The sequence below is a fragment of the Bufo bufo genome, chromosome 8, assembly GCF_905171765.1.
Source record: "Bufo bufo chromosome 8, aBufBuf1.1, whole genome shotgun sequence".
Lineage (NCBI taxonomy): Eukaryota > Metazoa > Chordata > Amphibia > Anura > Bufonidae > Bufo > Bufo bufo.
This window is the reverse complement of record NC_053396.1, coordinates 195,209,444-195,497,801: the sequence shown is the minus strand read 5'-3', so window position 1 is coordinate 195,497,801 and position 288,358 is coordinate 195,209,444. Positions and strand designations below refer to the sequence as shown.

Here is a 288,358-nt window from a genome sequence, read left to right as displayed (position 1 = left end):
AATATAAGATGTCATATTCATTTATTGGTTATTAAACATGCCCCCTCAGTCCTATTACTACCTTACATCCTAATCGCATCTGTAGAATTCAGGCAGGCCAGGCGGGCGGCAGCGTAACTCTTGTCATGTGCCTGAATGAAGCAGGCGGCGCAGGCAAGTGACGTCAGTGAGAGACGCGCCGGCCGCCCGGCTTGGGCTGCCTGAATTCTACAGAAGCGATTAGGATGTAAGGTAGTAATAGGACTGAGGGGGCATGTTTAATAACCAATAAATGAATATAACATCTTATATTTGTATACTGGCGGCAGCGGGGGGGGGAGACGGGGGCGATCTGTGGCTGGCACAGTTATGGGCTGGGGGGGTCTGTTGATGTCACTGTTATGGGGATGGGGGGGGTCTGTGGATGTCACTGTTATGGGCTGGGGGGGGTCTGTGGATGTCACTGTTATGGGCTGGGTGGGGGGGTCTGTGGATGGCACTGTTATGGGCTGGGGGGTCTGTGGATGGCACATATATAACAGTGCCACCCACAGATCCCCCCAGCCCATAACAGTGCCATCCGCAGATCCCCCCCTGTAACAGTGCCAGCCACAGATCCCCCCCCTGTAACAGTGCCAGCCACAGATCCCCCTGTAACAGTGTCCGTCATCCACAGATCCCCCCCATAACAGTGTCCGTCATCCACAGATCCCCCATAACAGTGTCCGTCATCCACAGATCCCCCCCATAACAGTGTCCGTCATCCACAGATCCCCCATAACAGTGTCCGTCATCCACAGATCCCCCCCATAACAGTGTCCGTCATCCACAGATCCCCCATAACAGTGTCCGTCATCCACAGATCCCCCCATAACAGTGTCCGTTATCCACAGATCCCCCATAACAGTGTCCGTCATCCACAGATCCCCCCATAACAGTGTCCGTCATCCACAGATCCCCCCCATAACAGTGTCCGTCATCCACAGATCCCCCATAACAGTGTCTGTCATCCACAGATCCCCCCATAACAGTGTCCGTCATCCACAGATCCCCCCATAACAGTGTCAGTCAGCCACAGATCCCCCCATAATAGTGTCTGTCATCCACAGATCCCCCCCATAACAGTGTCCGTCATCCACAGATCGCCCCATAACAGTGTCAGTCATCCACAGATCCCCAGTAATAGTGCCATCCACAGACCACCATTAGTTCCAAACCCACCAAACACACAGCACACCTTTTGGTTAAAAAAAATTTTTTTCTTATTTTCCTCCCCAAAAACCTAGGTGCGTCTTATGGGCCGGTGCGTCTTATAGGGCGAAAAATACGGTATCGATTCTGGACAGTGATTTTATTTAATCTCCGGTAATCGATACATGGCCTAAGACCACCATCTTTTTTCTTAACGATGAAAAACCCCGCCCCCATAGGAGAGACAAAAGGTCTAATATGCCCTTTACCAAGGCTCTCCTTAATATAATCTTCCATGGCCTTGCGTTCGGGCATAGAAAGATTATAAATTCGTCCTTTAGGAAACTTGGCCCCCTCTACTAGCTCTATGGTCCAATCATAAGGTCTATGGGGGGGTAGAACCTCCGGGGTTGGTGATGAGAATACATCAGAATATTTCATAACAACAGTGGGTAAAGTATCAGACTTTACTGAGACCCCAGCCTGTACCACGGAGAAGCACGAGTCACACTTAGGCCCCCATCTCACCAATTGGACCAATCTATAGTGGGGTTATGTAGTCGGAGCCAAGGCAACCCTAGTACCACCTCAGCCGGTAGGTTCTCCAGGACTAAAAGCGAACATCTCTCTGAGTGGCACACACCCATGGTTAGAGAAATCTCTGAGGTATATAAGCTCACCGTACCCCCAATAAGAGGAGTAGCATCAATAGCCATGACATGGATAGGAGTTGGTAAGGCAAACATAGGAATACCCAATCTTACAGCATACTCAGTCAATAAAGCTAGCCGCTGAGCCAGAATCAATAAAGGCCTTACCCGGCCATTTATCTACTCCCAGAGAAATCGTAATGGGTACCGAAAGTTTACATTTTGAAAATTCAGGGTGTACCTGGTCTTTAGGTTGCCTTGCCTTAGGAGACTTGACAGAGAGGACCTTCTTAGGACACTGGTTGATCCAATGGTCAGGATCTCCACAGTAAAAGCATTCTCCACGTCTGCGGCAAAGATTCCCTCGGGTCATGCCAACCTGCATGGGTTCCTCGGTGGAGACCTCAGCATTGTCTCTGGGATAGGCCTCTGGCTGGACCACCATCTGGGAAGAGAACTGTTGTTCCTGTCGTCTCTCTCTAACCCCTCGGTCGAGTCGGACAACAAGGGTCATCATCTCCTCTAAGGTCTCTGGAAGTTGATAACTGACCAGAAGATCCTTTAATTTATCAGACAGACCTGACCTGAACTGACTCTTCAGGGCTGGTTCGGTCCATCCTGAGGGGACACACCACCTTCTAAATTGGGTGCAATAATCCTCCGCTGGTAGATTGCCCTGAACCAGTGCCTTTAGAGCCGCCTCGGCTACTAGAGCCCTGTCTGGTTCATCATAGAGGGTACCCAGGGCCTGAAAGAACCCCTCCACAGAATATAAACAACTGGCGCCAGCAGGTAAAGAGAACGCCCAGTCCTGGGGATCACCCTGTAATCGGGAAATGTTAATGCCCACGCGTTGACTCTCGGGGCCAGAGGACACGGGGCGCAAACAGAAGTAAAGTTTACAATTCTCCTTAAAATAGAGAAACTTCTTCCGGTCTCCAGAAAAGGGTTCTGGGAGCTTAATCTGGGGCTCAAAATGCAGACTGGATGCCTGAGGAGTGGAAGAACCTTGCCCTAACTCAAAAGAACTGAGTTTTTCCCCTAACTCCTGCACCCTCTGCGTAAGATTAGAGACATGGTCAGTCAGGGTCACCAGAGGATTCTTAATACAGTGGTTATTGGGCCTGTTAATCTGTAACGGTCGCGTACACACACACACAGGGGGAAGGGAAGTGACCACTGCGCTCCACCCTTACCCCTGGCCCTGACTACTTGCCTCGCGACTCCTAATGACAGGGGACAACTGGACGGCAATCCCTAACTTGGAATAAGTGCAGGGATGACAGACAGACAAACAACAGGATGTGAACGGACCGAGTCAATACCATGAAAGCTACAAAGTACAAAGGGAGCAAGCAGAGAATTGTCAGGAGAAGCCGGGGACATAAATACCAGGAGAGCAGTAAAGTACACAAGGAGCAGGCAGAATTCAGCAGGAGGTAAGTACGCCAGGAAAGACCAAATCACAGGTGGAACCTAAATAACAGGCAACCTGTGGCCAGCAGGCTGCCTGTATTTATAGTGGGGAGTGAGGGTCATGTGACGTGGCCAGCGTCACATGACCGACAGACCAACCAGTCGAGCACCGAGTGATCAACTCGGCGCTCAAGGCAGACTTAGGAGCAGGGAGCCACCCAGCTAGTAACGCCGCCCTGGGAATGAGGTCAAACACAGATCCTCATTCCCAAAGCTAAGCAACAGGTCTGCGGGTAATGGGGGACCGAGTGCACCTTCGGAACCCCGTTACACACACACAATAAACCCAGTGCACACCAGACAGGGAAAGTGCACACATATAAACACACGTTGCCAGGTGCAATCGCATGCACTTGACAGCAAGCTGCCTAGCAACAGCTCAGGCCGCTATACTGCCAATACTATAATGTTGCCAGCGGCAACCACACGTGAGGCAACATAGTAACAGCACTCACCAGTGGTTGGACAACAAGAGCAGACCGCGGGCAACTGCATGCGGGTCAAGGAGTCACGACCATAACCATGGTCGAGACAAGATTTTAGGAACCGGGAGATGGAAAAAGATGCTTAGTTGGTCCTCTTACTTCCAATTTGGGGCACTGCGCATGCGGCGTGCAATGTACTGTGCCACCCTATATGAGTGGTATGTTAAGTAGTACTATTCCTATCAGTTTAATCCCTGTTACGTCCCCTATCAGGGGCCTGTGTATGGAATCGATTTTAGGAACCGGGAGATGGAAAAAGATGCTTGGTTGGTCCTCTTACTTCCAATTTGGGGCAATGCGCGTGCGGCGTGCAATGTACTGTGCCACCCTATATGAGTGGTGTGTTAAGTAGTACTATTCCTCTCAGTTTAATCCCTGTTACGTCCCCTATCAGGGGACGTGTATCGAAAAAAGTTTAGACAACCGCAAAGAGTTGTCAATAGTTGACACACTCATGACATAAATTTTTATTCCTCTATGCGTCAATCTTGGTGTAGTGATGACTGCGCATGTTTGGGAGATTGCAGGCGATGGCGGTTTTTCAAAGCCTATGGTCGTGCTGAGGTAGTTCAGTGACAGTTACTGTAAGTGACCCAGAAAACAATGATTTTGCAGTGTGGGCCCATTGTTGGCCTAGTAGGCTTTAATGATCACCTTAGATGATCACAAAGAAAATTAATGTTTTTTCTATGCAAAATTATCCAGCCAATCGCTTTTGGTCTGTTCACATTGAAGCAACGACCTTATCATCTGGGGTGTGCCAACATTGCCATTGCCAACACACTCATAGAGGTGATCGCTTCATTGTGATACGCAAGCCCCTTCACCACAAAAAGGTAACGGTCATGAAGGGGAATTGACACATGTATGTGCCTTTTTTTTTTTTTTTTGCAGCCACAGTGCAGCACCAGAGGCCAGAAAAATTAAGCATGTACACATGCCTGAAAAACTAGGTATTGTTGCAGCGGGAAAAATTGCAGCGGCCGGAAAAATGAATGTTTTCCAGGCAGAAAGTGCACTAAAACATTGCGGCTTGAACCCTAGTTGGTGGCGGAGAAGTCACGCAAGTCATCCGGCATGCAGAGATTAAATACAGCAGCGTGTGGACCATTTTTAGCCCAAGGCATCTCATCAGCCCTTTTATAGTCAAATGCATCCCCCAATGTCAGTCCCTTCGGAATCCATGTCTCATTCATCTTAATAAAGGTGAGGTAATCTAGACTTTTTGACCTAGGCGACTTCTCCTCTCAGTGACAATACCTCCTACTGCGCTGAAGGTCCTTTCTGACAGGACACTTGAAGCGGGCAGGCCAGAAGTTCTATCGCAAATTGGGATAGCTCAGGCCACAGGTCAAGCCTGCACACCCAGTAGTCAAGGGGTTCATTTCTCCTCAGAGTGTCGATATCTGAAGTTAAGGCGAGGTAGTCTGCTACCTGTCGGTCGAGTCGTTCTCTGAGGGTGGACCCCGAAGGGCTGTGGCGATGCGTAGGACTTAATAAGCTCTGCATGTCCTCCATCAACAACACGTCTGTAAAGCGTCCTGTCCTTGCAGGCGTGGTCGTGGTAGGAGGAGAATTACTTTCACCTCTTCCCCTGTTAGATTCCCGTTGTGCTGTGACATCACCCTTATACGCTGTGTAAAGCATACTTTTTAACTTGATTTGGAACTGCTGCATCCTTTCCGACTTGCGGTAATTCGGTAACATTTCAGCCACTTTCTGCTTATACCGGGGGTCTAGTAGCGTGGCCACCCAGTACAGGTCGTTCTCCTTCATCCTTTTTATACGAGGGTCCCTCAACAGGCATGACAACATGAAAGACCCCATTTGCACAAGGTTGGATGCCGAGCTACTCGTCATGTCCCGTTCCTCGTCCTCACTGATCTCATTGAAGGTCTGTTCTTTCCCCCAGCCACATACAACACCACGGGTACCAGATAGGTGACAACGAGCACCCTGGAATGCCTGCTGTGGTTGGTCTTCCTCCTCCTCCTCCTCAAAGCCACATTCCTCCTCTGACTCCTCTTCCTCAGACTTCTCTTCCAGCGTTGCCTCAGGTCCAGCAAGCGATGCTGATAAGGCTGTTTCTGGTGGTGATGGTGACCACAACTCTTCCTCTTCCTCTTCACGCTCATCTAAGGCCTGATCCAGCACTCTTCACAGGGCACGCTCCAGGAAAAAAACAAATGGGATGATGTCGCTGATGGTGCCTTCGGTGCGACTGACTAGGTTTGTCACTTCCTCAAAAGGACGCATGAGCCTACAGGCATTGCGCATGAGCGTCCAGTAACGTGGCAAAAAAATACCCAGCTCCGCAGAGGCTGTCCTAGCACCCCGGTCATACAAATACTCTTTGACGGCTTTTTCTTGTTGCAGCAGGCGGTCGAACATTAGGAGTGTTGAATTCCAACGTGTCGGGCTGTCGCAAATCAAGCGCCTCACTGGCATGTTGTTTCGCTGCTGAATATCGGAAAAGTGCGCCATGGCTGTGTAGGAACACCTGAAATGGCCACACATGTTCCTGGCCTGCTTGAGGACGTCCTGTAAGCCTACAAAAGCAATGTATGATCATATTCAACACATGTGCCATGCACGGCACATGTGTCAACTTGCCCAAATTCAATGCCGCCAACAAATTGCTTCCGTTGTCACACACCACTTTGCCGATCTCCAGTTGGTGCGGGGTCAGCCACTGATCCACCTGTGTGTTCAGGGCGGACAGGAGTGCTAGTCCGGTGTGACTCTCTGCTTTCAGGCAAGTCAACCCCAACGGGCAAGGGGGTGACTCTGTGACATTGGCTTCTTACGCTCAAACATTTCCTTGACAGACACCTGACTGTGGGCAGATGAGCAGGAACTGCTGAAGGTGAGAGGCGGAGTGGCGGGTGGTTGAGAGGGGGCAAGGAGGACAGCAGTGGTTGACGTGGCTAAAGATGCTAGACCAGGAGGAGGATGGTGGCTTTGAGTTTTTGTGCTGCTTGTATTCATCATGTGTTGATCCCATAGGCGTTTGTGATGTGCGATCATGTGCCTTCGCAAAGCAGTTGCACCTAGGTGGGTGTTGGACTTCCCACGACTCAGTTTCTTTTGGCACAGGTTGCAAATGACATCGCTGTTATCAGAGGCAGACATACAAAAAAAATGCCACACTGCTGAGCTTTGCAATAACAGCATTCTGGTGGTGGTAACAGCATGCGTTGATTGGCGTGCTGTCTGGCTGACCCCGGGTGCCGATACATGCTGTCTGACTGTGCCACTAGCTCCTTGCGACGATCTCCCCCTGCTTCCAACTAGTCTCCTCCTCCTCTCTGTCTCCCCATCTGAACTTTTCCCCTGTTCTTCTTCTCTTCGAGCGGGCACCCACGTGACATCCACGGACACATCGTCATCATCAACCGCTTCACTTGTATCTGACAACTCAGCAAAGGAAGCAACAGCGGGTACAACATCATCATCATCACACCGTACGTCCATGTGTGTAATGCTGCCTGACTGAGACATATCCCTGTTATCTACATCCTCTGGCAATAATGGTTGCGCATCACTCATTTCTTCCAACTGATGTGTAAATAACTCCTCTGACAGATCAAGTGAAGTGGCTGTGGTGCTAGTGTTGGTGGTGGCGGCAGGCGGGCGAGTGGTAACTTGAGAGGTGCCCGAAGCTGAGCTGGAGGAGCATGGTGCGTCAAGGTTCTGAGCGGAAGCTGTAGAAGATTGAGTGTCCTGTGTTAGCCAGTCAACTATGTCCTCAGAACTTTTCGAGTTCAGGGTACGTGGCCTCTGAACACTGGGCATTATTCTAGGGCCAAAGGAAATCACAGCACCACGACCACGACGGCCACTGCGGGGTGGCCTGCCTCTGCCTGTCATTTTTTTTTACATTAGTGGTACTATGCGTGCAAGGTACTGTGCCACCCGATATGAGTGGTGGGCACTGGCAGTGGGCACAGTACACTCTGTGGGGCTGACACACACTGGCAGGCAACTGCAATTATATATACAGAGGAAAAATTGTTTTACTGTTTTAAATGCAAGCTACTGTGCCACCAGATATGAGTGGTGGGCACTGGCAGTGGGCACAGTACACTCTGTGGACCTGACACACACTGGCAGGCAACTGCAATTATATATACAGAGGAAAAATTGTTTTACTGTTTTAAATGCAAGCTACTGTGCCACCAGATATGAGTGGTGGGCACTGGCAGTGGGCACAGTACACTCTGTGGGCCTGACACACACTGGCAGGCAACTGCAATTATATATACAGAGGAAAAATTGTTTTACTGTTTTAAATGCAAGCTACTGTGCCACCAGATATGAGTGGTGGGCACTGGCAGTGGGCACAGTACACTCTGTGGGCCTGACACACGCTGGCAGGCAACTGCAATTATTTTACAGAGAAAATAAAAAAGCAGACTGATGTACTAGCCCTAAAAGGGCTTTTTGGGGTGCTGTCAGGACGCTGTCCATACAGGAGATCAGATGAGTCTTTGAGGACTGGAGTGAACACAGAACACTGGCCTAGCTAATGATTTCCCTATTAAATTAGCAGCAGCTGCACTCTCCCTGCTCTCACTAACACTGCAGCTTCCGAATGAATCTAAGATGGATGCTGTCCTTGCTTTTTGATAGGAGGTGGGAGGGTCTCGGAGGGAGGGTATTCTGCTGATTGGCTGGAATGTGTCTGCTGACTGTGAGGTACAGGGTCAAAGTTTGCTCAATGATGACGTATAGGGGGCGGACCGAACATCGCATATGTTCGCCCGCCGCGGCGAACGCGAACAAGCGATGTTCGCCGGGAACTGTTCGCCGGCGAATCGTTCGGGACATCTCTAATTGCCAACTCACCGACTGTTGTGCGACATGTGCAGTAAGCCGGATTGGGGTTATGCACACTGACGCTATAATATGCAATGACTGGGTCAGGTGTAAATGATAGTTAAGAGTTTTTGTTCGTGACGCCAATTGCAGCGTGCGCAGGGTACAGTCTCAGGGCCCTTTAAGGTGTTGAAACACGTACCAGGTGAGGAATGCCAGAGTGGGGTAATGTCTCTGTGTAGTAGTAGGTATAGTGTCAACGGTGTCTCCTACCTTGGTGCGGCTGGACTCCTGGATCCTGGCTCACTTGCAATAAATGAGTGTTGCTAGTAGGAGTAATTGAGGAACTTAGTAGCAATGAATGAGATCCAGACTTGAAATATAATTCAACTTTTCTTTACTGGAGGCAGCATCAATCCACATGAGATACAGCAATAGTCTTGGGTCCCAGCAGGTTTCTGGCAATGTATGGCAGGGATCAATATCTCTTCTGCTCCTATACTATGTGCCTGGAGAATATGGCAGGAATCTGTCTTCTGCTCTGTCTGTCTTCTGTTGTGTATGGGACTGACTAGCTGAGGAGGAATTTGGCTTCTCCTGGTCTCTGGATGTTACTCACAGTTATGCTCACAGGGAATGGCTCTTCCTGGAGTTCTGGAGGTGGCTGCTTGCTTGTCACCAGTTGAGGCTGTAAGGCTCAGACTGGGAATGGTGATCTTTGGTCTCAACCGAGACAAGATCCTGGCTTGGGATCCCTATTTCTGGGAGCTCCTACTTGCACAGCCTTCCCCTAGCAGGGAGAGCTGGAACACACTGGATCTAACTGTTTTTTTCCCTCTCTTGCTGCAGGGTGTGGGAAACTCCACTTCCCTTAAGCAGGGGGGCAGAACAGGACTGGAATGTTCCATTCTGAATGGCCATAACATTACTATTCCTACCAATGATGCCGCCACCTGCTGGTAGACCTGAAACATTACAAAGAAAATATAACATTTAAAATGGTTTTATCTGCACAGTGGTGAATGACATAAGGGAAATCACATCAGATGACAATATTAATGCTCTTAGCAGATTGTAGCGGGGTAAAAGCGTTAGTAACCCCACTCTGGGGTGTTACATTCCCCTTTACTTTGAATCAAGCAGTCCTCGGCTTGTGCTTGGGATAGGAGGAATGAGCTCTGGGGGTACCCAAATTAATACAAAGGCTGCCTGAAATACACATAAGACAAACAAATACAAACATAAAACGGCTACCCTGGGTTCCTGCCCGCATGAGTAGGGTGTCCTTAATTAACAGTTTCCCTCTCGGTATAACCAGTGAACCAAATACTGAACTAAGCAAACATTACTGACTGACTTTGAAGTGTTCTGGATCCTTTAAACACCAAAGAAAGCATGGGGGTGTCCTTACTCTGTAGTCCCACCATGGTGTAATGAAATACTGGCAAATGAAAGCTGAGGTGACTTTATCCTGTATTCCCTTTCCTGCACCAAAGTCTGAGAAATTTGGCTTAAAGCACGATCACTATGGTGACTATGGGTAGCTAAAAGGCACTAAGGCTTGAGGTACCATACCTTAGGCAAAGGCTCAGAAGGGGAGGTATGTAGCATCTCCATGCTTCTGGCAATGTCACAGGAGGAGGGTAGTATAATCCCATGAAACTCCTGGAAGACACACCAGGATGGGGGTTGAGAAGACCCATTACTATACGTGGTACATATAACAAACGAGAAGGAGGGGTACCTTATTCCCCTAACCATTCCCGAAGCAGCGGGGTTACCCTTGCTGGACCTGCCTGGGACTTACCACTTGGTCCTACCCTGGGTACCTAGGATATATAACACTGGGTATAGGCCATTAGAATTAAGCGTCCAGAGAGGCAGTCCGTGTAAAGAGAACAGAGCTGTAAGGCAAGACACACAAAAGTAAGGTGCTACTGCTCTGGCTAAAGGCAAAACTTAGTGCAGTTTCACAAACAGTGCATAAATTCACATTGCGGCATCTGTAAAAGAGTCCATACAATGGGCACAAATACTTGAACGTTGCTCAACCTGTAAACATGTAAGCAAAATTAGTGTTATATTTAAACAGTATAAGTCACAAAGAGCTCAGGTACACGTTTGAGTCCTTTCTTTGGGTGCAAGCTTGTAACGTTGCATAACTTGTATCAAGTAGGAAAAAACACAAAAATCAAAAATAATTTGTAATCCAATATGAAGTATGGTTTGGCTGATAGATGGAGTCCATTAAGTCCAGGCACAAAAAGGTGAGATGAAAAAGGCCAAAAATGTCAACAATAAATAGTAGGCAATGTTTCCTACCAGTCAAAATGTGTCCATGGCTTGGCTCCTGTAGTCTCTGTAGCTAAATATTTACTTTGAGAATTCCCGATAACGGACAGGTGGCACACCCTTGTTGGTCTGTTGGGATCTCCGCAAGGATAACCTAGAGTCACCGAGGGCTGAAATAGAGTCTGGGCCTTGTGAAGGAGGATCAGCCGATGAACTTGGTTCCATAGGCGCAGTGGTCTCTGCAACTGGCATCAGGACTCGGATTAGAGGCTGAAAGAACCACTGAAGGGGGTCAAGCATGGAAGGCAACTCTGTTGGAGTCTCACTTTCTGAAGACAATGGCAGCTCAGGTGATGTATCCTCTTCTCTTGGCTGCTCATGAACAGGTTCCTGTAGGCATTTCTTAAGCCTGTTACGATGGACTCGCTGAGTACCTTTATCCCCTCTCTGGATTTTGTAGACCTCTGATGAGGGAATGGCCACTATTGTATATGGCTCACGCTCCCAGCGACTATCCAGTTTGCTTACAGGGTGATTGTTTTTTAGCCAGACCTGGTCTCCAGGCTGTAAGGGCTCAGCATGTGCATGTATATCAAAGTCCTGTTTTTGTTTTTGTTGAGCCTTCTCTATTTTAGAGTCCACTATTTCTTTGGCATCCTCCAGACGCTTCTGATGCTCTTTGACCCACTCAGATTGGGGAAGGAGTGGTTCAGCGTCCGGCACAGGGACGTCAAGGGCAAGATCTGCGGGTAGACGGCCATGTCTTCCGAACATGAGGTAGTATGGAGTGTACCCAGTAGAGCAATGGGTTGTATTGTTGTACAGGTACACTAATTCAGGGAGGAGTAACTGCCAATCAGACCTCTGGTGAGGCGGCACAGCCTTGAGCATGTTGATCAGCGTCTGATTCATTTTTTCGCACAGTCCGTTTCCCTGAGGGTGGTATGCGGTAGTTCTCAGTTTTTTGCAGTTGTACAAGGCACAAAGTTCATAGAATAACTGAGACTCGAATGCAGATCCCTGATCAGTGAGTATTTTGTCAGGACACCCATACAGCAGAATGAAGCTCTTCCACATGGCAGCAGCTGTAGTTTTTGCAGTTAAGTCCTTTATAGGTACAGCCACAACGAACTTGGTATAGTGATCTATGATTGTCATAGCATAGACATACCCGGATCTGCTGGGTTCCAGTTTCACGTAGTCGATTGCCACAATTTCAAGAGGACCTTTACTCACTATTGGATGAAGGGGGGCTCGCTGATCATGTCTATCTCCTTTCGCCACTGCACAGGTGGGACACTGTCGGCACCAGGTTTCAATGTCACTTCTCATGCCAATCCAGTAGAAACGTCGTCTGATGGTGGCTTCCGTTTTTTGGATTCCAAAGTGACCAGACCGGTTATGGTACATGTCCATCACCATCTTGGCATCTCTTCGAGGCACCACTATCTGGTGGAGGCGCTCACAGGTGACTGGATCAAGCGTTCTCCTGAGGAGTAGGTCTCTTTGTAGGAAGAGTAGTTTTCGTTGTTGCCAGAGGCGAACTAGCTCTGAGTCAGCTCTCCGCCGCCGGATTCTCTCCGGTATGCGCCCGCTGTAAAAAGAATCCAACAGTTCTCCAATGGCTCTGCTCTCTGACAGGTCTGTGGAAAACAAGTGACTTTAGAGGTCGGGCGCCTAGTGTGTAGGGCCTCCTGTCGGGTAAATCGGGAGTAGAATAGTGGCATCTCCACATCTTCCCACTGATCATCAGTAGAAATTGGGTCTTTCTGGGCAGGTAGCCTAGACAAAGCATCGGCATTGTCATTAGATTTCCCAGTTTGGTACTTAATGGTAAAGTTGAAGTTGGCCAGTCTAGAGGCCCATCTTTGTTCTAGAGCTCCCAGACGTGCAGTGTTCAAGTGAGCTAGCGGGTTATTGTCGGTTTAGACCGTGAAAGGTGTAGCAGCTAGGTAGTCCTTGAATTTCTCAGTGACAGCCCAGACCAAGGCTAGGAACTCCAGTTTGAACGAACTGTAGTTATGGTCATTCCGCTCTGGCTCTCGTAAAGATCTGCTGGCATAGGCGATGACTCTTTCAGTTCCAGCTTGTGTCTGAAATAGTACAGCTCCCAAACCTTTCTTACTTGCATCAGTATAGAGGCAGAATGGTAGGCTGTAGTCAGGATAACCCAGGACTGGAGGTTTTGTGAGTTTTTCTTTCAACAGTTGGAAAGCAGCTTCTCTCTCTTCATTCCACTCCACTGGTATCTTGGAATTCTTACATCCTTTAAGGTGACCTTTCACAAGCTCCTGGATAGGTTCCGCAATCTGAGCAAAGTGCGGGATAAATCTACGATAGTAACTTGCAAATCCGAGGAAGCTCTTGACCTCTTTGACTGTTTTGGGAGCCAGCCAGCTTTGTACTGCTGCTATTTTGTCAGGGTCCGGTCTCACGCCTTCTGCACTCACAACATGTCCCAGATATTTCACTTGGGGCTTCAGTAAGTGACACTTTGAAGGTTTCACTTTCAGTCCATATTGAGTCAAAGTCTGGAACACCTCTGCCAGGTGCTGTAAATGTTCCTCGTAGGTCTTAGAGTAGATGATCACATCATCCAGGTACAACAACACAGTCTCAAAGTTTTTGTGTCCAAGACATTTTTCCATGAGTCTCTGAAATGTCCCAGGGGCGTTGCATAGCCCGAATGGCATGTTGAACTCAAACAGACCCATTGGAGTGGCAAAAGCTGTTTTTTCTTTATCTTCTGGTGCCATGGGAACTTGCCAATAGCCACTGGTTAGATCCAGAGTTGAAAAGTAGGCAGCAGATCCCAGAGCTGCCAGGGATTCTTCAATTCGTGGCGGGGGTACGCATCCTTGCGTGTAATGTTGTTGATCTTACGGTAGTCCACACAAAAACGGATGGTTCCATCCTCCTTCTTTACCAGGACTAAGGGAGCAGCCCAGGGGCTGTGACTATCCTGGATGACATTAGCTGTCTTCATATCCTGCACCTTCTTCTTCAATTTGCTAGTACATGGCAGGAGGAATTGGTCGGTATCTCTGTTTGATTGGAGGATGAGTGCCGGTTGGAAAGGTGTGCTGTATTAAGCAAGTCTGTCCATAGTCCAGAGAATGTTTGCTGAAGACTTGATGGTGTTGTTTGACTAAGTCCAGCACACCGTTGATCTGCTCAGCAGAGGTTATGGTATCGCCAATGTGTAGTTCGGCCCACCAGGGCTGTTCTGGCGGGTCTTTGGCTTCCTCCACTGTTTGGAGTGTTTGTTGAGCCGCAGCAGTGGGATAATCCAGGATATCCTGCGGGCGGATGTGGTATAGGCAGGCCACTGGATAGTGCTTTTTTTTATTTCACAGCTCCAACATCCAGATTGACTAAGCGTATAGGTACCTTTCCTTAGGACACGGTGACCACGCTCCTGGCGGGTAGGACAAGGGGATGATCCTAAAGATGTATTGGCTCCACAAGGGCCTGATAATCTTGACTTTGGATACCTATGCAAGCCTTGCACCATATCAGAGTCTCTGCTCGAGGCTGGAGTTTGATAGGATAAGCATCCTTGATGCGGACACGGCATATGTCACCCCGTTGATTGCTGAACTTTTGTTGGGCGGATAGCACTCTAATGGTCTGGTGTATAACCCATTGAGTTTCATGGGGCGTAGTCAGCAGGGTTTTCTTTAAGGCTTTCAGCACTTAAGGGTAGCAATTGCTGAGTACATTCATTCCCAGGACCACAGGGCAATTGTCATCATCTGGGACCTGAATCACGATTACTCCTTGACATGAGAGTTCAGTATCTTCAATCTGTAAGGTAGGTTCCCAATAACCTAGTATAGGCACTGGTTTGCCATTGGTAGCCATGATCTGGAGCCAAGATTCAGGAGGTTGTATCAGTTGGGCTCCGTTTCGGCATGTGTCAAATGCTGCTTGGCGGATGGTAGTCACTTGAGATCCGGTATCAATTAAGGCAGGAATTTTCACTCCGTTGAGTTCAACTTCCACAATGGGGCGGGCGCCCACATACCTTGGCATAAAGGCTGTATCTTTTGGACCTAGTATTCTTCCTCCCGAGGGGCGGTCCTCGACCTCAGGGGATACCCGTTTAACTGACGGCAGTCCTTTGCAATGTGTCCATACCTCTGACAATGCAGGCAATCACTGTTCCCTGATGTTTTGATAACCGGGGTCTGGCAATCTACTGACTGGCTGACGTTGATATTCTTGTGGACTGGACGTAGAGCGGTCTCTGTTGGCAAAAGTTCCTTTCCCCACCTTGGGTTGCTGTTCTAGTCGCTCTAGCTGTTTCCTCATCCTCTCCATAGTCTCAGCTAAGAGGGAGACTTGAGCGGTCAGAGCTGCTACAGTATCTGGAACGGGTGCCTGAGCTCCGTGCTCAGCTATTTGGCTGTGAGTAGCGGGCCGTAGTGCGGGCCCTGCCTTCTTGTTTTCAGGAGGTTTAGCTTGGTGACTTTCCCCTAGAATGCCGATAGCAAGTTCATTAAAGTCCAAGAAAGGGGTATCTGGGTGCTGAGCTGAAAGCATCTTCAGCTGACGTTTGAGGGATTCATCAAGGACACCTTCAATAAACTGTTCCCTAAGGGTTTGATCTTGTCCCTCAGTTTCACACCGATCAATCTGGATAACAGCTCGCAGGGCTTCCTGCAGGGACAGGGCAAAGTCTCTCAAGGTCTCCTTTGACTGCTGCCGCTTTCCAAAGAAGCGCATTTTAAGTTCAGAGGCGGTCCTAGTCTCAAAGGTGGTACTGAGTCGGTCTAGGATCTGCTCAGCGGTTTTCCGCTCTGACTGGGGCCAGGACTTGACCTCCCGGAGCGCAGCTCCCTGTAACTGGCCAATCAGGATTTCCACTTTCTGATCCTGTGATACAGGATATACAGTAGGTGAACCCGATTTTGTGTCAATCTCGCCGTATTTCTCGGCGAGATTGAGCACATACGAGCCCCATCGCGGGAGCCAGCGCCGAGCTGGCTTGCCGCGATGGAGAGCAAGCGCGTCATAGAAGAGGCGGGAGATCCGACTTGGATTCCCGCCAATTCTACACGTGTGCGGCGTTTGTTATGAATCCTGAGGGGGAAGTCCCCGCCGGATTTTAAATAAAAATCCGGCCTGGGTCCCGCCCTCAGGAGCATACCGGGCCCTTAGGTCTGTTATGGGTTGTAAGGAGAGCCCCCCCTACGCCGAAAAAAACGGCGTAGGGGGTCCCCCTACAATCCATACCAGACCCGTATCCAAAGCACGCTACCCGGCCAGCCAGGAAGGGAGTGGGGACGAGCGAGCGCCCCCCCCCCTCCTGAGCCGTACCAGGCTGCATGCCCTCAACATGGGGGGTTGGGTGCTCTGGGGCAGGGGGCGCACTGCGGCCCCCCCACCTCAGAGCACCCTGTCCCCATGTTGATGAGGACAGGGCCCCTTCCCGACAACCCTGGCCGTTGGTTGTCGGGGTATGCGGGCGGGAGGCTTAACGGAATCTGGGAGCCCCCTTTAATAAGGGGGGCCCCCAGATACCGGCCCCCCACCCTAAGTGAATGAGTATGGGGTACATCGTACCCCTACCCATTCACCTGCAAGAAAAGTGGTAAAAACACAAATAAACCACACAGTGTATTAAAATATTTTATTTTTCTGCTCCGGAGGCCGCCCCCTGTCTTCTTTATTAGCTCTTTTACCAGGGGGGGCTCTTCTTCTTCCGATATCCCGACGGGTCTTCTCCGCTATCCGGGGGGGTCTTCTCAACTCTCCGGGGTTCTCCTTCTGTCTTCTCCTTCTGTCTTGTTGTCTCCTTCTGTCTTCTGTCTCCGGGGGGGGGCTCTTCTTCTTCCGATATCCCGACGGGTCTTCTCCGCTATCCGGGGGGGTCTTCTCAACTCTTCGGGGTTCTCCTTCTGTCTTCTCCTTCTGTTCTTCTTCTGTCTTCTCCTTCCTTCTTGTTGTCTCGGCGCACCCCGGTTCTTCGTCTCGCGAGACTCGGCGCACCCCGATTCTTCTCTCTGTTGTTGACTCGGCGCACCCCGGTTCTTCGTCTCGCGAGACTCGGCGCACCCCGATTCTTCGTCTCGCGAGATGAAGAACCGGGGTGCGCCGAGTCAACAACAGAGAGAAGAATCGGGGTGCGCCGAGACAACAAGAAGGAAGGAGAAGACAGAAGAAGAACAGAAGGAGAAGACAGAAGGAGAACCCCGAAGAGTTGAGAAGACCCCCCCGGATAGCGGAGAAGACCCGTCGGGATATCGGAAGAAGAAGAGCCCCCCCCGGAGACAGAAGACAGAAGGAGACAACAAGACAGAAGGAGAAGACAGAAGGAGAACCCCGGAGAGTTGAGAAGACCCCCCCGGATAGCGGAGAAGACCCGTCGGGATATCGGAAGAAGAAGAGCCCCCCCTGGTAAAAGAGCTAATAAAGAAGACAGGGGGCGGCCTCCGGAGCAGAAAAATAAAATATTTTAATACACTGTGTGGTTTATTTGTGTTTTTACCACTTTTCTTGCAGGTGAATGGGTAGGGGTACGATGTACCCCATACTCATTCACTTAGGGTGGGGGGCCGGTATCTGGGGGCCCCCCTTATTAAAGGGGGCTCCCAGATTCCGTTAAGCCTCCCGCCCGCATACCCCGACAACCAACGGCCAGGGTTGTCGGGAAGGGGCCCTGTCCTCATCAACATGGGGACAGGGTGCTCTGAGGTGGGGGGGCCGCAGTGCGCCCCCTGCCCCAGAGCACCCAACCCCCCATGTTGAGGGCATGCAGCCTGGTACGGCTCAGGAGGGGGGGGGGGCGCTCGCTCGTCCCCACTCCCTTCCTGGCTGGCCGGGTAGCGTGCTTTGGATACGGGTCTGGTATGGATTGTAGGGGGACCCCCTACGCCGTTTTTTTCGGCGTAGGGGGGGCTCTCCTTACAACCCATAACAGACCTAAGGGCCCGGTATGCTCCTGAGGGCGGGACCCAGGCCGGATTTTTATTTAAAATCCGGCGGGGACTTCCCCCTCAGGATTCATAACAAACGCCGCACACGTGTAGAATTGGCGGGAATCCAAGTCGGATCTCCCGCCTCTTCTATGACGCGCTTGCTGGGATGTGCTGTCGCTATCCCAGTGAGTGCGAGATCTCGGCACCACGTCGCCGAGTATCAGCGCGACGCTGTCGTGCTGAAAACACAATGTCACAAACACCTACTGTAGCTTAAACCTGGCTAGCATTTTATCACAGAATTCCCTGAGTGAATGGGGTTCTCCTGAGTAACTTGGGAGCCAGGGTGCCCCAAAATAGTATGGCATAGTGAGAGGCATGATGCAGATGGCTGCCGCTGTTGCTGGCGGATCGCTGCGGTCAAAGTGGGTGCTATCTTCGTTGTCAGACATGTCCCTTGATGCCCAGTACCAGATTAGAGGGGTTAGTACTGGCTACAATGCAATTTTAGATGCAGGTTGCTATGGGTGACTGCAGCAGAATTGGTGCGTGGCTCCTTTAAGAGTCACTGCAACTGCTCAATTTCGGGACGTATGGTGCTCTGGCAGACAGATAACAACTATTAACAGTCTTTAACAAGGTTATTTGCACAATTGTACTCACTCAGGTTTAATAGCAGACGATTCTCCACCATTCCATGAAGACAATGCTGTATTTCCCTTTTTTTAAATGGCCGCCGCTTTACTTCCTGCTTCCTGTATGGGCAGATATCTCTTTGTCCTCCTGGGAACTTGTATTCAACTCTTTTGTTCCTGCTGCTGTAGGAATGCTTTCTCTGTGGAGGCATGCTGTTTGGTTCCCTCTCCTCTGCTGGGTGGAGATATCTGGGATAGTTGCCTAACCCCTGCGCTGCCACTGTGCTGCAACTGATGCAAGTCCACACTCTTTAGCAATAAGTACATGCAGTAAGGCACAAAGGTAAATCCTGGTGAGGCACACTATTGGATCCGGTTCTGTTGGCACACAGCTCGATCCTGTTTGTGACGCCAAAATATGCAGTAAGCCGGATTGTGTTATGCACACTGACGCTATAATATGCAACGACTGGGTCAGGTGTAAATGATAGTTAAGAGTTTTTGTTTGTGACGCCAATTGCAGCGTGTGCAGGGTACAGTCTCAGGGCCCTTTAAGGCAGGGGTCTCCAAACCCCGGCCCGCGGGCCACATCCGGCCCGATTGTGCGTTCGATCCGGCCCGCCCGCAGCTGGCAGGTTGCAGGAACCAAATCCGCACAACCGCCCAGGGGCGTAACGATCGCGGTCGCAGAGGATGCGACCGCGACCGGGCCCGGCGGTGGGGGGGGGCCCGCAGCTCCGTCGCCCCATCGCAAGTAATTTTAACATTTTTATGTAAATGGCTGGTCGCTTGGGCCCCCGGCCTCTGTGAGTAGTTGCGCCGCCCCACCAACCCCAGCCCTGCCTCCATCCATTCGGGCTCCGCCTCCACCCATTCAGGCCTGGTGGCGCTGTGATATCGCGCCAGCCAGGTCTCGCGGGATCACACAACGCACGCTGGAAGACAGGATTGTGGGCTGCAAGCAAGAGCAAGAAGGCGGGAGCGGAGCAGTCTGACGAGGTAAGTATTTTTTTTTTAAATGTGCACACCACCACTGCCTGGCTATAACTCACAGGGGGGCACCTGGCATGGAACTAAATGTCAGGCAAGAAATCCTCCACAGGGGACCAATGGGGAACAAAAATATATTTCAATAAGAAAAAAAGGCAAAAAAAATGGAAAAAAAATTAAACAGATAACAGAGGGGGCAAAAATGCAATATATACACACAGGGGATAAATGATTATGGAATATATACAGAGGGGGCAAAATGGATATATACAGGGCCCCTCTATTTATATCCATTTTGCCCCCTCTGTATATATTCCATTTTCCCCTCTTTATCGATATTCCACTTTCCCCACCTGTGGAGCAAAATTGGATATATCTTATTTTGCCCCCTCTCACATTGTATATATTCTGAGTGAGAGGGGGCAAAATAAAAATATATTCTGAGTGAGAGGGGGCAAAATAAAATGTATTGTGAGTGAGAGGGGGCAAAATAAAATGTATTGTGAGTGAGAGGGGGCAAAATAAAATGTATTCTGAGTGAGAGGGGCAAAATAAAATGTATTCTGAGTGAGAGGGGGCAAAATAAAATGTATTCTGAGTGAGAGGGGGCAAAATAAAATGTATTCTGAGTGAGAGGGGGCAAAATAAAATGTATTCTGAGTGAGAGGGGGCAAAATAAAATGTATTCTGAGTGAGAGGGGGCAAAATAAAATGTATTCTGAGTGAGAGGGGGCAAAATAAAATGTATTCTGAGTGAGAGGGGGCAAAATAAAATGTATTCTGAGTTTGCTGACATTGCTGTTCTGATGGGGACATTGCTGTGCTGATGGGGACACCGCTGATGGGGACATTGCTGTGCTGATGGGGACACCGCTGATGGGGACATTGCTGTGCTGATGGGGACACCGCTGATGGGGACATTGCTGTGCTGATGGGGACAACGCTGATAGGGACACGGGTGTCCCCATCAATGGTGTCCCCATCAGTGGTGTCCCCATCAGCACAGCAATGTCCCCAACAGCAGCGTCCCCATCAGTGGTGTCCCCATCAGCACAGCAATGTCCCCAACAGCAGCGTCCCCATCAGTGGGTGTCCCCATGATGGGAATATTGTTTTTTTGATGGGAATATTGTTTTTTTGATGGGAATATTTTTTTTTTTATGGTAATATATTGCTTTTCTGATGGGGACATTGCTGTTCTGATTTGGCCATTGCTGTTCTGATGGGGACACCGCTGATAGGGACACGGGTGTCCCCATCAATGGTGTCCCCATCAGCCGCGTCCCCAACAGCAGTGTCCCCATCAGTGGTGGCCCCTATCAGCTGCTAATGGGGACTCCGCTGATGGGGACATTGCTGTTCTGATGGGGACATCGTTGATGGGGACATTGCTGTGCTTAAGGGTGACACGGCTGATGGGGACATTGCTGTGCTGATGGGGACATTGCTGTGCTGATGCTGACATTGCTGTGCTGATGCTGACATTGCTGTGCTGATGGGGACATTGCTGTGCTGATGGGGACATTGTTGTGCTGATGCTGACATTGCTGTGCTGATGCTGACATTGCTGTGCTGATGCTGACATTGCTGTGCTGATGGGGACATTGCTGTGCTGATGGGGACATTGCTGTGCTGATGGGGACATTGCTGTGCTGATGGGGACATTGCTGTGCTGATGGGGACATTGCTGTGCTGATGGGGACATTGCTGTGCTGATGGGGACATTTTTGTGCTGATGGGGACACCGCTGATAGGGACACGGGTGTCTTTGCGTTGTTTTGCTAAAGTTTTTTCTCTTTTGTTCTCAGTCATATCATGCTGATTACAAAAACGATCCATGTAAAATATATACATTTAATTTAATACATAACTGATTTTTTTTTCCGGCCCCCGAATACTTGTAAAATCTTCAATGTGGCCCTCCTGTTGAAAAGTTTGGAGACCCCTGCTTTAAGGTGTTGCAACTCACGTACCAGGTTAGGAATGCCAGAGTGGGGTAATGTCTCTGTGTAGTAGTAGGTATAGTGTCAACGGTGTCTCCTACCTTGGTACGGCTGGACTCCTGGATCCTGGCTCACTTGCAATAAATGAGTGTTGCTAGTAGGAGTAATTGAGGAACTTGGTAGCAATGAATGAGATCCAGACTTGAAATATAATTCAACTTGTCTTTACTGGAGGCAGCATTAATCCACATGAGATACAGCAATAGTTTTGGGTCCCAGCAGGTATTGGCAATGTATGTCAGGGATCAATATCTCTTCTGATCCTATCATGTGCCTGGAGAATATGGCAGGAATCTGTCTTCTGCTCTGTCTATCTTCTGCTGTGTATGGGACTCACTAGCTGAGGAGGAATTTGGCTTCTCCTGGTCTCTGGATGTTACTCACAGTTATGCTCACAGGGAATGGTTCGTCCTGGAGGTGGCTGCTTGCTTGTCACCAGTTGAGGCTGTAAGGCTCAGACTGGGAATGGTGATCTTTGGTCTCAACCGAGACAAGATCCTGGTTTGGGATCCCTATTTCTGGGAGCTCCTACTTGCACAGCCTTCCCCTTGCAGGGAGAGCTGGAACACACTGGATCTAACTGTTTTTTTCCCTCCCTTGCTGCAGGGTGTGGGAAACTCCACTTCCCTTAAAGGGAACCTGTCACCAAAAAATCGCCTATTAAGCTGTTAAGAGTACCTTATAGTGCTACATAGTTGTGTCCTATAGCACTTTTTCATCCTTTTCCTGCATTTATCGTCACTGAGAATTCGATGTTTTATTCAGCTGCTGCCCCGTGTTTCAAGTCAGGCTTGAAGTCAAGGGGGCAGCAGCCTAGGCGTCTCCAATCCTGCTTTTCCGGCCTCTCGCCGCCTTGATTGACAGGCCGCATCTCAGTGCCGGGACCGCGCTCTCAGCCCGCATGAGCAGTAAAGGGCTGCTGTAGCGCGATCTCGGCTCCGGCTTGTACACTCAGCCGGCTTCAGTCTCACTACTCTGCATGCGCACGCCAGCCTTACATACTCGCGCCTGCGCCCGGCATCTTCTCTTCCTGCGCATACAGAGCTCGAGTATGTAAGGCTGGCGGGCGCATGCGCAGTAGTGAGACTGAAGCCGGCTGTACGAGCCGGAGCCCGGATCGCGCTATAGCAGCCTTTTACTGCGCATGCGGGCTGAGAGTGCGGTCCCGGCACTGAGATGCGGCGTGTCAATCAAGGTGGCGAGAGGCCGGAAAAGCAGGATTGGAGACGCCGATTAAAACATCGATTTCTCAGTGACGATAAATGCAGGAAAAGGACGAAAAAGTGCTATAGGACACAACTATGTAGCACTATAAGGTACTCTTAACAGCTTAATAGGCGATTTTTTGGTGACAGGTTTCCTTTAAGCAGGGGGGCAGAACAGAACTGGAATGTTCCATTCTGAATGGCCATAACATTACTATTCCTACCAATGACGCCGCCACCTGCTGGTAGACCTGAAACATTACAAAGAAATATAACATTTAAAATGGTTTTATCTGCACAGTGATGAATGACATGAGGGAAATCACATCAGATGACAATATTAATGCTCTTAGCAGATTGTAGTGGGGTAAAAGCGTTAGTAACCCCACTCTGGGGTTTTACACATGAGCACGCGCTGGAACTCGGCGTTCCACATGTTGGCCAGGCTTTGTGAGCAGCAGAGGGCAGTAGTGGAATACCAGCTGCAACATGGTAGTTGCCTTTCCAGTCAGCTTCCGCTCTTCACAAGCGAGGAGTGGGCATGGATATCTGACCTCTGTGAGGGTTTAAGAAACTTTGAGGAATCAACACAGATGGTGAGCGGCGATAACGCTATTATCAGCGTCACCATCCCACTTCTGTGTCTACTCAAACACTCGCTGCTCACAATTAAGGCCGATGCTTTGCATTTGGAAGAGGTGGAAATGGGGGAAGACATTACACAGGTTCGTCTTCTCAGTGCAAATTGGATGAGGAGGAGGAGGAGGGGGAGACGGTTGCCTCCGCTACAGAGGGTAGTACCCATTGAAGTTTAATTCCATCTGTTCAGCATGGATTGGTATAAGAGGAGGAAAAGGATGAGGAGATTGAGAATCATCCTCCTGATGAGGACAGTGAAGTCTTGTCTGTTGGGACTCTGGCACACATGGCTGACTTTATGTTAGGCTGCCTTTCTCTGATCCACGAGTATTACGCATTTGGACAACACCTATTACTGGTTGTTCACCCTTCTCGACCCCCGCTACAAAGAGAACTCATCTATCATTCCTCTGGTGGAGAGGACGAGCATAATGGTGCAATACCAGAAGGTCCTTGTGGAAAAATTGCTCCAAAAATTTCCAGCTGACAACTCTGGCAGCAGAGTACGTAGTTCCTTGGGCAACCGAGGAGGGGAGACGAGGGGATCACACAGAAGTTCCAACAGAGGCAGGACAACACTCTACGAGGCCTGTGGCCGTTTCATGAAACCCCGCCAGCACCCTCACCCTGAGGCGCGGCCTAGTGTCACAAGGAGAGAAAGGTTTTGGAAGATGGTGAAGGAGTACTTAGCAGACCGTGTCAGAGTCCTCAATGATCCCTCTGTGCCTTACAACTACTGGGTGTCTAAGCTGGACACGTGGCACGAACTGGCGCTCTCTGCCTTGGAGGTGCTCTCCTGCCCTGCCGCCAGCGTTTTGTCAGAGCAGGTATTTTGTGCTGCTGGGGGCATAATGACTGATAAGTGCATCTGCCTGCCAACTGAAAATGCTGACAGGTTGACTCTTTATAAGAATGAACAAGGCCTGGATTGCCCCTGACTTCTCGACTCCACCAGAGGAAAGCGGCTGAACATAAAGGCACTTTAAATATGTTTTTTATAATGTACTGAATACACTGTATTCCAATGCACCCCTTCCACTACAAAAAAGGGTATATGGTTCAATCTTACTTTTCTTGTCCTCCTCCTTCTCCTTTTTCATCATATCAACATGCGTATTAGTCTGCCCTCGCTCCTAATATTGTAGAGGGTCAGCTCACCAGCAGGCCCTCATCTACAATCTTTTAGATGGTCAGCTCAGCTTCAGGCCTTCACATATAATGTTTTAGAGGGACAGCTCACCAGCAGGCCCTCGCATATAATGTTTTAGAGGGTCAGCTCACCTGCAGGCCCTTGCATGTAATGTTTTAGAGGGTCAGCTCATCTGCAGGCCCTCACATGTAATGTTTTAGAGGGTCAGCTCACCTGAAGGCCCTCAACCATAATGTTTTACAGGGTCAGCTCGCCAGCAGTCCCTTGCCCATACATTTTTCAATGGTCAGCTCAGCAACAGGCACTCGCCCATAATTTTTTCAATGCTCAGATCAGCAGCAGACCCTCACCCCTAATGTTTTAGATGGTCAGCTCAGCAGCAGGCTCTCGCCCGCAATGTTTTAGAGGGTCACCAGCAGGCCCTTGCTCCTAATGTTTTTGAGGTTCACCAGCTGGCCATCTGTCACAAGGGTGTCAAGAGCCACGCCTGACTCCGTTATACCCGGGGTCAGGAAGTCGCAGCGGGTGGCTGCGCGCTCTATGTCTAAAGACAGTACTGTTTATTAATGGTAGCTTTCTGGGTTTGCCTTGCAATCCTTTTTGGCTCACTCAGGGATCCGTAGCTTCTCCTCCTCAGCTGTTTCTTGTCCAGCAATCCCAACCTCCTTATATTCCCATCTCTCACTTCTCTAGTTGCCAGATATAGAGCTTCCTGCCTGGACTTCTATACTGACCCACTGGAGCTGTGTAGCTGTGTTCCCTGGTTGTTGTTCCAGAAAGTTACCCTCCGGATCCCTGTTGGGCCTTGGTGGTCTGCTGTTGTCGCCCACCTGGGATTATATGTTTGTCTGTATCGTCTGTCCTCTCCTTGGTGTTTTCCTCTTAGTGTCAGTGGTGCGGACTAGTGATCCCACCGCCCCGTTCACTACATAGGGCTCATCATAGGGAAAGCCAGGGTTTAGGCACGTGATCGGCGTACGGGTGAGGAACCCGTCTAGGGACGTCAGGGCAGTCAGGTGCCAGCTGCAAGGTGAGTCAGGGGTCACCATCTTTCCCTCTCCCTTGGACAGGGCCTTCCCATTTCCCTCCCTTTGCGTGACGCCGGTCATTACATTATATCTGGCCCTTATTTTGTGTATGTGAAAAAAAAAATTTTTTTTTCTTTCTACCTACTTAGAATCCAGTATGGATCCAATTGCTGCTTTGTCAAAGCAACTTCAAGGCCTGTCTTTGGAGGTGGTAGGATTGAAGGCGTCGGTCCTCCAGCAACAGCAGCAATTGCTACAGACCGCAAGCCCAGCGGTTGCTACAGGTAACCAGGTTGTTGCGGAACCCAAGGTTGCTCTTCCTGACAGATTTTCTGGGGGAAGGGACAAATTTGTGACGTTCCGTGAGGCCTGTAATTTATATTTTAAACTGCGCCCTTACTCCTCTGGTAATGAAAAACAGCGGGTGGGGGTTATTTCCCTGCTTCAGGGGGACCCGCAATCCTGGGCGTTCTCTTTACCCACTGATTCCCAGGCTCTCCGGTCAGTGGATGAATTTTTTGGGGCCTTGGGTCTCATATATGATGACCCTGACCGAATCGCACTGGCTGAATCAAAGTTACGGAGACTCCTACAGGGAGAGCGGCCAGTAGAGGAGTATTGCTCAGAGTTCCGTAGGTGGGCTACGGATACCCAGTGGAACGACCCGGCTCTCAGGAGTCAGTTCTGCTCTGGGTTATCCGAAAGGATTAAGGATGCGCTTGCGCTATATGAGACTCCCTTTTCCCTTGAGGCGGTTATGTCCCTTTCTATCAGGAAAGATAGACGTCTTAGGGACAGATTGAAAAATCCGGAGCAACTGGTAACCCCTCCCAAGCAGCAGTTAGTCTGTACGGACTTAGACGAGCCTATGCACCTAGGAGGAACTACTCGTCAGGTCCGTCCTCCTGAGGCTCGCCGTAGGCGTGGGGTTTGTTTTTTCTGTGGGGAGAGGGGTCATTTTATTAATGTCTGTCCTTCCTTTCTCAAAAACAAAAGACCGTCGGAAAACTACTAACCCCAGGCTGTGTGGAGGATGTCAGCCGGGGGGTATACGTTTCCTCCATACGAACATCGCAATTTATGTTGCCAGCGATTGTTGTTTTTGGCGTTAAGACGGAGACTATTTCTTTTTTCCTAGACAGTGGAGCAGGAGTAAATTTTATAGATGCCCATTTTGCCCACACTATGGGTTTGTCTCTCTGTCCGCTACAGAGACCTATTCCCATATTCGCTATTGATTCTGCTCCTCTGTTTCAGAGAAACCTCACTCACATTGTCCATAACTTACACCTTCGGGTAGGGGACCACCATAACGAGTTGCTTTCATGTTATGTTCTGGAGGGGCTCCCCACTCCGGTGGTGTTGGGTCTTCCCTGGTTGGTAGCGCACAATCCAGTGGTGGATTGGCAGGCCAGGGAGATATTGGAGTGGAGTGAGCAGTGCAGAGAAAATTGCTTAAATAGCAATTGCTTAGTCGCCTCCATAGCTACCCTACCTACATTTGTTTCGGACTTTGAGGACGTTTTTTCTGAAAAGGGTTGTCAGAAGTTACCACCTCACCGTCCTTATGATTGCCCGGTTAACCTGATTCCCGGTGCAAAATTACCCAAGACCAGGTTATATAATCTTTCGGGTCCAGAGAGACAAGCCATGAAAGATTATATCTCCGAGAGCTTGGCTAAGGGACACATCAGACACTCTTCTTCACCCGTGGCTGCAGGGTTTTTCTTCGTTAAAAAGAAAGATGGGGGCCTGCGTCCTTGCCTACATTTTCGCGAACTAAACCGGATAACCATCCGAGAACCATACCCTCTTCCTCTCATTCCTGACCTGTTTAATCAGATTGCAGGTGATAGGTGGTTCTCCAAACTTGATCTTAGGGGGGCCTACAATCTGATTCGTATCAAGGAAGGGGATGAGTGGAAGACAGCTTTTAACACCCCTGAGGGGCATTATGAAAATCTAGTCATGCCTTTCGGTCTGCCCAATGCTCCTGCTGTCTTCCAACATTTCGTTAATGACATTTTTAGTCATCTTATCGGCAGGTTTGTGGTGATATACCTAGATGATATTTTAATTTATTCGTCTGATCTGAAAACACAGGAGGTGCATGTCAGACAGGTACTACAGGTCCTACGGACGAATAAATGATATGCTAAAATTGAAAAGTGTGTCTTTGCCGTTCAGGAAATACAGTTCCTAGGTTATTTATTATCTGCTATAGATTTCCGTATGGATCCTAGGAAGGTCCTGGCAATTTTAGATTGGGATCTTCCTGAGAACCTCAAAGCACTGCAACGGTTCTTGGGCTTCTCAAATTTCTATTGAAAGTTCATTAAAAATTATTCGGTGATTGTAAAACCCCTTACTGACATGACTAGGAAGGGGACTGATTTTTGTAAATGGTCTGACGCCGCTAAAATTGCTTTTTCCTCTCTAAAAGAGAGGTTTACCTCGGCACCTGTACTAATTCAACCTGATGTCTCCCAGCCTTTTATTGTTGAAGTAGATGCGTCAGAGGTGGGAGTGGGGGCTGTGCTGTCTCAGGGTCCGTCTCCTGGCAAATGGCGTCCTTGTGCGTTCTTTTCTAAAAAACTATCTGCAGCAGAGAAGAACTATGATATTGGCAATAGGGAAATATTAGCTATTAAACTAGCGTTTGAAGAATAGCGTCACTTTTTAGAGGGGGCAATCCACCCCGTCACTGTGATTACGGACCACAAAAACCTTCTGTACCTCAAATCAGCTAAGCGTCTCACCCCTAGACAAGCTAGGTGGTCGCTATTTTTTACCAGGTTTAACTTTGTGATTACCTATCGTCCTGGGGCAAAAAATACCAAGGCAGATGCACTATCTCGTTGTTTCCTTGGAGGGGGTAATGTGAGTGATCTGGTACCCATTCTACAAAGAGGAGTGGTTGTCTCTGCGGTACACTCTGTTCTGGAGGGAAAGGTGTTAGAGGCCCAGGGGGACGCCCCGGTCTCTTGCCCCTCAGAGAAATTGTTTGTACCGTTAAACCTGCGTCTCAAATTATTAAAGGAACATCATAATTCGGCACTTGCTGGGCACCCGGGTAGTAAAGCAACCTTGGAGCTATTGTCTCGTCGTTTTTGGTGGCCAAGGTTGCGTCAGGATGTAATGGATTTTGTGTCTTCCTGTTCTACTTGTGCGCGCGCGAAAGTCACTCATACACGTCCTGCAGGGTCTTTATTGCCAGTTGTGTTTCCCAATAGACCATGGACACATCTGTCAATGGATTTTATCACTGACTTACCTTTGTCTGCGGGTAAAACAGTTATCTTGGTAGTAGTGGACAGGTTTAGCAAAATGGTACACTTCATTGCGTTACCCGCACTGCCTAATGCTAAGACTCTTGCTCAGGTATTCATCAGTGAAATCGTGAAGCTTCACAGGGTCCCTTCCAATGTTGTTTCGGATCGGGGAACCCAGTTTATTTCTAAATTTTGGAAAGCTTTTTGTTCCCGTTTGGGGGTACACTTGTCCTTTTCCTCCGCTTTCCATCCTCAGTCGAATGGACAGACTGAGCGTACCAACCAAAACCTTGAGACATATCTAAGATGTTTTGTGTCTGAAAACCAAGAGGTGTGGTCATCATATTTACCGTTAGCCGAGTTTGCCATAAATAATCGCCGTCAGGAATCTACTGGCAAGTCACCATTTCTTGGTGCATATGGTTTTCATCCCCAATTCTGTACTTTCAAAGAGGGGGGTCTTCTGGGGTTCCTGAAGAGGAACGGTTTTCGTCATCTCTCTCTTCTGTATGGCAGAAAGTGCAAGCTAATTTGAAAAATATGGGAGGTAAATATAAATGCATGGCTGATAAGAGACGGTCGCCAGGTCCGGACCTAGGAGTGAATGACTATGTGTGGTTGTCTACTAGGAATATTAAATTTAAGGTTCCCTCTTGGAAACTGGGTCCTAGGTTCATTTGCCCTTACAAAATAGTAGCCATCATTAACCCCGTGGCTTTTCGCCTGGAGCTACCTCAGACTTTTAAAATCCATAACGTCTTCCATAAGTCGTTACTCAAGAAGTATGTTCCACCTCTAGAACCGTCACCGCTGCCACCTCCTCCTGTTGTTGTGGATGGTAATCTAGAGTTTCAAATATCCAAAATTGTTGATTCTCGTCGGGTCCGCCGTTCTCTTCAATATTTGGTGCATTGGAGGGGTTAAGGTCCCGAGGAAGGAATGTGGGTTCCAGCGTCTGAGGTAAACGCCGACAGGTTAGTTCAGGCTTTTCATGCCTCTCATCCTGAGAGACCTAGTCCTGAGTGTCCGGAGGCCCCTCGTAGAGAGGGGGGTACTGTCACGAGGGTGTCAAGAGCAACGCCTGACTCCATTATACCCGGGGTCAGGAAGTCGCAGCGGGTGTCTAAAGACAGTACTGTTTATTAATGGTAGCTTTCTGGGTTTGCCTTGCAATCCTTTTTGGCTCACTCAGGGATCCGTAGCTTCTCCTCCTCAGCTGTTTCTTGTCCAGCAATCCCAACCTCCTTATATTCCCATCTCTCACTTCTATGGTTGCCGGATATAGAGCTTCCTGCCTGGACTTCTATACTGACCCACTGGAGCTGTGTAGCTGTGTTCCCTGGTTGTTGTTCCAGAAAGTTACCCTCCGGATCCCTGTTGGGCCTTGGTGGTCTGCTGTTGTCGCCCACCTGGGATTATATGTTTGTCTGTATTGTCTGTCCTCTCCTTGGTGTTTTCCTCTTAGTGTCAGTGGTGCGGACTAGTGATCCCACCACCCCGTTCACTACATAGGGCTCATCATAGGGAAAGCCAGGGTTTAGGCACGTGATCGGCGTACGGGTGAGGAACCCGTCTAGGGACGTCAGGGCAGTCAGGTGCCAGCTGCAAGGTGAGTCAGGGGTCACCATCTTTCCCTCTCCCTTGGACAGGGCCTTCCCATTTCCCTCCCTTTGCGTGACGCCGGTCATTACACCATCAATCCAAATTTTTCAAGTGTGTATGATGCCGTCCTTTATGTGTAATAAAGGGTGTATTTGAGTGCTGTTTCTTTGTAATTTTTGGCAGCCCTTTTATCTAGTGCATAGGCTTTATGAGTGTAGGAATCCCACTACATGAACAATTGTACCACAATGTGAATGAGGCCCTCTATTATGTGATATACAGGTTGTATCGGAGTGCCTCTTCCTTGTAATTTTTGGCAGCACTTGCACTTTATATACAAGTAAATATACAGATAAGAATGTTACCTAACAATTTTTCCTCTAAATCGATTTGATCTTCGGTTTCATGCGTATTAGTGTCAGTCTGTAAAAGTGGCGTACTACTCGAACAACATCGTTCCTAGCAGCGACCTGGGAGTCCAAGATGCATCCAGACATCCTCCCCATGCTGTTCCCAAACCATTTTGGTGGTGTTTCCATCAATTTCTGACCTTCTCCTATGAACCAGGCAACCTCCTCTCTTCAGAACAGGGGTGCCTGGTTTAATGCTCGGGTTCTCCCATTGACTTCCATTGTGCTCGGTAGAGCACCTAAGCATCTCGAGGTGTTCGACCCGAACATCCGAGCACTTTGGTTCTCGATTAACACTAGTTCCCACGCCTCTTTGGCTACATCCAAGAGACCGCGAGGGTGTCTGCCATATAGCAGTTCGAAGGGCGAGAACCCAGTAGAGGGATGGGGTACCTCTTGCACTGTCAACATGAGATAGGTCCCAGTCCTTCCCATCTTTAGACACTAACTTTTTTACCATATTTTTAAATGTTTGGTTAAACCGTTCTACCAGACCATCCGTTTGCGTATGGTAAACGAACGTCCGTAGTTGTTTTATGTGCAGCAACCTACAGAGTTCCCTCATCACCTTGGACATAAAAGGGGTCTCTTGGTCGGTCAGAACCTCTTTAGGTAGTCCTACTCGAAAAAACATCTCCATTACTTCCTTAGCTACAAGTTTGGCCGAGGTATGTCGCAGTGGCACCGCCTCCGGGTACCGAGTGGCGTAGTATAGAATGAATAAGATGTGTTGATGCCCTCTGGAGGACTTCGGTACTAGGCCTATGATGTCCATAGCTATTCAGTCAAACGGTACTTCGATAATCGGGAGAGGTACTAGGGGACCACGGAAATGTGGCTGGGGGCTAGTTATCTGGCAGGTCAGGCAAGACTTACAAAACTCTTCCACTTCTTTGAATATGCTGGGCCAGTAAAACCGCTGTAGAATACGATCCTGAGTTTTCTGCAGCCCCAGGTGACCCCCGAGAACATGTTGGTGGGCAAAATCTAACACAAGCTTGCGATAAACCTTGGGGACCACAAACTGTTCAATAGGCTCACCGCGTAGTTAGTTTACCTGATACAACATATCCTGATTAACCACAAAATGGGGAAACAATGACTCTGCCCCAGGTTCTGGTTCACCATCTACTATTAACACATTTTCCCAGGCGCAGTATAGGGTTGGGTCCCGATGTCGAGTGGTACCAAAATTTTCACCGGAGACATTGAGGTCTGCTAATTTAGGACCCGGCGGCAAGTCCTCCACGTCTCCCACCATCACACTTAGAGGGGTTGTCTCCCCCTCTTCCACCGAAGTGGTGGTCATCCCTACCGCCGGCCCTTTGGTCTCAGGTTCCCAGGGTTCTGGTCTTTCCCCTGGGCCACTCTGTTAAGGTTACCCCTGTCTCATGGGTATCAGTCACTCTCATAGAAGGCCACAGTGCCGGGAAGCCAGGGAAGTCTCTTCCTATTATAAGTTCGTAGTGTAAGTTTGGGGCAACTGCCACTTCATGAGTACATGTGCCAGCCCCTGTGGTTAGAGACACCAGGGAGGTGGGATAGTCTTTTAAGTCTCCATGGATGCACATGACCCTGACTTTCCCGCCAGTATACTCTGCTGACCGTACCTGTCACGGATGGTGTACAGGGAAACAAGACAATCCAATATAATCTATGAGTCACTGGATCCACAACTAAGGAACAATAGGGAGACCCCTGCATGAGACCTGCCACTCTCCCTGACTGCTCAGCCTATGCGAACACCCCAAAGGTGGATGGGCGCATATCCACGTACCTTGACTATCTTACAGCTGAAGACCCTACAATAGTGAGGGGACAAGACCACCGGCCCCCTACACAGACACGGAGGGAGCCAGGGTCACCTGGATCCAGCAAACAGAAAATCACAAATACATAAACAGTACTTATCTTGCAGACGACTGGGAACTAGGAAAGGCATGTACACACACTCCAGGAAGTTGTATAAGCCGCAACCTAATGCATCATGGGGAGGAACTTAAAGGGAAGCAATCAGTCCAACTGCATGACAGCTGAGATAGGCTAACGAGATGAGGAACTGAAATCAAAACAAAGAAACTCAAGGAGGAGGTTCTGGACAGCTCCTGTCAGAGCTTCTCAGCTGTCTGGTTGTGACAGTACCCCTCCCTCTACGAGTGGACTCCGGACACTCAGAGCCCACCTTCTCAGGATGGGACCTATGGAAAGCCCTGATGAGACGAGTGGCCTAAATGTCCGTCACTGGGACCCACATCCTCTCCTCAGGACCATAACCCTCCCAATGAACGAGGTACTGGAGGGAACCGCGGACAAGACGAGAATCCACAATCCTAGAGACCTGAAATTCAAGATTTCCATCAACCATAATCGGAGGAGGAGGCAAAGGCGAGGGTACAATAGGTTGAACATAAGGTTTCAATAGGACTTATGAAAAACATTATGGATCTTCCAAGTCTGAGGAAGATCAAGACGGTAGGCAACAGGATTGATGACAGACAGGATCTTGTAAGGCCCAATAAACCTAGGACCCAACTTCCAGGAGGGAACCTTCAATTTGATATTCTTGGTAGACAACCACACCAGATCACCAACATTCAGGTCCGGACCAGGCACACGTCTCTTATCCGCCACACGCTTATATCTCTCACTCATGCTCTTTAGATTATCCTGAATCTTTTGCCAAATAGATGACAAAGACGAGGAGAATCTGTCCTCATCAGGTAAACCAGAAGACCCCTCTCCCGAGAAAGTCCCAAACTGCGGATGAAACCCATATGCACCAAAAAATGGTGACTTATCAGAGGACTCCTGACGACGGTTATTTAAAGCAAACTCAGCAAGGGACAAAAACGAACACTAATCCTCCTGATTCTCCGCCACAAAACAGCGCAGATATGTCTCCAGATTCTGATTGACGCGCTCCGTCTGGCCATTCGACTGCGGGTGGAAAGCAGAAGTGAATGACAACCGAACCCCCAAGCGAGAACAGAAAGCCTTCCAGAATCTGGAAACAAACTGCTTGCCCCTATCAGAGACTATGTCTGAAGGGATACCATGCAATTTGACAATGTGGTCAATAAAAGCCTGCGCCAGCGTCTTAGCATTGGGCAAACCAGGAAAAGGGATGAAATGCACCATTTTGCTAAAACGGTCCACCACCACCAGAATCACAGTCTTCCCCGAGGAACGAGGCAGGTCCGTTATGAAGTCCATGGACAGATGTGTCCAAGGACGGGAAGGAATGGGTAAGGGAAGGAGAGGACCTGATGGCCGTGAATGAGGGACTTTGGCACGAGCGCAAGTCTCGCAGGCTGCCACAAAACCCTCAACCGACTTACGAAGCGCAGGCCACCAGAATTTCCGAGCGATGAGATCCAGTGTGGCTCTTGCCCCCGGGTGCCCAGAAAGGACCGTATCGTGGTGTTCCTTAAAAATCTTGTGTCATAAAGTGAGAGGCACAAACAACCTCCCAGGAGGACAAAGATCAGGAGCCTCCGACTGGGCTGCCTGCACCTCTGCCTCCAATTCAGGAAAAAGAGCAGAGACCACCACACCTTCAGCCAAAATGGGACCCGGGTCTTCAAAATTCCCACCTCCCGGAAAACAACGTGACAGGGCATCTGCCTTCACATTCTTAACCCCAGGGCGGAACGTGACAACAAAATTAAACCTTGAAAAGAACAAAGACCATCTGGCCTGTCTCGGGTTTAGACGCTTGGCTGACTCCAAGTAGGCCAGATTCTTATGGTCAGTAAACACGGTAATAGGGTGTCTGGCTCCCTCTAGCCAATGGCGCCATTCCTCAAAAGCTAACTTGATGGCCAACAGCTCCCTATCTCCCACATCGTAATTTCTCTCTGCGGAGGAGAGTTTCTTCGAGAAAAAGGCACACGGTCGCCATTTGGCAGGAGAGGAACCCTGAGACAAGACCGCACCCACACCCACCTCAGAAGCATCAACCTCAACTATGAAGGGTAAAGAAATATCAGGTTGTACCAGGATGGGAGCGGAAGCGAAACGCTCCTTGATATTAGAAAAGGCCTTACGCACCTCTACCGACCAGGAAGAAAAATCTACCCCCTTTCTGGTCATATCAGTGAGTGGTTTAACAACAGAGGAATAATTCAAAATACATTTCCTGTAATAATTGGCAAAGCCCAAAAAACGCATCAGCACCTTCTGATTCTCAGGAAGCTCCCACTCAAGCACAGCGCGGACCTTCTCGGGGTCCATGCGAAAACCAGAAGCGGAGAGAAGAAACCCCAGAAATTGAATTTCTGGAACCGCAAACACACATTTTTCCAGTTTCACGTATAATTTATTCTCCCGCAGGATGAGCAAGACCTGACGTAAGTGTTCCTTATGAGTCTTGAAATCAGGAGAAAAAATCTAAATGTCATCCAAATACACTAATACAAATTTTCCCATTAAATGATAAAAAATGCTGTTCACAAAATGCTGAAAAACGGCTGGGGCATTCATCAAACCAAAAGGCATAACCAAATTCTCAAAATGGCCCTCAGGGGTATTGAAAGCCGTCTTCCATTCATCTCCTTCTCTGACCCTGACCAGGTTGTATGCCCCTCTTAGGTCTAATTTGGAAAAGACTTTAGCCCCAACAACCTGGTTAAACAGGTCCGGATTCAGAGGAAGCGGATAAGGGTCACAAATAGTGATACTGTTCAGCTCCCTGAAATCCAGACAAGGTCTTAAAGAACCATCTTTTTTCTTAACAAAGAAAAAACCAGCGGCAACAGGTGACTTCGAGGGTCGTATGTGTCCTTTTCTCAGACTCTCAGAGATATAAGCACGCATAGCGACCCTCTCAGGTTGGGAAAGATTGTATAAACGAGATTTAGGCAGCTTGGCGCCTGGGATGAGATTAATAGGGCAATCGTACTCCCTGTGCGGAGGCAAATCCTGAACTCCACTCTCAGAGAAGACATCCGAAAATTCAGAGAGGAAAGGTGGAACAGTCTTAGTAGAAACCTCAGAAACAGATGTCATGAGGCAATTCTCTCTGCAAAAGTCACTCCAACCATTTATTTGCCTCGCTTGCCAATCAATGGTGGGGTTATGTTTAGTGAGCCAGGGTAGCCCCAACACTAGAGGAGTAGGCAAACCGCTAAGGACAAAACATGACACATCCTCAACATGAGCATCACTGACAATTAAACGGATATTGTGAACTATGCCCTTTAATGATTTCTGAGAAAGTGGAGCGGAATCAATAGCAAAAACAGGAATATCCTTTCCCAAAGTGCATACCTGGAAACCATAAGTTATTGCAAATTGATGATCAATGAGATTGACAGCTGCTCCACTATTCACAAAAATCTCACAAAAAAATGCTCTTGCTCTCTAGCGCCACCCTAGCAGGCAGGACAAAACGGGAACTACAAGCAAACGGAAAACCTTCAATTTCCCGCCTCAACCCTGCCAATAGTAACAGACGGAACATTTTTAAAAGATTTTTTCCTTTTTGTTTCTTTATTACTCACAGAAAACTGCCTGAATCTCCTAGAGGGACACACATTTGCCAAATGATTTATACCTCCACAACAAAAACAAACCCTCCCATGCGGGCTGAATCTTCTATTGTCTGAGGCAATCAACCCCAGCTGCATGGGCTCCTGCTCAGAAGGGGCTGACAGCGACTGAGACCCCTGCGCACAGAATGGGACCGCTGCACTGTCCCGGGACTGAGCATGACAGGAAGGAGAGATCTCTCCTCTCTCTCTAAGACGCCTGTCAATACGAACGGCCTTAGACATAGCAGAATCCAAGGAGGTAGGTCTCTCATGAAAGGCAAATGCATCTTTCAATCCCTCTGAAAGACCATGGCAAAATTTACTTCGGAGTGCAGCATCATTCCAACCAGTATCAGCTGCCCATCTCCGAAATTCTGAGCAGTATATCTCTGCGGATTGTTTACCCTGGCATAACAGACGTAGTCTAGACTCAGCCAGAGCAATACGATCCGGATCATCATATATCTGACCCAGGGCTAAAAAGAATTCATCCACTGAACGGAGGGGCCGTGCCCCCTCCGGCAGCGAAAAGGCCCAGGACAGAGCGTCACCCCTGAGCAGCGATATAATGATCCCCACCCTCTGTTCCTCATCACCAGAGGAATGGGGAAGAAGGCGAAAATGGAGTTTGCAAGCCTCTCTAAAACGCACAAAATTCTCACTACCCCCGGAGAACGTATCCGGGAGCGAGATCTTAGGCTCAGAACAAACTCCATGAACGCAAGCTGAACCGGTCACTTGAAACTGAGAAAAAGTCTTACGGAGATCAGCTACCTCCAATGAAAGACCCTGAAAGCGTTCAGCCAAAAGTGAAACCGGATCCATGCTTGAGACGGTTTTGGCGGCTTATAATGTCACGGATGGTGTACAGAGAAACAAGACAATCCAATATAATCTATGAGTCACTGGATCCACAACTAAGGAACAAAAGGGAGACCCCTGCATGAGACCTGCCACTCTCCCTGACTGCTCAGCCTATGCGAACACCCCAAAGGTGGATGGGCGCATATCCACGTACCTTGACTATCTTACAGCTGAAGACCCTACAATAGTGAGGGGACAAGACCACCGGCCCCCTACACAGACACGGAGGGAGCCAGGGTCACCTGGATCCAGCAAACAGAAAATCACAAATACATAAACAGTACTTATCTTGCAGACGACTGGGAACTAGGAAAGGCATGTACACACACTCCAGGAAGTTGTATAAGCCGCAACCTAATGCATCATGGGGAGGAACTTAAAGGGAAGCAATCAGTCCAACTGCATGACAGCTGAGATAGGCTAACGAGATGAGGAACTGAAATCAAAACAAAGAAACTCAAGGAGGAGGTTCTGGACAGCTCCTGTCAGAGCTTCTCAGCTGTCTGGTTGTGACAGTACCATGGGAGCCCTTACTCCACTGGAGTGTGTCCTACCTCCACCTGGCACAGGTGGTTTAGAGTTTTTGCGGTACCTGCTGCACACAGCTTCCTGGCATATAGCGACTGACAGTAGCCATAGTTAGTATCCATAGGTTCCACCTAATGGGGACAGTCAGTTCTTACATGGTCCGGCTCCTGACACCGCCATCAGACTATCGGAGTCAGGTCCATAGAGGGTACACCCAGGGTGGGTTTGGTTGGTAGAAGTCGCCTGGGCTGGGATGGAGATTTACGGGGTTTGACTGCCCCCCCTCCCAAAAGAACTCCCTGTAACAGTCTTAGTAGACTCGTAGCGCTCCACCAGGTCCACCATTTCTAGGGCATTGCCAGGTGACACCTGGTCGATCCAGTGCTGGAGAGGGGGTGGCAGAGCCCTCCAGAACATATCAGACAATAGTCTATCCAGCATAGCCGTGGGACTCAGCACATCAGGCTGTAGCCACTTTTGCAAGAGGTGGAGTAAGTCATAACACTGGGTCCTCAAAGGCTCAGCTGGCTTAAACCCCCACTGATGTACCCGCTGGGCCCGGACCAACACATTCACCCCCAGTCTTGCCAAAATCTCGCCCTTTACTTTTTGGTAGTTGGACGCTTGATCGTCCATCAAGTCAAAATACACCCGCTGGGAATCGTATGACAGGAATGGAGAGACGACCTCAGCCCACTGGTCACAGGGTAGCTTTTCCCTGATGTCCACTTTCTCGTACATCGCCAGGTAAGTTTTGATGTCGTCGGCGGGGGTCATCTTAGGAATCGCGGCACGGACTGCTTTCCAGGCATCATGGACGCTCGGGGTTGCTCCTGGTGTCTGCAAAGCCATCACGTCTAGTAGCAGCAACTGGTTAGTCTCCTGCTGCTGCTTATTAGCCTCGCGTTGCTGCAGGTTTGTCTCTCGCTGCTGTAGATTAGCCTCCATGAGGGCCTTCACAACAGCCTCCATTTTGTCGTGGGGCACTGGTTGTAATACAGCTGGTTTAATATATGACATACAAAGGTGCCTGAAAAATGCAGAAACAAAAATATCGGCGTTCACGCCAGCCTCACTGCTCTTGCCCGCATCCTCCACCAAATGTGGGGTTTCGCTCTGGTAGATAGGGTAAGCGGGCACAGTACAGAGGCAAAATACAAGTTCTTAACTAAAAATGTCAGTGTTTATTCACACTTGAGGCAATTGCACAAAACAGCACGTAACTTTGCAATCTTGGTATTAATTCACACACAATGGAAAGTTCATATAAGGCTACTTTTACACTAGCATTTTGGTCGGATCCGTCATGGATCTGCAAAAACGGATCTGTTACAATAAGGCTACTTTCACACTTGCGGCAGAGTGATCCGGCAAGCAGTTCCGTTGCCGGAATTGACTGCCGGATCCGTCAAAGTCAACATTACCGGATATTTTTCATGCAACGGATCCGTCGTTCCGTCTATAATAATTAATGCCGTTTCCGTCATTCCGTTGCATACGGCAGACACTTTTCGACGGATCCGTCTGCCTGATCCGTCGAAATAGCGGATCCGTCTGTTCCGTTTCCTTCCGTTTGTAAACGGAAAGACGGATCCGTTATTCAAATTTCAGAGATAAAAAGATTTTAATCTGTTAAGCAAATACTACAAGTGGTAAGCAAATACTACAAGTGGCTATAAAAGAAAAACCAAGGTCACTTACCACTCAGAAGTTCCTTCTGCAGAGTGCAAAGATGATGCCAGGCCATATTAGTTTTGGATTTCAGGCTCTAATTCTGGTTTCGCGCAGGAGAAGACGTCTTCGAGACAGACAGCGTAGAAAGCGTCGCTATTGGGTGCATCCAATAACCTCTGCAAGAATAAGAAGGGGAGTTTTTGAAACTCTGTTTCCCGAATTGAGGAATTATCCTGGCAAATTTTTTAATTACTTACGGATGACGGTAGAAAGTTTGATGATTTTTTACAACGGGTGTCACCTCACATTCAAAGACAAGACACCACTTTCCGCCGCTGTGTTTCCCCAGCAGAACGCCTGTTGTTGACCATAAGGTAAAGTAGATAAATATTATATATAGTACCAATTCTGTCTATATTTTGTAAAGCTGCTCTAAAACTATAAAAAATAAATTACTATTTTCCTGTGATCATTGTACAAAGTTCATAGGCCACAAGTGATGATCAGCATTATTATTTTTAATTCTGCATCTTTTAAAGTTTCTATCCATATAATAGTCAAATGATGACAAATGAACTGTGATCAATACAGGGAGTGCAGAATTATTAGGCAAGTTGTATTTTTGAGGATTAATTTTATTATTGAACAACAACCATGTTCTTAGGCCACAACAAAGTTCATAGGCCACAAGTGATGATCAGCATTATTATTTTTAATTCTGCATCTTTTAAAGTTTCTATCCATATAATAGTCAAATGATGACAAATGAACTGTGATCAATACAGGGAGTGCAGAATTATTAGGCAAGTTGTATTTTTGAGGAATAATTTTATTATTGAACAACAACCATGTTCTCAATGAACCCAAAAAACTCATTAATATCAAAGCTGAATATTTTTGGAAGTAGTTTTTAGTTTGTTTTTAGTTTTAGCTATTTTAGGGGGATATCTGTGTGTGCAGGTGACTATTACTGTGCATAATTATTAGGCAACTTAACAAAAAATAAATATATACCCATTTCAATTATTTATTTGTACCAGTGAAACCAATATAACATCTCAACATTCACAAATATACATTTCTGACATTCAAAAACAAAACAAAAACAAATCAGTGACCAATATAGCCACCTTTCTTTGCAAGGACACTCAAAAGCCTGCCATCCATGGATTCTGTCAGTGTTTTGATCTGTTCACCATCAACATTGCGTGCAGCAGCAACCACAGCCTCCCAGACACTGTTCAGAGAGGTGTACTGTTTTCCCTCCTTGTAAATCTCACATTTGATGATGGACCACAGGTTCTCAATGTGGTTCAGATCAGGTGAACAAGGAGGCCATGTCATTAGATTTTCTTCTTTTATACCCTTTCTTGCCAGCCACTCTGTGGAGTACTTGGACGCGTGTGATGGAGCATTGTCCTGCATGAAAATCATGTTTTTCTTGAAGGATGCAGACTTCTTCCTGTACCACTGCTTGAAGAAGGTGTCTTCCAGAAACTGGCAGTAGGACTGGGAGTTGAGCTTGACTCCATCCTCAACCCGAAAAGGCCCCACAAGCTCATCTTTGATGATACCAGCCCAAACCAGTACTCCACCTCCACCTTGCTGGCGTCTGAGTCGGACTGGAGCTCTCTGCCCTTTACCAATCCAGCCTTGGGCCCATCAAGACTCACTCTCATTTCATCAGTCCATAAAACCTTAGAAAAATCAGTCTTGAGATATTTCTTGGCCCAGTCTTAACGTTCAGCTTGTGTGTCTTGTTTAGTGGTGGTTGTCTTTCAGCCTTTCTTACCTTGGCCATGTCTCTGAGTATTGCACACCTTGTGCTTTTGGGCACTCCAGTGATGTTGCAGCTCTGAAATATGGCCAAACTGGTGGCAAGTAGCATCTTGGCAGCTGCACGCTTGACTTTTCTCAGTTCATGGGCAGTTATTTTGCGCCTTGGTTTTTCCACACGCTTCTTGCGACCCTGTTGACTATTTTGAATGAAACGCTTGATTGTTCAATGATCACGCTTCAGAAGCTTTGCAATTTTAAGAGTGCTGCATCCCTCTGCAAGATATCTCACTATTTTTTACTTTTCTGAGCCTGTCAAGTCCTTCTTTTGACCCATTTTGCCAAAGGAAAGGAAGTTGCCTAATAATTATGCACACCTAATATAGGGTGTTGATGTCATTAGACAAATTTTTATAGCTTTTGACCTCACAGTACTTGTCAACGTTTTATACTTTACATTTGTTAGCTAGTGGTCCCTAGAGACCTATTTACGTTCTTGGATCAAGTACTGTTTTTTCTTTTAAAACTTCACTTTTATTTCATTTTTTTAATATATACTGACCTTTTATTCACATATTCATATTATTGCTATGCTAAAGACGTGATTAAAACTATCAGTGATGCGGATTTGCTCTATATTCTTTGCTCTCAGTAGTGTATATTCTTATAGTAGTACATAGCATTTTCTGCGACCTGCTTGATATATGGCTCTTTTTTCCTCCTGTTCGTGTATATCAACTGTTGAGAACAGGGGGGAGGGCAGGGGGAGGGGAGGGTGAGAAGAGGTTGTTCTGTTATTTATTACCCTCTCAATGGAGGCGATATGTTAGCGGAGCGTCAGGATCTATTGTCTATTCGCATTCCCTTATATATATAGGGACATATATTGTGCTGATATTATCACCTATTGGTTCATTATTCCTCCTCTCGCTTCATATCAATCTCTCTCCATCTCCTATACACTCCTTATAACCACTGCCTTCTATGCTGACTGCATCTATTCAGATCAAGGCCCTCTGGTTCGCTGCTGCTATAATAGTATCCTTATAGTAGTGCATAGCATTTTCTGCGACCTGCTTGATATATGGCTCTTTTTTTCTTTTCTCCTGTTCGTGTGTATCAACTATTGAGAACAGGGGGAGAGGAGGGTGGGGAGAGGTTGTTCTGTTATTTATTACCCTCTATATAGAGGCGATATGTTAGCGGAGCGTCAATATCTATTGTCTATTAGCATTCCCTTAAATATATAGGGACATATATTGTGCTGGTGCATTGGTATTACCACCTATTAGTTCATTGTTCCTCCTCTCGCTTCATATCAGTCTCTCTCCATCTCCTATACACTCCTTACAACCACTGCCTTATATGCTGGCTGCATCTATTCAGGTCAAGGCTCTATGATTCGCTACTGCTATACTAGTATCTTTATTAGTACTGTTGTTAGAGCTTCTCCCGCAAATCACTGCCGTGATGCAGGGTGTGTGAGAGTTAGTTATTTTAGGCAGTGATTTGCGGGAGAAGCTCTAACAACAGTACTAATAAAGATACTAGTATAGCAGTAGCGAATCATAGAGCCTTGACCTGAATAGATGCAGCCAGCATATAAGGCAGTGGTTGTAAGGAGTGTATAGGAGATGGAGAGAGACTGATATGAAGCGAGAGGAGGAACAATGAACTAATAGGTGGTAATACCAATGCACCAGCACAATATATGTCCCTATATATTTAAGGGAATGCTAATAGACAATAGATATTGACGCTCCGCTAACATATCGCCTCTATATAGAGGGTAATAAATAACAGAACAACCTCTCCCCACCCTCCTCTCCCCCTGTTCTCAATAGTTGATACACACGAACAGGAGAAAAGAAAAAAAGAGCCATATATCAAGCAGGTCGCAGAAAATGCTATGCACTACTATAAGGATACTATTATAGCAGCAGCGAACCAGAGGGCCTTGATCTGAATAGATGCAGTCAGCATAGAAGGCAGTGGTTATAAGGAGTGTATAGGAGATGGAGAGAGATTGATATGAAGCGAGAGGAGGAATAATGAACCAATAGGTGATAATATCAGCACAATATATGTCCCTATATATATAAGGGAATGCGAATAGACAATAGATCCTGACGCTCCGCTAACATATCGCCTCCATTGAGAGGGTAATAAATAACAGAACAACCTCTTCTCACCCTCCCCTCCCCCTGCCCTCCCCCCTGTTCTCAACAGTTGATATACACGAACAGGAGGAAAAAAGAGCCATATATCAAGCAGGTCGCAGAAAATGCTATGTACTACTATAAGAATATACACTACTGAGAGCAAAGAATATAGAGCAAATCCGCATCACTGATAGTTTTAATCACGTCTTTAGCATAGCAATAATATGAATATGTGAATAAAAGGTCAGTATATATTAAAAAAATGAAATAAAAGTGAAGTTTTAAAAGAAAAAACAGTACTTGATCCAAGAACGTAAATAGGTCTCTAGGGACCACTAGCTAACAAATGTGATGTCATTAGACCACACCCCTTCTCATTACAGAGATGCACATCACCTAATATGCTTTATTGGTAGTAGGCTTTCGAGCCTATACAGCTTGGAGTAAGACAACATGCATAAAGAGGATGATGTGGTCAAAATACTCATTTGCCTAATAATTCTGCACTCCCTGTATAGGTCACCATGGAGAAGAAACCTTTATCCTTTTTTTTTTTTTTTACATTATTATTGTCTACATAAAAAATCTTGATAAATATTAATACATTTTCCAATAGAATTGTGTCTGATTGATATACCTTGTATATTATCTAATTTTTTTAAATACATTAAAAATATTTTTTTTATAGGTTTCTTGCAAGTGGAGAAAGTTTTAGCTCACTCCATTTCCAATTTCGCCTTGGCATATCGACTGTTTCAATTATTGTGAAGGAGACATGCCGTGTTTTCTGGGATCAACTTCATGATGAATTTATTCCACATCCAACTAGACAGCATTGGAAAGAAATTGCTGAAAAATATTGGGACATTTGTCAGTTTCCCAACTGCATAGGTGCAGTAGACGGGAAACATATAAGAATAATCAAGCCCCAAGGAACCGGATCAGAGTTTTACAACTATAAAAAAATATTTTTCAATTACTCTGCTATCGCTGATGCAGAATATCGTTTTGTTGCCGTCGACGTAGGGGCCTATGGACGCACCAACGATTCCATGTTTTTTAAAAATTCTTTTATGGGCCGTAGTCTATATAACAGACAATTTGATTTCCCTCAGCCTCAACCACTGCCACGTACTGATGCCCCACCCATGCCGTTTGTATTGGTTGGTGATGAGGCCTTCCAAATGTGTGGAAATCTTCTTAAACCTTATTCAAACCGCGGATTAAAATTAACGAAATGGACATACAACTACCGCTTGACCAGGGCTCAGAGAATGGTTGAATGTACATTTGTAATTTTGGTTGCAAAATGGCGGATTTTTACAAAACCAATTCATATGAAGGTGGAATCGGTGGATGAGGTTGTAAAGTGTGCTGTTGTGTTACACAACTACCTCCTTAAAAAGGAACCACTCAATTTGGACCAGATACCGGAGGACAGCGAGATGGCAAGCATTGAAAGTTTTGGACCACGGTCAAGTGTTGCGGTATCATGGATGAGAGACTGCTTTGCGGATTATTTTTGCTCGGAGGCAGGAAGGGTGGACTGGCAGGACCGATTTGTTTAAACATTTTGGATTTAATTTTGAATTACTGTTCATTTCTGTTTATTTGGTGGTTTACAGATTTTTGTATTAGTTTTAAATAGGATTTGTGGTTGAATAAATATTGTTTTTCAAAGTATTTGAAATTTTAATTATATATTATTTTTACCACGATAGAAGAGAAATACATTCTTTGTTTTCTACACTGATGTTATATTATTGTGTTGTTATATACTCATTTTCAATCTTCTATATCGCTAGAGGAGCGACACATACTTGTGTCGCTCCGCTGGCGCAGGTAGATTTTATCAAGCCTGTTATTGTGTAGTGATCTGACCAACGCCAGAGGAGCGACACATACTTGTGTCGCTCCGCTGGCGCTGGTAGATTTTATCAGGCCTGTTATTGTGTAGTGATCTGACCAACGCCAGAGGAGCGACACATACTTGTGTCGCTCCGCTGGCGCAGGTAGATTTTATCAGGCCTGTTATTGTGTAGTGATCTGACCAACGCCAGCGGAGCGACACAAGTATGTGTCGCTCCGCTGGCGCAGGTAGATTTTATCAGGCCTCTTATTGTGTAGTGAACTGACCAACGCCAGAGGAGCGACACATACTTGTGTCGCTCCGCTGGCGCAGGTAGATTTTATCAGGCCTCTTATTGTGTAGTGATCTGACCAACGCCAGAGGAGCGACACATACTTGTGTCGCTCCACTGGCAATTGGACATTTTTAAAGACCATTCCTACATACACTAAAGTAATATCCCATCGCTGGTGGAGCAAACCAAGTATAGTTCACTTCAAAAGCGATGTGGATGTTCACTTTTATTCAAAAAATTTTTTTTTATAAATACAAAGCAAATAAAATTTTGAAACAATAAAATTTTTATTTTAAAAATAAATATTTTTAAATAATATAAATAACTTTTTTGAATAAAAAAAAAGTAAAAGAATAGGCTACAAATGCCTGTAAGTAGGACCGGTGGGAGTGGTGGGAGTAGAAGGTTGGGTGGTGGTGGAGGTTTGAACACTGGTTGGTCCCCCTCGTTCCTGTGCCCCTGTGGACATAAAAGTGTGTGTTGTGGCAAGCACAACAGAGGGAGTATTCAATCTGGATGGGGGAGTGGCAGAAGGAGTTGACCGAGCAAGAGTAGAAGGAGTGTTGAAACTGGCAGAAGGAAAATATTGTGGAGGAGAAGGAGAAAAGTGGTGAGAAAAGTGCTCGGTGGAATGGGGAGGCTGGGATGGGGGCTGAGGAGGTAGGAAAGGGGGGTAGGTAGTTTGGGTAGGGGGTTGTTGAGGTTGTGATGGGGGATAGGGAATAGATGGGGGATAGGGCATGGATGGGGGATAGGGCATGGATTGGGGATAGGATGTGGGGCGGTGCTGAACTTGCCACAAGACACTGTCTACCTTTCTTCGGGCCTCAAACAACTGGTCGGGCGTAAATCGTTCCATCACGGGGAGCAACGAATACCAATAGTGATGCACAGGACCCAATTGCGACGTATGCACTGCCCCCTCCTGCAGACGTCACACTTGTTCCTCCAAAGCTGCAATTCAATTGGTATATCCCATCAAGGACTCGTAAACGAGCCTTGTGAGATCCTAGTAGTCCACCTGACAGCTCCTACCTGTCCTCTGGCGACGCATCAATGCCTCAAAAAGTGGTGCCATTGTGGCCATTGTTGAGTCGCCAGAGGGCACAGGTAGGGGAACATTGAGGTCCCGACCAGCTGTTGGAGTAGGACGTGAGGGACCCGCGGTGGGCGGCTCTTCGGGGACCGCCTCTTGTGCTCTGGCCTCTGGAAGGACTTCACGAGGAGCTTGGTGCGCCCGAGTACTGCTAGATGTGCTGTAAAAGGAAAAAAAAATTATTAATGGACAAATAGGGAACTATATGTGAATGTCAAAGACAGAGTGTCAAATGACAGTCTGGCTAGGCCACACACATAGATTGGAGATTAGTATTCATAATTATTATAAACATTAGAGCTTACCTTCGCAGCTGTAGGGTTCTACGGAGAAAACCTAATGCGGCCGCATACCGGTACGGCCGCTTTTTGCTTGCTCTTGAACCACTCGGGCGCTTGACCTCCTCGTTGTAGTCCTTCTTATAGCGGTCCCTCATTGACCGCCACCGCACCAGGATTGTAGTCCCTGTCGGGAAGAAAAATATAAAATAATTATTATTATAATAATTTATTTCAGACATCAGAAATGGTTTAGTATTTGTTTGAACCTGCTACAACAACAATAAAAAAATTATTGATGTTCACTATAGGTAGCAGTGAGTGACAAACTTCAACCAGACACAAAACCAATTTTTAATGAAAAGTACACATGTGAATTATACTAGGGTATACTTACGGCACTCCTCCCGTTGACTCTCATTGAGGTCGTCCCAATTAGCCACCAAGACTTCGCATATCTCAAGCCAGAGGAGCCGGGTAGCATGATGGTCAGCATGGCGGCGGTCCGTGTGGTCCCACAGTGGTGGTCTGTCCTCCACCATCTGGATGAGGAGTTCATTGTCAATTATACAACTGCCAAATTCCTCCTCATCCATTCTGGTGGAGCGTCTTGAACCCTAAAAATATATTTAAAAAAAATAAAAAATTATTATCTAATGTTTAAAGGGATTCTAACACCAGGTTTGGGGCTATAGAGATACGGACCTGCACTGCTAGATCGCCGCTAGCATGTCCACAATAAATGTGTCCTATAGGGCTGTGGGGTTTTAATTTAAAAAAATAAATGATTTTATAGATATGTAAATGAGTGTTGAATGTGTCGCTCATGCGCTGTTCTCTGCATGAAGCTGATGTCAGGACAGGGAAGGAACACTATACCACCACTGCACGCAAGGAAGGTTAGTGCAGCCCCTTGGACACATTCAACATACTTTTTAAAATAAATTAAAACCACACAGCCCTATAGGACACATATATTGCGAACATGCTAGCGGCGATCTAGCCGTGCAGGTCCCTATCTCTATAGGCCCAAACCTGGTGACAGAAATGCTTTTAACAGATTTGCAATTAAAAATACTCCTCTAGGAAATACTCACACGAACACGACCGTCGCGGGCTCCCCGACTTCCTCTCGCTTGAGATTGACGACCTCTATTGGAGTCAACGGGACTAGCGACCTGTAACAATAATAAAAAAAAATTAAATAGAGAAATAATAATATTGAGATTAAAAAAAAATTTCCGCTTCATGTCCTCCACCACCAACTTCCTCCTCCCCAGCAGGCTCTGTGTCGCGAGGCCTCTCCTCCACAGATGATGACTATGAAATAAAAAAAATTTAAATTTAAAATGCGTTCATAATGTAAATGCAGAATGCTTTAAAACATTTTTTACCTCATGTCTGCGCCGACGTCTTGGAGGAGAGGTCCCGGCATCAGTAGAAGATGTTGAGCCTGTAGAAAAAAAATATTAATCAGATTATTATTATTAAATATTATTAATACAAAAAAAAAAAAAGACAAATTATACTTACTTGACATTATGGTATAAATTCTTTAGGTTTCTCTTCCTTTCCCTGATCTTGAAATTTATTTATTTTTTTCTTTGGCCCAAAAAATTGTTGGAAATAGATTTTGGACTACATGAGAAAAAAAAAAAGCGAGTTAACTTTTTGTAGGACTACTACCCCTAGCATCAACTATCTACTTGCACCACATGCAGTGCCTCTGCAAAACTACATAGGCATTGCATGTGCAGCAAGTACATAGTGGATGCTAGTGGTGGTAGTCAACAGGACTACTACCCCTAGCATCCCCTATTTACTTGCACCACATGCAGTGCCCATGCAAAACTACATAGGCACTGCATGTGGTAGTCAAAAGGACTACTACCCCTAGCATCCCCCATTTACTTGCACAACATGCATTGCCCATGCAAAACTACATATGCACTGCATGTGGTTCAAGTACATAGTGGATGCTAGGGCTGGTAGTCAAAAGGACTACCACCCCTAGCATCTCATCCACTATGTACTCGCACCACATGCAGTCCCTATGCAAAAGTACATAGGGACCCACTGGTGGTACAAGTACATAGTGGATGCTAGGAGTAGTGATCAACAAGACTACTACTCCTAGCATAATCTATACAGCTCCTATGTATAATAGGATCTGCTTATATTTTTTTTCCCTGCAAAATCCAAAACGAACAAAAAAAAACAAACTTTCTACTCACCTAGAATGGCGTCCTCCCTTCTCCCTCGCAGGCAGGATCGAAGAGAGACAGGAAGTTGACGGCGCCCACAGCTCCTCCTATTCGATTCCTATTCGATTGCGCAGGCGCAAAAAGAAGAGCCGGATCCGTCGATCAGGCAAACAACGGAAATCTTTGCTACGGATCCGGCTCTAATGCATTCCTACGGAGAAAAACGCCGGATCCGTCATTCCGGCAAGTCTTCAGTATTTCTCGCCGGAGAAAAAACCGTAGCATGCTACGGTTTTTTCTTTTGCCTGATCAGTCAAAATGACTGAACTGAAGACATCCTGATGCATCCTGAACGGATTACTCTCCATTCAGAATGCATGGGGATATGACGGATCAGTCGTTTTCTGGCATAGAACACTTTTGACGGAACTCTATGCCGGAAAACAAAAACGCAAGTGTGAAAGTAGCCTAATACAACCGCATGCATCCGTCATGAACGGATCAGTTTGTATTATCTGTAACATAGCCAAGACGGGTCCGTCATGAACTCCATTGAAAGTCAATGGGAGATGGATGCGTTTTCTATTGTGCCAGATTGTGTCAGAGAAAACAAGTCACCTTGCTGGCAGTTCTACCTCCAGTAGTCCACAGCAGGCTTTAGGGGGCCTGTTTCCCCAGCATGCGGCTCTCAGCCCTCCAGCACCACAAAGCCTCAGATCCCAAAAACAGACATCTCTGCTGTTTAAGGACAGCCAGGTGCTGACAAAACCCGGACCAGCACTTTAACTCCAGTCCGGTATTTGACCTCACCTAATCACAACTACAAATCCTTTTCCCCACAGTCTATTAGGTTGTCACCGCCCTCTATTGAGATGTTGTCACGGATGTAGTAGGGGAGAACATCAAAAGACAATCAAGAAGGAAAGGGAAAGACACTAGGCCTCACCGCTAGGGAAGGAAAAGGGTCACCACCTATAAAACCCTGCTCCTGGCCCTAACTCCTATCCGTATGGGCACCTCTCGATGGTAGAGATACCCATACACGGGAACCTAGAAAACCTTGGTGACCCTCAGATGCCCTAAAGATAATGACAGGGCAGAGACAACCTGTTCCTTCCCTGGTGAAGGAACTAGCGTCTCACTGAGGCCTAGTAAACAACCGGGGGGGGGGGGAGATACAAAACACGACAAGCGGAACACTTAACTTCAGAGGATGAAGGATGAACAGGACTTCAACACGAACCACACTTCAGCTCTTCCAAGACCAAATGAAGCTATCCCAAGCAAGGAGTGATGGGAAAAGTCTGACTAAATAGGGCGAGGTAAAGGTCACATGATCCTGAGCAGGAGGTGTGGACATACCAGCAACACACAGACAAAGTGAAACCAAAAGAGGCTGTCAGATCACTAATGAGTAGATAATCTTTCAGCCCTTCTGGGACCTGTCACAGATGTGACAGATGTAGGCGACTAGCGAATTGAATCCTTTGTATTACGTCCGATGCATTCCACAGTGGAAAGCAAGAAACCAGAAATACATAATACCACTTGTGCGGCACCCGAAGTCGCACACCACATGACCCCACCTCCAGCCCCACACGACACACACTTGTGTTTTGGCGGGATTCTGGATCTATATGTATGTTCAGGTATGTATATGTTTGTTATGTGATCTATATATTGTTCCTGATAAAGGGGGTTTTCCTATACCCTGAAACGCGTTGAGCAGAATCTTCAATAAAATAATTGATTAGAAGCCATCTCCGACTGGGCTGCCATCAATATCTACCATTCTAGCCAGCGTGATGTGGAAGGTTTATAGGCACACGCCCCTTCCACACATGATTGGCTAACATGCGATCCCTGTGTCATCAATGGGGGAGGGCTTTCCTCCTTAAATCAGAGCGCTTTCGGCCGCCGCCTCACGGCCGTACTAGCTCCGGATGTGCTGTCATGCTGTTGCTCTGAATGAATGAGATAGCTCAGCTTAGATATGCAGGTTATTTTTGCTCCTGATGATTCTTACATAGAGGAAACGCGTTGAGCTAGTATTACTGCGATAGCATGAGCTAGATGACAGTTCTCTTGGGAAGTAGGATTGGGTGCGATCCTGCAGGATACCTTTGCCTGTGTTGCTACAACCTGAATCATACAGCACAGAGGTGATCCATGCTTGACACAGTGTATCAGGACGCCGTATCACCAGGGCACCCTGATCTGCACCCAACCTTGTTCTTCCCAATTTAATCACCACAGCTTGTCTGAGAGCGCTGGGACATTGTAGTGTCTATCACACAAATACACTCTTGTCTCCTGGCTCTCATGCTACCACTATAGCATCAGCTTTTGGTGATTAGCTTGTATGTGATTCCTATCATACCTCTCCGTAGTTGTACCTGGATAGCCTTCCAGGTTCAAGGAGGTGGTTTGATATTGGGACACATTTTCATATCCCTTTGGCTACAGAGTGGAGGTGGCGACACTATACACATGGTGGGTTCACATGTCACTGTTTGTTTGAGCACTTGGTTAGTGCCACACCACCTGCCTATAATTATTAGGGATTTTTTAGGTCACGTTCTTCCCCCTATTTTATTGATATACCAATAAAAGTTACATTTTAGCGTATCCCACACCTTCCGTGATCCATATTTATTAGGGACGCTTTACTTTATCACCTATTGATTTCCGTGAATTGTTATTTATTTCTTCCTATTCTGAGGTATGGCAGGATTTCTTGCTGGTGTGATCAATAGAGAATTATGGGATAGTGAGGCTAGGTTGGTGTTTTCAGAAGGCACCCTCCCAGAGACTGAATACACAGTAACCATCAACGGCACCTTCAAGAATCTTACACGCGCATATAAGGAGAATATTAGGGGTTGGTGAGAGATCCAGACCCTTGAGACATATTTGCAAAACAAGATTGTCCCGAGGGGCCTGCGTATCCCACTGTTTCCAGGCACGCGTCTGAGATCCCCTGAGTTTATCAAAAAGTGGGAGGCAACATCCATAGAGTCCTCTCTCCGTCTTATGGGCTTGCTCATAGAGGAGGAGAGGTCCCTGTTTGAAAAAAGTACTGTTGCCTAAGGGTCCATTCACACGCCCGTTTTTGTATTCCGCATCCATTCCTCAAAAAAGCGGAACGTTATGCGGATCCTTTCATTTTCAATGGCTTCCGCAAATATGCGGACAGCACTCATGGTGCTCTCCGCATCCGTGATTCCGTTCCGTTCCGTGGGTTCCGTGCATGCGGATCCAGGAAAAAAATATACCTTGTCCTACTATTCGTCCGAATTTCCGTTCCGTCATCCCATTGTAGTCAATGGATCTGCAAAAAATGCGAAAGACATGCTAAAAAGCCTCCTCATGTCATCCAGATTTTCGGATCTGTTGACAGGAAATAAAAAAAAAAAAGGCCAGCCCCCTGTGCCATGTGCTTTCAGTACCAAGGAAAGCTGTATCCTGTCTGCTCTGCTGAGTGTCTCCCCAGTGAAAAGTTGGTAAAAAAAATGGCATATGAAGTGGAAAGGTTGATCATCATGATCCAGGAGTCCCCATCCTTGTGGGATACTCGGAAGGAACAATATTAAGACCGTGCTTTGAAGGACCACTGTTGGGAGGAGATCGCAACAGAATTGATGACCGCGGCCTGGGAGTCGGCTAATATCACCAAACGTGATAAAATTAGTGAGTATTATATATTATAATATGTAATGTGTAATTTTTGTGTACAGATTCGATATTAGGTCAGTTTTTTGTGTCCAATATGTCCTGGAACAGCATAGAAAGTGTACTGTCGTGGGCAAAATTTTTGAGAATGACACAAATATTAGTTTTCACAAAGTTTGCTGTTAAACTGCTTTTAGATCTTTGTTTCAGTTATTTCTGCGATATAGTGAAATATAATTTCACGCCCTTCATACGTTTCAAAGGCTTTTATCGACAATTACATGATATTTTTGCAAAGAGTCAGTATTTGCAGTGTTGGCCCTTCTTTTTCAGAACCTCTGCAATTCGACTGGGCATGCTCTCAATCAACTTCTGGGCCAATTCCTGACTGATAGCAACTCATTCTTTCATAATCACTTCTTGGAGTTTGTCAGAATTAGTGGGTTTTTGTTTGTCCACCCGTCTCTTGAGGATTGACCACAAGTTCTCAATGGGATTAAGATCTGGGGAGTTTCCAGGCCATGGACCCAAAATGTCAACGTTTTGGTCCCCGAGCCACTTAGTTATCACTTTTGCCTTATGGCACTGTGTTCCATCGTGCTGGAAAATGCATTGTTCTTCACCAAACTGTTGTTGGATTGTTGGAAGAAGTTGCTGTTGGAGGGTGTTTTGGTACCATTCTTTATTCATGGCTGTGTTTTTGGGCAAAATTGTGAGTGAGCCCACTCCCTTGGATGAGAAGCAACCCCACACATGAATGGTCTCAGGATGCTTTACTGTTGGCATGACACAGGACTGATGGTAGCGCTCACCTTTTCTTCTCCGGACAAGCCTTTTTCCAGATGCCCCAAACAATCGGAAAGAGGCTTCATCGGAGAATATGACTTTGCCCCAGTCCTCAGCAATCCATTCACCATACTTTCTGCAGAAGATCAATCTGTCCCTGATGTTTTTTTTGGAGAGAAGTGGCTTCTTTACTGCCCTTCTTGACACCAGGCCATCTTCCAAAAGTCTTCGCCTCACTGTGCGTGCAGATGCGCTCACACCTGCCTGCTGCCATTTCTGAGCAAGCTCTGCACTGGTGGCACTCCGATCCCGCAGCTGAATCCTCTTTAGGAGACGATCCTGGCGCTTGCTGGACTTTCTTGGACGCCCTGAAGCCTTCTTAACAAGAATTTACCCTCTTTCCTTGAAGTTCTTGATGATCCTATAAATTGTTGATTGAGGTGCAATCTTAGTAGCCACAATATCCTTGCCTGTGAAGCCAATTTTATGCAACGCAATGATGGCTGCACGCGTTTCTTTGCAGGTCACCATGGTTAACAATGGAAGAACAATGATTTCAAGCATCACCCTCCTTTTAACATGTCAAGTCTGCCATTTTAACCTAATCAGCCTGACATAATGATCTCCAGCCTTGTGCTCGTCAACATTCTCACCTGAGTTAACAAGACGATTACTGAAATGATCTCAGCAGGTCCTTTAATGACAGCAATGAAATGCAGTGGAAAGTTTTTTTTTGAGATTAAGTTAATTTTCATGGCAAACTTTTGGCCACGACTGTACATTTGAGTGTCAGTGATATTTGGGGGCTCATATGAACATTTTCTATGCTGCTTCTGGACATGGACAATCACAGCGATTTGTAGATCAGAGATATTCAACCTGCGGACCTCCAGCAGTTGTAAAACTACTACTCCCACCATGCCCTTCTGTAGGCTGATAGCTGTAGGGTATCCGGCAATGATGGGAGTAGTACAGGGTGGGCTATTTATATGGATACTCATTAATAAAATGGGAATGGTTGGTGATATTAACTTCTTGTTTGTGGCACATTAGTATATGTGAGGGGGGAAACTTTTCATGCTAGGTGGTGAGCATGGCGGCCATTTTGAACTTTTGTTTTTTCAATAGGAAAAGGGTCATGTGACACATCAAACTTAATGGGAATTTCACAAGAAAAACAATGGTGTGCTTGGTTTTACGTAACTTTATTCTTTCATGAGTTATTTACAAGTTTCTGACCACTTATAAAATGTGTTCAATGTGCTGCCCATTGTGTTGGATTGTCAATGCAACCCTCTTCTCCCACTCTTCACACACTGATAGCAACACCGCAGGAGAAATGCTAGCACAGGCTTCCAGTATCCGTAGTTTCAGGTGCTGCACTGTCACGACCGCTAGCCCAGCAGCAGTCGTGTCGCACCAGACGGAGGGGAAGGGGGACCCTTATCTACGGATGGGAATAGTATGGCCACCGCTGACTAACCCTAAGCTGGCACCTGTCTGCCCTGATACCCTAGAGGGGGTGTGAACCCGTGCGGCGAGCAGGATGCCTAAACCCTCAGTCGCCCTAACAAAACTGGACTGGGGAAAGGCCGATGGGAGCGCTAGTCACCATCACTCACGTCTAGGAAAACAACAGGGGAAGACAGCAACAAACAAACAACAGCAGAGATAGACTTATCCAGTCACGAGCAGAGAAGGCGATCCCAAACACGACAGTCCACGCCGGACAAGAGCTCCACAGCAACACCATCAAACGATCTCCTTCCAAGGTCAGAGTAGCACTGGAAGTAAGGACTATATCTGGCAATGACTGCAAGTGAAACTGAAACTAATATAGTAGCTGGGAGTGGCAGACAGGACCCACCTGAGACGGATGCCTACAAACTCCCAGTCAGGACAAAAAGGTTCACAAGGCAAAACCCAGATGACATACCCTGAACCACGGAGCAAACTCACAAGCTATCGCGAGTAGCAAGTCGCTGCAACCTTCTCCTCCCAGACCTGTCTGAATCAGTCACAGTCGTGACAGTACCCCCCTTTATACGAGGGGCTCCTGGACCCTCAAGACCAGGCCTCTCCGGATGGGAGCTATGAAAAGCCCGAATGAGTCTGTCCGCTTTTATCTCTGATGCTGGAACCCACATTCTCTCTTCGGAACCATAATCTTTCCAGTGCGCCAGGTACTGAAGAGAGCGGCGAACATATCGTGAATCAACAATCTTTTCTACCTGAAACTCAAGACTGCCATCAACAAACACCGGTGGAGGCGGTAGTGGCAATGGTTCAGGAGGTTCTACATATCTCTTAAGCAGAGATCTGTGGAAGACATTATGGATCCTTAGAGTCTGAGGTAGCTCCAGACGAAAAGCCACCGGGTTAATGATCTTAATTACCCTATAAGGACCAATAAATCTCGGACCTAATTTCCACGAGGGAACCTTCAACTTGATATTTCTGGCAGACAACCACACCAAGTCATTCACCCCAAGGTCCGGACCTTCAGAGCGCTTCCTATCAGCCGCACGTTTGTATCTACCACCAATTCTCTTCAAACTTTCTTGCACACTCTGCCACACTGAAGAAAGTGAAGACGCAAATCGTTCCTCCTCGGGAATCCCAGACGGCCCCCCCTCACTAAACGTACAAAACTGAGGATGGAAACCATACGCACCAAAAAATGGTGACTTATCGGTGGATTCTTTACGACGATTATTAATGGCAAACTCGGCTAACGGTAAATAAGATGACCATTCCTCCTGATTTTCGGAAACAAAGCATCTGAAATATGTCTCTAGGTTTTGATTGGTACGTTCAGTCTGACTGTTGGACTGTGGATGGAAAGAAGAAGAAAACGACAGATGAACCCCTAAACGAGAACAAAAAGCTTTCCAAAATTTAGAAACGAATTGGGTACCACGATCCGAAACAATATCGGAAGGGACCCCGTGAAGCTTCACGATGTGGTCAATAAAAACCTGAGCCAGTGTGTTAGCATTAGGCAATGCGGCAAGAGCAATAAAGTACACCATTTTACTGAATCTGTCAACAACTACAAGAATAACAGTCTTCCCCGCTGATACTGGTAGATCCGTAATGAAATCCATTGACAGGTGCGTCCAAGGCCTGTTGGGGATGGCCAGAGGTAAAAGACGCCCTGCCGGACGAGTATGATCTACCTTAGAACGAGCACAGGTAGCACATGCAGACACAAAATTCAACACCTCCTGGCGCCATTTAGGCCACCAGAACCGACGAGACACTAACTCAGAGGTTGCCCTACTACCTGGGTGTCCTGCCAGTGTGGAGTTATGGTGTTCTTTTAGTATCTCCAGTCGTAAATTTTCTGGCACAAACAGTTTACCCGAGGGGCAGGAGGCCGGGGCGTCCCCCTGAGCTTCCAACACCCTCCCCTCCAAACCTGAGTGTAATGCAGAGACCACCACCCCCTTTTGCAAAATGGGCTCTGGTACCTCAACATCACCCCCTCCAGGAAAACTTCGAGACAATGCATCCGCCTTAGTATTTTTTGCCCCTGGGCGATAGGTTATTACAAAATTAAACCTAGTAAAAAATAACGACCACCGAGCCTGTCTAGGGGTTAGACGTTTAGCAGACTCCAGATATAATACGTTTTTGTGATCAGTAATCACCGCGACGGGATGAACCGCCCCCTCCAAAAAATGACGCCACTCCTCAAAAGCCAACTTAATAGCCAAAAGTTCCCTGTTGCCAATATCATAGTTCCTTTCTGCAGTAGACAATTTCTTCGAAAAGAAAGCACACGGACGCCATTCACCAGGGGACGGGCCCTGAGATAGTACCACTCCCACCTCCACCTCTGATGCGTCAACCTCTACAATAAAAGGAAGCGAGACATCTGGCTGAACGAGAATAGGGGCCGAGGTGAATCTCTCCTTCAGAGATGCAAAGGCAGTTTTGGCTGCATGTGACCATTTGGAAAAATCGGATCCCTTTCGGGTCATGTCCGTCAGTGGTTTGACCACCAAGGAATAGTTCTTTATAAACTTTCTATAAAAATTAGCAAACCCCAGGAAGCGTTGCAATGCCTTCAGGTTCTCAGGCAGATCCCAGTCTATAATCGCCCGGACTTTCTCTGGATCCATGCGGAAACCTGAATCTGACAACACATACCCCAGAAATGGCAGTTCTTTTACGGCGAACACACATTTTTCTAACTTAGCAAACAATTTGTTGGCCCTTAATATCTGCAGCACTTGTCTCACATGGATCTTATGTGTATCCAGATCCGGGGAATAGACCAGGATGTCATCAAGATATATCACAACAAATCTCCCAATAAGGTGACTAAAAATATCGTTGACAAAATGTTGGAATACCGCAGGCGCATTAGTAAGACCAAATGGCATGACCAGATTTTCATAATGCCCTTCCGGAGTATTAAAAGCCGTCTTCCACTCATCCCCCTCTTTGATGCGAACCAGGTTATAGGCTCCTCTGAGATCCATTTTGGAGAACCATTTAGCACCAGCAACCTGATTAAAGAGGTCGGGAATGAGAGGAAGAGGATAGGGATCTCGGATAGTTATCCGGTTTAATTCCCGGAAATCCAGGCAAGGACGTAGGCCCCCATCTTTCTTTTTAACGAAAAAGAACCCTGCAGCCACAGGTGAAGAAGAGGGTCTGATGTGTCCCTTAGTCAAACTCTCCGAAATATAATCTTTCATAGCCTTCCTCTCCGGGCCGGAAAGATTGTATAACCGGGTTTTAGGTAGTTTTGCCCCAGGTAATAGATTAATCGGGCAATCATATGGACGATGAGGTGGTAACCCCTGACAACCCTTCTCGGGAAACACATCCATAAAATCTGACAGAAAGGCAGGTAAAGATGTTACAGAGAGTGTAGAGCACCTACTACTCAAGCAGTTGTCCTTACAATGTTCACTCCACTCCACAATCTCCCCGGCCTGCCAATCTACCACTGGATTGTGAGTCACCAGCCAGGGAAGCCCCAATACCATAGGAGCCGGAAGACCGTCCAGGACATAACAAGAGATATGCTCTTTATGGAGGTCCCCTACCTGCAGATGGATATTATGGATGATCTGAGTTAACTCTCTCTGAGTAAGAGGGGAGGAGTCGATGGCAAAAACAGGAATAGTTCTGCATACCGGTTCCGGAGTAAAACCCAGAGCCTGAGCAAACCGTGAATCCACCAAGTTGACCCCCGCCCCACTGTCCAAAAAGACGGAACAGATCTCAGTTTTATTGCCCGCCTCAACGGTAGCGGACAACAAAAACTGAGACATGCGTATGGAGGAAACGAATACGCCCAGACTGTTCTCCTCCGCACAATCTGGGGACTCTAGTTTTCCGGCGGCTCCTTTGTTTGTGGTCTCTTGGGTTCTGTGGGACAATCCTTTACAAAATGACCCCTCCCCCCACAACGAAATAAAACCTCTGACCTACGGCGGAACTTAGGAGGATTCACCCGTCTAGTGGCGCCCCCTATTTGCATTGGTTCGACTGGACCATAACAGACCGATCCCTGCCCTATAGAGGCCTCCGTAAAATTTAATAGTCTCTCCCTGAGCCGTCTGTCGATTCTTATGGACAGAGACATAGCAACCTCAAGAGACCCAGGGACCTCGTATACCGCCAGCGCGTCTTTTAATTTTTCAGACAACCCCTGGCAGAACTGACTCCTAAGGGCCGAGTCGTTCCATAACGTATCAGTAGCCCACCTACGGAATTCGGAACAATATAGTTCAGCAGACCGGTTCTCTTGCCGAAGTCTACGTAGCATAGACTCAGCCAGTGAGACCCTGTCCGGATCATCATATACAAGACCCAGGGCTTCAAAAAACTCCTCCACTGATCGTAAGGCCGGAGAGTCTGATGGTAGGGAGAAAGCCCAAGCCTGCGGATCTCCTTGCAGGAGAGAAATTACAATGCCCACCCGTTGTTCCTCACCGCCGGAGGATCTAGGGCATAACCTGAAGTACAATTTGCAAGCTTCTCTGAAGGTTACAAATTGGTCTCTCCCTCCTGAGAACCTATCAGGTAAAGCCACTTTTGGCTCAGGAGTACCTTGGTTTCCCGTAGCAACGGTGGAACCCAAGGATTGCTGCTGCAGCACTGTTGCTTTTAATCCTGCCACTTCAAGGGATAACCCCTGTAATTGTTTCGCCAAAACCGAAACCGGATCCATAGTGGAACAGACAAAATACAAAGCAAAACAGCAAGCAAAGAAAAAAAAAAAAAGAAATGTCACTTTTTTTTATTTTTTATTTTTAAAAGGCCAGATATACTGTCACGACCGCTAGCCCAGCAGCAGTCATGTCACACCAGACGGAGGGGAAGGGGGACCCTTATCTACGGATGGGAAATAGAATGGCCACCCCTGACTAACCCTAAGCTAGCACCTGTCTGCCCTGATACCCTAGACGGGGTGTGAACCCGTGCGGCGAGCAGGATGCCTAAACCCTCAGTTGCCCTAACAAGACTGGACTGGGGAAAGGCCGATAAGAGCGCTAGTCACCATCACTCACGTCTAGGAAAACAACAGGGGAAGACAGCAACAAACAAACAACAGAAGAGATAGACTTATCCAGTCACGAGCAGAGAAGGCGATCCCAAACACGACAGTCCACGCCGGACAAGAGCTCCACAGCAACACCATCAAACGATCTCCTTCCAAGGTCAGAGTAGCACTGGAAGTAAGGACTATATCTGGCAATGACTGCAAGTGAAACTGAAACTAATATAGTAGCTGGGAGTGGCAGACAGGACTCACCTGAGAAGGATGCCTACAAACTCCCAGTCAGGACAAAAAGGTTCACAAGGAAAAACCCAGATGACATACCCTGAACCACGGAGCAAACTCACAAGTTATCGCGAGTAGCAAGTCGCTGCGACCTTCTCCTCCCAGACCTGTCTGGATCAGTCACAGTCGTGACATGCACATCTCGTATCTTCACAGCATAGACAATTGCCTTCAGATGACCCCAAAGATAAAAGTCTAAGGGAGTCAGATCAGGAGACCTTGAGGGCCATTCAACTGGCCCACGATGACCAATCCACTTTCCAGGAAACTGTTCATCTAGGAATGCTCGGACCTGACACCCATAATGTTGTGGTGCACCATCTTGCTGGAAAACTCAGGGAACGTTCCAGCTTCAGTGCATAAAGAGGGAAACACATCATCATGTAACAATTTCACATATCCAGTGGCCTTGAGGTTTCCATTGATGAAGAATGGCCCCACTATCTTTGTACCCCATATACCACACCATACCATAATTTTTTTTGTTCCAACAGTCTTGGAGGGATCTATCCAATGTGGGTTAGTGTCAGACCAATAGCGGTGGTTTTGTTTGTTAACTTCACCATTCACATAAAAGTTTGCCTCATCACTGAACAAAATCTTCTGCATAAACTGAGGGTCCTGTTCCAATTTTTGTTTTGCCCATTCTGCAAATTCAGTGCGCCGATCTGGGTCATCCTCGTTGAGATGCTGCAGTAGCTGGAGTTTGTAAGGGTGCCATTTGTGAGTAGCTAATATCTGCCGAAGGGATGTTCGACTAATGCCACTCTCCAGTGACATGCGGCGAGTGCTACGCTGTGGGCTCTTGCTGAATGAAGCTAGGACAGCCACTGATGTTTCTTCATTAGAGACAGATTTCATGCGTCCACATTTTGGCAAATCCAACACTGAACCAGTTTCACGAAACTGTAGCATGGGAGATGGGTGGTCTCGTAGGGTGTCGTGCATTGAAATCTGCTGCAATGACCCGGTTACTGCGTTCACCAGACATCAACACAATTTCTATCCGCTCCTCACGTGTTAACCTCAGCGACATGTCAATGGCTGTAAACAAAGAGAAACTTGTAAATAACTCATGAAAGAATAAAGTTACGTTAAAACCAAGCACACCATTACTTCTCGTGTGAAATTCCCAATAAGTTTGATGTGTCATATGACCCTCTTCATATTGAAAAAACTAAAGTTGGATTCAAAATGGCCGACTTCAAAATGGCCGCCATGGTCACCACCCATCTTGAAAAGTTTTCCCCCTCACATATACTAATGTGCACAAACAGGAAGTTAATATCACCAACCATTCCCATTTTATTAAGGTGTATCCATATAAATGGCCCACCCTGTAGTTTTGCAAAAGCTGGAGGAACACAGGTTGAGCATCCCTGGTTTAGATTTTATTGTACAAGGCCTAGTCTTTATTGCTTTGCATACATTAGTTTTTCCTTTTGTGCAATGCATTAATACCTGAAGTTGCATATGTAGTACGCAGCCCTGCAGGGTATTGCGATAGTGAGGTCACGGTTACTAGGCAAACAAGGGTTGCTCTTGGTTACTCACAGTTTATAGGATGACCCTGAGCAGGCGTACAGCAGTGATGGAGAGGCTGGCACAGAAGTACTCTGGGGCACTCTCAATATATAGGGACCAGGCCGGTGGTAGGTGAGGTGCCCTAGGTGTTGCAGGTTTAATGTGACGGTGGCAAGATCCCTTTAAGTTCGTGACGCGAGTGCCGGTAACAGTGGCACACTGATTGATAGCAGTAATACGTGAGTAACACAGTTTGCAGTGAATCAAAACTTTTGTTTACTGAAGCAATTAACTATTTACAGTTCTTTAGGTTCAGTTCCATATGACAGAAGCAGTCTCAAGCAGGCTTATACAATAATGGCAGGCACAATGTTCTTGCAAGATACTCAGAGGGTTAAAACACTCACAGATCAGGCTGCACCTTTCCTCAGAAATCCTGTGCACTATTCCTCAGAACTGCTGTCTTTCTTGATCCCAAGGCCCGTATGCCCTATTGATGGCTTTATCCTTGGTTAGGGTAAACTTCCTCAGGTATATATCCTTGCTTTGCATATAAATCATTCTGCCCTTCAGCTCTGGGGTTTAGCTGGAAACACTTCTGCTCTGCTCTGCACTTTACTTTGTAGGAACTTGTTTCTCAGGAGGCAAACCCTTCTCCTGGTGTGGCAACTTCTGAGCTTGCTTTACTCAGGAATCACAGGCAGGCTAGACTGCACTCACTAGCCTCCTGGACTACCCTGCCCTTCTCTTCCCTGTCTGGACCTTACTATATATATTAGGGGTTCCCTAGCTCCCTCTACTGTCTAGGAGGAGGAACTGCACCCTAACAGGCCTGATACAGGAAATACACAGGAAAATCACACAAAACATCATATAAAATACAATGACCATATAGACCAGGGATGGCCAACCTGAGGCTCTCCAGCTGTTGCAAAACTACAACTCCCAGAACGCCCTGCTGTAGGCTGATAGCTGTAGGCAGACTGGGCATGCTGGGAGTTGTAGTTTTGAAACAGCTGGAGAGCCGCAGGTTGGCCATCCCTGATATAGACCCTTGTGTAGTGCCCACCATTACCTAGTGGGACACTACACATAGCAACCGTGGTTTAAATTATTTGCAAATGTATTAACTCCTTCATATAGCATACATCAAAATTTTTGGTATAAAATTTAATGTAAATATAGTCACATTTCTGGATTTATATGATGTGTGTGATAGTATTCGTTATTGCTGGCCAACATGCAGCTGTTGTTAAACTACTACTCCCAGCATGCCTTTCTGTAGGCTGATAGCTGTAGGCCGGTATCCGGCAATGATGGGAGTAGTAGTTTCTCACCAGCAGGATAGCCGCAGGTTGGACATATGTGGTGTAGGCGCTGATAGGGTCATATGGATTTTGTTCTTTATTCAGATGGCTCATGGATGCATTATAGCAAAATTGGTTTTTAATTGTTTGTGGCAGCTGCAAGGATTGTGCTAGACTCTTATAAAATTATTAATACATTTTTTTTTTTTTTTTACAGTAAAAGACTTAAAAAAACGGTGGTACTCGTGCCGGGACTAATATCACCGTGAAAAAAATCTCAAGCTTCGTAGTGTTGATGGGTCCTTAAAGAAAAAAACATATTTATATACCCGTCAGCTGGATTTTTTTAAACCAATTATGGATTTAAGGAGGTAAGAGTTTTTATTTTTAATTATATATCCAATGAAATAAAATTTCTGTGTGATAGCGCTGTGTCCGTGTGTGTGTACCTAGTTTTGCACTGGTCATGCATGGCCGACGACCTATACGTACATAGGGCTTCAGACAGGCCTTGTTCAGACATCATTAAATTGATCATTTATTTTCCACTTTTTTTGTGAGCCAAAACCTGGAGTGGAGGCTACTCAGAGATTAGGAATAATAAAAATAACTGCACCTGTTCTGAGTTTTTGACCCACAACTGGTTTTGGCTCAATATAGAAATAAGTGATCAAAAAACTGATATGTGAACAGGGCCACACAAGTTCAATAGCAGGGTGTCAGCAGCCTGACTACCCGTATATATAAAAAAGCCCCTATAGCAGTCATGACATAGTACATCGAATGGAGCTTTTAAGAGATCAGCATCTCAATATCGAAATGCCAGTATTCAGGTTAAATAGGTCAGAACCTCCTGTTATACATACACCAGGCCCTTTTACCAGGGAATTATTTGATATCTAAAAAATTGTTTTATTAAAAAATACTTTATATTTTCAGATAATATTATTATATTAAAATAATATATTGTTAACGTTAAATGTTAATTAAAACATTTTTCACACGATAATTAACGTCTTTTAAAAAAAAAATATATATATATATAACTTTCACAATGGCGTGAGCAGGATCCGTGTTCCTGCGAGGGATCAGCCTTCACGATCCATTAAGGTAGATAAATGTGGTGTTATATTTCTGCACTGGCCCCATTCACTTGTGCACAATTCCATTACATACAGTGAATGGGGCTGGAGCAGAAAACTAGCAGAACAGTTGCATAGATTCAGCACGGAATTGGCTGGCTTTTTCCAACAACGGAACATGCAGATGTTTTTTGTTTTTTTTTAAATTTAGGAATACTTTTATATTAATGAACTACTATTTGTGCAGGTCAATAACATAAAATGAAATGTTAATTTTTTTAATTAATTCTAGATGAAATTTCTGCTTTAAATTAGACAGTACATGATGGCTTGCATTGTTTAAATCACTAGAATGCATTTACAGAATTTAGCTTACTACAAACAATAAAAAACATCATGTGCTGTCCCCTTTAAATGCTGATGTTCTATACTTACCTAGTCTGCATAGAAGTTAATTCTTTGTGGATTGTGGGTCTGATTACGTCATGTGTTGTTCAAATTCAGAGATGAACCCAGACATATCCCATAAAAAAATTATTAGATATGGGACATATTTGAGTTCAGCTCTGAACCTGGACAACAAGTAATTTTTACATAAAAATCAATTTTTTTATTTTTTTATTAAGACGTAATTAGAAATGAGGTATTAGAAGGTATTTTCACCAAAAATTTGGATTTTACAAAATACCTCAGCCCGCAAGCCCACGTCAACCTCACATTCTCTTGCGAGTCCCTAATCTAAACTAACAACAGGGGATCTAACTAAACTAAGAAAAAAAAAAATTTGAAAAAATTTAAACCAGATTCCAGCTGAACTCAACGTCTTCCACGGATGGCATCCAACTGCCACGACAATTCCCCCTCAGGGCTGCAAAAGTAGTCGGCATAGAGTTCCTGATCAGCTGTTCCAGGCCGGCTCAGGTCTAAACTGACAGGAGATGTCATATTTAGGCCCAATTCTGCATCTGTGGAGGCATCGTGGATCCTGGTGAAGTTGTGTAGTAGTACACAAGCCTGTATCACCAGGGTGGCATTCTCTGGATTCATCTGTATAGATGACAAGAATACTCTCCACTTAGTGGACAGTATTCCGAAAGCGCACTCCACATACCGATGGGCGCGAGTCAATCGATAGTTGAAGATGCGCTTCCTGTCATCCAGATCGCGTCTAGGGAAGGGCCGTATGATGTGGACTGACAATGCGAATCCTTTGTCTGCCACGATCACAAATGAAGCCAGTGGACCTGCAGATCCGGGAAGTCTACTGGGCTCTGGCAGGGCAAGCGGGTTTGTCTGAAACCGTTCACCCATTCTGGAAGCACTAAAGTTGCGGGCATCTGAAGTGCTCCTGCAGTATGCAGCCCTGCAGGGTGAGCGATGGTGAGGTCACGGTTAGTAGGCAAAACGAGGGTTGCATACAGGCTTACAGCAGTGATGGAGAGGCTGGCACTTGGATCCTCTGGGGCACTCTCTGTATATAGGGACCAGGCCAGGTGGTAGGTGAGGTGCCCTAGGTGTTGTAGGTTTAATGTGCCTGTGGCAAGATCCTTTAAAGTTTGTGACGCCAGTGACGGTAACGGTGGCACACCGATTTGTTGCAGTAATAATGGAGGAACACAAATTGCAGTGAACCAAAACTTCCTTTTACTGAAATAGTTAAACTATTTACAGACTTTAGGCAAAGTTCCACATGTACAAGATAGTGACAGGCAGGCTTTACTCCAATGGCAGGCACAATGTTCTTGCAAGATACTCAGAGGGTTAAACACTTACAGATCAGGCTGCACTTTTCCTCAGAATCCTGTCTGTCTTTATCCAAAGGCCCGTATGCCCTATTGCTGGCTTTATCTTTGGTTAGGGAATAAATCCTTCTGCCCTTCAGCTCTCTGCTTCGCTGGAACAAACTTGGCTCTGCTCTGTACTCTTGTGGGAACTGGGTTTCTCAGGAGGCAGGCTCTTCTCCTGGTGGCAAGCTAGAAGCCTGGGCTATCTAGCTGCATGTCAGAAGCTAATTCCACAGCTACCCTCTGGCTAGGGTGCACACTTAGCTTCTGACCTCTGACTAACTCTTCCCTGTATGAGCCTAACTATTTATATAAGGGGTTCCCTAGCTCCCTCTACTGTCTAGGAGGAGGAACTGCACCCTTAATAGGCCTGGTAGACAGGAGATAACATACAGTTGCAAGAAAAAGTATGTGTACCCTTTGGAATGATATGGATTTCTGCAGAAATTGGTCATAAAATGTGATCTGATCTTCATCAATGTCAAAACATTAGACAATCACAGTCTGCATTAAATAATAACACAAAGAATTAAATGTTACCATGTTTTTATTGAACACACCATATAAACATTTACAGTGCAGGTGGAAAAAGTATGTGAACCCTTGGATTTAATAACTGGTTGAACCTCCTTTGGCAGCAATAACTTCAACCAAACGTTTCCTGTAGTTGCAGAGCACATGTGCACAACGATCAGGAGTAATTCTTGACCATTCCTCTTTACAGAACTGTTTCAGTTCAGCAATATTCTTGGGATGTCTGGTGTGAATCGCTTTCTTGAGGTCATGCCGCAGCATCTCAATCGGGTTGAGGTCAGGACTCTGACTGGGCCAGGAGTATTTTCTTCTGTTTAAGCCATTATGTTGTTGATTTACTTCTATACTTTGGGTCGTTGTCCTGTTGCAACACCCATCTTCTGTTGAGCTTTAGCTGGTGGACAGATAGCCTTAAGTTCTCCTGCAAAATGTCTTGATAAACTTGGGAATTCATTTTTCCTTCGATGATAGCAATCCGTCCAGGCCCTGACGTAGCAAAGCAGCCCCAAACCATGATGCCCCCACCACCATACTTCACAGTTGGGATGAGGTTTTGATGTTGGTGTGCGATGCCTCTTTTTCTCCACACATAGTGTTGTGTGTTTCTTCCAAACAACTCAACTTTGGTTTCATCTGTCCACAGAATATTTTGCTAGTACTGCTGTGGAAGATCCAGGTGCTCTTGTGCAAACTGTAAATGTGCAGCAATGGTTTTTTTGGACAGCAGTGACTTCCTCTGTGGTATCCTCCCATGAAATCCATTCTTGTTTAGTGTTTTACGTATCGTAGATACTTTTGTAAGTCTTTAGATGACACTCTAGGATTCTTCTCTTTGAGCAGTCTGCACTGTGCTCTTGCAGTCATCTTTACAGGACGGCCACTCCTAGGGAGAGTAGCAGCAGTGCTGAATTTTCTCCATTTATAGACAATTTGTCTTACTGTGGACTGATGAACAGCAAGGCTTTTGGAGATACTTTTATAACCCTTTCCAGCTTAATGCATGTCAACAATTCTTAATCGTAGGTCTTCTGAGAGCTCTTTTGTGCGAGGCATCATTCACATCAGGCAATGCTTTTTGTGAAAAGCAAACCCAGAATTGGTGTGTGTTTTTTATAGGGCAAGGCAGCTGTTACCAACACCTCCAATCTCATCTCATTGATTGGACTCCAGTTGGCTGACACCTCACTCCAATTAGCTCTTAGAGATGTCATTAGTCTAGGGGTTCACATACTTTTTCCACCTGCACTGTGAATGTTTACATGGTGTGTTCAATAAAAGCATGGTAACATTTAATTATTTGCGTGTTATTAGTTTAAGCAGACTGTGATTGTCTGTTGTTGTGACTTAGATGAAGATCAGATCACATTTTATGACCAATTTGTGCAGAAATCCATATCATTCCAAAGGGTTCACATACTTTTTCTTGCAACTGTAAATAACATGACAATTTACATTAAAATGACATCTAAAATACAATGACCATGTTCCACAGGAGGTGGAGAACAACGTGGCCCAATTGACCCTTGTGTAGTGCCCACCCTTACGTAGTGGGAAACTACACTCTCATAGGCCCCGATATCCACAATTACAAACCTGTAGTTACTGTCAGCAAGGGCCATCAGCACTAAAGAAAAATATTGTTTGTAATTGAAGTACCGGGACCCTGAGTGAGGCGGCTTCTTTATACGGATATTCTTACCGTCCAGTGCCTCAATGCAGTTAGGAAACTGCGCAGATTGGTAAAATCCCTCTGCGATACGTAGCCAATCGTCCACCTTGGGGGTGGGCATCACCGCTTCTCTGAGACGCTGCCATATAACTTTTGCAGGTATGGCAGACAATCCCAGAGATTGTAGAGATTCCAAGGAGAAACTCAAAATGCAAGGAAGCAAATGAGTTCCTGCAGTACGCAGCCCTGCAGGGTGTAGCGATGTGAGGTCACGGTTACTTAGGCAAACGAGGGTTGCTACGGGTTACTCACAGTTTCTAGGATGACCCTGGGCAGGTGTACAGCAGTGATGGAGAGGCTGGCACAGAATTCCTCTGGGGCACTCTCTGTATATGGGGACTAGGCCTGATGGTGGATGAGGTGCCCTGGATGTTGCAGATGTTTAATGTGCCTAGGGCAAGGTCCCTTTAAGGTTCGAATCGTGACGCCTGTAACGGTGGCACACCGGTTGATAGTGGTAGGAGTAATAAGTGAGAAACACATTATTGTGGTGAACCAAACTTTCTTTACTGGAAAACTTTTAACTTTATTCAGTTCCCCATAGCAGTATCACATCACAAGCAGGCTTTTACATCAATGGCAGGCAACAATGTTCTTTTCAAGATACTCAGAGGGTTAAACAACACTCACAGACCAGGCTGTACATTCTCCTCAGAAATACTGTACACTGTTCCTCAGAACTCCTGTCTGTCTGTATCACAAGGCCCGTATGCCCTAATGCTGGCTTTATCCTTGGTAGAAATCCTCCTCCAGTATATATCCCTTGCTTTAGGTTAATGATCCTTCTGCCCTTCAGCTTACTTGACTTAGCTGGAACACTGGCTCTGCTCTGCTCTGGTTAGGGAACTGCAGGTTTCTTCCAGGAGGCAAACTCTTCTCTTGGGGTGAATCTTCTGAGCTAACAAAGGCTCAGGAACTTCAGGCAGGCTATAATCCTTCACTAGCCTCCTGGTAGCAACTAGAAGCCTGGACTGTCTAGCTGCATGTCATGAGGAGGCCCTCAGCTTGTCTCTGGCTGGTGCCCTCTCACTTCTGTCTCTCCACAGACTCCTGACTACAGACTAACTCCTCCATGTCTGGGTCTAAGTATATATACTAGGTGTTTCCTAGCTCCCCCTAGTGTCCAGGATGCTAAACTACACCATATTAGGCCTGCTGCACATATCACAGGGAAAATACACATAAAATACATATTAAAATGCACTAAAATGTACTGTGAAACACACTGCCTTTGTCCCACAGGAGGTGGAGAACAACGTGGCCCAATTGACCCTTGTGTAGTGCCCACATTTACCTAGTGGGACACTACATAGCCCGTTGCTGTAACGTTGCCCCTCCCCGGCGCAACACAAGGGGCCCTGCCCAGCTGGGAAACTGCACCTGAAAGACAAAAATAATGCAAAGCAGGAACACACATCTACATTTGCAAATACACATATATATATATCAGGCAGCTCCGCCGGCTAAGGAACAAGTCCGGTGAAAAGGGGCGTCGTTCTCTTCTCTCAGGATAGTATAAGGGAACAGGGGGCGCTGACCTGGTGCAGCGTATCAGGGATACCAGGATAGTCCGTAATAAGATTGAAGTATAATTGTCCATAATAAAACAGCATCTCAGAGGCCCACATAAATTAGAGTCATCTCTGGGCACATTTTCTTGAAGTAAAAGATTGCACATATAAAAGTCACAGCACATAAAAGTCCACATTATCCAAAAATTACATAAATTAAGTGATGTAATATCCCTTAATCAACCTGAAAAGGGGGTTAAAAGGGTTAAGGTGCAAAATAAAATAGGCACAACTTGGCTTTTAAGTTCTTTGAAGCAGGCAGGAGGTCCTGTAAACTGGATGGCCTTGGAGCAATTGGTGATTTTCAGAGGCCTACCACCACCACTGAGCCGTGGGTAACTGGCAGCAGCAACATATGACCAAAACAAAGGACTCCTGTCCTGAAAGGGTTAAATCCACATGTATGGGTTCCCTAGCAAGAGAAATCAGAAGAATAGTGGCCTGGCAGGCCTACTCACAGGTGTGTATCAGTTCCACTTGGTACATCAGTGGCACATCCTGGTTCTGCTGGCAAACTGGGCCCGACACAAGGGTCCACATAAGGATGGGCCCACAAAATGGTATTGGGCGGCAGCTGCAGCATGAAGGGACCCCTTACAGGTATGGGCCCCATAGGCCTAGGGGTATATGCCGCAGGAGGCCTTAATGCAATAAAAGGATCGCCGTCCCTGGGTGCGACCACAGGAGGAGGCTCAGGGGTTACTGATTGTACACGACATCTCCTGGCATAGGTGAGTTTTCTTGGGGCCGCAATAGCGGCTGCAGCTACAATAGAGGGCCGGCTGGTAGGGATAGACACCTTTACCTCTGGCTCAGAGACGTCTGAGTCCTTATTTGCACCCTTTCTTTCCAGCGGCAGAGACGGTATCCTGGAGGCGGCAAGCTGGCGCAGGCCTCTCAGCTGGAGCTCTAGTCGCACGATCTGGTCTTCCAAACCTTCAAGCTCTGCGTCGCTGCTGGGATCCTCTGTCGTCACCGCAGGTGCAGGTAAGGGATCCAGCTTGGCTCGCACGGCTGCTGCAGGTTCTGGTGCCGCTTCCTTTTCTGTTATTATTCAATGCTGCATGGAACCGCTCCAAATTCTTTAGTTCCTTGATAGTCTTTTCCCGGCGGGGCAGCTCAGGTGACGGGTAGGGGCTTGCCCACTTCTCCACCACGGGCGGTTGCCAAAACACGTTAGGACCAATGAAAGAGCCCCGCTCCTGGAAGGTGGTATGAGCCGGCTCTGAGGAACGCTCCGGTTCGCGCTCAAAGCTGGCAAATTCCTCGTCCTCTTCCCAATCCTCCGATTTCAGCTTGGGACGGGTCATGGCTGTTGCGTAGGGGCCTCGCAGGCCCTCAGCAGGGGTAAACTCTACCTCCTCTCCCTTGCGGAGGTTATGTAAATGTTCTGGGATGTAGCTCCGCTTGACGGATCTTCTGTTCACATATAGATCTCTGCCGGTAGTGTAGACTTGGATAAAAACTAAGCCTCGGTCCTTGTCGAATGTCACCACTACCCCCATTCTCCTTTCCAGGCGGGGTTGCGTAGTGGTGTGCCGATCATATACGGTTTTCGCTAACTCTTCTAAATACATTTTCGTGCGCGTGGTCCTTTTAATCGCGGCCTCCCGCACCTCCGCCATAAGTGCCGACCATTATAAACTGGGCCTGATAACATCCCTCTACGAGCCGAAGTAGGGCTCAGGCTGTGCCCCCGGCGACAGGCAGTTGTGTCTCTCCGGTCCCGGAGAGTAGGCCGGTGGAGCGTCCTCTTGCTCCATATTAGCAGGATCCATCTTGAATCCAACAGGTGCGGCCAATAATTCAAAGCACTCCTCACTCTCCAACATGCTCGATCCTTCTCTGGAGAGCGACAGGGCGGCACACAGTATCTCGCCTGCGACCTCTCACTGCTCCGGGAGGCTGCCCCCGGGTACTCCAACATGGGGAGGCGGAGTCCGGCATAGCAGACATGCAGATCTGTAGACAGGGCGGTGGCGCGGACACAGGGCCGGGCCGACATAGAGGCTGGGGAGGCTCCAGCCTCAGGGCGCAGGCCAGCTCTCTAGCCTCTGGGCGGCAGGCAGGCCACTGAGTCAGAAGATCCGATGGTATATTCTAACCCCCAGGCGTTCCCATGGTGACGGGGACGCTTGCCTGGGGGTTAGAATATACAGGGCCACGCCGCTCACAGGAGTACATTTATAAACTAATCAGTAACTTTAACTTTAATCATTGCTCATTGCTGATATCTTTACTTGGATTATTTGGATACCTTACTCTGTCTTAGCTCCGGTAATAGCAGGCAGTGCGGGGGGCGGCGCTCACTCACTGACGTCACGCGCCTGCTCCTCCCACTAGGCGGCGCAGGCGCGTGACGTCAGTGAGTGAGCGCCGCCCGCCCGCACTTACTGCTGTTACCGGAGCTAAGACAGAGTAAGGTATTCAAGTTAAGAGATTAGCAATGATTAAAGTTAAAGTTACTGATTAGTTTATTAATGTACTCCTGTGAGCGTCGGGGAGGGGGATCTGTGGATGGCACTATTTAGGGGAGGGGGGATCTGTGGATGGCACTGTTTAGGGGAGGGGGATCTGTGGATGGCACTGTTTAGGGGAGGCGGATCTGTGGATGGCACTGTTTAGGGAAGGGGGATCTGTGGATGGCACTGTTTAGGGGAGGGGGGATCTGTGGATGGCACTGTTTAGGGGAGGGGGATCTGTGGATGGCACTATTTAGGGGAGGGGGGATCTGTGGATGGCACTGTTTAGGGGAGGGCGATCTGTGGATGGCACTGTTTAGGGTATGGGGATCTGTGGATGGCACTGTTTAGGGGAGGGGGATCTGTGGATGGCACTGTTTAGGGGAGGGGGATCTGTGGATGGCACTATTTAGGGGAGGGGGATCTGTGGATGGCACTGTTTAGGGGAGGGGGGATCTGTGGATGGCACTGTTTAGGGGAGGGGGGATCTGTGGATGGCACTGTTTACCGGAGGGGGATCTGTGGATGGCACTGTTTAGGGGAGGGGGATCTGTGGATGGCACTGTTTAGGGGAGGGGGATCTGTGGATGGCACTGTTTAGGGGAGGGGGATCTGTGGATGGCACTATTTAGGGGAGCCGGATCTGTGGATGGCACTGTTTAGGGGAGGGGGATCTGTGGATGGCACTGATAAGGGGAGGGGGGATCTGTGGATGGCACTGTTTAGGGGAGGGGGATCTGTGGATGGCACTGTTTAGGGGAGGGGGATCTGTGGATGGCACTGTTTAGGGGAGGGGGGATCTGTGGATGGCACTGTTTAGGGGAGGGGATCTGTGGATGGCACCGTTTAGGGGAGGGGGATCTGTGGATGGCACTGTTTAGGGGAGGGGGATCTGTGGATGGCACTGTTTAGGGGAGGGGGATCTGTGGATGGCACTATTTAGGGGAGCCGGATCTGTGGATGGCACTGTTTAGGGGAGGGGGAATCTGCGGATGGCACTGTTGAGGGGAGTGGGATCTGTGGATGGCACTATTTAGGGGAGGGGGATCTGTGGATGGCACTGTTTAGGGGAGGGGGATCTGTGGATGGCACTGTTTAGGGGAGGGGGATCTGTGGATGGCACTGTTTAGGGGAGGGGGGATCTGTGGATGGCACTGTCTAGGGGAGGGGGATCTGTGGATGGCACTGTTTAGGGGAGGGGGATCTGTGGATGGCACTGTTTAGGGGAGGGGGATCTGTGGATGGCACTGTTTAGGGGAGGGGGATCTGTGGATGGCACTATTTAGGGGAGCCGGATCTGTGGATGGCACTGTTTAGGGGAGGGGGGATCTGTGGATGGCACTGTTTAGGGGAGGGAGATCTGTGGATGGCACTGTTTAGGGGAGGGGGATCTGTGGATGGCACTGTTTAGAGGAGGGGGATCTGTGGATGGCACTGTTTAGGGGAGGGGGATCTGTGGATGGCACTGTTTAGGGGAGGGGGATCTGTGGATGGCACTGTTTGGGGGAGGGGGATCTGTGGATGGCACCGTTTAGGGGAGGGGGATCTGTGGATGGCACCGTTTAGGGGAGGGGGATCTGTGGATGGCACTGTTTAGGGGAGGAGGATCTGGATGATGATTAATAACAAACATACATATCTAAATGGCGGGGGGCGCGCTTGGGCAGCTCAGCCTCTGTTGGTGGTGGACCTTGTCCCAGCCCTGCGCGGCCATACAGTCTTTCCCGCAATTTTTAGCAGAAGGCGCCAATTTTTCCCGCCAACAACAGTTAGAGATGGCGCAGCAATTAATTTAAGTCAGTTTAGGCGGCCATCTTTGAGCACATCGCTGTCTATTCACTGACACAAGCGGTGGCTTTAAAACAGCAAAACAGTCCATAAAACACAGCTTCACACCGCAAATTTTACAGTCCTTTATGGCAATTAATGGCACACAATTTTAAATTCCGCAATGGCGCAGGAATAGTCCGTAAATCCTGTTCGTGACGCCAAAATATGCAGTAAGCAGCCCTGCAGGGTGTAGCGATGTGAGGTCACGGTTACTTAGGCAAACAAGGGTTGCTATGGGTTAAGGATATAGTATGGCAGGTTTCCTCAAGCAAAAATTGAGCTTGGAGAACCTTACCATAGAAGCAAGCCAAGTGTTCTCCAATACAAATATCCCCTTGGGTCAAACGGATATTAACATAGCCGTCAGGAATCTGAACAAGACATACAGTCAACATATACGATCGTGTTGGGAGATAGAGAGTTTGGAGACATATATTCAACAGGGCATGGTATACAGAGGATTACGTATTCCCCTGAGACCAAACACACATCTGGAATCTGGAGGGGGGGATCTGGATGATGATTAATAACAAACATACATATCTAAATGGCGGGGAGGCGCACTTGGGCAGCTCAGCCTCTGTTGGTGGTGGACCTTGTCCCAGCCCTGCGCGGACATACAGTCTTTCCCTCACTTTTTAGCAGAAGGCGCCAATTTTTCCCGCCAACAACAGTTAGAGATGGCGCAGCAATTAATTTCAGTCAGTTTAGGCGGCCATCTTTGAGCACATCGCTGTCTATTCACTGACACAAGCGGTGGCTTTAAAACAGCAAAACAGTCCATAAAACACAGCTTCACACCGCAAATTTTACAGTCCTTTATGGCAATTAGTGGCACACAATTTTAAATTCCGCAATGGCGCAGGAATAGTCCGTAAATCCTGTTCGTGACGCCAAAATATGCAGTAAGCAGCCCTGCAGGGTGTAGCGATGTGAGGTCACGGTTACTTAGGCAAACAAGGGTTGCTATGGGTTAAGGATATAGTATGGCAGGTTTCCTCAAGCAAAAATTGAGCTTGGAGAACCTTACCATAGAAGCAAGCCAAGTGTTCTCCAATACAAATATCCCCTTGGGTCAAACGGATATTAACATAGCCGTCAGGAATCTGAACAAGACATACAGTCAACATATACGATCGTGTTGGGAGATAGAGAGTTTGGAGACATATATTCAACAGGGCATGGTATACAGAGGATTACGTATTCCCCTGAGACCAAACACACATCTGGAATCTGGAGGGGGGGATCTGGATGATGATTAATAACAAACATACATATCTAAATGGCGGGGAGGCGCACTTGGGCAGCTCAGCCTCTGTTGGTGGTGGACCTTGTCCCAGCCCTGCGCGGACATACAGTCTTTCCCTCACTTTTTAGCAGAAGGCGCCAATTTTTCCCGCCAACAACAGTTAGAGATGGCGCAGCAATTAATTTCAGTCAGTTTAGGCGACCATCTTTGAGCACATCGCTGTCTATTCACTGACACAAGCGGTGGCTTTAAAACAGCAAAACAGTCTATAAAACACAGCTTCACACCGCAAATTTTACAGTCCTTTGGCCCAGCAATTTTCCAATAAACGGATAGGGCTTTATCACTTTATGGCAATTAATGACACACAGTTTTAAATTCCGCAATGGCGCAGGAATAGTACGTAAATCCTGTTTGTGACGCCAAAATATGCAGTACGCAGCCCTGCAGGGTGTAGCGATGTGAGTTCACGGTTACTTAGGCAAACAAGGGTTGCTATGGGTTAAGGATATAGTATGGCAGGTTTCCTCAAGCAAAAATTGAGCTTGTAGAACCTTACCATAGAAGCAAGCCAAGTGTTCTCCAATACACATATCCCCTTGGGTCAAACGGATATTAACATAGCCGTCAGGAATCTGAACAAGACATACAGTCAACATATACGATCGTGGTGGGAGATAGCGAGTTTGGAGACATATATTCAACAGGGCATGGTATACAGAGGATTACGTATTCCCCTGAGACCAAACACACATCTGGAAGACACCCAGTTCACCAAGGGCTGGGAAGATCTTCTAACAGAGTGCTCGCTGAGATTATTGAAATATTTAGCCGAATACGAGAAGGAGTTCTTCAATAAGGTGGACCAACAACTAGAGAGGGAGATCAGAGAAATACAGGCATTTTACCAACATCCGGAGTTTCCTGATCTTTAACAAAAAATAAAGAAAAATATAGACACCTTACAAAACAAGATCAAGGAAAGGAAACACGTGAAATATTTGAGAGATCGCACTGACTTTGAAAGTAATAGAGTATATATTTGGAGGAAAAGAGTGAGTAATAGGAATCCACAGAGGGTATACAGGGAAAATTCAGAAGCAGAAACCTCAGGAACAGAGGGTTCAGGATATAGTTCCACAGGACAGGGGAATCGATCAAAGTGAACGAAGCGTAAAACCAAGAAGAGACAGTACCCCCAAGAAAAACATCCCTAGAGAGACGTGAACCACTCCAATTATGTCCGAGAGGAGCAACAGGAAAGCAAAGTATATCAGATTCAAACATTACAACAATGAATACAAGTGGGATACCTACTCCATCCTATCCATCCTCATCTATACAACCCTTCTCGTTTGGTCCATCCCAAGGGGGGACCTTGGGTCAGGGGCATACAATGTTTCAGCCACAAACATCACAACCCCCCATTCAGACACACCCTGTACAAACAAATATGGGGTTAGGAGAAAAAACTACAACTATTGCCCCCCTTTTTTAGGTCAAACAGGGGTTCAACTAAGGGAATGGGATAGAGGGGGCTACAGCAAATAGCCGCCATGACATCTAATGAAGATTTAGATGATAAACAGATTATAAATCTGTCAAAATACATCTTGACACCATCAGAAAAAATTATTTTAAGTAAAGGTCTTACCTTTGCTCCGGTCCCTCAGTGTGACAAGTTTCTGTGGATCAAGGACGTCAACCTCTTTGCACGAAAAATGGGCCTGCATAAAGTACACAAACAAGAAGAAAATGATGCACGCAGATTATATGACAATGAAAGGAGATGTGTGGAGATGTTGGAATCATTACAGAAGGAGAGTGAGGGCCATCAAATTATCCCTGACCCCCCCCTTCTCAACACTAAAACCAAAATCAAAAACTACTCCACAATTCACACAGTTCCAAGAAATAGAGACTTTTGTACAGTTGGTCACACAGGACATTAAATCTCTGCAAATGAGAAAGGACCACATAGAATCAAACCTTAGTATCCAGGAACAAAAGGCTCTAGAAACCCTAAAAAAGAACGAGAGTGTCATAATAAAACCAAGTGACAAAGGGGGCAACATAGTCATTCAAGACAGAAAAGACTATGTTGACATGGTGTTGAAACTTTTGAGAGATAAGCAGACATATCAGCCTCTAGGAAATGACCCTACAAAGGAATACCTGAATGAACTCAAAAACTTGTTACATGAAGCACTCCAAGAAAACATTATAACAAAGGATGAATATCAATATCTCTATAACAAAAACCCAATGATCTCCACTTTCTATGCCCTACCAAAAGTGCACAAGAACAAAAAAACAGTTCCAGGAAGACCAATTGTTTCGGGTAACGACAACCTTACACAGGCTGTTAGTGAATATATTGAACAAATATTACACCCCATTGTAACCACCCTACCTTCGTATATCAGAGACACCAAAGATCTCCTCCTTAAGATTAATGACATCACCCTGACACCAGACACTATACTAGCAAGTTTGGATGTAGAATCACTTTACAGTAACATCCAACATTCACTGGGGATACACGCAGCAGAATATTATTTAAATACCAGGAGTCAGAATTTCAATAAGCACAACCATTTTGTTTTATCATCACTAAAGTTTGTTTTGGAGCACAATTATTTTGTCTTTCAGGGACAATTTTATAAACAAATTAACGGCACCGCGATGGGGACATCATGCACTTATGCTAATTTATTTTTAGGGTGGTGGGAAAATTATCACGTTTTTACGGAGGGAATGTCGTCATATGTCTGCCACATTATATTTTGGGGCAGATATATTGATGACATTCTCATCCTATGGGATGGGGGTCATTCATTATTTCCCGAATTCACTCAGAAATTAAATCATAATAATATAGGTATGAAATACACTTACGAAATTCAGGATAGTGAGATTGTGTTCCTGGATCTGAAAATAAAAAAGACAGAAGGTGGTCTTTTGGAGACAGAGGTCTTTAGAAAACCTACGTCAACGAATAGTTGCATTGGAACAGTTGGCACCCTGTCTCCTTGAAGAAGGGAATCCCTGTAGGTCAGTACCTGAGGGCACGCCGGAATTGTTCGGATGAGGCCTCTTTTTCCAGAGAGAGTGGACAACTTCTTCAAAGATTTAGAAAGAGAGGATACCCCAAAAGATCCCTAAGAAATGCATATAATAAAGCTAACAGAGTAGATAGAGTAGATCTTCTTAAAGAGACCCCCCCTAAAAAAAGTGATGTCATCAGATGCATAGGTACTTTTGACGGGTACAATAGAGAAATTTATGGAATTCTCAGGAAACACTGGCACATAATAAAATCAGACAGAGATTTAAATATGGTACTTACCCAGAATCCATCTATAATGTATAGAAGGGGCTCTAATTTAAAGGACCAATTGGTGCATAGCCATCTAATGGAAGAGGGGCCTAATCCTGGAAAAGCAGTTGAGAGATATCGAGGATCATTGCCATGTGGAGATTGCTCCTTTTGTAAGTATATTCCTCGCATAAAGAAGTACATCAATCCTGCGGATAAAAAGGAGTGTGAAATAAGACAACTTATTACCTGCAAAACACAGGGGGTGATATACCTGGCCTCCTGCCCATGCCCCAAACTATATGTGGTTAAAACCATACAAGAATTACGACGCCGCATCTCAGGGCACCTGAGTACCATCGAAACAGGAAAAGATACACCAATTGCCAGGCATATAAAATATTTCCATGACAATAAGAGTTCCGTCCTACCATTCTGGGGTATTGAGAAAATATCCCTAGGACCAAGAGGAGGCAACCTAGATAAAAAATTGCTACAAAGTGAGGCTCGCTGGATACACAGATTGGACACAATGAGCCCACAGGGCTTGAATGAAGGATTTTCCTTCACAGCATTTATTTAGCATATACTTTTAAATTGGGAGGTACCCCCCATAATACAATAGCACTATTAGTAAACAACAAGAAAAAGAAAAGATAACTTACCTGGAGGAAGAAGGATAGTAATCCATAATTCCACCTAGCCCCATATATTTTCTTCATCCTAAAAATAAGGATAAAAAGAGATGAGATAGTGATTAGTCATATATACAGGAAAAGCATATGAATAGTAACTAGTCACAGCGCATTTGACTATATATATACAGGAGATCCCAAAAACAGGCAACTAACTGAAGTATACAGGTATACAAAGAAGGATATAGACTCCAATAAAGTTCCCACTTATGTGGAAACAGTGCCTAGCTGGGAAACATATCCAATGTATATGGGGACCAGGCCTGATGGTGGATGAGGTGCCCTGGATGTTGCAGATGTTTAATGTGCCTAAGGCAAGGTCCCTTTAAGGTTCGTGATGCCAGTGCCTGTAATGGTGGCACACCAGTTGATAGTGGTAGGAGTAATAAGTGAGGAACACGTTGTTGTGGTGAACCAAACTTTCTTTACTGGAAAACGTTTAACTTTATACAGTCTTTTATAGGTTCAGTTCCCCATAGCAGTATCACATCACAAGCAGGCTTTTACATCAATGGCAGGCAACAATGTTCTTTTCAAGATACTCAGAGGGTTAAACAACACTCACAGACCAGGCTGTACCTTGTCCTCAGAAATACTGTACACTGTTCCTCAGAACTCCTGTCTCTCTGTATCCCAAGGCCCGTATGCCCTAATGCTGGCTTTATCCTTGGTAGAAATCCTCCTCCAGTATATATCCCTTGCTTTAAGTTAATGATCCTTCTGCCCTTCAGCTTACTTGACTTAGCTGGAACACTGACACTGCTCTGCTCTGGTTAGGGAACTGCAGGTTTCTCCCAGGAGGCAAACTCTTCTCTTGGGGTGAATCTTCTGAGCTAACAGAGGCTCAAGAACTTCAGGCAGGCTATAATCCTTCACTAGCCTCCTGGTGGCAACTAGAAGCCTGGACTGTCTAGCTGCATGTCAGGAGGAGGCCCTCAGATTGTCTCTGGCTGGTGCCCTCTCACTTCTGTCTCTCCACAGACTCCTGACTACAGACTAACTCCTCCCTGTCTGGGTCTAAGTATATATACTAGGTGTTTCCTAGCTCCCCCTAGTGTCCAGGATGCTAAACTACACCATATTAGGCCTGCTGCACATATCACAGGGAAAATACACATAAAATACATATTAAAATGCACTAAAATTTACTGTGAAATACACTGCCACTGTCCCACAGGAGGTAGAGAACAACGTGGCCCAATTGACCCTTGTGTAGTGCCCACATTTACCTAGTGGGACACTACATTCCCAGTAGCAAGGAATCTGAAAAATATAAAAAAAGAAAAGAGAGTATTTCGTTTTCTAACAATCATTTTCATATATTATTAAGCAATCAGGGCCGGTGCAAGGATTTTTGCCGCCCTAGGCAAGATTAAAATTTCCGCCCCCCCTTCCTTATCAGATGATCTGCCCATATCATGACATGACATCACATATGCTCCACCCCTTTCTCAGCATTTAAATTAAAACAACTGCCTTAGGGTTAATCAAGCTTCTTGTAGCTGCCTCCCTGACAGCCGCTAGAGATGCTTCCACGATTCTCACTGTGAAAATTACTGTGGGAAGATGCGGAACATAATTTTGAATGCGTGCGCATGCGCATTCACAGCAGAGAGGAGGATCGGGGAGAAAAGTTCCCAGTGAGGGGTTTTAACCCCTTCAGCCCAGTGGGAGGGGGACACGAGGGTGCCCCACTCCTAACAACTGTATAGTGTCAGGAAAATGAGTTTGTTTTCCTGGCACTATAGTGCTCCTTTACCACCAGTACTGCACAGTGTCTTTTCTCTGCAGGAACAGGCTATAGACACCAGTACCACTACATTAAACTGTACTGGTTCTGGGACTATAGTGTCCTTTTAGGCTCCATTCACACGTCCGCAATTTCGTTCTGCATTTTGCGAAACGGAATTGCAGACCCATTCATTTCGTTCTGCAAAAAAATAGAACATGTCCTGATCTTGTCCGCAATTGCATATTCTATTAGTGCATATTCTATTAGTGCTGGCAATGTGCAGTCCGCAAAATGCGGAAACGCACATTGCCGCTTTCCGTGTTTTGCGGATCCGCGGCTCCGTGTATCCGCAAAACACGTTGCAGACGTGTGAATGGAGCCTTAATGTGAGGTAAATTAGTCTGCAATGTAGTATTAATAACTAAACAATTACATAATAAACATATTGCATTGTCTACTTACCACCAGGACAATAAGATGATCTGGTCTCTGGCTGCAGTCTGGCTCTTGGTCTGGCTCTGGGGACTCCCTTGTCACTCTCTCCTCCCCCCCCCCCCCCCCTCCCTTGTCACTCTCCCCCCCCCCCCTCCCTTGTCACTCTCATTCCCCCCTCCCTTGTCACTCTCATTCCCCCCTCCCTTGTCACTCTCATTTCCCCCCCTCCCTTGTCTCTCTCATTTACTCCCCCCCTTCCTTGTCACTCTCATTCCCCCCTCCCTTGTCACTCTCATTCCCCCCCTCCCTTGTCACTCTCATTTCCCCCCTCCCTTGTCACTCTTATTCCCCTCCCTCCTTTGTCACTCTCACCCCCCCCCCACTCCCTTGTCACTCTCATCATTTCCTCCCCCCCTCCCTTGTCACTCTCATTCCCCCCCCACTCCCTTGTCACTCTCATTCTTCCCCTCACTCCCTTGTCACTCTCATCATTTCCTCCCCCCCTCCCTTGTCACTCTCATTCTTCCCCCCATTCCTTGTCACTCTCATCATTTCCTCCCCGCCGTACTTTAAAAAAAAAAAAAATGGCGGCAACGCTTTTTTTTTAAAACCGCACGGCGCCGGCGCCCCCTGCTAAATTGCGCCCTAGCCGGCTGCCTAGGTCGCCTTACAGGTGGCGCCAGCCCTGTAAGCAATATATAGTGTTTCACATGGGAAAAATTCACTTACCTCAAGGTGACTATCAGCCTTTGTTCAGGAGAGATGCAGCGCCGCATACTAGTGTCCCGGAAACTGAGGTCAGGATGAAGAGAGGAGATGTTCAAATGTTTCCAGGGACATCCGGCAGTAAGTTTTGAATTTATTGGGGTCCTGTAGCAGATCATTAAACAAGGTGTGGAATTGTCCTTTCTGTAGGCGCTGAGCAACTATCGGATGGACCCACTGCAGTCTCCTCTTCCTCCCCGGTTCTTCATCCAGCATTGCTGAATGCCGCCCGAATCGCCGAGAAATAAGCCAATGGAGTAGTACATTATCCATTCGGTTTTCTGCCATGATGATCGCTGAGAAAACGGTAGAAAACTATGCCAGCCAAGCAGAGGTTTCTTACACAGCCCCAAACGACACCAAAAGCACATTAAAATGGCACCTGTACTAGCACATGTCCTCTGTTTTAACATCTTTTTTTTTTCCTTTGGTACCCTAGCAACATCTATTTGTCCTCCTTTTTTTTTTTTAAAAAAAGGAAAAACTGAAAAACGGAACGTATTCGGAACCACTTTGGTACAAATGGAAGTTTTTTTGCGGAAACACGGATCCGCAAAAAAACGGAACGTATATCTGGATAGGAAAAAAATACGGACGTGTGAAGGGTTCCTTACAGGAACTGATTGAATCAGCAAATAAATTCTCATCTCATGTAGAATTTCCACGTAAAGAACAGAAATTAGAACAGGCTGTTCAGAGGTATACTGCCCAGTTAAAAGAGAAAAAATATGGGCAGTACATGAGGGATACGACTGATTTCAGGGAAGGACGTCTATTTGACTATAAGGCTAAACCAGTGAGGGTCCTTGAGGCAGAAACTGAGCCCTCCTCATCAGAAGGGGAGACAGAAACTGAAGGCGCATCAGGATCCATCACACATATACAGCCATCAAGAAACTCCAGGGGATATAATAGGGCAGACCTCGCAGAGGCAAAGGCAGGGGGGTACAATCGAGAGCCAATTTTTTAGGCCAGGGACCTTCTCTGTCGTCATACCTATTGCGAGAGAGGAAGGATCTATAAATATGTGTCGTCCCAACCCCCCTCCCACAGCCCCTTTATCAGATGAGTTGCAGGTTATCAATTTGTCCCATAGAGTCTATAACAATGTAACACTGCGCGTCAAACTCTAGCGGTAAATATTTAATACAGCTTATCTCCACCCTCCTATCTATCACGCCGATGTGAAAAAACAGCATAGACGCCTATATATGTCTCAGTGCCTACCTTGACATAGGTGTTCTAGCTGCTGTTACGTATCTCGTGCTGGTCTCCGCTTGGTAATTGCTGGATGAAGCAAATAGGGAGAGCGGGTCCCAGGGGAGGTGGCTGTAGCATGAACTATTAAACAATATTAAAGTTTTGGGAGTACGCCCCGGCCGGTGGCGTTATACTCCCGTTACCTTTCACTTGAGCTCACGTATGAGCGGGTGACGTCACCGTTAGTGAGCTACGGATGGCAGTGCGGATCTAACTTCCAACGCGTTTCGAGTACAAGCGGTACTCTTCGTCAGGGAACCGCTAGAGTTTGACGCGCAGTGTTACATTGTTATAGATATATTTGTGTCTTGTATGGCCGGTCCGTACTAAGTCTTGTATAGCAGGTACGGGACTGCTATTACACTGCAGCATCATCACATGTGTTTAAGCGCCAGTTGATAAGATTATATAGATTGTCCCATAGAGTGCTCACGGATGGGTAGGTGAGCCTCCCTAAAAAAAGGCTGCCGTTTATCCACACACATTCTTTTGACCTATTCACATGGGTCAAGGATTTGAATTTATTTGTGAGACGTCTTAAGTGGAAAAAATATATATTTTTACCCACCACGACAGGCGTCAGTGCGAAGAACTAGGCATTGACACATCAGATTTGGCGGATGTGTGTAACCTTGTGGATCTCCTTAATGAAAGTGAGAGGGTCCCCGGTGAGGGACCCTTCACTCCCATGAGGCAACGTTCCCGGGTGAAACCCCCTATTAATGATGTCACACCTCTGGACGTGTTCCTCAAGGTAGTCACTGACGAATTGACACAGTTGGAGGGGAGACGCTGGGGTTCCAATAACCTTGAGAAGCACGAACATGAGGGCCTCCTTTCCCTGGAGAATGATAATACCATTGTCATAAAACCGGCGGACAAGGGGGGCAATATTGTGGTGTTAGATCAAGAGCAATATGTCAGTATGTGTATGGACATTCTAAAAAACAGGGAACGTTATGGGGTCTTGTCTAGAAATCCAATGGAAGAATACTTAAAACAACTTAAGGATATTCTCAATTCATCTTATGCTTTGCATTTGATAAGCAAGTCTGAATTGGATGTTTTACTACCTAAATACCCGCATACTGCCTGCTTCTATTGTTTTTCCAAGGTGCGCAAGGGACAGCATCTGCTCAACGGTAGGCCAATTGTTTCGGGTACAAATGGTCTTACCCACCAGGTCAGCACCTATGTGGACACAATCCTGCGACCATTTCTTTTGTCATTAATCTCTTACGTGAGGGACTCCATGGAAATCGTGAACAAGATGGACGGCCTCAGCGTCGAGGATAATATCCTCCTTGCGAGTCCCGACGTTGAGGCCCTCTATAGTTCCATCCCTCATGTGGAGGATTGTAGGGCTGTTCAGTATTTCTTGAATGAGCGCGGAAGGGAATTTGCATCACATAACCAATTTGTCATCAGTCTGCTAGAGTTCATCCTACATCATAATGTGTTTTTATTCAATCACCGCTTCTACCACCAGCTCAGGGGTGTGGCCATGGGCAGTCCCTGTGCCCCGTCTTATGCCAACCTATACCTGGGCTGGTGGGAGAGGGAGGTAGTTTTTGGTGAAGAGATGGTGAGTTGGGCAGGTCACATCACGATGTGGGTTAGGTACATCGATGATGTACTGATCTTCTGGAATGGGACCGTTAAATGAATTTGTGAGGGTCCTGAATGTAAACAAGTGTGGTCTGATTTTCACCTCAGAGATCAATGCAACACAAATAACATTCCTCGACCTCACCATCTTCAAAACAGAGGATGGCAAAATTCATACCAGTTTATACCGAAAAAGTACGGCAACAAATACACTATTACACTGGGACAGTTGCCATCCATATCCTTTGAAGAAAGGAATACCCAAGGGACAATTCCTCCATATGCGTCGCAATTGCTCCCCCCTCTCAGATTTTCAGATCAAAGCTGGTGATTTGACTAACAGGTTCATCAATCATGGATACCCTCGTGGCATACTTGCCTCTGCCTATCAGCATTCGATATCCTACACTCGTGAGGCATTATTAAATCCTCGGGAGCGAGGTGAGAGCCAGGGGCAGGTTCGCCTTATTGCCACCTTCAATGGGGCAAGTGGTGCCATACGTGATATTATCAATAAGCACTGGGGGATTCTACAGATGGACCCTGACGTGGGTCACCTTATGGGCCCCACACCTGCAATTACATTTCGGAGGGGCCGCAATCTTAAGGATCGCCTCTGCCACAGCCATTTTCAGTCTCCAGTCTCTTCTACATGGCTAGGAGACCCCCCTAAAGAGACGTTTCGCTGTGGCGGTTGCATAGCCTGTGATTCTATCAAAAGCCTTTAAATTGGGGACCCTTCACCCTAACGGGCTGAATGACCATATATCATACCTCAGTTTTATTGAATAGTCATCTAAAAAACGGGCGCCCCCCTCTTCTTTTTTTTATTTTTTATTAACGAGTGCTGACTTTTTGTATGCTCCCTCTGATTAAAATTCAGATCTGATACATATATGACACTTTTTGAACGTTGTTTCTTTCTTCCTCCCGTGGTAACCAATAGCGACTGTTCACTGTTTTTGTGATGCAGATAGTTTCAGCTTGCAGTGTGCTCCCTATGGATAATGACATCTACATAGGCGGTTGCTGCTGATTTTCGTCGTTTCCTTCACATATCCCTTCTCGATATTCCTCTATACATATACACTATACCTAGATGCAGGCATCGCTTACTTTGGTCTAGCAAGCGTGATGTGGGAGGTTTATAGGCACCCCGCCCCTATGTGTTATGTGATCTATGTATTGTTCCTGATAAAGGGGGTTTTCCTATACCCTGAAATGCGTTGAGCAGAATCTTCAATAAAATAATTGATTAGAAGCCATCTCCGACTGGGTTGCCATCAATATCTACCATTCTAGCCAGCGTGATGTGGGAGGTTTATAGGCACACGCCCCTTCCACACATGATTGGCTAACATGCGATCCCTGTGTCATCAATGGGGGAGGGCTTTCCTCCTTAAATCATAGCGCTTTCGGCCGCCGCCTCACGGCCGTACTAGCGCCGGATATGCGGTCATGCTGTTGCTCTGAATCAATGAGATAGCTCAGCTTAGATAGGCAGGTTATTTTTGCTCCTGATGATTCTTACATAGAGGAAACGCGTTGAGCTAGTATTACTGCGATAGCATGAGCTAGATGACAGTTCTCTTGGGAAGTAGGATTGGGTGCGATCCTGCAGGATACCTTTGCCTGTGTTGCTACAACCTGAATCATACAGCACAGAGGTGATCCATGCTTGACACAGTGTATCAGGACGCCGTATCACCAGGGGACCCTGATCTGCACCCAACCTTGTTCTTCCCAATTTAATCTCCACAGCTTGTCTGAGAGCGCTGGGACATTGTAGTGTCTATCACACAAATACACTCTTGTCTCCTGGCTCTCATGCTACCACTATAGCATCAGCTTTTGGTGATTAGCTTGTATGTGATTCCTATCATACCTCTCCGTAGTTGTACCTGGATAGCCTTCCAGTTTCAAGGAGGTGGTTTGATATTGGGACACATTTTCATATCCCTTTGGCTACAGAGTGGAGGTGGCGACACTATACACATGGTGGGTTCACATGTCACAGTTTGTTTGAGCACTTGGTTAGTGCCACCCCACCTGCCTATAATTATTAGGGATTTTTTAGATCACGTTCTTCCCCCTATTTTATTGATATACCAATAAAAGTTACATTTTAGCGTATCCCACACCTTCCGTGATCCGAGTTTTCCTATACCCTGAAACGCGTTGAGCAGAATCTTCAATAAAATAATTGATTAGAAGCCATCTCCGACTGGGCTGCCATCAATATCTACCATTCTGCAGGTGATTCGGGCTAGGGGGGCATGAGAATCCGTAGGTGTATTGAGGTTATCCTACGGACCACCCCCCCAGTGAAGCGAGTCAATACTTTTTATTTAATTTCAATATTTAACATTCTTTAATTTTAACAAATTCCTTGTACAACAGTTTATTACTAGAGAGGACTGCAATCCCAATCACCCCATAGTGATGTGTTGTATTGGTGATGGGATTCCACTGGTGACTTGATTTACCTGCTATTCTATTTCCAGGGCCTATTTATGTACTGGTCAAATTGAGACTAATACTACTATACACAAGAATTTGGTCATAGATTCACTCACAAGCGCTTTGGTGCTATTCTTGGGGGTTAATTGAAAACAGTGAAACACCTGGGTACAGTTATGATATAACGGACCTACCATTTACCGATTTTCAAATTGTATATTGGTCTTGTGTACACGTAGATTGTTTATCCACGTTGCTACCCCACCAGCTGCTTTCCCGTACACCAATTCCACTTTTTCACCTACTTGTCCCCACACCACCGCTACATCTACTCCACCGAGGATAGCAGAGTGTTGGCTTGGCTATTTCCGTCAGCCCCATAGAAGTGAAATGGAGCAGTGGCAGCGATTGCGCAGTGGGCTTCCCATTCATTTCTATGGGACTCTCGAAAATAGCTGTCACCGCCAGCTCTGTGAGAAGATCTGGCAGACGTTCTTCTCTACCTGTTGTATGATGTTCTTTGTTTTGGTTTCACTTTCTCATCTCCTTTTCTTCTCCCAGCTGTCACCTATTTGCACTGATTGTCTCCCTTTATATTTCCTCCCATACTGCCTCACTTTGCGGTTTATACTTCTTCCTGGATTGTGATCACTGCTGGAGGCTGCTTCTCCTGATTCCTCAGATAAGTCTGTTTCCTTTATTTGTGTTTCTTGCTGGCTTGATTGTAGGTGACCCTGACTCCGTCCGTATTAAGTGCAGGGAGCCGGTGGTCGTGTCCCCTCACTATTATAGGGTTTTCAGGTGTCACATAGTATAAGGTACGAGGACATGCAATCGTCTACCACAAAGATCTTTGCATGGGCATAACAGTCAGGGAGAGCTCTAGGGGTTTTATAGGGCTCACCCATATGCTCCTTAGTTTGGGATCAAGCCAGTCGGATGTTTATTTATAAGTTCCAGCTTTCTGCAACACCATCCGTGACAATAGCTGAACATATCACTCAGCTGTTTCCGGCAGTCCCATAGAAATGAATGGAGGTGAGGCCGAGCAGGTGTGGTCAGCTCTCCTTCACTTCACAGTTTCCATTCTAGAGATAGGTACAGGTCCCAGAGGTGGGACCTACACCTATGAGACATTGGTGGCCTATACTAGTGATATGCCACCAATGTGTGAGATGGGCCAACCCCTTTAAGAAGCATGCTCCTCTTAATGTTTTTTTTTATTTTATTTTTTTGGTGAATAATATTGATGATATATCCTGAAGACCACCAATATCAAAATCTCACACAACTCCTTTAAGAATGGCAGCAGAAACGACAGTTTTAATAAAATCCCCCAGAAATGTGCCCCTATTTTTGTGCATTTTATTACAAAATTACGTTGGTATCTTTGGCCTGCTCCTCGTAACCACTAGTGTTAAATCGCGAATATTCGAATTGCAAATTTTTATCGCGAATATTGGCACTTTGAGAATTTAAGAAGATTTCAAATATAGTCCTATGTCTTCGTAATCGTGAATTTTCTAGATTTTTTTTCCATCAGTAACCTCCCTTCTTGTTTGTGGGCCAATGAGAAGGCTGCAATATCTTTGTCAGAGCTTAGCAACATCCCTAGCAACCAATAGTAAAGTTGCCTACCCCTTACTATATAGGAACCTCCCCAGCAGCCATTTTCTGCAGTTTTTTGCAGTTCTGAGAGAGACAGCAGTGTTATTGCTGTGCTCTGTGCTTTGCCGTGTCATTACATTAGATAATTAGTTAGCTTATATATACACAGTATATATAACGAAAATTCAGACAGCAGCACTAGTCCAATAGACCACGGGTGCAAAATCCTCCAAGCCGTAGGCTCAACAGCTAAATAAATTATATATATCCAAAAGATGAGGCAGCACTCCAATAGATAAAGTGAAAAATGGTGGACCCTTTTTTGACCCTTCTGCAACGTTTCAACCGCTCAATGCAGTCTTTATCAAGCATGATGCTTGATGCTTGATAAAGACTGCATTGAGCGGTTGAAACGTTGCAGAGGGGTCAATAAAGAGTCCACCGTTTTTCACTTTATCTATTGGAGTTCTGCCTCATCTTTTGGATATATATATATAGTTAGTGGGAGATAAAATTCTAGCAGCTTGAAAAATGTAGCAAAATTGACCTACGCCTGTATTGCGCACGCAATATGCGAATATTACATTGCCGATTTTCGCAAATGAAGAAAATAATGACTGGAGATCACGAATTCTAGAATTTGCAAATTTATTGTGAATATTAGGCCAAAAATTCACTAAATATTGCGAAAACGAATATTGCCTATGCTGCTCATCAGTGAGGCTGATGAACGTGACCTCACTGGCCAAAGGTAAGCCAAGTGTCTTCTCAAACAGCTGTTTAGCGGGGGTCCCAGTTATTGGCAATCATGACAATGACTATAAAAAAAAAAAGTCGGAAAACCCCTTTAAATGAAAGCGTTTTGTAAAATCAGAGGATTCCTTGTCATTAATGGTACAACATTGCTTTTATAGTATAACCATAAGAAATAAACCTGTCCTGTCTCCTTTGTGTTAAAAATGACCAAAGCTTCTCTTTTTTCGGATGTTTAATTACACGGTCATTTCAGAAGGGAATCATATTACTAAATGACAACTCCCTTGAATCAGACATTCAGCCGTCTGTCCCACCTCCACAAGGGAGGGAGAACCATAAACTAAAAATCATAAACATATATGAGACATTTCTCGCCCTCGCAGGTAGGATCCTGAGCTGTCAGTCTACTTGTGGGATTACTGGTATGTGCACTCTCTTATGTGTCTGCTTATTCATTATCTGACTTCTGGTACATTTGGAATTTGGCAGTAAAATTGTCCGATCACTGCCAGAGGACAGAGAATAAGAACATTTAATAATCTATACCAATAATATATTACCTTTACAACGCAAAACATGTGTTGGGGTTATTTTATATTACTTGTGTGTGATTTTGTATAGCAATTTGGATGTACAGTATGTCCTGCTCTACTTGATTATATCTTGCTGCCTTTATTATGCCATTTATGACCACATATTTGGTGCCTCATCTGTGGTGTGTTTCAATACCTTATATTCGTGTTTTAACCCTTTTTTAATTTTTATGTTTTCATTTTTCTTCCCTGTCTTCCTTGAGCCATAACTTTTTTTATTTTTCAGTTCACATAGCTTTTTTTTTTGCAGGACAAGTTGTGCTTTCTAATGCCACCATTTAATATGGCATACAAGGTAGTGGGAAGTAGGAAAAATATTTCAAATAGGATGGAATTGGAAAAAATTATTCCATTTCTCCACCGTTTTACAGATTTTGACCCTACGGCGTTCCATTTGCAGCAAAACTGACCCATGTCCTTCATTATCTGGGTCATTACAATTACAATGATACCACATATGTATAGGTTTTTTCACATTTAAATAGTGTAAAAATAAATGTAAAGTTTGAAAAAAATATTTTTTACATCACTATATTCTGACCCCTACAACTTTTTTACAGTTATGCCTACTGTGCTGCATAGGAGCTAATTTTTTGCTGGACGATCTGTAGTTTTATTGATACCATTGAGTGTGTGTGACTCTTTGATCACATTTTATTACATTCTTTTGGGTAAGAGAAGCGAACAAAAAATGGCAAATCTGCTATTTTTACCCTTTTTTCTGTAACACTATTCGCCGTATTGGAAAAATTGCACAAGCATTATTGCTAGTCGGAGTAATTAGCTGTGGGTCTCTGCTGTTTGAAACAGTGGAGACCCACATGCCATGGTTGGGCGCCATGTTTGCCCATTGCTCCAGTACCGTACATGAACTTTGCCGTTAGCAAATGGGTTAATTATGCATCATAATAAAGTATCTTAATTTTTACAATTATATATGGTATGTAGAGTGCGTTCTTTATCGGTGTCAGTAGTTTTGTATATGCATCTGCTTTGTTACCAATAAGCCCTATGTTTATGGGTGTTTCAGATAATAGATTAGTGACGATGGGGGTCAGTCCAGGTCATTCTGCAGTTGACGGTGGTGAAAGGGGGTCCACCTCATGTTTTTCAAAGGGAACAAGCCCGATACTGCTGCAGAAACAATAGACAGTACTGGCATATAGTGCTACCTAAAAGTGCCATACAAAACCCACACTGCCAAAAAGAGCCAAATACTGGCTAAAAATATATTTTTATAATGTAATGCAACATACATAATTCATACATTACAGACCATGACCTGTCAACGCTCCTGACATGCCTGTTTTAATAGCTTTATGCATTCCCCCTGTGATAACGATTCTGGAGCATCTATTCTTATGACTATGTTATTATTATTATTATTATTTATTATTAAAGCGCCATTCATTCCATAGCGCTGTACATATAAGAAGCGGTATACATACATAATACAGACAATTGCACTAATCATAAACAAGACGAGTTACAAACTGGTACAGAAGGAGAGAGGGCCCTGCCCATGAGGGCTTACAATCTACATGGTATGGGAGAAGGACACAGTAGGTGTGGGTGAAGTTGGTCATGGCGGTATGGAGGCAGCAGGGTCACTGGTTGTAGGCTTGTCTGAAGAGGTGGGTTTTCAGGTTTCTTTTGAAGGATTCCACTGTAGGTGAGAGTCTGATATGTTGGGGTAGCGAGTTCCAGAGTATAGGGGATGCATGGGAGAAATCTTGGAGGCAATTGTGGGAAGAGGCGATAAGAGGAGTGGAAAGAAGGAGGTCTTGTGAGGATCGGAGAGTGTGTGTGGGGGTGTATCGGGAAAGTAGCTCAGAGATGTAGGGAGGGGACAGGTTATGGACGGCCTTGTATGTATTTGTTAGTACTTTGAAGTGAATTTGCTGGGCAATGGGGGGCCAGTGAAGGGATTGGCAGAGGGGAGAGGCAGAGGAGTAATAGGGTGAGCGGTGGATTAGTCGGGCAGCAGAGTTGAGGATAGATTGGAGGGGTGTGCGAGAGTGCTAGATGGAAGGCCACAGAGGAGAGTGTTGCAGTAGTCTAGGCGGGAGATGATGAGGGCATGTACAAGCATTTTCGCAGATTCAAGGTTAATGAAAGCACGGATGCGGGAGATGTTTTTGAGTTGGAGTCGGCAGGTGGTGGAAAGTGCTTGGATGTGCGGTCTGAAGGAGAGGGCAGAATCCAAGGTCACTACAAGGCAGCGGACTTGGTTGACCAGTGAGAGTGTGCAGCCATTGATCGTGATAGATAGGTCTGTTGGTGGGGTTGAGCAAGATGGGGGAAAGAGGATGAATTCTGTTTTATCCATGTTAAGTTTTAGAAAGCGAGAGGAGAAGAAGGATGATATAGAAGATAGACATTGTGGGATTCTGGATAGTAAGGTGGTGATGTCTGGACCAGAGAGGTAGATTTGTGTGTCGTCAGCGTAGGAGTGATACTGAAAGCCATGGGACTCTATGAGCTGTCCCAGGCCAAAAGTGTAGATAGAGAAGAGCTTTGCTAGACACCAACAGAGAGGGAATGAGACGAGGAGGTGGTGCGGGAGTGGGAGACGCTAAATGTCTGGTCTGTAAGGTGTAATGTGATCCAGGAGAGGGCCAGGTCAGTGATGCCAAGAGATGAGAGAATGTGCAACAGAAGGGAGTGGTCAACAGTGTCAAAGGCAGAGGACAGGTCAAGGAGAAGGAGGACAGAGTATTGTTTCTTGGTTTTGGCTGTCAGTAGGTCATTGGTGACTTTGGTGAGGGCAGTCTCAGTCGAATGGTGGTGTCGGAAGCCAGATTGTAGGCGGTCAAAGAGGGAGCAGGAGGAAAGGTGAGAGGACAGTTCAGAATGGACATGTTGTTCAAGTAGCTTTGAGGCATACGGAAGCAGTGATAAGGGGCGATAACTGGACAAATAAGATGGGTCAAGTGAAGGCTTTTTGAGGATGGGTGTAATGGTAGCGTGTTTAAAAGCAGATGGGAAGTGATAGGTTGTAGAGATGAGTTAGGGGTGGGATAAACACTGTGGTGAGGTTAGGGATGAGGTGGGATGGGATTGGGTCAAGTGCACAGGTGGTGAGATGGGATCTGGAGAGTAGAGTGGAGAGTTTTTCTTCTGTAATGGTGGAGAAGCGGGTTTTGGGAGAACAGGACCAAGCAGTTGTGTAGAGGGTCTGTGGGGACTGTGTAGTGAAGCTTTCTCTGATGTTGACTATCTTTTGTTTGAAATATTTGGCAAAGTCCTCAGCTGAGAAGAGAGGAGAGGGTGGGGGCGTTAAAAGTGCTAAAAAGTTGTTTAGGGCTGTGGGCCAGGGAAGATATGAGAGATGAGAAGTAGGCCTGTTTTGCATCAGCGAGTGAGGATTTGAATATGAGAAGGGATTGCTTGTATGAGGTGAAATGATGTTTTGAATAGGATTTCTTCCAGCACCGCTCAGCAGCCCTGGAAGCTTGTCTGAGTTTTTGGTCAGGTTGGTGTGCCAGGGTTGTCTGTTAATTTTTCGGGTTTTGTTGTGTGTGAGGGGAACAACAGTGTCCAGAGCTGTACTTATGGTGGTGTTATATAGGGTGGTGGCAGCATCTGGGTCTTGGAGGGAACAGATGGTAGAGAGTGGGAAAAGAGGGTCAGAAAGCAAGCGAAAGTCTAGATGTTTAAGGTTCCTGCAGGGGTGTGCTAGTGTGTGGACCAGGGGAGCAGCAGAAGAGACCAATGAAGAGAAGGTGAGTAGGTTGTGGTCGGATAGCGGGAGAGGCGAATTAGAAAGGTTGGATAGGGAGCAGAGGCGGGTAAAGATAAGATCCAAAGTGTGACCATGTCTGTGGGTGGGAACTGAAGACCACTGTGATAGGCCAAAGGAGGAAGAGAGCGATAGGAATTTAGAGGCGGCTGAGTGGCAGATGTCAATAGGGATGTTGAAGTCACCCATGATGATAGTGGGGATGTCGGCAGAAAGAAAGTGTAGTAGCCAGATGTTAAAGTGGTCAAGAAAGATGGTGGCTTGGCCTGGGGGGCGGTAAATGACGGCTACTTGGAGGTTGGAGGGAGAGTAGATGTGAACAGAGTGTACTTCAAATGAGAAGAGCGTAATGGAGGGTGGCAGAGGAGTTGGGCTGTAGGAGCAGGTGTCTGATAGGAGAAGACCAACTTCTCCACCATGTTTGCAGCCGGGGCGGGGGGTGTGAGTGAATTGAAATCCACTATATGAGAGTGCAGCAGGGGAGGGGGTGTCAGAGGATGTCAGCCATGTTTCTGTGAGACCCAGAAAGGAAAGGTTTTGAGAGATGAAAAGTTCATGAATGTACGACAGTTTGTTACAGACAGAGCGAGCATTCCATAATGCTCCTGCAAGAGGAACCAAAGGATCAGGGGTCACAGGAATGGTTATTAGGTTTAAGGGGTTGCAGAAATTTGTAGAAGGAGATTTGTATTGGGACGTAGAGGTGATAGTGGGGATTTGCTGAGGGGGGGCCTGGATTTGGAGAGATATCACCAGCATTAAGGAGAAGCAGAGAAAGTGTTAATAGATGAGAATAGGAGAGGGCAGAAGGTATCTGTGTGTGTTTGGGAAGGAAGTGTTTTTTGTTGCCAAGCAGGTTTGTGCAAGCTGTCAGATGAGAAGGTAAGATGGAGGGAGAGATGAATAGTTCCTTGCTGGGTGAATGAACATGGGGGTATTTCAGGAGGTTGTTGACAAGTGGGAACAATAAGATGAAAAATGTAAACATTGTTTGCATTAACTATGTCTGTAATTACCTGTGGTCCCCTTCTGGTATAATTCAGTCTGTGTACTTAAGAGTTGCACTTGAGAGATTTGGAAACACCAAGGTCTGAAAAGACCTAAAACCTTAGATTTATACCACTCAGAGTTCAATCAGTTGTGACCAAGAGGGGAGGGGGTACATTTGGCCTAATCAAAATCTACATTCAGACCCCCTGGTTGTAGCGTGCGTAATTCGTATATCCACCTACTTTCTTTTTTATTAATTTTCTCTAGAAAACTTCCTCCCCTCCAATGGTTTTGTACTAATTCAACCCCCATGAACTTTAATCCCTCTGGGGTTTTTTGGTGACATTTTTTATAATGAGTCGAAACACCATGACTTTCAAGCCCCTTTTTGATATTTCTTATATGCTCCTGCACTCTGACCTTGAGGGGTCTAATGGTCCGTCCTACATACTGGAGGCCACAGGGGCACTCCAGTACGTATACGACCCCTTTACTGTGGCATGTCATCTCTCCCACTACTTCCAATTGTTTGCCTTTTGCAGTGCTATTTACTATAGTACTATTTTGTGATCTTTCAGTTTTTTTTCTATTTTTACAGGCAATGCAAAAACCACACCAATTGAAACAGTTTTTTTGTTTTTATTTTTATCTTCTGGTCGGTTGGCACTATGTACGAGTTTGTTTTGTAAATTGGGTGCTCTTTTATAGATGACAAGTGGTTGTTCAGGAATTGCAGGTCCGAGTACTGGGTCATTTTTCAAGATGGACCAGTTTTTTTTTTATTGCGTTTTTTAGTTCCCCAGAACATTGTGTGAACTGGGTTATGAACGAAAAACGAAAGTCGGTTGTCTTTTTTGGTATTTTTGGGTTATTTGGGGTCTCCTCTCGTTGTTTTATTGTATCTTTTATACATCTCTCCAGATTCTCATTCTCATATCCTTTTTCTAGGAAGCGTTCTTTTATTATTTTACTTTGCTCTTTAAAAATAGCTGTGTCAGTGCAGTTGCGGTGGATTCTCTGGACCTGTCCCTTGGGTATATTTTGAAGCCAGGGGGCATAATGACAGCTGGTTAGATCTATATACCCATTGACATCTGTGGGTTTAAAAAAGGTCTTAGTTTTGAGCTGTCTCTCTTCCACATATATGGTCAGGTCCAAAAGGTCATCCGAAACCGCACTGACAGTACTGGTGAAACTTAAGTTCCATTCCTTATTCTCTAATCCTATAATAAAGGCCTCCAGCTGATTTTTTTCTCCTTCCCATATCACCAGGCAGTCGTCTATATACCTTTTCCAGGTTTTTAATGTCCCACTTTTTTTAGGTCGGTTCACCTCGGGGTCAATATATTGTTTTTCCCACATGGGAGAAGGAGAAAAGAAAAAAACTGTTTGTATACCGTCTGTTTATGACACGCGCGGTCCGAACCTTTTATAGGTATACAATTAATGCTTCACAGTCCAGGCTGCACTATCTCCACAGCTATTCTGGCTGGCTGTATCCCAAGGCCCGGGTTCCTAAATGCTGGCTTTAATCCTTGGTAAAATAATCTTCCTCCCATATTGACCCTTGCTTCTATTTTATAGTACCTCTGTTCATCAGCTTACTTATCTGAGCTGGTTGTATTGTCCTTGCTTTGCTGGAGGGTGTCTGCAGGTTTCTTCCAGGAGGTACATCTCTTCTCTTGGGGTAATCTTCTGAGCTAACTGTGGCTCACTTTATCAACAGGCAGGCTAGAGTTCTTCACTAGCCTCCTGGTAGCAACTAGCAGCCCGGACTATCTAGCTGCATGTCAGGAGGAGGCCCTCAGCATATCTCTGGCTAAGATGCCCTCTCACTTCTGTGTCCACAGACTCCTGACTACAGACTAACTCCTCCCTGTCTGGGCCTGAACATTTATACTAGGGGCTCCCTATCTCCCTCTAGTGTCTAGGATGCCTAACTACACCCTAATAGGCCTGCTATGCATATCACAGGGGAACAATACATGTAAAAACACATAGAAAATACATTAAAGTACATGGTTAAATATAATATTACTGTCCCTTAGGAGTAGGAGTAACACATGACCCAATTGACCCTTGTGTGGTGCCCACCCCTACCTAGTGGGACACTACATACCCCCATGCTACAACGTTGACCGTCCTCGGCGCAACATAAAGGGGCCCTACCCAGCTGGAGACTGCACCTGGAAGACAAAAATAATGCAAAGCAGGAACATACATCTACATTTGCAAATACATATATATATCAGGCAGTTCTGCTGGCTTAGGAACAAGTTCGGTGAAAAGGGGCGTTATTCTCTTCTCTCAGGAGTATATAAGGGAACAGGGGCGCTGACCTGGTGCAGCATATCAATTATACCAGGATAGTCCATAATAAAAGTAGAAGTGTAATTGTCCATAATAAAACAGTAGTAGTCCATAGAAAAATATAAAACAATTATAAGTTCTTTGAGGCTCAAAGAATAAAAATTGAGTCCATACCCAGGTTTCCTTCTTGTAATTATTCAGTGAAAGTGATAAGTATAGCCACATACCAAGCAAGAACAGAGGAATAAGATCACAGAGGCTCACATACAGTGGAGTCCATCTCTGGGCACATTTCTTTAAAATAGCAAAATCTCAGACGCCCACATACGTTAGAGTCATCTCTGGGCACATTTTCTTGGAATTTTAAGTTGCATAATAAAAGTCACAGCACATAAAAGTAATCCACATTATTTAAAATGGCATATAAAAATAAGTGCTGCAATGTCCCTTAGTCAACCTGAAAAAGGGAGTTAAATGGGTTAAAGGTGCAACACAAAAATAGGCACAACTTGGTTCAAGTACTGTGGAAGCAGGCAGGAGGTCCTGTAAACAATATGGCCTTGATACCTTTGGTATTTTCAGTGGCTGACCACTACCACAGAGCCGTGGGTAACTGGCAGCAGCAACAGAGGGCCAAAACAAAGGACTCCTGTCCTGAAAGGGTTAATCCACTTTGATAGGGTCCCTTCCTTGGCAAAAAGTAATCACGTAGTGGCCTGGCAGGCCTACTCACAGGGGTATATCAAATCCACTTGGTACATTAGTGGCACTCCCTGGTTCCATTTGTAGATTGGGCCTGTAGTGAGATTCAACATGCGGATGGGCCCACAAAACAGTATTGGGTGGCAGTTGAAGCATGAAAGGATCCCTAATTGGTATAGGTCCCATAGGCCTAGAGGTGATTATGGTCGGTAGCTGCATGGGCCTAGACATCGTTACAGTTGAAGGCTCCGCTGGTCTAGGTACAACTGCAGCAGGCGGCTCCGTGGGTTCAGGTGTCACGGATTGCACGCGACGGTGTCTGAAATAGGTGAGTCTCCTTGGTGCCGCAACAGCAGCGGTGGTCACAAGGGATAACTGGCTGGTAGGGATAGGCACCCTTACCTCTGGCTCAGAGACGTCTGAGTCCTTTGGTGAATCCTCTTTATCCGGTGGCGTAGGTGCCGCTCGGGATGCAGCAAGTTGGCGCAGGCCATGAAGGTGGACTTCCAATCTGGCAATCTGGTCCTCCAGTCTCTCAGGCGCTGCATCGCTGCAGGGATCCGTCACAGTTGCAGCAGGCTCAGATACGGGATCCGAACTCTCTGGTACGATCGCCGCAGGTTCCGGCGCCGGATCCGAACTTTTTCCTTTTCGCAAGACATCAAGGGCTTCCTGGAACTTGTTCGCAGGTAAGGTCATTCCGTCAGAAAAATCTTCATTCTTCAGCATGCTCGATCCTTCTTTGGAGAGCGACAGGGCGGCCCCAATAATCACAGACAGGTCCTCCCATTGCTCTGGGAGGCCGCCCCCCAGGTACTCTAGCATAGGGGAGGCGGAGTCCATTTCAGCAGACATGCAAATGTCCAGACAGGGCGGTGGCGCGGACATATAGCCTTTCCCGCACTTTTCAGCAGAAGGCGCCAATTTTTACCGCCAAGAAGATATGAAGATGACGCAGCAGTTAAATCCAAGCAGGTTAAGCAGCCATCTTTAAGCAAAAACGCTGTCTATTCACTGACAGCAAGCGGTGGCATTACAACAGCAAAACAGTCCACAAAAAGCACAGTTTCACACCGCAAATTGGTACAGTTCTTTGGCCCGGCAATTTTCAATAAACAGTAGGGTTTAATCACTTTTTAGGTAGATAATGGCACACAGTTTTATAATCCACAATGGCGCAGATATGATCGCATCCTGTTAGTGACGCCAATTTATGCAGCACGCCAGACCTGCAGGGTATTGCGATAGTGAGGTCACGGTTATGGGCAATCGAGGGTTACTCACTGTATTGGAGAACCCTGGGCAGGCATGCGGCAGTGAAGGAGAGGTAGACACAAGTTCCTCTGGGGCACACTCTGTATGTAGGGACCAGGCCTGATGGTGGATGAGGTGCCCTGGATGTTACAGGTATTTTGAGTGCCTGGGGCAAGGTCCCTTTAAGGATCGTGACACCAGTGCCTGTAACGGTGGCAGACCGATTTATAGGAGCAGTAATTGAGGTAAACAGATGGTATGATGAACCAAATGTTGCTTTACTTAAAACAGTCCAAACTTTGTACATACAGTTGGTAATGATGCAGTCCCTTTTAGCATACAGTACAGACCAAAAGTTTGGACACACCTTCTCATTCAAAGAGTTTTCTTTATTTTCATGACTATGAAGGCATCAAAACCATGAATTAACACGTGGAATTATATACATAACAAACAAGTTGGAAAATACTGAAAATATGTCATATTCTAGGTTCTTCAAAGTAGCCACCTTTTGCTTTGATTACTGCTTTGCACACTCTTGGCATTCTCTTGATGAGCTTCAAGAGGTAGTCCCCTGAAATGGTCTTCCAACAGTCTTGAAGGAGTTCCCAGAGATGCTTAGCACTTGATGGCCCTTTTGTCTTCTCTCTGCGGTCCAGCTCACACCAAACCATCCCGATTGGGTTCAGGTCCGGTGACTGTGGAGGCCAGGTCATCTGGCGCAGCACCCCATAACTCTCCTTCATGGTCAAATAGCCCTTACTTTCAAAGTTTTCCCAATTTTTCGGCTGACTGACTGACCTTCCTTTCTTAAAGTAATGATGGCCATTCGTTCAGACAAGACATACCAGGATTTAGAAGGAGAGATGAGAGGGATGGACAATATCAGACTGTGGAAAAGCTGGGTGTAGCAGCAAGTTTCAGACAAGACATACCAGGATTTAGAAGGAGAGATGAGAGGGATGGACAATATCAGACTGTGGAAAAGCTGGGTGTAGCAGCAAGCTTCAGACAAGACATACCAGGATTTAGAAGGAGAGATGAGAGGGGTGGACAATATCAGACCTGGAGATGAGATGTTGTGCCGTTCCTTTATTATTTCTGCTAGAAGTTGTGAATGAATTGCTAGCAGTCTGCAGTAAGGGTACAGAGGGGTGGTAACCAGTTGGCAGGGGAGTAACTGCAGGGGAAACAGGAGAAGTGGCTGGTTTGGGGCCTGTCGGCATAAGGGGCTCAACCTGGAGGAGGACTGAAAGATTTTGTTGTCAGGGCCCCCTTAACAGTATTATAAAATTACTTTATGTACAGTAACACTGTAGAAAATGGATGGAGCGGCTGCTGGGCCTGTTCTGAGAGATTGATCTTGACTAGATGTAGTAGTTGGGGTTGCAAGGGAAGAGGGGTTTGCAAAGAAATTGCCTGGGGGTCTGGGGTCAGTTCAAAAATTTTCTGTGGGGCCCTTTTATTTCTAGTTACACCACTGCCAGTTGGAGGTTTGTCCCTGCACAGTCTCACTCTATCCAGTCAGTGCTGCCATTGTCAGACTGTGCAGGTACACCCCCCAACTGGTTAACACTGCTCTGTACCCTTACTGAAGACTGCTAGCAATTTCTTCATAACTTCTAGTAGAAATAATAAAGGAATGATAACATACAGACATAAGAATAGATGATCCAGAATTGTTGTTACATGGGGAATTCATGTGGCTATTAAACCAGGCATGTCAGTAGTGGTGAAAGGTCCTCTAAGTAAATGGGAAACAAAACAGAAGAAGGTGGGAAAATGTGAGGTAGATGCCCTTTAAAGGGGTTGTGTCACTTTAGCAAGTGGCTTTTTTCATGGAGAGAAAGTTAATACAAGGCACTTACTAATGCATTGTGATTGTCCATACTGCCTCCTTCGCTGGATGGATTCATTTTTACACCACATTACATACTGCTTGTTTCCATCATTATGACCACCCTGCAAACCAGTAGCGGTGGTCATGCTTTTAGGAAAAAGTGCTGGCCTCTTTGGTGGCTGACACCACGGGAGTGTAAATAAGATGGTGCTTTATCCTATTGTCACAGGTACTGGGGAGGGGAAAACACAAGATAACACACAGAAGGAAATAGACCGGAGTCTAGGCCTCAAAGCTAAGAGAGAGGGATGGTGACCTCCTAGGAATCCATAGACCTCTCCCTGACTCCTGCCAATATGAGTAGACCCTGAAGGTGGAAATACTCATACACCATAACCTTAGCCCTGGAGACCCTGGAAATCCCTAGAAGTGGTGGCAGGGAATGAGACTACTGGTTCCTTCCCAGATGAAGGAACCAGCGTCTCCCTGTGGCCTAGAAAACAACAAACACAAGTGAACAACAAAATGTGAAACAAAATGCACTTACTGTAGCTTAAAGAAGAATGGAGAAGCAGGAGATCCAAAGGAACAACACACCAGCTCATCCAACTCCAGCAGGAAATATCAACCGCATGGTAAGCAGTGTGAGTCAGAAATAAATAGAGCCTCAGTAATGACCACAAGCTGCACCTGACAAGGAGGTCATTACCAATAACACTGCAAGGAGAAAAAAAAGACTGTCAGATACCCTCATGTGCCGCCAGTCTCTCAGATCGTCTCACCTCTGTCATGGAAGGATCCTTGACACCTATAGTGTGCAAGCACGGCCACAAATGCTGGATTGCAGCGTGCTCATAACCATGGATACGAGCAGTGTATAATGTGATGGAAAAATGAATCCAGCCAGCAGAGGAAGCAATATGGATAATCACAGTACATTAGACTACCACTATTTAAAACATTCTGTAATGTCACTATTTAAAATATATATACAGTACAGACCAAAAGTTTGGACACACCTTCTCATTCAAAGAGTTTTCTTTATTTTCATGACTATGAAAATTGTAGATTCACACTGAAGGCATCAAAACTATGAATTAACACATGTGGAATTATATACATAACAAACAAGTGTGAAACAACTGAAAATATGTCATATTCTAGGTTCTTCAAAGTACCTACCTTTTGCTTTGATTACTGCTTTGCACACTCTTGGCATTCTCTTGAAGAGCTTCAAGAGGTAGTCCCCTGAAATGGTTTTCACTTCACAGGTGTGCCCTGTCAGGTTTAATAAGTGGGATTTCTTGCCTTATAAATGGGGTTGGGACCATTAGTTGCGTTGAGGAGAAGTCAGGTGGATACACAGCTGATAGTCCTACTGAATAGACTGTTAGAATTTGTATTATGGCAAAAAAAAGCAGCTAAGTAAAGAAAAACGAGTGGCCATCATTACTTTAAGAAATGAAGGTCAGTCAGTCAGCCGAAAAATTGGGAAAACTTTGAAAGTAAGGGCTATTTGACCATGAAGGAGAGTGATGGGGTGCTGCGCCAGATGACCTGGCCTCCACAGTCACCGGACCTGAACCCAATTGAGATGGTTTAAGGTGAGCTAGACCGCAGAGTGAAGGCAAAAGGGCCAACAAGTGCTAAGCATCTCTGGGAACTCCTTCAAGACTGTTGGAAGACCATTTGAGGGGACTACCTCTTGAAGCTCATCAAGAGAATGCCAAGAGTGTGCAAATCAGTAATCAAAGCAAAAGGTGACTACTTTGAAGAACCTTGAATATGACATATTTTCAGTTGTTTCACACTTGTTTGTTATGTATATAATTCCACATGTGTTAATTCATAGTTTTGATGCCTTCATAGTCATGAAAATAAAGAAAACTCTTTAAATGAGAAGGTGTGTCCAAACTTTTGGTCTGTACTGTATATATCACCAAGATGTGATCAAAAAGAAAAAATAATGTTACAAAGGTACCCACACTGATAGGCCAGGGAGATGGGTGGTCACTGGCACAGACGCGCCCTATACTGGACTTCGGACTAGATAAGCTCACCATCGTGATCTATTTTTGGCCACATCACCTTCTTGTATCTCGACATCTCTCAATATCATTAGGGTGTATAAACATATGAGGGGGACACCATCTCCCCTCTTGTCTATTGTGCTCATATCAATTTTATTTTCATATGTTTGGTAACAATTAGTGTTGATCGAGCACCATAGTGCTCGGCCCGAACACATCGGGATGCTCGGGTGCTCTTCTGAACACCCGAGTATAATGGAAGTCAATGGGAGAACCCGAGCATTAAACCAGGCACCCCTGCTCTGAAGAGGGGAGGGTCCCTGGTTCATATGAAAAGGTCAGAAATTGATGGAAACACCACTGAAATGGTTCGGGAACAGCATGGGGAGGATATCTGGATGCATCTTGGACTCCCAGGTCGCTGCTGAGAATGATGTTGTCCGAGTAGTACGCCACTATTACAGACTGAAAATAATACGCACAAAACCGAAGATAAAATCGATTTTAAAAAAATTACAAAGAACCGGCACTCCAATACACCCTTTGTTACATATAAAGGAGGGCATCATACACAGCCTTGAAAAATTATGATTGATGGCCTGCTGGAGACCCTCAAAAACATTTGGAGCAAGCGCCTGCTGATCTGACCATCTAAACATTATGGGCGAGGGCCAGCTGCCGCTTTGGTGACTAGATAACCTGGGGCCGATCGCACATCCTTGTGACGGTGACGATCCATTTGGATGTCTGCCCTATCAACTTTTGATGTTATTTTCAGCGCCAACCACTGTGACCATGGGTAAGGGGGAATTAGTGTTCGATTCCGGAGAGGGAGCCTGAGAAACGGCTACGGCTACCACATCCAAGCAAGGCAGCATGCGCGCAAATTACCTATTAGGTATAATTAGGCGAGTTCCCGCAGGTGAGCTGACCCTGTAAAATATTGTAGGTGAGGGCCTGCAGGTGAGCTGACTGACCCTCTAAATAATTATATGTGAGAGCCTGCTGCTGAGTAGTGATGAGCGGCAGTAACAATATTCGAATTCGTGATATTTCGCAAATATTCGCCACATATTCAAGAATTCGTTATCTCCAGTCATTATTTTCTTGATTGCGGAAATCGGCAAATTGAAAAATGATGAAAATTCACATTATGAAAATTCGCAATCAACACTACTCCTAAAGTCAAAGATACTGCAGCCTTCTCATTGGCCCACAAGCTAGAAGCAGGGAGGGATCATGTGTACTGATTTTTAAAAAAATCTCGAATATTCAAAATTACGAATATACAGTTGCAAAAAAGTATGTGAACCCTTTGGAATGATATGGATTTCTGCACAAATTGGTCATAAAATGTGATCTGATCTTCATCTAAGTCACAACAATAGACAATCACAGTCTGCTTAAACTAATAACACACAAAGAATTAAATGTTACCATGTTTTTATTGAACACACCATGTAAACATTCACAGTGCAGGTGGAAAAAGTATGTGAACCCTTGGATTTAATAACTGGTTGAACCTCCTTTGGCAGCAATAACTTCAACCAAACGTTTCCTGTAGTTGCAGATCAGACGTGCACAACGGTCAGGAGTAATTCTTGACCATTCCTCTTTACAGAACTGTTTCAGTTCAGCAATATTCTTGGGATGTCTGGTGTGAATCGCTTTCTTGAGGTCATGCCACAGCATCTCAATCGGGTTGAGGTCAGGACTCTGACTGGGCCACTCCAGAAGGCGTATGATAGAAACTTTTAAATACATAAAGGGAATCAAATCGGTAAAGGAGGAGAGCATATTTAAAAGAAGAAAAACTACCACAAGAGGACACAGTTTTAAATTAGAGGGGCAAAGGTTTAAAAGTAATATAAGGAAGTATTACTTTACTGAGAGAGTAGTGGATGCATGGAATAGCCTTCCTGCAGAAGTGGTAGCTGCAAATACAGTGAAGGGGTTTAAGCATGCATGGGATAGGCATAAGGCCATCCTTCATATAAGATAAGGGTCGGGGGCTATCCATAGTATTCAGTATATTGGGCAGACTAGATGGGCCAAATGGTTCTTATCTGCCGACACATTCTATGTTTCTATATGTTTCTATTTTCTTCTGTTTAAGCCATTCTGTTGTTGATTTACTTCTATGATTTGGGTCGTTGTCCTGTTGCAACACCCATCTTCTGTTGAGCTTCAGCTGGGGGACAGATGGCCTTAAGTTCTCCTGCAAAATGTCTTGATAAACTTGGGAATTCATTTTTCCTTTGATGATAGCAATCCGTCCAGGCCCTGACGCAGCAAAGCAGCCCCAAACCATGATGCCCCCACCACCATACGTCACAGTTGGGATGAGGTTTTGATGTTTGTGTGCTGGGCCTCTTTTTCTCCACACATAATGTTGTGTGTTTCTTCCAAACAACTCAACTTTGGTTTCCTCTGTCCACAGAATATTTTGCCTGTACTGCTTTGGTGCATCCAGGTGCTCTTGTGCAAACTGTGAACATGCAGCAATGTTTATTTGGACAGCAGTGGCTTCCTCTGTGGTATCTTCCCATGAAATCCATTCTTGTTTAGTGTTTTACGTATCGTAGATTTGCTAACAGGAATGTTAGCATATGCCAGAGACTTCACATCATTGAGCAGTCTGCGCTGAGCTCTTGCAGTCATCTTTACAGGACAGCCACTCCTAGGGAGAGTAGCAGCAGTGCTGAATTTTATCCATTTATAGACAATTTGTCTTACCGTGGACTGATGAACAGCAAGGCTTTTGGAGATACTTTTATAACCCTTTCCAGCTTTATGCAAGTCAACAATTCTTAATCGTAGGTCTTCTGAGAGCTCTTTTGTGCGAGGCATCATTCACATCAGGCAATGCTTCTTGTGAAAAGCAAACCCAGAATTGGTGTGTGTTTTTTATAGGGCAGGGCAGCTGTAACCAACACCTCCAATCTCATCTCATTGATTGGACTCCAGTTGGCTGACACCTCACTCCAATTAGCTCTTAAAGATGTCATTAGTCTAGGGGTTCACATACTTTTTCCACCTGCACTGTAAATGTTTACATGGTGTGTTCAATAAAAACATGGTAACATTTAATTCTTAGTGTGTTATTAGTTTAAGCAGACTGTGATTGTCTATTGTTGTGATTTAGATGAAGATCAGATCACATTTTATAACCAATTTGTGCAGAAATCCATATCATTCCAAAAAGTTCACATACTTTTTCTTGCAACTGTATAAAACTATATTCTAAACAGGTGTTTGGCCGAGCATGCTCGATCATCACTAGTAACTATTATATTTCAGGGTTTCCTCATTTTCCCTGTTTTGTTATCAATACAGTTGTGGCTTTGTAACATTATTTGATCATACTATTGGTGCATCCTCTTTGCGCCTATAGGAACGGTGATAGGTTAACATTCGGCATCGATTTATTTAATATTTTTACCATTACAGATATCACTATAAGCGTATTAAGTCCCCTGATGAGCCCTGACATTTTAAGGGCAAAACGCGTTGAGACAGGGACACGTTGAGTATGGGGTATACGACACCCCTATATACAGTATATTTATAATACCCTGATTGAGTCGTATAAATCTAAGTCCTTAGGTCTTTTCAGACCTTGGTCTTTTCAATGCACCATCTTTCAAGTGCAACTCTTTAAGTGCACATACCGAATTATACCAGAATTGGACCAGAATGGGACCACAGGTAATTACAGAAATAATTAATGCAATCAATGTTTCACTTTTTCATCTTACTCTTCCCACTTTTCAAAAACCTCCTGAAATACCCCCACATCCATTCACCCAGCAAGGAACTATTCATCTCTTCCTCCATCTTACCTTCTCATCTGACTGCTTGCACAAACCTGTTGTCACGACCATGGTCACGGTCATGACTCCTAAACCACATGCTGTTGCCTGCGGTCTCGTGTGGTTGTTTCAACCACAGGTGAGGGCTGCTTGTATGTAGCCTCACTTGTGGTTGCCGTTGGCAACATGTTTTTGTGATGTTTTGGCAGTATAGCAGCCTGAGCGGTTGCACCTGTCTTGGTGTGTTTGTATGTGTGATTGTTTGTGCACGAGGTTTATTTATGGGTGCACGTCCCCTTTAGGGATCAGAGGTTCCTGAGCATGAGCCCTCCTACCATCAAGGTCGGCTCATGCAGCTAGGAGTCAGGGTCAGATTAGGGATGCGATAGGAGGTGACCTGCTCCCTAATTCTGTTGTCCTGGCCGAGCAGCGACTTACATTGCGTGGCATTGCACGGCTGAGGGTTTTCCCCATCCTCAGCCGTGACAGTATGACCACAATGGCTCCTCACGTGGCGTAACCTTCGAAAGAGGGTGCAGCATGTATTGCCAGTCATTTTCGGCGTACATGTGCGTTCTCCGGAGGGAGAGCGTTTTGGGGGTTTCGCCGCTGACGGCGCGGTGAGTGGCTTTTCCCCGCCATTTCTTCACCGTTGCCTGTCTTGGCGTCCCCTTACCTTTATTTCTGCACTGTTTGTTTGGTGTGCACACCTTCGGAAGAGGGTGCAGCATGCATCCTCATCTGTTTTGAGGTGCATGCGCGTTCTCCGGAGGGAGAGCGTTTTGGGGATCACCGTTAACAGCACGGTTGGTGGCTTATTCCCCGCCACCTTACCTTCCGTGTCCGTGTTGGTGATCCCTCGTCCCTCTCCATGTTCCTATCTCTGGTCGTCTGCTGGCAGCATTCCGTTAGTGTTCCGGCTGCGTGCTGGTTAGGAGTGTCTGCTGGCAGCGACTGGAGTGGGGACGTGAGTGGAGAGTGGACGCAGTGTCAGTGCGCTCTCCCAGGGCTGTTTCTTTGCTGGTCTCCGGTTCCTGTGTGTTGTTCCGGAGCCTGGCAGTCGGCTCCTGGTTCCTGTGTGTTGCTCCAGGGGCCGGCAGCAGTCCTGCGGAGACGCGCTTGTTTTGACACTGATTTCTCTTCTCCTATCCTCTGTTTGGGTCCCTCACCAATTTTCCTTTTTTTTTTTTTGGTGGGGGGGCTTTGAGGGGTGGGAGTGTCACGACCATGGTCATGGTCGTGACTCCTAAACCGCATGCTGTTGCCTGCGGTCTCGTGTGGTTGTTTCAACCACAGGTTAGGGCCGCTTGTATGTAGCCTCACTTGTGGTTGCCGTTGGCAACATGTTCTTGTGATGTTTTGGCAGTATAGCGGCCTGAGCGGTTGATAGGCAGCTTGCTGTCAAGTGCATGCGGTTGCACCTGTCTTGGTGTGTTTGTATGTGTCTTGGTGTGTTTGTATGTGTGTTTGTGCACGAGGTTTATTTATGGGTGCACGTCCCCTTTAAGTGGCTCTCTTCCCTTCCCTGGTGTGAGAAGAGTTAATTCCCTTCCTAGTATGTGAGCACTGGGTGTGTCTGTGTGGGTGTGGCTACTTGGGCCTATATAGCCTCTGCTGAGAGCAGTAGTCAGAGGGGTACTTCAGCCATGGTCTGCTGGAGTCATCCTCCTACTTATATTCCATCTGCCAGTGAGGGCCACCCTTGTGGTCATAAATGTTGTTATGTGATGTTAAAGGGTTTCTCCCACTTCGTTTTCACCTAATTAGCTTTCAGACACTAGCGATCTGCTAGTGTCTGCTCTCCCAAACCATCCTAATATAACAGCTTATTGTCCTGCCGTTTCCCTAAAAAACAAACTTATATCGATATGCTAATGAGCCTCTAGGTGCTATGGGGGCGTCATTAGCACCTAGAGGCTCGGTCTACCTTCACAAACTGCCGCCGCCCAGCGCGTCCCTCCAGCCCGCCCATCTCCTCCGGAATGCGATCCTCCCCATGCGCGTCTGTATTCGGCGCATGCGCAGTGAATGTCTGAACGCTTTCTGCACAGACATCTCCACTGCGCCTGTTCCTCGGAGCACTATGACATCATCGGCGCAGGCGCAGTGGAGATGTCTGAGCAGGGAAGCGGTCAGACATTCACTGCGCATGCGCCGAATACAGACGCACACGGGGAGGTTCGCATTCCGGAGGAGATGGGCGGGCTGGAGGGACGTGCTGGGCGGCGGCAGTTTGTGAAGGTAGACCGAGCCTCTAGGTGCTAATGACGCCCCCATAGCACCTAGAGGCTCATTAGCATATCTATATAAGTTCGTTTTTTAGGGAAACGGCAGGACAATAAGCTGTTATATTACGATGGTTTGATAGAGCAGACACTAGCAGATCGCTAGTGTCTGAAAGCTAATTAGGTGAAAACGAAGTGGTAGAAACCCTTTAAGTTTATGTTTATGTGGTGTCTGTATTATTGCAGCTATGGTTCTGGCTTCCTGTGTGTTTATGTGTGCTGTGTCCTTTTATGTCTGTGTGTGGACTTCAGCACTTGTGTCCAGGGATCCAGTCAGTGTGTCTGTGGCAGGTAGGGGTGGAAGTCTTTCACTCTCCTGCCATATCCATAGTCTGTTTATGTTTATATCCCCTTGCAGCTCGGCCAGTTTTAGACTCCTGTTACTCCGCATCCAGGAGGAACAGGTGGTCTACCCAGCTCCTAGTTCAGGGATTGGCGGAGGGTGAGTAGGGATCAGAGGTTCCTGAGCATGAGCCCTCCTACCATCAAGGGCAGCTAGGAGTCAGGGTCAGATTAGGGATGCGATAGGAGGTGACCTGCTCCCTAATTCTGTTGTCCTGGCCGAGCAGCGACTTACATCACGTGGCATTGCACGGCTGAGGGTTTTCCCCATCCTCAGCCGTGACACCTGTTTGGCAACATAAAACACTTATTTCCCAAACACACACACAGATATCACCAGCAAGAAGCAGAGAAAGTGTTAGTAGGTGAGAATAAGAGAGGGCAGGAGGTATCTCTCCAAATCCAGGACCCCCTCAGCAAATCCCCACTATCACCTCCATGTCCCACTACAAATCTCCTTCTACAAATTTCTGCAACCCCTTAAACCTAATAACCATTCCTGTGACCCCTGCTCCTTTGGTTCCTCTTGCAGGAGCATTATGGAATGCTTGCTCTGTCTGTAACAAATTGTCCTACATTCATGAACTTTTCATCTCTCAAAAACTTTCCTTTCTGGGTCTCACAGAAACATGGCTGACACCCTCTTACACCTCATCCCCTGCTGCACTCTCATATAGTAGATTTCAATTCACTCACACCCCCCGCCCCGGCTGCAAACATGGTGGAGGAGTTGGTCTTCTCCTATCAGACACCTGCTCCTACAGCCCAACTCCACTGCCACCCTCCATTACGCTCACCTCATTTGAAGTACACTCTGTTCGCATCTACTCTCCCTCCAACTAGCTGTCATTTACTGCCCCCCAGGCCCAGCCACCTTCTTGACCACTTTAACACCTGGCTACTACACTTTCTGCTGACATCCCCACTATTATCATGGGTGACTTCAACATCCCTATTTACACCTGCCACTCGGCTGCCTCTAAACTCCTATCGCTCTCTTCCTCCTTCAGCATTTCACAGTGGTCTTCAGCTCCAACCCACAGAGATGGTCACACTCTGGATCTTATCTTTACCCGCCTCTGCTCCCTATCTAATCTTTCTAATTCACCTCTCCCCCTATCCAACCACAACCTACTCAACTTCTCTTCATTGGTCTCTTCTGCTGCTCCCCCGATCCACACACTAACACACCCCCGCTGGCAATTCTGACCCTCTTTTCCCACTCTCTGCCATCTGTTCCCTCCAAGACCCAGATGCTGCCACCACCCTATAGAACACCACCATAAGTACAGCTCTGGACACTATTGCCCCCCTGACACACAACAAAACCCGAAAAATCAACAGACAACCCTGGCACACCAACCTGACCAAAAAACTTAGACAAGCTTCCAGGGCTGCTGAGCTGCGATTGAAGAAATCCCATTCTAAAGATAAATTCACCCCATACAAGCAATCCCTCCTCATATTCAAATCCTCACTCGCTGATGCAAAACAGGCCTACTTCTCAGCTCTCATATCTTCCCTGGCCCACAGCCCTAAACAACTTTTTAACACTTTTAACTCCCTTCTCCGTCCCCCAGCGCCCCCACCCTCTCCTCTCAGCTGAGGACTTTGCCAAATACTTCAAACAAAAGATAGTCAACATCAGAGAAATCTTCAGTACACATTTCCCACAGACCCTCTACACAACTGCTCGGTCCTCTTCTCCCAAAACCCGCTTCTCCACCAATATACAGAAGAAAAACTCTCCACCCTACTCTCCAGATCACATCTCACCACCTGTGCACTTGACCCAATCCCATCCCACCTCATCCCTAACCTCACCACAGTGTTTATCCCACCCCTAACTCATCTCTTCAACCTATCACTAACCTCTGGTGTCTTCCCCTCTGCTTTTAAACATGCTACATTACACCCATCCTCAAAAAGCCTTCACTTAACCCATCTTCTTTGTCCAGTTATTGCCCCATATCACTTCTTCCGTATGCCTCAAAGCTACTTGAACAACATGTCCATTCTGAACTGTCCTCTTACCTCTCCTCCTGCTCCCTCTTTGACCACCTACAATCTGGCTTTCAACCCCACCACTCGACTGAGAATGCCCTTACCAAAGTCACCAATGACCTACTAACAGCCAAAACCAAAAAAACATTACTCTGTCCTCCTTCTCCTTGACCTGTCCTCTGCCTTTGACACTGTTGACCACTCCCTTCTGTTGCAAACTCTCTCATCTCTTGGCATCACTGACCTGGCCCTCTCCTGGATCACATCACACCTTACAGACCAGACGTTTAGCGTCTCCCACTCCCGCACCACCTCCTCCTCTCATTCCCTCTCTGTTGGTGTCCCGCAAGGCTCCGTCCCAGGACCCCTGCTCTTCTCTATCTACACTTTTGGCCTGGGACATCTCATAGAGTTCCATGGCTTTCAGTATCACTCTTTTGCTGACGACACACAGATCTACCTCTCTGGTCCAGACATCACCACCTTACTATGCAGAATCCCACAATGTCTATCTATATATCATCCTTCTCCTTTCGCTTTCTAAAATTTAACATAAAACAGAATTCATCCTCTTTCCCCCATCTTGCTCAACCCCCCCAACAGACCTATCTATCACGATCAATGGCTGCACACTCTCCCCGTCCGCTGCCTTGGAGTGACCTTGGATTCTGCCCTCTCCTTCCGACCGCACATCTAAGCCCTTTCCACCACCTGCTGCCTCCAACTCAAAAACATCTCCCGCTTCCGCGCTTTCCTTCACGTTGAATCTGCAAAAATGCTTGTACATGCCCTTATCTCCTGCCTAGACTACTGCAACATTCTCCTCTGTGGCCTTCTATCTAGCACTCTCGCACCCTTCCAATCCATCCTCAACTCTGCTGCCCGACTAATCCACCTCCCACCCTGTTACTACTCTGCCTCTCCCCTCTGCCAATCCCTTCACTGGCTCCCCATTGCCCAGTGAATTCAGTTCAAAATACTAACAAATACATACAAGGCCGTCCACAACCTGATCCCTTCCTACATCTCTGAGCTACTTTCCCGATACATCCCCACACGTACTCTCCGATCCTCACAAGACCTCCTTCTCTCCTCTTAGCACCTCTTCCCACAATCGTCTCCAAGATTTCTCCCGTGCATCCCCCACACTCTGGAACTCGCTACCCCAACATATCAGACTCTCACCTACAGTGGAATCCTTCAAAAGAAACCTGAAAACCCACCTCTTCAGACAAGCCTACAACTAGTGACCCTGCTGCCCCTATAACGCCATGATCAACTTCACCCGCACCTACTGTGTCCTTCTCCCATACTATGTAAATTGTAGGCCCTCTCTCCTTCTGTACAGTACCAGTTTGTAACTCGTCTTGTTTATGATTAATGCAATTGTCTGTATTATGTATGTACAGTCGTGGCCAAACGTTTTGAGAATGACACAAATATTAGTTTTCACAAAGTTTGCTGCTAAACTGCTTTTAGATCTTTGTTTCAGTTGTTTCTGTGATGTAGTGAAATATAATTACACGCACTTCATACGTTTCAAAGGCTTTTATCGACAATTACATGACATTTATGCAAAGAGTCAGTATTTGCAGTGTTGGCCCTACTTTTTCAGGACCTCTGCAATTTGACTGGGCTCAATCAACTTCTGGGCCAATTCCTGACTGATAGCAACCCATTCTTTCATAATCACTTCTTGGAGTTTGTCAGAATTAGTGGGTTTTTGTTTGTCCACCCGCCTCTTGAGGATTGACCACAAGTTCTCAATGGGATTAAGATCTGGGGAGTTTCCAGGCCATGGACCCAAAATGTCAACGTTTTGGTCCCCGAGCAACTTAGTTATCACTTTTGCCTTATGGCACGGTGCTCCATCGCGCTGGAAAATGCATTGTTCTTCACCAAACTGTTATTGGATTGTTGGAAGAAGTTGCTGTTGGAGGGTGTTTTGGTACCATTCTTTATTCATGACTGTGTTTTTGGGCAAAATTGTGAGTGAGCCCACTCCCTTGGATGAGAAGCAACCCCACACATGAATGGTCTCAGGATGCTTTACTGTTGGCATGACACAGGACTGATGGTAGCACTCACCTTTTCTTCTCCGGGCAAGCCTTTTTCCAGATGCCCAAAACAATTGGAAAGAGGCTTCATTGGAGAATATGACTTCGCCCCAGTCCTCAGCAGTCCATTCACCAAACTTTCTGCAGAAGATCAACCTGTCCCTGATGTTTTTTTTGGAGAGAAGTGGCTTCTTTGCTGCCCTTCTTGACACCAGGCCATCTTCCAAAAGTCTTTGCCTCACTGTGCGTGCAGATGCGCTCACACCTGCCTACTGCCATTCCTGAGCAAGCTCTGCACTGGTGGCACTCCGATCCCGCAGCTGAATCCTCTTTCGGAGACAATCCTGGCACTTGCTGGACTTTCTTGGACGCCCTGAAGCCTTCTTAACAAGAATTGAACCTCTTTCCTTGAAGTTCTTGATGATCCTATAAATTGTTGATTGAGGTGCAATCTTAGTAGCCACAATATCCTTGCCTGTGTAGCCATTTTTATGCAACGCAATGATGGCTGCACGCGTTTCTTTGCAGGTCACCATGGTTAACCAATGTAAGAACAATGATTTCAAGCATCACCCTCCTTTTAACATGTCAAGTCTGCCATTTTAACCCAATCAGCCTGACATAATGATCTCCAGCCTTGTGCTCGTCAACATTCTCACCTGAGTTAACAAGACGATTACTGAAATGATCTCATCAGGTCCATTAATGACAGCAATGAAATGCAGTGGAAAGTTTTTTTTTGGGATTAAGTTAATTTTCATGGCAAAGAAGGACTATGCAATTCAACTGATCACTCTTCATAACATTCTGGAGTATATGCAAATTGCTATTATAAAAACTTAAGCAGCAACTTTTCCAATTTCCAATATTTATGTAATTCTCAAAACTTTTGGCCACGACTGTATACCTCTTCTCATATGTACAGCGCTATGGAATAAATGGCGCTTTAATAATAATAATAATAATAATAATAATAATAATAATAATAATATACCAAATTCTCTATATCAGGGTCTGTTTCTTGTTCTCTTCACAATACAAATGAAATTTTTCATATGGTTGTACACTACCTTCTTAATAGAAAGTTTTTTTTTGGCATATTTTTTATTATTTTTTTCTCGTGTCATATTGTTATAACTGATAGATAACCGCAACTTCCTATAGTTGGTATTTTCATCCCTTGATCAGAGCCATCCTAGGGGATATGGTATCGCCCCATTTTTAGGCATGGCATTGAGTAATAGGGCAAGCTTTAGGGTTAGAAATCCCCCCCATTGGCCACCCATCTCCCTGGCCTATCAGTGTGGGTACCTTTGTAACATTATTATTTTTTTCTTTTTGATCACATCTTAGTGATATATATATTTTTTTAATAGTGACATTAAAGCGAACCTGTCAGCAGCAAAAACCACCCCAAACTGCCAGCAGTACCTTCAAGTAGCCGGCAGTGTGTTTCTAATGATGATTTTCTTCCTGCAGTCAGATGCGGTAAAAGCAGGAAAGAAAGATCTTTTATCCCCTGAGCACGCTATTTTCGAGTCACTCTTGAAGTCGAGCGGGCAGCGGCCTCCTTGCTGCTAGTCAGGGTAACCGCGCCCCCTTCCCTGTGACTGACAGGCTGGCTTTACCGAACAGCCGGCTGTCAGTCACAGGAGAAGGGGCAGGGAAGGGGGTGCGGTTACCTTGATGAAGCAAGGAGGCCACTGCCCGCTTGTTATGTGCCATGACGGCTACAATACAATTCAGGGCGTGTAGGTTCCACATGCATGCTGGGCCTGCTTTAATTTCTGTCATCTTTGGTGCCAAAATGGCCTCCATTATATCCAAGGAATGCAGGTACCAACATGCATGCCAAGCCCATTCCACACCACTCCTGGTGCCAAATGCCACCAAAAAATGCAATTAGAGTCCACACTATACCTCTCCTGGTGCCAAATGGCTTCCAGTGAATGAGGGAGAGCAGGCTAAGCTATATACTCACACTAATTAAAATCAGCCTATGTGGCAGACGAGCTGGTCAGGAGTGCACGACTAAGGTGTCAGCCACACCTCCAGTACAAACTGCAAAGAAAAAAGGTGTCAGTCAGCGTGTGGAACCTACACTCCCTGAATTGTATGGTAGCCGTCATGGCACATAACAGGTAGAATTTAGTGTTAGGAACCCGTCTTCCAGAGATCGCCTCGACATGCGGCAGACGGGCTCAAATAATTTTGTACGAAATGTATTTGCCAAGCGTCTTTAATTTATAAGTATAGCACTAGCAATTATTATCCATTTTTGTACTTTATTTGGTTAGCAGAGAGCTGTCGCATTGCATGTTTTCTTTTACTCTGTGATACACTAGTTATTATTTACCACTTTAGTCGACCTGGCCCTCTGATAGGCTAAGGTCTCTTGCACATGACCGAACGTCTGGTTTTGCGCCGTTCGCCGGAGCATGCGCAGTAGTTAAAGCGATGCTGTGCCAACAATGGGCATCGCAGTGCGCATGCTTCGGCCTGGCTCAGTCGCGGGATCTCGACAGAACTGGGGAGCATTAAAAGGTCCCAGACTGTCTTCATTTTAATGCTTTGGTAATGTTGACTGATCAGACAATCACCCATATAAGTGGGTTACCTTACATATACCATGCCACTGCCAAGATCTGGTTTGGTTACAGCACTGGAGAGGTTGACTGGTACAGTCAGAATTTTTCCAAAAAGTTACTATTGAAGTTCAAGGGTACAGTGGCAGTGCCTGGTGATTACCTTGGTGTAACAGTACCTCATGGTGCCCCAACAGTCACAGGTCCTTGATGTACTGATGTCCTGCTGAGCATGCTGATGAAATATAAAAAAGAAAAAGCAATACTCTCCTCACAGATCTCCCACCCACGTCTTTGCTTTCTGTTCCAGAACAGAGAGCGTCAAAACAGAACGCTCCTCGTTTAAACCAAAAAGTTCATTGTTGGCTAATGAGAAAAAAACCTTTAGTTACTTAGAGATTACCATGAATTCCTCTGTGACCTCGCAGAGTATTATACATCTTGCTCTCGGCATGATCTTTATTGGTCAACCATTCCTGGTAATAATGGTCTTGAATTTCCTCCATTTGTACACAATAGGGGACATTTATCAATGATGGCGTAATTTGTGCCCAAAAAATACAAAAGTTACAAATCAAAACTGGTGATTTGTTTCACCTCATATCAAAAGGCGCACACCACTTGTAAAATATGACGTTTTAAAATGTCAACATGATTATCCGCATATTTCTCTTAAATGGCGACATTTTAACACCAACAGCACTAAAATGCGACTTTTTTAAACCAAAATTTGCCATTTCAAGCCACTCCCCTGCCAGACTACACTTGAGACTTTTGAAAAATAATTGCGACTTTTGAAGCATATTTGCGACATTTCCACTAGAGACCGAGAGACCGAGAGATTAATTGCCAAAGAGAGGAAAACTAACCCTAAAATGTTCTTCAATTATATAAATGTTAAAAAGTATAAATCTGAAGGTGTCAGCCCTTTAAAGAGTAATGAGGGGGGATTCGCAGAGAGCGACGAGGAGAAAGCAACGCTGTTAAATATTTTTTTTTCTCCAATGTATTCACTGAGGAAAATAAGATGACATGCAGAATGTAAAAATAAATTCCCCATTAAAAGTGTCCTGTCTGACCCAGGAAGAAGTACATCAGCGACTTAAAAAGATTAAAATAGACAAATCGACAGGACCGGATGGCATACACCCCCGTATCGTAAGGGAATTAAGTAATGTCATAGCCAGACCCTTATTTCTGATATTTGCAGATTCTATACTGACAGGGAATGTCCCACAAGATTGGTGCATGGCAAATGTGGTGCCAATATTCAAAAAGGGTCCAAAAACAGAGCCTGGAAACTATAGGCCGGTAAGTTTAACATCTGTTGTGGGTAAACTGTTTGAAGGTTTTCTGAGAGATGCTATGTTAGAGCATCTCAACGGAAATAAGAAAATAACGCCATATCAGCATGGCTTCGTGAGGGATCGGTCATGCCAAACTAATTTAATCAATCAGTTTCTATGAGGAGGTAAGTTCTAGACTTGACAGCGGCGAATCAATGGAAGTCGTATATCTGGACTTCTCCAAAGCATTTGACACTGTACCACATAAAAGGTTAGTATATAAAATGAGAATGCTCGGACTGGGAGAAAACGTCTGTATGTGGGTAAGTAACTGGCTCAATGATAGAAAACAGAGGGTGGTTATTAACGGTACACACTCAGATTGGGTCACTGTCACTAGTGGAGTACCTCAGGGGTCAGTATTGGGCCCTATTCTCTTCAATATATTTATTAATGATCTTGTAGAAGGCTTGCATAGTAAATAGGGTTGAGCGAACACCCGGATGTTCGAGAAGTTCGGCCAAACTTCCCGAAAAATGTTCGGGTTTGGGATCCGAACTCGACCCGAACTTCGTCCCGAACCCGAACCCCATTGAAGTCAATGGGGACCCGAACTTTTCGGCACTAAAAAGGCTGTAAAATGGCCCAGGAAAGGGCTAGAGGGCTGCAAAAGGCAGCAAAATGTAGGTAAATCCCCTGCAAACAAATGTGGATAGGGAAATGAATTAAAAAATAATAATAATTAACCAATATCAATTGGAGAGTGGTCCCATAGCAGAGAATCAGGCTTCATGTCACCCAGAACTGTAACAGGCCACTGTCAGATATTTAGGCCCCGGCACCCAGACAGAGGAGAGAGGTCCCATAGCAGAGATTCAGGCTTCATGTCATAGCAGAGAATAAGGCTTCATGTCACCCAACACTGGAACAGGCCACTGTTAGGCAATTTTGGACTCTTTGCCTATGGTGTCCCTGACACCAGACTTTCGGTGGTAAGCTTGAATTAAGTATTTTCTGATCGGGGAGGATGAATCAGATTTAACACCAAACACGTGTCTTGTTCCAATTCACTCTGATTTATTAACAGTTGGCAAACACTTAATATAGGGGGGGTTGAGCTTCCTTGACATCTAATCATATGATAGCATTTGCTTAAAGGGTTTCTACCACTTCGTTTCACATATTTAGCTGTCAGACAGTAGCGATATGCTAGTGTCTGCTCTAACAAACCATCCTAATATAATAGGTTTTGGGGCAGCCGTTTCGCTAAAAAAAAGAACTTATATCGATATGCTAATGAGCCTCTAGGTGCTATGGGGGCGTCATTAGCACCTAGAGGCTCGGTCTACCTTCACAAACTGCCGCCGCCCAGCGTCCCTCCAGCCCGCCCATCTCCTCCGGAATGCGATCCTCCCTGTGAGCGTATGTATTCGGCGCATGTGCAGTGAATGTCTGACCGCTTCCCTGCACAGACATCTCCACTGCGCCTGTTCCTCGGAGCACTATGACCAGTGGGTCCTCTAACACCACCACGACCATGTCCGCGTCCCTTACTAGATGTTTTCCTCATTGTTACCGTTCACCACAATAAGAAAAATATTAATTTGGCCCAATGTATTGAATTCAAATTCAGGCCTTTTTTTTACAGGCACCTAACACTATCTGGCTATCTATTTAGGTACCGTATTACACTAATACAGGCACAGCAGTAACCACAGATTTAGCTGAATATAAATTGTAGGCCTAGTATTTAGGCCCTGGATGACAGGTATCCCTTTTACGGACAGAATTAGACTTGGAAATGCACGGTAGCGTGTGAAGTTATTGAGGATGACCCTATCAGCACCTTCAATGTAATATACCCTTTTATGGATAGATTTGAACTTGGCCTGCTACAGCAGAAACCACTGATTTAGGGAATTGCTAATTTGAGAATTGCATTTCAACCCAGAAAAAAATATATCCTTTGCCAGACAGCAGACAGTATTGGCTAGCCACAGCTAGTACAATTGGCTAGCCACAGCTGAAACACCAGATTTAGGGTACTGCTATTTTGGCAATTGTATTTCACCCCTTAATAAAACAGCAATCACAGCCAAGCCCCTGATGTAGGATATAGCAAAAAAAACAACAACACACTATTGATGGTTAAATGGACTTGGTGGCAGCTTGTGCTGGCGCACCACAAGACACAAAATGGCCGCCGATCACCCCAGAAAAAAGTGACAGAAAAATGCTCTGGGCAGCCTAAAAACAATGAGCAATTAACTAGCAGAAGTTGAATGATACACAGCTGTAGATCGATCACTTCAGTAAGTGTTTTTGATGAGTAAATCCCTGCCTAATCTGCCCCTAATAGCAGCAGCTGCATCCTATCCCTACACTGATCAGAGCAGAGTGACGTGCGGCGCTACGTGACTCCAGCTTAAATAGAGGCTGGGTCACATGCTGCACTGGCCAATCACAGCCATGCCAATAGTAGGCATGGCTGTGATGGCCTCTTGGGGCAAGTAGTATGACGCTTGTTGATTGGCTGCTTTGCAGCCTTTCGAAAAAGCGCCAAGAAAGCGCCGAACACCGAACCCAGACTTTTACGTAAATGTTCGGGTTCGGGTTCGCTCATCCCTAATAGTAAAGTATCAATTTTCGCAGATGTCACTAAACTGTGTAAAGTAATTTACACTGAAGAGGACAGTATACTACTACAGAGGGATCTGGATAGATTGGAGGCTTGGGCAGAGAGGTGGCAGATGAGGTTTAACACTGACAAATGTAAAGTTATGCACATGGGAAGGAATAATGCAAGTCACCCGTACATACTAATTGATAAAACACTTGGTAACACTGACATGGAAAAGGATCTAGGAATTTTAATAAACAGCAAACTAAGGGCTCTTTCACATTTGCGTTGTCCGGATCCATCGTGTACTCCATTTGCCGGAAGTGCCCGCCGGATCCGTTACACCGCAAGTGAACTGAAAGCATTTGAAGACTGATCCGTCTTCAAAATGCGTTCAGTGTTACTATGGCAGCCAGGACGCTATTAAAGTCCTGGTTGCCATAGTAGTAGTGGGGAGCAGTATACTTACCGTCCGAGCGGCTCCCAGGGCGCTCCAGAATGACGTCAGAGCACCCCATGCGCATGGATGACGTGATCCATACGATCACGTCATCCATGCGCGTGGGGCGCACTGACGTCACTCTGAAGTGCCCCGGGAGCCGCACGGACGGTAAGTATACTGCTCCCCCGCTCCCCACTACACTTTACCATGGCAAACAGGACTTTAGTGTCCTGGCAGCCATAGTAACCATTTAGAAAAAGCTAAACGTCGGATCCGGTAATGCGCCGAAACAACGTTTAGCTTAAGACCGGATCCGGATTAATGCCTTTCAATGGGCATTAATTCCGGATCCGGCCTTGCGGCAAGTGTTCAGGATTTTTGGCCGGAGCAAAAAGCGCAGCATGCTACGGTATTTTCTCCAGCCAAAAAACGTTCCGGTCCTGAACTGAAGACATCCTGATGCATCCTGAACAGATTTCTCTCCATTCAGAATGCATTGGGATAATTCTGATCAGGATTTTTCCAGCATAGATCCCCGACGACGGAAAGAGCCCTTAGCTGCAAAGACCAGTGTCAGGCAGCTGCTGCCAAGGCCAATAAGATAATGGGTTGCATCAGAAGGGGCATAGATGCCCGTGATGAGAGCATAGTCCTACCACTTTACAAATCACTAGTCAGACCACACATGGAGTACTGTGTACAGTTCTGGGCTCCTGTGAGCAAGGCAGAGATAGCAGAGCTGGAGAAGGTCCAGAGGAGGGCAACTAAAGTAATAACTGGAATGGGGCAACTACAGTACCCTGAAAGATTATCAAAATTAGGGTTATTCACTTTAGAAAAAAGACGACTGAGGGGAGATCCAATAACTATGTATAAATATATCAGGGGTCAGTACAGAGATCTATCCCATCATCTATTTATCCCCAGGACTGTGACTGTGACGAGGGGACATCCTCTGCGTCTGGAGGAAAGAAGGTTTGTACACAAACATAGAAGAGGATTCTTTACGGTAAGAGCAGTGAGACTATGGAGCTCTCTGCCTGAGGAGGTGGTAATGGTGAGTACAATAAAGGAATTCAAGAGGGGCCTGGATGTATTTCTGGAGTGTAATAATATTACAGGCTATAGCTACTAGAGAGGGGTCGTTGATCCAGGGAGTTATTCTGATTGCCTGATTGGAGTCAGGAAGGAATTTTTTTATTCCCCTGCAGGTTAACAGGCCGAACTGGATGGACAAATGTCTTTTATCGGCCTTATGTACTATGTTACTATGTTACTATGTTACTTGGAACGTTTTTGCAGTTTTGTTTTTGTTGGATGTCAGTTTACTGACAAAACCCTGTTCTTTAGCTCATATTAGAAAAAATAATTGCATCCTATTACTTGTTGCCACCACGAGTTGGTTTCACTTTTCATAAATGTGACTTTTTACACAAACCACCACCACATAAGCTGGCTTAATTGTCTTCAACAATTTGAGCCATTTCTGCCCATAAAAGGATGATAAATGAGGCGTAATATGCACCAGTTTGATAGCCCCGCCCACTTTGACATTTATAACTCATTTCTGGGGTGATGCCTTATTTATGGTGAAAATTCTGGAGAAAACAGTTGTTATATTTGGAGCAAACCAAAATGCTATTCTTTTTGGTGCATTTTACGCCATAATTCTGGTGCAACATGCTTAGTAAATCTCTCCCAATCTCTCTAAATGTGAATTGGTAGAAACGAAACTCTTTAGAGATGGGTTTGTAAACTTTTCCAGCTTGATGAGCATCAACAACTCATATTCTGAGGTCCTCATTAATCTTCTTTGTTCATGCCCTGACACACTTCCAGAAACATGTGTTGTGAAGATCAGACTTCGATAGATCCCTGTTCTTTAAATAAAACAGGTCAACCACTCACACCTGATTGTCACATCATTGATTGAAGCGACTCGACTCTAATTTCACCTTCAAATTATCTGCTAATCCTAAACTTTCACAGATTTTTGCCACTCATAGCCATGCAATATTGCATCATTTTCCTCAATAAATGAATTTCCTGTTATCTACTTAAGACCTATGAGAAATTCTGATGTAGTTTTAGGTCAATATTTTGCAGATATTTTTATGAAATTCTGAAGGGTTCACAAACATTTATGCACAACTGTAAAATACTGAGCTTTTAGTCTATTTGTGGGACTATTTTAATGTGCAACCTCTTGGGTGCATGTTTATTCTTTATTTGATTTCTGGTAAATTTTTAAACTGGCAGTAAAATCATCCGACTGCTGCTCGAGGGAGGAAAGAGAATGAGAACCTTTTACAATTTGTACAAATAATTAATTAGTCAAGGTGGGGGTCAATCCAGGTCATTGTCTATGCATCTGATAGTACTGAACCTGCCGAAACACTGCCACACTGCACCTAGGCAATACCAGCATATAGTGTTACGTAAAAGTGCTATGCAAAACTCACACTGCCATAAAGAGCCAAATACTGGCTAAAATGATCTGTTTATAATATAATACAATGTACACAGTTCATAAATTACAGACAATGCAGGTAAGTAAACGGGAAATACAGAAGATGGGGGGGGGGTGTATGCCCTTAAATGGTGGTTACCCAGGGACACACTTGTGTGTTGTTATGGATTTTGACACAGATTTTCTCCATTTAGTATAGCGGTGTCAAACCCGTTTTTGCCGAGGGCCACATCAGCCTTATGTTTATCTTCAAAGGGCCGTTAGTACTTTTGTGACTGTATAAATGTAACTATACCATTTAGACAACCATAATGCTGATGATAAATAACACAAAACATAATATAATTATATACGTACAGCTGGTATAAATTATACATCTTCTTGTACATAGTAATATGGACCATGCTGGTATAACCTGGGCATCTCCTGTATATAATTATAAACGTACAACTGGTATAAGTTATACACCTTCTTGTATATCATAATAAGAAACAGTCGGCACTCCTCTCGGTGCACGCGTCAGGGTAGGAAAACCCACTTGTAACTTCAGTAAGAACGAACGGCACTCGAGTTCTTGTTGAAAGCAACTTGCTTTATTCAGGCATAAAGGAGTAAAGCACAGAAGCGACACGTTTTTTCGGCTCGAATGCGAGCCTTTTTCAAGCATAGTGAATCTTTACAAGAAACCTATTTAAATAGTGCGCCAGCCTTGGGGTAAAAACGTGTTGACGTCACATCACCATGACAACAGAGATATACAAAACATCAATCGCAACACTTATAGACATTGTTACTCAATAGATCAAACGCAGCAATTCAACACATTGTTGCAACATAATTACAACATAATTTCAATACAGATGTATATTTAATTAATTCTTGTAGCTTTAAATAAAACAAGCTGTGGGAAATAGAAAAAGAGTCAGCATACAGCATGAAACACAAACAGGCAGCTTGCATAAATATCCCAACAAATTTTTTTTTTATCCTGAATTATATGTCGCATACAGGTTAGAACTAGCTTAGCGACATCCTTTCTTTGTCATTTTTTCTGTGACTAAATCAAAAAGAAATTTTTTTTTAATGTATATATTCAGATACATTACTGTCTAGCAAGAAAAACATTAATAGATCTTACAAAAATGCACTGCGCTTGAACTGCGAGAAAGGTAATGATTTCTTAACAAAAGGTGAGTGATTACTAGAATAGTGTAACAGACTATTCTTATCAGTTTTTTTTATATATATATAAGTCAGTCTGTATGCAAATAGTTATATGACATGGTTCGAAGATAATTTCGTATATAAAAATTTATTATACATACAATATTGTATATTTTGGCGTCGTTTTATAGACGACATTTTTTGCGTATGGCGGGGCGGCACCGAGTCCCTCGAGCAGTTTACCCATGATTTGAATAACATATGGCCTGAGTTATCTTTTACAATTCAAAGTGATTTACATCAGATTAATTTTCTGGATATGTTGGTGATAAAGGGTCAGGATAATTGCATACAGACTGACATATATATAAAAAAAAAAAAAAATGATAAGAATAGTCTGTTACACTATTCTAGTAATCACTCACCTTTTGTTAAGAAATCATTACCTTTCTCGCAGTTCAAGCGGGTCAAAAGAATTGTATCAGATGAATCTGTGAGGGAAACCAGATTGAATGAGATGGCAGATAAGTTCTCTTCCAGAGGTTATCCCAGATTTTTGTTAGATTCTGAACTAAAGAAATGTACTAGCAAACTGGAGATTGTAAAATCTCGTGGTGAGAATAGACGGTTACCGTTTATTGTCAAATATCACCCATGGATCAACAAGTGTCGCCATGTCATAAATAAACATTGGGGGATCATGCGTGCAGCCTACCCAGATATTATTGAATTTCGTGATGTTCCTATGATCGGTTACAAGAGAACTAAAAATATCAGAGACACCATTGTAAAAGCAGACATAGGTGGCACCATGAATATGCCACGTCAACTTTTCCTTGCTACACCAAAAAAGGGCACTTTTCCCTGCTTGCAGTGCGTTCATTGTTCGGCGGTTATTAAAGGGGAATCCTTTTCCCATCCACATACAGGAATTTTTTTTCCTGTACAGGGCTTTTTTACCTGTGACAGCAATTATGTTGTATACTTGTTAAAGTGCCCTTGTGTACATTGGTGAGACATCTACCAGAATGAAGGATAGGTTCAGTAACCATAAATCCACCATACGGAAGAAAAATCTGCTGCTGCCGATCCCTTTTCACTTTGATAGATGTTCTCACAATGTTTCACAACTTAGATTTCAAATCATTGGGCAAGTGTTGCCACCACGTAGAGGTGGCAACAGGTTGCTGATGCTTAAAAAAACGGAAAAGTTTTTGGATACATACCTTGCAAACCCTTGAAACCAGAGGTCTTAATCGAGAGTATGAATTAAGTGCATTTTTGTAAGATCTATTAATGTTTTTCTTGCTAGACAGTAATGTATCTGAATATATACATAAAAAATTATTTTTCTTTTTGATTTAGTCACAGAAAAAATGACAAAGAAAGGATGTCGCTAAGCTAGTTCTAACCTGTATGTGACATATAATTCAGGTTAAAAAAAAAAAATTGTTGGGATATTTATGCAAGCTGCCTGTGTTTCATGCTGTATGCTGACTCTTTTTCTATTTCCCACAGCTTGTTTTATTTAAAGCTACAAGAATTAATTAAATATACATCTGAATTGAAATTATGTTGTAATTATGTTGCAACAATGTGTTGAATTGCTGCGTTTGATCTATTGAGTAACAATGTCTAGATAGACAGCATCCACTATAACAGTGAACTCCACCCCACCTCCCCACAGTGCCCAGCCTTCTTAAAAATGGGACCTCAGAGAGTAGTGAGTGAAGTCAGAAGCGACGATGTAGTAGTGCCAAGGTATGAGAAGCAGGAGAGCGTTTTTCTCCTGTGGTCCTCTTAGTTCCTTTCATCCTACAACCAGAGGATAGAGTTTCGTCCCTGGAAGAAATCCAAGCAGAGCGACATCGGTGATAACAGCCACTATCTAAGGCTTAACGGGCACCTTTGCACAACATGGTAGAGGACAATCTAGCTACAGGCGGCCTCACCATAAAGTATAGAAGACAGCAGGGGCGTAACTAGAAGTGACTGGGCCCCACAGCAAATATTTGTAAGGGCCCCTCCAGCACGCTTCGCACCTCCCTCCTCCTGTTTAAACCCCACTCCTTTGGCACAGTGTAGCAGTATACTGTATATTTTGTGGCACAGTGTAGCGGTATACTGTATATTGTGTGGCACAGTGGATGTTATATGTGTATAACATAAACATATTTCATATGAAAACTTAGTTACTTGGCCCTTGGGGATCTCGGACACCACTTCCACACTTTGGCCGGGGGCTCGGCGGGGCTGATGTTGTGCTTTATCCTAATGAGAAAGATTTCATAATAAGGATTTGGAGAAGGGGCAGAGGGATAGCAGAGCAGGGAGAGGCTGGTGCTGCTACTAGGGGGTCATACCGAGTAATAAAGCCCACCATAATGCCCCCCCCAGTAGTAATAATTCTCCTTATAATGTGACAGTGCAAAAATACCCCCTTGTAATGCCCCCAGTTGAGCTAATGTCCCCATAGTGCCCCCATAATGTCCCAGTATAAAATACCCCTATATAGTGCCCCCAGTAAATTCCCCCATAGTGCTCCTCTCCCCCCTTCCTGCTAGTGCCCCCCATAATGTACCAGTATAAAATGCCCCATATATAGTGCCCCAGTAGATGCCCCTCAGTGTGTGGCCTCTGATAGGCTGCCGGCCTAGTGTCTCCCATAATGCCCCCCAATAATGTGCCAGTAAGTGTCCCCATAGATGCCCCCTCATCATGTGCCAGTATCAAGTGCCTCTCTCCTCCCCCCCACATGTTTCAGTATCATAGTGCCATCTCCCCCTCCACAAAAAAAGTGCCAGTATCAAGTGCCTCTCCCCCCCATGTGCCAGTATCAGGTGCCAACCCCCCTCCCCCCCAGGTGCCAGTATCAGGTGCCAACCCCTCCCCCCCCATGTGCCAGTATCAGGTGCCTCTCTCCCCCCATGTGCCAGTATCAGGTGCCAACCCCCCCATGCCCCACCCAGGTGCCAGTATCAGGTGCCTCCCCCCATGTGCCAGTATCAGGTGCCTCTCTCCCCCCCATGTGCCAGTATCAGGTGCCAACGCCCCCTCCCCCCCCAGGTGCCAGTATCAGGTGCCAACCCCTCCCCCCCATATGCCAGTATCAGGTGCCTCTCCCCCCCATGTGCCATTATCAGGTGCCAATCCCCCCTCCCCCCCAGATGCCAGTATCAGGTGCCAACCCCTCTCCCCCCCATGTGCCAGTATCAGGTGCCTGCCCCCCCATGTGCCAGTATCAGGTGCCAACCCCCCCTCCCCCAGGTGCCAGTATCAGGTGCCAACCCCTCTCCCCCTCATGTGCCAGTATCAGGTGCCAACCCCTCTCCCCCCATGTGCCAGTATCAGGTGCCAACCCCCCCTCCCCCCAGGTGCCAGTATCAGGTGCCTCCCCCATGTGCCAGTATCAGGTGCCTCTCTCCCCCCCCATGTGCCAGTATCAGGTGCCAACCCCCCCTCCCCCCCAGGTGCCAGTATCAGGTGCCAACCCCCCCCTCCCCCCATGTGCCAGTATCAAGTGCCCCCGCTCCCCCCGCTCCCCCCATGGCAGTAACAGTTGGGTATTTAAAAAAAATAAACACTTCTACTTACCTCCATGTCAGCGATGCGATGCAGCCTCTTCCTGTATGTCCATATATGGAGTCAGTGCTTGTATTTCAGAAAAGTTTCTGCTGGGATTTGAACCCATGACCTTCTGCAAAGCACCTAACCACAAGACCATAAGAGATGCCTTGCTGCTAACTGAAAAAATATGAGACTTCTACTGTTATTGCTGGCTAAGTGTAAATCTATACACAAGACAGCTGCTCATATATAGAGATATAGCAGAGCTGAGTGTGCTGGGACAGCTGTCATATAGAGATATAGCAGTGCTGGGTGTGTTGGGGCAGCTGTCATGTGTATAGATGTACACTTAGCCAGCTATAACAGTAGAAGTCTCATATTTTTTCAATCAGTTGTATTGCAGCCTTTATGGTTGTGAGGGTAAATTCTTTGCATCTGATACATTGGAGGTTGTGGGTTCGAATCCCAGACACATCAGGAGACTTTAGGAGAGTAGGAGGAGTAAGATTAGATCACATTAGCGAGGGGGCTTGGTCAGAGGAGAATCGACATTTAACTAACTTGAAAATAAACTGTCACACACGCTGCCGGGACGCCGGCCCCCCTTGGCATCCCGGGCCCCAAAGAAGCTGCTTCCCCCGCTTCCCTGGTAGTTACGCCACTGGAAGACAGATTAGCTACCTGTTCAAGAGCTTGGAAGATACAGAAATTATAGGACTAAGCATACCCGAAAAGAGTACTACTGAAGCACAGCCTGAGTCAGGACTAGACAAAACCTATTAACAGTGGATCAACAGGATTCTTCTATATACCCAGAGACTGTATTCTGTATAAAAATAAGACGGGATGTCCAGCTTTCCAAAAAAGACGTTGTTCTTTATTCCAAAATGACACAGGATAAAAAACAATCCAACACGGCAAGCAGTGTTGGATTGTTTTTTATCCTGTCATTTTGGAATAAAGAACAACATCTTTTTTGGAAAGCTGGACATCCCGTCTTATTTTTATACAGTTTGCAACTGGTGCCCCTTCCAAGCACCGTCCGTGCTTTCACTGCAAGACTGACCAGGTGAGCGCCGCCTACGGAACTTTTATATTTTAGAGACTGTATTCTGTCTGGATGTTTATGTTGCAACTTAAACCAGCTACAGTAAAAGTTGTGAGTTGTATCCTACCACTGTCTACTTCATTCTTCAATACTACCACTACAACTGGTTGTACCACCATAAACGGTACTGGCATCACGACAAATACCACCAAGGGACCCAGCTGCCACAAGCACCCTAAACACCGCCGTCATCAAGGGCACCTCAACCTCCATCTAGGCTGGTGCTCCCCTACCACAGAGTGTGCCCCGGAAGGTTTCGTGCTGTCTTCCTCATCACTGTGCTGCCGGCCCAGGGAGGCTTTCTGCTAACCGTGAGTAAACCGATGAACTGTATTACTACTCCCCCTCATCGGCCCACCGTGCACCTCACGTGTCGCCCCTGCGGTTCTGGCACGCCACAATAGGAACAGGATATTATTGCGTCACGAACAGGATATTAACCCCTGCGCCTTATTTAAAAGACTGTCGCATGAGAATAAGCCTCTTTGCTTCATTGAGAGACTTTTACTTATTGCATGCTGTGTTGGGCCACAGAACTGTTTAAAGTGTTTGGAAGTTGCATGGAAGTGTTATGCCTGACTTCAGCATAAACTCGCAGTGTCAAAAGTGAGAAAATCAGATATTTGTGTGTTACTAAAACGGCTTGCTGTAATTGAATGGACTGTTTCTATGCACTTAAGATGGCCACCGGGGGCCTTCTTGTTTGAAAAATACTGCGCCATCACTGTGGATAAGTTAGTGACACCCCCTGAAGAGCGGGAAAACCTAGTGCCACCCATTTATGCAAAATTGTCCGGTCAGCCCTTCCTACCTGTTGCTGTGTCAATTCTGGGAGGCCGATTCTATATGCAAACGCAGTGCCGCCTCCTCTGTTTTGCAGCCACGTCAGAGTGAGAGTGTGACGTACGCATACCCAAAAGCCGCGAGACTTCGCATGCGAACTAAAGAAGAGAAATTGATCGTATCACTAACTGTCCTTCCCTGAATATAAAAATTCTTCCATTGAACCAAATGGGTGGAACCCTGTGTGGAATATTGATGTGCCCACTTGTCGGATGTTTTGACAAAAATGCAGCCTCTCATGAATGTCCTAATACGCAAGAGACTCGCATTAACTCAATTATTGTGTGTCACCCAGCCACCAAACCCAATTGGAGCACTGACCATTTTTGCTCCGGACGCCCGATTCTCAGAGACCGCCCCTTGTACGGTGAATAATGGTTGCGCCGCCCCTATCATTCATACAGACCTAGGAGGCTGGCTCAGCATTCGGGAAGAGCGTGACGTGCGTGCGCACGTTAAAGAGAGGAACGCTGATTGCTTCCTAGGGAGGGAAGCGTGCCGCCGAAGCAGCATGGCTGAGAAGCAAGTGAGTTCTGCAAAGGAGACAGGACTCGAGCAAAACATTGTCGCTGCACCAACGTGGACCCCTGCGCCCATTACTCCCGAGCTGCAGGTCCGTGTCCAGGACCTATGGGATCGCCACTGGAGGGAGCGCGGTGGGGGTCGTCCTGCTTAATCGGCTGATTACAGCACAGGTCACCACGTCGCAGCGATGCCGCGAAATCGGGCTCAGATATGTGCCGAAAGGTCCAGTCCGGCTACAGATTCCTCCACCATAGTGTGGCCTACCACTGCACAGACCGAACTTTGGGCCAGGTTGTCAGCGGAGATCATGTCGTCTCGACTCCAGAGCACACACGCCTGCAAGAGGTACAATGAGGACCTGACCCGCAAATTGCTGGAAGAAACCCCTAAAGAACCTCCCCGTTCCGGTACGGAGATTGGGCCGAGTTCTTAGTTTCTGTAAGCAGCGAGGATTCGGGTTTATCAGAGACATGGCAGCAGATAGAGACTATTATGTCAACCGCCGGGCTGTAAAGAGAAAGGAGCTCCCTAGTTGGCTTCATAGCCTGTATGTCAATGAAACAGTAGAGTTCACACCTGCAGAAGGCACATGTGGACCATACGCCACTGCGGTACATCGACCAGGGCAGCCCACGGAGACCCAGGAGCTTGCTAAAGACTCCGAGTCCGAGGAGGATCTTGAACAGGAGCCTTCTACTGCCCCCGTGCGGCCTGCTGCAAAATATGTGCTGCCTAGCACCAAAACCAGTATGCTACTGGATTTGCAGGCACCAACATTCTCTGGCAACCTGCTATCGGTACTAAAGACCCTGCAAGTGAGCCCAACCCCCAGAGGGAACATGTCAGGAGAAAGAGAGCAGAGCCAAAAGGCCTAAGTAAATCTGCAGAGGACTGTGCAGTTCTGTTCCAGCTGCTGGCTGTACAGCAGCGCCAGGAGTTCGACATTCCAACCTACAGAGGTGAACCAGCACGTCCACCACTAATGATAAATCCTTCAGTGGAACCAAAACCTGTAGCCAGGATTAACCCCGCAGTTGGGCTGGATTACAGTCCTGAGAAAGAGGGATTTCCTATTTTTGATGAGTTGAGGAAGCAATTGAACCTGCCATCCACTCCTAAGCAGCGAATACTGGAGGGAAAACCAGAAGGATCTTCCCCTGATTCATGGGATTCTGGGAGACCAATCCCAACAGATGTGTCATCCACTTCAGATCCCTACAATTAAGTAGGCCGTATGCAAAGCATTTTTATGGAGCAGGAGCTGCCGTTGTTTTGAGAGGGCTTCTCTTCCTGTTTTTGTTTTTGAGCCCCTCTTTGTTTTCCTAGCAAGGACTCCTTCATGGACTCCAATTGAATCCAGAAGAAAAAAAAATCCAGTTGCACTTTATTTGTGTGTTTTGTGCCATTTAACCCCTTTTTTACCCCATTTACAGGTTATCAAGGGACTGTGTTGCTGAAACGTTTAAAGTATAGTACCCAGAAAGACTTTTCTGTGTTCATCCTTTTCACAAATATGTTGCACTTTAAAAAGTTTTTATACATGTTTTAAACCCCAATTTAGGTATGGACTTTGTTTTTAAAACCGTATCATGGACTTTACTGCCTTTATGTGAGATCACGCTTAATTACTAGTGATGAGCGGGAGGTACCATATTCGATTTCGCGATATTTCGCGAATATTCGAATGAATATTCGCATTATTTTCGTCGAAATCGAATATTCGTAATTATTTTATTTTTCGCGAATAATATGCGAATAAATTTTTCGGACGAATTTTTTTCTTGTATAAGGCAACGTTCCTATGACTATGGCTAGGCTAATATGTGTATTTTACTAAATTTCTTAATACTGCTCTAACTTCGTCTTTTAGAATATTCGTAATATTCTAAAAGACGGAGTTAGAGCAATATTACGAATATTCTAAAAGACGAAGTTAGAGCAATATTAAGAAATTTCGTATAATACACATAGATTGTAATTTAGCCAATATAGTGCTAGCATTAGGGATGAGCGAACCCGAACTGTAAAAGTCCGTGTTCGGGTTCGGTGTTCGGCGCTTTCTTGGCGCTTTTTGAAAGGCTGCAAAGCAGCCAATCAACAAGCGTCATACTACTTGCCCCAAGAGGCCATCACAGCCTTGCCTACTATTGGCATGGCTGTGATTGGCCAGTGCAGCATGTGACCCAGCCTCTATATAAGCTTGGGTCACGTTGCGCTGCACGTCACTCTGCTGATTCAAGCATAGGGAGAGGTTGCAGCTGCGACGTTAGGGCGAGATTAGGCAGTGATTAACTCCTCCAAAAGACTTCATTCTGTGATCGATCTGCAGCTGTGGATCATTGAAGTGCTAATATTGACTTGCTCACTTTTTTGAGGCTGCCCAGAGCGTTTTTAGATCACTTTTTTTCTGGGGTGATCGGCGGCCATTTTGTGACTTGTGGTGCGCCAGCACAAGCTATCACCAAGTGTATTTAACCATCAATAGTGTGGTTATTTTGTGCTATATCCTACATCAGCTGCAGGCTGAGCCTGTGTCACCGAAGTGCATTTAACCATCAACAGTCTGGTTATTTTTTGGCCATATACTACATCAGCTGCAGGCTGAGCCTGTGTCACCGAAGTGCATTTAACCATCAACAGTCTGATTATTTTTTGGCCATATACTACATCTGGTGCAGGCTGAGCCTGTGTCACCCAAGTGCATTTAACCATCAACAGTGTGGTTATTTTTTGGCCATATATTACATCAGGGGCAAGTTGAGCCTGTCACCCAGCGCCTAAAAAATAGACCTGACATTTCTATTCAACCAAATCTGTACTGTTTTAGCTGGTCAAGTTATTTGTAGCGACCGTAAAAGCACACTTTTTGTTCTGGGTTGAAAAACTATTCCCAAATTTGCCATTCTCAAAATAACTAGTTTCTGGTATATGAGGCCTACTTGAAATCTATCCCAAAAAGGATATCTTACATTGAAGGTACTGATAGTGTCATTCAGAAAAACCTAAGACACACGCTACCGTGCAGATAGAAGTCTGATTCTGAGATTAAACCTTAACCTGTCACACAGTGCAAAAAAAAACAGGTCTCACATTTCTATTCAAGCAAATCTGTACTGTTTTAGCTGGTCAAGTTATTTGTAGCGACCGTAAAAGCCCTATTTTTTTTCTAGGTTGAAAAACTATTCCCAAATTTGCCATTCTCAAAATAACTAGTTTCTGGTATTTGAGGCCTACTTGAAATCTATCCCAAAAAGGATATCTTACATTGAAGGTACTTATAGTGTCATTCTGAAAATCCTAAGACACACGCTACCGTGCAGATTGAAGTCTGATTCTGAGATTAAACCTTAACCTGTCACACAGTGCAAAAAAAAACAGGTCTCACATTTCTATTCAAGCAAATCTGTACTGTTTTAGCTGGTCAAGTTATTTGTAGCGACCGTAAAAGCCCTATTTTTTTTCTAGGTTGAAAAACTATTCCCAAATTTGCCATTCTCAAAATAACTAGTTTCTGGTATTTGAGGCCTACTTGAAATCTATCCCAAAAAGGATATCTTACATTGAAGGTACTTATAGTGTCATTCTGAAAATCCTAAGACACACGCTACCGTGCAGATTGAAGTCTGATTCTGAGATTAAACCTTAACCTGTCACACAGTGCAAAAAAAAACAGGTCTCACATTTCTATTAAAGCAAATCTGTACTGTTTTAGCTGGTCAAGTTATTTGTAGCGAGCGTAAAAGCCCTATTTTTTTTCTGGGTTAAAAAACTAGTCCCAAATTTGCCATTCTCAAAATTGTGGTGAACGGGAACAATGAGGAAAACATCTAATAAGGGACACGGACGTGGACATGGTCGTGGTGGTGTTAGTGGACCCTCTGGTGCTGGGAGAGGACGTGGCCGTTCTGCCACAGCCACACGTCCTAGTGTACCAACTACCTCAGGTCCCAGTAGCCGCCAGAATTTACAGGGATATTTGGTGGGGCCCAATGCCGTTCTAAGGATGGTAAGGCCTGAGCAGGTACAGGCATTAGTCAATTGGGTGGCCGACAGTGCATCCAGAACGTTCACATTATCTCCCACCCAGTCTTCTGCAGAAAGCGCACAGATGGCGCATGAAAACCAAGCCCATCAGTCTGTCACATCACCCCCATGCATATCAGGGAAACTGTCTGAGCCTCAAGTTCTGCAGCAGTCTCTTATGCTGTTTGAAGACTCTGCTGCCAGGGTTTCCCAAGGGCATCCACCTAGCCCTTCCCCAGGGGTGGAAGAGATAGAATGCACTAACGCACAACCACTTATGTTTCCTGATGATGAGGACATGGGAATACCACCTCAGCACGTCTCTGATGATGACGAAACACAGGTGCCAACTGCTGCGTCTTTCTGCAGTGTGCAGACTGAACAGGAGGTCAGGGGTCAAGACTGGGTGGAAGACGATGCAGGGGACGATGAGGTCCTAGACCCCACATGGAATGAAGGTCGTGCCACTGACTTTCAGAGTTCGGAGGAAGAGGCAGTGGTGAGACCAAGCCAACAGCGTAGCAAAAGAGGGAGCAGTGGGCAAAATCAGAACACCCGCCGCCAAGAGACTCCGCCTGCTACTGACCGCCGCCATCTGGGACCGAGCACCCCAAAGGCAGCTTCAAGGAGTTCCCTGGCATGGCACTTCTTCAAACAATGTGCTGACGACAAGACCCGAGTGGTTTGCACGCTGTGCCATCAGAGCCTGAAGCGAGGCATTAACGTTCTGAACCTTAGCACAACCTGCATGACCAGGCACCTGCATGCAAAGCATGAACTGCAGTGGAGTAAACACCTTAAAAACAAGGAAGTCACTCAGGCTCCCCCTGCTGCCTCTCCTGCTGCTGCCGCCTCGGCCTCTTCTGCTGCTGCTGCCGCCGCCTCGGCCTCTTCATCTGCCTCTGGAGGAACGTTGGCACCTGCCGCCCAGCAAACATGGGATGTACCACCAACACCACCACCTGCGTCACCAAGCATCTCAACCATGTCACACGGCAGCGTTCAGCTCTCCATCTCACAAACATTTGAGAGAAAGCGTAAATTCCCACCTAGCCACCCTCGATCCCTATCCCTCAATGCCAGCATTTCTAAACTACTGGCCTATGAAATGCTGTCATTTAGGCTGGTGGACACACACAGCTTCAAACAGCTCATGTCACTTGCTGTCCCACAGTATGTTGTTCCCAGCCACCACTACTTCTCCAAGAGAGTCGTGCCTTCCCTGCACAAACAAGTGTCCGATAAAATCAAGTGTGCACTGCGCAACGCCATCTGTGACAAGGTCCACCTAACCACAGATACGTGGACCAGTAAGCACGGCCAGGGACGCTATATCTCCCTAACTGCACACTGGGTAAAAGTAGTGACGGCTGGGCCCCAGGCGGAGAGCTGTTTGGCGCACGTCCTTCCGCCGCCAAGGATCGCAGGGCAACATTCTTTGCCTCCTGTCTCCTCCTCCTCCTACTCAGCTTCCTCCTCCTCTTCTTCCACCTGCTCATCCAGTCAGCCACACACCTTCACCACCAACTTCAGCACAGCCCGGGGTAAACGTCAGCAGGCCATTCTGAAACTCATATGTTTGGGGGACAGGCCCCACACCGCACAGGAGTTGTGGCGGGGTATAGAACAACAGACCGACGAGTGGTTGCTGCCGGTGAGCCTCAAGCCCGACCTAGTGGTGTGCGATAATGGGCGAAATCTCGTTGCAGCTCTGGGACTAGCCGATTTGACGCACATCCCTTGCCTGGCACATGTGCTGAATTTGGTGGTGCAGAAGTTCATTCGCAACTACCCCGACATGTCAGAGCTGCTGCATAAAGTGCGGGCCGTCTGTTCGCTCTTCCGGCGTTCACACCCTGCCGCTGCTCGCCTGTCTGCGCTACAGCATAACTTCCACCTTCCCGCTCACCGCCTCATATGCGACGTACCCACCAGGTGGAACTCCACCTTGCATATGCTGGACAGACTGTGCGAGCAGCAGCAGGCCATAGTGGAGTTTCAGCTGCAGCACGCACAGGTCAGTCGCACTGTGGATCAGACACACTTCACCACCAATGACTGGGCCTCCATGCGAGATCTGTGTGCCCTGTTGCGCTGTTTCGAGTACTCCACCAACATGGCCAGTGGCGATGACGCCGTTATCAGCGTTACAATACCACTTCTATGTCTCCTTGAGAAAACACTTAGGGCGATGATGGAAGAGGAGATGGCCCAGGAGGAAGAGGAAGAAGAGGGGTCATTTTTAGCACTTTCAGGCCAGTCTCTTCAAAGTGACTCAGAGGGAGGTTTTTTGCAACACCAGAGGCCAGGTACAAATGTGGCCAGACAGGGCCCACTACTGGAGGACGAGGAGGACGAGGATAAGGAGGAGGTGGAGGAGGATGAGGATGAAGCATGTTCACAGCGGGGTGGCACCCAAAGCAGCTCGGGCCCATCAATGGTGCGTGGCTGGGGGGGAAACACAGGACGATGACGATACGCCTCCCACAGAGGACAGCTTGTCCTTAACTCTGGGCAGCCTGGCACACATGAGCGACTACATGCTGCAGTGCCTGCGCAACGACAGCAGAGTTGCCCACATTTTAACGTGTGCGGACTACTGGGTTGCCACCCTGCTGGATCCCCGGTACAAAGACAATGTGCCCACCTTACTTCCTACACTGGAGCGTAATAGGAAGATGCGCGAGTACAAGCGCACGATGGTAGACACGCTACTGAGAGCATTCCCAAATGTCACAGGGGAACCAGTGGAAGCCCAAGGCGAAGGCAGAGGAGGAGCAAGAGGTCGCCAACGCAGCTGTGTCACGCCCAGCTCCTCTGAGGGCAGGGTTAGCATGGCAGAGATGTGGAAAAGTTTTGTCAACACGCCACAGCTAAGTGCACCACCACCTGATACGGAACGTGTTAGCAGGAGGCAACATTTCACTAACATGGTGGAACAGTACCTGTGCACACCCCTCCACGTACTGACTGATGGTTCGGCCCCATTCAACTTCTGGGTCTCCAAAATGTCCACGTGGCCAGAGCTAGCCTTTTATGCCTTGGAGGTGCTGGCCTGCCCGGCGGCCAGCGTTTTGTTTGAACGTGTATTCAGCACGGCAGGGGGCGTCATTACAGACAAACGCAGCCGCCTGTCTACAGCCAATGTGGACAAGCTGACGTTCATAAAAATGAACCAGGCATGGATCCCACAGGACCTGTCCATCCCTTGTGCAGATTAGATATTAACTACCTCCCCTTAACAATATATTATTCTACTCCAGGGCACTTCCTCATTCAATACTATTTTTAATTTCATTTTACCATTATATTGCGGGGCAAGCCAAAGTTGAATGAACCTCTCCTCTGCCTGGGTGCCTGGGCCTAAATGTGTGACAGTGGCCTGTTCCAGTGGTGGGTGACGTGATGCCTGATTCTCTGCTATGACATGAAGACAGATTCTGTGCTGACATAAGGCCAGATTCTCTGTTACGGGACCTCTCTCCTCTGCCTGGGTGCCTGGGCCTAAATGTGTGACAGTGGCCTTTTCCAGTGGTGGGTGACGTGATGCCTGATTTTCTGCTATGACATGAAGACAGATTCTGTGCTGACATAAGGCCAGATTCTCTGTTACGGGACCTCTCTCCTCAGCCTGGGTGCCTGGGCCTAAATGTGTGACAGTGGCCTGTTCCAGTGGTGGGTGACGTGAAGCCTGATTCTCTGCTATGACATGAAGACTGATTGTGCGTGACATAACGCCAGATTCTCTGTTACGGGACCTCTCTCCTCTGCCTGGGTGCCTGGGCCTAAATGTGTGACAGTGGCCTGTTCCAGTGGTGGGTGACGTGATGCCTGATTCTCTGCTATGACATGAAGACAGATTCTGTGCTGACATAAGGCCAGATTCTCTGTTACGGGACCTCTCTCCTCTGCCTGGGTGCCTGGGCCTAAATGTGTGACAGTGGCCTGTTCCAGTGGTGGGTGACGTGAAGCCTGATTCTCTGCTATGACATGAAGACTGATTCTGCGCTGACATAAGGCCAGATTCTCTGTTACGGGACCTCTCTCCTCTGCCTGGGTGCCTGGGCCTAAATGTGTGACAGTGGCCTGTTCCAGTGGTGGTTGACGTGATGCCTGATTCTCTGCTATGGCATGAAGACAGATTCTGTGCTGACATAAAGCCAGATTCTCTGTTACGGGACCTCTCTCCTCTGCCTGGGTGCCTGGGCCTAAATGTGTGACAGTGGCCTGTTCCAGTGGTGGGTGACGTGAAGCCTGATTCTCTGCTATGACATGAAGACTGATTCTGCGCTGACATAAGGCCAGATTCTCTGTTACGGGACCTCTCTCCTCTGCCTGGGTGCCTGGGCCTAAATGTGTGACAGTGGCCTGTTCCAGTGGTGGGTGACGTGATGCCTGATTCTCTGCTATGACATGAAGACAGATTCTGTGCTGACATAAGGCAAGATTCTCTGTTACGGGACCTCTCTCCTCTGCCTGGGTGCCTGGGCCTAAATGTGTGACAGTGGCCTGTTCCAGTGGTGGGTGACGTGAAGCCTGATTCTCTGCTATGACATGAAGACTGATTCTGCGCTGACATAAGGCCAGATTCTCTGTTACGGGACCTCTCTCCTCTGCCTGGGTGCCTGGGCCTAAATGTGTGACAGTGGCCTGTTTCAGTGGTGGGTGACGTGATGCCTGATTCTCTGCTATGACATGAAGACAGATTCTGTGCTGACATAAGGCCAGATTCTCTGTTACGGGACCTCTCTCCTCTGCCTGGGTGCCTGTGCCTATATGTTTGACAGTGGCCTGTTCCAGTGGTGGGTGACGTGAAGCCTGATTCTCTGCTATGACATGAAGACTGATTCTGCGCTGACATAAGGCCAGATTCTCTGTTACGGGACCGCTCTCCTCTGTCTGGGTGCCGGGGCCTAAATGTGTGACAGTGGCCTGTTCCAGTGGTGGGTGACGTGATGCCTGATTCTCTGCTATGACATGAAGCCAGATTCTCTGCTGACATGAAGCCAGATTCTCTGCTATGGCATGAAGAGACTAATTCTCTGCTGACATGAAGCCAGATTCTCTGCTATGGGACCTCTGTCCAATTGATATTGGTTAATTTTTATTTTTTTATTTTTATTTTAATTCATTTCCCTATCCACATTTGTTTGCAGGGGATTTACCTACATGTTGCTGCCTTTTGCAGCCTTCTAGCTCTTTCCTGGGCTGTTTTACAGCCTTTTTAGTGCCCAAAAGTTCGGGTCCCCATTGACTTCAATGGGGTTCGGGTTCGGGACGAAGTTCGGGTCGGGTTCGGATCCCGAACATTTCCGGGAAGTTCGGCCGAACTTCTCGAACCCGAACATCCAGGTGTTCGCTCAACTCTAGCTATAATCCTTTTTTTTTTCTTATCTAATTTTTTTGGCCTCTTCTGAACTTCAGTTTTTGGAAAATATGTACACTATTAAAAAAATTACTTTAGCAGTATATTAGCTAAATTACAATCTATATGTGTATTTTACGAAATTTCTTAATACTGCTCTAACTTCGTCTTTTAGAATATTCGTAATATTGCTCTAACTCCGTCTTTTAGAATATTACGAATATGCCGTATTTTTCGAATATAGTGCTATATTCTTGATTTTCATATATAGCAATATTTTCGAAAAATTTCGAGTCATTTCATCAGTCAAGTATTACTATGCTTATTGCTAATGCTTAAAGCTTGTGTGCGGATCGCATGTTGTAAAGACGTTTTTTTTTCGCAAAGGCTAGGTTATGTTCCATGACAAGCAACCGTGCCGAGAATTCACTTGACATGTAAAAAGCGTTCAGTTACTCATATAATTTTGACTCTCTTATATTGTATGCGAAAATTCGCTACCATTAATTTCCTAAAAAAATTCTGTTTGTGTAATGGTTAGCTAGCTCTTCCCAATACTCATATAATTTTGACTCTTTCTTATATTGTATGCGAAAATTCGCTACCATTAAATTCGTAAAAAAATTCTGTTCGTGTAATGGTTAGCTTGCTCATCCAAACTACTGTTAGCTGCTTTTGCTTACAGCTTGTGTGTGATTTATAATATGTGAGTTGTTCTAAATGCATTGGGCCTAATAAATTATATTTCTATTATTTTATTAGCTTAAAAGGAAACGAAATTTCGTTTTAACAAATATAGAGGCAAATATTCTTATTCTTCGCGAATTCTCGAAGTTGCGATACTCGCGATAAAAATTCGCAATTCGAATATTCGCGCTCAACACTATTAATTACCCTTTTTCGCCGTAAAGCATCAACCAAGAGAAAAAATGTGTATGTGATATATTATATATTTGCCTAGAATATATTTTTGTGCATAACCCTTTATTTATAGGAAGTTATCGAAGAGTCATGATAATGCATTGCAATGTCTATGTCCATATTTGCATATTTGGTGGTGTGTATTTGGTGTATTACAGGAATCGACTTAGAGATCCACAGCTTCAGATACCAACTTCGAGGGCGATTTATCTTTTACCATAGGGGTATGCAGCGTCCCACTCAGGACACGTGGGAACTGCAAAATAACTGTAAACTGCATTACCGTGTTGCATGTCATTCTGCATTACATCACCTGTTGTATCCCTGTTCATAGGCTGGTTCGGTGTGCTTTATACATCCAACCACTAGATGGGGATAGCAGTCTATATAAATACCTTAGTCAGGCCTAGTGTGGGTTGTTGGTTGTTGTGGTTATTAGTGGAGAGATTCAAGTCAGTTAGGACTACACATCACAGAGTAGTGAGTGAAGTCAGAAGCAACGATGTAGTAGTGCCAAGGTATGAGGAGCAGGAGAGCGTTTTCCTCCTGTGGTCCTCTTAGTTCCTTTCATCCTACAACCAGAGGATAGAGTTTCATCCCTGGAAGAAATTTCAAGCAGAGAGACATCGGTGATAACAGCCACTATCTAAGGCTTAACAGGCACCTTTGCACATTGTCCTCTACCATCTAGCTACAGGCGGCCTCGCCATAAAGTATAGAAGACAGATTAGCTACCTGTTCAAGAGCTTGGAAGATACAGAAATTATAGGACTAAGCATACCCGAAAAGAATACTACTGAACCACAGCCTGAGTCAGGACCTAGCCAAAACCTATTAACAGTGGATCAACAGGATTCTTCTATATACCCAGAGACTGTATTCTGTCTGGATGTTTATGCTGCAACTTAAACCAGCTACAGTAAAAGATGTGAGTTGTATCCTACCACTGTCTACCTCATTCTTCAATACTACCACTACAACTGGTTGTACCACCATAAACGGTACTGGCGTCACAACAAATACCACCAAGGGACCCAGCCGCCACAAGCACCCTAAACACCGCCGTCATCAAGGGCACCTCAAACTCCATCTAGGCTGGTGCTCCCTTACCACAGAGTGTGCCCCAGAAGGTTTCGTGCTGTCTTCCTCATCACTGTGCTGCCAGCCCAGGGAGGTTTTCTGCTAACCTTGAGTAAACCGATGAACTGTATTACTACTCCCCCTCATCGGCCCACCATGCACCTCACGTGTCGCCCCTGCGGTTCTGGCACGCCACACCCCTTTAAGGCTACGGCTACACGATGACATGTGTTGTGCGACATTTTGTCTTAACAATTTTTATAATGAAGGCTATGGTGTCGCACTGCGACATGCAACATGTTGCGACTGCGACACAACAGTCGCAAAAAAATCCATCCAAGATGAATTGCAAGTAAGGCTGGACTAGGAGCTTAGATTTAGGGGAAGGACATCATGAGGATGGTTTGGGTGTGAGGGCTAGCATAGGAAGGGTTAAGAGTAGAGGTAGTTGGGGAGGGGAGGAGTTTGTCATTGTAACAGGGGGAGGAGGGGGCGCCGTTGCCGGCCTTGGGGCTGGTTCAGGGGACGGGGCGGGGTCAGTGGGGGGGTGCAGTATTGTCGATATCGGTGGAGACGCATTCCGGGGGGGAGAGAAGGGTCCTAGTCTAGACGATAGGGCATGGGGCGAAGTGAATTTGTGCTTTGAAGGCCCCTTGGGGGCCCACTTGAAGCAGGAGGTAAAAGCTAAAATTTGGAAAGGGGAATATGTGGAAATATTTTCACTGCTCCCCTTGGAACAATTTAATTAGGATAGAAGAAAGAGGATGATGAAAATCGGTTAATTCCACGCACGTTTACGAATTGGCTGCAGGCTTTCGCGATACTAGCAAGAGTCATTGGTGAAAGGTCTCCGGAATGCTATTCCGCGTTATTCTGTTACCAGGATGCTATAGGTGCGGCGTATCGGGTTTACGGTGGTGTTGGTTGGCTCCGCTATGATGAACAGTTCCGACAACGCAAGGCGGTGAGGCCAGATATTAGGTGGGATCACAAGGATATGATCCCTGACTCACCTTTAATTACCGCTTAGTGTCAGGATCTCAGGCTCCAAGCCTTAGCAGGTTCCACTCATAAAGCATCAGTCCACACAGGGGAGAGATCAGGCTTCGCCTAGCCTTGTGGCCCCTCAGTCCTCCTGACTGAGACCACACACAGAGCCTCTGCTCTAGTATCACACACCCTTCTCCCTCCTCAGACTGACCTACTCTGAGGCGCTTTATGCCAGCCTGATTATAGCAGGCCTCACCTGCGATCACCTCAGGTAGAAAGGAAAACCCATACTGGAAGGATGAGGACTGGCCACTACCTCTGCCAAGTCTAACCACCAGTCCAAGTAAAATCCAGCCCAGAAAATGTATACAAAAATGTCTCAGCAAACTATGCTTTGCTGATACTACTGCAACTCTCTGGATTTTATCTGTCTCTCCCATCTGAAGTGGGACAACACACCTTCCAGCACTGTTCACATTACCACAGTTTATAGAAATAGAGTTTCTGTTTTTTCTCCGGCCGTGCAATAACAGTTATCCAGGTCAAACTTACTGTAACTGAAATTTCCACACCTACTCATGCTGCGTTTGTCAATTTTCATAATACAAGGTTTGTAATCTCGCATTTCAGTCGCTTTATTTTCTAAACCAATCCACGCTATCTGTCACCTCTATCACGCCACGCTTTCTTTCTATATCCGCTGCCATTTCACCTTATTATTTAAAATGTCATATTAAAAAAAAAAAATTGGCCAAATCATCTGTGCACTTTATTTATGTCATGTGTATCATGCCATTGTTTACTGCCTGCTCACGTTATTCATGCCGCCTTCTTTCAATGTCCACAGCCTGTTTTCGTAGTTATTCAGGCTTCAGTTTTGTCACATCCTCGTTACCGCCTGTTTACGTTATTCAGGTCGCCTTTTCTTTTCATGTACACAGCCTGTTTTCATTATTCAGGCCACGTCTTTGTCATATCCATGTCTTACGTCTGTTTACGTCATTCAGGCCATGTTTCTCTTCTATTTTGTCTACCTCCTGTTCACGTCATTCATGCTACATGTTGTCATGTCCTGGTTTACTGCCTGTTTACGCCATTCAGGCAGCTTTTCTCTCAAACGGCCCCATCCTCATAGCCACCCACGACATGGTAGAAAATAGAACCATAGCTTGCGAAAATGTCTTGATAGTTCTCAGGTCCAGGGATGCCCAATTAAACAAAAAAATGTCAATCCCAGAGTTCATCCTGGTGTTTAGCCTGTTCAGGGATATAATCTGTTCAACTTAACCAGAGAGACGTGAAGAACTAGATTTATACCTGTATAGGGTCACGGACATGGGACATAAGTATGGAGGGTACGCATTCTATGACTACCACCGCTCCTTTTCTGCAAAAGCTGCAGCAGCCCTCGCCCAGTTACAACGGGTCACCAATTGGGCATCCCTGGATATGGAACTGTTCTGCTGGCATTTCGCTGGGTTCAAAGCCCCTGCTTGCACTTCATGCCAGTCGATCCTTTATTCCTCCGACTGGTGTCCGAATTCTAGCCTTCCAGTAACCCAACCTAGACCTTCGGCAGGCACTTCAGGGTCCCAGCCAAGACAAAACACGGGCACAGATAAACTGGGTCGTCCCATAGTCTTTTTAGGTAACAGCCAGGTTTGCAATAATCATAATCTGGCAACCTGCAAATATAATCAATGCAGAGTGCTCCACGTCTGTTCCACCTGCTTCAGAGCTCACCCTTTGTTGGTTTGCCCGAATAGAACTGCCAGGAATAAATGACTAGGCGGAGTCAACGTGGACCTGTTAGCAATACTCCTCCGCGACCATCACAACCCCCACCAGGTACAAGTCTTAATTGATGGTTTCACAGAGGGTTTTCATACTGGTCTCGTTGCCCTTCCTCAGTCTTCCTGGGAAGGCTCTAACCTCATGTCAGCAGTCACTGATGCCACTTCAGTAGGTCCCCTAATTTAGGCGAAAGTAGAGAAAGGTTTCCTCATTGGACCTTTCTCTAGGATTCCTTTCAATTATTGGAGAATCAACCCCATTGGCATTGTCACGAAAAAATTCACAAATAAAAAACGATTGATCTACGATCTCTCAGCGCCTCATGGCTCAGACATCCCTAGCCTCAACTCTTTAGTTCCTTCCAAGAAATTCTCTATGAAATACTCCTCACTATAAGAAGCCATATCACTCATTCTGTTGGCAGGCACAGGGGCATGCGCTGTCCAAAGCAGACCTTGTGGACGCTTTCAAGTTGCTGCCTATCAACTCACAACTTTGGAAATTTTACGGTTTAAAGTGGGACGGTCTGTATTACTTCGCCAATCGCCTAACCTTTGGCTCCAAAAGCAGTCTTTGGCTATTCGATCAGTTTCCCCAGGCTCTGCACTGGGTTCTGGTGAACCACTGCGATTGCCCATTGGGTCATTCACTACCTAGACGATTTTCTATTGATAGAGCAACCCGGCATCAAACCCTGCAAACTCGATAGTCTCTTCCAGGTTTTTGCAAGTCTCAACATCCCGGTTGCCCCAACTAAAATAGAAGGGCCCTCAACAACAATAACCTTTCTTGGTATAGTCTTAGACACCCAAAAAATGGAAGCAAGACTGCCAGAGGAGAAACTGTCCAAAATCAAGGAGCTTATTTCCAAATTTGTGGGTTGCAGAGTTCTCTTGAAACAGAAGTTACAATCCCCGCTGGGCATGCTGAATTTTGCCACTAGAATTATGCCCCAAGGCAAGGCCTTTTTGTCCAGATTATTGGATCTGCTCCCAGTGGTCACAGAGCAGGATTCCCCGGTATTTCTGGATACTCAAGCAATGTCCGACTTGGCCATGTGGGATACCTTCCTGACCAGCTGGAATGGGATCTCTTTATTTGTTCCCCAATGGAGTCCCTCTTCTCCTACAATTTTCTCAGATACAGCCGCCTCCAGAGATTTTGCAGCCATATATAAACCAGTGGTTAGCAGGTCATTGGCCACCAGAAATCTCGTCACTCAATGAGTACCTCAGATCCTCCCCGCTAGTAGAAATCTACCCGATCGTAGCCGGCGCCCAAGTCTGGGATAGGCAATGGGCCAATTCCCCGGTGACTTTCATCACGGACAATCAGGCAGTAGTGGACATCATCACCAAGGGCAGGTCAAAATCATCTCATATCATGCCCTTTGTTCGCAAATAAGTTTGGCTTTCCTTACAGTACAATTTCCAAGTGTCATGCAGACATATCCAGGGCATTCAGAATTCACGCTTCAATTTCCCCCAAAAATTTCAGGTCATGCCAGAGGCGGAGCCAACAGGATTATCCCCTCCAGAGTTCAATACCCTGCGCAAGGATTAGCACACTTAATTTCATCAGCCTAATCCCTTGTACAAAGATCACTGTCTGCCAACACAGCCAGAAACTACAAGACCGATTGGAACATCTTCAAAAAAAATTCTCTTCTCCACCCAAGGAGCAGCACAAATAAGACCACTTATTTAATGGCGTTTTTGGCTTACTGACACCTTAAAATCAGATTATATCTGGCAGGGGTGCAATACTACTCAACTTTAAAAAATCCAGATAGTAGGGTAATCTTCCCTTCCCCCGCAATCAAGGCAATTCTTAGGGGTATTCAAAAAAAGTAGCAAATTCACCACTCCAAGCAGATAACCAGTTTCAGGGGAACTGTTTAGGAAGCTCTCCAATTCCCTAGATGACAACCCTTTTGGGCTCCAACCCAGCACGGTTATCCAGACGGCCATGTATTTAGGTTTCTATGGTTTCCTGCGACCAGGGGAATTCACAGGTTTCTCTCCCAAATCCAAGGGCTTAACTAAGAGCCAGCTAGCATGGAATCATGACCATTTCATCTTACAACTACCATCCACCAAAACATCACAAACCGGGCCTCCCATCCAAGTCAAATATTTTGAAACCTTCAATAAGTGGTGCCCCATTCAGGTTTTAAATAAATTAGTAAGATCCTTGGATAATTCTTCCCCTGACAGCCCGCTATTACCTTTCAAAACCAAGCCCCTTACGACAGTACAGTTCGGATCTCACATCCGCCTATTAGTTTCCGGCTTAGGTTTTGACCCCAGAACCATATCAGGACACTCCTATCGGATCGGTGCCGCCTCCGCGGCTTTCAAGCACAATGTGCCCAGCCATATCATTCGTAAAATGGGTCGTTGGGAATCGTCTTGTTTAACCAGGTACATTCCTAACCCACACCAGGAAATTTCGGAAACTTTTCGTAACTTAGCTTTGTAAACCATGTACCTATTCAATAGAATCCTAAACTCTACCCTGCTTGACTTCTTGGCCCCTTATAGGCTATGGGCACAATCCAGGCCTTTTAGTTAGTCAGCAGAATACGGATAGGTCAATCCTTGGCACCGCCACGTCAAGCTTCAGTATCCGTAGCCACGACCATAATTGTCAAGGCTGATTTCAGCCTGTTATTGTGGGAGGGCGGAGGCTTTATAAGCTCCTCTCCCACAGGCCTCAGCGCTGGCGTCACTCCGTGCCCCACCCTCCATCCCCTTTTTTTTACTGGCTTTCCTCAGGGTATGCCCCCTTATAGGCTACCTACGTTCGTGGCTATGGGTACAATCCAGACCTTTTAGTTAGTCAGCAGAATACGGATAGGTCAATCCTTGGCACCGCCACGTCAAGCTCCAGTATCCGTATTTTGGTGCTTCACGTTGGGGGCAATGACCTGGGTATGTGACCATTTAGGGAGTTGATAAGGGATGTTAAGTTTGACCTGCTTCGGGTTTGGGCGTTATTCCCAGGTCTGATAATGGTATGGTCGGACATTGTTCCGCGCAAAGCTTGGAGGGGGGCGAGATCAATTGAAGGAATCAACAAGGCCCGGATAAAGGTAAATAGGGCTGTGGGCCGATTTATGGCAAAAAACAGGGCGGTCGCGGTTCGGCATGAGGAATCGGAGAAAGGTGTTGCTATGTTTTGAAGAGCAGATGGTGTACATCTTAACACTGTGGGAATAGATTTGTGGTCCCTGGGGATCCAGGGTGGGATAGAAACAGCGTTACGAATGTGGAGGGATGTGCAGGCTTAAGTTCGTCAAGCTGCGCGTTCTTGGAGGCGGGGGAGGTCCTCGAAGTTGGTAAATATCATGGTACTTGAGGATGGCAGGGCCCCGCGGAAGGGGCTGGACTCTCATGGAGTATCTGGAATTAACGAATTAGGCGTCCATCAGTTCCTCTCTCCGAGCTGGGTTCAACGGCTGGGGGCAAGATGGAGTCGCCTGTTTTACTTGTGTTTATGTGGTTATTGGGGCTTCTAGGACCTCCCTCGTCATTGGTTAATATATGTTTGGTTGTTATGGTATTTATGTTATTTATTTATTTATTAAAAATAGCTGCTGTGGCGATTAAATCCGAACCGTGTTTTTTTGTGTTATTTATCAGCAGGGGGTTAAGTTGGGGAAGTTATGGGTTAAAAGACCGATTAGATAGCCAATACCATCGTCATGTAGCAGTGTAGTTGTGCCCTATGTGTCGTGCGACTCGGGTTGGCTGGGTTGTTATGGAAACCTGGAGTAAAGCTGTGTGTGGCGAGTAAGGGCCTGCAAGCTTCTATTGGCTGATAAGGAACATGTGACCGTGTGTATGGCAGTTGGCATATGAATAGAAAGACTTGCAGGCTTGTTTTGGCTAATGCAGGTCATTTTTTGGGAATATCTCAGGAATGGTATGTCCTAGAGAGCCGAGACCCCTGCAAGATTTCTTTCCAGGTAGCAAGGGATGTGTATACCAAGTTTCGTTGAAATGGATGGCTGCGTTTGAGTTTTCGTGGAACATACACACTTACATACATATGTCTAATATATATAAATATATATATATATATATATATATATATATATATAAAATAGAAAAAACCACCGGCAGCACCATCCAAAGGAAAAAAAGGAAAAACGGCGGGTGCAATGTCCAAGTATGGCAACAGGTGCTTACCCTCTTGTATAGAATAAAAATCGGACTGCACTCCAGAAAGATCTTCAATAAGACAATGTGTTTTATTCACCCATGAAGTGGCAAAGAGCGACGTTTCGGCTCATACATGAGCCTTTCTCAGAGAAAGGCTCATGTATGAGCCGAAACGTCGCTCTTTGCCACTTCATGGGTGAATAAAACACATTGTCTTATTGAAGATCTTTCTGGAGTGCAGTCCGATTTTTATTATATATATATATATATATATATATATATAGTCAGCTCCATAAATATTGGGACATCGACACAATTCTAACATTTTTGGCTCTATACACCACCACAATGCATGAAATTAAACGAACAACATGTGCTTTAACTGCACACTGTCAGCTTTAATTTGAGGGTATTTACATCCAAATCAGGTGAACGGTGCAGGAATTACAACAGTTTGCATATGTGCCTCCCACTTGTTAAGGGACAAAAAGTAATGGGACAGAATAATAATCATAAATCAAACTTTCACTTTTTAATACTTGGTTGCAAATCCTTTACAGTCAATTACAGCCTGAAGTCTGGAATGCATAGACCTCACCAGACGCTGGGTTTCATCCCTGGTGATGCTCTGCCAGGCCTCTACTGTAGTTCCTACTTGTTCTTGGGGCATTTTCCCTTTAGTTTTGTCTTCAGCAAGTGAAATGCATGCTCAATCAGATTCAGGTCAGGTGATTGACTTGGCCTTTGTATAACATTCCACTTCTTTCCCTTAAAAAAACTCTGGTTGCTTTTGCAGTATGCTTTGGGTCATTGTCCATCTGTACTGTGAAGCGCCGTCCAATGAGTTCTGAAGCGTTTGGTTGAATATGAGCAGATAACATTGCCTGAAACACTTCAGAATTCATCCTGCTGCTTTTGTCAGCAGTCACATCATCAATAAATACAAGAGAACCAGTTCCATTGGCAGCCATACATGCCCACGCCATGACACTACCACCACCATGCTTCACTGATGAGGGGGTATGCTTAGGATCATGAGTAGGGATGAGCGAACCCGAACTGTATAGTTCGGGTTCGTACCGAATTTTGGGGTGTCCGTGACACGGACCCGAACCCGAACATTTTCGTAAAAGTCCGGGTTCGGGTTCGGTGTTCGGCGCTTTCTTGGCGCTTTTTAAAAGGCTGCAAAGCAGCCAATCAACAAGCGTCATACTACTTGCCCCAAGAGGCCATCACAGCCTTGCCTACTATTGGCATGGCTGTGATTGGCCAGTGCAGCATGTGACCCAGCCTCTATATAAGCTTGGGTCACGTAGCGCTGCACGTCACTCTGCTGATTCAAGCATAGGGAGAGGTTGCTGCTGCGACGTTAGGGCGAGATTAAGCAGATTAACTCCTCCAAAAGACTTAATTCAGTTATCGATCTCCAGCTGTGGATCATTGAAGTGCTGATATTGAATTGCTCACTTTTTTGAGGCTGCCCAGAGCGTTTTTAAATCACTTTTTTCTGGGGTGATCGGCGGCCATTTTCTGGCTTGTGGTGCGCCAGCACAAGCTACCACCAAGTGCATTTAACCATCAATAGTGTGGTTATTTTTTGCTATATCCTACATCAGCTGCAGGCTGAGCCTGTGTCACCCAAGTGCATTTAACCATCAACAGTGTGGTTATTTTTTGGCCATATACTACATCAGGTGCAGGCTGAGCCTGTGTCACCCAAGTGCATTTAACCATCAACAGTGTGGTTATTTTTTGGCCATATACTACATCAGGTGCAGGCTGAGCCTGTGTCACCCAAGTGCATTTAACCATCAACAGTGTGGTTATTTTTTGGCCATATACTACATCAGGTGCAGGCTGAGCCTGTGTCACTTAAGTGCATTTAACCATCAACAGTGTGGTTATTTTTTGCTATATCCTACATCAGCTGCAGGCTGAGCCTGTGTCACCCAAGTGCATTTAACCATCAACAGTGTGGTTATTTTTTGGCCATATACTACATCTGGTGCAGGCTGAGCCTGTGTCACCGAAGTGCATTTAACCATCAACAGTGTGGTTATTTTTTGGCCACATACTACATCAGGCGCAGGCTGAGCCTGTGTCACCCAAGTGCATTTAACCATCAACAGTGTGGTTATTTTTTGGCCATATACTACATCAGGTGCAGGCTGAGCCTGTGTCACCCAAGTGCATTTAACCATCAACAGTGTGGTTATTTTTTGCTATATCCTACATCAGCTGCAGGCTGAGCCTGTGTCACCCAAGTGCATTTAACCATCAACAGTGTGGTTATTTTTTGGCCATATACTACATCTGGTGCAGGCTGAGCCTGTGTCACCGAAGTGCATTTAACCATCAACAGTGTGGTTATTTTTTGGCCACATACTACATCAGGTGCAGGCTGAGCCTGTGTCACCCAAGTGCATTTAACCATCAACAGTGTGGTTATTTTTTGGCCATATACTACATCAGGTGCAGGCTGAGCCTGTGTCACCCAAGTGCATTTAACCATCAACAGTGTGGTTATTTTTTGCTATATCCTACATCAGCTGCAGGCTGAGCCTGTGTCACCCAAGTGCATTTAACCATCAACAGTGTGGTTATTTTTTGGCCATATACTACATCTGGTGCAGGCTGAGCCTGTGTCACCGAAGTGCATTTAACCATCAACAGTGTGGTTATTTTTTGGCCACATACTACATCAGGTGCAGGCTGAGCCTGTGTCACCCAAGTGCATTTAACCATCAACAGTGTGGTTATTTTTTGGCCATATACTACATCAGGTGCAGGCTGAGCCTGTGTCACCCAAGTGCATTTAACCATCAATAGTGTGGTTATTTTTTGGCCATATACTACATCAGGGGCAAGTTGAGCCTGTCACCCAGCGCGTAAAAAATAGGCCTGACATTTCTATTCCTCCAAATCAGTACAGTTTTAGCTGGTCAAGTTATATTTAGTGACTGTAAAAGCACAGTTTTTGTTCTGGGTTGAAAAACTATTCCCAAATTTGCCATTCTCAAAATTAGTAGTTTCTGCTATATCAGGCCTACTTTAAATCTATCCCAAAAAGGATATCTTAGATTGAAGGTGCTGATAGTGTCATTCTGAAAAACTTAACACACACGCTACAGTGCAGATACAAGTCTAATTCTGTGATTAAAGGTATACCTGTCACACAGCGCCTAAAAAATAGGCCTGACATTTATATTCCTCTAAATCAGTACTGTTTTAGCTGGTCAAATTATTTGTAGTGACCGTAAAAGCACAGTTTTTGTTCTGGGTTGAAAAACTATTCCCAAATTTGCCATTCTCAAAATTAGTAGTTTCTGCTATATCAGGCCTACTTTAAATCTATCCCAAAAAGGATATCTTAGATTCAAGGTGCTGATAGTGTCTTTCTGAAAAACTTAACACACACGCTACCATGCAGATACAAGTCTAATTCTGTGATTAAAGGTATATCTGTCACACAGCGCCTAAAAAATAGGCCTGACATTTATATTCCTCTAAATCAGTACTGTTTTAGCTGGTCAAATTATTTGTAGTGACCGTAAAAGCACAGTTTTTGTTCTGGGTTGAAAAACTATTCCCAAATTTGGCACTCTCAAAATTAGTAGTTTCTGCTATATCAGGCCTACTTTAAATCTATCCCAAAAAGGATATCTTAGATTCAAGGTGCTGATAGTGTCATTCTGAAAAATTTAACACACGCTACCGTGCAGATACAAGTCTAATTCTGTGATTAAAGGCATATCTGTCACACAGCGCGTAAAAAATAGGCCTCACATTTATATTCAACCAAATCTGTCATTACTTGTGTGCCTGTATTAGTGTAATACGGTACCTAAATAGATAGCCAGACAGTGTTAGGTGTCTGTAAAAAAAGGTCTGAATTTTAATTCAATACATTGGCCCGAATAATATTTTTCTTATTGTGGTGAACAGTAACAATGAGGAAAACAACTAGTAAGGGACGCGGACGTGGACATGGTCGGGGTGGTGTTAGTGGACCCTCTGGTGCTGGAAGAGGACGTGGCTGTTCTGCCACAGCCACACGTCCTAGTGTACCAACTACCTCAGGTCCCAGTAGCCGTCAGAATTTACAGGGATATTTGGTGGGGCCCAATGCCGTTCTAAGGATGTTAAGGCCTGAGCAGGTACAGGCATTAGTCAATTGGGTGGCCGACAGTGCATCCAGCACGTTCACATTATCTCCCACCCAGTCTTCTGCAGAAAGCGCACAGATGGCGCATGAAAACCAAGCCCATCAGTCTGTCACATCACCCCCATGCATATCAGGGAAACTGTCTGAGCCTTAAGTTATGCAGCAGTCTCTTATGCTGTTTGAAGACTCTGCTGCCAGGGTTTCCCAAGGGCATCCACCTAGCCCTTCCCCAGGGGTGGAAGAGATAGAATGCACTAACGCACAACCACTTATGTTTCCTGATGATGAGGACATGGGAATACCACCTCAGCACGTCTCTGATGATGACGAAACACAGGTGCCAACTGCTGCGTCTTTCTGCAGTGTGCAGACTGAACAGGAGGTCAGGGATCAAGACTGGGTGGAAGACGATGCAGGGGACGATGAGGTCCTAGACCCCACATGGAATGAAGGTCGTGCCACTGACTTTCACAGTTCGGAGGAAGAGGCAGTGGTGAGACCGAGCCAACAGCGTAGCAAAAGAGGGAGCAGTGGGCAAAATCAGAACACCCGCCGCCAAGAGACTCCGCCTGCTACTGACCGCCGCCATCTGGGACCGAGCACCCCAAAGGCAGCTTCAAGGAGTTCCCTGGCATGGCTCTTCTTTAAACAATGTGCTGACGACAAGACCTGAGTGGTTTGCACGCTGTGCCATCAGAGCCTGAAGCGAGGCATTAACGTTCTGAACCTTAGCACAACCTGCATGACCAGGCACCTGCATGCAAAGCATGAGCTGCAGTGGAGTAAACACCTTAAAAACAAAGAAGTCACTCAGGCTCCCCCTGCTACCTCTTCTGCTGCTGCTGCCTCGGCCTCTTCTGCTGCCGCCGCCGCCTCGGCCTCTTCCTCCGCCTCTGGAGGAACGTTGGCACCTGCCGCCCAGCAAACATGGGATGTACCACCAACACCACCACCTGCGTCACCAAGCATCTCAACCATGTCACACGGCAGCGTTCAGCTCTCCATCTCACAAACATTTGAGAGAAAGCGTAAATTCCCACCTAGCCAATTTCGATCCCTGGCCATGAATGCCAGCATTTCTATACTACTGGCCTATGAAATGCTGTCATTTAGGCTGGTGGACACAGACAGCTTCAAACAGCTCATGTCGCTTGCTGTCCCACAGTATGTTGTTCCCAGCCGCCACTACTTCTCCAAGAGAGCCGTGCATTCCCTGCACAACCAAGTGTCCGATAAAATCAAGTGTGCACTGCGCAAAGCCATCTGTGGCAAGGTCCACCTAACCACAGATACGTGGACCAGTAAGCACGGCCAGGGACGCTATATCTCCCTAACTGCACACTGGGTAAATGTAGTGGCGGCTGGGCCCCAGGCGGAGAGCTGTTTGGCGCACGTCCTTCCGCCGCCAAGGATCGCAGGGCAACATTCTTTGCCTCCTGTCTCCTCCTCCTCCTACTCAGCTTCCTCCTCCTCTTCTTCCACCTGCTCATCCAGTCAGCCACACACCTTCACCACCAACTTCAGCACAGCCCGGGGTAAACGTCAGCAGGCCGTTCTGAAACTCATATGTTTGGGGGACAGGTCCCACACCGCACAGGAGTTGTGGCGGGGTATAGAACAACAAACCGACGAGTGGTTGCTGCCGGTGAGCCTCAAGCCCGGCCTGGTGGTGTGCGATAATGGGCGAAATCTCGTTGCAGCTCTGGGACTAGCCGGTTTGACGCACATCCCTTGCCTGGCGCATGTGCTGAATTTGGTGGTGCAGAAGTTCATTCGCAACTACCCCGACATGTCAGAGCTGCTGCATAAAGTGCGGGCCGTCTGTTCGCGCTTCCGGCGTTCACACCCTGCTGCTGCACGCCTGTCTGCGCTACAGCGTAACTTCGGCCTTCCCGCTCACCGCCTCATATGCGATGTGCCCACCAGGTGGAACTCCACCTTGCACATGCTGGACAGACTGTGCGAGCAGCAGCAGGCCATAGTGGAGTTTCAGCTGCAGCACGCACGGGTCAGTCGCACTGCAGAACAGCACCACTTCACCACCAATGACTGGGCCTCCATGCGAGACCTGTGTGCCCTGTTGCGCTGTTTCGAGTACTCCACCAACATGGCCAGTGGCGATGACGCCGTTATCAGCGTTACAATACCACTTCTATGTCTCCTTGAGAAAACACTTAAGGCGATGATGGAAGAGGAGGTGGCCCAGGAGGAAGAGGAGGAAGAGGGGTCATTTTTAGCACTTTCAGGCCAGTCTCTCCAGTAGTGGGCCCTGTCTGGCCAGGTACAAATGTGGCCAGACAGAGCCCACTACTGGAGGACGAGGATGAGGAGGAGGTGGAGGAGGATGAGGATGAAGCATGTTCACAGCGGGGTGGCACCCAAAGCAGCTCGGGCCCATCACTGGTGCGTGGCTGGGGGGAAACACAGGACGATGATGATACGCCTCCCACAGAGGACAGCTTGTCCTTACCTCTGGGCAGCCTGGCATACATGCTGCAGTGCCTGCGCAACTACAGCAGAGTTGCCCACATTTTAACGTTTGCGGACTACTGGGTTGCCACCCTGCTGGATCCCTGGTACAAAAACAATGTGCCCACCTTACTTCCTACACTGGAGCGTGATAGGAAGATGCGCGAGTACAAGCGCACGTTGGTAGACGCGCTACTGAGAGCATTCCCAAATGTCACAGGGGAACCAGTGGAAGCCCAAGGCGAAGGCAGAGGAGGAGCAAGAGGTCGCCAACGCAGCTGTGTCACGGCCAGCTCCTCTGAGGGCAGGGTTAGCATGGCAGAGATGTGGAAAAGTTTTGTCACCACGCCACAGCTAACTGCACCACCACCTGATACGGAACGTGTTAGCAGGAGGCAACATTTCACTAACATGGTGGAACAGTACCTGTGCACACCCCTCCACGTACTGACTGATGGTTCGGCCCCATTCAACTTCTGGGTCTCCAAATTGTCCACGTGGCCAGAGCTAGCCTTTTATGCCTTGGAGGTGCTGGCCTGCCCGGCGGCCAGCATTTTGTCTGAACGTGTATTCAGCGCGGCAGGGGGCGTCATTACAGACAAACGTAGCCGCCTGTCTACAGCCAATGTGGACAAGCTGACGTTCATAAAAATGAACCAGGCATGGATTCCACAGGACCTGTCCATCCCTTGTGCAGATTAGACATTAATTACCTCCCCTTAACAATATATTATTGTACTCCAGGGCACTTCCTTATTCAATCCTATTTTTATTTTCATTTTACCATTTTATTGCGGGGCAACCCAAAGTTGAATGAACCTCTCCTCTGTCTGGGTGCTGGGGCCTAAATGTGTGACAGTGGCCTGTTCCAGTGGTGGGTGACGTGAAGCCTGATTCTCTGCTATGACATGAAGACTGATTCTGTGCTGACATGAAGCCAGATTCTCTGTTACGCGACCTCTCTCCTCTGCCTGGGTGCCTGGGCCTAAATATGTGACAGTGGCCTGTTCCAGTGGTGGGTGACGTGAAGCCTGATTCTCTGCTATGACATGAAGACTGATTCTGTGCTGACATGAAGCCAGATTCTCTGTTACGGGACCTCTCTCCTCTGTCTGGGTGCCGGGGCCTAAATATGTGACAGTGGCCTGTTCCAGTGGTGGGTGACGTGAAGCCTGATTCTCTGCTATGACATGAAGACTGATTCTCTGCTGACATGAAGCCTGAATCTCTGTTATGGGACCTCTTTCCTCTGCCTGGGTTTAGGGGCCTAAATATGTGACAGTGGCCTGTTCCAGTGGTGGGTGACGTGAAGCCTTATTCTCTGCTATGACATGAAGACTGATTCTCTGCTAACATGAAGCCTGAATCTCTGTTACGGGACCTCTCTCCTCTGCCTGGGTGCCTGGGCCTAAATATGTGACAGTGGTCTGTTCCAGTGGTGGGTGACGTGAAGCCTGATTCTCTGCTATGACATGAAGACTGATTCTCTGCTGACATGAAGCCTGAATCTCTGTTATGGGACCTCTCTCCTCTGCCTGGGTGCCTGGGCCTAAATATGTGACAGTGGCCTGTTCCAGTGGTGGGTGACGTGAAGCCTGATTCTCTGCTATGACATGAAGACTGATTCTGTGCTGACATGAAGCCAGATTCTCTGTTACGGGACCTCTCTCCTCTGTCTGGGTGCCTGGGCCTAAATATGTGACAGTGGCCTGTTTCAGTGGTGGGTGACGTGAAGCCTGATTCTCTGCTATGACATGAAGACTGATTCTCTGCTGACATGAAGCCTGAATCTCTGTTATGGGACCTCTCTCCTCTGCCTGGGTGCCTGGGCCTAAATATGTGACAGTGGCCTGTTCCAGTGGTGGGTGACGTGAAGCCTGATTCTCTGCTATGACATGAAGACTGATTCTCTGCTGACATGAAGCCTGAATCTCTGTTATGGGACCTCTCTCCTCTGCCTGGGTGCCTGGGCCTAAATATGTGACAGTGGCCTGTTCCAGTGGTGGGTGACGTGAAGCCTGATTCTCTGCTATGACATGAAGACTGATTCTCTGCTGACATGAAGCCTGAATCTCTGTTATGGGACCTCTCTCCTCTGCCTGGGTGCCTGGGCCTAAATATGTGACAGTGGCCTGTTCCAGTGGTGTCTGACGTGAAGCCTGATTCTCTGTTATGACATGAAGACTGATTCTGTGCTGACATGAAGCCAGATTCTCTGTTACGGGACCTCTCTCCTCTGTCTGGGTGCCGGGGCCTAAATATGTGACAGTGGTCTGTTCCAGTGGTGGGTGACGTGAAGCCTGATTCTCTGCTATGACATGAAGACTGATTCTCTGCTGACATGAAGCCTGAATCTCTGTTATGGGACCTCTCTCCTCTGCCTGGGTGCTTGGGCCTAAATATGTGACAGTGGCCTGTTCCAGTGGTGTCTGACGTGAAGCCTGATTCTCTGCTATGACATGAAGACTGATTCTGTGCTGACATGAAGCCAGATTCTCTGTTACGGGACCTCTCTCCTCTGTCTGGGTGCCGGGGCCTAAATATGTGACAGTGGCCTGTTCTAGTGGTGGGTGACGTGAAGCCTGATTCTCTGCTATGACATGAAGACTGATTCTCTGCTGACATGAAGCCTGAATCTCTTTTATGGGACCTCTCTCCTCTGCCTGGGTGCCTCGGCCTAAATATGTGACAGTGGCCTGTTCCAGTGGTGTGTGACGTGAAGCCTGATTCTCTGCTATGACATGAAGACTGATTCTGTGCTGACATGAAGCCAGATTCTCTGTTACGGGACCTCTCTCCTCTGTCTGGGTGCTGGGGCCTAAATATGTGACAGTGGCCTGTTCCAGTGGTGGGTGACGTGAAGCCTGATTCTCTGCTATGACATGCAGACTGATTCTCTGCTGACATGAAGCCAGATTCTCTGTTACGGGACCTCTCTCCTCTGCCTGGGTGCCTGGGCCTAAATATCTGACAATGGACTGTTCCAGTGTTGGGTGACGTAAAGCCTGATTCTCTGCTATGACATGCAGACTGATTCTCTGCTGACATGAAGCCAGATTCTCTGTTACGGGACCTCTCTCCTCTGCCGGGGTGCCGGGGCCTAAATATATGACAATGGACTGTTACAGTGGTGGGTGACGTGAAGCCAGATTCTCTGCTATGGCATGAAGACTGATTCTCTGCTGACTTGAAGCCAGATTCTCTGCTATGGGACCTCTCTCCAATTGATATTGGTTTATTTTTATATATTTTATTTTTATTTTAATTCATTTCCCTATCCACATTTGTTTGCAGGGGATTTACCTACATGTTGCTGCCTTTTGCAGCCCTCTAGCTCTTTCCTGGGCTGTTTTACAGCCTTTTTAGTGCCGAAAAGTTCGTGTCCCCATTGACTTCAATGGGGTTCGGGACGAAGTTCGGGTCGGGTTCGGATTCCGAACCCAAACATTTCCGGGAAGTTCGGCCGAACTTCTCGAACCCGAACATCCAGGTGTTCGCTCAACTCTAATCATGAGCAGTTCCTTTCCTTCTCCACACTCTTCTCTTTCCATCACTCTGGTACAAATTGATCTTGATCTCATCTGTCCATAGGATGTTGTTCCAGAACTGTGAAAGCTTTTTTAGATGTTGTTTGGCAACATCTGGCCTTCCTGTTTTTGAGGCTCACCAATGGTTTACATCTTGTGGTGAACCCTCTGTATTTACTCTGGTGATGTCTTCTCTTGATTGTTGACTTTGACATACATACACCTACCTCCTGGAGAGTGTTCTTGATCTGGCCAACTGTTGTGAAGGGTGTTTTCTTCACCAGGGAAAGAATTCTTCGGTCATCCACCACAGTTGTTTTCCGTGGTCTTCTGGGTCTTTTGGTGTTGCTGAGCTCACCAGTGCGTTCCTTCTTTTTAAGAATGTTCCAAACAGTTGTTTTGGCTACACTAATGTTTTTGCTATCTCTCTGATGGGTTTGTTTTGTTTTTTCAGCCTAATGATGGCTTGCTTCACTGATAGTGACAGCTCTTTGGATCTCATCTTGAGAGTTGACAGCAACAGATTCCAAATGCAAATAGCACACTTGAAATGAACTCTGGGCCTTTTATCTGCTCATTGTAATTGGGATAATGAGGGAATAACACACACCTGGCCATGGAACAGCTGAGAAGCCAATTGTCCCATTACTTTTGGTCCCTTAACAAGTGAGAGGCACATATGCAAACTGTTGTAATTCCTTCACCGTTTACCTGATTTGGATGTAAATACCCTCAAATTAAAGCTGACAGTCTGCAGTTAAAGCACATCTTGTTTGTTTCTTTTCAAATCCATTGTGGTGGTGTATAAAGCCAAAAATGTTAGAATTGTGTCGATATCCCAATATTTATGGACCTGACTGTATATATATTAGATGTATATATATATGTATGTGTGTATGTTCCACGAAAAACTTAAACGCAACCATCCATTTCAACAAAACTTGGTATACACAACCCTTGCTACCTCGAAAGAAATCTTGCGGGGGTCTCGGCTCTCTAGGACGTACCTTTCCCGAGATATTCCCAAAAAAATGACCTGCATTAGCCAATACAAGCCTGCCAGCCTTTCACTTTTGCGTTTGAGTTTTCTCGGAACATACACACGTCACATTTGCTTTGTTAACCATTCTATACTTTTATAATTTTTTTCTCACTTATTATCAATAGCTTCTCCCTATCATTATTATTAGAGATGAGTGAATATCATATTTTGAAATTCGTTCATGCTTTGTTTGGTGGTAAAAGCAGAATTGCGTTATGGATTCCGTTACCACGGACCATAACGCAATTCTATGACGGAATGCATAACGGAATGCCTTTAAAGGCATTCCATTATTCATTCCGTCATAATAGAAGCCTCCGCCCGGCAGTGTGTTATTGTAAACAAAAGAGCCCTTGTCCTGCATGATCTAGCGCAGGGCAAGGGAGCGCATCGGAGCACGAGATGCTCTGATGCTAACATCAGGTAGGGCTGCCTGGGTGAAAATATGGGTACGGCGTTGGAGCAATGTGAGAACATGGCGCCCACTCGCACACGCAGCGGGCATCATGGCGGGCAGATCCCTGCTGTATGTGGCTGCGGCTAAGTACCAGCCAAACGTGCCCGGGGTAGACCATCCGGTTCGCGGGAGCCTACCTGCCTGGGAAGTAGTGGTGCAGGGGTTCACGAAGGCAGCGGCTGTAGCAGTCAGTCAGTGCGTATTGTTGGGGTAAAATCCCCTACTCGGCGGTATGACAGTTTTTTGTTAAGCCGCTGGAGGAGGTGAACGTGGCCATATGTAGAATCTGTGGGCAGAAGGTGAAGCATGGCCAGGGTGCCAATGTTGGCACTACGGCCCTGCATCAACATATGCAGCGTCGCCATAAAGTGGCCTGGGAGAACCGTGGCTCCGTTGTGGTGGTCCAGCCTGCTGCAACCGATAAATCTCGGTTGGCCCCCTTGTGGTATTTGTCAAATGTCACCACGGCATCTAAGAGTGCTAAAAAACGGAAGCACGGGCTCCCCCAGCGGAGATCAGGGAAAGCACCCTGTTCTTAAAATGATCTGCAGCCTGTACTAGGCTTCCTGGCTCATTATTAGTATATCCCAGTTCAGGCCACTAGGTGGTAGCACTAAACTGTGATATAGGGATTTCTATACAGAATAATGGAGCAATTTCGATTATTCTGTATAAGTTGCAATCTGATGAAAAGTAATAAAAAAAAAAAAAAAAAAGTTTTGAAAATATAAAAAAAACTTAAAATGTTAAGTCAACCAACTTTCCCCAAAAATTTACAAAAAAAGAATACAATTATGGGCATCGTCGCATGCAAAAACACCCATACTATTAAAATATAAAAAAAAAGTTAGCCCATATGGTGAAGGATGTAACATAAAAAAAGGCTGATTTGCCGTTTTTTCATCACTTTATCTCCCAAGAAAATTGAATAAAAAGTGATCAAGTCATACACACCCCAAAATGGTATTGTAAAAAAAAGACAGATTTCCCTCAAATGAACCCCCACACATCTCTGTAGACATACGGTAACTATAAGAAAAAGTTATGGGGGTTACTGGGAGCAGGGGTTCTGTTAGGGTTGCCACCTTTCCCAACAAAAAATAATAGTTACACAAATTAAAAAGGTTGGTGTGTCTATTTAGCCTTTATTTTTTAAATGATTATGCTGGGATTCAAACTCACAGCCTTCTACATTAAAGTCAAGAACCTTAACTACAGGTCTATATAGCTTCATGTTAACCTGCTGTACATATATTATGGCTAAAAACCTTAGTAGTAGTTTCCCACATATTATGCATTCATATATCAGAAGTATGATTTTATATACAGGTTCTTCTCAAAAAATTTGCATATTGTGATAAAGTTCATTATTTTCTGTAATGTACTGATAAATATTAGACTTTCATATATTTTAGATTCATTACACACAGCTGAAGTAGTTCAAACCTTTTCTTGTTTTAATATTGATGATTTTGGCATACAGCTCATGAAAACCCAAAATTCCTATCTAAAAAAAATTGCATATCATGAAAAGGTTCTCTAAACGAGCTATTAACCTAATCATCTGAATCAAATAATAAACTCTAAACACCTGCAAAAGATTCCTGAGGCTTTTAAAAACTCCCAGCCTGGTTCATTACTCAAAACCGCAAACATGGGTAAGACTGCCGACCTGACTGCTGTCCAGAAGGCCATCATTGACACCCTCAAGCAAGAGGGTAAGACACAGAAAGAAATTTCTGAATGAATAGGCTGTTCCCAGAGTGCTGTATCAAGGCACCTCAGTGGGAAGTCTGTGGGAAGGAAAAAGTGTGGCAGAAAACGCTGCACAACGAGAAGAGGTGACCGGACCCTGAGGAAGATTGTGGAGAAGGACCGATTCCAGACCTTGGGGGACCTGCGGAAGCAGTGGACTGAGTCTGGAGTAGAAACATCCAGAGCCACCGTGTACAGGCGTGTGCAGGAAATGGGCTACAGGTGCCGCATTCCCCAGGTCAAGCCACTTTTGAACCAGAAACAGCGGCAGAAGCGCCTGACCTGGGCTACAGAGAAGCAGCACTGGACTGTTGCTCAGTGGTCCAAAGTACTTTTTTCGGATGAAAGCAAATTTTGCATGTCATTCGGAAATCAAGGTGCCAGAGTCTGGAGGAAGACTGGGGAGAGGGAAATGCCAAAATGCCTGAAGTCCAGTGTCAAGTACCCACAGTCAGTGATGGTCTGGGGTGCCATGTCAGCTGCTGGTGTTGGTCCACTGTGTTTTATCAAGGGCAGGGTCAATGCAGCTAGCTATCAGGAGATTTTGAAGCACTTCATGCTTCCATCTGCTGAAAAGCTTTATGGAGTTGAAGATTTCATTTTTCAGCACGACCTGGCACCTGCTCACAGTGCCAAAACCACTGGGAAATGGTTTACTGACCATGGTATTACTGTGCTCAATTGGCCTGCCAACTCTCATGACCTGAACCCCATAGAGAATCTGTGGGATATTGGGAAGAGAAAGTTGAGAGACGCAAGACCCAACACTCTGGATGAGCTTAAGGCCGCTATCGAAGCATCCTGGGCCTCCATAACACCTCCGCAGTGCCACAGGCTGATTGCCTCCATGCCACGCCGCATTGAAGCAGTCATTTCTGCAAAAGGATTCCCGACCAAGTATTGAGTGCATAACTGAACTTAATTATTTGAAGGTTGACTTTTTTTGTATTAAAAACACTTTTCTTTTATTGGTCGGATGAAATATGCAAATTTTTTGAGATAGGAATTTTGGGTTTTCATGAGCTGTATGCCAAATCATCAATATTAAAACAAGAAAAGGCTTGAACTACTTCAGTTGTGTGTAATGAATCTAAAATATATGAAAGTCTAATATTTATCAGTACATTACAGAAAATAATGAACTTTATCACAATATGCTAATTTTTTTAGAAGAACCTGTATATACTAGACATTAAGTCCGTTACAATAACGGGCGCTAGAACAATAGTACATAAACATTAGTAGTAACAGTCTATATTAAATAGCAAGGGAAATTGATCACATTGTATTTCTTGTTTTATTTTTTTGTCAAAAATATTTTGTCAAGAAGTCAAAATTAAAATAAAATGGAAACTTTTATATAAATTTCTTTATAGACAACACTTCTTGTAAATATTCTGTTTGAATTTGGCAACAGTTTGCCTTGTTCAGGACCATCTAAAACTTTTACAACGACATCTGAAAAATTTCTAACTCTTGATAATGCAACATATAACTGACCGTGGCCAAATAATGGTTCTGGCAAGTAAATGCCAACTTTTTCAAAAGTTTGACCCTGAGCTTTATTAATTGTCATTGCAAGTACTAATGCAACTGGAAATTCTTGCCTTCTTAAAGGGAACCTGTCATCAACTTTATGCTGCTTGTGCTAACGGCAGCATAAAGTAGATACAGGTGAGTTGATATCAGTGGTCTGTCATTTCTAAGTTAAAAGACACTGCTGGCACTGACTGGTTAGTAAGACTGGTGGCACTGACTGCTGCCTGTGGCTGCTGACTGCGGTTGGTAGCTTTGACTGCTGGCTGTGGCTTGTAGCTAAGACTACTAACACTGAGGGCTGTCTGTGGCGGAGGCGGCAGGTGGCTGAGACCGCTGGCACTGACCGGTGGCTATGGCTGAGACTGCTGGCTGTGTCTGGTGGCTGAGACTGCAGGCACTGACTGGTGGCTGAGACTGGTAGCTGTTGCCGAGACTGTTGGCTGTGGTGCAGACTGTTGGTACTGACTGCTGGCTGTGGCTGAGAGTGCTGGCTGTGGCAGAGACCGTTTACACTACTGCTGGTTTTAGCTACGATTTCTGTCACTGACTGGTGGCTGAGACTGCTGGCACTGACTGAAGGCTGTGGATTAGACTGCTGGCACTGACTAATGGCTGAGACTGGTGGCTGTGGCTGGAGGCCGAGACTGGTGGCTGTGGCTGACACTGCTGGCACTGACTGGTTATTAAGACTGCTGACTGTGTCTGCTGACTGCAGCTGGCAGCTGTGACTGCTGGCACTGACCGGTGGCACTGACTGCTGCCTGTGGCTGCTGACTGCGGTTGGTAGCTTTGACTGCTGGCTGTGGCTTGTAGCTAAGACTACTAACACTGAGGGCTGTCTGTGGCGGAGGCGGCAGGTGGCTGAGACCGCTGGCACTGACCGGTGGCTATGGCTGAGACTACTGGCAATGTCTGGTGGCTGAGACTGGTAGCTGTGGCCAAGAATGTTGGCTGTGGTGCAGACTGTTGGTACTGACTGCTGGCTGTGGCTGAGACTGCTGACTGCGGCTAGTAGCTGTGACTGCTGGCTGTGGCTTGTAGTTGAGACTGCTGCCACTGAGTTCTGTCTGTGGCGGAGACTGCTGGCACTGACTGGTGGCTATGGCTGAGACTGCTGGCTGTGTCTAGTGGCTGATACTGCTGGCACTGACTGGTGGCTGACACGAACAGAAATGACGCTGTGACTGACAAACAGAAATGGCTGACTGCTGACAGGTGCTCCTTTTACTGATGACTGACGAACAGAAATGGCTGCTGACAGGGACTCCTCTAACTGATAACTGACTAACAGAAATGGCTGCTGACATAGGCTTCTCTCACAACTGCAATGGCAGACTGCTCACAGGGGCTCCTCTCACTAATGGCTCTAAAATGGCGGCAATCTGACCTACGCCGTTTGTGGGCAGTGCAGACAATGTGTGGGCGGTACAGGTGGCTTCTTCTGCGCGCTTCTGTGGACGGTGTGGACGATGCAGGCTCGCTTTACTAGTACGCATACGCGCATCTGATCGATGGCCGCTCACCAGGACTTGCGACAATTCCCAGTCTGTGCGGCGAAGACGGCGCATACGCAGTGTATATATGGCGGTGCACTGTCTGAGAAGCGGAGGGCAGCAAGGGAATTTTGGAGGCATCAGAGGACAGCGGGGTAGCTACGGCCAGCAGTGCAGTACATGCGGCTTCCTCATGTCTGCTCCACGGCCGCTCACCAGGACTTCAAATCCCAGAAGTCTGTGCGGCAATGACGGCGCATGCACAGTGTAACTATCTCAGAAGAGGAGGGCGGCGGGGGAATTGTGGAAGCAGCGTAGGACGGCGGGGGAGCTATGGCCAGCAGGCGACGACGGCGGTGGAGCTATGGCCACACTATAGGTTTAAGTGTATTCAAACTTGTGAGATGCGTTGTGTCCGTGTGCAGCGCTGTGTCCTGATTGGACGCAGTGTGGCGCATGCCCAGTGCTAAACTGGGGGGTACACACACACGGACACAGCGCACTCATACAGGGATTTTATTATTATAGAAATAGTTTCTTTTGTAATTACACATTTATTTTGTGCAATACTTTTTTTTTAAATTATTATAAAATTATACTTCTGTTGTATAGGAATACCTAATACATGAGAAACTACTATGAGGTTTTTCTAGCACAGTTTAGCATTGAGCTTCATAGCTCAGTGGTTAAGGTTGTGAGTTCAAATCCCGGCAGAAAATAGAGGCCAAATTAGACTTAAATACACTGGGTGTCCCCAAGCATACAGAACATGATGGGGATACCCCCTTCATGTTCATAGCATGGACTCCATATATGGACATAGCAATATATGGAGTCAGAGCAGGGACTCCTAAGCCGGTTCAGTAACACTGGGGGATTCCCCGTACAGCGATCTTCAGCTTAGACCTAAGTGGGCCCCTTAGGAGCAGTCGGCCCCTTAGGAGCAGTGGGCCCTGGCACTTGCCAGGGTTTGCCGGGTGCTGATGCCGTTCCTGCACGGCGAACGGAGTCACACAGATGAGGAACTGCTCCATGTCATTCAGCAAGAAATCGAATCCTGGCTTTCTCCGTGACAACTGAAAATCGGAACCATGGTGACCCACAACGGGAAGAACATTGTGTCGGCGCTGCATCGAGGAGGGCTGAGCCATGCGCCCTGCATGGCACACATGTTCAATCTGGTTGTCAAGCGTTCCTATGTGACGATGCCCATAATTTTATTCTTTTTTGTTCATCTTGGGGGAAAGTGGGGTGATTTTAAGTTTTTTTTATATTTTCAAAACTTTTTTGTTTTACTTTTTTTAACTAACTTTTTCATCAGATTGCATCATATACAGACATCCTAAAGATGGCCAGGAAACTTTGCATGCACTTCAGCCACTCGTACACCGCAAAGCACACCCTCCTTGAGCTGCAGCAGCAGAACGGCATCCCCCAACATAGGCTGATATCTGACGTTTCCATCCGTTGGAATTCCACCCTCCATATGTTGGACCGACTGTACGAACAGAGAAAGTCCATAAACGAAGTCCTGATGATCCAAGTGTGCAGGAGTACTCCCCTGTGTAACTTCGATGTCAGCCAGTGGCAGCTCATGCGTGGCACTTGCCGTTTTCTCAGGCCCTTTAAGGAGGCCACGTTATTTGTCAGTCGCCAGGACTACGGGATGAACGATGTCATTCCACTTCTTCATGTACTGGAACAGGTGCTGGTAAATATGACTGGTCAGGGGACTTGAGACGTGGCTCCTACATCTGACGGCCACATGAGCCCTGTGGGGGATGAACTGGAGGAGGACATTGGAGCACAAGCAATGTGTAGCAAAAAGGGTGGTTTTTCTACACAGGTGACAGGAGAGGAGGAGCAGGAGCAGGCAGAGGAGCTACAGGGCAATGAGGAAGAGGAGGCAGAGGACCCAGACACACCTTGGCAGTATGCAGTAGAGATGGAGGCAGGGAGTCCCTCTGAGTCACTTGCGCAAATGGCCCGCTGCATGCTCACTTGCTTCGGTAGTGACAGCCGAATTGTGACCATTTGGCAGAGGGATGACTTCTGGCTCTCCACCTTGTTAGACCCTTGGTACTGGTCCAAAATAGGTGCCTTTTTTTACACCCGCTGAGAGGGAGGACAAACTACTATAGAGACATCCTATGTAGTAAGTTGGCCACTGCCTATCTGCGCCATCGTCCATCCCCTAGCAGGTCTGACTTGGGGGGCCCTCTGCACTGACATTCCACTGCCATGGCTGCTGGGGAGGGGTGGGGTGGCAAGAGCAGTACCAGCTCCGTCAGCAGCATCCTGAATCTATAGTCGCTAATGAGCAGCTTTCTTCACCCGCATAGTGAAGAAACTACTCCCCAGAAGCTAGATGTAGAGCAGACCCTAAACCAGCAGGTGGTGGCATACTTGGATTGTACCCTGCCAGCCGTCATTGAAGATCCGATGGACTACTGGACCAGCCAAACTGGATTTGTTGCAACTGGCCAAGTTTGCCCTGGAAAAGCTGTATTGCCCGGCCAGTAGTGTGGCATCAGAGCGGGTGTTTAGTGCGGTAGGGGCCATAGTTACCCCAAGAAGTACTCACCTGTCCACCCAAAATGTGGAGAGACTGACATTTGTCAAGATGAATCAGGCATGGATCAGCCTTGCCACTCCTTACCACTCTGTGGCCTCCTGATTCTGCTGCCACCTCCACACTATGTCACCTTGCCACTCTGTGGCCTCCTAATGCTGCTGCCACCTCCACACTACATCACCTTGCCACTCTGTGGTCTCCTCATGCTGCTGCCAGATCCCTAGGGGTCCGGACCCCCTAAATGTGACAGGGAGGAGCTTTAAAAGATTTTGATGAACAAACAAATGCCTGGAAGGAAAGTCAAATACATAATAAATGAGCAGTTTATAACAGCATAAAAGTATTTATTATTATTTTTATTTATTATTAATTAGCCATTCATTCCACGGAGCTATACAGTTGAAACTCAAAAAATTTGAATATTGTGCAAAGTTCATTTATTTCAGCAACTTAAAAGGTGAAACTAATATATGATATATGAAAAAAAGAGAAAGTTCAGCAGCTCTCACCTGCCCCTCCTTCAGCTGTGAGCACGGATAACCCGAGTCAGGCAACGGGTAATTGTATGAAAAAAGGTTGTAGAAATCCAGCTCCATGTTGATAAAGGAAAATAATTTTATTTGGCTTGCGGTAAAATCTCATCCATCAGTTACAAAAATAGCAAGACTGCTATTTTTGTAACTGATGGATGAGATTTTACCGCAAGCCAAATAAAATTATTTTCCTTCATCAACGTGGAGCTGGATTTCTACAACCTTTTTTCACATAATATATGATATAGACTCATTACATGCAAAGCGAGATATTTCAAGCCTTTATTTGTTATAATTTGGATGATTATGACTTACAGCTTATGAAACCCCAAAGTCTCAATTTTGAGGTCCCCTTTGCTCAGGGGGTATGGATTAATTAGCTGACGAGAGTGCGACACTTTGAGCTGAGAATAATGAACCTTTTCACAAAATTCTAATTTTAAGCTGCATTAATGCAATTACTTTTAATTTCCATTACTGAAATAAATCGACTTTTGCACGATATTCAAATTTTTCGAGTTTCACCTGTACATACAAAAATGTACATATATACATAATATAAAACAATTGCAATAAGCATGAACAAGACAAATTTCAAACTGGTACAGAAGGAGAGAGGACCCTGCCCCTGAGGGCTTACATTCTACAAGGGACAAGAGAAGAATACAACTGGTGAGGGTAAAGCTGGTCATACAGCAGTATAGCGGCAGCAGGGTTACTGTAGGTTGTAGGCTTGTCTTAAGTGTTGGGTTTTCAGGTTTCTTTTGAAGGTTTCCATGGTAGTTTGGAGTCTAATATGCTGAGCTACAGAGTTCCAGACTATGGAGGCTGCACGGGAGAAATTATCGAGGCAACTGTGGGAAAAGCAGATCAGAGGAGAGTAGAGAAGGAGGTCTTGTGAGGATCATAAATTGAAAGTGGGAAGGTACTTGGAGATCCGGTCACGGATGTATGGAGGTGACTAGTTGTGGATGGTCTTGTATGTCATAGTTAGTGTTTTTTACTGGATTCTCTGGGCAATGGGGAGCCAGTGAAGGGGTTGGCAAAGAGAAGAGACAGAAGAGTAACTGGGGGAGAGATGGATTAGTTGGGCAGCAGAGTTGAGGATGGATTGGAGGGGTGTGAGAGTGCTAGATGGGAAACCACAGAGGAGGATGTTACAGTAGTCTAGGCGGGAGATGATGAGGGTATGTACAAGCATTTTTGCAGACTCTTGGTTGAGGAATGTCTGAATCTGAGAGATATTTCTGAGTTGGAGGCAGCAGGTGGTGGAAAGGGCTTGAATGTGTGGTTTGAAAAATTCTATTTTGTCCATGTTTCTCCTGTTTTAGAAAGCGAGAGGCCTAGGCGCACCTCAACCCCATAGAAGTGAATGGGGCTGAGCACGATACCAAGCACAGCCACTATACAATGTACAGCGCTGTGCTTGGTGAGCTGAGAAAGAGTCGTGGTGCTCACAGGAGCACCGATGGCTTCCCAAACAGCTGATCTGGGGGTCCCAGGTGTTGGACCCCCACCGATCAGATACTGATGACCGATCCTGAGGATAGTATAAAAGTCTTGGAAAACCCTTTTAACTTCTTATGGTTAGATAATAACGTTTGGGCAATAAGGATCTCACTAATCAAACCCTTTCTAATGCCTAGGTAGCTATTTTCTTAAAGTGAATGGCCACTTTCTGGCTACTTTTGACCAATGTGTATGTAAGATGACTATATTGCAATAGCGCAAAAAGACCCGATCTGGGTAGAGGTACATTTACAAAATACACTAATAGCCCAAAAAAGGGGCTCACTACCAAACTTGACCCAGATCTAGAATGAGTGCTAAAAATTTACTTTTATTAATTTATATATAAAAGTAGGCTGTGAGCCTCAGCATGTGTTTTAAAAACACTGTTTACTGCACCAGCATATTATACACATAAATGCTTGTGGATGGACAAATGCTGGAGCACTCCCAATGGCCATCTCTAGAATTGAGCGAACACCTGGAAGTTCGGGTTCGCCGGGTTCAATGGGGACCCGAACTTTGGGCACTAAAATGGCTCTTAAAAAGTCATAGAAAGGGCTAGAGGGCTGCAAAAGGAAGCAAAATAGGGGTAAGAGCAGGGCAATTGCCCTGCAAGCAAATGTGGATAGGGAAATTAATTAAAATAACATAGAATTAAAAAAAAAAGTAAAAATTAATGATCTTGAACTAGGAGGCGGAGGTCAAAGTGGAGTAGGAGGTTGAGGAGGCGGTGGACGTGGTAGTGTAGGTGGAAGCAGTGGTGGAGGAGGTAGCCAACACTATTTTTGTTGTTTTTTTATATTTTTTTATATTTTTTTTATATTTGGGAAGATGCCAAAACATTGGGAAATATAAAAAAGAAAACAAAAAGAAAGTGCGCTGTAGTATAACAATGGCTGGGTGTGGCCGCTATACTTGTCTATTCTGCACAATGTACGGACAAGTCCTGTGGGATCCATGCCTGGTTCATTTTAATGAACGTGAGCTTGTCCACATTGGCTGTGGACAGGCCGGCTGCGCTTGTCTGTGATCACCCCCCTGCTGTACTTAACACACGTTCGGACAATACACTGGGTGTAGGGCAGGCCAGCACCTCCAAGGCGTAAAGGGCAAGTTCAGGCCATGTGCCCAATTTGGAAACCCAGATGTTGAATGGGGCAGACCCATCATTCAGTACATGTAGACGTGTGCACACATACTGCTCCACCATGTTGCTGAAATGCTGCCTCCTGCTAAGATGTTCCATATCAGCTGGTGGTGCTGGTTGTTGTGGAGTGCTGAGAAAGCTTTTCCACATTTTGGCCATGCTAACCCTGCCTTCGGAGGTGCTGGCGGTGCCACAGCTGCATTGGAGACTTCTTTCTCCTCCTCTGCCTTCACATTGTGCTTCGCAGAGCCCCCAGTTTCAGGTGGGAAGGCCATCAGCAGCGTGTCTACCAGGGTGCGCTTCTACTCGCGCATCTTCCGATCACGCTCCAGTGACGGAATTAAGGATGGTACGTTGTCCTTGTAGCGGGGATCCAGCAGGGTGGCCACCCAGTAATCAGCACTGGTTAGAGTTAGAGATGTCGCGAACATAAAATTTTCCATTCGCGAACGGCGAATGCGGATTTTCGCAAATGTTCGCGAACGGGCGAACCGGGCGAACTGCCATAGACTTCAATAGGCAGGCGAATTTTAAAACCCACAGGGACTCTTTCTGGCCACAATAGTGATGGAAAAGTTGTTTCAAGGGGACTAACACCTGGACTGTGGCATGCCGGAGGGGGATCCATGGCAAAACTCCCATGGAAAATTACGTAGTTGGCGCAGAGTTGGGTTTTAATCCATAAAGGGCATAAATCACTTAACATTCCTAAATTGTTTGAAATAACGTGCTTTAAAACATGAGGTATGATGTTGTATTGATCAGGTAGTGTAAGGGTTACGCCCGCTTCACAGTGACCAAACTCCCCGTTTAATGCACCGCAAACAACCGCAAACAGTCCATTTGCACAACCGCAAACTCCCCATTTGCGCAAGGTTGGATACCAAGCTAGCCATGTCCCGTTCCTTGTCCTCACTGACGTCATTGAAGGTCTCTTCCTCCACCCAGCCATGTTCAACACCAAGCATCCCCGAAAGGTGACAACAAGCCCCCTGGGACACCTGCTGTGGTTGGTCTTCAACCTCCTCGAAGCCACCTTCCTCCTCTGACTCCTCTTCTTCAGACTCCTCTCTCTGCGCTGCTGCAGGTCCAGCAATCGACGACGACAAGGCTGCTTCTGGTGGTGATGGTGACCACAACTCTTCCTCCTTATGCTCATCTACGGCCTGATCCAGCACTCTTCGCAGGGCACGCTCCAGAAAAAATGCATATGGGATGAGGTTGATGATGTTGCCTTGGGTTTGACTGACCAGGTTTGTCACCTCCGCAAAATGACGCATGAGCCTACAGCCATTGTGCATGAGCGTTCAGTAACGCGGCCAAAAAATACCCAGCTCCGCAGAGGCTGTCCTCTTTTTTTTTTTTATTAAAAAAATCTGTTCTTACCAGTTTAATCTCTGTTGTGTCCCCTATCAGGGGCCGGTGTATGGAATAGATTTTAGGAACCGGGAGATGGAAAAAGATGCTTGGTCGGTCCTCTTACTTCCAACTTGGGGCACTGCGCGTGCACCGTGCAATGTACTATGCTACCCTATATGAGTGGTATGTTAAGTAGTACTATTCCTATCAGTTTAATCCCTGTTACGTCCCCTATCAGGGGCCGGTGTGGTGTATAGAATAGATTTTAGGAACCGGGAGATGGAAAAAGATGCTTGGTTGGTCCTCTTACTTCCAATTTGGGGCACTGCGCGTGCGCTGTGCAATGTACTGTGCCACCCTATATGAGTGGTATGTTAAGTAGTACTATTCCTATCAGTTTAATCCCTGTTACGTCCCCTATAAGGGGATGTGTATCGAATAGAGTTTAGACAACCGCAAAGAGTTGTCAATAGTTGACACACTCATGACATAAATGTTATTCCTCTATGCGTCAATCTTGGTGTAGTGATGACTGTGCTCGTGCGCACGTTTGGGAGATTGCAGGCGATGGCGGTTTTTCAAAGCCTATGGTCGTGCTGAGGTAGTTCAGTGACAGTTAAGTGTCCCAGAAAACAATGATTCTGCAGTGTGGGCCCATTGTTGGCCTAGTAGGCTTTAATGATCACCTTAGATGATCACAAAGAAAATTTATGTTTTTTCTATGCAAAATTATCCAGTCGATCGCTTTTGGTCTGTTCACAATGAAGCAACGACCTTATCATCTGGGGTGTGCCAACATTGCCATTGCCAACACACTCATAGAGGTGATCGCTTCATTGTGATACGCAAGCCCCTTCACCACAACAAGGTAACGATCACGATGGGGGATTGACAGATGTATGTGCCTTTTTTTGTTGTTTTGTTTTTGCAGCCACAGTGCAGCACCAGAGGCCAGAAAAATTAGGCATGTACACATGCCTGAAAAAGTAGGTATTGTTGCCGGAAAAATTTATGTTTTCCAGGCAGAAAGTGCACTAAAACATTGCGGCTTGAACCCTAGTTGGTGGCGGATAAGTCACGCAAGTCATCCGGCATGCAGAGATTAAATACAGCAGCGTGTGGACCATAGCCCAAGGCATTTCATCAGGCCTTTTTTAGTCAAAAGCATCCCCCACTGTCAGTCCCTTTGGGATCCATGCTTCATTCATTTTAATAAAGGTGAGGTAATCTAGACTTTTTTGACCTAGGCGACTTCTCTTCTCAGTGACAATACCTCCTGCTGCGCTGAAGGTCCTTTCTGACAGGACACTTGAAGCGGGGCAGGCCAGAAGTTCTATCTCAAATTGGGATAGCTCAGGCCACAGGTCAAGCCTGCACACCCAGTAGTCAAGGGGTTCATCGCTCCTCAGAGTGTCGATATCTGCAGTTAAGGCGAGGTAGTCTGCTACCTGTCGGTCGAGTCGTTCTCTGAGGGTGGACCCCGAAGGGCTGTGGCGATGCGTAGGACTTAATAAGCTCTGCATGTCCTCCATCAACAACACGTCTGTAAAGCGTCCTGTCCTTGCCGGCGTGGTCGTGGTAGGAGGAGGATTACTTTCACCTCTTCCCCTGTTAGATTCCCGTTGTGCTGTGACATCACCCTTATACGCTGTGTAAAGCATACTTTTTAACTTGTTTTGGAACTGCTGCATCCTTTCCGACTTCCGGTAATTCGGTAACATTTCAGCCACTTTCTGCTTATACCGGGGATCTAGTAGCGTGGCCCCCCAGTACAGGTCGTTCTCCTTCAGCCTTTTTATACGAGGTTCCCTCAACAGGCATGACAGCATGAAAGACCCCATTTGCACAAGGTTGGATGCCGAGCTACTCGTCATGTCCCGTTCCTCGTCCTCACTGATCTCATTGAAGGTCTGTTCTTATCCCCAGCCACGTACAACACCACGGGTACCAGATAGGTGACAACGAGCACCCTGGGATGCCTGCTGTGGTTGGTCTTCCTCCTCCTCAAAGCCACATTCCTCCTCTGACTCCTCTTCCTCAGACTCCTCTTCCAGCGTTACCGCAGGTCCAGCAAGCGATGCTGATAAGGCTGTTTCTGGTGGTGATGGTGACCACAACTATTCCTCTTCCTCTTCACGCTCATCTACGGCCTGATCCAGCACTCTTCGCAGGGCACGCTCCAGGAAGAAAACAAATGGGATGATGTCGCTGATGGTGCCTTCGGTGCGACTGACTAGGTTTGTCACCTCCTCAAAAGGACGCATGAGCCTACAGGCATTGCGCATGAGCGTCCAGTAACGTGGCAAAAAAATACCCAGCTCCGCAGAGGCTGTCCTAGCACCCCGGTCATACAAATACTCGTTGACGGCTTTTTCTTGTTGGAGCAGGCGGTCGAACATTAGGAGTATTGAATTCCAACGTGTCGGGCTGTCGCAAATCAAGCGCCTCACTGGCATGTTGTTTCGCCGCTGAATATGGGAAAAGTGCGCCATGGCTGTGTAGGAACGCCTGAAATGGCCACACACCTTCCTGGCCTGCTTGAGGACGTCCTGTAAGCCTGGGTACTTATGCACAAAGCGTTGTACGATCAGATTCAACACATGTGCCATGCACGGCACACGTGTCAACTTGCCCAAATTCATTGCCGCCAACAAATTGCTTCCGTTGTCACAAACCACTTTGCCGATCTCCAGTTGGTGCAGGGTCAGCCATTGATCCACCTGTGCGTTCAAGGCGGACAGGAGTGCTGGTCCGGTGTGAGTCTCTGCTTTCAGGCAAGTCAACCCCAAGACGGCGTGACACTGTCATATCCGGGATGTGGAATAGCCCCTGGGGAGCTGGGGGGGTGCAGTTGATGTGGAGCAAGACGCAGCAGCAGAAGAGGACTCAGCCAAGGAGGTTAGCGAAGAGGATGGAGTAGGAGGAGTAGAGGAGGTGGCAGCAGGCCTGCCTGCAAGTCGTGGCGGTGTCACCAACTCCTCTGCAGAGCCACGCATTCCATGCTTGGCAGCCGTCAGCAGGTTTACCCAATGCACAGTGTACTTGATATACCTGAACTGACCGTGCTTTGCAGATCAGGTATCGGTGGTCAGATGGACCCTTGCCCCAACACTGTGTTCCAGACATGCCATGACTTCCTTTTCCACAATAGAGTACAGGTTGGGGATTGCCTTTTGTGAAAAAAAAATTCGGCCGGGTACCTTCCACTGCGGTGTCCCAATAGCTACAAATTTTTTGAAGGCCTCAGACTCCAACAGCTTGTATGGTAAAAGCTGGCGGGCTAAGAGTTCCGACAAGCCAGCTGTCAGAAGCCGGGCAAGGGGGTGACTCTGTGACATTGGCTTCTTACGCTCAAACATTTCCTTGACAGACACCTGACTGTGGGCAGATGAGCAGGAACTGCTGAAGGTGAGAGGCGGAGTGGCGGGTGGTTGAGAGGGGGCAAGGAGGACAGCAGTGGTTGACGTTGCTGAAGATGCTGGACCAGGAGGAGGATGGTGGCTTTGAGTTTGTGTGCTGCTTGAACTCATCATGTGTTGATCCCATAGGCGTTTGTGATGTGAGATCATGTGCCTTCGCAAAGCAGTTGTACCAAGGTGGGTGTTGGACTTCCCACGACTCAGTTTCTTTTGGCACAGGTTGCAAATGGCATTGCTGTTATCAGAGGCAGACACACACAAAAAAAGCCACACTGCTGAGCTTTGCAATGACGGCATTCTGGTGGTGGCAACAGCATGCGTTAATTGGCGTGCCACTAGCTCCTTGTGACGACCTCCCCCTGCTTCCAACTCGTCTCCTCCTCCTCTCTGTCTCCCCATCTGAACTTTCCCCCTGTTCTTCTTCTCTTCGAGCGGGCACCCACGTGACATCCATGGACACATCGTCATCATCAACCGCTTCACTTGTATCTGACAACTCAGCAAAGGAAGCAGCAGCGGGTACAATATGATCATCATCACACCGTACGTCCATGTGTGTAATGCTGCCTGACTGAGACATATCCCTGTTATCTACATCCTCTGGCAATAAGGGTTGCGCATCACTCATTTCTTCCAACTGATGTGTAAATAACTCCTCTGACAGATCAAGTGAAGCGGCTGTGGTGCTAGTGTTGGTGGTGGCAGCAGGCGGGCGAGTGGTAACTTGAGAGGTGCCCGAAGCTGAGCTGGAGGAGGATGGTGTGTCAAGGTTCCGAGCGGAAGCTGTAGAAGATTGGGTGTCCTGTGTTAGCCAGTCAACTATGTCCTCAGAACTTTCCGAGTTCAGGGTACGTGGCCTCTGAACACTGGGCATTAATCTAGGGCCAAAGGGAATCACAGCACCACGACCACGACGGCCCCTGCGGGGTGGCCTGCCTCTGCCTGTAATTTTTTTAGATTAGTGGTACTATGCGTGCAAGGTACTGTGCCACCCAATATGAGTGGTGGGCCTGACACACACGCTGGCAGGCAACTGCAATTATATTACAGAGAAAAAATTGTTTTACTTTTTTAAATGCAAGCTACTGTGCCACCAGATATGAGTGGTGGGCACTGGAAGTGGGCACAGTACACTCTGTGGGCCTGACAAACACGCTGGCAGGCAACTGCAATTATATTACAGAGATTTTTTTTTTTACTGTTTTAAATGCAAGCTACTGTGCCACCAGATATGAGTGGTGGGCACTGGCAGTGGGCACAGTACACTCTGTTGGCCTGACACACATGCTGGCAGGCAACTGCAATTATATTACAGAGATTTTTTTTTTTTACTCTTTTAAATGCAAGTTACTGTGCCACCAGATATGAGTGGTGGGCACTGGCAGTGGGCACAGTACACTCTGTGGGCCTGACACACATGCTGGCAGGCAACTCCAATTATATTACAGAAAAAAAAAAAAACAGACTGATTTACTAGTCCTAAAAAGGGCTTTTTGGGGTGCTGTCAGGACGCTGTCCTTACAACAGATCAGATGAGTGGACACAGAACACTGGCCTAGCTAACGATTTCCCTATTAAATCAGCAGCAGCACTCTCCCTGCTCTCACTAACACTGCAGCTTCAGAATTAATCTAAGATGGATGCTGTCTTTGCTTTTTGATAGGAGGTGGGAGGGTCTGGGAGGGAGGGTATGCTGATTGGCTGGAATGTGTCTGCTGACTGTGAGGTACAGGGTCAAAGTTTGCTCAATGATGACGTATAGGGGCAGACCGAACATCGCATATGTTCGCCCGCCGCGGCGAACGCGAACAAGCGATGTTCGCCGGGAACTGTTCGCCGGCGAATAGTTCGGGACATCTCTAGTTAGAATGTGGGCAACTCGGCGGTCGTTGCGCAGTCACTGCAGCATGTAGTAGTCACTCATGTGTGCCAGGCTGCCCAGAGGCAATGACAAGCTGTCCTCTGTGGGAGGTGTATCGTCTGTGTCCTCTGTATCCCCCCAGCCACGCACCAGTGATGGCCATGAGCTGGTCTGGGTGCCACCCTGCTGTAAACACGGTTTTTCCTCCTCATCATCCTCCAGAACTGTGCCCTGGCTGGACAATTCTGTACCTGGCCTCTGTTGGTGCAGGAACCCACCCTCCGAGCAACTTGTGAATGACTGGCGTGATAACCATGGAAATGATCCCACTTCCTCCTCCTCTTCCTCCTGTGCCACATTCTCTTCCATCATCGCCCGAAGCGTTTTTTCAAGGAGACGAAGTGGGGATGGTAGCGCTGAGGACTGTGTCATCGGCACTGGCCATGTTGGTGGAGTACTCGAAACAGTGCAACACGGCACACACGTCCCGCATGGAGGCCCACTCGTTGGTGGTGAAGTGGTGCTGTTCCGCAGAGCAACTCACCCGTGTGTGCTGCGGCTGAAACTTGACTATCACCTGCTGCTGCTCGCACAGTCTCTCCTGCATGTGCAAGGTAGAGTTCCACCTTGTGGGCACGTTGAATATGAGGCGGTGAGCGGGAAGGCCGAAGTTGTGCTACAGTGCAGACAGGCGAGCAGTAGCAGGGTGAGAACGCCGAAAGCGTGCACAGACAGACAGATTGACATCCTGCTGTGAGGCTGGGATCGTGCAAGTCTTGCGCATGCGCGGTGCGCTCCTTGTCACTGCGCGATCCCATCTCCTGCTCCTGCACTCAGTTGGCCGCTTTCCTCTCAGCGCATGCTCCGGGCTTTTCCATTGTGTGCGCGTGCCTAACGCATGCGCAGAGAGGAAAGCGGCCGGCTGAGTGCGGGAGACGAGATCGCGCAGTGACAAGGAGCGCACCGCGCATGCACGAGACTTGCACGATCGCAGCCTCACAGCAGGATGTCAATCACAGTTAAGGGAGGACGGGTAAGGGGCGGGCTTAGCTTGACTTGAAGCAAGGAGGCCGCTGCCCTCTTGACTTCAAGATGACTTTGAGGATAGTGAAAACACAGGTTAAGACAGCATTTTTATAAAGTATACAACAACCAGTGGAGGAATGAAAAACATGATTAGGAACACACTGGGGGCTACTGTAAAGTAATGATGTCGGTTTAAAATGTGTTTTGGAGGTGACAGGTTCCCTTTAAAAATGTTGTATAGCCACTGAGTTATTCACTGAAATCTATCTTTTTAGCACCACCTGCTGTTTGCTTTTTTCTAATTTCTCTGTCCTACTCACTGAGATGGAAGCATGTGTTCGGTTCCATCCTAAAAACTGCCACCAGCTGCAGTAGAAAGGACACACAGCCTGAGCCCCCTAAGTTGCCAGCTTAAAATAAATCTAGTAGAGCAATTGAAGCAATGAATGGGGAGATCTCTGGATCCATATAAGGTACAGGGCTGGTTCAAAGTTTGTAGAAAGAGACTGTCATGTACTATGTCATTTGGATTTTCATTTTTTACATTAACCACTGGATAACCCCCTTAATATGTGCTACATATTATTAACCCCACACTTGCTAACTCGCAGTTGTAAGACTATATGTGAAATAGTACATCATGCATGGGGATCTTGTTCCACGGCAAGTGTACAGTTCCTCTGTCGTGCCAATACAAGTAAGCATTACATAGTACCCATGGCTGTCCCTGTAATGCATGGATATGCTGGGTCCTCCAGAGACCTATGCTCTATGAATCCACTCTCTTCTCTGGTTAAATGATGGAGGACCAGAATGAATGGGAATCCCCATTCACTCAAAATAGCTCAATATAGTATTTTATAATTTAAAAAAGTATCATTAATTACAAGTCTACTGGTTTGGGCCTATGGATCCTATGCAGACCTATATTATGCCATGGTTACAGACTACAGTGGCCTTTGTGCCCTGGGGGTTGGCCTTCTGCCTTTAGTAAAGGGATGACACCGGGAGCACTGCTCACATTTGCCATCCTAGAAGGGTGAAGTTGGTTGAGGGTACCATTCTAGAATCCTGCAGTGACCAAGCAGAGATATTTGGGTGTCATAACATGTACCCCAGCAACTATGCAAAGGGCCTTTGCAAATAAAAAGTTTGGGTTTTGACACCTTCGAGAGACAAGAATGAGGAAGCCAGAAGAAAAGGAGACATTCTATTTAGCTACGGCCGTAAGCCAGAGACATAGCTATAGCCAAATGGGATCAGACGACAGAAGACAGAGCCAAACCAGCGACCTTGAGTCTGGCAGCCTCCGAGGGGTGAATTCTGGAGAACTCTAGGTAGAGTCTGGGGCAGAAACCGAGTGGAGAGCCATCTTAGTGTAGTGTCCCACTAGGTAAAGGTGGGCACTACACAAGGGTCAATATGGCCACGTTATTCTCCACCTCCTGTGGAATTTGGCCATTGTACTTTATATGATGTTTCATGTGATTTTCCCTGTGTATTTCCTGTATCAGGCCTGTTAGGGGTAGTTCCTCCTCCTAGACAGTAGAGGGAGCAAGGGAATCCCTAGTATATATAGTTAGGTCCAGACAGGAAAGGGGAGGATAGTAGTCCAGGAGGCTAGTGAGTGCAGTCTAGCCTGCCTGAGGTTCCTGAGCAAAGCAAGCTCAGAAGTTTGCCACCAGGAGAGGGTTTTGCCTCCTGAGAAACCTGAAGTTCCTATAAGAGTACAGAGCAGAGCTATTGTTCCAGCTAAACAGAGAGCTGAAGGGCAGAAGGATTTATTCAAAGCAAGGAGATATATTTACCTGAGGAAGTTTCCCTAACCAAGGATAAAGCCAGCAATAGGGCATACGGGCCTTGGGATAAAGACAGACAGGATTCTGAGGAAAAGTCCAGCCTGATCTGTAAGTGTTTAACCCTCTGAGTATCTTGCAAGAACATTGTGCCTGCCATTGGATGTAAAGCCTGCCTGTCACCTTCTTGTACATGTGGAACTGAACAAAGAACTGTAAATAGTTAACTGTTTCAGTAAACAAAAGTTTTGGTTCACTGCATCTTGTGTTCCTCCATTATTACTGCAACAAAACGGTGTGCCACCGTTACCGGCACTGGCGTCACGAACCTTAAGGGATCTTGCCACAGGAACATTAAACCTACAACACCTAGGGCACCTCACCTACCACCTGGCCTGGTCCCTATATACAGAGAGTGCCCCAGACGATCCAAGTGCCAGCATCTCCATCACTGCTGTACGCCTGCCCAGGGTCTTTCATAAACTGTGAGTAACCAAGAGCAACCCTCGTTTTGCCTATTAACTGTGACCTCACCATTGCAATACCCTGCAGGGCTGCGTACTGCATTAGTTGTTAGACATCTAGTAAGATGAAGCTACAGAGTGGACCCAGATGGGTTGGAAGATGGGTGCTTGAAGTCTAAGAGAGTAAGACACCTATGCAAAAGCAAGCCCCCGTATTTCATACAGTGGTATCCAGTGAAAAACATACACTACCTGGCAAATATGCTGGGATTCGGATGTATAAAAAATGTTGCCTGTCTCCAAGATAGCTAGGGTTCCCTCACATGGAAATTGCATGTACTTGTATCTGTGGCTCTGACCTAATTTGTTGTCACCAGAAAACTACACAATACACATCATGTAAAGCTGCTTACTTATTAAAGTTAAGATTGTGTTTCTCCTAAGTTCTTATGATCTTGACCCACCAGGAGCAATGCTAGCACCAAGTACATGTAATAGGGAAGGTAATCCACCGTTCCTAAAGGTCTGTTTACATGGGGCATTGACTTGCTAAATGTTCGTTTGTACGAAGGTTGTTCCTGATTACTATTTCATGTAAACTTGTCCCAAAATCGAATAACATCACATTTTGTCAATGTTTGCATCTTTTATGCAGTCATAAAAATCGTAGCATATCCCCTTGTTTAAATAGGGGACTGTCCTGCCCCCACTTCACGTACCCCCGGGGTCTATGCGGAGCTCGACAGGCAGGTAAACACCTTCCTACTAGCCAATAAAAGAGACTGGTAAAACTGAGGAATAAATAAGAATATAGACACCATTAGACTACAGCATTACATAAAGTGCAATTATGAATAATAGGGATGAGCAAAGTTTTGAAAAATTCTTTTTGGTAACTTCACAAAGAAATTCGATTCATTCTGAATTAATTCATAACAAATAGCTTTAAACCAGGTATACCCAGGCCGCTCTGCCTTAGGCTATGGCCACACAGAGTGGCTGTGCTGTTGGCGAGTTGTAGTAAAGAACCATGAGGCCAAAAAACCTGAAGCTGCCTTTAACCACTTAAGGACCACAGGTTTATACCCCCCTAGTGACCAGGCCCTTTTTTACAAATCGGCACTTCACAACTTTAACGGTTTATTGCTCGGTCATGCAACTTGGCACCCAAATGAATTTTACCTCCTTTTCTTCTCACAAATACAGTTTTCTTTTGGTGGTATTTGATTGCTGCTGAAATTTTTCGTTTTTCTGATATTAATTAAAATAGACCGCAATTTTCTCAAAAAAAGTGTATTTTTAACTTTTTCTGGTAAAATTGTTCAAATATAATTACATTTCTATACAAGTTTGTGTCAGAATTTATTGTGCTACATGTCTAAAAAAATCAATAAGTGTATATTTATTGGTTTGCGCAAAAGTTATAGCGTTTACAATCTATGGTACAAAAATGTGAATTTCCGCATTTTGAAGCAGCTCTGACTTTCTGAGCACCTGTCATGTTTCTTGAGGTGCTAGAATGCCAGGATAGTATAAATACCCCCAAAATGACCCCATTTTAGAAAGAAGACACCCCAAAGTATTCGCGGAGGGGCATGGTGAGTTTATGTATGATTTAATTTTTTTCACAAGTTAGCGGAAAATGACACTTTCTGAGGAAAAAATAATAATAATAAAGTTTCCATTTCTGCTAACTTCTGGCAAAAAAAATAAAAATCTCCCACGGACTCACTATGCCCCTCAGTGAATACCTTGGGGTGTCTACTTTCCGAAATGGGGTCATTTGTGGGGTGTGTTTACTGTTCTGGCATTTTGGGCGGGGCTAAATAGTTAGCAACCCTGTAAAGCCTAAAGGTACTCGTTGGACTTTCGGCCCCTTTACGCACCTAGGCTGCAAAAAAGTGTCATGTGGTATCGCCATACTCAGAAGAAGTAGGGCAATGTGTTTTGGGGTGTATTTTTACATATACCCATGCTGGGTGAGAGAAATATCTCTGTAAATTGACAACTTTGTATAAAAAAAATGTAAAAGTTGTCATTTACAGAGATATTTCTCACACACAGTATGGGTATATGTAAAAATACACCCCAAAACACATTGCCCTACTTCTTCTGAGTACGGCGTTACAACATGTGTGACACTTTTTTGCAGCCTAGGTGCGCAAAGGGGCCCAAATTCCAATAAGTACTTTTAGGATTTCACAGGGCACTTCTCACGCTTTAGGGCAAGTGTGCGCACAAGATCAGGCCTGATCGGGCGAACACTGCATTTTTTGTAGAGCCTAAGGTGACCCTAATGTACTGATATAGATCTGATTGCGATCAGTCTTGATCACTTACAGATACTATATTGTACTAATGCTGATTAGCGACAGCGATGACGCTAATCAGCGACTAATCAGTGACTGCAGTGCGGTGGGCTGGGCGCTAACTGCCTAACAAGTAGCTAACTAACTGGCGGGGATAAGGGACCCTTAGGCCCCATTCACACGTCCGCAATTCTGCTCCACATTTTGCAGAACGGAATTGCGGACCCATTCATTTCTATAGGGACAGACTTTGTCCCGCTCTGATCCGGAATTGCGGATCTGCACTTCCGGGTCTGCACTTCCGTTCCGCAAAAATATAGAACATGTCCTATTCTTGTCCGCAATTGCGGACAAGAAAATGCATTTTCTATATAGTTCTGGCAATGTGCGGATCCGCAAAATGCAGAAAGCACATTGCCGGTGTCCGTGTTTTGCAGATCCGCGGAACCGTGGATCCGCAAAACACATACGGACGTCTGAATGGAGCCTTACAGGGGGGTGATCAATGACAAGGGGGTGATAGGGGGGTGATCAGGGAGTCTGTATGGGGTGATTAGGGGTTAATAAGTGACAGGGGGAGTTTGTGTAGTGTCGTGTGGTGCTTGGTGCTACTTACAGAGCTGCCTGTGTCCTCTGGTGGTGGATCCAAGCAAAAGGGACCACCAGAGGACCAGGTAGCAGGTATATCAGACGCTGTTAACAAAACAGCGTCTAATATACCTTTCTGATGCGATTTTTTAAACATCTACAGCCTGCCACCGAATGATCAGCGCTGGCAGGCTGTAGTTTAACTTCAGAGCGAAATCTCGGGTCTCACGAGATGACGCTAATAGGCGTCGCTGAGACCTGAGAGCGCTGCAGCCCGGACCTCTATGGGCGTTACAGTGGCGGCAAGCGGTTAATTGTAATAATGAAGACCCCACTGTATAGACAGTCTGCATTGTTAATAGTCATGCCGTACCTTTAATTCACCTTTAAACAGGGCCTGTACCTACTTCTCCAATCCCAGTGCTCTCCTGCCCTACAGGTAGGAGCCCTTCTTCTGCCATCTGCTTTGCTTCCTTTTCCACATCATCTAATATCGCTGAGAATATGTTATCAGGAACATCCAGCTCCTCCTCTCCTTGCATCCCACTGACTTTTCTAGGATATGGAGACTTTGAAGGATGATTTGGAAGAAGTAAAGCCAGCAAAAGATGAGGATGGTCATCACTAAGACCTGGCCCCTCTAAGGGGTGCAAATTGGGTGGTATTGGTTGGCACGCTGGCACTGGAATAATAAAGGCTTCCATCTTATTGGTACTGAATTACATATCTTAGTTTAAGGCTGATGTAGGAATAATTATATATAGTTATAAAAAATCAATAGATAAATAGATAAAACGCTGAATAAGTCTCCCTGCACTCTCCCTGTAGTCTCCCCACCGTCTCCCTGCACTCTCCCTGTAGTCTCCCCACAGTCTCTCTGCACTCTTTCTGCTCCCTCCCTCTCCAATATTCTTCTATTAATTATTTTGAGCAACACTGTGCCTAGCGCATGAGCGCTTGCCACATCAATGGCGGAGACTGCGCAGGATGAGGGTTTTATAGGGCTGTGACATCACAGGGGATGGCTATCTGCGGATTGGCTGGCTGCACAGCATTATGGGTGATCTTGCATTCCTAGGTTTGTCTCCTTTATACTTAGTTTTGTTTTGTAACACGTGAGGCCGCCATTTTAGGAAAACTTGATTCATTACACCATGAAGTGGTGTTTCGAATGCTTCGCTTCACTTAACACTAATGAATAACATACAGTAGGCTAACATGTTCTAAGTAGAGAAACAGGACAGTAGAGAAACGTGAAAGATAGCATTCAAGTCGGTAAAATTGGGATTTCGTATTGCATTCGGTCCTAAAATTGTTAGGACTTGTGATATATTGTTAAGCTGTTGACGTGGATGACATTATCTGCTCAACTCTCTTTGTAGGTTATAAAGGTAGGACAAGCGTCAGTTGCTGAGGAAGTTGTGCGTCAATCAATCAAAAGTATGGTCTACCGTGCTAAAGTAGTATATATGAGGTTAATTTTTTTTTATATCGTGGCTACACCAGTGCTCTACAATAGGTTCTTTTATGATGATTAGGATTTATTACCAGCTACATTTCCTGATTCTGTTCTCTGAGGAGACTTCCAGCCTTGCTACACTAACTGCAAGCAAGTGTAAAGCGCAGCCATCGTGCAGAAATAGGAGAAACATCTACATCCTAAACTTAGAGGTATGGTATAGCCCACCATAGACATATACAATGTGTGAGATATTCGCTATCGACCCATGGTCTATACTCCATTGGATAGATTGATAGAAGACAAGTAGTTTGCTCCCTGTAGTCCACATCACCATATAATCAGACCTTATAGGATACCATATTTTACTTCAGTTCACATTTAGCTTGAAGAAAAAAGGACGGATATTAATCTTGGGGATAGAACGAGAAAATCACACAGATCACATTTCACGTCTCAGTTCTTCAGTACAAAGGTAGGAAATTGTATTGCACAATAATTAGGGTGACCATAACTTGGTTTTCAAAAAGAGGACACTTGGGGCAGGGAGCGCTCATTTATAATAGTGCCCCCCCCCATCTTCTTTGAGAATCCTAGACATTTTTAGTAACTTATAAATCCTGGCCAAAACATTTTTTTAGGTCCCAGAGAGAGGACATGTCCTGGAAAAAGAGGACGTATGGTCACCCTAATATTATTGTCTGTGTAGTTGTAGTTAAAATATGTATTCAGAGGGAATACGGTGGCTCTCCTGTGTGGGCAATATGCAAGGTGCACATGTCTAAGCTGACTCACCCAGTCAGAAAAGGAAGACGTATAGGAACATAGGAACATAGGGGAGTTTGGAAGCGCTTCCCAGGGCTTGGATATTCATACGCGTTTCGAAGGATTGCAGCCTTCTTCATCAGTGGTCATTGATGAAGAAGGCTGCAATCCTTCGAAACGCGTATGGTTATCCAAGCCCTGGGAAGCGCTTCCAAACTCCCCTGCACCATCAGGCTGCCTCCATCCATTGACAACACCGGGAATTAAAGCGCACGCTAAACTACCGCACGTGGCAAGAACGCCAGACACAGTCAGCAGCCCTCTGACCAGAGGAAAAGAAAGCAACATTCGCATCGACAGACCAATCCACAAACAGCAGCCCTTCGCGGTCATCGGATCCATCTGCAACCGCGCTGCCGGCCCCGTCTATCCATAACCGCACTAAGCATCCCCAGCACACAGAGGATCCTGCGCGGAGACACTCACATAGAAGAACTGACGATCCTCCAGAAAGGTAACAGCGACCAGATAGCCAATTATAGGTGGGACGCCACCAGGCACTGGTTCGCTGAAAATAACTTTCGCATAGCTGTGTATACACGTACATCGGATCTGGAATGCTGCTGATATATTCTTTTAAACCTGTCACAATTTAGATCTTTTTACTAACTTTTTACTTATTTTAATCAACTGAATCCATCTCAGACTATTATCTATACTTGTCTAATATTTAAAGTTCTACATACCATGATTCTGGACTTATAGTGCCCCCCCCCCCCCCCCCCCCCACACCCTGTTTTATCATCACATTTTTACATTATTTTTCTTTTTCTTTATTCATTTATCCATTCATCTATTTTACACCACCCACTCCTCTCCCTGTACATTGGGAGTGACCTATATTGATAACGTTTTTATCACTACCCAAATAAATATAGTTTTTATCATATACAAACTATCCCTTGTCCTTTGTTGATATCTGCTGGTGACCTCATATAGAGTGCCTGTCTTCCTATGTTCCTAAAATATGTATTCATTGAATGTTAAAGGGGTTGTGTCACTTCAGCAAATTGCATCTATCATGTAAAGAAAGTGAATAAAAGACACTTACTAATATATTGTAATTCTCCATATTGCCTCCTTTGCTGGCTGGATTCATTTTTCCATCTCATATTTCACTGCTCGTATCCAGGGGTTATGACCACCCTGCAATCCCACAGCGGTGGTCGTGCTTGCACACTATAGGAGAAAATGCCGGTCTCTCTTTCGATCTAGAAGGAAAGTTGCTGTGTCGGTTCATTCACAATACGATTCCAACTCAAGATGAACCTTCCTCGATAAAAGCAATCCTTTATTAACTTCTTCATGACCTGGAGTCTTTAATTTTATTTAATTTTTTTCATTTTTTACTCCTAGACTTCCCAAAGCCATAACTTTTTTATTTTTCTATTTACGTAACTATAGGCTTGTTTTTTGCAGGACAAGTTGTACTTTCTAATGACATCATTTATGGTTGCATAAAATGTGAGGGAAGCAGGACAAAAATTCCAAATGGAGTGGAATAAAAAAAAATATAACAAGTCCAGCACAGTTTTATGAGTTTTGTTTTTACAGTGTTTGCAAGGAAGTAAAATTCACCTGTTGCTTTCATCCTCCGGGTTAGTACAATTACAACGATACCACGTATACATAGTTTTTCTTGCTTTTCAATACAAAAAAAAAAACTTTCTGGAAAAAAAAGTATTTTTTTCTGAGCATTGGCAACATTTTTATTTTTATGTGTACAGAGCTGTGATAGGGCTAATTTATTTTGCGGGGTGATCTTGCGGGTGCAGCTTTCAATGATTACCATTTTGGGGTGTGTATGACTTTTTGATCACTTTTTATTTAAATTTTTTGTTGGCGATGAAACAACCATAAAAACAGAAAATTAGCTATTTTGACTTTTTTCTGTTTTGCTGTTTACTGTATGGATAAATATTTTTATAATTTAATAGTGCGGGTATTATTGTACTGGGCAATACCCATGATGTTATTTTTTTAATTGTTTATGTACTTTAATTTTGGGGAAGGGGGGATGATTTTAAAATTTATATATTTTTTTATTTTACATCCAGCACTCTGCCCTGCCTCCATGCTGGATGAGACATTGGTGTACATTTTGGCCAAAGCGTAATAAGCCACTCACCACGTCAAGGTCGCCTCATTTGAGTGGTCCCTAACACTAGTTCCTACCTGTTTATGGGCCATGACAGCCACACAAAGTCCAGGGAATGCAGGTCAGCATGCAAGCCAAGCACACTCTGCTTTTAACCCCGTCCGGTGCCATTACAGCTTTCATCGGATCCAGGGATGCAAGTACCAACATACATGCTGAGCCCACCATATACTTCTCCTAGAGCCAAATGGCCACTGGTAGGTTCTATACAAGCAGACTCAGACTAAGTCTGCTTGTATAGAACCTACCAGTGGCCATTTGGCTCCAGGAGAAGTATATAGTGGGCTCAGCATGCATGTTGGTACTTGCATCCCTGGATCCGATGAAAGCTGTAATGGCACCGGACGGGGTTAAAAGCAGAGTGTGCTTGGCTTGCATGCTGACCTGCATTCCCTGGACTTTGTGTGGCTGTCATGGCCCATAAACAGGTAGGAACTAGTGTTAGGGACCACTCAAATGAGGCGACCTTGACGTGGTGAGTGGCTTATTACGCTTTGGCCAAAATGTACACCAATGTCTCATCCAGCATGGAGGCAGGGCAGAATGCTGGATGTAGAGTGCGATCACATTTGCATTTTCCGTTTGTATATGTATTTCGCCATAGTGATGTGCACCTACATACGGGTTGTGCTGACTCAATCCCTCACATTTTTTTATTTAGTTTAATATTTTTTAAAACCTTTTTCCCCTTTTGTTTTTACACTTTGTATAAAGCATACAGTGTAGAGCTGTGTGTGTATAAAGCATACAGTACAGAGCTGTGTGTGTATAAAGCATACAGTGCAGAGCTGTTTGTATAAAGCATACAGTGTAGAGGTGTGTATAAAGCATACAGTGCAGAGCTATGTGTATAAAGCATACAGTGCAGAGCTATGTGTGTATAAAGCATACAGTGCAGAGGTGTGTGTATAAAGCATGCCATGCAGAGATGTGTGTATAAAGCATACAGTGTAGAGGTGTGTATAAAGCATACAGTGCAGAGCTATGTGTATAAAGCATACAGTGCAGAGCTATGTGTGTATAAAGCATACAGTGCAGAGGTGTGTGTATAAAGCATACAGTGCAGAGGTGTGTGTATAAAGCATGCCATGCAGAGATGTGTGTATAAAGCATACAGTGTAGAGGTGTGTATAAAGCATACAGTGCAGAGCTATGTGTATAAAGCATACAGTGCAGAGCTATGTGTGTATAAAGCATACAGTGCAGAGGTGTGTGTATAAAGCATACAGTGCAGAGCTATGTGTGTATAAAGCATACAGTGCATAGCTATATGTATAAAGCATACAGTGCAGAGGTGTGTGTATAAAGCATACAGTGCAGAGCTGTGTGTATAAAGCATACAGTGCAGAGCTATGTGTGTATAAAGCATACAGTGCAGAGCTCTGTGTATAAAGCATACAGTGCAGACCTATGTGTGTATAAAGCATACGGTGCATAGCTGTGTGTATAAAGCATACAGTACAGAGGTGTGTGTATAAAGCATACAGTGCAGAGCTGTGTGTGTATAAAGCATATAGCGCAGAGGTGTGTGTATAAATCATACAGTGCAGAGCTATGTGTATAAAGCATACAGTGCAGAGCTGTGTGTATAAAGCATACAGTGCAGAGCTGTGTGTATAAAGCTTACAGTACAGAGCTGTGTGTATAAAGCATACAGTGCAGAGCTATGTGTATAAAGCATACAGTGCAGAGCTATGTGTATAAAGCATACAGTGCAGAGCAGTGTGTGTATAAAGCATACAGTGCAGAGCTATGTGTATAAAGCATACAGTGCAGAGCTATGTGTATAAAGCATACAGTGCAGAGCTATGTGTATAAAGCACACAAAGCAGAGCTATGTGTGTGTAAAGCATATGCTATGAGCAGGATGTGGGGTATACACACTGACGCTAAATTATGCAATGTCTGAGTCAGGTGCAAATAATAGTCTATGTTTGTTTGTGACGCCAATTGCAGCGTGCGCAGGGTACAATCACAGGGCCCTTTAAAGGTGTTAAAACTCATGTCTCAGGTTAGGAATGCCAGAGTGGTGTAATGTCTCTGTATGGTAGTGGTAATTGTGTCAATGGTGTCTCCTACCTGGGTACGGCTGGACTCCTGGCTCACTTGCAATAAAATGAGTGTAGTAATAGGAGGAGTAATAGAGGGATTTTGCAGTAGAAATTGAGATCCAGACCTTTGGTAAAGTTCAAACTCGTCTTTACTGAGGGTAACTTTCATCCAAGCAAGGTACAGCTTTAGTCTTAGGTCCCTGCAGGCTTTTAGCAATGGTTGGCAGGAATTTATCTTCTGCTCTATTAACCTGGAGCTTACAGGAAAAGGACGTCTGCTTTGTAGCTCTAAACTGTGGCAGGAATTTGGCTTTTACACTTTCTATCTTCTGCTTTATGGGGACTGACTAGCTGAGGAGGAATATGACTTCTCCTGCGTCTCTGGACTTTATTCACAGTTAACTTCTCAGGGTATGCTTTCTTCCTGGAACTGGAGGTTGTCTGCTGTTTCATCCAGCTGAGGCTGCAGGGCTCAGGCTGGGGATTTGATCAATGTCTCAGCCGAAACAAGATCCTAGCTTGGTTTCCTATATCAGGAACTCCTGAACTTTATCACACAGCCTTCCCCAACAGGGGTGGCTGGCACACTGACTCTAACTTCCTTCTCCACCCAAGCTGCAGGATGTGGGGACAGCCCACTCTGCTCACAGAGGGGGAGCTAAGCTGGAATGAACTATTCCAGCTTAGAAATACTAAACTGTAGCTAACTCCTTACTAACGCATTGCTGCCACCTGCTGGTGAACATGGAAAATTGCAACAATAAACATTTAACATGGTTTATAATGCACAGTTATGAGTGACATAATGTATAATCACATCAGATGACAAGGTTAAGGCTCTTAAAAGATTGTAGCGGGGTAGAAGAGTTTAGTAACACAACTCTGGGGTGTTACACATACAGTGCAGAGCTGTTTGTATAAAGCATACAGTGCAGAGCTGTGTGTCTATATAGCATATAGTGCAGAGCTATGTGTATAAAGCATACAGTGCAGAGGTGTGTGTATAAAGCATAAAGTGGAGAGTTATGTGTGTATAAAGCATACAGTGCAGAGCTCTGTGTATAAAGCATACAGTGCAGAGCTGTGTGTCTATATAGCATATAGTGCAGAGCTATGTGTATAAAGCATACAGTGCAGAGCTGTGTGTATAAAGCATAAAGTGGAGAGTTATGTGTGTATAAAGCATATAGTGCAGAAAAGTGTTTGTGTATAAAGCATATAATGCAGAGCAGTGTATGTGTAAAGCATAAAGTGCAGAGCTGTGTGTGTGTGTATAAATTATACAGTGCAGAGGTGTGTGTATAGAGCATACAGTGCAGAGCTATATATGTATATAGCATACAGTTCCAGTGCTGTTATTTAAACCATACAGAGCAAAGGTGTTCGTATAAAGCTTAAAGTGCAAAGCTGTGTGTGTATACAGCATACAGTATAAAGGTGTGGGTATAAAGCATATAGTGCAGAGCTGTGTGTGTATAAAGCATACAGTGCAGAGCTATGTGTATATGTAACGCACCCTAGTGGCATTACAACTCCTACGCCCTGCTTCTATCTGTGAATGCTAATATAATGTTATCTTATGCATTTATTTTCAGGTCCCTAGACACTGTGCATTTAATGTGCCTGGTTCACCAGCAGGTGGCAGTAACTATGGCAGAGCTACACTTAGAGAGAATGGAACTCACCATTCCATTCTCCCCTCCTTTCTTGTTCAGAAGTGGGCCAGTCCTGTTTGCTACCAGAAGGAGGTAGGGAGTTCTGGTGTGTTCTGGTTGAGACTCCATGTTGGAGCTGCCAGTATTCTAACCTATTCCCTGGCATAATCCAGAGTCAGACTACAGAGAGAAGTTGCAGCATCTTGCAGAAGCAGAGATTCCATTTAAGTCTGTTAGTACAGCAGAGCCAAAGAGAAACCGATGTAGTAGAGTTGAGATTGTTTGCCTGCCAGAGTTAATGCTAAAGCCTGATGGAACCAAGATAAAGTCTGTAAACCTTTTGTAGAAACGTTTATGCAAAGTAATGTCTCTATAAATAAAAATAAAATCTAAAAATTAAATAAAAGAAATAAAAAAGTACAAAAAGTTTACCACTGTGTGAAGTGGGCTCAATTCACTGCCCAGACTACACCAGCAACAACCTGGTGATAGATTAACATTGTGGAAAAGGTATATAGATGACTGTCTGATAATGTGGGAGGGTGAAGAACAAGGGTTAAAAGACTTCCTCAATGATATAAATAATAACAGCTGGACCCTAACTTTTACGAGCGAGATTAGTTCTGAGTGTATCAACTTTTTAGATCTTACAATATTTGTGCAGGACAAAAAAATGTAAAACAAAAACCTTTATTAAGCCAACTGACGTCAATGGGTACATTGACATAACTAGCTGCCACCCCAGCCCCTGGATAGCTAATATCCCGAAAGGACAAGTTATGCGCATTCATAGAAATTGTACGGACAGAGAGGACTACAGGGAACAAAGTGGAACTATGATAGAACGGTTTGAAGAGAAAGGGTACAAGGACGCCTTAATAAAGATCAGGGATATTGTAGAAACAAGAGATAAAAAAGAAAAAAGATATAGGGAGGAAAACTAGAAGGACTTTAGGTTCACTTTTTTTTACCCAGTTTAGTGCAATCATGGGGCCATTAAAAAACTCGCTACCGAAGAATTGGTTAATTTTAAAAAATGACCCAACTCTGGGGGACATTATCCGTGACAAACCTGAACTTTTATTTCGAAAAGCACCTAATTTGAGGGATGCTTTGGTGCATAGCAATATCCCTATGAAGGTTGAAAAGAAAGAAAAATATCAATTTACATGGTGCAGTTTCTGCATCGCTTGTAGGAACCGCACCATGGACGATAAAAAGAAAAGGAACATCCAAAAGATAACATCCAAAAATGGTAAGATCTATGACATTAAAGGAAAAATTACTTTTGAGCCTATGGGGGTAATATACCTTCTGAAATGTCCCTGTGGGTTAATATACATCGGGAGGACCATGCGCAAATTAAAAACAAGAATTCAAGAACATATGAACAACATTAAAAAAAGGTCTCGAAACCCACAGTGTGTCCATGCATTTAAAAGAAAATGCATGTCAAAAACCTAAAGGGATTGTGGTTTGCAGGGATAGAAAAAGTTAAACAGAATTGGCGAGGTGGAGATCCGGTGGCGTCTATTAATCGCCGGGAAGTAGAATGGATTTTCAGAATGCGGTCTTTGCAACCGGATGGTCTGAACATCGACTTTGATCTGAAACCCTGCCTGGTAGAATAGCTGGGAGTAGCGGAGTTTAGTAGCGGTGAATGAATCAGAATGGGAATCCTCATGGCTAGTAAGAATCACGGGGTGGACTTTTTTAGGATTTGATCCATGATGCATAAATATAGCGAAACAATGTTAGGTAGTTAATTTGGTTATCTTGGATTGTGGGAATAGTAGAATTTAATAATGAATGAAGCTGTTGTATTGTTTTAAAATAAGAGATTATGTCTAAAGAATGTTATTATTTACATATTTTATGGAATTTAAGAAAATGGGTGTTTTAAATGGAAGGGGGTAGGAGGAGTATGTATATTTTCTGTCATCCCAGACCCATATGAAAAGAACGCCCATATGTGGGTGTAACATTCGCTCCTTATGAAGCTATCGTGGCGAAACCTGGGTCGGGCGCTCTTGTAACTACGGACAACTTTGATGCTTTGTTCAATGTCTACTGATTATATACTTTTATGAGTATAATAAAACCTAATTCTATACAGAAAATGGATGGATCTTCACTATGTGCCTTAACCTTTATATCCACAGAAGAGTTGTTTTGTGAAGACCATCCTTTAGTGGAATCTCGATGTTTGGCAGCACTAGAAAACTGATGTATCCTATCCTTACTAATACTCGGAGAATATAGCCAAAGTGAGGCAGCGCGACTCCTTCGTTGAATTGACATTGTTTATGCAAAGTAAAGCTGCCATTGAACTTCATCACAAGGTCTGGACTTAAACATTTCTTCAAATCCCTCAATTGTTCATCCTATTTGCCTGCATCAGAGCTAACCCCTAGGGTTTCAGCGTATCCAGGTAGGAGCACTGGGACACGTGCAAAAAACATTACGGGACATTATAGGCCAACCTATATCACTCGGCCATTCCTACACCTAGGTACCAACACTATTTCTTAAAGGGACTCCGTCCCATTGTTGCTTCAATGAAACTGGTGTCACAAAACATTTATTTCATCTTAAAGGGACCCCTTGCGGACCACTGTTGTTGCATATAAAGCATACAGTGCAGAGCTGTGTGTATAAAGCATACAGTGCATAACTGTGTGTGTATATAAAGCATACAGTGCAGAGTTATGTGTGTATAAAGCGTACAGTGTAGAGGTATGTAAAAAGCATACAGTGACAGCGACATATAGGGCTATGGGTAAACGGAGGATAGCCGATGGGAACAAACAGCCAGTAACAACACACTGCATTGTCAGATTTTTTTTTTTTTCTTAAAATGGTGCAAAATTATCCCTTTTTGGTGGCAGATGCCTTCATCTGTCTTCTGACTTGTAAAATGGTGCCCTCTCCAGCCATTCTGAGGGTTAACTTTTAGATCGGTGGTGGTCCACTTAGTTGGAATGGGGCCCTGTACCCCCAAAATTAATAAAGTGGCAGGTTGAGCGTGCACGCTGACACTTCCTTTGGATTCTTTGGGACTGTGGGAGATAGTAGAGTACAACATTTGGTTATTTCCAGCAGACCCATAAAGATGACTGTAGAGTCAGTGCTCAACCTGTCAACCATTTATTTTGGGAGTTCCCATGGTTGGTGAGGGTCCCAACAGTCATATTATCATCAGCCTAAGAGTTAACCCTTATCCATTGGATAGGGAATGACTTTGTCTAACTGAATACCCCTTCGAGGCTTGGAGAACTCATTTATACCATATTGTCACACTTCGGTGTGGGAGGGAAACCTGCACCGAACATAGGAGGGAAAGGGGTGAGGGGAAAAACCCTGGAAACTAGAGAATGGAGCAGGTCACCTCCTAGAGAAACCCTAATCAGTCCTGACTGACTGCAAGTATGAACTGACCCCGAAGGTAGGTGAGTTCATACACTGGAACCTAATGTACTAACTCACCCTGTGGGACCCTGGTACAAGAGACAACCTGTTCCTCCAAACGGTAGGATGAACAGGAGTCTCCCTCAGGCCTAAACACAAATGACAGGGAAAAGAGCAACACAAGTAAACCAACACAATAAACAAAAGGGGAAGAAGACACTTAACTTCAAATGGCTATGGAAGCACATGAACTCCACCGAAATCCAAACACCAACACTCCACAACAAGGCTGAAGCTATTAACCGCACAGCATGGTGGGAGAAGCCACAATAAATAGGGAAGATAAAACGACCACATAAGCAACACCTGAAGCAAGGGGTGTGGCCATTACCAGAAACAACACAGACACTAATAGGTCCACAAGGAACCTGTCAGATCAAACCACGTGTTGCCAGTCACACTGATCTCCTGGCACCTGTCACGGGAAAGTCTGTGACACATATAGGGGATATATAACTTTGCATAGCAGTTCTATCACTCTCTTTTCATTATTTATGGGATTTTTTGGTCAGTTGTCATGCATTCTTCTATATGTACATTTACGTAGATTATGATGTTTACATAAGATATACAAACCGGATTCCAAAAAAGTTGGGACACTATACAAATCGTGAATAAAAACTGAATGCAATGATGTGGAGGTGCCAACTTCTAATATTTTATTCAGAATAGAACATAAATCACGGAACAAAAGTTTAAACTGAGAAAATGTACCATTTTAAGGGAAAAATATGTTGAATCAGAATTTCATGGTGTCAACAAATCCCCAAAAAGTTGGGACAGGGCCATTTTCACCACTGTGTGGCATCTCCCCTTCTTCTTACAACACTCAACAGACGTCTGGGGACCGAGGAGACCAGTTTCTCAAGTTTAGAAATAGGAATGCTCTCCCATTCTTGTCTAATACAGGCCTCTAACTGTTCATACGTCTTGGGCCTTCTTTGTTGCACCTTCCTCTTTATGATGCTCCAAATGTTCTCTATAGGTGAAAGATCTGGACTACAGACTGGCCATTTCAGTACCCGGATCCTTCTCCTACGCAGCCATGATGTTGTGATTGATGCAGAATGTGGTCTGGCATTATCTTGTTGAAAAATGCAGGGTCTTCCCTGAAAGAGATGACGTCTGGATGGGAGCATATGTTGTTCTAGAACCTGAATATATTTTTCTGCATTGATGGTGCCTTTCCAGACATGCAAGCTGCCCATGCCACACGCACTCATGCAACCCCATACCATCAGAGATGCAGGCTTCTGAACTGAGCGTTGATAAAAACTTGGGTTGTCCTTGTCCTCTTTGGTCCGGATGACATGGCGTCCCAGATTTCCAAAAAGAACTTTGAATCGTGACTCGTCTGACCACAGAACAGTCTTCCATTTTGCCACACTCCATTTTAAATGATCCCTGGCCCAGTGAAAACGCCTGAGCTTGTGGATCTTGCTTAGAAATGGCTTCTTCTTTGCACTGTAGAGTTTCAGCTGGCAACGGCGGATGGCACGGTGGATTGTGTTCACTGACAATGGTTTCTGGAAGTATTCCTGAGCCCATTCTGTGATTTCCTTTACAGTAGCATTCCTGTTTGTGGTGCAGTGTCGTTTAAGTGCCCGGAGATCACAGGCATCCAGTATGGTTTTATGGCCTTGACCCTTACGCACAGAGATTGTTCCAGATTCTCTGAATCTTCGGATGATGTTATGCACAGTTGATGATGATAGATGCAAAGTCTTTGCAATTTTTCGCTGGGTAACACCTTTCTGATATTGCTCCACTATCTTTCTGCGCAACATTGTGGGAATTGGTGATCCTCTACCCATCTTGGCTTCTGAGAGACACTGCCACTCTGAGAAGCTCTTTTTATACCCAATCATGTTGCCAATTGACCTAATTAGTGTTAATTGGTCTTCGAGCTCTTCGTTATGATCAAATTTACTTTTTCCAGCCTCTTATTGCTACTTGTCCCAACTTTTTGGGGATTTGTTGACATCGTGAAAATTGGAATCAACGTATTTTTCCTTTAAAATGATACATTTACTCGGATTAAACGTTTGATCTGTCATCTACGTTCTATTACAAATAAAATATTGACATTTGCCATCTCCACATCATTGCATTCAGTTTTTATTCACAATTTGTTTAGTGTCCCAACTTTTTTGGAATCCGGTTTGTATACTGAGTCTACTAATCAAAATAATTTAGCCAAGAACATAAGTATAAGACCCTTAAAACTATACATTTTAATGTATCAATCTAAAACCTATTGCCCAAACTATGATTGGAAAAGGATGCCGATCAATAACCCTGGTATTACAAAAATAACACAAATCAAATAATGAAAACAACTGTATAAAGAGGAGCGGGCCGGGGTCCCGGGGGAGGGTAACAGACTGACTCTAGATGACCCTGTTGTACCCCTTAGCCCAGAGAAGAATCCTGATGGTAGAGACTCTCTGTCCTCGTTCCTAAACTAGATTACCCTAAATTACCCTAAAGGTGTATTGGGGGTAGACAACCCCCAAGACCCAGACGCATTTTTCCTCAGCAAAGTGGGTTCCTCAGGGGGTCAGGATATTAGGTATAGTGGTAAACAATAAATAAATTGCGATAAGGTAAATCATATAAATAACAAATGATACAGTGAGGTGGCAAAGATAGACAGACAGAATGATAGATACTACTATCTGTCTCACTGTTAGGAGGTCAGCCGGAGTGATATTCACAGCCAAATACTTGACCTCCAAACTTCAGATGTGTGCCACCCCATGCAGATGCCTGATACTGTGGGCATTCTTCTATATGGCTCACTTACCAGTCTTTAATGGAAAGAAATCCCACTGATCAATCGAGGACTTCGCGATCCAGCTTCCTTGCTCTCATGCCATTACTTATCTTCATAGTTATACATTTAACTGCTTTTTATGCCTCTTTATAGAACTTGTTTGATGTAATCTTTGAATATTTTTATGAGTCACTTTTTTCTTGACATAATATTTTTGCTATAAAAAATGCATACAGTTACATCCTTTCTTCTATAGGCTTAGGATTTAAAGAGAATGTATCCTGTATTTAATGGGGCTGTCTGACCTCCCCCCCCCCTACACACACACTTGTCACCTGTAAAGAGAAGCTTACTTACCTGCTTCCCACTTACCTGGCTCCCCGTTCCTTGTTTTCCTGGCCTGCGATGCTCCACTGTGCTTCCTTGGCTGAAAACATGATGCAAAGGGAATCGGTCTCTGCCACGGCCAGTGATTGTCTGCAGGTGATGTCAATCCAGATGTTTTCCACGAGATAGCCCAGCAAAGCATCAGATGCGTCAAGGCAAAGAAGCGGTGAGCCAGTGTCGGGAAGCAGGTAAGTAAGCTTCCCCTTAGAGGTCCAGCCAAGTTGGGGGTTTGCAAAAAAAATTAAAAATTCTTGAACAACTTTTAAACGCCAACAAAGAGGTATAGACTTTGTTGCAGAAGGATCATGGTTCCCAGAATAGTCAGCAGTTGGTGGAGAACTATGAGAACAGCACTGACAGTGCTGGTCATGATGTTTCCTTTCTATTTCTGGACAACTCCTTTGTTTTAGTTTTAATAAATTAAATTCAAGTGTTTAATAATGTGAAATAATGTGTTTTTAACTTGTTTATAGTTATATACCGGTAGTTAGTTTAAAAAAGACACAAGTCTATCAAGTTCAACCAAAAATGTTATATAATTTATTTTTTATTTTTAAAAACTTCCCTTAAGGGTAACCATTTTCTTCTTACATTTTCAGTGGAGATGATCGAAGTATTAAAAAATTTGATTTGGCTGCTTTGCCAAATTTAAAAAATTTCCCAAAAATTTGCTTTGTGACAAAATATTTTGTCCCGAAGCACATTTCTTTGTAAGTAGTGGGTGCAATGACAGGGAGCTGCGATTTCGCCACTCCCCATCATTGTACCCCTCAGATGCCGTTTTCAAAGCTGAACCCGGCATCTGACAGTAATAGTGTAATTAAAAAAATATAAATTAAATCACACTTACCTCATTAATTTGCTCGCAATGGGCCAGCCCCACCATCTTGATTGAAGATAAAGTGTGAAATCTCATGCGGCCTGTGATGACGTCATCAAGTCAGCTGGCGTGGTGAACTCATACATCACCGCGCACGGGATTTCATGCAAGATCTTCAATCAAGATGGCGGCTGGTCCTTCGTGAGCAAATGGATGAGGTGTTTTTTTTTTTTTGTTTTTTTTCACAATTTAAGGGAAAATTATCCGCTAATCGAATTTTCCCTGAAATTTGGATCAAAGTTCATGGACTTCAATTCGCTCAACACTAGTTTTCAGTATAGATAGTACAGCAGGGTGTGTGCACGTTATTCCAGGTGCAATGAAAAGTCAGTAAAGTGTCCATCATCGAATACAGCAATAAACAGTTAGGAGCAGCACATCAGTATCTCAATCTGGATTTTCAGAGTTGCAACAGCCAATCAAAGACTCCTGATCCATAGGAGTCAATACGATAAAGTCCACAAAAAAAGCGATGGCAGCATCTCCAATCCAACAGGTTTTATTCACACGTGGTGCATAGAACAATACAAAAGGTCCACAAACAGCAACGTTTCGGCTACATAGTAGCCTTTTTCAAGCTATTTTTGAAGTGTCAGGCAGGAGTATATAAAGCACAATTAGACCCACCTCCCATATCAATCTACCAATAACGCGATATATTGCGTTATTGGGTAGTGTCATACCAACGACGTCATGTGCTCAGCCGACCCACATGACCTGCAGGGCCATAACAGCTAAGTCATTTACTTCAATCCGACCCACATGACCTATAGCCCCGATCACTTGACCTACTCATATCGGAGGCGTCATTGTTACCATACCGGCTCACCTACTCATATATTATATTTCTCCGAATCCATCGGAGTCTAAAAATTTGAGTTTAATAGATCTTCTCGCTTGCTAGGAAACTATATACTTTCTAAGGGATGTGTCATAACATCACTGACAGAAATTTCTTTATATTCGCTGATTTATATCTCGCTTGATGGGGGAATCAGGTGCACTCCAGACTTCATCTATAAAACACAGATAAAAAACATATTAAAATCAAAACATTAAAAACACCTTCAAAAATCAGACCCCTATTACACATACACTCACCTAAAGAATTATTAGGAACACCATACTAATACGGTGTTGGACCCCCTTTTGCCTTCAGAACGGCCTTAATTCTACGTGGCATTGATTCAACAAGGTGCTGATAGCATTCTTTAGAAATGTTGGCCCATATTGATAGGATAGCATCTTGCAGTTGATGGAGATTTGAGGGATGCACATCCAGGGCACGAAGCTCCCGTTCCACCACATCCCAAAGATGCTCTATTGGGTTGAGATCTGGTGACTGTGGGGGCCATTTTAGTACAGTGAACTCATTGTCATGTTCAAGAAACCAATTTGAAATGATTCGAGCTTTGTGACATGGTGCATTATCCTGCTGGAAGTAGCCATCAGAGGATGGATACATGTTCTCATTCTGTTTACGCCAAATTCGGACTCTACCATTTGAATGTCTCAACAGAAATCGAGACTCATCAGAGCAGGCAACATTTTTCCAGTCTTCAACAGTCTAATTTTGGTGAGCTCGTGCAAATTGTAGCCTCTTTTTCCTATTTGTAGTGGAGATGAGTGGTACCCGGTGGGGTCTTCTGCTGTTGTAGCCCATCCGCCTCAAGGTTGTGCGTGTTGTGGCTTCACAAATGCTTTGCTGCATACCTCGGTTGTAACGAGTGGTTATTTCAGTCAACGTTGCTCTTCTATCAGCTTGAATCAGTCGGCCCATTCTCCTCTGACCTCTAGCATCCATAAGGCATTTTTGCCCACAGGACTGCCGCATACTGGATGTAAACCCTAGAAATGGTTGTGCGTGAAAATCCCAGTAACTGAGCAGATTGTGAAATACTCAGACCGGCCTGTCTGGCACCAACAACCATGCCACGCTCAAAATTGCTTAAATCACCTTTCTTTCCCATTCTGACATTCAGTTTGGAGTTCAGGAGATTGTCTTGACCAGGACCACACCCCTAAATGCATTGAACCAACTGCCATGTAATTGGTTGACTAGATAATTGCATTAATGAGAAATAGAACAGGTGTTCCTAATAATTCTTTAGGTGAGTGTATATGACTAATACCTATAATTAAATACCACTCACATTGAACTCTATATTTAATCCATATGGTTGTAGAGCTTTCAAGGTAAAGACCCACTTTAATTCTAGCTTCTCTATCACCACCTCTCCTCAATACTCCAACAGAATCAATCACATGAAATCTGAGTTGATTAATTGAGTGTCCATATTCCACAAAATGTTTTGGCACCGGTTTGTCCATCATCTGTATTATACATAAAGTCTGGAGTGCACCTGCTTCCCCCATCAAGCGAGATATAAATCAGCGAATATAATGAAATTTCTGTCCGTGATGTTGTGACACATCCCTTAAAAAAGTATATAGTCTCCTAGCAAGCGGGAAGCTCCACCAAACTAGAATTTTTACACTCCGATGCATTTGGAGATATATAATATATGAATAGGTGGGTCGGTATGGTAACAATGATGCCTCCGATGTGAGTAGGGCAAGTGATCGGGGCTATAGGTCGGATTGAAGCACATAACTTAGCTGTTATGGCCCTGCAGGTCATGTGGGTTGGCTGAGCACATGACGTAATTGGTATGAAACTGCGGGTCACATGGGCCTAAGCGATGCGATCATGTGACCTATTTCGGAGGCTGGACGCTTGCAGCTCTTTCGAAGCATGCGCATTATGATCAGGGGAACGCCAGGATGACATGGGAGCTCGCATGGTGGGGTGCCCAGCTGCAGCCATCCTTACAGAGGCAATGGGTATATCACTGAATGGTGAAAGGTGATGACGTCTATGATATGTATAATGCCCATTGGTGGTTTTAATTAACACAGGTAATAATATGTTGCAATATATCGCGTTATTGGTAGATTGATATGGGAGGTGGGTCTAAGTGTGCTTTATATACTCCTGCCTGACACTTCAAAAATAGCTTGAAAAAAGCTACTATGTAGCCAAAACGTTGATGTTTGTTGAACTTTTGTACTGTTCTATGCACCACGTGTGATTAAAGCCTGTTGGATTGGAGATGCTGCCATTGCTTTTTTTGTGGACTACATCATCTAAGACAGTCTCCTGGACATACATAAAAGAGCGAGTGGCAGTGGAATTGCATACAGAGGCTTACTGTGTGTATAGTATTGCCGTAATGTCTTAACTAGGACTCCAGCATCACAATAAAGCTGTAATCTAAATCAATCTATTAACCCATATATATAATGAGATGGCACTGCTGACCATGCCCCAGTCTACACAGTAAAGCTGAAAAGAATTCTGAAGAAAACAGGGAATGTCAGCCTATTGGGGTTACTCTAGTGGCCATATTTAAGACTTTCTTGTATATGAATAGTCACATAAAATACAAAAAAAAACCATGTAAAAACATGTTGATAATGAAAATATAAATTAAATATTAGGCCATAGTGAATATATTGATATATTCTTCCAGTGGTTCCACAATATGTGGGAGGTGCTGTCTGACAGCTAAAAGTCAGTTGAGTATTATATAATTAAAGAATTTATCATTGATTACAAGTCTACTGGTTTGTGCCTATGGACCCTATGCAGACCTATATTATGCCATGGTTACAGACTACAGTGGCCTTTGTGCCCTGGGGGTTGGCCTTCTGCCTTTAGTAAAGGGATGACACCGTGAGCACTCCTCACATTTGCCATCCCAGAAAGGTGAAGTTGGTCGAGGGTACCATTCTAGAATCCTGCAGTGACCGAGCAGAGATATTTGGGTGTCATAACATGTACCCCAGCAACTATGCAAAGGGCCTTTGCAAAAAAAATGTTTGGGTTTTGACACCTTCGAGAGAAAAGACTGAGGAAGCCAGAAGAAAAGGAGACATTTTATTTAGCTATGACCGTTAGCCAGAGACATAGCTATAGCCAAATGGGAACATACAACAGAAGACAGAGCCACACCAGCGACCTTGAGTCTGTCAGCCTCCGAGAGGTGAATTCTGGAGGACTCTAGGTAGAGTCTGGGGCAGAAACCGAGTGGAGAGCCATCTGAGCTGCTAGAAATCTAGTGAGATGAAGCTACAGAGTGGACCCAGACGGGTTGGAAGATGGGTGCTTGAAGTCTAAGAGAGTAAGATACCTAAGCAGAAGCAAGCCCCCGTATTTCATACAGTGGCATCCAGTGAAAAACATACACTACCTGGCAAATATGCCACATTCGGATGGATAAAAAATGTTGCCTGTCTCCAAGATAGCTAGGGTTTCCGCACATGGAAATTGCATGTACTCGTATCTGTGGATATACCATAAAGTTCAAGATGTAATGCTTAGTGATGAGCGGCAGGGGTCATATTCGAATTCGCGATATTTCGCAAATTATTTAGCAAATTCAAATATTCGTTATATTCTACGATTTTTTTAACTCAAAAAATCGGCAAGGTAATGATCGTGTAATATGCGAATTTTCGTAATGCAAATTTTTATTGCGAATTTTTCAACTTTTAGACAAAGAATATTATAGCACTATATTAGCTAAATTGCTCTATATTATTATTTTTTTCGAATATTCGCTATATTGCTATAACTTTGTTTTTTCGAATATTCGTAATATTCTAAAACAAGAATATATAGCAATATAGCGAATATTCGAAAAAAACTAATATAGAGCAATTTAGCTAATTTACTGCTATATTCTTCTTTGTCTAATAGTTGTAATTTTTTTTCTCATCTGAAGTTCAGATTGGAAAAAAAATTACAACTATTAAAAAAAAAAGATTATAGCACTATATTAGCTAAATTGCTCTACAGGGTGGGCCATTTATATGGATACACCTTAATAAAATGGGAATGGTTGGTGATAATAACTTCCTGTTTGTGGCACATTAGTATATGTGAGGGGGGAAACTTTTCAAGATGGGTGGTGACCATGGCGGCCATTTTGAAGTCAGCCATTTTGAATCCAACTTTTGTTTTTTCAATAGGAAGAGGGTCATGTGACAAATCAAAATTATTGGGAATTTTGCAAGAAAAACAATGGTGTGCTTGGTTTTAACGTAACTTTATTCTTTCATGAGTTATTTACAAGTTTCTGACCACTTATAAAATGTGTTCAATGTGCTGCCCATTGTGTTGGATTGTCAATGCAACCCTCTTCTCCCACTCTTCACACACTGATAGCAACACCGCAGGAGAAATGCTAGCACAGGCTTCCAGTATCCGTAGTTTCAGGTGCTGCACATCTCGTATCTTCACAGCATAGAAAATTGCCTTCAGATGACCCCAAAGATAAAAGTCTAAGAGGGTCAGATCGGGAGACCTTGGGGGCCATTCAACTGGCCCACGACGACCAATCCACTTTCCAGGAAACTGTTCATCTAGGAATGCTCGGACCTGACACCCATAATGTGGTGGTGCACCATCTTGCTGGAAAAACTCAAGGAACGTGCCAGCTAGATGAACAGTTTCCTGGAAAGTGGATTGGTCGTCGTGGGCCAGTTGAATGGCCCCCAAGGTCTCCCAATCTGACCCCCTTAGACTTTTATCTTTGGGGTCATCTGAAGGCAATTGTCTATGCTGTGAAGATACGAGATGTGCAGCACCTGAAACTACGGATACTGGAAGCCTGTGCTAGCATTTCTCCTGCGGTGTTGCTATCAGTGTGTGAAGAGTGGGAGAAGAGGGTTGCATTGACAATCCAACACAATGGGCAGCACATTGAACACATTTTATAAGTGGTCAGAAACTTGTAAATAACTCATTAAAGAATAAAGTTACGTTAAAACCAAGCACACCATTATTTTTCTTGTGAAATTCCCAATAAGTTAGATGTGTCACATGACCCTATTCCTATTGAAAAAACAAAAGTTGGATTCAAAATGGCCGACTTCAAAATGGCCGCCATGGTCACCACCCATCTTGAAAAGTTTCCCCCCTCACATATACTATTGTGCCACAAACAGGAAGTTAATATCACCAACCATTCCCATTTTATTAAGGTGTATCCATATAAATGGACCACCCTTTATATTCTGTTTTTTTTCGAATATTCACTATATTGCTATAACTTCGTTTTTTTGAATATTCGTAATATTTTAAAACTAGAATATATAGCAATATAGCTAATATTCGAAAAAAACGAATATAGAGCAATTTAGCTAATATAGTGCTATAATCTTCTTTGTCTAATAGTTGTAATTTTTTTCTCATCTGAAGTTGAGATTTGAAAAAAATTACAACTATAAAAAAAAAGATTATAGCACTATATTAGCTAAATTGCTCTATATTCGTTTTTTTCCATATAAATGGCCCACCCTTTATATTCAGTTTTTTTTTCGAATATTCACTATATTGCTATAACTTCGTTTTTTCGAATATTCGTAATATTCTAAAACAAGAATATATAGCAATATAGCGAATATTCAAAAAAAAAAAAAGAATATAAGCAAAATTCGCAAACAACACTACTCCTAAAGTCAAGTATATTGCAGCCTTCTTATTGGCCCACAAGCTAGAAGCAGGGAGGGATCATGTGTACTGATTAAAAAAAAAAATCGAATATAAAAAAATATAAAAAAAAAGGGAAAAAAAATCGAATATTCAAAATTACGAATATATATCACTATATTCGAAATATTCTCAAATTTTCGAAGTACCTATATTCGCGATAAAAATTCGAAATTCGAATATTCGTGATCAACACTAGTAATGCTCCTCTAACATATTATCCTCATTGGCATAAAAGTATTGAACTATGGGTCCAAATACATATAGATGCAGCAGAGTTAACAGTCACAGTCATAATGCATTAACTAGCTGTGATAACTCACCAAGTGTGACTGTTAACTCTGCTACCTCAGTACATAAACCCAATGTTCTATTCGTTAATATTTAGATTCTAGTTGCACAGCTGGACATGCTATTTAACTAATTTTGCTAATTTTAGTTTATTTTATATGCCAGTTTGCATGAAACATGATTGAAATCTAACAATGTCGCTTCTAATTTCTCATTACAGGAAAAAAGTGTATCTGCAATGGGCAATCAATATCCAATCTTCATATCTGTCTTCTTATTCATCATATTCCTTCTTTCATATAACTGGAAACACATTGACCATTATTTCAAATGTCAAAGATGTCCAGATACAACAATGATGCTACATAAAGAGGTCCAAAATGTCACAACAACAACCAGCCCACCAATCATTTCTCCACCAAAAGAAACTCTTCTCCTGGTTTGGAACTGGCCATGGGGGGCCAGATTTCCTTTAGATAAGTGTGAGACAGAATATAGAATTAAGGGGTGTAAGCTATCTGCAGATAGAGGTTTGTATAGTGCGGCTGATGCAGTCATCATCCACCATGCAGATGTTATGGGCAATAGAAATGCATTGCCCCAACAGCCAAGAAATCCTTATCAACGTTGGATATGGCTCAACTTGGAGCCACCACTAATTATCTCAAACCTGGGCATGCTGGATAATTTGTTCAACTTGACAATGACGTTCCGTCGCGATTCAGATATTTATAATCCATATGGCCATATTGAATCATTAGAAGAATCTCAAAACTTCACTATTCCAGCAAAGTCTAAGTTGGTATCTTGGGTGGTGAGCAAATGGTACCCTGGTATACGTCGTATCGCTTATTATGAAGAGCTGAAAAAGCACATATCTATTGATATTTATGGGGCCAGACATATGAAACTGAGCACAGAGAAGTTTCATTCAACGATTTCTCAGTACAAATTCTACTTGGCATTCGAGAATTCTGTCTATCCAGATTATATCACGGAAAAACTATGGATTAACGCTCTGGGTTCATGGACAGTTCCAGTTGTACTGGGTGCCTCTCGTGAAAACTATGAACAGTATATACCTGGAGATGCCTTCATACATGTTGATGACTTTCCAACTGCAAAGGAACTAGCTGCCTACCTACTTGAATTAGAAAAGGATGATGAGAAATATAGAAAGTATTTCAACTGGAGATCCCGACATAGGGTGAGCCCTTGGAAGGGATGGCCATATTCTTACTGTAAAGCTTGTGAGAAAATACAACAGGGTCCAAGATATCAGGTCATTCGTAGTGTGGCAAAGTGGTTTCTGTAAGATGGGCAACACTGTCTTATGGCCAATGCAGGACCTAGTGGGATAAGACATGACATAGAGGTTCAAAGAACATCATAGATACCATTCCTGTAGTAGTTTTGAGGTGGGACCAGTGATGTGAATGCTGCTCAATAGTAACTGAAATATGGATGCATTCAAGTTCTATTTAACAGCATATACAGTTGCAAGAAAAAGTATGTGAACCCTTTGGAATGATATGGATTTCTGCGCAAATTGGTCATAAAATGTGATCTGATCTTCATCTAAGTTACAACAATAGACAATCACAGTCTGCTTAAACTAATAACACACAAAGAATTAAATGTTACCATGTTTTTATTGAACACACCATGTAAACATTCACAGTGCAGGTGGAAAAAGTATGTGAACCCCTAGACTAATGACATCTCCAAGAGCTAATTGGAGTGAGGTATCAGCCAACTGGAGTCCAATCAATAAGATGAGATTGGAGGTGTTGGTTACAGCTGCCCTGCCCTATAAAAAAACACACACCAGTTCTGGGTTTGCTTTTCACAAGAAGCATTGCCTGATGTGAATGATGCCTCGCACAAAAGAGCTCTCAGAAGACCTACGATTAAGAATTGTTAACTTGCATAAAGCTGGAAAGGGTTATAAAAGTATCTCCAAAAGCCTTGCTGTTCATCAGTCCACGATAAGACAAATTGTCTATAAATGGAGAAAGTTCAGCACTGCTGCTACTCTATCTAGGAGTGGCCGTCCTGTAAAGATGACTGCAAGAGCACAGCGCAGACTGCGAAATGAGTTACAAAAGTCTCTGACATATGCTAACATCCCTGTTAGCGAATCTACGATACATAAAACACTAAACAAGAATGGATTTCATGGGAGGATACCACAGAGGAAGCCACTGCTGTCCAAAAAAAACATTGCTGCACGTTTACAGTTTGCACAGGAGCACCTGGATGTTCCACAGGAGTACTGGCAAAATATTCTGTGGACAGATGAAACCAAAGTTGATTTGTTTGGAAGAAACACCCTACACTATGTGTGGAGAAAAAGAGGCACAGCACACCAACATCAAAACCTCATCCCAACTGTGAAGTATGGTGGTGGGGGCATCATGATTTGCTGCATCAGGGCCTGGACGGATTGCTATCATCGAAGGAAAAATGAATTCCCAAGTTTATCAAGACATTTTGCAGGAGAACTTAAGGCCATCTGTACAACAGAAGATGGGTGTTGCAACAGGACAATGACCCAAAGCATAGAAGTAAATCAACAACAGAATGGCTTAAACAGAAGACAATACGCCTTCTGGAGTGGCCCAGTCAGAGTCCTGACCTCAACCCGATTGAGATGCTGTGGCATGACCTCAAGAAAGTGATTCACACCAGACATCCCAAGAATATTGCTGAACTGAAACTGTTCTGTAAAGAGGAATGGTCAAGAATTACTCCTGACCGTTGCGCATGTCTGGAGGTTCAACCAGTTATTAAATCCAAGGGTTCACATACTTTTTCCACCTGCACTGTTTACATGATGTGTTCAATAAAAACATGGTAACATTTAATTATTTTAGTGTTATTAGTTTAAGCAGACTGTGATTGTCTATTGTTGTGACTTAGATGAAGATCAGATCACATTTTATGACCAATTTGTGCAGAAATCCATATCATTCCAAAGGGTTCACATACTTTTTCTTGCAACTTTATTGTATGAAAAAATTATAATAAGTCAAACATTAAGAGGATTCAACCAGGACAGTAAATGGATGTTATATATAGTACATATATTGAGTGCATATATTGAGTGTCTGATCAGTGTCTCTTGTGGCTCCACTCTGTATTTCCAAAGGTTGCATGGTTGACCATTGACTAAAGTTTACTTCTCTATGGCATTGACCTAATTTGTTGTCACCAGAAAACTACACAATACACATCATGTAAAGCTGCTTGCTTATTATAGTTAAGATTGTGTTTCTCCAAAGTTCTTATGATCTTGACCCACCAGGAGCAATGCTAGCACCAAGTACATGTAATAGGGAAGGTAATCCACCGTTCCTAAAGGTCTGTTTACATGGGGCATTGACTTGCTAAATATTCGTTTGTACGAAGGTTGTTCCTGATTACTATTTCATGTAAACTTGTCCCAAAATCAAATCACATCACATTTTCTCAATGTTTGCATCATTTATGCAGTCATAAAAATTGTAGAATAACCTCTTTTTTAATTGGGGACTATCCTGCCCCCACTTTACGTACCCCCGGGGTCTATGCGGAACGCGACATGCAGGTAAACACCTTCCTATTAGCCAATAGAAGAGACTGGTTAAACTGAGGAATAAATAAGAATATACACACCATTAGACTACAGCATTACATAAAGTGCAATATGAATAATAGAGATGAGCAAAGTTTAGAAAAATTTCATTTGGCAACTTCACAAAGAAATTAAATTCTTCTGAATTAATTCATAACGAATCGCTATAAACCAGGTATACCCAGGCAGCTCTGTCTTAGGCTATGGCCACACAGAGTGACTGTGCTGTTGGCGAGTTGCGGTGAAGAATCATGAGGCCAAATAACCTGCGGCTGCCTTTCATGTAATAATGAAGATCCTACTGTATAGCCAGTCTGCATTGTTAATGGCCATGCGGCACCTTTAATGCACCTTTAAACAGGGTCTGTACCTACTTCTCCAATCCAAGCGCTCTCCTGCCCTACAGGTGGGAGCCCTTCTTCTGCCATCTGCTTTGCTTCCTTTTCCACATCATCTAATATTAATGAGAATATGTCATCAGGAACATCTGCAATGAGCAGGACCGTGGTACGGTGGCCAATTATGCAGTGGGTCAGGATATGTGTATAAAAGTCTATGATTTGCTTGTGATGCCAATTGCAGTTTGCGCAGGGTACTGTTGCAGGGCCCTTTAAGGTGTTGTAACTCACGTACCAGGTGAGGAATGCCAGAGTGGGGATAATGTCTCTGTGTAATGTCAACGGTGTCTCCTACCTTGGTACGGCTGGACTCCTGGATACTGGCTCACTTGCAATAAAATGAGTGTTGCTAGTAGGAGTAATTGAGGAATTTGATGGTAATGAATGAGATCCAGACTTGTAATAAAGTTCAACTTGTCTTTACTGGTTGCATCTTTAATCCATACGAGATACAGCAATAGTCTTTGGGTCCCAGCAGGTATTGGCAATGTATGGCAGGGATCAATATCTCTTCTGCTTCTATACTATATGCCTGGAGAATATGGCAGGAACCTGTCTTCTGCTCTATCTTCTGCTTGGTGTGGGCCTGACTAGCTGAGGAGGAATTTGGCTTCTCCTGGTCTCTGGATAGTTACTCACAGTTCTGCTCGCAGGGAATGTTTCGACCTGGAGATCTGTAGTTCTGGAGATGCTGCTTGCTTTCTACCAGCACTGAGGCTGAGGGCTCAGTCTGGGATTGGTAATCTTTGGTCTCAGCTGAGACAGATCCTGCCTTGGAATCCCTATTTCTGGGAGCTCCTACTAACACAGCCTTCCCCTAGCAGGGGTAGCTGGTACACTCACTAGAACGTCCTTTCCTCCCCATGAGGCAGGATGTGGGAACATTCCACACCTCCTCAAAGGGGGGGGGAGCTAAACTGGAATGTACTATTCCAGTCTAGAAACACTAAACTGAACTAAGACCTGCTGAATACATTGCTGCCACCTGCTGGTGTACATTGAAATTACAGCAAATTATATGTAAAAGGCTTAGAATATGCACATTTGTGAGAAGGTGATGTTAAATTACACCAGATGACAATGCAGATACACTTAACAGGTTGTAGCGGGGCAAAAGAGTTTAGTAACATAACTCTGGGATGTTACACATCCAGCTTCTCCTCTATTGGCATCTTGCTGACTTTTCTATGACATGTAGATTTTGAAGGATGATTTGGATGAAGTAAAGCCAGCATAAGATGAGGATGACTATCACTAAGACCTGGCCCCTCTAAGTGGTGTAGACTGGGTGGTATTGGTTGGCATGCTGGAACTGGAATAATAAAGGCTTCCATCTTATTGATATTTAATTACATATCTTAGTTTAAGGCTGATGTAGAAAAAATTAAATGTAGGTATAAATAAATAAAACGCAGAAAATATAATTCTCCCTGTAGTCTCCCCGCAGTCTCCTGTACTCTCCCTGTAGTCTCCCCACAGTCTCCCTGCACTCTTTCTGCTCTCTCCCTATCTAATATTCTTCTATTAATCATTTTCAGCAACACTGTCCCTAGCGCATGAGCGCTTGCCACGTCTCTCCCTATGCTTAGCTCACAAGACAAAGGCGGAGACTGCGCAGGATGAGGGTTTTATAGGGGATGACTATCTGCGTATTGGCTGGCTGCACAGCATTATGGGTGATCTTGAATTCCTGGGTTTGTCTTCTCTATACTTTTGTTTTGTAACACGTGCTGCCTCCATTTTAGGAAAACTTGAATTATTGCACCATGAAGTGTGAGAAAAATTGGATTCCTTTTGAACCAAAGTTTTCCTAAACTTCGGACCGAATTCCATTTTGAATGCTTCGCTTCACTCAACACTAATGAATAACATACAGTTGGCTAACATGTTCTAAGTAGAGAAACATGAAAGATAACAGCTTCTAATACAATATGAACAGTATATGGCAATACAAACACAGAATAGAACTGTAATGGCTGAATATGTGTTTAGGCCAAGCTACACAATTACGCAGCGATACATTACAACTCCATGTAACAGGGTCAGAACTGTCCTAACAGTTCTCTTATGGCTGCTGATATATAACATATCCAGCAGCTTACCGGCTGTACTCCAACAAAGGGATGGACTAGAAAGCACAGGTCCTCTTTCTGTGCAGACATGGAGGAGACTGCCCTCTTTCTTCCCAGAGTGCTTTTCACTTCCTTTTGGACAGAGATGTAAAGGAATTAAACAATAGACCATTACCAATAATTGCTACTTGATGGCCCCCTATGTCTGTGGACAGCACAATGTCGTATTGCTGACAATTATTCAAACTGTGGTGATAAATGATTGGAAAAAGGATCCGAATATACCCAGACCGATACATCATACTTACTAACATTCGAGTTGGTAAAATTTGGGTTTCGTGTTGCATTTGGTCCTAAAATTCTGTTATATTCCGTTATAACTCTGTTTCATAACGCGAATACGAACCCGCCCCTATTGTTAGGAGGACCTGTGATGTATTGTTAGGCTGTTGACGTGGGTGACATTATCTGCTCAACTCTCTTTGTAGGTTATAAAGGTAGGACAAGCGTCAGTTTGCTGAGGAAGTTGTGTGTCAATCAATCAAAAGCGAGGTCTACCGAGCTAAAGTACAATTTATGAGGTTATTTTTTTATTCTATAAAAGGTTCTTTTATGACAATTAGGATTTATTACCAGCTTCATTTCCTGATTCTGTTCTCTGAGGAGACTTCCACCCTTGCCACACCAACTGCAAGCAAGCGTAAAGCACAGCCATCGTGCAGAAATAGGAGAAACGTCTACATCCTAAACTTAGAGGTATGGTATAGCCCACCATAGACATATACAATGTGTGAGATATTCGCTATCGACCCATGGTCTATACTCCATTGGATAGATTGATAGAAGACAAGTAGTTTGCTCCCTGTAGTCCACATCACCATATAATCAGACCTTATAGGATACCATATTTTACTTCAGTTCACATTTAGCTGGAAGAAAGAAAGAAGGACGGATATTAATCTTGAGGATAGAACGAGAAAATCACACAGATCACATTTCACGTCTTGGTTCTTCTGTACAAAGGTAGGAAATTGTATTGCACAATAATTAGGGTGACCATAACTTGGTTTTCAAAAAGGGGACACTTGGGGAAGGGAGCGCTCATTTGTAATAGTGCCCCCCCCCTTCCCCATCTTCTTTGAGAATCTTAGACATTTTTAGTAACTTATAAATCTTGGTCCAAAAAATGTTTAGGTCCCAGAGAGATGTCATGTCCTGCAAAAAGAAAATAAAATTGTTGGTTGGCCGAGTATCTCAGAGATCCGGATAATACCCAGGGGGCGCCTCATAAACTCCAGAGTTACCTATAAAGTTATAGTGGATTACACAATTGTATTATTATTATCTGGGACAGGACCAGGATACAGAGAGCACTGGTAACTTTGGTAAGCATCAGAACGATAGTGGCAGGTAAGTAATGCTTATTTTTTTAACCATTTCTGCCCCTTATATAAAAATGTTCATCCTGTCAGACAACCCCTTTAATTAATATGTAACCCCTTTTCTTTTTTGTTTAGGAGCCCTTGAGCACAGGTGCAACGAACGGGTTCAGCGTTTGGGGTATCCCTTGCCCCTTAGGAGGTTTCTACGAAATATGTCCCTCTTATAGAGCAAGTAAACATGACGCCAGCTGCGGTTAAGCAGTGGAAGCTCAAGGCTCCCTTTGTGGATGGTAATGTTAGTACCCAGGGTAAAATTGCCAGAGTGGAGCAGAGTGGCTTACAGTCTCTGTAGATGTTGTATACACGTGTCACGGTGCTCCTAACCTGGATACGGTTGGATTCCAGACGTGGCCGTCCGAAGCAGTGCAAAAGGGTAGTTAACTTGGATAGTGTAGAAATAAAGAGTCCAGACTTGGTTTGTATGGAAGTTCAACAGTTGCTTTACTTTGCATAAACGATAATCCAAACGATCCACAGAACTGGTCTTGGTTCCCAACAGGTTTTAGCAGGACTTTGGCAGGCAAATACTTCTGCAGAACAAACTTCTCTCTGCTGAATCTGTGGTGTACTCACTCAGCTCTGCTATGTCAGCAATATTAAATAGAAGTGCTTTCCTTTCTGTTTGTTGCTGTTGTTCTAAGTCTGTCTCTCACTGTGATTCCAGGAACTTCTTGTCCTGGCTGGATTTTATGGAGAGCTCAGTCCCTCAGGGACGAGCGTCTGCTTTTTCTCCCTACAGCATGGGGTACAGGAACCAACTGCTTCTCACTAGACCGTACGGTCTCCTCGGAGGAGAGTGTCAAAGAGAGCTGGAAAGCCAGGTTCCACCCTCTGTAAACTAGCACTGCCAAGTCTGCTGCCACCCGCTGGAGAACCAGGTTATTACATGAACAATACAAATACATAAGAAGAAATGCACACTACATGGAGGACCTGGAATAAAGGCATCAGATGAAAGGTTATTGCATATACAGACATAACCAGGGTGTAGAGGTGGTAATGCCACTTGGAGGCGTTACACAGGCATAAAGGATCATTTCTTTAAATAACATCTGTCAACATGACCAAGCCTACCATGTTACGTTACATCAATTCAACAGGCACAAAAAGAGCGAAAAGAGGAAGGGAGGAATCTGATCATTTACAACATGATCTTAGACCTCTTATAACAGAGGTCTCTTCATTGAAAACGATCCGCCTTGGTCTCATCCAATTTGGAGAAAATAACCATGGAGAAAATTGTAATCTCTCGGCCAGTGAAAGGAAAGCTAGTAATTCACTCTGAAATTGGACAACGGGGGTGCATTGATGAGAATATTTGTTTTCTGAAGAGTAAAATAGAAAAAAGAAACCGTAGAGGATAATATACAGGTTGCAGGGGTGATTGGGGGGATCTGTCTCATCACTTTATGTTGTGGATACATATTCAAAATGACTTCAATAGACAGCATTTTTTTATTGGTATGCTGTTTTATCAAGCGCTTAGTGGATTCATCTTGCTTTTGTAGTAATCCATGGTTAATAGAAATGGAGGAAGTGGTCTTAAAGGGTTTATACTCCGAATAATGTAAAAAATAAAAATTAGACATCATATAGTACATGACAATCTCTTTCTAACAAAGCTAGAACCAGCCCTGTACCTCACATGGAACCAGAGATCTCCCCGTTCATTGCTCTAACTAGATTTATATCAGACTAGCAGTTCATGGAGTGTGTACTTCCTGCTGCAGCTCTCTCCCTATCACAGGTCAGGGGGCATGTCCTTGCTGCTGTAGCTCTCAGGGGTGATAGGGAGGTCATGTCCTTGCTGCTGTAGCTCTCTCTATGCAACTGTCACAGCTTCTAATAGTACAGGGTGGGCCACTTATATGGATACACCTTAATAAAATGGGAATGGTTGGTGATATTTACTTCCTGTTTGTGGCACATTAGTATATGTGAGGGGGGAAACTTTTCAAGATGGGTGGTGAATAGGGATGAGCGAACCCGAACTGTATAGTTCGGGTTCGTACCGAATTTTGGGGTGTCCGTCACACGGACCCGAACCCGAACATTTTCGTAAAAGTCCAGGTTCGGGTTCAGTGTTCGGCGCTTTCTTGGCGCTTTTTGAAAGGCTGCAAAGCAGCCAATCAACAAGCGTCATACTACATGCCCCAAGAGGCCGTCACAGCCATGCCTACTATTGACATGGCTGTGATTGGCCAGTGCAGCATGTGACCCAGCCTCTATATAAGCTTGGGTCACGTAGCGCTGCACGTCACTCTGCTGATACAAGTGTAGGGAGAGGTTGCAGCTGCGACGTTAGGGCGAGATTAGGCAGATTAACTCCTCCAAAAGACTTCATTCAGTGATCGATCTCCAGCTGTGGATCATTGAACTGCTGCTATTCAATTGCTCACTGTTTTTAGGCTGCCCAAAGCGTTTTTCATTCACTTTTTTCTGGGTTGATCGGCGGCCATTTTGTGTCTTGTGGTGCGCCAGCACAAGCTGCCCCCAAGTACATTTAACCATCAATAGTGTGGTTATTTTTTGCTATATCCTACATCAGGGTCAAGCTGTCATCAAGTGCATTTAACCATCAATAGTGTGGTTATTTTTTGGTCATATACTACATCAGGGGCAAGCTGAGCCTGTCACAAAGTGCATTTAACCATCAATAGTGTGGTTATTTTTTGGCCATATACTACATCAGGGGCAAGCTGAGCCTGTCAGAAGTGCATTTAACCATCAATAGTGTGCTTATTTTTTGGCTATATCCTACATCAGGGTCAAGCTGTCATCAAGTGCATTTAACCATCAATAGTGTGGTTATTTTTTGGCCATATACTACATCAGGGGCAAGCTGAGCCTGTCACCAAGTGCATTTAACCATCAATAGTGTGGTTATTTTTTTGCTATATCCTACATCAGGGTCAAGCTGAGCCTGTCACCAAGTTATGCTCAATAACTTCACACACACGCTACTGTTCAATTCCAAGTCTAATTCTGTGTGTAAACGTATACCTGTCACCCAGCGCCTAAAAAATAGGCCTCAAATGTATATTCATCCAAATCTGTCATTATTGCTTTAGCTGGTCAAGTTATTTAGTGTCCGTCAAAGCACAGTTTTTGTTCTGGGTTGAAATACAATTCTCAATTTTGCAATTCTCGAAATTAGTGGTTTCTGCTGTATCAGGCCTACTTTAAATCTATCCCTAAAAGGGTATATAAGATTCAAGGTGCAGATAGGGTTATTCTCAATAACTTCACACACACACGCTACTGTTCAATTCCAAGTCTAATTCTGTGTGTAAACGTATACCTGTCACCCAGCGCCTAAAAAATAGGCCTCAAATTTATATTCATCCAAATCTATCTTTATTGCTTTAGCTGGTCAAGTTATTTAGTATCCGTCAAAGCACAGTTTTTGTTCTGGGTTGAAATACAATTACCAATTTTGCAATTCTCTAAATTAGTGGTTTCTGCTGTATCAGGCCTACTTTAAATCTATCCCTAAAAGGGTATATTAGATTCAAGGTGCTGATAGGGTAATTCTCAATAACTTCACACACACGCTACTGTGCAGATCCAAGTCTAATTCTGTCCGTAAACGTATACCTGTCACCCAGTCCCTAAATAATAGGCCTCAAATTTATATTCAGCTAAATCTGTCATTACTGGTGTGCCTGTATTAGTGTAATACGGTACCTAAATAGATAGCCAGATAGTGTTAGGTGTCTGTAAAAAAAAGGCCTGAATTTGAATTCAATACATTGGCCCGAATAATATTTTTCTTATTGTGGTGAACGGTAACAATGAGGAAAACATCTAGTAAGGTACGCGGACGCGGACATGGTCGTGGTGGTCTTAGTGGACCCTCTGGTGCTGGGAGAGGACGTGGCCGTTCTGCCACAGCCACACGTCCTAGTGTACCAACTACCTCAGGTCCCAGTAGCCACCAGAATTTACAGCCATATTTGGTGGGGCACAATGCCGTTCTAAGGATGGTAAGGCCTGAGCAGGTACAGGCATTAGTCAATTGGGTGGCCGACAGTGGATCCAGCACGTTCACATTATCTCCCACCCAGTCTTCTGCAGAAAGCGCACAGATGGCGCATGAAAACCAAGCCCATCAGTCTGTCACATCACCCCCATGCATATCAGGGAAACTGTCTGAGCCTCAAGTTATGCAGCAGTCTCTTATGCTGTTTGAAGACTCTGCTGGCAGGGTTTCCCAAGGGCATCCACTTAGACCTTCCCCAGCGGTGGAAGACATAGAATGCACTAACGCACAACCACTTATGTTTCCTGATGATGAGGATATGGGAATACCACCTCAGCACGTCTCTGATGATGACGAAACACAGGTTCCAACTGCTGCGTCTTTCTGCAGTGTGCAGACTGAACAGGAGGTCAGGGATGAAGACGATGCAGGGGACGATGAGGTCCTAGACCCCACATGGAATGAAGGTCGTGTCACTGACTTTCAGAGTTCGGAGGAAGAGGCAGTGGTGAGACCGAGCCAACAGCGTAGCAAAAGACAAAGAGGGAGCAGTGGGCAAAAGCAGAACACCCGCCGCCAAGAGACTCCGCCTGCTACTGACCGCCGTCATGTGGGACCGAGCACCCCAAAGGCAGCTTCAAGGAGTTCCCTGGCATGGCACTTCTTCAAACAATGTGCTGACGACAAGACCCGAGTGGTTTGCACGCTGTGCCATCAGAGCCTGAAGCGAGGCATTAACGTTCTGAACCTTAGCACAACCTGCATGACCAGGCACCTGCATGCAAAGAATGAACTGCAGTGGAGTAAACACCTTAAAAACAAGGAAGTCACTCAGGCTCTTCCTGCTACCTCTTCTGCTGCTGCCGCCTCGGCCTCTTCTGCTGCTGCCGCCGCCTCGGCCTCTTCCTCCGCCTCTGGAGGAACGTTGGCACCTGCCGCCCAGCAAACATGGGATGTACCACCAACACCACCACCTGCGTCACCAAGCATCTCAACCATGTCACACGGCAGCGTTCAGCTCTCCATCTCACAAACATTTGAGAGAAAGCGTAAATTCCCACCTAGCCACCCTCGATCCCTGGCCCTGAATGCCAGCATTTCTAAACTACTGGCCTATGAAATGCTGTTATTTAGGCTGGTGGACACAGACAGCTTCATGTCGCTTGCTGTCCCACAGTATGTTGTTCCCAGCCGGCACTACTTCTCCAAGAGAGCCGTGCCTTCCCTGCACAACCAAGTATCCTATAAAATCAAGTGTGCACTGCGCAACGCCATCTGTGGCAAGGTCCACCTAACCACAGATACGTGGACCAGTAAGCACGGCCAGGGACACTATATCTCCCTAACTGCACACTGGGTAAATGTAGTGGCAGCTGGGCACTAGGCGGAGAGCTGTTTGGCTCACGTCCTTCCGCCGCCAAGGATCGCAGGGCAACATTCTTTGCCTCCTGTCTCCTCCTCCTCCTACTACTCAGCTTCCTCCTCCTCTTCTTCCACCTGCTCATCCAGTCAGCCACACACCTTCACCACCAACTTCAGCACAGCCCGCAGTAAACTTCAGCAGGCCATTCTGAAACTCATATGTTTGGGGGACAGGCCCCACACCGCACAGGAGTTGTGGCGGGGTATAGAACAACAGACCGACGAGTGGTTGCTGCCGGTGAGCCTCAAGCCCGGCCTGGTGGTGTGCAATAATGGGCGAAATCTCGTTGCAGCTCTGGGACTAGCCGATTTGACGCACATCCCTTGCCTGGCGCATGTGCTGAATTTGGTGGTGCAGAAGTTCATTCGCAACTACCCCGACATGTCAGAGCTGCTGCATAAAGTGCGGGCCGTCTGATCGGGCTTCCGGCGTTCACATCCTGGCGCTGCTCGCCTGTCTTCTCTACAGCGTAACTTCGGCCTTCCCGCTCACCGCCTCATATGCGACGTGCACACCAGGTGGAACTCCACCTTGCACATGCTGGACAGACTGTGCGAGCAGCAGCAGGCCATAGTGGAGTTTCAGCTGCAGCACGCACGGGTCAGTCGCACTGCGGAACAGCACCACTTCACCACCAATGACTGGGCCTCCATGCGAGACCTGTGTGCCCTGTTGCGCTGTTTCGAGTACTCCACCAACATGGCCAGTGGCGATGAAGCCGTTATCAGCGTTACAATACCACTTCTATGTCTCCTTGAGAAAACACTTAGGGCGATGATTGAAGAGGAGGTGGCCCAGGAGGAGGAGGAAGAGGGGTCATTTTTAGCACTTTCAGGCCAGTCTCTTCGAAGTGACTCAGAGGGAGGTTTTTTGCAACAGCAGAGGCCAGGTACAAATGTGGCCAGACAGGGCCCACTACTGGAGGACGAGGAGGACGAGGATGAGGAGGAGGTGGAGGAGGAGGAGGATGAAGCATGTTCACAGCGGGGTGGCACCCAACGCAGCTCGGGCCCATCACTGGTGCATGGCTGGGGGGAAATGCAGGATGATAACGATACGCCTCCCACAGAGGACAGCTTGTCCTTACCTCTGGGCAGCCTGGCACACATGAGCGACTACATGCTGCAGTGCCTGCGAAATGACAGCAGAGTTGCCCACATTTTAACGTGTGCGGAGTACCTGGTTGCCACCCTGTTGGATCCACGGTACAAAGACAATGTGCCCACCTTACTTCCTGCACTGGAGCGTGATAGGAAGATGCGCGAGTACAAGCGCACGTTGGTAGACGCGCTACTGAGAGCATTCCCAAATGTCACAGGGGAACAAGTGGAAGCCCAAGGCGAAGGCAGAGGAGGAGCAAGAGGTCGCCAACGCAGCTGTGTCACGGCCACGTCCAACACCCATTCAACTTCTGGGTCTCCAAATTGTCCACGTGGCCAGAGCTAGCCTTTTATGCCTTTTAGGTGCTGGCCTGCCCGGCGGCCAGCGTTTTGTCTGAACGTGTATTCAGCACGGCAGGGGGCGTCATTACAGACAAACGCAGCCGCCTGTCTACAGCCAATGTGGACAAGCTGACGTTCATAAAAATGAACCAGGCATGGATCCCACAGGGCCTGTCCATCCCTTGTGCAGATTAGACATTAACTACCTCCCCTTAACCATATATTATTGTACTCCAGGGCACTTCCTCATTCAATCCTATTTTTATTTTCATTTTACCATTATATTGCGGGGCAACCCAAAGTTGAATGAACCTCTCCTCTGTCTGGGTGCCGGGGCCTAAAAATATCTGACAGTGGCCTGTTCCAGTGTTGGGTGACGTGAAGCCTGATTCTCTGCTATGACATGAAGTCTGATTCTCTGCTGACATGAAGCCAGATTCTCTGCTATGGGACCTCTCTCCTCTGCCTGGGTGCCTGGGCCTAAATATGTGACAATGGACTGTTCCAGTGGTGGGTGACGTGAAGCCTGATTCTCTGCTATGACATGAAGACTGATTCTCTGCTGACATGAAGCCTGAATCTCTGTTATGGGACCTCTCTCCTCTGTCTGGGTGCCGGGGCCTAAAAATATCTGACAGTGGCCTGTTCCAGTGGTGGGTGACATGAAGCCTGATTCTCTGCTATGATATGAAGACTGATTCTCTGCTGACATGAAGCCTGAATCTCTGTTATGGGAACTCTTTTTTATTAGAAAAATACAAAACTTTACAGATGAGAAAACAAACAGAACAGCTTCTCAGCTGGCCCAGCCTCACTCATACTCACATTCATACCAATACCCTATAAAAACTATATACAAACTATATACAAATGCTAAAAAAGAAATGAAACTTACTTAGCCGGTTCAGCTGTAAAACCCAAAAAGAAAAACTTGACTACTCGTCAATAAAACGAAAATGCAAATAAGACTAAAAACAATAACAATAATAATAATAATAGTAATAATACAAAACAAACTTTTTTTTTTTTTTATATATATACACTCACCTAAAGAATTATTAGGAACACCTGTTCTATTTCTCATTAATGCAAATATCTAGTCAACCAATCACTTGGCAGTTGCTTCAATGCATTTAGGGGGGTGGTCCTGGTCAAGACAATCTCCTGAACTCCAAACTGAATGTCAGAATGGGAAAGAAAGGTGATTTAAGCAATTTTGAGCGTGGCATGGTTGTTGGTGCCAGACGGGCCAGTCTGAGTATTTCACAATCTGCTCAGTTACTGGGATTTTCACGCACAACCATTTCTAGGGTTTACAAAGAATGGTGTGAAAAGGGAAAAACATCCAGTATGCGGCAGTCCTGTGGGAAAAAATGCCTTGTGGATGCTAGAGGTCAGAGGAGAATGGGCCAACTGATTCAAGCTGATAGAAGAGCAACGTTGACTGAAATAACCACTCGTTACAACCGAGGTATGCAGCAAAGCATTTGTGAAGCCACAACACGCACAACCTTGAGGTGGATGGGCTACAACAGCAGAAGACCCCACCGGGTACCACTCATCTCCACTACAAATAGGAAAAAGAGGCTACAATTTGCACGAGCTCATCAAAATTGGACTGTTGAAGACTGGAAAAATGTTGCCTGGTCTGATGAGTCTCGATTTCTGTTGAGACATTCAAATGGTAGAGTCCGAATTTGGCGTAAACAGAATGAGAACATGTATCCATCATGCCTTGTTACCACTGTGCAGGCTGGTGGTGGTGGTGTAATGGTGTGGGGGATTTTTTCTGGGCACACTTTAGGCCCCTTAGTGCCAATTGGGCATCGTTAAAATGCCACAGGCTACCTGAGCATTGTTTCTGACCATGTCCATCCCTTCATGACCACCATGTACCCATCCTCTGATGGCTACTTCCAGCAGGATAATGCACCATGTCACAAAGCTCGAATCATTTCAAATTGGTTTCTTGAACATGACAATGAGTTCACTGTACTAAAATGGCCCCCACAGTCACCAGATCTCAACCCAATAGACCATCTTTGGGATGTGGTGGAACGGGAGCTTCGTGCCCTGGATGTGCATCCCTCAAATCTCCATCAACTGCAAGATGCTATCCTATCAATATGGGCCAACATTTCTAAAGAATGCTATCAGCACCTTGTTGAATCAATGCCACGTAAAATTAAGGCAGTTCTGAAGGCAAAAGGGGGTCCAACACCGTATTAGTATGGTGTTCCTAATAATTCTTTAGGTGAGTGTATATATATATATTTTTTTAAATATATATTACCTTTCTACTAAAGGCAAAATAAACCTTTTTACCTTTTTACCTCCCTAATCTAGCCCTAACCCCCACTACCTACTCCATCACCCTTCACCCTTCACCCATCACCCAAGGCTGACCTCCGCCTCACGTCTCTTTCGTGCCCGCATAGTCCGAGGCCAGCCCTACCTCCACCACCCACATCTAGCCCCTCGCCCCATGTCCTCCCATGTCCGCATAGTCCAGGGCTAGATGCAGGCCTCCCTACTTCAAAACACACATAAAACACATAAAAGCACAAATAAAAGACCCCTTCCCTCACCCACCCAACCTAACTAGCACCAACTCATCCTATCCTAATAAACAACATAAACAACATAACTATTTAACACACACTGCAAAATATTCTAATATACAGAACTACCCGAAGGCCCAAGCTCGGTCTCTGTAAGCCTTTCTTCTAAGCTCAACATCACACAAAACAAAAATCTACGGTGAAAGCGTCAGCCCACCACCAGGAAACGTATGACTAGGCTAGGGTACGCTAAAAGCAAAGCCTCTCCAGAGGAAAGAGGCCCTACTGGTACCCAGTCTCTCATACTCTAAAGAACGCACCTTCACCAGGTCACCCAGAATGTTCCTACATACCTCGTCTACTGGGAGGACTTTCTGCTGCGTTGAAACTAAGCACCGTGCATTCCACGTGTAGAACCTAACCACTATACTAACTAAAAAACATGTGCACAGGTCCCTTCTACCAATGTCTCTGAGCACTCCATAGGCCCACTCCGCGTAGGAGAGGCTGGCTAGCCTAGGCCAGCCAATGGAAGCTCCCACCCGTTGGTATACCTCTGACACTGAAGCAGGAAGTGATCCATACTTTCCAGTATGGAGCCACACTCCTCCCGGGGACAACCCCTTTCATCAGAGTTCCTGTACTTCAAGTTGTCCCTCACATACAGCCTCCCGTGAAAGCAGCGCCAAGCCAAGTCCCAAAACTTCAAGGGGATCCTTGCAGAATTTAGCAACTGTAACCCCTTGTCTAGATCCCGGCTTGGGCAATCCCTGAGGGCCAGGGGCTTCTGGAAGTGGGACAACAAGACCCTCTCGTCAAGGGACCTCCTTGACAGAGTCCTGATCTCCCTCACCTCCAAACCCCACCGGCGGATCACCTTCAGAATCGGGGTGACGTAAGTCGGAAGATATCCGTGAGGCGTACGCAAGTCCTTCACTTGCCCTCCTGTCTCCCATTCCTGGAAGAAAGGCCGAAACCACCCGCGGCAGGAGACTACCCACGGAGAAGCCCTCTCCGTCCAGAGGTTTGCCAGATTCGCTTTAACAAAGGTGTTTACAAGAAACACCACTTGGTTGACCATAGATAACCCCCCTAGTCTCCTCGTGCGGTAAGTCACTTCTCTCTTGATCAGGTTCAGTCTATTCCCCCATAAGAGCTGGAAGAACAGACTATAAACCCGAGTCCAGAGAGGCTCTGGCAAGATACACACGCTACCCAAATAGATAAGCAAAGGGAGTAAGTAGGCCTTGATTAGGTTTACCCTTTCCCTGAGGGTCAAAGACCAACCCTTCCACTGGTCGACCTTCTGAGCGGCGATCTTAAGCCTGTCATCCCAATTTTGAGTGGGATAGTCCCCATGGCCAAAATGGATGCCTAGGACTTTGGCTGACGACTGGGGCCCTGGGAGGGTGTCCGGGAGATCAAAAACTGGATCACCCCCTCCCAGCCAGAGACTCTTACACTTATCCCGATTGATCATGGACCCGGATGCCTCAGAGTAGCGATCCACTTCAGACATCACGTACTCCGCCTCCCCTCTTGAGGATACGAAAATGGTGACATCGTCAGCGTACGCTACTACCCTCAGAGTGGCTTCCGGCGCCGCCCGATCCATCCCGACTCCCGCCAACGGTCCACGATCGATCCGCTTAAGAAAGGGATCAATCGCGAACACGTATTAAAGCGGGCTCAAAGGACAACCCTGGCGGACGCCAGACCCAACCTCAAAAGAGCAGCCAGACCAACCGTTCACAAGCGGGAAACTCTCTGCCCCTGCATACAAGATCTTTAACCAATCGACAAACCCCCCCGGCAGGCCATACTTCAGAAGGACCGACCAGAGGTACTCATGGTTCACCCGATCAAACGCCTTTGCTTGATCTAAGGACAGCATGTACCCTTTCCAGTAGCCTGCTCTACTCTGTTCCACTGCCTCTCGGACACCGAGTACAGCACTAAAAGTGCGACGCCCTGGAACCGAGCAATGCTGAGCCACCGAAAGGAGCTGGGGTGCAAATTTCACCAGCCTATTAAAAAGTATCTTGGCCAGAATCTTTCTGTCCGTATTAAGAAGTGCTATGGGACCCCAGTTCTCAATACGGCTCGGATCCTTACCCTTTGATAGAAGGATCAGAGCTGACCTCCTCATTGACCGAGGCAGAGTGCCCGAGGATAAACACTCATTGAATACCTCAGTCAAGAGGGGACATAAAGAGTCCTTAAAGGCCTTATAAAACTCGGATGTTAAGCCATCCGGGCCTGGCGACTTCTTCAGAGCTAACCCTTCCACCGCCAGGATAACTTCCTCCTTCCTGATCTCTTCTACCAAACCGTCAAAAGAGAGGTGAGCTCCTGACTCAGGGGTGACCCCAGCCAGGAAAGCCGACATCCTGTCCCGATCCAGATTCCTCCTCCCCAAGAGGCACGAGTAAAAGGATCTGACGACTTCCAGGATCCCTGATCTGGACCTGTTCAGAGACCCCGTACTATCGACCAGTCCTGTTATTAACTTACTCTTCACTGACATCTTACAATTTCTGTAGGGGTCGGGCGAGCGGTACCTCCCGAAGTCCCTCTCAAAAACTAAAGATGTGTGCCTATCATACTGGCACCTCTTGAGCAAAGATTTCACCCTGGAGATATCCTCGCGGCTACCACCAGTCGAGACCAGATGCTCGAGTTTCCTCCTCAGACCCTGATGCAGGCGGTAGCTGTCCAGGGACCTGAGGCTCGAGAGCCGGCGGAAGAACTTTGCAGCCCGATCTTTGAATATCTCCCACCACTCTGACTTAGTATCAGAGAGATCCAGTAAAGGTACCTGACTCTGAAGGAAGTCCTCAAAGGATTGTCTCACCTCTGCTTCCTCCAAGACACCCGAATTCAGCTTCCAATAACCTCTTCCCATTTGGGGGGATTCTGAAATATTCAGAGAAAACATAATCAAACAGTGATCGGAGAATTCCACCTCCACAACCCTTAAGGGCGAAAAGGTAGCTTCCTCCTTCAAATAAAACCTATCTATTCTAGACCTGATCTGACTACCTCTATAGAAAGTGAAACCCCCATGGCCTGGGGTATGCCTAATGTGGACATCCTCCAGACGAGCCTCACTAGCTATTCTATTCAGAAAAATACTATCATAAGTCAGCCGGTTTCTGGTGCCTCCCCTGTCTTGGGGCCTTGTGACAGTATTAAAGTCCCCACCAAAAACCACCTGCCGGCTTGTAAAAAGGAAAGGCTTAATCCTCATAAAGAGACATTTCCTGTCCCACCTGGACTGGGGCCCGTAGATATTAATCAGGCGCTGTTCCTGTCCCTTCATGAGGACATCCAAGATCAAACACCTCCCCATTTCTAATTCAATTACTCGTCGGCATTCTACCGATGCGGTAAAAAGGAACTCCACTCTGCTATATGGCTCAGCCGCAAGAGACCAGTAGGAGGGCCCTGGTCTCCACTCCCTCTTGGCTTTATAAATCACTGCCAAATCTGGCAGCCTGGTCTCTTGCAAAAACAAAATGTCAGCTTCAACACGGCTGAGAAAATCGAAGGCTGTGAAACGAGCCGCATCCGACTTAATGCTGGCGACATTAATGGTCGCCAGAGTCAGCAGAGCGGGTACCGCCATAAAGAGTAGTTAAATTAGACGGCCTTCTTCCCATCCTTCTCCCCCCTCCCGGGGCTGCCTTCTAGAGCAGCACGACCTCTCTTGAGGGAGATAGTGGTATCCATCTCTGCCACCACCACCTCCCTCTGCGCACCACTCCTGGCTTTCTCAGTCTCAGGGCCCGGTTTTGCCACCCCTCATGAGGACCTTGCATCCCCACCAGAGGGGGGCGCGGGGCCCCTGAAGGCCCTCCCTCCTTCACCCCCGCCCCCCACCTTCAACCTCCTCCTCAGCAGAGGAGGCAGAGGTCTCATCCAAGATGAGGTACCGGTTGGAGAGCTCCAGAGGGGAGCCGGTTACACCTTCCCTGGCAACTTTGGTCGGGCTAGATCTTTTTTTAGTACGCCATTTCCGTATACTTTGGGACTCTGCCCCACTACCCTCTGCAGAACTTTCGTAGTGCGAGGACAGAGTCTCTTCGACCCGATCCAGTCTCTCAATCTTCTCCTCCAGCTCGCTGCCCCCTAGAGTCTCGGATTCAGGAGGGGCAGTCGCTTGGGAAGGAGCGGGTATCACCCCAGGACGGGGTTCCTCCCCCTCCCTCTCCGCCTGACGCCTCTCTCTCCTTCTCTGCCGGGACGGGTTGTTCCGGTTCCTCACTGACCCCTTAACTCCACTGCCTTTGCCAGTATCCGCCTCAGCCGAAGGGACCTCCCGGCCCGCTCCTGCATTGGCCTCAGAGAGAGGACAGCGACTGAAGGGGTGCCCGAGCTCCCCACACAGGTTGCATCTAATCTCCTCACAAGATGCAGCAAGATGACCTGTCCCCCCACACAACGCGCTCTTCTGCACTTGGCAGCTGGCGCTAAAGTGTGTGGGGCTGCCGCACTTGTGACAGAGCTTAGGCTGCCCCCTGTAGAAAACCAAGATCCTGTCTCGGCCGATAAAGGCAGATGATGGAATGTAGGAAACTGTACTACCCAGACGCTTAAGCTTGATATTAAACGTCCAGGCACCCGACCAAATGCCAAACTCGTCCAGGTTTTTAGCTGGTATTCCCTGGACCTCTCCGTACCTTCCCAGCCAGGTCATGATGTCAATACAAGAGAGCGACTCGTTACGGGTCAGCACGGTCACTCTCTTGACCTCACTCTGGCGGGTTATCGCTTTTGCAACGAAACCACGCCAGTCCGGCGTGTTCTTCACCAGCTCATATCCCGACTAGAAGAGCTCAAGCCCCTCCGGCCGGACAAAGTTGATGTCAAACTCCTTGGAGCCAAAAGGATGGATCAAGGCAAAGATGTTGGTTGCCTTGAAACCCATCCCAAGCAGGAGCTCCACTACCCTCTTTCTAGTAGGGCAAGCTTCATCGCTACTCCACTTGAGACAGACCACATTCCGTCTGGCTCCAGGGCCGGTTGTGGGTGAAGACCAGGTGGTCTCGCCCCCGTTCTGTTCTCGGAAGGTCCGAACGCCATGTCTGTTGAACCAGAATGAACATTCCACCTTCTTCCCCTCTACGGAAAAGGAGCTCTCCCCCTTTTTGAGGGCCTCCAGCAGTCGCCGCTGCAAGTCACCATTATCAGACCCTGAGAGCGAGGAAGCCAAGGAAGTCAGCCCCTCCCCCCCTACAGCCGCAGCCACACTGGCATAACTTCTGCCAGGTGCCACGGACGCAGGAGGGGCAGCAGAACCGGCTCCCCCTCCCCTACCAGTCACAAATGTCGCTCCGGATCCCCCCAAGGGGGCCACACAGGGGGGGCCCGCCACTTTTCCAGCGGCAGGACTAACCCCTGCATCCACCCCCCCAACAGGACCCGGAACAATCCCTGAACTTTCACCTGCCCTCAAATACACAGCTGGGCCAGCTGGGCCAATGATATTAACATTTTTCTTTTTATGCACAGCCGCCTCCGTGGTCCCTACCACCACATCCTCGGCTTCCACATCCACATCCACATCCATATCCTTTGCAACTTTTTTTGCCTTAATGTCCTCACTTGGCTGGAGCAGGTGCCCTGTGGCACTACTGCTCCCAGCCATGCCAGCCCTGCACAAAGTAGCAGCCACGGCTGTAGGAGCCCCGCCCCTCCCATCCCCGCCCATGGACACGCCCCCAGGCTCTCCCAGGGGCATGCCTGCAGACTCCCCCACCGCTCAGGCCCCGCTCCCCCCCGCCGCCAGCAAAATGACAGCAGCAGGGGAAGGAGCAAAGAGCGCATGAGCAGCAGAAGAGGCAGGGGCAGAGAAGGAAGCCGCAGGACGCCCGGCACCCGCCACCCCGCACATGGTGACGGACGCATGAACTCCGCCCCCCCGCCCACAGACACGCCTCCAGGTACATCCAGAGGCGCGACCGCAGATGTCCCCCCCCACCCTGGCCCCGCCCCCCTCCACCGCCGATGCACTAACACAGGCGGAGGGGGCGGCGGGAGACACAGGCGCACGGGGCCCAACGGGGGCAGAGGAAGCAAGGACCACGCCACCATCCAAGGTAGGAGGGGCGGCGACAATATCGTCACACCGCCGCACCCCCACCAGACATTTATCCAACATCCCGGTGGAGGCAGCGGCGGTGGGCGGGGCCACACCCAATGCAGCCATGCCCCCCCCTCCTCTCGCTTTCGGCACCAGCTTGTCCGGCTTTTCAGCCGCTCCCACCTTGCCGCCCCTGCTACTGCAAACAGGGTCGGCGTCCGACGCCATCTTTTTCACACAGATTAAATTACTTTTAACTACATGCTCTGTATTCTCCCCACTCCCACGCTCTGGTTCCACTGTAGAAACCAGGCTAGGGGGGATAGTGGGGTTAGCCCCCTGAGCCGACTTTGCAGCCGGTCCAGAGGGCAGTGGATAAGACACATACACATAGTTCACTTCTTTGTTTTTCTTTGCCTCTTTTTGTTTTTGTTTCTGTCTCTTTTTTTTCCTCGCAGGTTCGTCCTGCAATAATTCCTCTCCAAAAACAAGTCCGTCAACATGAGCCCGGGGGGATTCTAGGTGACGAATTTGTTCCATTAATTGCCCCCCTACCCCACTGCTCTCACTATCCTCCTCCTCCTCTGAGCTCGTGGGGGGGAGACAGACATGCTCAGGCCGGATCCCTGAGTCCGCAGGCCCTGCAGACTGACCCCCCAGGCTCACCACAGACCTTTCCTCCTCATCATCTGAGGAGTCCATTGCTTTTTCCTCCTCCAGTTCTCCTTTAAACCTTTTCTCATTTTTAAGTTTTTCCTCAAAGGGACCACTATTCTTGAGGATAGCGGCCCTCCTGTCCTCCAATATGCATACTTCGTCTTTTAGGACTCTAATCTTAGCCGATATTTCTGGCCTCTTCGCCTTAGAGGCTCTGTCCGCTTTTCGTCTTTCACACTTTAGCTCGCCTCTGAGCCTCTTTAAGGCTTTTCCAGCCTCCTCGTACTCCTGGAGATAGGCTGCTATACGGGAGCTATATATGGCGACAGGCTCCCTGGGCCTCATGCAGCCCCAGTTGGCCTCCACCGTTCCCGACCCACCTCCAGGAGCACCCTGCGTACCTTTTGGAGATTACATTCTCCTGGACTTGCCGGCGATCTTCACGGCTTCGCCCCTGGGGGCCACAGGGGACACTTCCACATGACCCCTGCTTGATCTTCTGACCCCCGGAGCGGAAGATGGAGCAGAGGCCGGTAACTCGCCTCCCCTACCTCCCGCCGGCCTACCCCGGGAAGCAGGATCCTGGGTCTTGCCTGAGCGCATAGCCCAGGCCCCTACCAGCTCCCTAGGGAGAGGCAGGGTCTGGGCTGGGGAGAAAGGTGGAAAATCTCCCCACAAGCCTGGTCCCTCCCAGGGGATTAAGGTGTTGAAAAATCTCCCTGGGGCCTTAACGAGGTGGAAGTTCTCAGGAGCTGCTGCACACACACTTTCCACTTCAGCTGCAGGAAACAGACACGCCCATGCCTGATTCTATGTTATGGGACCTCTCTCCTCTGTCTGGGTGCCGGGGCCTAAATATCTGACAGTGGCCTGTTCCAGTGGTGGGTGACATGAAGCCTGATTCTCTGCTATGACATGAAGACTGATTCTCTGCTGACATGAAGCCAGATTCTCTGCTATGGGACCTCTCTCCTCTGCCTGGGTGCCTGGGCCTAAATATGTGACAATGGACTGCTCCAGTGGTGGGTGACATGAAGCCTGATTCTCTGCTATGACATGAAGACTGAGTCTCTGCTGAGTCGCTGACATGAAGCCAGATTCTATGTTATGGGACCTCTCTCCTCTGTCTGGGTGCCGGGGCCTAAATTATATGACAATGGACTGTTCCAATGTTGGGTGACGTGAAGCCTGATTCTCTGCTATGACATGAAGACTGATTCTCTGCTGACATGAAGCCTGAATCTCGGGACCTCTCTCCTCTGTCTTGGTGCCGGGGCCTAAAAATATCTGACAGTGGCCTGTTCCAGTGGTGGGTGACATGAAGCCTGATTCTCTGCTATGACATGAAGACTGAGTCTCTGCTGAGTCGCTGACATGAAGCCAGATTCTATGTTATGGGACCTCTCTCCTCTGTCTGGGTGCCGGGGCCTAAATTATATGACAATGGACTGTTCCAATGTTGGATGACGTGAAGCCTGATTCTCTGCTATGACATGAAGACTGATTCTCTGCTGACATGAAGCCTGAATCTCTGTTATGGGAACTCTCTCCTCTGTCTGGGTGCCGGGGCCTAAAAATATCTGACAGTGGCCTGTTCCAGTGGTGGGTGACATGAAGCCTGATTCTCTGCTATGACATGAAGACTGAGTCTCTGCTGAGTCGCTGACATGAAGCCAGATTCTATGTTATGGGACCTCTCTCCTCTGTCTGGGTGCCGGGGCCTAAATTATATGACAATGGACTGTTCCAATGTTGGATGACGTGAAGCCTGATTCTCTGCTATGACATGAAGACTGATTCTCTGCTGACATGAAGCCTGAATCTCTGTTATGGGAACTCTCTCCTCTGTCTGGGTGCCGGGGCCTAAAAATATCTGACAGTGGCCTGTTCCAGTGGTGGGTGACATGAAACCTGATTCTCTGCTATGACATGAAGACTGATTCTCTGCTGAGTCGCTGACATGAAGCCAGATTCTATGTTATGAGACCTCTCTCCTCTGTCTGGGTGCCCGGGCCCAAATTTTATGACAATGGACTGTTCCAATGTTGGGTGACGTGAAGCCTGATTCTCTGCTATGACATGAAGACTGATTCTCTGCTGACATGAAGCCTGAATCTCTGTTATGGGACCTCTCTCCTCTGTCTGGGTGCCGGGGCCTAAAAATATCTGACAGTGGCCTGTTCCAGTGGTGGGTGACATGAAGCCTGATTCTCTGCTATGACATGAAGACTGATTCTTTGCTGACATGAAGCCTGAATCTCTGTTATGGGACCTCTCTCCTCTGTCTGGGTGCCGGGTCCTAAAAATAACTGACAGTGGCCTGTTCTAGTGGTGGGTGACATTAAGCCTGATTCTCTGCTATGACATGAAGACTGATTCTCTGCTGAGTCGCTGACATGAAGCCAGATTCTATGTTATGGGACCTCTCTCCTCTGTCTGGGTGCCTGGGCCTAAATTATATGACAATGGACTGTTCCAATGTTGGGTGACATGAAGCATGATTCTCTGCTATGACATGAAGACTGATTCTCTGCTGACATGAAGCCAGATTCTATGTTATGGAACCTCTCTCCTCTGTCTGGGTGCTGGGGCCTAAAAATATCTGACAGTGGCCTGTTCCAGTGGTGGGTGACATGAAGCCTGATTCTCTGCTATGACATGAAGCCAGATTCTCGGCTATGGGACCTCTCTCCTCTGCCTGGGTGCCTGGGCCTAAATATCTGACAATGGACTGTTCCAGTGGTGGGTGACTTGAAGCCTGATTCTCTGCTATGACATGAAGACTGATTCTCTGCTATGACATGAAGACTGATTCTCTGCTGACATGAAGCCAGATTCTATGTTATGGGACCTCTCTCCTCTGCCTGTGTGCCGGGGCCTAAATATCTGACAATGGACTGTTCCAGTTTTGGGTGACGTGAAGCCTGATTCTCTGCTATGACATGAAGACTGATTCTCTGCTGACATGAAGCCAGATTCTCTGCTATGGGACCTCTCTCCAATTGATATTGGTTAATTTTTATTTATTTTATTTTTATTTTAATTCATTTCCCTATCCACATTTGTTTGCAGGGGATTTAACTACATTTTGCTGCCTTTTGCAGCTCTCTAGCCCTTTCCTGGGCTGTTTTACAGCCTTTTTAGTGCCAAAAAGATCGGGCCCCCATTGACTTCAATGGGGTTCGGGTTCGGGACGAAGTTCGGGTCGGGTTCGGATCCCGAACCCGAACATTTCCGGGAAGTTCGGCCGAACTTCTCGAACCCGAACATCCAGGTGTTCGCTCAACTCTAGTGGTGACCATGGCGGCCATTTTGAAGTCGGCCATTTTGAATCCAACTTTTGTTTTTTCAATAGGAAGAGGGTCATGTGAACAATCAAACTTATTGGGAATTTCACAAGAAAAACAATGGTGTGCTTGGTTTTAACATAACTTTATTCTTTCATGAGTTATTTACAAGTTTCTGACCACTTATAAAATGTGTTCAATGTGCTGCCCATTGTGTTGGATTGTCAATGCAACCCTCTTCTCCCACTCTTCACACACTGATAGCAACACTGCAGGAGAAATGCTAGCACAGGCTTCCAGTATCCGTAGTTTCAGGTGCTGCACATCTCGTATCTTCACAGCATAGACGATTGCCTTCAGATGATACGAGATGTGCAGCACCGGAAACTACGGATAATGGAAGCCTGTGCTAGCATTTCTCCTGCGGTGTTGCTATCAGTGTGTGAAGAGTGGGAGAAGAGGGTTGCACTGACAATCCAACACAATGGGCAGCACATTGAACACATTTTATAAGTGGTGAGAAACTTGTAAATAACTAATGAAAAAAAAAGTTACGTTAAAACCAAGCACACCATTGTTTTTCGGGTGAAATTCCCAATAAGTTTGATGTGTCACATGACCCTCTTCCTATTGAAAAAACTAAAGTTGGATTCAAAATGGCCGACTTCAAAATGGCCGCCATGGTCACCACCCATCTTGAAAAGTTTCCCCCCTCACATACACTAATGTGCCACAAACAGGAAATTAATATCACCAACCATTCCCATTTTATTAAGGTGTATCCATATAAATGGCCCACCCTGTAGATCGGACTAGTAACACTTGAAGGATGGAACTGAGCATATGTGACCATCTCAGTGATGTTAATGAGGTGGACAGAGAAATTAGAAAATAGACAAAAACAGCAGGTGGCGCTACACAGGTAGAATTTATTCAAGTACTCAGTGGCTATTATATATTTTTTAATTACATGACATTTTAAAAGTATTTAGATGCAGGTGCTGATTTGAAAAATGCTGAATATTTTCCATGGGACAACCTCTTTAAGGCGCTGTTGTCTGTGGGAGTCTTGTCCCTTTCTGAAAAGACAAAACACTATCCCTTCCAGATATAGACACTAAGGGTCAATTCACACGTCTGCATAATGGGTCTGCATCCGTTACGCAATTTTGCGGAACAGGTGCATACCCATAAGCTTTTCAATGGGGCTGAAATTTGCTGTCCACATACACATTTGCGGATCCGCACTTCCGGATCTGCACATCCGTTCCGCAAAAAAATAGAACATGTCCTATTCTTGTCCGCAAAAAAGGCATTTTCTATGACAGTGCCGGTGATGTACGGTACGCAAAATGCAGAACGCACATTGCCAGTGTCCATGTTTTGAGGATCCAAAATTTGCTCAAAACACATACGGACGTGTAAATGGACCCTAAAGAGTTCATTGGAAAAACAGGAGTGCACCAATGGGTTAAAACATTGCCGGATGAAAGTACATATACTCTGCCAGTTTCCTGGATCATTGTAATATAAAATTCTCATGTATCAACAAGTTAAAGATAACCCCATCAAGATATCACAAACTGTCCTCTCACACAACCAACATCACCAGTTTGTTCCTGTCACGGCCTATGGTGTGTGTTGTGACACTTTTCTTCACTTGCGGTTGCCCGTGGCAACATGTGGTGTAGTGTGCATGTGGTGGCAGTGTCTCGGCCTTCTGGCTGTTTCCCAGGACATGGTTGCCTCGCATGCCGTTGCCGGTGGTAACAGGTGGAGTGTGATGTTTGTGTGTAAACTTCCCCTTTAAGTGGCTTTTTTCCCTTGCCTGGTGTTGGAAGGGTTAATTCCCTTCCTAGTGAGTGAACACTGGGTGTGTCTGTGTGTGGGTGTGGCTACTTGGAGAATTTAGCTCCTGCTGGATGCCAGTAGCTGAGGGGTACTCCAGCCATGGTGTTTGCTAGAGTCATCCTCCTGGTCTCATATACCATCTTCCCAGTGTGGGCCACACTTGTGGTCATAAGTAATGTTTAGACATAGATGTGCTTATCTTATTATATGTCTAGTGGTGTCTCTATGTTTATTGCAGCTTATGGTTTCTTGGTTCCTGTGTGCTTTGTGTGTGTGCTGTGTCCTTTTGTGTTTGGTGTGGACATTAGCACTTGTGCACGGGTTCCATTCTGTGTGTCTGTGGCAGGTAGGTGTTGTACTAGTTTCACTACCTGACATTGCCATCTGCTGTATATGTTCCCCATTCCTTGCAGCTTGGCCAGTGAGACTCCTGTTCATCCGTGCCTAGGAGGAACAGGTCGTCTTACCCTGCTCCTAGTTCCAGGGCTATCCTGAGGGCTAGTAGGGACCCTAGGTTTCGGAGTATGAGCCCTCCTACCATCAGGGTTGGCTCGTACAGCTAGGAGTCAGGGTCAGATTTAGGGACGCTATAGGAGGTGACCTGCTCCCTGTTTCCTGTCCTGGCCCAGCAGCTACCCTTTATTATTGACACCGCACGGCTGAAGGTTTCCCCCACCCTCAGCCGTGACAGTATGACCACAAGGGCTTCTTGCTGGGTGACCTTCGAAAGAGGGTGCAGCATGCATCGCCATCTGCTTTTGGGGTGCATGCGCATTCTCCGGAGGGAGAGCGTTATGGGGGTTTCACTGTTTATGGCGCGGTAAGTGGCTCTTCCCCGCCATTTGGATCACCATTGTCTGTATTGGTGCCCCCTTACTTGTCATTCCCCACCCCCCCTCCCATTTTTTGTTGTGCCCCACCAACTTTCCCCTTTTGTGTTGGGGGGGGGCTTTGAGTGGTGGGAGTGTATATACCTTCGAAAGAGGGTGCAGCATGTATTGCCAGCTGTTTCGGCATGCATGCGCGTTCTCCGGAAGGAGAGCGTTTTGGGGTTCATCGTTAACGGCGCGGTTGGTGGCTTATTCCCCGCCACCTTGCCTTCCGTGTCCGTGTTGGTGATCCCTTGTCCCTTTCCATGTTTCTGTCCCTGGTCGTCTGCTGACAGCATTCCGTTGGTGTTCCGGCGGTGTGCTGGTTAGGAATGGCTGTTGGCAGCGACTGGAGTGGGAACGTGACTGGAGAGTGGACGCAGTGTCAGTGCCGTCTCTCCGGGCTGTTTCTTTGCTGGTCTTTGGTTCCTGTGTGTTGCTCCAGAGGCTGGCAGTTGGCTCCTGGTTCCTGTGTGTTGCTCTAGGGGCTGGCAGCAGTCCTGGGGAGACTCGCATGCGCTGACACTGATTCTGCTACCTTTTCCCGTCTCCCTTCCCTGTTTTGGGTCCCTCACTAGTTTTCCCCTTTTGTTTGGTGGGGGGGCTTTGAGGGGTGGGAGTGTCACGGCCTATGGTGTGTGTTGTGACACTTTCCTTCACTTGCGGTTGCCCGTGGCAACGTGTGGTGTTGTATGCATGTGGTGGCAGTGTCTCGGCCTTCTGGCTGTTTCCCAGGACATGGTTGCCTCGCATGCCGTTGCCAGTGGTAACAGGTGGAGTGTGATGTTTGTGTGTACACTTCCCCTTTAAGTGGCTTTTTTCCCTTGTCTGGTGTTGGAAGGGTTAATTCCCTTCCTAGTGAGTGAACACTGGTTGTGTCTATGTGTGGGTGTGGCTACTTGGAGAATTTAGCTCCTGCTGGATGCCAGTAGCTGAGGGGTACTCCAGCCATGGTGTTTGCTAGAGTCATCCTCCTGGTCTCATATACCATCTGCCCAGTGTGGGCCACCCTTGTGGTCATAAGTAATGTTTAGACATAGATGTGCTTATCTTATTATATGTCTAGTGGTGTCTCTATGTTTATTGCAGCTTATGGTTTCTGGGTTCCTGTGTGCTTTGTGTGTGTGCTGTGTCCTTTTGTGTTTGGTGTGGACATTAGCACTTGTGCACGGGTTCCAGTCTGTGTGTCTGTGGCAGGTAGGTGTTGTACTAGTTTCACTACCTGACATTGCCATCTGCTGTATATGTTCCCCATTCCTTGCAGCTTGGCCAGTGAGACTCCTGTTCATCCGTGCCTAGGAGGAACAGGTCGTCTTACCCTGCTCCTAGTTCCAGGGCTATCCTGAGGGCTAGTAGGGACCCTAGGTTACGGAGTATGAGCCCTCCTACCATCAGGGTTGGCTCATACAGCTAGGAGTCAGGGTCAGATTTAGGGACGCTATAGGAGGTGACCTGCTCCCTGTTTCCTGTCCTGGCCCAGCAGCTACCCTTTATTATTGACACCGCACGGCTGAGGGTTTCCCCCACCCTCAGCCGTGACAGTTCCATTTATGACAATAACTGTGACCAACCTAAAAGGGAGGGAGTATATAAATGAATGGAAATGAAAGAGCTGACTATTAGTAAACTAATTATTTTCTCCAACATTAGTCGAAGTTGGCAAAAGTTAAGGATTCTTTGCAGTTGCAATGATAAATATATTGGTCTTGAAAGCCTAACACTGACATTGAGCATTGTTTAGTCTGTCTATCAGATTTGAGAATTTTCTAAATAACTTTATACTTCTTAAATATTACACATATTTTCTTATGGGGTTGAAAATATCCAATTACATCAGACTATGCCTGTTTTTGGCCAAGGAACTTGGGAACAGAAAGTCGAGATTCCTTGTGAACATCATTTGATCATCTTTAAGCGACAGCCAGTTTGGACCAAATGCCGGAGCCCAATTTTTCAAATCTAACATGTGTTAATTTATGTGGTAATAACTTTGGAAAGTTTTTAATTATCTAAGCCATTCTGAGATTGTTTTCTCGTGACACATCATACTTCATGTTAGTGGTGAATTTGAGTTGATACGTTTTACCTTTATGCATAAAAAAATCCAAAATTTGCAGAACTTTTGGAACAATTAGCTATTTTCAAAATTAGAATTTCTTTGCTTTTAAGGCAGATTGTGACACTTCATAAAATAGTTATCACTTTACATTCCCCATATATCTACTTTATGTTGGCATCATTTTGCAAATGTCATAAAAAAAATTTAGGAAGTTAGAAGACTTGGAAGTTTAGAAGCACATTTTTTTAATATTTAAGAAAATTTCCAAAACCCACTTTTTTAAGGACCATTTCAATTATGAAGTCACTTTGTGGGACTTACACAGTAGAAACCACCCATAAATGACCACATTTTAGAAATAGAGGAAAAAAAGGAGACAATGCGGCAGCACTCTGCAAATCAGACAAAGTACAACAATGCTTACAAAAATTATGGTGCTAATACTACGCTTATTTATAAAAGCGAGATGCTTGGTCAATGCATTTTGTACAAAACCATCTAAGCCCGTATGCCAAACGTCAAGGCGATCTCTGTTACACGGGTCCTAACACTAAATACTACCTGTTATGCGCCATAATGACCGCCATAAAATTCAGGGAGTGTTGGACCCACATGCATGCTGGATCCACTCTGCCTTTTTCCGTTTTTTGTGCCAAAATGGCCTCCATTACAAGGGATGCAGGTACCAACATGCATGCTGAGCCCACTCTATACCCTTCCTGGTGCTAAACAGCTTCCAATGAATGCAGTGAGAGCAGGCCACAGCTTTATACTGAAAATAATTAAAATCAGCCTATGGGGCAGACAGGCTAATCAGGAGTGCACGACTCGCTGGAGTGCCACATCTCCAGCATTGTAAATCTGCAAAAAAAGGGGGTTAGTCAGCACCTCCCAGTGCGCAGGTGCACGCCGCCATGGCAAAGACCTAGAGGAAAAAAAGGAGACAATGCGGCAGCACTCTGCAAATCAGACAAAGTACAACAATGCTTACAAAAATTATGGTGCTAATACTACGCTTATTTATAAAAGCGAGATGCTTGGTCAATGCATTTTGTACAAAACCATCTAAGCCCGTATGCCAAACGTCAAGGCGATCTCTGTTACACGGGTCCTAACACTAAATACTACCTGTTATGCGCCATAATGACCGCCATAAAATTCAGGGAGTGTTGGACCCACATGCATGCTGGATCCACTCTGCCTTTTTCCGTTTTTTGTGCCAAAATGGCCTCCATTACAAGGGATGCAGGTACCAACATGCATGCTGAGCCCACTCTATACCCTTCCTGGTGCTAAACAGCTTCCAATGAATGCAGTGAGAGCAGGCCACAGCTTTATACTGAAAATAATTAAAATCAGCCTATGGGGCAGACAGGAAGCTGTTTAGCACCAGGAAGGGTATAGAGTGGGCTCAGCATGCATGTTGGTACCTGCATCCCTTGTAATGGAGGCCATTTTGGCACAAAAAACGGAAAAAGGCAGAGTGGATCCAGCATGCATGTGGGTCCAACACTCCCTGAATTTTATGGCGGTCATTATGGCGCATAACAGGTAGTATTTAGTGTTATGACCCGTCTAACAGAGATCGCCTTGACGTTCGGCAGACGGGCTTAGATGGTTTTGTACAAAATGCATTGACCAAGCATCTCGCTTTTATAAATAAGCGTAGTATTAGCACCATAATTTTTGTAAGCATTGTTGTACTTTGTCTGATTTGCAGAGTGCTGCCGCATTGTCTCCTTTTTTTCCTCTAGGTCTTTGCCATGGCGGCGTGCACCTGCGCACTGGGAGGTGCTGACTAACCCCCTTTTTTTGCAGATTTACAATGCTGGAGATGTGGCACTCCAGCGAGTCGTGCACTCCTGATTAGCCTGTCTGCCCCATAGGCTGATTTTAATTATTTTCAGTATAAAGCTGTGGCCTGCTCTCACTGCATTCATTGGAAGCTGTTTAGCACCAGGAAGGGTATAGAGTGGGCTCAGCATGCATGTTGGTACCTGCATCCCTTGTAATGGAGGCCATTTTGGCACAAAAAACGGAAAAAGGCAGAGTGGATCCAGCATGCATGTGGGTCCAACACTCCCTGAATTTTATGGCGGTCATTATGGCGCATAACAGGTAGTATTTAGTGTTAGGACCCGTGTAACAGAGATCGCCTTGACGTTTGGCATACGGGCTTAGATGGTTTTGTACAAAATGCATTGACCAAGCATCTCGCTTTTATAAATAAGCGTAGTATTAGCACCATAATTTTTGTAAGCATTGTTGTACTTTGTCTGATTTGCAGAGTGCTGCCGCATTGTCTCCTTTTTTTCCTCTAGGTCTTTGCCATGGCGGCGTGCACCTGCGCACTGGGAGGTGCTGACTAACCCCCTTTTTTTGCAGATTTACAATGCTGGAGATGTGGCACTCCAGCGAGTCGTGCACTCCTGATTAGCCTGTCTGCCCCATAGGCTGATTTTAATTATTTTCAGTATAAAGCTGTGGCCTGCTCTCACTGCATTCATTGGAAGCTGTTTAGCACCAGGAAGGGTATAGAGTGGGCTCAGCATGCATGTTGGTACCTGCATCCCTTGTAATGGAGGCCATTTTGGCACAAAAAACGGAAAAAGGCAGAGTGGATCCAGCATGCATGTGGGTCCAACACTCCCTGAATTTTATGGCGGTCATTATGGCGCATAACAGGTAGTATTTAGTGTTAGGACCCGTGTAACAGAGATCGCCTTGACGTTTGGCATACGGGCTTAGATGGTTTTGTACAAAATGCATTGACCAAGCATCTCGCTTTTATAAATAAGCGTAGTATTAGCACCATAATTTTTGTAAGCATTGTTGTACTTTGTCTGATTTGCAGAGTGCTGCCGCATTGTCTCCTTTTTTTCCTCTAGGTCTTTGCCATGGCGGCGTGCACCTGCGCACTGGGAGGTGCTGACTAACCCCCTTTTTTTGCACATTTTAGAAATGACACCCCTCAAGTTAGTAAAAACAGATTTTACAAACTTTAGGTGTTCCACAAGAATTAAAGCAAAATGGAGGGGAAATTTTAAAATTTCTTTTTTGGGGGCAGATTATCCATTTAAATCCAATTTTTCTGTAACACAGCAAGGGCCAAAGAAACCTCAATATTTATTACCCTGATTCTGCAGTTTAAAGAAACCCCCCATATGTGGTCGCAAACTGCTTTATGGGCACACGGCGGGGTACAGAGTGAAAGGAGCGGGATATTGTTAACGGAGGGCAGATTTTGCTGGAATGGTTTTCAGGTTCGATGTCAAATTTGAAGAGACCCTGAGGTACCCCTAGAAAGAAAAAAAAAAGTGACCACATTTTGGAAACTACCCCATCAAGGAATAAATCTAGTGATAAAGTGAATGCTTTGACCCAACAAGCGTTTCATAGAATTTAGAAACACATGGCTGTGAAAATGAAAAATTTTCTTTTATTTCAAATATAAAGTTGCTTTAGCCCCAAATTTTTCATTTTAACAAGGGGTAACAGGAGAAAATGCACCCCAAAATTTGTTATGCATTTTTTCCTGAATACGGAAACACCTCATACGTGGTCTTAAACCGCTGTTTAGGGGCATAGCAGAATTCAGAAGGGAAGCAGCGGCATCAGGATTTTTTAACATATAATTTGCTGAAATTAGTTTAGGGCCATAACATTTGTATTTTTTCACCAATGTAGCTGTGTGGAGAATTGCTTTGTGGGACAGGCTGTAGTTTTTATTGGTATCATTTTGGGGTACATAGGTCTTTTTGATCACTTTTTATACCATTTTTCGTGAAGGTGAAGTGGGCAAAAATGGCAATTCTGTCAGTGTTTTTTTATTTTTATTTTTTATGGGGTTCATCTTGTGGTAAATATTATATGATTATTTTATTCTGTGGGTTGATACGGTTATGGCGATACCAAATTTATGTAGTTTTTTTATGTTTTACTACTTTTTCAGCGTAAAATGACTTTTGTTTTAAAAATAAATGATTGTCACGGTAGGTAAGATAAGGGAAGGAAACAGAACACGGCAAAGAAAACAAAACAACTGACTAGGCCCCAAAAGCTAGGGAACAAAGGGGTCACCTCCTAGCAATCCCTAAAACACTTTCCCTAAGCTGCTATGCCCATGTGCATATCTCGGTGGTAGACATGCACATGCCCACGTACCTAAGACTAAAACACACTGAACCAAACCCTCAGCTGTAGGAAAGAGGGAAAGAGACACCCAGCTCCTTCAAACAACCGAAGGAGCTAGCGTCTCCCTAGAGGCCTAGTCAAAACAGACACAGAAGGAAAAAGGGGAAAGGACTTATCTAGAGATGAGCTGGAGCAGACGATCCACCAAACTTCAGAGCTCACACAAGGCAGAACTGCAGTGTCCCACTACCCTCGTGGGTACTGCAAAGTTGTTGTGTTATGCTTTGTATGTTTTATATAACCTGTCTTATGCTGCAGTGCATCTTTATGCATAATCCCTGCCTACAGGTGTATTAGATTGCATTACACTGAGCCTACCACTAGGGGGAGATAACACCTCCCATATATACAGCCCAGCTCAGGCCTAGTTAGTCAGTCTAGAGTGGGTGTGGAGCATAGAGTGGGATTCCCAGAAGTCCTGGCAGGCGCCCAAATGACCGCTCCAACGCCCGCAGGCGACCTATTTGCACCTACTGTCATAAGATAGGGCATACGTAACCAATGTGCTGGTGGTTAAAAGAGAGACCCCCGAGGCTAAGGACCGCCCCTCGAGAGGTAAACCAGTAGGTCCACAAGATCCCAACTGGATGCCCAGGTAAGAAGGATCCCGACCGGAAGTAGCAATCCGAATTAACGGAATTCCCTTTGTCGCCCTACTGGACACCGGATCTCAGGTCACTACCATCCTACGGCCTGCATTTGATAAATACTGGGACCAGAGCCAACTTACGCAACCATCTGAATCCTGGTTGGATCTTACAGCCAGCAATGGGAAACCCATGTCAATACATGGTTATTGGGAGCCAACTCTGCAAGTAGGAGAAACCACCCTACCCCGATAAGGTATTATTGTTGTACAAGATGGAGACAAAGGTGGCTCTGCAGTGATACTATGAATAAATTGTTACACCGAAATGCTTGAGGCATTACCGCCAATCTATGCCTACTGCTTCACCTGCCTCCAAAAAGGTCATACAACAGACCATTTGTGTGCTAATCGCACAACAGAGATTCGCCAATGAGAAAGGGGAAATCTGCTGTGTCCGCATCAGAGGTAACCAGCCTGTGATCCCTAAACCAAATACCGAGACACTCATATGGTGCCATGCCACCCTGGGAATTCAACGTCAAGACTACCAAGCCATGGTAGAGCCCTTCGCGCTAGACGATCATCCCCTAGTCAGAGCTGCAAGGAGCTTAGTGACTGTTTCCCAAGGTAAAGTACCTGTCCGTCTCATAAACCTGAATGATCACCACGTTACCCTCACTAAACATTATCCTGTTGTTCAGTTATTGCAAATCTCTTTCCAGGATGTTATCAGCGTGCCTGCAATTAAAGTAGAACAATCTGCGCAGGGCTTCAGTACTCTCGAACGTGCTCCGCCTGCATCTTGGTGGGAAGAACTCAATGTGGGAGACAGCTCTACGCCCCAAAACCAAATTGAAGGAGTTTTGAACATTGTAAAGGAACATCATCAAGCCTTCAGTAAGCACTCTACTGATTATGGAGAATAGATAAGAACCAGGTTTCACAGCAGCATATCCAGTGTGACTTTTATTGGGGACCAAGAGTGCACACACAAATACACAACGTTTTGGCTACACAGAGAAAGGCTACTGTGTAGCGGAAACGTAGTGTATTTGTGTGTGCACTCTTGGTCCCCAATAAAAGTCAAACTGGATATGCTGCTGTGAAACCTTCTTCTTATCTATTCGTATATATGGGACGGCGGTGGATTGGCGGTTCCATCACGGCTGATGCATTCCGGACAGGTCAGAAGATCCATTTTGTGCTGCTCTACAACTACTTTTTACTTCTGATTATGGAGAAGTCCGTGGGATCAAACACACTATCCCTACCGGCTCTCACCCTCCAATAAAAGAAAGGTACCGGCCTATACCACCAACGATGTACCAATCTGTGAAACAAATGATCTGAGAGATGAAGGATTCCAATATTATCCAAGACAGCCATAGTCCATGGGCTGCACCCCTAGTTCTTGTCCGGAAAAAGGATGTCAATATCGGGTTTTGTGTGGATTACCGAAAAATTAACCAATTTACCCACAAGGATACCTATCCCTTACCCAGAATTGAAGAATCCCTGACAGCACTGGGATCATCAGCCTATTTCTCTACTCTTGATCTGACCAGTGGATACTGGCAAGTACCCATGGCTCCTGAAGACCGAGAGAAAAAAGCTTTCACCACCCCCATGGGCCTATTCAAGTTTAATTACATGCCCTTTGGACTTTGTAATGCACCAGGAACATTTCAACGACTAATGGAATGCTGTTTAGGCCATAGAAATTTTGAGACTGTCCTACTCTATCTGGACAATGTCATTATTTATTCCAAATCCTACAAAGACCACTTGAAACACCTTGCAGAAGTCTTCCAAGTCCTCATTAAACATGGACTTAAGATCAATCCATCTAAGTGCTACCTGCTGAAGCCAGAAGTCAAGTAACTGGGACATGTTGTCAGTGCAGAAGATGTTAAACCAGATCCGGAAAAGTTAGCTGCAGTCCAGAATTGGCCTACTCCTACCACAGTAAAGGAGGTGAGAAGTTTCCTTAGTTTTGCAGGGTACTACAGACGCTTCATCCCTCACTTCGCCCAGATTGCTAAGCCAATTCAGAAACTCCTAAGAGGACACCCAAAGCAATATCAGAAGACGCAGATACCTGTGGAGTGGAATGAAGACAGGGAAATTGCCTTCCAGCTCTTGAAAAAGAAGCTGACTGAACCACCTGTCTTGGGATATCCAGATTACCAACAGCCTTTCCATCTCTACACTGATGCCAGCCAGAAAGGCCTGGACGCTGTCCTGACTCAAGTGCAAGAAGGTAAAGAAAAAGTACTGTTATGGGTTATGGTACTGTTCTTCATGCCTGCAGGATTGTTCTCTTTTTGTATCTTTCAGGATACCTTCATCTTCGTGTCGAGGTCGACACGGGTTAAACAAGGGTGTATGCAGTGTCCCACTACCCTCGTGGGTACTGCAAAGTTGTTGTGTTATGCTTTGTATGTTTTATATAACCTGTCTTATGTTGCAGTGCATCTTTATGCATAATCCCTGCCTACAGGTGTATTAGATTGCATTACACTAAACCTACCACGAGGGGGGGATAACACCTCCCATATATATAGCCCAGCTCAGGCCTAGTTAGTCAGTCTAGAGTGGGTGTGGAGTCTAGAGTGGTATTCCAGTTCAGTCTGAGTCTGCAGTCTTTATCTCTCAGACAGTCTTCAGCCCAGAGCCGAAGTGGGCTACATACTCAGCAGTATATTAATTCAGAAAACACTAAAGAAGCAGACCCCCAAAGGGTTGCGGCCATCGCTATAAGTACCTTAGGAGCTTTGGAGTCAAAGGTGAAGGATTTACCAGCCTCCGGCAGCCTCACAAACCTGCACTGGGATAACCAGGACCAGCTTAGAAGTCCTCTACCAGTAAGCATACAATCTATATCATTAATAAGAGACAGACATCACACCTATCAGCAGTGGACCTGTTGCAGCTTTACTTCTGTCCATCTTAAAGAGACTGTTTAATACTTGGATGTAACTGTTACTAGGAGCAAACTTCAGTAAAAGTTTTGAGTTGGATTGCACCATCCTTGCCTCAGTCTCCAGTTCCTCAGTTAACACTACAGTAAATGGTTGTACCACCACAAAAAGTACTAACGTCACGACTACAAGGGACCTTGCCATAGGCACATTAATACAGACCATCAAGGGCACCTCAAACCACCATCTGGCCTGTGTCCCTTACACCAGAGTGTGCCCCAGAGAATTCTTGTGCCGTTCTCCTTATCACTTATGTGAGCCTGCCCAGGGACGACAAAACCGTGAGTAACCAGAACTGTATTTACCTCGGCCCACCTATTGCTCACACCGTGACCTCACATGTAATTCCCCTGTTGGTCTGGCATACCGCAGAACTATAACCCGCAAAGGCTATAGGGAGAGAGAGGAATAAATAGCCTCACCAATTACCTAAAGGATAACACCTGGGGGAGGTGGGATTCTGCTCAAACCCACAACAAAACAAACTGTTGGATTGAGTCACGTGCAGCAATTCTGACAGATCTCTTTAGAACACCCAGAGGGCAGGGTGTGACAATATTTTGCATCGCCATATACTAAAGTTTATAACATTTATATTTTTTCACCAATGTAGCTGTGTAAGGGCTTGTTTTTTGCGGGCTGTAGTTTTTATTGGTATTATTTTGGGGTAAATATGTCTTTTTGATCACTTTTCATACCATTTTTTGTGGAGGTGAAATTGGCAAAAATGGCAATTCTGTCTATTTTTTATTTTTATTTTTTATGGGGTTCCTCTTGGGGTAAATATTATAGGAATATTTTATTCTGTGGGTTGGTACAATTATGGCGATGCCAAATTTATGTAGTTTTTTTATGTTTTACTACTTTTTCAGCATAAAATCACTTTTGGGGTAAAAATAAATTATATTTAGCATCGCCATATACTAAAGTCCATAACTTTTTTATTTTTCACCAACGTAGCTGTTTGGGGGCCTGTTATTTGTGTGATGTGCTGTAGTTTTGGGATACATCTTTTTGATCACTTGTTATTTATTTTTTTGTGGATGTGTAGTTTTTTTATTTATTACATTTTTATAATGACATAAATGAACGGATATGAGAAAAGACAATTTTTATTCTATTTTTATTTAACTTTATTTATTTATTTATTTTAAACTTTTTTTACCTTTTTAATTTTTTTTTACACTTTTTGTTTATTTATTAAGACCCCTCCTGGCTCAGAGACTGTTGAGGAAGACATCAGTGATGTTCAGACAGTACTCGATGATGATGTAGCCGATCACAAACGGGAGCCAGGTGACGAAGGGGCTTCATCATCATCGGGAGAAGAGGATGGCAGCTTACACATGAGGCAGCGACGGAGCCAGCAAGTCGGTAGCGTGGCAGGGAGTCACCAGGGTGGCAGCAGTGGGAGGTCGGGAGCCAAACATGCCCGGATAGACCACCCACTTCGCAGGAGCCTACCTGCCCGGAAAGTAGTGGTGCAGGGGTACACAGAGGCAGTGGAGGTAGAAATCAGTCAGTGCGTAGTGTTGGGGGTAAAATCACCTATTCGGCGGTGTGGCGGTTTTTTGCTAAACCGCTGGAGGAGGTGAACATGGCCATTTGACGAATCTGTGGGCAGAAGTTGAAGTATGGCCGGGGTGCCAATGTTGGCACCACGGCCCTGCGTCAACATATCACCATAAAGTGGCCTGGGAGAACAGTGGCACGCACCCAATTTCAGGCAGTCAAGGCTCCACCACCTCAGCCGAAGGGAGCTGTCTGTCCTTCCCATCATCTGTGGGTCCTAATGCTCCTGCTCCTCGCCCTCCTATTCCTCATCAGTCATTCCATCAGCAATCGATCGCCGAAGCAGTATGCTTGCACTCATCCAACGGCGCAGAAGCTGAACGTTCTCCTGGCCAAGTTGCTGGTGCTGCAGTCCCTCCCTTTCCAAGTGATGGACTCTGCACCTTTCAGAGAACTAATGGCTTGTGCCGAGCCGAGGTGGAGAGTCCCAAGCCGTCATTTCTTTACCAAAAAGGCAGTACCAGCCCTGCACAAATATGTAGAACAGAAGGTCGGCCAGTCCTTGAGCCTGTCGGAGTCTACCAAAGTGCACGGTAGTATTGACCGCGAAATATTCTAATCGCAAATTTGTATCGCGAATATCGGCACTTCAAGAATTCTCAATGATGTAGAATATAGTGCTATATACTCGTAATCGCGAATATTCTAGATTTTTTTTTCATCAGTAACCTCCCTTCTTGCTTGTGGGCCAATAAGAAGGCTGCAATATCTTTGTCAGAGCTTAGCAACATCCCTTGTAACCAATAGGAAAGTTGCCTACCCCTTACTATATAAGAACCTCCCCAGCAGCCATTCTCTGCTGTTTTTTTGCAGTTTTGAGAGAGAGCAGTGTCATTTCTGTGCTCTGTGCTATCATCTGGATCCTTTTCCTTATCCATTTGCAGTAGATAGTTAACTCATATATACTGTATATATATAATACAGATAGTTAGTGGGAGATAGTCAGTGTAGGTTAGATAGTGATATAGTGTAGCTGATAGGTTCCAGTGCAGGGTTTTAGGTAGTGTGGGGATTCGCTCTGGTAGGCAGGTTAGCGTATGCAATATAGAGGCAATGGACCAGGTTTGAAATCAATCTTCAGTGTTTATTCACACTCATAATATAACAGAACAGTCCCTTTTCAGGCTTGGCGCTAGTTCCCACACAGAAAAAACAAAATAACATTCACCTGGTATCCTGGGTGTCAGTTCACACCCGGCTGAATGCTCAGCCTCAGAAAGTCCACTTGCAGGACTGCTCGCCTAACACACGGCCTTCAAACCTCAGAGAGCTCCCAAAACCACAGCGTCTCCACAGCTTCACTGTGAAGTGGAGAATAATCCACCCAGCTGAGACTGCTGGTTGGGTTTTTATATCCCAGCCAAAACCCGGCGTGGAGAGTGGGGAGAAGCCACCCACCCAGCACTTTGGCTGCTCCCAATAAGGGCCGGCCCGGATGGCTCTACAGCCACACTAACAAATAGTGTCAGTCAGCACTAACTGCCGCTGACACTTAAAATTAACGCCTCTTACCTCACCGAGGCCAGGAATCTCAGTAAGGCCTCATGCACACGACCGTATTTTTTTGCGGTCCGCAAAACGGGGTTCCGTTTTTCCGTGATCCGTGACCGTTTTTTCGTCCGTGGGTCTTCCTTGATTTTTGGAGGATCCACGGACATGAAAAAAAAGTCGTTTTGGTGTCCGCCTGGCCGTGCGGAGCCAAACGGATCCGTCCTGAATTACAATGCAAGTCAATGGGACGGATCCGTTTGATGTTGACACAATATGGTGCAATTTCAAACGGATCCGTCCCCCATTGACTTTCAATGTAAAGTCAGGAGTTAATATACCATCGGATCGGAGTTTTCTCCAATCCGATGGTATATTTTAACTTGAAGCGTCCCTATCACCATGGGAACGCCTCTATGTTAGAATATACTGTCGGATTTGAGTTACATCGTGAAACTCAAATCCGACAGTATATTCTAACACAGAGGCGTTCCCATGGTGATGGGGACGCTTCAGGTTAGAATATACTAACAGAACTGTGTACATGACTGCCCCCTGCTGCCTGGCAGGTGCTGCCAGGCAGCAGGGGGCAGCCCCCCCCCCCTGTAGTTAACACATTGGTGGCCAGTGCGGCCGCCCCCCCCCTCCCCTGTAGATTACTCATTGGTGGCCAGTGCGGCCCCTCCCCTGTAGTTAACTCATTGGTGGCCGGTGGGCCCCCCCCTCCCCTGTAGTAAACTCATTGGTGGCCAGTGGGCCCCCCCCTCCCCTGTATTTAACTCATTGGTGGCCAGTGCGGCCCCTCCCCTCCCCTGTAGTTAACTCATTGGTGGGCAGTGGGCCCCCCCTCCCTTCCCATGTAGTTAACTCGTTGGTGGCCAGTGGGCCTTCTCCCCTCCCTCCCCCTCCTAATTAAAATCTCCCCCCTATCATTGGTGGCAGCGGAGTGTACCGATCGGAGTCCCAGTTTAATCGCTGGGGCTCCGATCGGTAACCATGGCAACCAGGACGCTACTGCAGTCCCGGTTGCCATGGTTACTTAGCAATTTGTAGAACCATGATACTTACCTGCGAGCTGCGATCTCTGCGTCCGGCCGGGAGCTCCTCCTACTGGTAAGTGACAGGTCCGGTCGGGAGCTCCTCCTACTGGTAAGTGACATGACCTGTCACTTACCAGAAGGAGGAGCTCCCGGCCGGACGCAGAGTTCGGAGCTCGCAGGTAAGTATCATGGTTCTACAAATTGCTAAGTAACCATGGCAACCGGGACTGCAGTAGCGTCCTGGTTGCCATGGTTACCGATCGGAGCCCCAGCGATTAAACTGGGACTCCGATCGGTACACTCCGCTGCCACCAATGATAGGGGGGAGATTTTAATTAGGAGGGGGAGGGAGGGGAGAAGGCCCACTGCCCACCAACGAGTTAACTACAGGGGAGGGGAGGGGCCGCACTGGCCACCAATGAGTTAACTACAGGGGAGGGGGGGGCCCACTGGCCACCAATGAGTTAACTACAGGGGAGGGGGGCCCACCGGCCACCAATGAGTTAACTACAGGGGAGGGGAGGGGCCGCACTGGCCACCAATGAGTTAACTACAGGGGAGGGGGGGGGGCCGGCCGCACTGGCCACCAATGTGTCAACTACAGGGGGGGGGGGCTGCCCCCTGCTGCCTGGCAGCACCTGCCAGGCAGCAGGGGGCAGTCATGTACACAGTTCTGTTAGTATATTCTAACCTGAAGCGTCCCCATCACCATAGGAACGCCTCTGTGTTAGAATATACTGTCGGATTTGAGTTTTCACGAAGTGAAAACTCATCTCTGAAAAAGCTTTTATGCAGACGGATCTTCGGATCCGTCTGTATAAAAAAACTAACCTACGGCCACGGATCACGGACACGGATGCCAATCTTGTGTGCATCCGTGTTCTTTCACGGACCCATTGACTTGAATGGGTCCGTGAACCGTTGGGCGTGAAAAAAATAGGACAGGTCATATTTTTTTCACGGCCAGGAAACACAGCTCACGGATGCGGCTGCCAAACGGTGCATTTTCCGATTTTTCCACGGACCCATTGAAAGTCAATGGGTCCGCGAAAAAAAAACGGAAAACGGCACAACGGCCACGGATGCACACAACGGTCGTGTGCATGAGGCCTAACACATACCTTCCGTCAATGATGGACCCTTGCGCCTTCCTACAGTAGTGTGATAGGAATTACTCTTTCTCTGCTGTCCATACATATATGCTACAGACATAGCGCTGTGATGTCACAACAATACTTAGTGCACCAATCAGTAATATCTACTCAGACCTGATAAATGTGAAGTTGCATGTATTGCGCAAAAATATGCACATCATTAGTGCTGATTTGCGCAATCGGGAAAATAATGACGAGATCACGAATTCTAGAATTTGTGAATTTATTACGAATATTATGCAAAAAATGTGCGAAATATTACGAAAACGAATATTGCCTATGCTGCTCATCACTAGTGCATGGCAGCGCCGACATGTGGAGCTGTAACTACAGTCAAGGACAATATATGTCCTTTAACCACTTCAGCCCCCCTAGCTTAAACACCCTTAATGACCAGGCCACTTTTTACACTTCTGACCTACACTATTTTGACCGTTTATTGCTCGGTCATGCAACTTACCACCCAAATGAATTTTACCTCCATTTCTTCTCACTAATAGAGCTTTTATTTGGTGGTATTTCATTGCTGCTGACATTTTTACTTTTTTTGTTATTAATCGAAATTTAACGATTTCTTTTGCCAAAAAATGAAATTTTTCACTTTCAGTTGTAAAATTTAGCAAAAAAAACGACATCCATATATAAATTTTTCTCTAAATTTATTGTTCTACATGTCTTTGATAAAAAAAAAATGTTTGGGTAAAAAAAAAAAATGGTTTGGGTAAAAGTTATAGCATTTACAAACTATGGTACAAAAATGTGAATTTCCGCTTTTTGAAGCAGCTCTGACTTTCTGAGCACCTGTCATGTTTCCTGAGGTTCTACAATGCCCAGACAGTAGAAAAACCCCACAAATGACCCCATTTTGGAAAGTAAACACCCTAAGGTATTTGCTGATGGGCATAGTGAGTTCATAGAACTTTTTATTTTTTGTCACAAGTTAGCGGAAAATGATGATTTTTTTTAATATTTTTTTTTCTTACAAAGTCTAATATTCCACTAACTTGTGACAAAAAATAAAAACTTGCATGAACTCACTATGCCCATCATGAAATACCTTGGGGTGTCTTCTTTCCAAAATGGGGTCACTTGTGGGGTAGTTATACTGCCCTGGCATTTTAGGGGCCCAAATGCGTGCGAAGTAGTTTGAAATCAAAATCTGTAAAAAATGGCCGGTGAAATCCGAAAGGTGCTCTTTGGAATGTGGGCCCCTTTGCCCACCTAGGCTGCAAAAAAGTGTCACACATGTGGTATTGCCGTACTCAGGAGAAGTTGGGCAATGTTTTTTGGGGTGTCATTTTACATATACCCATGCTGGGTGAGAGAAATATCTTGGCAAAAGACAACTTTTCCCATTTTTTTATACAAAGTTGGCATTTGACCAAGATATTTATCTCACCCAGCATGGGTATATGTAAAATGACACCCCAAAACACATTGCCCAACTTCTCCTGAATACGGCAATACCACATGTGTGACACTTTTTTGCAGCCTAGGTGGGTAAAGGGGCCCACATTCCAAAGAGCACCTTTAGGATTTCACAGGTCATTTTTTACACATTTTGATTTCAAACTACTTACCACACATTAGGGCCCCTAGAATGCCAGGGCAGTATAACTACCCCACAAGTGACCCCATTTTGGAAAGAAGACACCCCAAGGTGGACGGTGGTATTTTATCTTGTGGTCCGTCATTTGCCTGCGATTGTGGCACTTCTAGAGACCCACGCAACAGAAGATAGGATTTATATATTGAAAAGGAAGTGGGCTATTTTCGAGTACCATGCTTGTTATTCTGCTTATGCAAGAGGGGTTAGTGTATATATCCATCGTGGGACGGAGTTCCAACCATTAGACAGTATCATTGATAAAGAGGGGCGATACGTATTTCTTCATGGGTATTGGAAAGGGCAGGAGGTGATATTGGCGTTTATTTATGTCCCCCCGCCATTTAAATCAACGTTTTTTTCTCATCTAGCCCAATATATATCTACCAAAAATCAATGTGCCTTATTGGTGGCAGGTGACTTTAATGCAGTTCTAGACCCTGAGTTGGACCGGTTTTCTTCAATTGCTGGGCGCGGCCGCAGTGGGTCTCCCTTGATCGCTGTGTGCCAGGAGCTGGCGCTGGTGGATATCTGGCGCCACCTCTATGGCAATAAAAAAATCTTCTCTTGCTTTAGCCAGTCATACGGGTCGATGTCCCGTATTGACTTGGCTTTTGCAAGTCAGGATCGTGCGGTCGCATCCTGAGGATGAAGTATGAACCTCACTGAATATCGGATCATTCCCCAGTTCTGATTGTGTTTTCGGAAGCTTCATCCTCCGTAAAGACTTTTAAATTGAACCCACATTGGTTTGAGGTGATAGGGGAGCACACCCAAGTAGATCAGGATATTCAGGAATTTTGGGGCTTCAACGTTGGTTCGACACACATACATTATGTGTGGGACGCGTTAAAGGCCCATATTCGGGGTCTGTACTTTAATAAAATTCATAGATTCAGAAAGGAAGCACGACGAAGGGAGAAAGAACTGACAGATTTAAACAGGAGTTTGCGTGCCGCATTGATTGGCTGTCACAGGGAGCAGCTTATCACTCAAATAAAGGAGGCTAATTCTCAGCTTAAGACACTTTTATATAAAAAAGCACAACACAAGCTTTTATTTCAGGGCCAAAATCGTTTTTGCGAGTCGGGAAAAACAGGTGGGTTTTTGGCTCGTTTGGTGGCCAACCAGAGAGAGGATATCAGTATAAAAGAAATTAGGAATCCACAGGGAATTGGAGTGAGATCAGCAGACGGGATTAGAGAGGAATTCGTGAAATATTATTATATTCTATACAAATCTGAATCTACGGTTAGTCGTTCTGACATGGATTACTATCTCCAACAACTGGCGCTCCCCCAGTTATCTATTGAAGCCAGAAAAATGCTGGATTCCCCCATTCTTTTGGAGGAACTTCAGGCGACTCTCCCGTCCCTAAAGTATAGTTCACCTCCCGGATTAGATGGTTTACCGTTTGAAATCTACAGGTACCATGCCAAATCACTCCTGCCAATCCTTCTTCGGGTTTTTAATGAATCCTGCTTATTCGGCTCTTTACCACCATCTTTTAGAGAGGCAGTGATTGTTTTGGTCTTGAAGAAGGATAAGGATCCATGCGATGTGGGGTCATATAGACCTATATCGCTCCTAAATACCGACTATAAATTCTTCGCAAAAATTTTGGCTGGTCGCCTGAAGCGGGTTATAGCCGGCCTGGTACATCCTGACCAGACGGGCTTTATCCCGGGTCGACAAATACATACGAGTATATATAGGGTCTATTTGAACCTGTCTGTAGGGGGCAGTGTGGACCACTCCGTCCTGTCATTAGACGCCGCAAAGGCGTTTGACAGGATGGAGTGGTCTTTTTTGTGGGCTACAATGTCTTATTTTGGTTTTGGGAAACTTTTTTTGGAAATGACTCAAATGCTATATCAACAGCCGGTTGCATATATTAATATTAATGGTATTGGTACCTCTCCTGTTATGATGCGGAGAGGGATGAGACAGGGTTGTCCCCTGTCTCCTCTCCTCTTCACTCTCTTTATAGAACCGTTGGCTTGTCGGATTCGTCTTGATAAGCGCATAGAGGGTTTTGGGGTCGCAGGAGTGAGCGACAAAATAAGCCTATATGCAGATGACGTGATTCTCTTTCTGGATCAGGGTTGTAAAATTCTCCCGTATGTCATAGAGGTAATAGAACATTATGGTAAATTATCAGGTTATATGATTAATTGGATGAAGTCATCGCTTCTTCCGCTGAACAGGAAAGCTGTAGATGTAGGGACCCGAGTCCGTGTTTTGAACCCCGATGATACTTTAGACTATTTGGGGGTTAAGATTGGGATTCCAATAAGTAGGTTTTATGAGCTCAATCTGGCCTCAGTGCTGGATAAAGTCAGGATCAAAGTTGGGACTTGGCGTAAATTGAGGCTGGCACAGACAGATCGAATCGCATTGATCAGGATGATTATTTTGCCTATGGTCCTGTTTCCAATGTGTGCTTCCCCTATTTGGATTGAGGACATCTTTTTTCATAGATTGGAGACCTTGATTAATGATCTAATCTGGGGCAGGAAGAGGGTGCGAATAAAGCAGAGATATTTATGGTTGTCGGAGGAAGATGGTGGGCTGTCACTACCTTTTTTTCAGGGGTATTATTTTTGTGCACAGATTCAGCGCTGCTGTAATTGGAAAGAGAGTTTACTCACACGTTATTTGAATATTGTTATTAATAAGTCAATAGATAATATTTTTGCATGTTTGGAGACAGGGATTATGGGAATGAGGAAGTCGTTGTTGATCCCCTGCTCAATACAGAGGGTGTGGAATAGGTTGAAGGAGATCCTTGGAGTCCCCGGCCCGTTTGCCTTCACCCCGCTGTGGGGAAATGGGGGGCTAGAGGAATTTAGTAAAATTACAGATTTCGGTTATTGGTCACGTAAAGGCATCAATAGGGTGTCTCACCTACTTTATTTAGGTCGCTTTAAATCACTTCTGGAATTTGGTTTAACTGATATTTCACCATTAGATTTATTCATGTATGCACGTTTGAAACATATATTTGAAGCCTCTAGGAATAGGGGCCGTATTTTTCCACAAGATAATTTATTTTTTGATTATTGTGACGCTCAGAAGGACGAGAGGGTGAAGATATCTAGTTTATATGCTAAACTTCGTAGGCCACTGGCTACTGTAACACCTTTTAAAAGTCCAAGTAAATGGGAGCAAGAGCTGAATTGCCCTCCTTTACAGTGGCCCACTATCTATAAGAACGTGAGAAAGGCGACACTCTCCAGTGCTCATAGATTAATTCAATTTAAGATCCTCCATAGACTCTATTATACGCCCAAAATTCAGGGAACGTTCCCCCAGAATCGGGATCGGGACTGTTGTTGCCCAAAATGTGGATATGTGAATGCGAATTATGGCCATTTGCTTTGGAGCTGTAGCAAAGTAAGAAAATTCTGGGATGAGGTCTTTTTTGCTTTACAAAAGGAATCCACAATGAATTATAATCCGGGGATCTTGATAGTGATCTTTGGAGATTATGGTTCTGAAATAGAAGTTCCACCTCAGGTTAGACGGATTTGGTTGAGAGGATTGATGGTAGCAAAAGCTATTTTGGTTAGGTATTGGGGCTCTGCCTCCCAGCCTTCGTCAAGGGAGTGGGCTCTATACTATCAGCAAATCAAAGTATATGAAGAGATTGAAAGGAATCGGAGAGTTGCACGCAGAGCCACGTAGAAATAAGTAGAAATAAGTAATTGTGTTTTCTGTTTTTTGATTGAACAGAGGGGAACGACAGCCAATGATGGGGTGGGGGGGGCTTATAGGGATATTTTTGATTTCTATATTATATACATGATCGTGATTTGTTATGTGATGTATTTATATATATTATATACTAATATGATTAATATTGGTTATGTATTAATTTATGTCATTTTCTTAAAATTAAAATAAAGACAAATTTAAAAAACTTGTGACAAAAAATCTAAACTTCCATGAACTCACTATGCCCATCACGAAATACCTGGGGGTGTCTTCTTTCCAAATGGGGTCACTTGTGGGGTAGTTATACTGTCCTGGCATTTTAGGGGCCCGAATGCGTGAGAAGTGGTTTGAAATCAAAATCTGTAAAAAATGGCCGGTGAAATCCGAAAGGTGCTCTTTGGAATGTGGGCCCCTTTGCCCACCTAGGCTGCAAAAAAGTGTCACACATCTGGTATTGCCGTAATCAGGAGAAGTTGGGCAATGTGTTTTGGAGTGTCATTTTACATATACCCATGCTGGGTGAGATAAATATCTCGGTCAAATGCCAACTTTGTATAAAAAAATAAGAAAAGTTGTCTTTTGCCAAGATATTTCTCTCACCGAGCATGGGTATATGTAAAAAGACACCCCAAAACACATTGCCCAACTTCTCCTGAGTACGGTGATACCAGATGTGTGACACTTTTTTGCAGCCTAGGTGGGCAAAGGGGCCCACATTCCAAAGAGCACCTTTCGGATTTCACCGGCCATTTTTTACAGATTTTGATTTCAAACCACTTCTCACGCATTCGGGCCCCTAAAATGCCAGGGCAGTATAACTACCCCACAAGTGACCCCATTTTGGAAAGAAGACACCCCCAGGTATTTCGTGATGGGCATAGTGAGTTCATGGAAGTTTTTATTTTTTGTCACAAGTTAGTGGAATATGAGACTTTGTAAGAAAAAAAAAAAATCATAATTTTCCGCTAACTTGTGACAAAAAATAAAAATTTCTAGGTACTTGCCATGCCCCTCACGGAATACCTTGGGGCGTCTTCTTTCCAAAATGGGGTCACTTGTGGGGTAGTTATACTGCCCTGGCATTCTAGGGGCCCTAATGTGTGGTAAGTAGGTAAATGACCTGTGAAATCCTAAAGGTGCTCTTTGGAATGTGGGCCCCTTTGCCCACCTAGGCTGCAAAAAAGTGTCACACATGTGGTATCGCCGTGTTCAGGAGAAGTTGGGCAATGTGTTTTGGGGTGTCTTTTTACATATACTCATGCTGGGTGAGAGAAATATCTCAGCAAAAGACAACTTTTCCCATTTTTTATACAAAGTTGGCATTTGACCAAGATATTTATCTCACCCAGCATGGGTATATGTAAAATGACACCCCAAAACACATTGCCCAACTTCTCCTGAGTATGGCGATACCAGATATGTGACACTTTTTTGCAGCCTAGATGCGCAAAGGGGCCCACATTCCTTTTATGATGGTATTTTTAGACATTTGGATCCCAGACTTCTTCTCTCGCTTTAGGGCCCCTAAAATGCCAGGGCAGTATAAATACCCCATATGTGACCCCAATTTGGAAATAAGACACCCCAAGGTATTCAATGAGGGGCAAAAATTTCAATCTTTCATGGACTCAATATGCCCCTCACGGAATACCTTGGGGTGTCTTCTTTCCGAAATGGTGTCACATGTGGGGTATTTATACTGCCCTGGCATTCTAGGGGCCCTAAAGCGTGAGAAGAAGTCTGGAATATAAATGTCAAAAATTTTTTACGCATTTGGATTCCGTGAGGGGTATGGTGAGTTCATGTGAGATTTTATTTTTTGACACAAGTTAGTGGAATATGAGACTTTGTAAGAAAAAAATAATAATTTCCGCTAACTTGGGCCAAAAAAATGTCTGAATGGAGCCTTACTTGGGGGGTTGATCAATGACAGGGGGGTGATCAGGGAGTCTATATGGGGTGATCACCACCTACAGTATAAGGCTCCATTCAGATGTCCGTATGTGTTTAGCGGATCCGATCCATGTATCCGTGGATCCGTAAAAAACATACGGACATCTGAATGGAGCCTTACAGGTGTGTGATCAATGACAGGGGGGTGATCAATGACAGGGGGGTGATCACCCCCCAGTCATTGATCACCCCCCTATAAGGCTCCATTCAGATGTCCGTATGTGTTTTGCGGATCCGATCCATGTATCCGTGGATCCGTAAAAAACATACGGACATCTGAATGGAGCCTTACAGGGGAGTGATCAATGACAGGGGGGTGATCAATGACAGGGGGGTGATCAGGGAGTCTATATGGGGTGATCACCCCCCTGTCATTGATCACCCCCCTATAAGGTTTCATTCAGATGTCCATATGTGTTTTGAGGATCCGATCCATGTATCCATGGATCCGTAAAAAACATACAGACATCTGAATGGAGCCTTACAGGGGGGTGATCAATGACAGGGGGGTGATCAATGACAGGGGGGTGATCGGGGAGTCTATATGGGGTGATCACCCCCCTGTCATTGATCACCCCCCTATAAGGCTCCATTCAGACGTCCGTATGTGTTTTGCGGATCCGATCCATGTATCCGTGGATCCGTAAAAAACATACGGACATCTGAATGCAGCCTTACAGGGGGGTGATCAATGACAGGGGGGTGATCAATGACAGGGGGTGATCAGGGAGTCTATATGGGGTGATCACCCCCCTGTCATTGATCACCCCCCTATAAGGCTCCATTCAGACGTCCGTATGTGTTTTGCGGATCCGATACATGTATCCGTGGATCCGTAAAAAACATACGGACATCTAAATTGAGCCTTACAGGGGGGTGATCAATGACAGGGGGGTGATCAGGGAGTCTATATGGGGTGATCACCAAACTGTCATTGATCACCCCCCTGTAAGGCTCCATTCAGACGTCCGTATGTGTTTTGCGGATCCGATCCATGTATCAGTGGATCCGTAAAAATCATACGGACGTCTGAATGGAGCCTTACAAGGGGGTGATCAATGACAGGGGGTTGATCAATGACAGGGGGTGATCAGGGAGTCTATATGGGGTGATCAGGGGTGATCAGGGGTGATCAGGGGTTAATAAGGGGTTAATAAGTGACAGGGGGGGTGTAGTGTAGTGGTGTTTGGTGCTACATATTACTGAGCTGCCTGTGTCCTCTGGTGGTCGATCCAAACAAAAGGGACCACCAGAGGACCAGGTAGCAGGTATATTAGACGCTGTTATCAAAACAGCGTCTAATATACCTGTTAGGGGTTAAAAAAATCGCATCTCCAGCCTGCCAGCGAACGATCGCCACTGGCAGGCTGGAGATCCACTCGCTTACCTTCCGATCCTGTGAACGCGCGCACCTGTGTGCGCGCGTTCACAGGAAATCTCGCGTCTCGCGAGATGCCGCATATATGCGTGACTCTGTGCAGGGCTGCCGCCTCCGGAACGCGATCCTGCGTTAGGCGGTCCGGAGGCGGTTAAGGCCCACTGGGTAAATGTGGTTCCTGCCCAGCCAAACCAGCAACTTGGCCTGGTGACGCCGCTTCTGCCTCCATGCTTTCACGCCGTTGATCCTGCGACAATGTCCGCCTCTGCCTCCTCATCCACCACCGTGTCGTCAGCCTCCACTGCAGGTACAATTCACAGCGCCCCTCCAGCATACGACATGTGCAGGGCACGGCGGTGTCACGCTGTTCTACACCTCGTTTGCCTGGGAAATAGGGTCACACATGGGAGGAACTGCTCTGTGTCCTTCATCAAGAAATCGAATCCTGGCTTTCTCCACAACAACTCAAAATCGGAACCATGGTGACCGACAACAGGAAGAACATGCTGTCGGCTCTGCGTCAAGGAGGTCTGAGCCATGTGTAACATCCCAGATTTATGTACAAAACTATTTTACCCCGCTACCACCTGTTAAGTGTATTTATACTGTCATCTAATGAGATTTTACATATTATCCTCACTACTGTGCATTGAAACCCTTGTTAAATGTATTTGCTGTAATTTCTATGTTCACCAGCAGGTGGCAGCAATGTGTTTACCAGGGACTTAGTACAGTTTAGTATTTCTAGACTGGAATAGTACATTCCTGTTTAGCTCCCCCCTCTTTGAGGAGGTGTGGAATGTTCCCACATCCTGCCTCATGGGTGGGGAAGGAAGTTAGAGTTAGTGTGCCAGCCACCCCAGCTAGGGGAAGGCTGTGCTGGTAGGAGCTCCCAGCTCTAGGGATCCAAAGCCAGAATCTTGTCTCGGCTGAGAGAAAAGATCATCATTACCAGTCTGAGCCTTTCAGCCTCAGCTGGTGGAAAGCAAGAAGCCACCTCCAGAACTCCAGGAAGAAGCATCCCCTGTGAGCACAAACTGTGAGTACCGTCCAGAGACCAGGAGAAGCCAAATTCCTCCTCAGCTAGTCAGTGCTCAATACAGCAGAAGATAGTAAGAGCAGACGATATAAATTCCTGCCACATTACAGAGCCACAAGCAGACGACTTATCCTGCAGAGAGCTCCAGGCACATGATAGAAGCAGAAGATATAGATTCCTGCCACACATTGCCAATACCTGCTGGGACTTCAGACTATTGCTGTATCTCTACAAAGAAAAAATGTGGGGGGTTGAGTCCGCACAACCTGTCTGTAGGTGCATATCACTATGGCGAAATACATATACAAACGGAAAATGCAAATGTGATCGCACACTACATCCAGCATTCTGCCCTGCCTCCATGCTGGATGAGACATTGGTGTACATTTTGGCCAAAGCGTAATAAGCCACTCACCGCGTCAAGGTTGCCTCCATTTGAGTGGTCCCTAACGCTAGTTCCTACCTGTTTATGGTCCATGACAGCCACACAAAGTCCAGGGAATGCAGGTCAGCATGCAAGCCAAGCACACTCTGCTAATAACCCCATCCGGTGCCATTACAGCTTTCATCGGATCCAGGGATGCAAGTACCAACATGCATGCTGAGCCCACCATATACTTCTCCTGGAGCCAAATGGCTACTGGTAGGTTCTATATAAGCAGACTCAGTTTTATACTGACTTTAAAACCAGCCTCCAGGACAGATTGACTGGTCAGGTGTGCATGACTCAAAGGAAATCGCCACGCCTCCAATATATGCTACAAAGAAAAAATGTGGGGGGTTGAGTCCGCACAACCTGTCTGTAGGTGCATATCACTATGGCGAAATACATATACAAACGGAAAATGCAAATGTGATCGCACACTACATCCAGCATTCTGCCCTGCCTCCATGCTGGATGAGACATTGGTGTACATTTTGGCCAAAGCATAATAAGCCACTCACCGCGTCAAGGTTGCCTCCATTTGAGTGGTCCCTAACGCTAGTTCCTACCTGTTTATGGGCCATGACAGCCACACAAAGTCCAGGGAATGCAGGTCAGCATGCAAGACAAGCACACTCTGCTTTTAGCCCCATCCGGTGCCATTACAGCTGTATCTCACATGGATTACTGCTGCATCAAGTAAAGACCAGTTTGAATTATATTCCAAGTCTGGATCTCATTTACTGCTACTAAATCCCCCAATTACTCCTACTAGCCACACACTCATTTATTGCAAGTGAGCCAGGATCCAGGAGTCCAGCCGTACCCAGGTAGGAGACACCGTTGACACTATACCCACTACTATACAGAGACATTATACCACTCTGGCATTCCTAACCTGGTACGTGAGTTGCAACACCTTAAAGGGCCCTGAGACTGTACCCTGCGCACACTGCAATTGGCGTCACAAACAAAACTATAGACTTCTTTACCCATATCCGGACCCACTGCATTATTTGGCGTCCGCGTAACCGTACCACGGTCCTGCTCATTGCACATGCGCCCTGCATGGCGCACATGTTCAATCTGGTTGTCAAGCGGTTCCTGAAGTATTTACCCAATCTGCAAGACATCCTAAAAATGGCCAGGAAACTTTGCATGTGCAATGGGTGCCTCCCCCTAGGGCCATCTATGTAATGCAATCCAGGTATAGGAATGCCAAGTGGTATAGTGCGGCACACTAAAGATGGCCTTGCGGTTTGCCCGGCGGTCATTTCGCGGTGAACTTTGAGCGTTCGCGATTCGCCGAGCATGCGAACATATGGCGATGTCCGCCAGCGCCATATTCTTTTGCATTGGGGAACTTTGACCCATGACATGTCCATCAGGTGGGACAGGACAGCCAATTGAGATGTTTCAGCATATGGACACACCCCCACCCTATAAAAGAACCCGATCTAGCAGCCATTTTACATTCTGTGTTTTGCCAGTGTAGGGAGAGGTTGCTTTGTGGAGCAGGGACAGGCTGTTAGGGACACCAAACGCTAGCTGATAGGGCTACAAAAGTCATTTTAAGGACTGGTATAGGTGTGCTATCGATAGATGTGATATACTGAGGGGTGTGATATACTTATAATATACTTTCTAATATAGAAAGTATATTATAGTGCATTTGTATTGTGCAGCAGTTGTGTGCGGTTCTGCTGAGATACCGCAGCTATATAGAGGGACAAGCGCTATTGGAACAACTATTTGCAGCTGTGCTGCGGCTGTTGTGCCTGGAAGCCAAGAGCCACACCGGTCCTGCACTGCTTTCAGCTCTGCGGTCACAGGCCGATCAGTGGCTAACCCCGCTCAATTTGACAGTTGGTAAAGTGGTGTGAGACAACGGTGCCAATCTGCTGAGCGCGCTGAAACAGGATAAAATGACACATGTGCCGTGCATGGCACACATCCTGAACTTAGTCGTGCAGTGATTCTTTGCCAAATATCCTGGGTTCCAGGACGTCTTGCGGCAGGCCAGGAAAATCTCTGCCCATTTTAGATCTTACACGGCCATGGCTCGCCTTGCTGATGTTCAGCGGCGACACCAAATGCCCGTCAGACGTCTGATTTGTGACAGCCCAACGCGCTGGAACTCCACCTTGTATATGCTTGATAGACTGCTCCAGCAGCAACGTGCCGTTAACGACTACCTGTACGAACTCTGCAGCAGGACAGGTTCTGGGGAGCTTGGTTTCTTTTCACAGTGGTTGCTCATGCACGATTCATGCAGACTTCTGCCGCCATTTGATGAGATCACCAAACTGGTCAGTCGCAGCCAGGGCGCCATCAGTGACATCGTACTGTACGCCTTCTTTCTGGAGCGTGCATTGTGTCATGTCATTGATCAAGCCTTCGAGGAGCAGGAGCTGGAAGATGAGGAATTCGCAATGCTGAATGAATTCCCAGGGGGGGGGGCTACTCCATCTGAGACAAGTCAGCAGGAGTCTGAAGAGGAGTCAGAGGAGGATGGTGGCTGGGGGGAGGAGGAGTTGGAGCAAGAAGAGCAGGCTTTGAGGGGGACTTTAAACTTTTCGGGGATCCCTGGTGTTGTCCGTGGCTGGGTGGAGGAGACCGAGGACGACATTCTCCTGGGCGATGAGCAGCTTCAAATTTAGTGAAAATTAGGGCTTTCATGCTCCAGTGTTTGAAGAGGACCCCCGTATGAAAAGCATAAAGGGCAAGGACCAGTACTGGGTGGCAACATACTTAGACCCCCGGTACAAACACAAAATGGCAAACATGTTACCAGCATCACAGAGGGCTGGCAGAATTCAGCAATTCCAGGCCTTGCTGTGGGCACTGGCAGAGGAATTTCCACCCACAGCGAAACAGGTGCGGGTACCAATCCTACCGCGTCTGCAAGAAGAGGGCGGTTTGAAGATGTGTTGGTCACTTTGGATATGAGATCATTCTTGCAACCAACCCATCGACAGCCGCCCTCTGGATCCAGCCTCAGGGAACGCCTAGAACGACAGGTTTCCGACTACATTGGGTTAATGGCAGATGTTGATGCTCCGAGAAGCAAGGAACCCCCAGACTACTGGGTGTGCAGGCTTGACCTGTGGCCAGAGCTGGCACAATTTGCCATGGATCTCTTGGCTTGCCCCTCGTCGAGTGTCCTGTCCGAAAGAACGTTCAGCGCAGCAGGGGGGATCGTGACCGATAAGCGCATTCGCCTAGCTCACGACAGTGTGGACTACCTCACATTTCTAAAAATGAATGAAGCATGGATTCAACACCTGTGACGACCATGTGTAATTGAATTTCCTCATGCCAGCCCACACATATCCGCCACCACACAGAACGAAGAATGGTCCTTGTATATACAGCGGCATAAAAGGCCTTTTCTGTCAGGTGAATGCCTAATTTTTGTGGCCTGTATTCTAGTGGCCTACAGTAAAATGTGTATCCAGTGACGGCCTAATGTACCTCCAGCCACATAATCACAAGTTCTTTTCTGTCAGGTTAGTGGCAAATTTTTGGGGCCTGTACTGGCCTACAGTAAAAGTTTTAGCCAGTGACCTCCTAATGTACGTACCTCCAGCCACAAAATTACAAGTTCTTTTCTGTCAGGTGAATGCCTAATTTTTGGGGCCTGTACTGGCCTACAGTAAAATTTGTATCCAGTGAGCGCCTAATGTACCTCCAGCCACATCATCACAAGTTCTTTTCTGTCAGGTGAATGCCTAATTTTTGGGGTCTGTACTGGCCTACAGTAAAAAAAAAATCCAGTGACCACCTAATGTACCTCCAGCCACATCATCACAAGTTCTTTTCTGTCAGGTGAATGCTTAATTTTTGTGGCCTGTACTCCAGTGGCCTACAGTAAAAAAATTTATCCAGTGACCACCTAATGTACCTCCAGCCGATGTTCGTCCATCACTAGCTGCCACCCGTCTGATGTAACACATCTGATGCCAAGTGCTCCTTCTTAGACCCAGAATCATCCGCGGGTACTGTTATTGCCACCCACCTTCCCACTCTGTCACCGGGTCACTCTGTGGTCTCCTCATGCTGCTGCCACCTCACTACTCAGGTCTCCTCATGCTGCTGCTGCTACCTCCACACTCTGTCATTGTGCCACTCTGTGGCCTCCTTATGCTGCTGCTGCCACCTCCACACTATGTCACCTTGCCAGTATGTGGCCTCCTCATGCTGCTTCTGCTGCCACCTCCACACTACGTCACCTTGTCAGTCTGTGGCTTCCTCATGCTGCTGCTGCCACCTCCACACTCTGTCATTGTGCCACTCTGTGGTCTCCTCACGCTGCTGCCACCTCCACACTATGTCATTGTGCCTCTCTGTGGCCTCTTCATCCTGCTGCCACCTCCACACCATGTTATCTTGCCAGTCCTTGGCCTCCTCATGCTGCTGCTGCCACCTCCATACTATGTCACCTTGCCAGTCTGTGGTCTCCTCATGCTGCAGCTAACTCAACGCTATGTCACTGGGCCACTCAGTGGCTTCCTCAACTTGCTGCCACCTCAACTCCTCATGCTGCTGCCACCTCCACACTGTCATTGTGCCACTCTGTGGCCTTCTCATGCTGCTGCTGCTGCTGTCACCTCCACACTATTTCACCTTGCCAGTCTGTGGCCTCCTCATGCTGCTGCTGCCGCCACCTCCACACTATGTCACCTTGCCAGTCTGTGGTCTCCCCATGCTGCAGCTAACTCAACGCTATGTGACTGGGCCACTCAGTGGCTTCCTCAACTTGCTGCCACCTCAACTCCTCATGCTGCTGCCACCTCCACACTATGTCACCTTGCCACTCTGTGGTCTCTTCATGCTGCTGCTGCCACCTCCACACTATGCACCTTGCCAGTCTGTGGCCTCCTCATGCTGCTTTTAACTTAACACTATGTCACTGGGCCACTCTGTGGCTTCCTCAACTTGCTGCCACCTCAACTCCTCATGCTGCTGCTGCAGCTAACTCAACACTATGTTGCTGGGCCACTCTGTGGCCTCCTCATGCTGCTGCCACCTCCACACTATGTCACCTTGCCACTCTGTGGTCTCTTCATGCTGCTGCTGCCACCTCCACACTATGTCACCTTGCCAGTCTGTGGTCTCCTCATGCTGCTGCTATCTCTACACTATGTCATTGGGCCACTCTGTGGACTTCTCAAGCTGTTGCCTGATTGGAGTTGGGAAGGAATCTTTTTCCCCTTAAGTGAGGAAAATTGGCTTCTAACTCACAGGTTGTTGTTTTTTTTGCCTTCTTCTGGATCAACTTGCAGGATAACAGGCTGAACTGGATGGACAGATGACTTTTTTCGGCCTTATAAACTATGTTACTATGTTACTGATGGTTACTGACAAAATGCTGACCAAGTGAAGGTGGATGCTCAACAGACAGAACCTTTTTTGGGGTTTTTTGTTCTGACAGATCAGAGGATGGGCAAAATAATCAGTGACGTCAACACAAACTTACTGCTGACACCCTCTCCACTCCGGGGGGGGAGTCCAGTCGGCTCTACTTGTATAAGTGTTTAATAGAACAGGTTCTGTAGACATCTATGTGGAATCAGCTAACGACGGTGTAAAAGGAGTGTGCTCTTTCAGGCTACAGTAGGATCTTTGGCCTCTGCATGGTTCTTTCGACCTGTAAGGCTAAGTTCACACTTGAGTTATTTGGTAAGTTTTGGCCCTGTAACTGCCCCAAATAAGTGAAGTGTGCAGTGATTCTAAGAGCGATGCCTGTTATCTGCATGTCATACTGACTCACAGTATTATTTCACTACCACAACAGACTCCCTATGCGTGTTACTGCAAGGCAGAGTGTTCTACACCACTATAAAGGCTCTCTGCAGCCAGGAAATAGCTGTTTTTTAACGTGATTCGCTGCCAATAAATTTGGATAGAAACAAATCTTTTCGGAAAATTCGGCGAACTGGCCGGAATCAAATTTTTTAGAAATTCGCTCATCTCTAGTCATAACTAGGGATGATTGAGTCAACTTCGGATGAAACATCCAAAGTAGATTAAAAAAAAAATCAAACCCAAGTTTAGGAAATGTTTTTTTACGGTACAAATTAATTTATGACATTATTCCGCAGTCTCGCGAGACTTCGCAAAACAATAACTTCGGCTTATCGGAGCCAATACATTCTAATACTGTACGGAGCTCCTGCTCCATACAGTATGTGGAGACTCGCTCTGGTAGACAGTATTAGCGGACGCAGTATAGAGGCAACAACAAGTTCTTTGGATCAAACAATTCAGTGTTTTATTCACACTTTAGGCAAGTGACAAAACAAGCAGTCATATTCAAACAAAAAGTCACCTTGCGGTGTTGGTGGTAATTCACACCCTGTGGCAATTCTGCCTCAAAGAGTTCTTGCTGATAGAAGCACCAACCTGTTTTCACGCCAAACTGGTAGCAAGCCTTCATCCAAAAATCCAACCACGGTCACCTGACCAAAAACTCCTTTTAGGGGTCCTATCTATATGTTAAAACTTTAACCTTTATTATTTACTTTTAAAACGAAAATACTGAGAGAAACCAATACTACAAGGTAATTAAAAAATATCAGGTTGTAGTTTCGGGCTAAGTCATTTACTTTATGTCTTTTTTGGGGCGCTGTCGCTCGCTCTACATTCTATTTAAGAGGTGGTTAACTTTATGGATACTCTGTGACAATGTATCACCGCAGGTTACCAGGTGTGTTTTCAATGGTGAATTGTTTGATGTTCCTAAAGGTCCTAAGTATAGGAGTTTCTATTGTAAATAGATACGATGTATTCCTATATCCCTATGCGACAGACATCCATCATTCATTCACACATCTCACACCCTGGGAGATCAGGCAGTTAGCCCCCGAACATTACAACAATATGTATTGAGCTGGACAATAATTACGACCCTACTGGTTGTGGATCTTGCCCTATACTGCAACCTGTCTAAAAATTGTAGATTGTCACTACCCCACCCGACATGTTTCGCCGCGATGCGGCTTCGTCAGGGAAGTTGGGGTATTACATCTTAGTCATTCGCTGCCCTGGCTGGTTTTCTCGAGTACCTCGTAGGGCCCCTGCCACCTAGCCAGGAACTTACTGTCCACGGTCGGCACCAGAACCAAAACCAGATCACCCAGGTTAAAGATCCGGACCCGAGCCTGCCGATTATGGGCTCGCTGAGCTGCCTCCATATGCTCCCTAACAAGACTACACTGTCTCTAGCTGATCTTGCATCTGGGTAACATACTAAATTACACTTTTATGTGACCCTCGAGAATGTGTTGGTGGGCTAGATCTAACACAAGCTTGTGATAAGCCTTGGGGACCACCAACTGTTCAATAGGCTCACCTCATAGTTGGTTTACCCGATACAACATATCTTGATGAACCACAAAATGGGGAAACACTGACTCTGCCCCATGTTGTGGTTCAAAAATAAGTAGAAAAAGCCACGGCACTCCAAATGGATCCAATTAATTTCGTTATTACACCTTGTGCAGCAACGTTTCAACCAAACGGTCTTTATCAAGATCCCAGTACACAAATGACATAGTGAACATTTAAATACCTCCCCATGGCCTCGCATTGGTTACTGCTAAGCCCTACCCATTAACCCCCTACATACTTCCTAAAATCTTATACATATTTTAACATCACCATTATCCTTCTCTTATAGCATACTTTTGCATACCGTGCCGCCATGCTGTAGGAGCCTCCGTCGGACCCTCTTCACTCAGGTGTAGCCAAATATTTTCGCGCTGATCAGTGCATCATCGGCGTCCCTAAGTTCAATCTGCGCATGCGCGATGTCATCACTTCCGCCCTTCTATATGCGCTTCCGCCAGGTTATGTCCTATTGTCATGCGCCGGAGTTCCCGATCACATGACTCCACCACTCCAGTGACGTAATGTCACCTGATCCTGCTTCGATCTCACGGCATCACCTATTTAGTAGCATAATATCACCTGACCATGCTACAGGACGCTAAAGCCCAGTGATGTCAGATACTAGGACAACCTCTAAGCGGGATCTCTCGATTACGTGATGCGGGCTGCCTGGTGCACACCACAAAGAGAATATTATATTCCAAAAACCATATATTTGATATATTTAATATTGTACACAAGGTACTGCATCGGAGGGATCAATCATGACATCCTTTTAGGGGTACATTCATCACAACTTGATTTCTATAAAACAATAGGGTGAATTATATGGTGTTATTTAAATGGCTGTTTAGCGGGTCTCCCACCATTCATCAAGTGGCTGGTACATAGAGCAAATGTTCCGGGGGTGATTAGCCCTCAGTCCAGGCCCGGTGCTATAATAAGGCAGACCAAGCGGCCGCCTTAGGGCGCTGAGAAGGGGGGGCGGAAAAATGAATTTTCCGAGAAGGGGGGGCGAATTTTTTTTTTATCACTTGCATGCCGCCGGCCCCCTGCGGCTGTTCTCCTCTGTGTGGTGGTCCTCATATCTATCTTCTCTCTAGGCTCCCAAATCCTGACAAGTTGTTTGAGGACATTTTCCACTCTGCCAATCAGTGGCCGCAGCTGTGTCACGTGTCAGGGCAGTGATTTCCCGCTGAGCCAATCATTGGTCTGACACATGACACAACTGCAGCCACTGATTGGCTGAGTGGGAAAGGTCCTCAAAGTCTGGTCGAGAGCACAGAGAGAAGATATCAGGACACAGAGGAGAAGGGGAGCTGCTGCAGACGGGAACAGGCCCAGATGAGGAGCATCATTTTTTTACACAACATTAATAGAGGGGGGAAATGTGCCATGATGGGGGGGATAAATGTGCCATGGAGGGGGTTGAAATGTGACATGGGGGGGGAGAAATCTAACACAAAGGGGGTGATGGATGTGACATGGGGGGGATAAATGTGCCATGGAGGGGGAGAAATGTGACATGGAGGGGGTTGAAATGTGACATGGGGGGGAGAAATGTGACACAAAGGGGGTGATGTAACATGGAGGGGGAGAAATGTCACATTTCTCCCCCTCCATGTCACATCACCCCCTATGTCACATTTCTCCCCCTCCATGTCACATCACCCCCCTATGTCACATTTCTCCCACCTCCATGTCACATTTCAACCCCCTCCATGTCACATCACGCCCTCCTTTTTACATCACCCCCACCGAGTGGGGGGGGGGGCGCCGAAATGTATCTTCGCTTGTGTGTGCAAAAATCCTTGCACCGGCCCTGCCTCAGTCCACATGCTCTTCCAGTCCTATAATCACATTCATCCATAGGGGAGTTTAGGGGAGTGGGGGACTACACTCCAATGACTGGATAAGCCCTCATTCCCTTATTCCCGCTTTACATTTGTGGTTAGATCCGCTATATCATTATCCAGCTCTGGCACCATTTCACTCCATTCACATTAGTCTTATCCTCAAGATATCAGTAATAGATCCCTATGACTACAGTCACCATGCACTACATTCATTGTTTCTGGTGCAGACCTAGGTAACCTCGCATCCCCTTCAAGAGACTTACATAATAGGTTCTCTTACTCTGCTAATTAGCTGTGGATCTCTCTTTTAAAGTTATCATTAGAAGGTCCAGATATGGTTCTCCCACAGCATGTGCACAGCCGCATCTAGAGATAAGGATAAAAAATAAAAAGATAAACAAATTACATAAAAATGGAGATGTAAACTAGAGGGTTAAATATTATACATATAAAAAACACGGCTACTTAGCGCACATCTTAATCAAGGGTTCAGAAAAGGGAGCCAACTTTGAATTCCCTATTCAGGCCCTTTGGCTCCATGGTCTCCAATTCATAGATCCACCTCAGCTCTTTCTTCTTTAACATCTTTTCCCTGTCTCCACCCCTCCTCAAAATAGGGACACTATCAATGATCCTATATCTTAACTGAGGGACATTGTGCCTATGTCTCCAAAAGTGTTCAGGTACCGGTAACTCAGCCTCTTCTTCACATTCCTGGTTTTATTGACTCTCTTTTTTAGCTGTTCTGGTTCACCATCTACTATTAACACATTTTTCCAGGGTTGGGTCCCAATGTTGGGCGGTACCAAAATTATCCCCGGAGACACTAAGGTCTGCCAATTCAGGACCTGGCGGAAAGTCCTCCATGTCTCCCACCATCACACTTAGGGGGGTTATCTCCCCCTCTTCCACCAAAGTAGCGGTCACCCCTACTACTGGCCCTTTGGTCTCAGGTTCCCAGGGTTCTGGTCTCCCCCTGAGCTGGGCCACTCTTCTAGGATTACCCCTGTCTCATGGGTATCAGTCACTCTCATAGCAGGCCACAGTGCGGGGAAGCCCGGGAAGTCTATCCCTATTATGAGCTCATAATGTAGATTTGTGGCGACAGCCACCTCATGGATCCATCTACCGGCCACCATGGTTAGAGACACCAGTGCGGTGGGGTAGTCTTTAAAGTCTCGGTGGATGCACATCACCCCAACTTTCGGGCCAGTATACTCAGTATACTCAGTATACTCCGCACCAGGGTAGCCCTTACTAGGGTCCCCAGACTCCCTGAGTCCAGCAGAGCCTCCGTTGGAGTGTCTCCCACTTCCACCTAGCACAAGTGATCTAGAGACTCTGGGGTACCTGTTGCACACAGCCTCCTGGCATATAGCGACTGACAGTAGCCATAATTAGTGTCCATAGGTTCAACCCGAAGGGGAAAGTCAGCCCTTACATGGCCAGGCTCCTGACACCGCCAGCAGACTATCAGAGCCAAGTCCGCCGTGGGTACATCCTGGGCAGGTTTTATCAGCTCAAATCCTGGGCCTGGGGTGGATATTTCCGGGGTTTGCCGACCCCCCTCCCGACAGAACCCTCATTTAGATTCCTGGTAGCTTCATAGCATTCCACCAGATCCACAATCTCAAGGGCACTGCCAGGAGACACCTGACCGATCCAGTGCTGGAGAGGGTATGGCAAAGCCCTCCAGAACATATCGGCGAATAGTCTATCCAGCATAGCCGGTGACTCAACATATCAGGCTGTAGCCACTTTTGCAAGAGGTGGAATAAGTCATAATACTGGCTACTCACAGGCTCAGCCGGCTTAAACCCCCACTGATGTACCCGCTGGGCCCGGACAAACACATTCACCCCCAGTCTTGCCAAAATCTTACGATTTACTTTTTGGTAGTCGGCCGCTTGATCGTCCGGCAAGTCGAAATATACCCGCTGGGAATCGGATGCCAGGAATGGAGCGAGGACCTCAGCCCACTGGTCACGGGGTAGCTTTTCCCTGATGGCCACTTTCTCGCACATCGCCAGGTAGGTTTCGATGTCGTCTGCGGTGGTGATCTTAGGAATCGCTGCACGGACTGCTTTCCCGGCATTGTGGATGCTCGGGGTTTCTCCTTCTGTCTGCAAAGCCATCACGTGTTGTAGCAGCAACTGGTGAGTCTCCTGCTGCTGCTTATTAGCCTCGCGTTGCTGCAGGTTTGTCTCTCGCTGCTGAAGATTAGCCTCCATGAAGGCGTTCACAACAGCCTCCATTTTGTCGTGGTGCACTGTTTGTAATACAGCTCTGGTTTAATGTACGACATACAACGGTGCCGGAAAAATGCAGAAACCAAAAATATTGGCGTTCACGCCAGCCTCACTGCTCTTGCCAGCATTCTCCACCAATTGTGGGGACTCACTCGGGTAGCCAGGATTAGCGGACGCAGTATAGAGGCAACAACAAGTTATTTTGGTGGATTAGTGCAGGTGTGAATGAATCAAATAGATACAGTTGTATATTTAAAAAGGGGTATTTTATTAGTATAAAAATTGATATAAAAATGAGTGGATGGTACCAAAGGATGTATATAAAAATATTTCTCATTTATCTCTAATTGCTCCCGGTCCGGGTGGGGGAGCGGTCCGTGTCCTCGTGGTTGAAGTTTCCAGACAGGTGAGAGCTGCTCCAACTACCTTTAAACATAAAAATATTTGGTGTATATAAAAAAAAAAATGTAGAAAAAACATAGAAAAAAAAATATTAAATTAAAAATAAAAAGATGAAAAATATTAAAGATGTGTATTCCAATAAATAATAGTAAGTTCAATGTCCGGGGTAGGATCCGGTATTGGCTTTAGAGAAACTTATTCCAAATGTCTATATAAGATTCAGTACGGGATCGAAAGTTATTGTGATTGCTGGCACTTGTTGTGCTGCCTGTAATGATGTTATTATTTCTTCTTATTTTCCTGTTGGGTGGCAGCGTTCTTGGTGTATACCAAGGGATCCTCCTGATTGTAGGTAAATGTTGCAACAGGGTATGTGCTGCCTCTATTGCAATGTATTTGCAGAGACCGTGATTATTGTGCAATCTGGCTGTTTTACCATGTGAGTCCTCCTTCTTTTATGGAATTTACACAGATGTAAGTGTAACCATATGTGTGAGGAACATAGTTAAAGCCTTACCCATATTGTTGTAATGCTGCCCCAATCGCGGTATTTCATAGTGCAGGTAAATAGAGACGCCCTTTAAACTCACCAGGTCCACTACAGGGAGTGCAGAATTATTAGGCAAGTTGTATTTTTGAGGATTAATTTTATTATTGAACAACAACCATGTTCTCAATGAACCCAAAAAACTCATTAATATCAAAGCTGAATATTTTTGGAAGTAGTTTTTAGTTTGTTTTTAGTTTTAGCTATTTTAGGGGGATATCTGTGTGTGCAGGTGACTATTACTGTGCATAATTATTAGGCAACTTAACAAAAAACAAATATATACCCATTTCAATTATTTATTTTTACCAGTGAAACCAATATAACATCTCAACATTCACAAATATACATTTCTGACATTCAAAAACAAAACAAAAACAAATCAGTGACCAATATAGCCACCTTTCTTTGCAAGGACACTCAAAAGCCTGCCATCCATGGATTCTGTCAGTGTTTTGATCTGTTCACCATCAACATTGCGTGCAGCAGCAACCACAGCCTCCCAGACACTGTTCAGAGAGGTGTACTGTTTTCCCTCCTTGTAAATCTCACATTTGATGATGGACCACAGGTTCTCAATGGGGTTCAGATCAGGTGAACAAGGAGGCCATGTCATTAGATTTTCTTCTTTTATACCCTTTCTTGCCAGCCACGCTGTGAAGTACTTGGACGCGTGTGATGGAGCATTGTCCTGCATGAAAATCATGTTTTTCTTGAAGGATGCAGACTTCTTCCTGTACCACTGCTTGAAGAAGGTGTCTTCCAGAAACTGGCAGTAGGACTGGGAATTGAGCTTGACTCCATCCTCAACCTGAAAAGGCCCCACAAGCTCATCTTTGATGATACCAGCCCAAACCAGTACTCCACCTCCACCTTGCTGGCGTCTGAGTCGGGCTGGAGCTCTCTGCCCTTTACCAATCCAGTCACGGGCCCATCCATCTGGCCCATCAAGACTCACTCTCATTTCATCAGTCCATAAAACCTTAGAAAAATCAGTCTTGAGATATTTCTTGGCCCAGTCTTGACGTTTCAGCTTGTGTGTCTTGTTCAGTGGTGGTCGTCTTTCAGCCTTTCTTACCTTGGCCATGTCTCTGAGTATTGCACACCTTGTGCTTTTGGGCACTCCAGTGATGTTGCAGCTCTGAAATATGGCCAAACTGGTGGCAAGTGGCATCTTGGCAGCTGCACGCTTGACTTTTCTCAGTTCATGGGCAGTTATATTGCGCCTTGGTTTTTCCACACGCTTCTTGCGACCCTGTTGACTATTTTGAATGAAACGCTTGATTGTTCGATGATCACGCTTCAGAAGCTTTGCAATTTTAAGAGTGCTGCATCCCTCTGCAAGATATCTCACTATTTTTGACTTTTCTGAGCCTCTCAAGTCCTTCTTTTGACCCATTTTGCCAAAGGAAAGGAAAGTTGCCTAATAATTATGCACACCTAATATAGGGTGTTGATGTCATTAGACCACACCCCTTCTCATTACAGAGATGCACATCACCTAATATGCTTAATTGGTAGTAGGCTTTCGAGCCTATACAGCTTGGAGTAAGACAACATGCATAAAGAGGATGATGTGGTCAAAATACTCATTTGCCTAATAATTCTGCACGCAGTGTAGTGGCGTTCCACGAGGGCGGGCGATGGGCTTGTTTGAGGAGCGCGGGCCAGAGTAGCGCTGTTCCAGGCCGTATGGCTCTTTGGATCCAGGGATAGATGTCCGCTTTTCAAGTATAGTACAGCGGACAAGGAGACTGAAGCAAAAACCGGCTTTATTAAGGAGCAAAATTAAACTGCCGGAAAACCTGAGTAACAATACAGTACCACCGCACCAGAGGCACAATGGGTCAAAGACAAGAATGGTATTAACAGGTGAACATAAATCAACAACAATGGCAATGGAGTTTTGCATATACACATAATGATCTAAACAGTAAGCAGTCAGCTTGCAGGCTACTCTCACTACCAATTTCCTATTTAGCCCTGCTACCCAGGGGACGCTTATACAGCGCACTGACTAAGTCCCTGACTCTATAACCTATCACAGGAAAGCACCGGTGCCACTCACAGATCTGCAGATTCTCCTGGGTACAATAAGATGCAGTCTGGATCCAGGTCCGGTCGCTTGCTTGGCTGTCTTTCTCTCTCTGGTCACAACAGATGCAGATCTCCACCCAGTTCGAGCTCTGGCAGGAAGGATCCGGCTTGTACTTGTCTCTACACATGGTCCCACTCCTCTGGAACACACAGTAAAGTCCTCTGCGTGCAGCTCCACAGCTGTAAGGAAAATCTCAGCTAATATAGCCTCCTGCTGCAACAGTCTTTTACTGTTATCTCTCAGCAGTCCATCTATCCCTGTTATCTCAGCAAGGCCCCCAGCAACTTCTCAAACAGCCTGGGAAAAACTTCTTAACTCTTTCTTAGCCTCTGGCCAGCACAACTCAGGTTCCTGTTTAGTCACAGTGGCCTCTGGTGGCCGGAGGGAAACATGACAGTCTGCATAGATATAAGTGCTGGAAAAGCTGATGGTTGATTCAGGGCTGCCTCTTATATTCCTCCCTACTTAAAGGTGGCCGTCCTCGGCCTCGCTATATAGTCCATGGAAAACAAAGGGGTTAATGAAACATTTAAACGGCAGTACAACATTGTCCACAATACCTACAGGCAGACCAAATAAAATCATCAGCAGCGTACCTGTTTGGTGGAACCCCTGCAGTAGACCTACTGGATCTCCGAAGGTCTTGACTTATCTGCTAGGACCTGACTTTCTCCACTGGGAGTTGTTAACCTGGGCTCTTCCATTACAGCAGGAGTTCTGGGTGTGGTCACGGGTTCCTCCTCACTGCGAGACGGTAGTGGTTCTGTAGCAGGAGCCTCATCACCTACGGCCTGGGGACCTTCCGCAGTGTCAGGAACAGTCCACCAGTCTTCACATTAGTTTCCATCTGAGATAACACATTCTGGGTATGGGGCAGGAGGAGAGGGTGTCCTCTGAATAGGTGCAGGATCTGCGGACCGGCATGGCCGTAGCATATTTCTATGTAAAGTCCGTGAAGCAAACTCCTCATTTTCAACTTGCACTTCGTAAACCGGACCATTAGGGTACACTCTCTTGATCACTTTGTATGGCTGTACTTCCCAACGCTCACTCAATTTGCCTCTGGGGCGTTTCTCTCGTACCAGGACCCGGTCTCCAGGCTTCAGTGGCACCTCCTGGACTGGAGGACGGTCCGTATGAGTTCTCTCCTGTAACCGCTGGCCTGCCAAACGGCAGATGGTCTGGAGTCGCTGACGGTGTTCTTTCACCCATGAGGTGGTTGATCGTTCCATTAGGTCTTCTGGCTGTTCCAGGTTCAATTCAACGATTTCTCTACCAGCTCTCCCAAACAGTAACATATACAGGGTGTAACCGGTGGTGGTATGGACCCGATTATTGTAGGCCCAGACTAGTTCCGGCAGGTAATCAGGCCAGTGTGCCCTCTTGTCTTCCTCTAGCGTTCTCAGCATTTGTAGCAGTGTCCGGTTGAAGCGCTCACAGGCCCCATTCCCTTGGGTATGATAGGGGGTCGTCTGGATTTTTCAATACCGTACAGTCGATGTAGCTCCTCCATTACTTTCCCTTAATAGCACGCCCCTTGATATGAGTGGATCCGCTTGGGACACCCATAGACCCGGATGAAATCCTGACAGATAGCACGTGCTGCGGACTCAGCCGTCTGATCCCGAGTTGGGGAGACTACTGCAAATTTGGAGAAGTGGTCAACCATGACCAGGCAGTACTGTGGACCTCTTGATGATTGTCCCACGAGGAGGTAGTCTATCATCAATAATTCCAGCAGTTCTTTGGTCTGTATGGACTGGAGGGGTGCCCTCTGTTCCGTGCTTTTAGTGAGTTCACACACTCGACACTGTCGGGAAACTTCCTCCACCACAGCTTCCAGTCGCGGACAATACACATAACGCTGAAGCCACTGGTATGTCTTGGCGGGCCCGAAGTGAGCTCCAAATTCATGGGCTTCTTTGGCTATCTCACATGCCACGCTTCCGGGTATGACTACTTGCCACCTCGCCTCTAGGTCATTGGGCTGTTGCCACTTGCGGTACAGAACAGCTCCGTGCATTTCCAGTCTGTCCCATTGATGTAGAACGGATTTCATCTCGGCATCCAGGTCAGCCCTTACTTCTTTGTTGGGCTTCCTTCGCTGGGTTACCCAGCTTTTCATCTGCCGCAGTCCAACATCTTCATACTGTAATTGGCCCCAGCCCTCATTAGTCCTTCTCAATGCCTTGGGTAGCTTTCGGGCCTCCCCACTTGTCTGGGCCGCAACTGTGGGCAGAACGAACTTGCAGAAATCCTGAGTTTTATCTTCTTCTTTTTGTTCATCGACATCTTCTATTGGGGTCTCAAAAGTAACCCTCGACAGGCCATCGGCATTAGTGTTCTCCGTAGCGGAACGGTAGCGAATTGAAAAGTCATATTTTGCAAGGCGAGCTGCCCAGCGTTGCTCCAGGGCTCCCAACTTGGCAGTGTCCAGATGGGCCAGGGGATTGTTATCAGTCCGTACAAAAATCTTAGCTCCTGTCAAATATCCTGCAAACTTCTCCGTCATGGCCCACACCAGGGCAAGGCGTTCTAGCCGGAAGGAACTGTAGTTGTGGGGGTTTCGCTCTGTCTCTCGCAAGGATCTACAGGCGTAGGCGATCACCCTCTCATGTCCATCTTGTACATGCAACAGGACTTCCCCGAGTCCGTAGAGACTGCCATCAGTAGATAAGAGAAATGGTTTATCAAAGTCGGCGTAAGCCAATATGGGGGCCGATGTCAGAGCTTCTTTCAGGACCTGAGAGGCCTCTTCCTGCTTCTGCCCCCAGGGAATATTTTGACCCTTGGGTTGCCCAGCCGTTCTTCTCAACAACTCATTCAGAGGGCCCGCTATCTTGGCATAGTCTTTGATGAACCGTCGGTAGTACCCGGTCAGTCCAAGGAAGGCCTTCAACTCCCGAAGCATTCTGGGCACTAGCCATTGTCGTATTGCAGCCACTTTGTCTTGGGACGGCAAACACTCCGTCTTGGGACACCCTATGGCCCAAGTACTCGATCTCCCTCTTGAAGAGATGACACTTCTTTGGCTTTACCTTCAGGCCATGGGATCTCAGTCGCTCGAGTACCTGCCCTAGCCGATTCAGGTGTTCTTGAAAAGTAGCAGAGTATACGATGATATCGTCCAGGTATATCTGTCATGGATGAGATTTGCAGATAGCTGGAACTTATAAATAAACGAGCGACTGGCTTGATCCCAAACTAAGGAGCTTATAGGTGAGCCCTATAAAACCCTAAGGGATCTCCCTGACTGCTATGCACATACAAGGGTCTCGATGGTAGACGATTGCATGCCCACGTACCTAAGCCTGTGTGACACCTGAAAACCCTATAATAGTGAGGGGACAAGACCACTGGCTCCCTGCACTTAATACGGAGGGAGTCAGCGTCACCTAGAATCAAGCAAGCAAGAAAACACAATAAAGTAAAGGACTTATCTGAGCAAACAGCAGACACAGCCTCCAGCAGGGAACACTTCATCCAGGAAGTAGTATAAACCGCAAAGTGAGGCAGTATGTGAGGGAATATAAAGGAAGACGATTATGTCTAAATAAGTGACAACTGGCAGAAGAAAAGGAGATGAGAAAGTGAAACAAAAACAAAGAACATCATACAAGAGGTAGAGAAGAATGTCTGCCAGACCTTCTCACAGAACTGGCGGTGACAGTACTTCTCCCTCTACGGGTGGACTCCAGACACTCAGAGCCCACCTTCTCAGGATGAGACCTATAGAAAGCCCTGATGAGACGAGTGGCCTTAATGTCTGCCACTGGGACCCACATCCTCTTCTCAGGACCATAACCCTCCCAATGAACGAGGTACTGAAGAGAACCGCGGATAATGCGAGAATCCACAATCCTAGAGACCTGAAATTCAAGATTACCATCAACAATAATTGGAGGAGGAGGCAAAGAGGAAGGTACAGTGGGTTGGACATAAGGTTTTAATAGGGACTTGTGAAAAACATTATGGATCTTCCAAGTCTGAGGAACGAGGCAGGTCCGTAATGAAGTCCATGGACAGATGCGTCCAAGGACAGGAAGGAATGGGTAACGGGAGGAGAGAACCAGATGGCCATGAATGAGGGACCTTGGCACGAGCACAGGTCTCGCAGGCTCCCACAAAACCCTCAACCGTGTACGAAGAGCCGGCCACCAGAATCTCCGAGCAATGAGATTCACTGTGGCTCTACTCCCCGGGTGCCCAGCAAGGACAGCATCGTGGTACAACTTAAAAACCTTGTGTCGTAAAGCGAGAGGCACAAACAACCTCCCAGGAGGACAAAGATCAGAAGCCTCTGCCTGGGCTGCCTGAACCTCTGCCTCCAAATCAGGATAAAGAGCAGAGATGACCACCCCTTCAGCCAAAATGGGACCCGGGTCTTCAAAGTTCCCCCCTCCCGGAAAACAACGTGACAGGGCATCCGCCTTCACATTTTTAACCCCAGGGCGGAACGTAACCACAAAATTAAACCTAGAAAAAAAAAAGACCATCTGGCCTGTCTCGGGTTCAGACGCTTAGCCTATTCCAAGTAGGCCAGATTCTTATGGTCTGTAAACATGGTAATAGGGCGTCTGGCTCCCTCTAACCAATGGCGCCATTCCTCAAAAGCTAATTTGATGGCCAACAACTCCCTATCTCCCACATCGTAATTTCTCTCTGCAGATGATAGTTTCCTTGAGAAAAAGGCACACGGTCGCCATTTGGCAGGAGAGGGACCCTGAGACAAGACCGCAACTACACCCACCTCAGAAGCATCCACCTCAACAATAAAAGATAGAGAGACATCAGGTTGTACCAAAATGGGAGCGGAAGCAAAACTCTCTTTAATACTAGAAAAGGCTTTAAGCGCATCTACCGACCACGAGGAAAAATCCACCCCCTTTTTAGTCATATCAGTGAGTGGCTTAACAACAGAGGAATAATTCTAAATGAACTTTCTGTAATAATTGGCAAAACCCAAAAACCGCATCAGCGCCTTCTGATTCTCAGGAAGCTCCCAATCAAGCACAGCGCGGACCTTCTCAGGGTCCATCCGAAAACCAGAAGCGGAGAGAAGAAAACCAAGAAATTGAATTTCCGGAACCGCAAACACACATTTTTCCAGTTTAGTGTACAATTTATTCTCCCGCAGAATCAGAAAGACCTGACATAGGTGGTCCCGATGAGTCTTGAAATCAGGAGAAAAAATCAAAATGTCATCTAGATACACTAGTACAAATTTCCCCATTAAATGATAAAAAATGCTGTTCACAAAATGTTGGAAGACGGCCGGAGCATTCATCAAACCAAGGGCATAACCAAATTTTCGAAATGACCCTTAGAAGTATTGAAGGCCGTCTTCCATTCGTCCCCTTGCCTGACCCTGACTAGGTTGTATGCCCCTCTTAAATCCAACTTAGAACAAACTTTAGCCCCAACAATCTGGTTAAACAATTGTCAAATATTTAGAAAAGGCTCCACCAGCAAACTACTGGAGCTCAGCCTTTCAGTTACCAGCTGAAAAGAGGAATAAATCAGTAGTAATATAGGCTGGCTCACAGTATTTTTGCATAATTTTTTTTTATTAATGCACTAAATCAAAAAACAAACTGACTCTGTGTCATCATGTCAGCATACATACATGAATAAATGTGTGAAAAATAGGTATATAAGTGCGGAGCTCACGCACAAACCTAAATAGCTGGAGTACTCCTAAGAATAGGACCAAATGGCTAGAGTGAGGCTGCAAGAGGTATTCAATTAGACCGCTTGAATGTCCAGGACATAAATGCCGATTTGCCGGGTGGTTGAAACAAAAGGTTCAAGAACGTCCTTGCTGTAATTCCCACAAGGAAAACTCTGTATTCAAGTGTCCTGTAACAGATCGTAACCGCACTTATTCAGCAATGCTCCACTTACTTTTTACTTGCGGAGCAAGACCTCAGACCCGCTCGCTCAGCGTCCCACGTGTCCAGCCAGGTAGTCGATCGCTGGTTAGTGACGCAGGCGCCTGAAGCCGTCAGGCCAACGGAAGCTGGTTAAGCTGAGCTGACCTGGTAATTGCCTGAGCCTATCAGGCCAGCGGCAGTGGATACGACAGGGTTTTACCTTGAATTTGCAGCAATGTTGAATGTAACAACACAGGTTTAGTCCACTTTGTAAGTAGTTGGTAGATGCAGACCTTTGAAGCGGTATGGGACGTCTTCAAATACTTGAAAAAGTTAAAAAAGTTGAAAATTTAAGAAAGTCCTCTTCTTGCATATTTTGTAAAAAACCGCACCGGTAGCCTTGGTCTCTATACACACTAGACGCGTTTCGGAAACAAGTTCCTTCCTCAGTAGATAATCATAGAATGCTGAATGCAGACACAAGACATGACTTTAAATACCCTTTTTGAGGTTAATATAAAATATGGGTCGGATTGTGGACTGGGCTGATTACACAGCCTCAATCCACACCTGCACGATATAAACAGTGATTACCCACAAATTTATTGCAACATATATCATACTATCGCATTGTATATATGCATGTGCAAAATACATACAAAAAATATACAAAATAAAAATAAATTGCAACATATACTGAATTGACTGGGTTATAGTATTGAGAGGATTTGATAGAAAATATGGGTCGGACTGCGGACTGAGCTGATCACACAGTCACAGTCTTCACCATATATTACATAGATGATCAATAACCAGTACATTACAGCATATGTTTAGAAATAATCAAAATGTAAGCAATAAAGAATAATAAAAATATATATAATAAAATAAAAATTTTAAAATTAAAAATTAAAAATTACATCATATCACATGCTGGGATATCTGGATTGTGGCATTAGGGGGAGAAGGGAAGGGATGCAGGAGGGGTCAATGCGCTGAAAAACAGCCCGGCATTGACTCCCCGTGTAAACCAACCCATCTCCCCTAAAGAAACCCAAAAATTTCAATCTCCGAGTTGAGACCCTGAGGCATCAAAGACCCAAACTCAAATATTTTCTTGGACTCTTGTCTAGACATTTTGGCCACAAAATCTCCTCCTCTCCAGTCTTGTTTGACCGATTTGATAGCTATATAGCTCATATTACTTGGATCACCTGCATGGTATAGTTTAAAATGTTTGGATAAAGGATGCATTTCAGATTGTTTTTTAATATTATTGATATGTTCAGATATTCTGGTCTTGAATACCCTTTTTGTACGGCCAATGTACTGTTTTGGGCATGGACACTGAATAATGTAGATTACTGCCTTACTATTACATGACAAAATTTCCTTGATTTCCCATTTAAAATTATTGGACGTTGACATTATCTGTTTTGTGTTTCTATCAAAGTGTGTCTGTCTACAATTTTGACAGCAACCACACCTGTAGAAACCTTTTAAATTAGCCAATGGGGTTATCAATGATTTTGTCTGACGTTTTCTTATAGTAGGAGCCACTTGAAGTCCCAAATTGGGGGCCCGAGTGTAAACTATTGGCGGATGTGCCGGAAGTATGGGGCCCAAAACCTTATCATCTTTCAATAAGTGCCAATGGTTATGGACAATACTGCTCACCATCTTATGATCTTTATTATATGGTAGAATTATTTTAGCTGTGATGTCTTGTTCTTGTATGGTGGTAGATACTTCTTTGGGTTTGAAAAATAGGGCTCTATCCAGTTGTCTTACCCTTTGAATTGAATTCTCCAATAACTTATTGGGGTACTCTTTTACTAGAAACTGTGCTTTCATATTCAGTGCCTCTGCCTCAAATTGCTCCTTTGCCGTACAATTTCTTCTTAAGCGCCTGAATTGGCTAAAAGGGACATTCAAGAGCCACCTTGGAAGATGACAACTTGTGTTCAGAATGAAGCTATTTTTAGCCACATCTTTTTGATATGTGCTACAGGCAAAAGTTTCCTTTTTCTTTTCAATATGCAGATCCAAAAAATCCACTGTATGTGGATCAATATTGGCTGTAAATTTCAAATTTAGCTTGTTAGTGTTGATATTATCTATGAACTACAACAATGATACATGGGATCCCTTCCAGATTAACAGAATGTCATCTATATAGCGCCGCCATAGAACCAGGTCCGCTCCAAGCTTTGGGGTAATGGTGTCTTGTTCCCAAGCTGCCATGAATAAATTGGCATAGCTCGAAGCGAACCTGGTACCTATGGCGGTGCCCGTAGTCTGTAAATAATAATTGGACCCAAATTGAAAATAATTGTGGTTTAGCACAAAATTGATCCCTTCCAGTATGAATTGAAGTTGTTCAATTGCAAGGTTCCCCTTTTGAGACAGGATTTTGGACACTGCCTGTATGCCCTGATTGTGATTGATGCTTGTATACAGAGAACTCACGTCCAATGTAGCAAGCATCCAATCTGGGTGACAGTACATATTTTCCAACAGTGTCACTACTGTAGAGGTATCCCCAAGATACGAAGGAGTGTCTCTGACATAGGGTTGTAAAAACCTATCTAGATATTGAGACAGGTTTGATGTTAAAGATCCTATGCCAGAGACAATTGGCCTTCCAGGAGGGTTGACCGAATCCTTATGTATCTTGGGGATACAGTAGAAAATGGGTAATCTTATCTGTGTACCCAAGATAAAATGACATTCTGTATCGTTTAAAATTCCTGTTTCTTTGGCTTTATTACACAACAATGATAATTGTTTGCAATATGACATTAAGGGATCCTCTTGCAATTGAGTATAGGTAGTAATATCGGACAACTGCCTCAAACACTCTTTATTGTATTTTACAGTGTCCAAGATCACAATCGCCCCTCCCTTATCGGCTGGGCGTATTGTGATCTCTAGATCTTCCTGTAATTGCTTAATTGCCTGAATTTCTTGTTGGGACAGGTTTATATTTCCCTTTTATTTTGGATTCAATTTTCTTATGTCTGCCTCAACAGCTCCTCTAAATGTGACCAGTTCCTTACTTAGTTCTTGTTTGGGATACATCCTAGATTTAAGTCTTACATCAACATGTTGATATTTAGTTGTCACTATTTCAGATTGGTATATATTATTTTTCATAAAATATTTCTTACAACATAATTTTTTGATATATTTTTCAATTCCAATGTATGAATCGAATTTGTTGAGTTTAGCACTAGGGGCAAATTTTAACCCTTTTGACAGTAATGATTTTTGTGAAGGGGTTAGTTCCCTTGTGCTCAAGTTAATTACATTATCTCCTGTGATTTCACTATCTTTTGCTGTGGACCCTCGTTTAGTTCTACTTCTTCGTGTTCTCTTTTGCGTGTAGTTGTGTTCAATTGTGTGAAAGGATTGTGTATCTGTGCTTGTGCTGTGAATATTTTTGGCCGCATATTCAATGGTGGGTCTATTTTGTGTGTTACTGATGTTAATTCTTTGGGTGATTCTAGTGGTGGGTTCAATTCCTTGGATAGGGAGAATGACCAAGGAATCTTTGGCTGGGGTGTCTGTTTCTCTATAGTGTTCTTGTGGTGTTGTGATTGTGAATAAGCCCCTTTCTGCTGCTGTTTCAAATGTTGGTAGTTTTGTTTGGGTTTGTATTTTTGATATTCTTGTTTTTTCGGTCTCAGACTTTTTACTAAAAAAGACGATGTATTATAGGCTCCATTTGGCATTACACCTATATCTGGTTTGTTTTTATTATTTAAGAAATTAGAGTAATTTTTTGAATAATTTTTAGAGCCATTTGTAACTGGAATTGGGGCATTTTTCTCTCCTATTGCATTGGTACCAGTTTTTATAATGGAGATTTTATGAGCATTAGTCTGTTTTCTTGATGTTATTGCAAATTTTTTCATTTTTTTCTCAATAATCTCTTGCTCAATTTTATCCAATTTCATAAATAATTCATTTTGGAGTCTTAAGTATTCATCATCCTTCCTAAAATTGTCCATAATTGCCCTTTTTTCTTTTATTAGTTGCTCTAACTCAATTACCAGTTCCTCTCTTCTTTGTATTACTAGTTGTACTAGTGCAGTGGATTGGATTTTGAAAAAACATTCCCATTGGGAGTCAAATTTTTCCCCACATAAATCTGAAGCAGGAGATTTAAACAATGTCAACCCTTGTGGGGTGATTCCCGCTTTTAGATATTGGGTTAATGATCTGACCTCCCACTGGTGTCTTAATTTTCGCATTAACAATTTTTCTAGTGTTTTAAACGTATCATACATGTTTGGTTGGGACATCCCTATATGTTTGGGTATATTATCTGAACCTTCTAAGAAAACAAATTTCTCAATTGTTTCTTCTTTTAACGCCATATATTGCCAAATATCCATTTTCAAAAAAATAATTCACAGTATATTGATACACTCAAATATTATAAAAATAGTATAAAAATAAACAATATTACAATCTAAAACAATGCAAAACTGCTGGGAGCACTTTCTATATGGTAAAGAAATAAAACTTCAAGCGGTCTAATTGAATACCTCTTGCAGCCTCACTCTAGCCATTTGGTCCTATTCTTAGGAGTACTCCAGCTATTTAGGTTTGTGCGTGAGCTCCGCACTTATATACCTATTTTTCACACATTTATTCATGTATGTATGCTGATATGATGACACAGAGTCAGTTTGTTTTTTGATTTAGTGCATTAATAAAAATAATTTATGCAAAAATCTGGTTAAACAGGTCCGGGATCAGAGGAAGTTGATATGGGTCACGAATCGTGATACAGCTCAGCTCCCTGAAATCCAGACAAGGTCTTAAAGAACCATCTTTTTTCTTAACAAAAAAAAACAAAACAGCGGCAACAGGTGACTTCGATGGTCGGATGTGTCCCTTTCTCAAGCTCCCAGAGATATAAGTACGCATAACGACCTTTTCAGGTTGGGAGAGATTGTATAGACGTGATTTTGGCAGCTTGGCGCCTGGGATGAGATTAAGAGGCAGTCGTACTCCCGGTGAGGGGGCAACTCCTGGACACCACTCTCAGAAAACACATCCGAAAATTCAATCAATGGGGGGATTATGTTTAGTGAGCCAGGGTAGCCCCAACACTAGAGGAGTAGGTAATCCGTTTAAGACGAAACATGACATATCCTCAACATGAGCGTCACCCACAGTCAAACGGATATTGTGAACTATGCCCTTTAACGATCTTTGAGAAAGTGGAGCGGAATCGATAGCAAAAACAGTAATATCCTTTTCCAAAGTGCATACCTGGAAACCATGCGTTGTTGCAAATTGATTATCAATGAGATTGACAGCTGCTCCACTATCAAACTACAAAAATCTCACAAACAATGTTCTTGCTGTCTAGCGCCACCCTGGCAGGTAGGAGAAAACGGGAACTACAAGCAAACTGCAAACCTTCAATTTCCGCATCAACCTTGCCAATAGTAGCAAATTGAAAGCTTTTAGAGTTTTTTTTATTTTTTTTGTTTTGTTTCTATTACCCTCAGAAAACTTCATGAATCTCCTAGAGGGGCAAACATTAGCTAAATAATTTATACCCCCACAGCAGAAACAAACCCTCCTCTGAGAGCTGAATCCTCTACTATCAGAGGCAAGCAAACCCAGCTGCATGGCCTCCTCCTCAGAGGAAATTGAGACAGACTGAGACCAATGCGCACTGAATGAGACAGCCCCACTGTCCTTGGGCTGAATATGACAGGAAAGAGTAGTCTCATCTCTCTCTCTAAGATGCCTGTCAATACGAACAGCTAGAAACATGGTGTCACGGATGGTGTACAGGAAACAAGACAATGCAATACAATTAATGACTCACTGGATCCACAACTAAGGAACAAAAGGGAGACCCCTACATGAGTCCTGCCACTCTCCCTAATTGCTCAGCCTATGCGAACACCCCAAAGGTGGATGGGCGCATATCCACGTACCTCGGCTATCTAATACCTGAAGACCCTACAATAGTGAGGGGACACGACCACCGGCTCCCTACACAAGACACAGAGTGAGTCAGGGTCACCTGAAAATCCAGCAGACAGAAAATCACAAATAAAGGAACAGCACTTATCTTGCAGAGGACTGAGGAATAGAAACAGCATGCACACACACTCCAGGAAGTTGTATAAGCCGCAACCTAATGCATCATGGGGAGGAACTTAAAGGGAAGCAATCAGTCCAACTGCATGACAGCTGAGATAGACTAACGAGATGAGGAACTTAACCAAAACAAAGAAACTCAAGGAGGAGGATCTGGAAAGCTCCTGTCAGAGCTTCTCAACTGTCTGGTTGTGACAGTACCCATCCCTCTACGAGTGGACTCCGGACACTCAGGGCCCACCTTCTCAGGATGGGACCTATGGAAAGCCCTGATGAGACGAGTGGCCTTAATGTCCATCACTGGGACCCACATCCTCTCCTCAGGACCATAACCCTCCCAATGAACGAGGTACTGGAGGGAACCGCGGACAAGACGAGAATCCACAATCCTAGAGACCTGAAATTCAAGATTTCCATCAACCATAATCGGAGGAGGAGGCAAAGGCGAGGGTACAATAGGTTGAACATAAGGTTTCAATAAGGACTTATGAAAAACA

At 45.8% G+C, this 288,358-nt stretch overlaps 1 protein-coding gene across 1 annotated transcript; it reads left to right on the top strand.

Annotated features, from left to right (window-relative positions):
• The first annotated feature begins 90,364 nt into the window (after nt 1-90,364).
• Nucleotides 90,365-207,748, top strand: LOC120977111 (3-galactosyl-N-acetylglucosaminide 4-alpha-L-fucosyltransferase FUT3-like). The gene is made up of 3 exons (XM_040404884.1): nt 90,365-90,403; nt 194,238-194,417; nt 206,654-207,748. The coding sequence occupies exons 2-3, from the start codon at nt 194,382-194,384 to the stop codon at nt 207,746-207,748; spliced, it is 1,131 nt and encodes a 376-aa protein (XP_040260818.1). The 5' UTR covers nt 90,365-90,403; nt 194,238-194,381.
• The last annotated feature ends 80,610 nt before the right edge of the window (nt 207,749-288,358 follow it).

Excerpts from the sequence above, each read along its gene's own strand:
- LOC120977111 (XM_040404884.1), top strand. The coding sequence starts at position 194,382 with ATGCAAAGTAAAGCTGCCATTGAACTTCATCACAAG. Across the intron at positions 194,418-206,653 it reads CCATTGAACTTCATCACAAG|GAAAAAAGTGTATCTGCAAT; the intron begins GTCTGGACTTAA and ends TTCTCATTACAG.